The sequence below is a fragment of the Gopherus evgoodei genome, chromosome 1, assembly GCF_007399415.2.
Source record: "Gopherus evgoodei ecotype Sinaloan lineage chromosome 1, rGopEvg1_v1.p, whole genome shotgun sequence".
In the NCBI taxonomy this organism is placed as follows: domain Eukaryota; kingdom Metazoa; phylum Chordata; order Testudines; family Testudinidae; genus Gopherus; species Gopherus evgoodei.
This window is the reverse complement of record NC_044322.1, coordinates 271,044,165-271,310,193: the sequence shown is the minus strand read 5'-3', so window position 1 is coordinate 271,310,193 and position 266,029 is coordinate 271,044,165. Positions and strand designations below refer to the sequence as shown.

Below are 266,029 nucleotides of genomic sequence, written 5' to 3'. Positions count from 1 at the left end.
AACATTACTGGAATTGGCACTGATTGATTCCTGTGGCAGTCTGAGCAGACAGACCAAGATCCAGTGGGCCACAGAAACTGACCTTCTGTCTTGCCCAGACAGGCAGCATCTGGGAAGCTCTTATACCCGCTGCCCACACTTTGCCCATTTGTGAATAATAGAGGAGTTCAGTCTCCAAGGGCAGCTGTCAATCTCGATACTAGATTGACTTAGAAAGTAAAGTAGCTGGATGTGCACTACACATTTCAGTCCTAGGGGTGGAGACTCGCAGTGTACCTTAGTAGGTGGAAGGGAGAGAAAGCAGCACGAGGGAGTCATGACCAGCAGTCAGCAAACCCATCCCTCCCCCAGTGCATGTGCGTGTGCACACACACACTTATCTTTAGCTCCGTCCTCTGGTAACAGTCTTAATGCCATAGCAACCATAACTTTCAATTATGCATCTAAAAAAAATAAATAAGAAAGATATATACCATCACTGAATATCACCTCAGTGGCAGAATGTAATGTTCATTGCAGACATAATGGAGGTTTTGCATAATCAGACATACATTAATACTCAACATGCCAATGTTTGGTTAAAATTCATGAATTCAGATCTAAATAAAAATTGCTACTGACTCAGGGTTTATTTCCTTTTTTAAAAAAAAAAATATGTTAAGGCTCAAAGTCACATTGGTGCAGCTTTCTTTTAATCCTGTAAGTAATGTGGAGACGAGGATGCAAAGATTAAGTTAGGTCTCAAATAAAAGCACCTCATGAAAGGGCTGATGAAGGCCAGCTTTGTTACAGTGAAGAGTGGGTAGAGTAAAGCAGCAACAGCAAAAAGTTGGCTAGAGGACATGAGTTTCTGCTGTATCTCCTAAAGCTGACGTGTACTTGGGTGTCACCCACTTCCCCCCTCCCCTAACACCTTCCAAACCTAAAAACCATAACTGAGGGGGTCAGAGCTAAACTTTGGAGCCACTGTTACTATCTCCATTGGATGTATCTGGAAACAAGCCCCAGGAAACATTGTGCAGCCTCTGAGTTTGTACTGAAGCTATCTCCCAGCATGCTGGCAGGAGGTATCATACTTCTAGAAGTGGTTGACCACAAGGACAGGTGCCCTGGCTTAGTTGGTAGAAATTGTTCACAGCAGAGCTTGAGGTTTTTAGATGGGGCACATCTTATCTCTGAGCTGCTCTCAGAGTAACGCTGTTCAGGCAACAGCCCTGCTCCAAGAACTATATTAGCCTACAAAAGAGCAGCAGCAACAACAGACAAGCTTTACCTGGCCAGCCACTCTCCTCTGATACACCCTTTCCCTGCTCCTCAACTCTCTAGCCTTTTCCACCATAAAACTCCTTCTTCTGTCCAACCAGCAGGGGCTACTCATTGCCTCTGCACCTGGCCTCTGATACCTCTCTTCCTTTCTAAGAATTTTCAGCTGGGTCTCATCTGGGTGGCTGCAAAACCTCTGTGTTGGCCAGATCTCCAGCTACCCTCCCTAGGCTTTCACCCTGAGCCCCTCCTGCCTCAGTTAATGAGGAGATCTGCAAATAGAAGCTCTGAGACGCACTAGCAGTTTGAGTTCTATGAGTGTTTATACAGCTCGGAACCAACTCACAAATCCTGGCCTGGCTGGCACCAGGATTGGGGTAAAACTGGCAATGGGTCCTTCTGTAAAGGGATCAGTTGGTGCAACAAAACTACATCTACTCAGAGGGCTGCAGGCTGGGCCCCTGCTGTTTTATTTAACTGAATCACAACTGAATAGGTCAATGAAGCGGGAAATGCCCCCAACCCCCATGAAAAGTTTTCTAAAACAGAAAGTAAGGGAGGGGGTGGAACATCCTGCCATCCCATAATACTCTGGTTAAAGCTATCATGACTCCTTAACGATAGGTTCTTCGGGGACCTGTGATTGTTCCAAAGCCCTGGTCAGGGTGTATAAACAAAGGCTCCTTAGGAAGATTTCTTGCTTCTACCAGCAGAAGAGACAAGGAGAGGGAGCAGTGACAGGACTCCAGGGAAGAGAGGCTTTGCCAGGCTTGTCCGGTTGTGCCTGAGGGTACAGTCTGGCCCAGTGGGAGAAGAGAAGAAAGAGAGACAGAGGCAGTGAGGAGAAAGAGAGATTTCTGTTGTAAACCAGAATTGTTGTCCCCAGTGGTTTTCCTGCTCCTCACATCTTCATTGACCTCTGAGCAGTCAGGTTGCAAAAGGAGAAGGACAGCTATAGCATCAGCTGAGCTCTAAGCCACAGAGGGAAAGGTGATTAAAGTGCAGCTTTCCCTTCTATCTAATTCTTGATCTAATTCTTGAATGAGTGCAGGGATTTCCTCACACTTCCCTGAATTTTCCCAACACCCCCCTCCACCCACACACACACAGTTTTGTGAACTAGTTATATGCAGTGTTGCCAGTTTAGTGATTGTTTGGAAATTTGAATTGAAATTGAAACATTAATACACACTTTAAAAGCATATACAGTGTATGATAAAATACATGTATCTGAAAAAGTATAAAGTATGAACACAGACCAGCTTCCTTATACAGTTGTTGGTTTTCATGACAATGTCAGTGCATTCATTGCGGTGATGTTGGCCAACCTAATAATTTCAAATTATGATTTGTAAGCGAAGTCTAAATGAGCTCTCCCTGACAGCTAGTGATGAGCTGGGGGGAAAGACTTCAGGACCAGAGTGTATTTACATTCACACCTAATCTACCTAGGTATCCAGCAAACAGGGCTGTGTTGCCCAAGTGGTAGATTTTGGCTGGGGTTGGATTACAAGTCAGTTGAATACATGTGTGCGCATGAGCACCAGGGTAGGGGGGAATGAAATGTTGTTGTTATTGTATGAGTAAAGGGCAGTAGAACTGTACTTAGCTTGTGCGGATTGAGGGCATCAAGAGAGAGAGAGAGAGAGAGAGAGAGAGAGGGTGGGGACAGGTGTTTTGCTTGATGGTCTGCCTGAGTCGCAAGTACTATTTGACCTGTCCCTCTCCACTGTTTAAAGACAGAGCTGATTAGGCTCCATAGATAGTCTTTTGTCTTGTTAAGTGACCACTACAGCTGAAATCAGGTCTAAGTGCTTAGACCTGTTGTGGGACAGTGTTTCTGTGGAAGAGAGGGCCCAGTCTGCACTAGCAGGGAGGTTCCCCCACTGAGAGCTCAGCTGAAATCACTGAGAGCTGAGGAAGAGATCAACTAGCAGAGGTCACACTGGCAACAGAGCAGTGGAGTGAACAGTGGCAGAATGAACAACAGCAGCCAGAGTGAACAGTGAGCAGCTGGAGGAATGAGCAAGATATTTTCTTGCCCCCAACCTGGGAGGTGAACTCATGTGAAAGCACCTCTGAACTCTGAGTCTCCACTGACCAAGGACAACACCGGTGAGTGTTAATGAGGCTGTTAAGAATGCTAAAGACACAACACAGGTCATGCGAACAAACATGGCTGTGGCATCTTACTTTCTATTTAAGAAAGTGATACCACACACTACAAGCTGGGGGCCAATGTTAAGTGCATTGTCATCCTTGTTTATGCTGAAGTTGAACACTGGTTCTTAACAAGACCAGCGAATGCTCACTGTCTTTCTGCAAGAAACTCAGCTGACTGGCTAGAAGCATGTGATGCAACAGTGAAAGACTCAACAGTTGAAAAAATGAAGAATTCCCTCACCACAAAAAAATTTTGCATACATGGCTGATGAATGCACTGATGCAAATGGGCATCAAGTATTAAGTCATTGTGTATGTTATCGTGATGTCCGTGATAGGCTAGTAGATGCATTTCTAGATGTTCAAGTTATAGAAAACACATCGGCTGCATCTGTGACAACCCACAGCTTAGAAGAGTTAAATGCTTGTCAATTGGACCCCAAACAGATGGCTACTTGTGTATTTGATGGAGCTGCAAACTTCTCTAAAAGACATGGTGGAGTACAAGCTTTGCTCAGAGAAAAGTGTAATCTTAATCTCTCCTATACACACTGCAGAGGCCATCTACTCCAACTAGTGCTAGTACGGGCTGCAGACTCTTCAAAAGACATAAAAAAAAGCTATAAATTTAATGTCTTCATTATAGTCTTTTTTTCAGCAAGAGTCCAAAAAGACTGAATATTTGGAAAATATAGAAGATACTCTAGGACTGAAGTTCAAATTAGTCCAGCCTGGGAAAACCCTCTGGCTTTCTTATGAGCGATCCTTGGCTGTTGCCATTATTACTGTCTTTGGAATGTATTTACCAAGATGGGATGGATCTAAGTAGTGAGGCTGGGGGATTACTTTTGCTACTATGTTCAGAGATGATTATTGCCATTCTTTCCCTTGTAAGTCAACTGTTGAAACCACTTGGGTCATTAAACAATGCCATCCAGGCATCTGCTACAACAGTAGCAGATCTTTGTCCAGCAATAGAAGCTACATTTGGATCAATCAGAGAGCTATCCATTGAAAAAGTACTGGAAGAAGCAAAGACTTCAGTCCAGAAGTTGACTAATGAAGTCATTTATATTGAATCCTTAAGTGAAGAGGACAAGAAGTGTTTGTTAAGACAACTGAAAAAGTACACACACTTGATTCTTAAAAATCTACAACAGCGACTTCTAGATTCTACTCAACCTCTGCATAGCTTTTACAGATCGCTGTCCCATAAAACACTGACAGCTGAGTGGAGTGAGACAACAGGGCTGCCATGTGCTCAGGACAGAATAGAGAATTTGAACACAGAGTGGAATATCACACAATGAATGAATGAATGAAGATTTAACTTCAACTTCTTTTTTATTATCACTAGTGGTTCAACCCAATCTCTGTGCTATGTTTCCTGGGATGAAAGAAGTAGGAATTCATCTCCTGCTACTCCCAGTCACAACAGCTACAGTTGAGCATTCTTTTTCATCATGGAACAGAATTTTGTGTTCTGAAAGAAGCTGCCTTCAGCCTGATCATGTGAATGATCTGACGAGCATATCAATTGAAGGAATGGAAGTACCAGACACACGAGAAGCCACCAAAGATGAATGCACTGCATTCAAGAAGTTCATTAACAGAGTTGTGCAAAATTATAACATGAAACCAAGAAGGATGTAGATGTCGTGCTTCACAGAAGGATTGAGTAGCCAACTTTAATTTGTGTGATGATTTTAAAACATGAGTTAAATCTAATAAAATAGTCACGAAACATTTTTCAGTCTTTGCTATGGTGCCATAGAGCCCACCTTCACCCTCACAGTCTCATCCCTCACTGGTCCTGCCTCCCCGCCAAGTACATTTGACACCTCCCCCTCAATTTCAATTCCTGGGGAAAACACTGAATGAGCGGGAGCAGTTCTCTGGGGCAGGGGGTGAGAGGTGAGGTGATCCCATCTGTGCTCAAGCCTATTTACATTCTAGCCAGAAGACTGAATTCCCCATTCCCTGCAAATGCTCCCCCTGCCTCCCAGCCTAGACTCGTTGAAAGCGGTCACACACAACAGGTTCATCTAGACCTGCTCGTTTCAAAGTGGGGGAGGGGGTGAAGGTCTGGAAGGAGAGCAATGTGGAGATCAGTGAGATACTGTATTCAGAAGCATTAAGTGGGTCAGCTTGGCCAAGTGACATTTGAGTTTGAGTGTTGAGCTTCATCGATTCCAAGGCCAAAAGGGACCACTGTGATCATCTAGTCTGACCTCCTGTCTCGCACAGGCCAGAGAACTTGCCCAGACAATTCCTAGTGCAGATCTTTCAGAAATATGTCGAGTCTTGATTTAAAATTGCTAGTGATGGAGAATCCACCACAACCCTTGGTAAATTGTACTGTCACCCTTAAAAAGTTACTCCTCACTTCTAGTCAGAATTTGTCTAGCTTCAATATCCAGGCACTGGATCGTGTTCTGCTTTTTTCTTCTAGATTGAACAGTCTGTTATTAAATATCTGTTCTCCATGTAGGTACTTATAGGCTGTAATCAAGTCACCCCCTAACCTTCTCTTTGTTAAACTAAAGAAATGGAGCTCCCTGAATCTACTAGTATATAAGGCAGGTTTTTCTAATCCGTTAATCTTTCTCATGGCTCTTCTCTGAACCCTCTCCCCATCTAGCAACATCCTTCTTGAACTGTAGACAACAGAACTGAACACAGTATTCCAGCAGCAGTCAAATACATGACAAATACAGAGACAGGGTAAAATAACTTCTCAACTGCTTCATGAGATTCTGCAGATTATGCATCCAAGGATTGCATTAACCCATTCGGCCATGGTGCCAGGGGCTGTCCATAAATGATAGAACTCATTTTTTGATGATTTTTCAAGACCCACCCACCTCTTGTAACACTGAAACAAACAAGCAAAATTAAGGACCCCCAGCATGAGGTAATTTATGGACAGCACCTCTCACTGGGAGCTCATGTATCCACCATCACCCCAAAATCTTTTCCAGGGTCACTGTTCTTCCCATTATAGAGTCCCTCCCCAAAGTCTAAGTATGGCCTACATTCTTTGGTCCTAGATGTACACATTTACATTTAGCCATACTAAAATGCGTATTGTTTGCATGTGCCCAGCTTACCAAGCAATCCAGATCACTTCAGATAGGTGACCTGTCCTCTCCATTATTTGCCACTGCCCCAGTTTTTGTTGTCAGCTGAAAACTTTGCCAGTGATGAGTTTGGGTTTTCTTCTAGGTGATTGATTAAAAATGTTAAATAGCATAGAGCCAAGAACTGATGCCTGCAGGAACCCCTAGCAATACACCCATCTGATGATGATTCTCTGTTTATAGTTACATTTTGAGACCTACCAGTTAGCCAGCTTTTAACAGGTTCTAGCTGTTTAATCAAAATGCGGTATGGTACAAAGTCAAAGTCTAAGTATATTACATCAACACTGTTACCTGTATCAACCAAACTTGTAATCTCATCCAAAAAGCAGACATCATTAGTTTTACAGGATTTATTTTTCATAAAGCCATGTTGATTGGCATTCATTAAATTGGCTTCCTTTAATTCTTTACTAATTGCTTCTAGAAGGATCTTATGCCTTGGTGATACTCTTAGTATGTACGGTTCTTGTTAGCCCCCATTGGGCCTCTGTCACTGGTAACTGTCCCAAAGGGAAGAGCTCAAGCCTTGGATAATACTGTGGTATTTTTTGACTCCATCTGGGATACTGGCCCAGATTCTGAGTGGAACCCTGTGAGCTTTGCAGCGTGGGAGGTGCAGCCCAGGGAAGGGGGAGAGGGCCATATATGGCTGTGCACCCCTTTGTGCCTCCTGAATTCTGGGCTGCTTTGGGGACCCCAGGAGCTGCTCTAACTTACAGCTGCTGCCTGTGGCTTCCCATAGAGCTGTGCCAATGCTTTGGCCACACCCCCTCTGGCCTCAGGGCACACTCCTATGCCAGGGCTGCCAGGGGAAGGAAAGTATATTCACAGTGAGGGGGTGGTGCCTAGGGGCTCTGAAGCAGCATAAAAGGATTGGGCCCTGACCCTGAATCAAGGCCTCTGTGGAGTGTGCGCTGGCCCCATCCCTACCCTGGAGAGGGCATAGCAGAGGGTAGCAAAGATTCGAGCAGGTGGGAAGGCTCTGAGGCATGGGAAAAGGGGAAGGGAACTGGGCTTGTTCTCATTGGATAAAAGGCCAGTGCCCCAGCCCAGGCATTCAGAGTCAGGGAAGGCCCTGCATTGGCTCAGAGGGATTTTTCACACCGGTGAGCGGTTCATAAACACGATGGGGCCAGTCTCCAAATGAAGAAATCCGGGGCAAACTCAGACCTTCAGCAGCTCTCATCTCATTAAAAAGGGACCAGCAATGGAACTAAAGCCGGAGTGAAGATCAACAAACTGAGGCAAACTAGAGGAGTTCAAGAGAATGGCTGGTTTCTGGGACAGGGGAGGAGGGGCCAGAGGGGCCTGCCAGAAAGAGCAGGAAGGAAAATTCAGATAGATCCAGGAAGGTGCTAAAGTGATGGGCTGGGCAGCCTTTCCCTGCCCCCAAAACACCTTATGTTCTTTTGCTGCTCCTGAAGGTTTGCTGGTAAAACTGCTGACACAGAGCATATGTGCTCATTGCCTCTGGCATCCCCCACATGCACACACCGGAGTGGAGAGAGGAGTTGTTCCTTATTCCTTTAAACTCTCATTTCCCTCCCCTCTGCCCTTGGTTTTCCATGTAGTTTTAATTGTGTTAGCGGCTGTCACTCCAGTGTAGCTTCATTACCAGTCTGCTGTCCCTGAAGGAGCTGAGTGACAAGCAGAGGGAGTTATAGCAGCACTGGGGAGGAGAGGCGGAATGGTTCCTTCCATGCAAATAGGGACATTAAATCACACTGAGATAGATCAAAGTGGTGAGGATTGGAGAGACTGGTCTCTTGTTCCCATTAGGAGGGATGTGTAAGCCTGCTGGAGACTCAGAGGGGATCTGGGCTCACATCCTGCAGCACAAGCTTTATGAGCGAGGGCCTTAGGCAAACAGTGTCACTGACTCACTGCACTGCCATTCACACATGTACATGTTTTCAAGCACATTCACGCATCGCCTCACCCTCTCACACGAATGGATCAGCACGCGTGCTCTCATGCATGCAGTCATAGCATACATATGCACATGCTCAGACACTTGCATAGCAGACTCTGACAAACATCGGGCAGCATTTCAAAAGAACTCAGCAGCCCCAGGGCACCAGGCTGCTGAAAATCTGGCCACTCAGTTTAGGGTGAATTTTTCAAAATCCTAAGTGATTTAGGTGCCCAAATCCCAGAGACTTTCAGGGAGACTTGTGCTCCTGACTCACTTCAGTGCTTTTGAAAATCCCACTCATGGGAGCTGAGCTCTTCTGAAAACGTGGCCCATACTGACTGGCAGATACACACATCCATGCAGATACACAATCACATATGCATTTACACATACACAAGATGGCACTAGTTAGCACACAGAGAGAGCTGTAGCTCTTAAAGCACTTTACACAGAAAGGTAAGTATTTTACACTACACAGACTGAAAATCAGGCCCAGGGAGGTTAATTTAAATGACTTGCACAAGATTATGTGGCAGGTCAGTGTTAGGGCTGAGAGTAGAAGCCCAAGGTGAAAGCTGGTCCAGTTCCCTATCACAGCCAATGCTGCTCTTGCAGTCAAGTACAGTCTCTTATACTCCACTCATTTACATAGATTTATTCTCATACTAGCACAGGCTCTTACAGAGCCTGATGGACAAACGTTAATTTGCTCTCTCTTGCACACACCGCTTCATTCACACATATGGCAGACACATATAGTTCAGACTCCTTAATATGGGAGACCGGCCCTTTAACTGCTGAGCTGAATGAGATAAATGAAGGCATCTCTGAAGTCAGTAAAGCATAAAATTAGCATTAGTGTGAAAATGACACCATTGCATCATCGTGAATGCAAACCAACCAACAACAAAGCAATGAGTGTGCACCTTTCCTGCCCTACCTCAGTACTTGGAATATTACTACATTAGAACAGCACATGGGCTTCCTCTGTCTCTGGGCCATGTCCCTTAAGGGGAAGAGGGTATTGCCAGCAGTAATCTGGTGTGTGTGTGGGGGGGGCGGGGAGGTGCTGCGAGCCTGCTTCAGTTTTCCATTTCTGGACTTTTACTGGAGCAGATTTATTCAGTCACTTGTGATCAATCCTCTCCCAAGTGCCAGAAGTGCCACATTAGCCGCTGTGCTGATTTCCACAGTAGCTACAGAGCAGCAAAATGCCGCAGCAAGTAGAGCTAGACTGAAGAGAGGAAATCTGCGCCTGGAGGGTGTCATGAAGGGTAGACTACCTGGGTCACACAGGCCAGATTCAGATCCTGGCCTCCTCTGGACCTTTAACTAGCTTCCTCCATAATTAGTACAAATCTCCCACAATCCTCTTCCTCTTTGGTAACTGAACAGTACTTTTGCCTTGTTGTGCACAATTAAACATTAAAACATTGTGTTCATCCAGGCACAAATAATGGTCATTTACCAGGCAGGCCAGGATGCATTGAACTAGGCTGCCACTGGGTAGCCTTATGCAGAACCAGAGTCTGGGCTAGCTGAGATGCTTGTGCCAGCTGTTTCAAGCATTATGCTGACTAGGCCTGGGTAAAAGGTTTGGTCTGTAGCTGCATCTGAATGCTCCAGATCTAGCTGGTTTGGCCACAGAGATTGGAAAGGTCATGAGAACATTCATTTGGCTGTGAGATTTCACAGACTTCCTGGTTTCAGCCATGCTAGAAATAAGTTAATTTTCTGCAGCGGTTCCTTGTCTCAGAAGGAAATGTTCATGAGCTTAGCCTTAAAAACAAAACCCTAACATGTTAACTGGGTCTCAGAACAGCTTTTGGAGATTCAGAGTTGGGGTTTTCTTATTTCCTTCCTGCTGTTGTGACTAGCTCTCGTTCACACCCAGAGCGCTGTGGTACCAATGCTCAGAAACATGATAAACTTCAGTCCAGATTTGCTCGCAGCTGCAGTGGGGTCAGGGTCAATTACATTTCCCTGCATCAGCTAGCCCTCACTGCCCTAAGGAATTCAACCCAGCAGTAGGTAGCTGCTACTACTGCTGCTACTCTCCCTTAGGCTGTCTGCTGGAGAGTGGAAAGCAACTCAGGGTATGTCTACACTACGGGATTATTCCAATTTTACATAAACCGGTTTTGTAAAACAGATTGTATAAAGTCAAGTGATGCGGCCACACAAAGCACAATAATCCAGCAGTGTGTGTCCATGTACCGAGGTTAGCGTCGACTTCTGGAGCGTTGCACTGTGGGTAGCTTTCCTGTAGCTATCCCATAGTTCCCGCAGTCTCCCCCGCCCATTGGAATTCTGGGTTGAGAGCCCAATGCATGATGGTGCAAAAACAGTGTCATGGCTTATTCTGGGTAAAATGTTGTCACTCATTCCTTCCTCCGTGAAAGCAATGGCAGACAATCAATTCACGCCCTTTTTCCCCAGCTTGCCCTGGCAGATGCCATAGCATGGCAAGCATGGAGCTCGTTTTGGCTTTTGTCACTGTCACCGTATGTGTACTGGATGCTGCTGACAGAGGCGGTACTGCAGTGCTACACAGCAGCATTCATTTGCCTTTGCAATGTAGCAGAGACGCTTACCATTCCTATTGTACTGTCTGCCATGCCATGCCACTGTAAATTGGCGATGAGATGATGGTTATCAGTTGTTCTGTACCATCTGCTGCTGTCATGGATGTTCCTGGTTGGCCTTCGCTGAGGTCAACAGGGGACGCAAAGACAAAAATGAGAATGACTCCCTGAGTCATTTCCTCCTTTATGTTTTATCTAAAAATAGAGTCAGTCCTGCCTAGAATATGGGGCAAGTGTACTAGAGAACCTGTGTACCAGACAGCACAGCCGCCCCATGTCAGATCCCGCAGAAATGATGAGCTGCATACCATTCTAGGGGATACCCCTGCAACAACCCCACCCATTGCTTCCCTCCTCCCCCAACCCTCCTGGGCTACTGTTGCTGTGTCCCCCCCATTTGTGTGATGAAGTAATAAAGAATGCAGGAATAAGAAACACTGACTTGTTAGTGAGATAAAATGAGGGGGAGGCAGCCTCCAGCTGCTATGATAGTCAAGGCAGGACATTAAATGGTGGCGGGGGAGAGGAGCCCAGCCTCCTGCTGCTATGATAGTCCAGGCAGTACAGAATCTTTTCTTTAGACATGAAAGTGGGGGCTGATGGAGCTCAGCCCCCAGTTGCTATGATGAAGATGGTTAACAGCCATTCTGTACCATCTGCTGGGAATGACTGGGAGTCATTCCTATTTTTACCCAGGCGCCCCAGCCAACCTCACTGAGGCCAGCCAGGAGCACTCACAGGCTGATGATGACGATGGATAGCAGTTATATTATACCATCCACCACTGGGAAGGGAAGGGGGGAGGATGCTGCTGTTCAGTGACGCAGCACCGCATCTACCAGCAGCATGCAGTAGACATATGGTGACATTGAAAAAAATCAAGAAACAAATTTTTTCCCTTTTCTTTCACGGGGGGTAGGGGGGTAAATTGACGAGCTATACCCTGAACCACCCCGGACAATGTGTTTGACCCTACAGGCATTGGGAGCTCAGCCAAGAATGCAAATTCTTTTCAGAGACTGTGAGGACTGTGGGATAGCTGGAGTCCTCAGTATCCCCTCCCTCTCTCCATGAGCGTCCATTTGATTCTTTGGCTTTCCATTACGCTTGTCACGCAGCACTGTGCTGTGGCCTCTGTCTATCATAGTCTGGAGATTTTTTTTCCAAATGCTTTGTCATTTTGTCTTCTGTAACGGAGCTCTGATAGAACAGATTTGTCTCCCCATACAGCAATCAGATCCAGTATCTCCCGTAGGGTCCATGCTGGAGCTCTTTTTGGATTTGGGACTGCATCGCCACCCGTGCTGATCAGAGTTCCATGCTGGGCAAACAGGAAATGAAATTCAAAAGTTTTCAGGGCTTTTCCTGTCTACCTGGCTAGTGCATCTGAGTTCAGATTGCTTTCCAGAGCGGTCACAATGATGCACTGTGGGATACCGCCCGGAAGCCAATACCGTCGATTTGCGGCCAAACTAACCCTAATCAGACATGGCAATACCGATTTCAGCGCTATTCCTCTCATTGGGGAGGAGTATAGAAACTGGTTTAAAGATCCCTTTATAGCGATATAAAGAGCCTCGTTGTGTGGACGGGTGCAGGGTTAAATCGGTTTAACGCTGATAAATTCAGTTTAAATGCATAGTGTAGACCAGGCCTCATTTTCACTCACAGTTTCTTAATCCTGCAACACTGATTTAGACTCCTGTTCTGTAGGCTCAGTGAAGGTATGTCCACACAGCCTGCAGGAGTGAGCTAGTGCACTAAAAACAGTGGTGTGGCCAACACTCTGACAGTGCAACTCGGAGTGGCGCTTAGCCTCTGAAGCCTAAATCCTACCCTCTCAAGCGTCAAAGCCCAAGCTGCACAGTATTTTTGGAACACTAGCACAAGCCCTGCTAGCCTGTCTCTTGATCTGGGGTGGGAAGCTCGCTTCCACCAGCTGTGTAGACATGCCCTTAGACGGCTTGGGCTTGATTCTGCTCCTACTTGCACTAGTGTAACTTGATGGACATCCATGGTGGTATTCTGGACACCAGTGTGAGCAGAAATAGGCCTCCTTAGAACTATCACACCCACGCTAGGCATTGCTGAGCAGGGTCTGGGAAAGTTGGTGTCACTTGCACACTAAGGACATGCAGGTGGCATTCAGGAGTAACTGCAAGTGAGGGGAGATCTGGGGCAAGAAGAAAGCATAAAGAGAGGGGTCACTTTAACTTACAGCCACTTACACCTTCATCCAGAGCCTTGGGGTTGAGGTTACACCCCCTGAGATTCCATTAATAAAGAAGGTACCAGGGAGGCTCAGCTGGAAGGTTAAATCCAGCTCAAGCAGACATACCCTCACTAGTTCTGCCCTTGCTAGCGTGCTAAAAATAGTATATCTGCTATGGTGGGAGGGGCTAACTGCCCCACGTGTGTGCCAGGCCAAGATCATAGGTACATGCTCAGGTGGCTCGTCCTGTCCACGGCTCATGCCGTTGTTGCTACGCTTTCCAGGTCTGTCTTCGTGCTCCAGTGTAGACATGTCCTAAGTTAGTATAAGTTATAGTATAAGGGAGGGTTCATTTACAGAATGCTGCTGAATTCGGCTCCTGGTCACTGGAGCATGACCAATCGTCTAGTGACACAAACTCTGTTCTTGGGATTTAAAAGGACACCCAACACTTTATAATAGCCTAGCCGTGCACCCCAGTGGCCTTATGTGGATTCAGCAAGCAAGCAGATGCGGGGGGGGGGGGGCTCTCACATCTGGGCCGACAGGGTTGGTAGCACTGTGAAGATGAAGGGTTTGATCCTTAGCTGGTATAACTCACCGTAGTGCCATCAGAGTTGAGACCTATGCTGATCCAGCTGCATGGTTGGCTTGCTCTAGAGAGCTCTGCCTAGCAGCGTGCTTTGCTCTTGTGTGACCTCTATTGGCCGCTCTGGGAGTAGAGTTGGCAGGTTCTAGCAGGAACTGCATTCTACTGTCTTCAGGCAGGAAGAGTCACCAAACAGCCCTGGCATCCTGCTTTCCCCCCACCCTCCAAGCAAAACCTTGAGATTCCATGACCCCAGTTGGGTGTGGTTCACTGTTGGTACCTATTCCATTAAGAGATTACAGTGAGCAATTTCCTGCATGCACAAGCTGAGCTGCTTGTTGCCTACATACATCTATGAAAAAGGTCCAGTAGAGAGGAATCCATTATAACCTTCCACTCCCCTCCTTGCCCACCATGGCAGACACAAGAGAGGAAGCAATTAATGTCAGCCAGATCCCAATGTATTTCAAAAACAGCCTTTTAAAAAAATTCAATACAATACTGTTGGTATTTGGGTTATTTTCTCCCCCCATCCCGGACTAAATACAACAGTAGCTACTAACCATTGACAGCTAGGCTTAAAATCCTCTTGCATGATCTAAACTGCACATTCGACAGGGAGTTCATCATTAAAAGAGGGAGAGGAGTGTATGGGGTGGGGAAAGAGGACTGGGATTCACCATGGCAGATGGAATCCTCTTCCCATACCTACACACAACTTCTTGTCACCTTCGGCCCACGGTTAGACGCACCTATCATTACACAGAGTGCCTGCAGCATTTCTGTATGTGGCCTAAGATGGAATGCTTGAAACAAAACCCCTTACACAGCTCAGCAAGAGAGGTGGCAGAAAGGGATTTGAGGAGAAGACAAAACAACAGGTTTTGGGAGGAGACACTTGGAGACGAAATGAGGTTGACTGGATTTGTTTAATTATTGGTTTTTTTTGAAACCTAAGAGGTATTTGTAAGGGGGGGAATCAACAGTTCCTAGTCCTAGGTTTATCCTGTATATGTGTGGGGTGGTACAGGTCCCCGGTGCTTATCGCAGAGGCCTGTGGGGCAGTACCGGTCCTTGATGTTTATCCTGGGGTGTGTGACGTGGTCCCTGGTGCCGGTGCTTATCCTGGGCATGTGTGGATTGGTACCTCTCTGAATACACTTTATGATTCAAGAACAAAAGCTTGGATTAAAAGATGCTTCATTGTGTCATCAGTAGAGTCTCTTCCTAGTTCATTTCTGAATGGTTACTAGATTACCCAGAGCACAATGGCTAGTTTAACCTGACTGGGAGCTGAGTACAGGTTTGTACTTCTTACAGATCAAGAGGTGACTGGTACATTTGTTTATACTGGGTCCTAGCTATCCGCCTTCCTGGGGACACTCTTCCAGGCTCTGTAAGGTGCCAGACTTACATCGGGGGGACTCTCAAAGCAGGGAACACTCCAATGTGGCCACTGGAGGTACCGCTGGTGACTCTCAGTGAGATGATTTCAGCCAGAAGAGAATACTCTGCTAGGGTAGAACTGACATAGAGGCCAGTGTGGTTTCACAAAGGAATGCTCACAGATCTGAGGGTAGGAAAGCCTGCACTGGCACAGAAACGGGAGGATGTAACTAAACAAGAATACAGAATCACTTGAGAGTTGGAAGGAAAATACTACGAGCAGCTAAGATAGTGTGAGCCAAAGGTGTTGGAGTGCTCTTGTAGTCACAAAAGTGATCATGTGAAAATGATCCTTTCTTATTCTACAGGTCTGCTCCCTGGCATAGAACTGCTGACTTTAGTGATTAAAAATGAGATGGTACAGATTTGTATTCCTTGTGGCCCAGCAGATCCACTACAGTTGGGAGCTGATGGGATAAGTGAGCTAGAATCTGTTGTGGCTTACTTGGCAACAGCCTAAAAGGCCTTGATCCGCTGAGGTGCTGGGTCCCCTCAGTTCCTACAGAAGTCAATGGGAGCCCAGGGTGATCCACGTCTCAGAGAATATGCAAAGCACCTTGCAGACAATTGCAGGGCCAAACCCTGCCCTTGGTTACATCTGTGCAACCCCACTGAAGGCATAAGCAAGGGCAGAATTCTGCCTGTAGAATCTTCATTGTTGCTACTGCTGGAGAGAGAGGCCAGCTTGGCTTTCTCCAATCTGCACCCAGGTGGAGTCTGTGGTGTTGGCCTTTAGGAAAAAGCATCATTTTAGCTGTAAACTGAGCACTTTGGATCTGGAAGCAATTTGAAAGCAATAAACACTGACCCCTACAATGCCGTATTCTACAATCATTTTTCAAACCATAGCCACAGCTTAGGAGGAATAAAAAAGGCTTTTAGCAATGGGGAAGGAAAAGTGCTAGAAAAGAACCAGTTCATTAATAAATGAGATGAAGGAAATTAATGATCATTCACAAATGGCTGAGATGCCAAGTTCCAGTCTAAAACCTGTCTTTAGCCAGAAACATAAATAATGTTGAACAATTGAGAAGTAAGGCAGATCCTGTAAAACATCTATTAATAAAGACTGAGGAAGGGCATATATGGAATATCTGAACATATGCAAATCACCTGAGCTGGATGGCATGCATCCAAGGGGCCTGCCTTTGCAAAATGCCTGTGCCTTGAACATAAGAGATATCTGGAAAATGGAGGTTTTCCTTCTGTGGAACACTTTGACAAAAAAAGTAAAAAATAATTTGGTTTTCATTGACATTTTTCCTCAGAAAATGTTGCGTTTTTGGTAAAACATCTAAATCTGAAATATTTTGGCAAAAACCTGATATACTTTGATTCTGAAATACTGATGGGGTGACTCATGGGATTTGTAGTTTGGGTGCCTCATGCTCCCATTCACGTCTATAGCCTGGGATCCCTAACTGGAATACATCACCCATGATGCATCATGGCCTCCTCTCTTGATGAGGGGCTGCTATGGCTCATGGAAGATAAAGTTCTGCTGGGGAAGTGATGCACAGAAGCAACTGGGAGCAGGAGGTCCCTGAAACACAATTCCCATGAGACACCACAGTGGCATTTCAGAATAGAAATATATCAGTTTTTGCCAGAAATATTTTGGTTTTGGCCATATCCCAGGAAAGTTCAGTTTCAGGCATTTGGGTTTTTGATGAAAAGCTGAAATTTCTTTTGATCAAAAACCCAATCACCCATTGACTTAAGAGGGCATTTATGGCACTCAGCACCTCAAAGGAGTAGGACCCATAGTATTTAAGTAATTAGCTAATAAACTTAAAATTAGCTAACACTAAGGATGATGAGTAAAAAAAAATTATCGAGAATTGGGCAGAAAAGCTGAGGAAAAACAAGAGCACTATGGTGCAGGTTTTCCACAAAAGGTGATCCTGGTCATTGCTGTCCCATAAGTCTAACTTTCTTCATAGTTCACTCATGAAACTAGTGGTGGTGGGTGCAGGACAGGCAAAGTAGCACTGCCTACCTGTTGTTTTAATTTAGGGGAGAGAGGCATGGGGGGGGGGGGAAATATGGCATGTCCTGGGTCAAGCAGCAGTGCTGAAAGAGGATCCATTCCCTGCATGGAGGAATTATAAGTACTTCTGCCTTTCTCCATTCCCAGGTTGGAGTGGGTGAGGAGACGGTTCCCTGCATAGAGAAGGCCAGCTAGCACTCAGGCTGACAGCCTGGGCTTTGCCCTGCTCCTGGGATAATGCACACAGAACATGGGTAGGGAGGATCAAGTCAGGCTGAGAGGAAAGGATTTATAAAGAAACGCCTCAGAAATGATCAAAGAGCTGAGGAACTGGCTGGCAAGGAAAGATTAAAACAGCCAAATACATCTAGTTTGGCTAAGCAACAGCTTAAGAGGGACATAGTAACAATCTGCAAGTATTTGAACAGTCTAAACATCAAGCAGGAGATGAATTATTTATGGTGGTAGCTAGGGGAGGGGTGACTAATGACAATGGGATGAAATAAAGAAAGGAAAGGTCAAGCTGAATGTTAGGAGGTCCTTCCTGATGGTAGGAGGCTATGGTATAGTTTCCTGTGCGAGGTAGGGAAAGCCTCAGGACTAGGGGATGTTGAAAAACAGACTGGACAAAATCCTAATAATTGTCTCACAGGGAATAATCCTGTGCTGGCTGAGAGATGGAGTGTATGATCAGATAGGCCTTTGGCATCACTAACTACTGTAATCCTAAAACTGTAAAGCTGGAGGGAATATGTGACACCATGTGCATAGTACATGGGTCTGTACAGAGCCCTTATGCTTGTTCCAGATCCAGTTTTGTGTCATAACCTCCCCCACCAACCCCAATCCACCAGTTTTGGCTTTTGGGTCTTTCTGTATGTTAATTCAAATATCCTCTATGGCTTTTTGGCCACCATGCCTCCCCTTTGTTTGGCAACCTTTCAGTAGCACTGGGATAAACAGCGATCACCACAAAGGGTATGTCTACATTTGGGGCTTGGGGGTGGGGGAGAAAGGTGATTCCCAGCTCAAGCAAGCTCATTGAGCTAGTGTGTTAAAAATAGAAAGCAATTGCACCAGCATGAGTGGCAGAATGGGCTATCCGCCCCGAGTACGTACCTAGAATCTCTGACAGACACACACTCAGGGCAGCCAACTTGTACCCCTGCTGCTCACCCTGCCGCAGCTACACTCCAATTTTGGTGTGCTGGCAGGAGTTGAGTGAGTGTCTGTATATGTCTCCGTGAGCTCGGAGTCACACCCATCTCCCTAGTGTAGATACCACCTAAAACATCAGCCCTTAGCAACAGTCACCATACAGTGGTGTCTGAGCTATAGGAGTTAGCTCCTGTTCAAGTATGGAGGAAAACAACAGTCTTCTCTGACACCACATAATGGCAATTGTTGTCAAACGGAGACACTGGAATGGAGACAACCCTCTCTGTATAGTGCTTCTGACTCACGTGATTCCTCCTTCATGTCACTGGGGCACACGCATCACGGGCCTCCTCCCTCCCGCCTCAGCTTCTGAGAGCTCAGAAATTCCACAGGAGCACAGAAGGTGAGGGCTCTGCCATCCCCTGCTCCCATACCCAGAGAGCTTGGGAAAATGGGCTTCCCATAATGCTAAATCAACCAGGCTAAAGGAACCCTCTCAAATACGGAGAACAGCCCCTGATCCAAATGAATGTACACAAATCCCTGGTGGAAAAGACAACAAATTCTGCTGTGTTTTAACAAGTCCCTCTCTCTCGGAAGAATCAATGTTTCTTCTTCTTTTTCTTCAAACCAGTTAGTAAATAATTAAAGAGAGAGACAAAATATTCTCAAAAGATAACCTAGTCCTCTGTTTCCATGGTAACCCACTTTCTAAGCCAGAAGCCTTTTGCATGAGCTGTATAGTGGAGGGTGCAAACCATTTGACGAGGTGGAGGAGACTGAGCATGGCCACGCCAATTCACGCAGTAGGAGAGGTGGGGGAGACCATGTGACTCAGCAGAGAAGAGGAGAATTGTCTGGGAATTTGAGCTTCCAGAAAAATAAGGGAACTTTCCCCTGTGAGTTGCTTCCATGTGGGGACTGGGGAGAAGCAGACAAAGCATCTGTTCTTGGGGGCCACTCTCACTATCTCTTTGAAGACCAAGTGACAGGAAACCCACCATCACAGACATGGCCATGATCTGGAAAATAACAGGAGCTCAAAGATAGATGGGAGCCCAAGGAATGCTATAGAAACAAGAGATATGGGGATTTGGTGACTTGGCTCCTCTAGGGCCATTGGTGAAGGCTGTGCTCATCCCCCCAGAACTGGCCCTTAGCCTTAGGAAGAATTCTGGGAGGGGATGTTTTTCTGGTTCACCGAGTGGTTGTTTTTTCCAACCTCCCAATAGTTCCTAAACAGGCTCATCAGGAGGAATCGAATCCTAACCATGACAGAGCTAGGCAAGTCATGGAATATGCTTATCTCAGCAAGTCAGGGGATACTTATGAGGCAGAGGAATGAATGGTAGGAGATCCCGGGGAACAGCTGTTCTTCTTTCCTTTGTGTGATACAAGCCCAATCTAATCTTATCCACCTGAGTACTTATCCAGGCAATCCCCTCAGAAGTGAGCCAGTAAGGATGCAAGCAGTATCCTTATCTGCCACTTGTCAGGCATGGCTAGACTGTGTGCAAATGGAGTACTCTGAAAGGTCCCAACTCAGATGTCAAACTTTTATCTTTTAAGGATATAAAAAGGTCACCTAGAAGTGAAGGCAGGTGTGCATACAAAAATATAAATGAAGCACCACCATTAAATGCTGGCTGCAGAAATATATTCTTTGCATATGGAAAAGGACATCAGATTTCCCAGCCTGACCTGCTGCTGAAAGTTGCAGTGTCTCAAGCGGATAATTACCTTCTCTGTTCCAGAGGGGACAGCACAAGGACATATTTCACACTAACACCACCTCTTGGTGTCAGTCACTTGACCATCACAAGCAGCATCCTCCCAACGTTGTTTGTTGTCACCAATCTCGCATGGGACATTGGGATGCCAGGCAGCTGGGATTGGTTTTTAAAAGTGAAGATCTCTGCTGTACTATAAATCAATGTTACCTGCCACTTAACAGGTAGCAAGGCCTAGAATCTCTACAGTCATGGATCCCTGTACCACCTTTGAATTGGGAATAGCACTGGCCCACATCACAAGAACGACACCCCTGCTCTTAGGGACTGCATGGGGATGGTATTACATAGCTGAGCTTTACCTGGAACATGACTCATCTTCCATCCATGTTGATAAACAGACATTAACCCAGCAATAGGAGAACCTGTTTCAAACGTGACCATATATTGGAGGAGATTTGGCACCACTCCCATCCCAGCTTCCTCTCCCATTCCTAGGTCAGATAAGATACTTATCCCTCTACCCGGCTCCCAGCGCAGCTGAGATTCCCAGCTCCGTGTCTCATTCCCTCTAAGGCCACAATTGAAATAACTGGGGACACACTGTGTGTAGGCTGTCTGTGTTGTGTAAAGCCCAGTCTTCAATTTCAAAGTATGCCTGGATCTAATATTGGACCTAGAATAGCCAATTTCAGTCTTTCATCTACTATGGATTGACCATTTTTCTTCCCAGGTAATACAGAGCCACAATGGTTATTTTTTCTTCTGCTCCAGTGATCGAATGTGCAGGAAGAACCCACTCAAGGAACAACCAGTGCAAAAAACATTTAAAACCCTTGTTATTGCTTTAATTATTCTGGACCAGCAGCCTTCCTGCTGGGGTGGGGATTCCGGCTTTCCTGTCCTCCCCAGAATGCCTGCAGTCAGAGTTGTGCACTCTCCACAAAGCACAGATTACTCTCAACGAATATATCAAATACATAAGTTAATTTATCCTTGTTTTTGGTTCCACTTGACACGTTTGGCGTTCACAGCCCCAGTTTATAGAGTGAAGCAGCTGCTTAAAAACCAGGTAAGCAAATCTGTATAGTACCAGGCAGCACAGTGCTTCTGATTCCAGTGGGGAAGGCGCCTCCAAGAGGAGTTTGCTGCACCAGCCCTCTCGCCTCCAAGAGAAACAATGTCTAGACAGGAACCCCTGTGGGACATTCCTTCTTTCCCCTGAATATGATGAAGCAATGTCCTCTGAACCTCCCTCTCTCTGTCCCCCTGCTCCTTTCCCTCTCTTTGCCTCATCCCTTCTCTCACTCTTTCTTGCTCTCAGAAATACCCGTGTCAGAGCCCTCTGAGCCTGTGGACTGCATCCCACTTTTTTCAAGCTCTTCAGGTCATTTCTTTGTCTTCTGTCCTATCCACCCATAAATCTGGAAAGGATACAAAACAGATGAGTTCTTAAAAATGGACTCTCACTGGTAGAGAGGGTGAATGGTGAAGCAAAGCTTGACCACACAGCCGGCCTGAAACAGGGGCACAGTCTCAGGGGGCTTGCTGCAGTGGTTATAGAAGAGAATCAGATTCTCCTGTTTTCACCTTGACCCTGAAGCAGATCCTCTAGAATTGGGGGGCAATCTGCCTTCGTACCACACAATCAATGGACACCAATCAGCAACCAGCCATGTACCTCCCTCACAACAAGTGCACATTCCTTTGCAAAACACAAACAAGGTGAGAAACACACACACAAAACTTTCACTAGGGAGTCAAATAGACATGATATTGCGCGCGCGCACACACACACACACACGCACACAAATTCTACCCTCAGAGCCTGATCTTGTGAAGTCCTCCACACCCTCAACTGCCATTGGGCTGGATTCTGATCATGCTTAAATGAGGGATAACGCCATTGATGTCAACAGAGTCAGACTGGTGTGAGGGCAGAATGAGTCCCATTGACTTCAGTGGCATTACTGTGGATTCACATCAGTGGAACTGGGAAGACAGTTTGGTTCACAAACCCCAGCTCTGAGCCTGGGGACTGACTGCACTTAATACTGACTGAGGCTCATTTTGTTTTGCCTTTTTTAATTCTAGTTTCTTTTTCTTGTAATGTATACATGGATATAGATATATAAAAAATAACAGATCCGATTCTCTATAGACAGTTTTTGCACCTTTGGGCTTCTAAAATAAAATTTGTCACAATTACAGAAACCTAAGGTGGAGGGAAACAAACCCTGAACATCTGAGTTTCTTCTCTTAGCAGCTTTCTTTCTTTCTTTTTTTGGGATGGGATGCGGTGGAATAAAATAAAAAGACAAATCCCAAACAAGTAAGTAAATAAATAAAATAAAATAAAATAAACATACACACCATAAAATGAACACATTCAGCAGTTGCCATGTTGCCTCCATCTCCTCCCTTCCCAGAGCATTCCTGCTGCGTTCACACACACTCATCAAAGTAACCTCAAATCACTTCCAACGCTCCCCCTCCATTTGGGTTTTCCTGCTGTCTGGGCCAGATCTTCAGCTGGTGTCAACTTGCATTTCTCCACTGAAACCAGAGCTATACTGATTTACTTCAGCTGAGGACCTCCATGGAGCTCTGCCAATTTACACTGGCTGAGGAGCTGGCCCAGGATCATTAATTTTCAAAATGGAAGTATGAATGATAAATGACGTTCTCAAAAACAACCAAACCCTTCTTGGGTTCTCATCTCCTTTCCCCTCCCTGTTTGAAAAGAATGTCCCCAAGTCCCTCCACCCTTCCTCCTGCTTAGCACTTTCTGGAAGTCATAATCGCTCAGTAAAAAAAATAAATAAATCTCTCTCTCTCTCTATGTATATGTATATAACTAAACGGCTGCCACCCGGACAGGTGTTTGGCCGGTGGGCCCAGTCCCTCCAAGCCCAGCGGTGCCCTCCTCATCCCTGTGGTCTCTGCGGTGGTGCTCCCGGTCCAGCGTGTGGGTGGGAATGTTGCCATATTGCTTTCGCTCTCTCACACCTCGGAGGTACAGTACCAGAGTATTTACGAAATATATATATATTGTGTTTGTGTGTTTCTTTTTCCCACAATCCTTTGGAATTGCTGCCGGGAAATGGTAGCACAAGGTGCACTCTCGCCCACGCTGTTCGCTCCCCTCCCTACCCCAGGGACCCTCATCTGTTCCTCTTGCTGACTCCATTGCCCAACTCCAGCTCAGAAGGGAGTGGAGAGCTGCGGTCTGCAGTCCCCAGTTTATCGGGGCTGTCTGACTCCTCACCATCACCTGAGGAGGGGGTGTCCTTGCAGAAGTCCCGTCACCAGGAGGGCATGGAGAGGAACCCCCGGGGGTCAACTGAGTAGAACGGCTTGGCTTCGTTGGTGATGGGCCCTCGGGAGGAGAGGTTGGCGTTGAGGCTGCTTGTGCTGTTGCACTTCTTCACAAGCGCCCGGCCCGGGGGTGGTGGGGGTGGGGAGAAAAGGGATGTCAGGGAGAGGCTGCTGAGGGTCTCTGACTGCTCGCTGTTGTTGCCACCCCTCAGGCTGCTACCCGCGCCCTCCTCGTCAGAAGGGTCCATGGAGTCATGATGAGTGCAGCCAGGGCTTGTGCTCCCTCCGCTGCTGTGGCTCCGCTGATGCCGCCTGATGTTCTGCAGGCTGAATATCCCACGGCCTCGCAGGTTCCGCCTCCGGGATGCAGGGGAAAGCGGAGCTGCCATGGTTCTTTGGGTGGCAGCCGTTGGCATCGGGGCACAGTGCACTGGGAGGTCCAGGGTGCACTGGGGAGAGTCGCTAAGGTTCAAGCTGTCCTCCAGGGTGGTCTGCAAGCTGCTTTCTGAGCTACTGCTCCTGCTGTCATCGAGGGAGGTGTCACTCTCCGTGGCCTGAGAGAACAATATGCAACAAAGGGAAAGCTTTCAATCTCAGTTCCTTGCATCTGGGGCAACTGGGGTGAGATGAAATGTGGTAAGAGCTACAGTCCACTCGGAAGGGCTCCTATAAACCACCAGTTAGATGGCTGGAACATCTCTGGCCCTGTATTCAGCCTCTACGGGTGCCTTTGAGCTGTGGGACTGTTCCACTGTCACCATCAGGCGATAAGGTCACAATTGGAGCAGGGCAGAGAAAGGTAATTCTATATCATGATGGATTTTAGTATTTAGAAATTCGGTTTCACTCGGATTCGAAATGGAAACCAAACATTCTGAAATTCTCTGCCAAAGGCCATGGAGCCGGGCTCTGAGGCAACCCACCTGGAAGGCTGTCCCGGGGCATATGCCCTGCAAACCCACACTGCTGAGGAGCAAGGGCTCACAGCTCCCTGTCAGTCTGCCCTGCTGAGGAGCTAGGTGGGTGCAGATTGGAAACAAGGCAGGGATCTGTTGGGACTACATCAAAATCAACCATCTCCGCAGAACATTTTGGTTTTGACGAACTGGCAAATTCTGATGAAAAAATGTTGGGTCAAAATTGTTCAATAAGGTGATGCGGAGATAGGGGAGAGCCCAAAGGGAGGGGAAAATGCCTTAATTTCTCTGTTTTGTTGGTCTCCTTTGTTATTTCACATTTTAGTTGTTTATAACAAAGGGTTCTGGAGACCTCAGGCTTTATCATAGGTGAATTAGAGGATGTCCCATTTTCTCTTCCTCTGGAATGGGCCAACCCTTCTTCAACTTCACTCTCCTGCAGCCCAGAACATGAGCCATTCAGGAGACACCTTAGCAAAAGCACAGCAGGGGAGTCCTCATGGCTTCTCCTTCTCACCACCTGTGTTTCTCAAATACATTTTATTTCCCCTCCTCCACTCTGTTCTCCCCAGTCTCCTAAGCGACAAACAGCTATATCTACCTGGGAGATAGAGGCCAGATGGGATATGAACAGAGACAAGGCCAGGGACACAGAGTCCATCTGGATGGGATACAGACCTAACAAGAACTCTGTGTGTGGGCATGAAGGAAGGTCCATTCCAGTTCTATTTGGACTTCATTGCTCCTGTTGCTTGGGCCCTGTGAACACATCTGGCTTCCTACCCACCTTCTTTAACTCCTGCCGAGACAATTTTTACATGTGTTGAACCAAGGGCTAATGCCCTCTCTGCCACCAGCCAAGTCCTTAAGTGGAAAGTGTTCTGTTGCCACTAGCAAGATCAGCACCAAACTTATAAGAGGGGTGTCTGGGGCTACTCTTTATACCTGCCATCCAAGCAGCAGGAGCCCGGGAGGCAACGCTCAGGAGCCAATGTGAAACTCATGCCTACTTGGATCTAGACTGAGTCTGTCAAGCTAACTTGTGACCCAAACCAGGCCAGTGCATGTTTTCTGGAGGCACAGGGCCAGTGCCATCCAACTCCTTCTTCCTTAGTACTCACTATGAATAACTCTTGTGTACTCTCTGTTCCCAGTAGTGATCTATCCCTTTGATCCCCCAGATCCAGTGCACTCTAGGCCGCAGTTGCCAACTTTCATGTGGTATATGAGCACCCCAACTTTAACAATAAGCCAAAAATCAAGCTAATCCCATTTCAAAACAAGGCCAAAACAAGCCAATCTCTAAGAACTCCAATACTCTATGTGACTAGATCCCCCCGGCGTGCAGTCTGGGGCTGTGGTGGGCCTGCTGTGCACCCCTGACTCTCTCCCCACCTTGCCCCTGCTTGCCCCATCCTTGCCCCTGCTTGCCGGGAGCCAGTAAAAAAAAAAGAAGCAACAAGCTACACCAAGCCTCAAGCTACAAGCCAAAACTAGCCAACAAGCAACTCACAAGCCAGTTAAATCAAAAACAAGCCCACTTTGTGTTCTTATTTCTGTGGGTTTGGCGTGTCTGCTCAAGGCCCTTCTTCTCTCTTTCCTCCCCTCAGCTCCCTCTTTATTTGGGCCCCTGTTGTGGTGGGTGGGAAGCAGGGCCCTTACCTGGTGGAGTAGTGAGCAGGTTCACACTTGAGGATCGCAGTGATGCCCATGAACCGCAGAGAGATTTTAGGAAGGCTGCCTGGACAGGAAACCTTCTCCTGCCCAATCTGGGTGGCAGAGATGGCTGGGTGGAAAAACTCCGCTGGTACAGGTAACAGTGGCCTGGATGTACCTGGAGAGAAGGGTCTGGGGGGAACTGGCAGAGTAGGGCAAGGAGGTGGAATGAAAACAGAAAAATAAGACCTGAGGAATCCATTGATCCACTTTGGAGTCTCTGTTTCTACCAAGGTAGGGTCCTGTAAGCCCTGTAACTGAAGGTGTTTAGTGACATGGATCCAGAATGCTGTGTTCACACATTCCATTGATCCCACTTTCCACGTAATTACCAGAGTTAGTAACAGACTCAGAAGCACTAACAGAGTTTGGAGCAACAGCCCAACAAGGAAATGGGGAACAACATGCCCTTCCCATAAATGTCCTTGGAGAAAAAGGCTGAGACACGATGGGCCAAAGTTAACCCAGGTGCAATCCACTGAAGTCAGTGGACTTACAGCTGGGCTCCTGCAGAGTAGCAGAAAAGGGAAATACACAAAAAGGTGACTGGGGAGCTCACTGGCCCCATAAGGCCAGAGACATGTGCTTAGAAGTGGAATTAGGACTCATGTTTCCAAGGCAGATGAAAGTACTGTACGGACTCTAGAGATAAGGAGCATGGCCTCAGGAGATGGTGGCACTGTCCACACTACAGAGTTAGCACAGTACATCCACCCAGTTGCTAGCTGACGTGACACTGGCTTTGAAGTCTTTGGGCCTCGTTCTCATTTGCATCCTGCTCCAGCTGTCCAAAGGGACCTTAGTGTAAAAGAGAGTCATGTTCTTTAAGACTGTGAACATCTGTCTGTTTAGGGCAACTCTGAGGAAAGATAATAGTCACTATAAAAGGTGCCAGAGAAACCAAGCAAGCACCATACCAGCACTTAATTTGTGCCATGGCTTGCCAGGACTGAATCCCGGCACCTCTAGGTTTGGCAATTCATAGCCTCAGCACCTCTGAGCTTGCTGCATCAGTTGTGAATGTAAAACAATTGCTTGAGCCCCGGCACCTCTTTCATTACAAATTGAGCCCTACACCATACTGAGATTGGCAAATTGAGAGTGAATTCTTCTTTAGTGAAATCCCGTATCACATCAGCTGTATTCCTTACCAAAATAAAGCAGAGCCAGGTCAGACTAACTGAACCAGTCTGCACTGTCAGCAGAGCTAGCATCAAACAACCACACTGTCCAGGAGAATGGAGGGGACTTTCTTTACCTTGACTACTCTCATGCTTCAGCCAGGACTGGACGGGGTTGAAAGGGATTTTCTCCATTTCACACAAGTAACTTCCCGGAGTTGGAGAAGCACCTGTCGTTGTTAATGGGAAGAAACATTCCCCCAAATCTCCCATGTCCATGGAGTCAGGACTGTTCTGGCCATCCTGCTGAAAAAATCAGAGATATCTTTTGTGAAATTAAAAATCACACGGATGGGGTGAAGCTTCCTGAGCAAGCTCTGGAGATGGGGTGGATTTCGAAGATACCTGGGCAGTGCACATTCATATTAGCAAATGGACATTCCAATGGGTTACACCCTCACCCCTATAAATATATTTCCAGTCAAAGCAAGCCATTGATAGCGGTGAAAGGAGCTGTAGCTTGCACCCCCTTCCGTGTTCTCATCAGATCTGTCTGAGTGATAAGTCTCTAGGGGAGGAGTTGCTGCTAAGTGTCTGACATTCACATTCTTCATGATCAGTAGGGGAATACACAGCACTCCAGGCCCCGCTGTGACAGAGGTACAGAGTGTGACCCATTAAGAGGAACATGTACCCGATCAGCTGGTGCTAATGGCCAACAGATGTTGTGGTCCTGTTCCAAGATGCAGGCCTCTCCCATGGTTTGTGCTGTATGCACACAAGTTCTGTGATGGAACCTGTCTCAGACAGCATGGAGAAGTGAAGAGAAGAGGAGACACTCACCCCTTGTAACCTCCTCCACTGGGAAAAGCCAGACCCTCACAGTATTCACTCCCATGCCCTGAGTGAGAAATGGGTTCTTGCCAAACCACTGCTAGGAGGAATCATGGCTCTTTCAAGGAAGGATGTGTCATTCAGGGCCTGGGAGGATGTACACTCTTCCCACTGTGTATGCATATATCCCAAATACCTAGGATGCTCCTACCTTGGTCTCCTTAGGACTCAACTGACAGATGCTGCGATTGTCTAAATCATCCCCTAGCAGGATGGAAGAAGACTTGTCTGAGTTGAGGGATAAGGCTTCCATTTCAGCGAGCTGAACCTACAAGAGGAGAAAGAAGCTGTCACAGGATATGGCCTGAATCTATTTCTCAACCAATCCTGCTGTTTTAAGGCTGGATGGTGCAGGGAGAGAGCCCAGGCACCTGAGACTGACTTAAAAAAACATTCCTTTATTTATACTATGTATTTCCTAACCCAGAGCTAGGCCTGGTGAGACAACCCACTTCTAGTAAATCACGTAAATGAAAACTGGGAGCTGCCACGGACCAGTCCAGATGATGGGTTCCCTGATCAAGACTCCCCTGGTGTGAAAGATGGAGAGAGGAATCTAGAGTCTGTCCCAGGGTCAGAGTCTGGCACCAGGCTCCTCAAGTGTTGGGCTCACTAAGCCAGTGACAGGAGAGGACTTCCTTAGTTTGGGGATAATAGTCTGCCCCAGAGACAGAGCAGTGGGGAAGAATCCCATACACCAACAATTAGTTCATGGCAAGCTGAGGTGTGAATCTACCCTGCACTAGGCTTTGGCAGATGGACTGTCCCTGTGGACCTGCTGCCATGCATTAACAGTTCATTAATCTAGTCCTCTCTGACCTTCAGCAGGGTCCATGCAGACAGACAGCCCACATTAGGCTAGTGCGGGGTGGATTCACACCCCACCTCACTGCAAACTAAATGTTGTGTACACAACCCCTAGTCTGGAGACAACAGAGTGTGCTCTGATGCTGGACGAGGAGAAGGCCCCCTCAGTCTGGGGCTAATGAAGATTGTCCTAGTTAAATAGCGTGAAGGCTCTTTCATGCCAGGGATAATCATGCCACTTTCAGTCCATGCCAGTTTCATGCTTTTGATTCTCTCTCACCTTAACTACTATAACCTATTCCCTTCTGGCCTCTCTGCTTCTTCTCTCTCTCACCTTTAATCTATCCAACACCTCAACTAATATCATCTTCTCCTCCCTGTTGCTTTATCTATGGCACCCCGTCCTCCATTCCCTTCATTGGCTTCCTCTTTCTTTATCAGGTGTAAAAAAGCTCACCATTCTCAGCCTTCAGGCTCTGCACAGCTCTGCTCCTGCCTACATCTCTGTTCATTTCATCCCTCAACCCATTTTATACCCTACACTCCCCTCCCCAACCTTCTCTCCTTCCTTTGCCTTCTCCCATTTGCATCTCTCCTCTACTCTTGGAAAGCTTCTCCTTCTTCCTGTATGCCAAGCAGCCTCCCTCTCCTTCTTCAAACATCCTTCCTTCCCTCAGCCTTCCCCCACTGGTCTTTAGAGCAGAGCTAGCTCCTACTCCTGCACCTGATCCTTTATTGTTGTTGTATCTGCCTTATTTAGGGCTGCATGCTCCTCAGGACCGGGATCTTGTCCTCCTATGTGTTTGAACAGACCGGGTGCACCAGTGGCACTATGTAAATAACAATAAGTTGATGATTTGGTGATATGACCCCTTCAGGCTGGAAGTTTAGTGGTCTTTGCCAGTGTCAGTGATTGGAAGAGGACGAGTGATAATTCACTTGTAATAAACAAAAGAAAAAACCTGATGTACATTTTTAAAGAGACCTGACATCCATAGGCATTAGGTTGTTCCAACACAAGAACACTATGTTGTATAACTGCTCCTTTTGTTCAAATACAAAAGCCACCAACTCAGAGCCTTAACAAACTCAGAAACCCACAACTGCATTATGTCAAACATGCTACTCAGCAACCAGTCAACAACAATTTATGGTCTAGAAAGCACAGTCTGAATCCGGCCCCATTCAACATGTGTGCTCATCCATGATGTATAAGCAAACATTTCACCAAAACAACCTTAACTCTGTCCCTATAGGCATGTAAGTATGAAATAGGAAAAAATCTGAAACAACCTCCTTCAACCATAACAAAGCATTTCAAATCATCAGTGACCACAAACACAAGAATATTTTACTCTTTGTTGAACTGCTATTCTGCAAATCTGTCCACCTTGCAGTCTACACAAAAAGACATACTTAACAAAGTCATAAATAGACAATGAACAGGCTCGAAGCCTGTTCACCATTTTTCATTGACAAATGCGGGGCTGCGGATTAAACACTCCATGCACCATCAATACACATTGCTAGCGTGTACGCAAACCTGATAAAGACAGAAAATGAAATGACAGCAATGACATGAAAAGAGAACAACTTTGTGGTGAGGAAGGGTCTTCTTATATTTTAATATTACAACTTCTATAGACTACAGACTACTTAGAACTCTCCTGAATAAGGTTGATGAAATAAAAATGAAATGATGACAGTGGTCAGTTCACTATATCAGTAGAGTGGTCTAAAAAATTCAAAGATGGCCACATGCATAGTCACTGAACTTCTTATATCCCTTAGAAAAATGACTAGATCCAGACATAACAAATTATAGAGTCATAGAGTTCAAGGCCAGAAGAGGCCACCAGATCATCCCTTTGAAAATAGGGAAGCCGTCATGACAATCTTTGTGTGAAGAACTGTTTTGAAAACAAGGCTTCAGGGGTTGAGTCCTGCAAAATGTTGAGTAGAGCTGAGCAAAATCTTTTGACCAACCTTTTTTTGGGTGAAAAATGCAGATTTAGCAACACGGAAACATTTTGCAAATTTGTGTCCACTTCACCAAACTGTTTATATAAAAAAATCCCTCCCCTGCAAATTTTCTCCAAAAGTTGAAGTGTTTCATTTTGACATTTTCAAGTTTTCTAATCAAAATGACTTTTTTTTTAGAAATTTCCTTCAATTTATTTTTTTTACACATGCAAATACATTTTAAAAGCTGCTCGAAATCAAAACAAATCATTTTGTTCAATCCAAAACACTTTATTTTATTTTTTTTTACTTTTCAATTTGCTTAAAATTTTGGTTTGGGGTCACTCAAAACAAATTTTTTTTGAATCACCAGCAAACCCAAAACCTCACTATCTGCATGGTTCTAGTGCTGAACACTCTTGCTTGACAGAGCAGAACGCTTAGCACATACTTAAGAACTTTAAGCATGTGTAGTGTTTTGGCTGGATTGAGCTGGAGCACTTAGTACACTGCTGGATCAAGCCCTAGATAATAAGGGAACAACTTGAAGGCTGTAGGCAAGTGCTGTCATGGGGCAGGTTTCAACTTGTTTTGGCATGGTGCTTCCTTATAATTTTGATGAAGCGCACACATGTTGAATAGGGCCAGATGAAGAATGTGCTCTGTCTATTTACATTTTGATTGATTACTCTACAGTGTGTTTGAAATGTCTGTGTACATCCTAGATTTTTAAGGTTAGTGGTTGTACTTGGACAGCCTTTAGTGTTGCACAGCATAGTGTTCTTCTGGTGGAATTTCCTTGTTGTTCTTCACAAAAGTTTTATACTATGTAATTACGGATAAAAAATAATGATACATGTATCTGGTTAAAACGTTGAACTTAAATTTTACTTTAATATGATTTAGAAAATAAAAATATCTAAATTTTAATGCTAAATTATTCCTGCATGAGTTGCTCAATAATTTCCTTTAAATTCCAGAAAGTATTTATATGAATCAAAAATATCAACTTTGGAAAATAATTTATAATTCTAAAGTGGTTATTGGAACTTTTTTAAAATTACAAATCAATTCTTTCACAGTTGTTTTTACTTTCCTCATTTCTCATGCTCCAAACCTTGATTCCTGCTTCTTCCAGTTTTGCATCCCTGTAGACTTCCTGAAGTCCACAGAATCTGCTGCAGACCTTAACAGGTCTGCAGGAACCACTGACCCAATGTGGAATCTACTAATGTTCACAGCAGATCCTTCAGACTTCAAAAAGTCTGCAGGGAAGAATATCTGGGATCAGAAGTTGGAATCAAGGTATGGAACTTGGGGGAGCTGAGAAGTAAGGGGCAGATGACTCAAAAGAAGACCCAAGTGAGGCCAGAGAAATTCTGCTGAGCTTAGCAGCTTTGCTGACATGCTGAGCTAAGGTAGGCGTGGGAGACCCTGGGGACTCATAGGATGTCTGTAGGGTTAGCGGGAATGTTCAAGACTACTGCTGGTTGTCACCTACCCGTAATTCAGCTGCATACAGCAGCACATACATAGTAATGATGCTCATGAAAGTCCATGATTCATCATCTTTCCCTTTAGCCTTATTTTTTCCCTTTCCCTGGACTTGGATTCTAAAGTTTTATTACCACGGGGAAGATGCCACCACAAGTACCCTTTGTGGCAGTGAAAATTCTGCCACTCTACCCCTTGGTGGTGGTGTGGTGATTTTGCTGCCGACCTTCCTGCATGAGAGGGTGGGAAATTCTCCTGCCACCTGCCTCCCCATGCATGATGCTGAAGATTATAGCCAAGATTTTCAAGTGATTTTGGGTGCCTCACTTTTTGGGTACCCACCCTGGGAAGCCTTAAATGGGCCTGATTAACAGAAAGTGTTTAGCACTCACTCTCTAAATATCAGGCCCCTTGAAGGGCCTTGAGTTGGGCACCCAAAAATGCAGGCACCACAAATTACTAGTCACCTGGGTATACCACCACATGACCCCTGTGGATGAGGTCTTGAAGACTCAGCAATTGGAGAAGAATAGCAGCATCTGGCTATCGCTGCCTCTGAGGGAGACTCATTGAGAAGGCTGTGGCTGGGAGGAGAAGGCCTGGTGCCTTGGACCCAGGGGCATGAAGCTAATCCATTGTTCGCTTTATGTACAGAGGAGAGAGTAATCTACCAATGAGGACTCTTGGCACTCTAACTTTGCTAACTCATTTCAACCAGTAAAACTGTAGAATGCAAATTAACTAGACAGGGAATGGTGATGATTGGTTGTGTTACCACTGATATCACATTGACATTATATAAGAATAACCGGAGCTATTGACACAACTCTAACCACAATCATAACAGTTAGGTACAACAATTGTTAAAAATTTTACTTAATTACAACCTAATTTCTTTCAGACTTTTCAGTGAGTTTTAATGGAAAATCCAAGGTTTAGGGAAGGATTTTCAAAAGCACCTAGAAGTGATTTAGGAGCACAAGTCTCATGGAATGTCCATGGGACTTGTGCTACTAAGTCCTTTATGTGATTTTGAAACTCACATCCTTAGTAAGAAGCCATTTTTAGCTAGAAGGATCCCCACCAAAAAAGAGAGACTCAAAAACTTCCTTAATGGGCCAATTTTTAATTAATTTTAAGTAGGGCTGTCAAGCGATTAAAAAAATTAATCATGATTAATCGCATGATTAAAAAAATTAATCACAATTAATCGTGCTGTTAAACAACAATACAACAACAATAATACCATTTATTTAAATTTTTTTTGTTTTCTACATTTTCAAATATATTTATTTCAATTACAACACAGAACACAAAGTGCACAGTGCTCAGTTAATATTATTTTTTATTTGCACTGTAAAGACAAAAGAAATAGTATTTTTCAATTCCCCCATTGCAAGTACTGAAGTGAAATCTCTTTATCAAGAAAGCTGAATTTACAAATATAGAATTGTGTAAAAAAAAAATCCTGCATTCAAAAATAAAACAATATAAAGCTTTAGAACCTACAGGTCTGTTCAGTCCTACTTCTTGTTCAGTCAATCGCTCAGACAAAGAAGTTTGCTTACATTTGCAGAAGATAATGCTGCCTGTTTCTTGTTTACAATGTCACCTGAAAGTGAGAACAGGCGTTCGCATGGCACTCTTGTAGCCGGCGTTGCAAGATATTTATGTGCCAAATGCACTAAAGATTCGTATGTCCCTTTGTGCTTCAATCATCATTCCAGAGGACATGCGTCCATGCTGATGACTTTTAAGACTTTGGAAAGCATGCTCCACACCTCATCCCTCTCATATTTTGGAAGGCACTTTAGATTCTTAAATTTTGGGTCGAGTGTTATAGCTATCTTAGAAATCTCACATGGTACCTTCTTTGTGTTTTGTCAGATCTGCAGTGAAAGTGTTCTTAAAAGAAACAACATGTGTTGGGGCCATCATCTGAGCCTGCTATAATATGAAATATATGGCAGAATGCGGGTAAAACAGAGCAGGAGACATACAATTCTCCCCCAAAGAGTTCAGTCACAAATTAAAACATTTTTTAACAAGCATCATCAGCATGGAAGCATGTCCTCTGGAATGGTGGCCGAAGCATGAAGGGGCATATGAAGTTTAGCATATCTGGCACGTAAATACCTTGCAATACTGGCTACAAAAGTGCCATGCGAACGTTTGTTCTCACTTTCAGGTGATATGGTAAATAATAAGCAGGCACCATTATGTCCCATAAATGTAAACAAACTTGTTTGTCTGAGCTATTGGCTGAACAAGAAGTACGACTGAGTGGACTTGTAGGCTCAAAAGTTTCACATTGTTTTTGTTTTTTAATGCAATTATGTAACAAAAATAATCTATATTGTAAATTGCACTTTCACAATAAAGAGATTGCACTACAGTACTTATATATGGCGATTTGAAAAATACTATTTTTTGTTTATCATTTTCAGAGTGCAAATATTAGTAATAAAAATAATAATATAAAGTGAGCACGGTAGACTTTGTATTCTGTGTTATAATAAAATCAATATATTTGAAATGTAGAAAAACATCCAAAAATATTTAATAAATTTCACTTGGTATTCTATTGCTTAACAGTGTGATTAAACTGCAATTAATCATGATTAACTTTTTTAACTGCGATTCATTTTTTTGAGTTAATCATATGAGTTAACTGCAATTAATCAACAACTCTAATTTTAACTCAAACTAATTAACAGATTTACTTGAAAATCCAATCTTTCCTCACTGATTATGGCCCGAATTAATTCAATGCATTTAACCACGTGCTTAACTCCCATAGACATCAATGGGACTTCAGAAAGCGTATGCTTAAAGTTAAGCATAGGCTTAAATGCTCTGAGAATTGGGCCTGAATGCTGAAAATCTGGGGAAGATACACTATGTCCTTCACGTATCAGAGGGGTAACCGTGCTAGTCTGGATCTGTAAAAGAGCAAAGAATCTGTGGCACCTTATAGACTGACAGACGTTTTGGAGCATGAGCTTTTGTGGGTGAATACCCACTTCATCGGATGTATGTACATGCATCTGACGAAGTGGGTATTCACCCACAAAAGCTCACACTCCAGAACGTCTGTTAGTCTATAAGGTGTCACAGGATTCTTTGCGCTTTTATGTTCTTCACATAAACAAAATCTCTTCTTTAAGTGAAAAACTGAATGCAACTGGGGAGGCTACTGTACCGCAGCCATGATAATCTCCACCTCTAGTTCATTCTCTCCTATCAATCCTTCTGCTACATCTGCCTTTCCTTCCTGCTTTCTACCAGTACATACATGCCTCCCATTGCTTAGGAGGAAGGCCAATATCAGAAATTCACTGTAGTAACAAAGGTCAAAGCTTCTTTCTAAACAATCTGTGGAGCTCTCCTCAGGGAAACCTCAAGTGTATGATCATGTGTGTGTATACTAGGGGGTTCCCTCCCCATCCTCGCATGCAGGTTACCTCTTGCTTGCCATGGTTACACTTCTCGCACATGGCCGGCGAGGAGTAATGATGGAACGACGGAGCCCGATAGGTTATCGATGATCATTAACTCCCCGTCGAAGGAGTCCTTAATAATTAAAGAGACACTGTCCAGCCATAAGTTCCCTAGGGGACAAGAAAGGGGGAGGATGGAGGAAATTATTAAAGAACCCAGACTTTTTTGCTTTAATATGCTCTGCGAATTTAGGGCCAGATTCTGCCATCCTTACTCAGGGGGAGTAGCACTTCACCCTGTGAGCAAGCTCGCTCACGTCGGTGAGGCTGGACGTGGAGAAAGGTGTCACTTAATGTGAGTGATGGTGGCAGAATCCAGCACGTAGGACTCGTCTACACTAGTAACACTACAGATGTGCCACTGCAGTGCTTCAGTGTAGACCAGTGGATTACGACCTGTGGTCCATGGACCCCTGGGGGTCCTCAGACTATGTCTAAGGGGTCTGCGAAAGGTTGTCATTACCACAGAACAGTGGTTTTCAACCTGTGGTTCACAGACCCCTGGGGATCTGCAGGACTATGTCTACGATTTCCATAGAGATTCGTGCTTCCATTTGAAATTTTGTAGGGGTCCACAAATGAAAAAAGGTTGAAAACCCCTGGTGTAGACACTACCTATGCTGACAGGAGGGGTTCTCCCATTGATGTAAGTAACCCACCTCCCTGAGGGTATGGTCTACACTACCCACCAGATTGGCAGGCAGCAATCGATCCAGTGGGAGATTGATTTATTGCATCTAATCTAGACGCAATAAATCAATCCCCAAGCGCTCTCCCGTTGACTCCTGTACTCCACCGCTGCGAGAGGCACAGGTGGCAGGGGCGGCTCCAGGCACTAGCACAGCAAGTGCATGCCTGGGGTGGCAAGCCGCGGGAGGCAGTGTGCTAGTCCCTGTCATCCTTTGGTGGTGTGCCTGCAGGAGGTCTGCCAGTCCCACGGCTTCAGCGGCAATTCAGCAGCGGGTACACCGAAGCCGCGGGACCAGCAGATCATCCACAGAAAGTGCCACTGAATCTGTGGGACGCCAGACCGCCCGCAGGTGTGCCACCAAAGATCGGCCTGACTGCCATGCTTGAGGCGGCAAAAAAACATAGAGCCACCCCTGGCAGGTGGAGTTGACAGGGGACCGGCAGCAGTCAACTCACTGCGATGAAGACAGCACGGTAAGTCGATCCGAGTACGTCGACTTCAGCTACATTATTCACGTAGCTGAAATTGAGTAGCTTAGATCGATCCCGCCCCACCAGTGTAGACCAGGCCTAAGAGGTGGTAGCTTGGTCTGTGGAAGACTTCTTCCATCGACCTGCATTGTCTATACCGGGGGTTAGGCATAGTTACATTGCTCAGGGGAGTGGTTTTTCACACCCCCTAATCGATGAAGCTGGGTTTGACTTAGCTTTTTAGTTAGACCAGGCCTTAGTGTTCGTGTGAAATGAGGGACTGAAATCACTAGTTGCCAGTGCAGACAGGCACTGCGTAAGCTTCGCTTCCAGCTCTGCCAATGCACCTCATTCCTGCACTGCACCATTTCCTGCTATTCCAATCCTGAGCTCCCTACACAAATACTCTGCTAAGCACCTTAACTTGACCTGCAGCACCCTTCCTATCATAATCCTGAGCTTTCTGCACAGCTCTGATAATGCACCTCCAACCTGTCCTGCAGTACCCTCTGCATCCCTTGCTATTCCAGTCCTGGCACCACACAACTCCACCAATGCACCGGTACAACCCAATTCACCCAAGCTAGACCCGAATGCAAACCAGTCACCAGTCTGTATCCCATTACTAAGCCTTAAATCATCTAGACTGCCCTCCTTCTCCCCATTCCAGCCTGCTGCAGTCTTGCTGGTAAGTACAAAAGTTTACCCACCTGTGCTGGAGAGAAACATCGCATGCACAGACGTCCCTCAGGGTCCACTCTCCCATCTCCTCCACTCTGTCCTGAGCTCTGGGAGCTCATGCTGCGGGGGCAGAGCCCATGTGCCATCTCAAGCTCAATCTCGGCATCCATTTCTGCATCCTCCTGTGCCTCCTTGTTGCTGTCATCAAGGTGTTTCATGAGCACAGCTACCACCACGTTGATGAGGACGAATTGTGCTGTGAGCACGAAGCTGACAAAGTAGAGCGGTGAGATGAACTGCAGGTTGCTGAGGCAACTCCGGTCATCATGGGTGCAGTCCCGCAGGGTATCCTTGAGGAAAGGGCAGGTGTAAGAGGAAGTGGTGGGAAAAAGGAGGGAAGAACTAGAGTAAGAATTTAAATTTGGCTGCTCCCTCAGTCAAAAAATACAGAATCCAATGCCAGGCAGGACTAAGGTCTTCCAATACCCGGTGCTGTCTGAGCATGTGGGATCCTCAGTGCCCGGTGCCCCCAGCAAAACAGGAAGACCATCACATTTGACAATCTCTGCTCATTGCTCCAGAAACAGGTGCCCTCTTCCCCATAGGCCTAGGGAGAAAATTCCTTCCAGACCCGCAAATGTAATCATTTTAATCCTGCAAGTGTGAGCAAGAGTCACTGCAAACAAATGCCTAATCCCCTTCATCTCCCAAAGACACTGCCCATGTCCAAAGAATTGCCCATTCCCCCCTTGAATCCCTGTGAGCTATTTAATTTGGAGCAATATGATTTGAAAACTGATCTGCCTGAGGTTTCTAAACACAAGCCATTCCCACTGCAGCTCCAGGTGTGTGTCATACCAAATGCACCCCCGACTCAACCTGGGAGAAGGGGGCAGAGTGGTGATGGCAGTGAATCTCCCATCTCAGGATGGCCACACTGTTGTCCTGCTCCTTGAAGAGAGAGTTTGCACTACTTTCAGCCAGCTGCCTGCAAGACTAGATGGGCCAATGGTCTGATCGAGTCTAGCAGGAGGTAGGATCCTGGACTAGATGGGCCAGTGGTCTGAACTGGCAAGCCAACATCTACATTTCCCCATCATCTAGCTCCTGTGAAAACAGTTCTTGTCAGAAAACAGGGCCTGCAACAGACCCAGTCTCCAGGCCCCCTAATGAGTGCAGCTGGCCTGTAGTAGATTGCCTAATAGGTTACACTGTCTGACTAACCGGAAGAGTCAGAAGACTGGCTCTTAAACCCAGCAGCAGCTGCTGCTTTAAGTATTTGTCCCTGGCTGCAACAGCTGCTGTCTTGGACCCAGCCCTGCTCCTACCTAGCCTCACTCTAAGTAATCCATTTTTGACCCAGGGCCCTGACTCCTGACTCCGGCTGTGACCCTTGGCTCTGGCATTGGGCCTCTGACTCTGGGTCTGATGCCCACTCTAACCCCTAGGCATTGCCACCCATGTCCCAGTCACTGACAGTTCAAAGCAGTGCTGATCCCTCCCACTCCAGCGTAGAATTTCTCCTTCTCGGAGGCCCATGTTACCTTCATGATTCCATTCCAGTTGTCGCCAGTGGAGACCTGGAAGAGTGTGAGGAAGGCCATCCCAAAGTTCTCAAAGGTGGCATGGCGGCTCATGCCCTCACAGGGATTCTCGTCATTGCACACTGCAAAAGAAGGGATTTATAATTGTGCAATGGGTACGTTCCTAGCTCTCAGAGTGTACCAGCGACTCAGAATATGATCCCCTGTGACCATTCCATTCTGAGTTTATTGGCTTCACATCCAGAAGTCTGCACTCGGTGGCTCCAGTCTATAGTCTCATGGGCTGGGTCCATGATAGTAATGACCAATGGTTGGACATCGTCTAGGAGTATCAGAATAATCACTCCAACCCCAGGATATCAATCAGCCTAACTCATTTCCCAGGGATGTCTCCCAGCATGCTTAACAGTCCAAAACATAGTTCTCCCTTACCCTATGGCTGCTGATCTATGCCTGCAAGCTTGCTGTGCTGGCACCATCCATTAAAATGAAGGGATTTTGAGGTTGTACCTGCTACAGTCAGCAGCAGAGCAAGTGCCTGTGAGCTAGATGTACTCGGCATACTAGTGAGAGTGGTAAAATGCTACCCCCAGAACACCCAGCAGTAGTCACTTGATCAAGGGCCTAATCCTCTTGGTGTGAAAGAAGATATCTTGCCCCTCTTCATGTACTTGGCTGAAAGTTTTGCCGATTGATACATGTCAACATGGACTAGAGGAGTGCATGAATTTCTCCAGAGTCTTCCCTGTAGCCATTTGGCTGGTATTGGGACAGATAGGAGCTGATTTACTGAGGCAGTGAATGGAAAGCAAAGATTTAAGAATGAGAGAAAGCCATCTATCTCTCTCATTCTGAGACAGGTTTTTTTGAAAGGCTGAAATTCCTATCACGGCAAATACCCAGAGAGGAGGAAAAGGTCATCAGAGTACCCAGCCTTTTCATTAAATCAGAACAGGGCCTGCTGCAATATGGGAAACTGACATTTTTTTTTTGCAATTCTGTGGCTCACGCAAGAGCGTGGCACACTTGAAACTTACCCAGCTTCCCAAAGAGCTCCACTCCTAGAGCAGCGTAGATGAAAAAGAGGAGCATGAAGAGCAGTCCGAGGTTCCCCACCTGAAGCCAAACCAAACCATATCAGCCTACCCCAAGGCAAGCCAGGTGAGACTGAATATCAGGCCAAGCCAGACAGCATCACTCAAGCAGCAGCAACAGAACACCATCAAATATTTCCACTCCAAAACCTTTACGAACTTCACGCACACAACCACTCAGAACCTGGGAAGTCACCACTGAAGCCACCAGTCATGCTCATAGCAACCTCATCTCCAGGGCCGGCTCCAGGCATCAGCTTAGCAAGCAGGTGCTTGGGGCGGCCACTCCGGAGAGGGGCTGCAGGTCCAGCTATTCGGTGGCAATTCAGCAGAGGGTCCCTCACTCCCGGTTGGAGCGAAGGACCTCCCGCTGAATTGCCGCAGATCGCGATCGTGGCTTTTTTTTTTTTTGGCTGCTTGGGGTGGCAAAACCCCTGGAGCCGGCCCTGCTCATCTCCCCAGGCCTTCCTACCCAAACATCATAACCCTCACAGCCACCACAGCTCCTTTCATTTGTAGCCTATAGCCAGTCATCCAGTTCCTCACAATCCCACCCCTCAGACTTCAAGCCCAGAGAGATGAAGATAATCACATTTAGGCACACATGGTATCGTGAAGCCTATCACACGTGACGAAGTGTGAGTCGAGAGTAAAATTTTACCCCGGAGAGCCTCCCTCCCCAGCTCCCCCTCAGTGTTGCTGCCTGGTGCATTGTGGGAGTCAAGGTACTAGTCAAATGTGGGGACAGAAGAGGGTGAGAGCAGGTCTATCAGCGAGCACAATGGGAGTAGGCATGCAGCAGGGGGCAGAAGGAATGAACTGGGCCCTCCTGACATGTGTGATGGGAGGGGAACAAGGGAGAAGAGAGACTACAGGGACTCAAGCAGGGGACTAGGCCTATGTGTGAGGAGCTTGGAATGGAAGGAGCAGGTAGCCTGTGGGACAGAGCCCAGTTTATATGCCCCCAGCTATTGGCACTTGCAGGGTTTCCCATGGGGCTGCTGTCTGGTGCACCATGGGAGCTGTGCCAGCAGTTACAGGGGAAAGCACTCCCCTGTTATCCCTCCCCAATATCCCCACTTGCCTCTCCTAATCCTGGCTCCGTTGTCTGCAGTGGGGAGTGTGAGGAACAGGACAGTGTGCCCAGAAGGTAGACTGGGCAGCTGGTAGCTCTGTGGGCAGAGCTAGGCGAGGTGCTGATGAAGGAGGGGAGTAACTTTGATCTGGTTACATTTAAACATTTGAAAAGCAGCCTGTGTGTGAGATGTCAGCACATGTGTGTGCACGCTTGTGCGTACACAGAGAAGTGGGGAGGAGGGTTCTAGCCACAGGAAAATGAAAAAAGCTGAGACACTCAGGGATAAATTTCCAAAAAGGGATTTTTTATTTAAATTACATATTTATTCACTTTTCAGAATGGTTGCAGAGTAACAAAGACAGGCAGGGGATTCAAATAGGACAGCCAGAGAAGCCTTCCATGCCATTAGCAAGTCAAAATCATTGATGACTCTGCTCTATAATATAAGGAGAAAGGTCTAGAGGAGAAGAGAGTGCCAGGGAAAGGAGAGATTGTTTTAAAACACTTCTTCTGCCAATGTTAATAAATCCTGGAGAAAAATAATATTATGGATAATTTAATTGTCCCATGAAGAGTTAGTGTGTAAAATATAGAGACTAAATTAAATCATTTAAATGTGAAAGAGAGGGGTTTTAGTATTGCCTTAAGAGCACATTTTAATACAATTTTGACTGTGGCTATCAGGAAGTTTAGACTTGAAATTAAATGAAGGTTTCTAACCATCAGAGGAGTGAGTGAAGTTCTGGAACAGCCTTCCAAGGGGAATAGAGGGGGCAAAAGACATATCTGGCTTCAAGACTAAGCTTGATAAGTTTATGGAGGGGATGGTATGATGGGATAGCCTAATTTTGGCAATTAATTGATCTTTGATTATTAGCAGGTAAATATGCCCAATGGTCTGTGATGGGATGTTAGATGGGGTGGGATCTCAGTTACTACAGAGAATTTTCCTGGGTGCTGGCTGGTGAGTCTTGCCCACATGCTCAGGATTTAACTGATGGCCATATTTGGGGTCGGGAAGGAATTTTCCTTCAGGGCAGATTAGCAGAGGCCCTAGAGGTTTTCTGCCTTCCTCTGCAGCATGGGATATGGGTCACTTGCTGGAGGATTCTCTGCACCTTGAGGTCTTTAAACCATGATTTGAGGACTTCAATGGCTCAGACACAGGTTTGATACAGGAGTGGGTGGGTGAGATTCTGTGGCCTGCGTTGTGCAGGAGGTCAGACTAGATGATCATAATGGTCCCTTCTGATCTTAAAGTCTATGAGTCTATGACTCTTAGTCAACCTTTCCCTATTACAGAATCAAGGGCCATCAGATAGGAAGGTCCTGACTAGACTCCTTCCATGCTGGAAATTCCTACTGGAAATTCCTGGACCCAGTACTCTTTGCAAGGGGGCACCTTCTTTTAATAGTTGTTTGTGTGTGTGCAGGGGCAGATATTAAGAACTCTTGCTTAGCAGTGAGGTTCTTTGGTGAAATAACATGAAACACCCAGGATTTATCAAGCATGGAAGAATGGTGACCTTGTGACCAAGGTACTGCCTTGGGATTCAGAAGATCTGGGTTCAATTCTTAGCTGTGCCCCAGAATCCCTAAGTGACCCTAAGCAACTTAACTGCAGTTCTGTGGCTCGGTTTCCCCATCTGCAAAATGGAGAAAATAGCACTGACTTTGTTTAGTTAGGCTGTAAACTCTTTGAGACAGGGGCTGTCTCTTATTCTGCATATTATACATAAGTGATAAAAGGTTTAGAAAATCTGACCCATGAGGAAAAGTTAAAAAAACTGGGCCTGGTTAGTCCTGAGAAAAGACGACTGAGGGAGGACCTGATAACAGTCTTTAAATATGTTAAAGGCTGTTATTAAGAGGACAGTGACCACTTGCTCTCCATGTCCCCTGAAGGACTAGTAATCAGCTTAATCTGCAGCAGGGAGATTTAAGTTAGATATATGGAAAAACTTTCTAACTATCAGGGTAATTAAGAACTGGAACAGGCTACCAAGGAAGCCTGCGGTATCACTGTCATTGGAAGGTTTTAAGAACGGTTGGACAAACACCTGTCAGGGTTTCTCTATGTTTCCTTGGTCTTGCCTCAGCACATGGGACTGGACAGGATGGACTCTCTAAGTTCCTTCCAAGCCCTACATCCTCTATGATGCTATTATGAGGCATCTAGCACAATAGGGCCCTGGTCTACTAAACTGGGGCCCCTCACTGCGACTTGATAATATAATACTCAATAAATAGAGGGAAGTCCAGATGAAGCCCAGATATTCAGTGAAGACTGGAAACTGCGTTTCCATATCGTTCTTGTGCCAGGTGTATTTCCTTTAATTCAGATGGACATGGTTTTAGGGGACAAAAATATCAGAATTAGTTCCATTGTGTAACTGCTCGTGCTGTCCCCAGATTAATTTTCAGCCCGGTCCTCATTCACAACACTGGTGTATTACCTGATAAATCAGCTGACAATGCCTGTGCTTTTGATATCAGATAAGATTACTGTCTGCTCTGGGCCTGCCAGAGGAATGATCTGATCTATGATCAATAGAGCTACTTGGTGCCATTATTTCTTCCTTAACATGTCTCTCTGGAGGATCCAAAAGAGAAAAGAACTGTCTCTCTGGCTGCTCATCCATCACGGGGGCTTCTCTCAGCAGGTCTGATGCCTGCATGAAGTGGTGCATGAATAACTCATTCCAAAACAGCTGCCACTCACAGTTTGTGAAATCCTTCCATCTAGCTGCCTTTCAGGAGGCATTTAGCTGTATGCTGTACAAGCCACCACAGGTAGCGTTACTGTGTCTCGTGGGATGAGAGGCTCAAAATCATTTGCGGACCAAGGAGGAGAAGAGAGAAATGGAAAGCAAGCAAGCAGGCGGCAGCAGAGGTGAAACAAGCACAGCATGGAAGAGAACAGTGGAAAGGGAGCACAAATGGGAAAGAATGAGAGGGTCACAGAAGAGATACTTGAACATCTGCTTTCTCCCTAAAATGGCCACAGTTTGCTCTCCATCCTCATGGCAAACGAGTCTGAGGAAAGTGACAGTAGCAAGGGGGAAGGGGCAGCCAGAAATAAAGCAGGGAAGCAGCTCTCACCCAGGAATGGAGCATTGCTTTATTCAGTAACACCATGGGGGGATAAAGTCATGAGCAGACAAGGCCAGAAAGAAATGAATGTAACCACGTGACATTTCGACAGGAGCACGACCCTCTGGCACATTGTACCACTATCTTAAAGACCTCAGCAGACACCGTCTCTCTGATTCTAGGCACGCTCAGGGAAATGAACTAATGGAAAGACTGGTGCACAAAAGGGGCATCTTTCTAGTAGCTGGTTTCTTTTACCTGCGGTAGAGCTTGCACAACTGTGTCCAGTAACGCCCGCATTCCTGTCGCCATCTTCAGCAGCTTCAGCACTGGTACCAGAACCAAAACAAAAGTGTCCCTCAGTGCTGGGACTCAAGGGAGAGAAATCTGCTCCCAATATGCCAGGACAACTGGAAGGAGCACCCAGGCGGGTTGTTCTGCCGCTCTCCTCCTCCATTGTAAAACTGACCCACCAACTCTCTGCTCCTTCTCCAACTGGCCATTTTCCTTCCATGCCCCACCCCCACACTCCCCCACATGGTCCCTTCCATTCGAACTCATCCCTCTGCATACTAATGACCCCTTCTCTCTCATTCCACGCCCACTCTGGTCTCTTCCATCCTATCCCCATACATCCTGCACACTGGCCCTCCCTTTCCCAACACCACACATCCCAATCTCTCCTACTCCAATTCCATATCCTTCTACACCTGCTCATCCATCCTCCATCTCCTTTTTTGCAAATACAGCTTTGCAAGTATTCACCCTCATCACAGAAAATCTGTCCTCTCCAGTGCAAATCGTATAGGCCCTTGGTCTTTTCTGTAAAAATTACAGCAATATTTGCATTACAAAAGAAAGAAGAAAGAATTTGTTTCTCACAAAATCTGCCAATGTTTGGTCCCTCTCACAAAGTGAAAGCCACTACTGCTTTCCTGGACAAAGGTGCATCTAAAGGTCAAATTGAGGGCAATCAGGAGAAAGCCTAAAGGATTGTCTACATATAAAAATCAATCAAGGAATAAGGTGGTGGATTACTATTTCTGATTAAACTCCATGTGTGGATGCTCTTATTCTGGAATAAAAGTGCTTTGTTCTGAATAATGTAATCTGAAATGGATTAAGCTAATTCAGAATAAGGCATTTTTATTCCGGAATAGAGCGTCCACACACAGAGTTAATCCTAGAATAGCTATTCCAGAATAACTGCTCTTGTAATCAAGGCCCTGAGTTTCTATGGCCATCCAGATTAGATATGAGAAGCCAATGGTGAAATGGCATCACTGGCAGCCCCTTCCCAGTGCATTCTGTCCCATCTAGGGGTGTCTGTGCCCCACATCTCCCTCCAGTGTCTCTCTCACCCCGGGCAATGCGCAGTACCCTCATGATGCGGATGATAGTGGGGTTGATGGGAAGAGCTGCATTGATTTCAATCTCCTCCAGCGTGATGCCCATGACAGATAGCAGCACAATAGCCAGGTCCAGCTGGTTCCACCTTAAAAAAAAAAAGGAGAGGAGAGAAAGGAGCTTTCTGGTGTGACTGAACAAGAGAATGTGAATTCATTATAATTTTAAATATAAAGTAAAATAAAATCATCCAAATCAGTGAATCGGAGGCCTCACTGTGACGGTTAGAGCCTAATACGACTGGATGTCATTTATTCTACTCCCTTCTACTCTGCTTCCTGGACCAATCAGCAGACTCCAACAAGAGGAAGGGTTGGATAACTCTTATTAACAGGTTATTGCTCCAGTGTGTTTACGGTGAAGCCAGTAAGATCTTTGCTACCCTGGAACAAGGAAGAAGTTGAGGCCCCCATGCTCTAGGATTCCACTGGCAGCTACAGATCCTCCCCAAACTTCACTGCCTCACCGGACGACCTGTGTGCCCCACTGCTCACCTGTCTTTGAAGAATCGCCGCAGTCCAAATGCCACCAGCTTCAGAACTGCCTCCAGCACAAAGACTGTGGTGAACATGTAGTTGCAGTACTTCAGGGCAGTCTCAAGAGACTGTGGATGGAAAGAGAGGCTGAGAGAGGTGGAGAGTGAGAGGCATTAACTACAGACATGCCTGTGAAGTCACTGAGTTCCAGCCTGCTTGACTGGTCAGGAATGGTGGAGGGAGGAGGGAGCTGCGAAATCCTGGATTGCAACTACTTGAAGGCTGGCACAGACTTACCAAGGGCAGCAGCCATCACACTGCACTTCCATGCCAAGGGACTCTCAGAATACCTGCTGCTCTGCCCAGCCACGGCTCAGGAGAATGGGCAGGCCTGGGGAAGGGCTGTGGTGTGCAAAGGGTTAACAAAGCATCATCACCCAGCACCTCCGACATCAGCAGCATCAGGTTCATGGGACATCACCTGGGCGTTACGCTATAAATGGCTTCCATAAAACTACAGGGAATGCGTCAGGCAGGGAGAGTGCATCAGAGCAAATAACCTATTGCTATCTGCAGTAAGGGGAAACCACATGTCTCTGGTTGGGGACTAGGTGGGGGTTTAGCAAGCTTCCGCCCTCTACTCTGATGCCCTGGTTCTCCTGTGTGAGGTCCCTGTTCTCCACCAACAGTGGCACCTGCTAGGGAGGGCTGTGGGGGTGAATATTTCCCCCCCTCACGCACCCCCCCCCCAAATAAGATTTTTAGACTTACTCAAAGTACTACAGGCTCTGGCCTGCTCACTTTTAAGCAGTGGCTCCATACTAAATCAGTATGATGGCTGCTGGAGCAGTCGACTGTCGCTCCGGCGACAGGGTCACAACATCACTGAAATTTGACCTGGGAGCCCCTTTGTACAGAGAAGGGAGATTTCCTGGCTGAAGGAGACCTGCTGGAGGGGGCGGGGACTGGAATTAGCCCTCCTCCAAAGAAATATCTGAATTGGTGCCACTGTCACCAGAGGGTTTCTATTAATTGTATGTAGCATGTCTACAGCACCTTTTATCTGGAAATCTAAAAGCACTTTGCAAGAACTGATTAGTGAAGCCTCACCATATGCCTGTGAGGAAATGGGTATGCTTACCCCTGTTGCACAGATGAAGAAACTGAGGCACAGGGAAGCTAATTGAGTTGCTCAAGATGTGATGTGTGGGTGAGAAGGAATAAGGGATGCTAATTTTTGCAGAACAAATAGGGGATATAGGGAACCCTGTGAGGAATCCTGGGGGGATGAGGGGGCAGTTCAGGAACACAGGATAAACAGTAACAAAATTAAACAGCCAACAAGAAAGATAAGCTGGACCTAGAAGAAAAACTCGGCAGTGATTCTGAGCAACAATAGACAAGTCACAGCCCTGGTCACTTCTAATACAACCAGCTCCAGCTATAAAATCAGATTTGTCACCTCAGACCACTCAGGAGTTTACCAAGGGCTTCTTGGGGATGGAGAGGGGCTCCCTGGAACTGCATGCTTCTGGACAGACATAGCAGTGAGTGTGGTGCTTTCAGATACAGAGAGAAAGCCCCCTTTCCAGCACACATTTCCCCCTTTCTGCACGTGTCTGTAACCCTGTCAACAAATATTGAGTATTTCCCAATCTTCCCCACCCCAAATATTGATCTTTCACAACCCTCGAGACCTTCTGTTGTGATCACCCTTCTTCCAGCTGAGAGAAACTAGGCTGGACTCTCTTCAGACTCTGTCCACACTGCTTCTCGTGTGGAAGGAGGGTGGCTGGGTGAGGGGCTCTCTTCAGCTATCCAAGGACTGGGTATGCCAGCTCCTGTAGCACTCCTAATTCACTCCACTGAGGTTCAAGGTTAGCTACTGAGAAACTGAAATCTGATCCATCTAGCAGTGCAAAGCACTAGCTCCCAGGGGCAGTATGCTACTCTCTGCTGGGGCCTGAGGGAAACTACAAAGAGAAGCCAAGAGGAGAAACTTGGTCATCCATGTGACAGTGGAAAGAACTCCCTCTATCACCCTGACAGCTGAGTTAACTCTCGCAGAATTTTGCATGATAGTTTTCACAGGGACCCTCCTCTACCATCTATCATGGTGGATCATAACATTGGCAGCTGTAGTGAAATTACGCAATCAGTTGCTGGCTAATGTTTCGAGCAGGTGGGGTTGCCAGGATAAGGAGTGGGGAGGAGGCATTGCAGAGAGGATAGGTTTGAGGAAGACAGAAGTTAGAAAAGGCTACAGAATATATAGAGATTTCCTTTGTGTTGCAATTTAATCCCCTCTGCAAAGCATGCTGGGAGATGCTGCTCTTCCAAGTCAATCTCTAATGGCTGCTAAGTTTTACTTATAACCTAGTGACCACTTATGTGTTTGATTGCTTGGAAGGGAAAGTGTCAAGTCTCTTTTGTTATGGAAAATGAGATGTGGAAAAGAGAGAGGGAGGCAGGGGCAGGGTTTGGTCCCTTGAACTCACTCACCACTGGCTGGTTGTAGTGCTCCAGGGACATGGTGACGACGTTGAGGCAGATGATGAAGGTGATGAAGATGTCCAAGTAGTGGCTGGTGCAGACCGAATGGATGAGGAGGCGGACAGAGCAATAGGTGGCATAATACGGCAAGCGCTGCGCCTCTTCAATGGTAGGAGGGGGGAAGAGAGAGAGAGAAGATAGAGGAGAGAGGGAAGAGAAACAAAGGAATTAGGAAGGAAAGTGGAGGAAAGAATAGAAGCAACGCAAAGGCAGGGAGGGAGGGAGGGACAGACAGAAACAGGAATGAAGAAGGAAGAAGCAGAGGAAACAGATAGAAAAAGGAGACAAAATAAAGAATGCAGAGAAAGAAAACAGAAATGGTGAGAAAAGAGAGCGTAAAAGGAAGGAGGAGACAGGGAGAGACAAGAAAGGGAAGGTGGGAGTGATAGAAAGAATCTGTTAGTCCTATGTTTGTGGGAATGGCACTAAATCAGCATTTCATGCCTCAACAAGTTAAGATCACAAATGATAAAAAGGAGCAAATGGCTCCAGGAGACACCCAGAGGTGGCACCAGGGAGAGGAAAAACTGAAGAAGGGGAAGGAAGACAGAAGCCCGGGGGCTTGGAAAGAGGAGAGTAATTAGCCAGGATCTCTGGGGTAGAGGTAGGAAGGAGCAGGGGTGATTGCCAGGGCCCATGGTCAAGTGTGCATCTGTGATGTTTCTCTCATTGGAGCACAGGAAACAGACACGTGGGGACCATCACTGTGGGGGGACCCTCTTGGTTCCAAGGAAGCCTTGGAACCCAATGAGAGAAACTGCCACAGGAATAGAAAGGCCCAGGAACACAGCATGGATTTTTTCATCTTCTCCTCTGACTCATTTTACATTACACAGGAAAGGATTAGTGCAGAGGTCCGCCCAACAGCACTGTCTGGTGCTGCAGGGCTCTCCAAAGGAGTGTCTAAATCCCTGAGGGCTGCAGCGTGTGTGTCTGGGTGGACGTTCCCTGTTGATGAGCATGTGCGCGCGCATGTGCGCGCACGCACACACACACATCTATGAATGTATTATTTTCTAGAGGCAAGGTGTTAAGAAAACAGGCGCCTTTCTCAACACCCCCAGTTGCCATCAGGCACCCTGTCACCTCTTCCCTCTGTTGCAGGGATTCTGACTTGAGGGTAGTTGGCTGGGGGTGTCAGGCCCGGTGGTGCGTACGGCAGCCCAGCAGCAGTGTCCCACCTAAAGGAGAGCAGTGCTGAGAGCATTGACATAGACGCTGTTATAGAGAAACTGATCAGTCCAAAAATAAAAGAAGAGGAGGAGGTTTTTCTCAGAAAACCTTGGCCTACGAACCAACCAAACACTTAGGCTGTGCCTTACTCCTGCGCTTCTTCTCCAGGCGCCTCAGGCGCTTCTCCTCCCGCCGACGTGCCTCCTCTGCCTCCTGGTGCTGTCGGCACTTGTGGAAGTTCTCCACCACCACCCCCACAAACATGTTGAGTACGAAGAAGCTGACAATGAGGAGGAATGAGATGAAGTAAAGGAGCATCCAGGGATTGTTGTTGGTCACTGGCTGGAAAGAAAAGAAAAGCTGTGATTAGCTGACTGGAAGTCTGAGGTGGGATGATGAAAATGAAGGAGATCAGCAGGTTGTGATTGGCTGGATGTGGCAGAATTGTGAAAATGAGGGAGATCAACAGATTGTGACTGGTTGGTTGGGAAAGGATTATGAAAATGAGGGTAGGCGCAACAAATAGACTGGGTGTCTGAAAGTCAAGGACAAGCTTATAATAGTAATAATAATAATAATAATAAAGCACTGAGGATGCTGCACTTACAATTGCAATATAATCATAACAGATCAAATGGACAATTAAAACATCAGAGAATATGACAGACACTAAAGATACCTGGAGAAAAGGTGTGTTGGGCAGAGGGTGAGTAAATTGCACCTCTAAGGTGCAATGGGGGAAACCCTGAAAGATGAGGGGTGCCTGAAACCAGGTGTTAGTCAGGATCAAGTAGCAAGGAGGGCTTGAGCTTCTAGGTTTTTCATCACTGTGGGTTTTAAAAGACCAACAGCACTTCTAGTGCTGAGAACAGAGGGTAAGGGTAGTATCTTCATGGCCATTCAGTCCTCTGTTGCTGCAGCCTTCGCCAGGGGCCTGACCCTGCATTACTCAAGTCAATACGAGTTTTGGACACCATTGGGACTTAGCTGCAGGGACAGAGAAACCCAGTTTATAAGCAACTGTAGATCAGGTGGGTGCACCATTTCAAGAAAGACATGGGCGACTGCTGCTGTGAAGATATCACAAGATACATAAGGACCCAGTCTGCACAACTTCCCCAGCTGAATAAAGGACAAGAACTACAATGAATGCGCACCTGGCTAATCACTTCCAAACGCTCCTTCCTTTGTATACAGAACCATGACCCTGACCCACCAGTAATAACGAAAGTGAAGAGAAAGGGATTGCAGATGGGAGAGGGTCAGAGCAATGCTACAAAATGCTATTGGGTGGAGAGGAAGTTCCAAAAGCTGGCTGAAATAGCATGCTTCCAACTTCCTGCCTGAAGGAGGTCTAGATGGCATGATCAGTTTAGAAGGAAGTGTCTATACCTGCTGGTCAACAGCCACAGCATCTAGTCCATTATACATAATATTGACCCAACCATCTTTGGAGGCCAGAACGAAGAGGGACATCAGGGCCTGGAACACAACAGAAACACGTCAGACACGGAGCATCTGTGTGTGGTGGAGTGTGGATGGTTCGGGTTTTAAGTTCTTAGGCACAAAACATAATTAAAACTCAAAGTGTCATCCTCCAAGTACTTGTCATCTGCATAACTACTAACAGATGGGAGAGGGAGGGGAACTGCCAGCTTTATTCAAGCCTGCCCTGTGGTAGCACCAGAGTAAAAGGTTTCCCATCCCCAGAGACAAGTGAATTCGGCAATGATTGTATCAGGCTGAAGAATTAAAACACAGAAAACCCCAGCACGACATGTCTGCTGCTTGTCTGTGAAAATTGCCAGAGACATGGCAAAATCTACAAGAGCCAAGGCAGAACTGGCCAACACAATCAGAAAACACCCACTGGCCACCTCTGCCTTTGAGGAAGCCCTCCTACTTGCATGCATGGGCCTCAGCTCAGAAACCAGAGAGCTTGGCTTGGCCCCTAGCCTTAGAAGGAAGCACTACACTGACCGGACTGCCAGGGAGGCTGCAGAGAGGAAGGGAGGATTCTGCCAATCCTGCAGACGTTTCCATGGTGGAGCCTAAGGGGACTGCATACACGCAGATTGCACAGTCACCGTTGGCCCAGCTCCCAGCAATGTAAACAGGGGTGTAAGTTGCTTGTGAAGGGCCTGATTCTCCTTTCACTGTTTTTTTAACTGCCCTGATGTCAGCGAGTTAACACCCTGCTCAGAGAATCAGGCCATAAGGGCTCAAAGCTGCAATCATTTCCATGCAACGCCAATGGAAGGTGCACCTGTGCAAGTGAAGGCAGGATTCACCCCTAAGCATGGGTGAGGAACCGGGTGTTACATGTTGAGGGAGTTCAGGGGCTAGCAAGAAGAGGCACTCCTAGAAGAGTGTAAGGAAAAGCAGCCCCCTGCCTCCCATCCCCTGGCTTCACGTGAGTTGCTTGAGTTGTTACATCCCCTTTCCACCCCTTCAGCGTGGAAGCTGCATCTTTACATGAGTTACTCTGCTTTAACCCAGACACCCATGTCTAACCAGCATCCATCCACCCACCCCCCATTCACATGACTGCTGCCTCTGGCTCAGAGTGTGTTCTGGAACATTCCACCCTTCCCCTCAAAATGAGTGAATATGGCCTTGGCGGGAGAGACCCAGAGGGGCAAAGCACAGCCCAGGTTCACCTGAGAGGAGGGGGTTGGAGGGTCCCGCACGTACCTGTCCAAGGTTGTCAAAGTTGTACTTTTGGTGTACCCACTTGTAATTGGCGGCCACACAGTCAGACCTGTTGGTGATGTTACGGATGTCAACCCCAAGGCAGTGGTAGAACTTCCCCTTGAAGAGCTATAAGATGGAAGTGACTTGGTCAGTGAGTCTCATTCAGACTTCCTCAGTGTCAGGGGACAAAGAGCAATAGGAAGTGCCTCAGAGTAGGAATGGGACACAGAGCCTTTCGCCTCTCTGTCACTGACTATAATCTTGTCCTGGGTCAGCAATGACTGAAAGTCCTCCGACTCTGGCAGCCATGTGGTGGCCTGCTGGGGCTGGATTAGAACCAATGACCTAGATATGAAATGCCCCATGCCAAATCCCCCAGAGCCATCCGTTCCCTCAGATAGCTGCTAAGTGTACTGAAGGGAAAAAGATCTCTTGTGAGTGCAAAGACCCAGAAAAATATCGCCTGCTTCTCCGATACTTTTAAATAAAGGGACACTGATGCGGTTCTTCTGCCCCAGGCTCCTTTTCCATATGGAGGGTACTGGATTGCACATTTGTACAGGCTCATCAGAACAGTTTGCATACAGACTAAGTATAGCACATTCTCTGAGATGGAAGTAACACCCACTCCAGCACTCCTCTGCAGCACAAGCCTAAAATAAGGAGGATTAACCTCCCCCTGCCTGCCCCCCCTCATCACATTGTGGGTGGATTTAGCGCTTGGAGTGAAAGGGAGAGAAAGAACTGCCTAGAGCCAGGCATCGCGCAGGCCCCTGTGCAGCTGCCCCAGCTGACACTGCTCTGTCAGTGCATCACAGTCATGACCTGCAGTATGCCCAGCTGCTACTGCACTCCTGGGCCTTCTCTACAGCTCTGCTGATGCCATGATCTGAATATCAGTCTCTACTGTTGAAAGACATCAGCACTGACCCCACCTGCCACTGCCAAAGGCTTAAGAATCATTATGACAAGAACAACACAAAAGAGGACACAGCGGGACAGAGGATCAGGCAGGTGTCCTGGGATGCCTGGCCCTCCCCCCAGACACAACTCCATCTGCTTAACTGTGTGTGCATTACGCTTCCTACCTTGCAGTACAGTGTCAAGTGTGTTGTGGGTGCTTGATAGGCAACAACAACCCTACCTGCACACCCAGGATGCCAAAGATGATGAAGAAGGCACAGCAAATGAGGACAATGTTCCCAATGGGTTTGAGGGATGAGATGAGTGTCTCCACCACCAGCTTCAGGCCTGGGGCACGGCTGATGACCCTGGAAGGGATGGAGAGTGAGGGGGTGACACAGAGAGATGGCAGAGTTCTTTCTTCCCCTGTGTTTTCAGAATCAGACAATATTTGCATCCCAGCTATCATCCAGAGGAGAGCATGCTCTCCCCTAGGCCTGAACACTGTGGGTTTGAGTCCCTCACAGCAGGACTTGGGCATGTTACCTAATCAGGATACTGCAGTGACTACCTTAGGGGCTGGAGAAGAAGCTGCACAGTTAAGAGAAACATCCCTGTGGAGAGGACACTACACAACATTCTTATCCCTAGCAGGATGTTCCTTCAGCCCTTTTCTGATGCACAGCCCTGTCTCTCCATAAAGCATGTTCTAATACTGGCGCTGTGTGGGAGCCATTCCTGGGTGGACAGAGAAAGGGACACAGTGAGAGAGAGGATGGAAGGCTAGGAATTTTCCCATTGGGTTCTCACCTGAGAGGACGTAATGTGCGCAGCAGTCGGAGGACCCGGAGCACCCCCAAAATTTTAGCTCCTCCAGCAGAGGCCACTGACACCACAATGTCAATGAGGGACACAAAGACCAAGAAGCCATCTAGGATGTTCCAGCTGCTGCGGAGATAGGCCTCGTCCCCAAAATATAGGCCTAGAGAGACCACCTACAGGAGAGGAGAGGGGGGAGAGCATGGGGAGTTAAACTCTCCATCATCCAGAGGGGAAGGTACTTAATAACTGAATAGCAACAGGTAAAGAAGCAATGAGGACCCATCTTTCACCCTTCTATTACACTCATCTCCTTTCTCAGAAAAGATCCACAGTCTGTGAAGTAAAAATGGAGATATGGATGGCACAGAAATCAAATGCTGGAGTGCAAATGTTCTGGAAAAAACAATAAAGACCCACCAAAGCCTTGATGAAGTCCTCTCCCCTCTCAAACTATATCTACTCCATTCCCCCAAGCACTACCACACTGGAGGGAGATAGTGATGTTCAGAGGATTTGACAAGGTGCGTGCAGTCAGAAGACAAGGGTGCTCGTTCATGCTCTTCTGGTGACTTTATGTAAATCACTTAATCCAAATTTTTCAGACTCGAGTATGTAAAATTAAGCACCTAAATCCATATGCAGATACTTAAATAAGTGGTTTGCTTTACAGAGCTGTTGAACACCAGCAGATGCTACCGAAGTCAATGGAATCTGTGAATGCTCATCACCTCTGAAAACCAGGTCCCTTGTTTAGATGTCTAAAAGGTGTTTAATTTCATGCATCCAAATCTGAAAATGAGATTCAAACCCAATGGTTGGACATGCCCCTACCATGACAGAGTTCATGAGGGTGAGTGGACCTCCTTGGAAGACTGAAGGATGGATGGACTGTAGAGGATGAATGGATGAGTAGAAGGCAGATGTGTTGGGCCCATGACACGTGGGAAAAGGCTGACTGTCTCCAGGTGACTTACCTTTAGTGTCATCTCAGCTACGAAGATTGCTGTGAAAATGTAGTTGGATACGGTGAGAAAGATTCTCTCCTAGAAAGAACAGAAAAAAGCCCCTAAAACACTGAGAGACATTTCCACACTTCTGTGAGTTTACTAAATCCTTTGTTATGAACTTGACAAATTTCACTGTCTCGTGAAGGTGGGAGTGATAGCACTGGCTACAGCCAAGGGCACATGTGAACAACCTTCATCCCACCTGTCTCAGCTAATGCACCTCAGTCCTGACCTTCAGTGTTCCCTGCTACTCCAATCTTGCAACACCCACACAGCTCGCTAATGCACTGCAATAGTGATCTGCAGCATATGCTGCTAATCCAGCTACGGAGACTTTCATCACCTTGCAATGCAACCCGATGCTGACTGGCAGCCCAGCCCTGTCACCCCACTCTTTGACCTCTCCTGAGCCCAGACTTCACCTAACTGTGGTGTCATTTGGCCATGCAGACTCAGCAGAGATGCTCAAAAAGCCATGTCAGCTGTGACCTCTCTTAAGAATGAATTGAGGAGAACCAAGAATATATTCACCCACTGAAGCACACCAGCCTCTCCCAACCATGGCACTCAGATCCACATTCAAAGCCAATGCAGTAGCAGCACATTTGAATCCTGGCACGCCATTCCCACTGGGACACTGCTACATAGCCAGGTTACCACCCTCTTTTAGTTTCATGGTCCCTGGCTATTTGACTCCCATTGGCAAGCCACGTCCCAACCATGAGGCCTGGAGGGACCCTTCTGCCTTCTACGACAAAGGAAGCTACTCCTGAGAAAGAAGGATTATACTATTTTAAGGCCTTGAAAAGGAGGCAAGCAGGCCTCTTATTCTAAACAGAGAAAGCACAGAGGGGTGTGTGCGTGTTTGGGGGACAGGGGTTACTCTCCAGCACTGGGGACTATCCAAAGCCTATGCAATGCCCACAGAATTAATGAACTTTGTCCACGACACCCATCCAGGGGTTGTGTTCAGCCGAAAAAGGCTGAGGGTGCAAGTTTTCTCACCGTGCTCCGATGCTCGATCTGTGGTCTCTCCAGGGCAATGGTGATGCAGTTCAGGAAGATGAAGGCCAGAACAACGTAGTCAAAGAGCTTGTGAGCAATGATGGTTTGGCAGAGGATGCGGAACCTGAAAGAGAGTTCCAAAAGGACGCATGTGCTTGGGGTGAAATTAAATTTGGTATGACAGGGGATGGGGAGAGAGGGGAGGGAGTAAGAGTTCTGCCTGAAATGTAACATTCTCTCATGTAAAATCAGCTGCCCTGTTGTGCAAATTACCAGACTGGAAAGGAGATACGTTTGTTCAGGGAGGAACCATCTTTTTGTTCGGTGTTTCTACAGCACCTAGCACAACAGTGTCCTGCTCCATGACTCGGCTTACCTCAATGCAAGTAATAATAATTCTCTAAAGAGTTCCTCCTGAGAAACCACCTGCATTTGTAAGGACCTTATCCACTAAGCTCTGTTTGTCTATCCTAGTTATTTATATGCACCCTCATCACCACAGTACTTTTATTTATTTCTTTCTCCTCACAACACCTCAGTGAGGTAGAGCAGAGCTGTTATCCCAAATTTACAGATAGGGAAGCTGAGGCACGGAGAGGCTAAGTGACTTACCCAAAGTCACAGAGGAAATCTGTAGTGGAGCAAGGAATTGAACCTTTGTCTCCCAAGCCCCAGAGACATGCCTAAAGCACCGCACCATACCACCCTTCCTCTCTTAAGTTCTGCTCCCATGAGGTGATGATGAGTCACAATCTTTAACCCACCACCCTCTCCCCCAATTTAGAATTTCCTATTATGCTATGCCTGTGCTGGGATTACCAGAGTGTTCTAGGCATCAAACTCCCTTGTGCTGCTGGCTGATGAGGAATCACTGCCATGAAAATAGATGACTAGTTCTATTGCTGTTAGGATATAGATATTCAGGCCTGTCTGCAAAGGCCTATACTTTAAGAATTTAGGTGTATTCTTATCACTTAGCTAGTTATAGAGGTAAAAGAAAGAATCAAAAATCACTGTCTGTCTCTGTAATGGCCTTCTTTTACTGTGGCAGGCTAAGGCCTTCAGCTAAGATGTAGTTAGACAGCCATAAGCTGGGAAGTGTATGGTCACATCCTCACATTCTAAACTAATCACATTGAAATAACGTGCTATTGGGCTATTAGGAATACATCCTGCCCTGATATTTCTATCACCTCCAGAGAAAGGGAAAAGCCTAGAAGATGTAAAAGGAAACTTAGTTTGATCGCATCCTGTCAGGCAAGAACTCACTTATCAATAGACACAGCTGGAGAACCCTTATGTCTGTATAGATGTAGTTGTGAAATCCTCACTTCTGTATTGTTTTGTATGTTTATTTGCATGGTCTCTGTCTGGTTCTGTGATTGTTTCTGTCTGCTGTATAATTAAATTTGTAGGGTGTAAATCAATGAAGGTGCTGGAATATAATTGGTTAAATAACCATGTTACAATATGTTAGGATTGCTTAGTTAAATTTTAGTAAAATGATTGGTTAAGGAATAGCTAAGCAAAACTCAGGTTTTGCTATATAGCCTGAAGTCAATCAAGAAGTGGGGGGGGGGTGGAATGGGAACAGGGACTGGAGATGGGGGAATTGGGATCATGTTTTGCTAAAGGGGGGGAAATGGGAACAGGGACTGGGGATGGGGAAATTAAAATCATGTCTTGCTAAAGGGGAAAATGGGAACAGGGGATGGGAACAGGAACATGGACACAGGCAAGGCTCTGTGATGTCAGAGCTGGGAAGGGGGACACTAAGGAAGGAAACTGGAATCATGCTTGCTGGAAGTTCACCCCAACAAAATCGAATTGTTTGCGCCTTTGGACTTCGGGTATTGTTGCTCTCTGTTCATGCGAGAAGGACCAGGGAAGTGAGAGGGTGAAGGAATAAGCCCCCTAACAATTGCCACAGGAATTAGCCCTCCAGCTTCTCTAAAAGTCACCAGAATCAATACAATAGGTAGGAGATCAGCACGTGCAGCCAAGATTCATCTTCCAACAGTTATGATGAACCCCTCTTGTCTCCATGAGCTGTTAACTGTGTGGTGCAGCATGCTGATAGCTGGTGATAAACACTGTTTCCTCCTGGAGGAAGGAGGAGTTCTTCTAATATTTATTTTGTTAAGTGCAGTGAATACTAACTTTGCCTAAACAGTGTGGCAGGATTGCTAATAAGTCACCTTTGTGGCCTCTACTGCAATGGGGCCCACTCTTGTGCCACCAGAGACATTGCCAATGGCACAGATTAGTTAATAATACATTCTTTATCTTTTTTGGTCAGAGTTAGTATTCTCTGCCTTGCCTTAAGTTACACTGAAGAAAAACGGAGCATTCCCCTGTAAGGAAAACAACAGTAGCCTTTTAGGATTCCCCTTCTCTACCCCCACCTCAGGGACCAAACAAGAGTTGGGTGGAGAGGCTGTGACTGGAAGCAACAAAATCGTTCCCATCTTGAAAGTTTAAAGCTGCAGGCAGGGCCAGCTCCTGGGGTTTTGCAGCCCCAAGCAGCGCGGGGTGGGAGGTGGGGAGGGGAGAGGGGGAGGAGCTGCGATCGTGATCGGCGGGGCAATTCGCCAGCGGATCCGTCCCTCAGCCGAATTGCTGCCGAAGAGCCGAACGTGCCGCCCCTCTTCATTGGCCGCCCCAGGCACCTGCTTGATGCTCTGGTGCCTGGAGCTGGCCCTGGCTGCAGGCTCAGCATCCAATCCACATACGAGGCTGCTGCAAACTGGATTATACTAAACCACCCCTGCCACTGACAATATTAGGACCAACCTGTTTTGTGGAGAGAAGAGGTAGATGGACCAATCCTCCCGTATCTCACACCAGTCTGGCTTGTAGACATCCATCATCTTCCGGATGCGGAAACACAGGCTCTGCAGGACACAAGGGAATGGGTTGTCACTGGCCACCTCCCCATTTCACTGAGAAGTCCAATCTGTCTTTTTTCTTTAAACCTAAAATACCAGTAACTTGGATACATTACCTCCCCAGATCCTCCTCTCTCTGCCCTGACTCCACATGAGGAAATGAGCTGACGTCATAGTCACAGGGGGAGCGATGACTCAGGTGGAAAATTCATTGGGATGGCTATTCCATAAGACAGTTTTCCTCCCAGAAGGAAGAATATCAAGATTCACTTCTGACTCCTTAAAACTGAACCTGATGCTAGCCTGTACTCTGCTGTGGAATGCTGACACTGACGCTGCCCAGCATGCACTGGATCTTTGTACCAGCACTACCCACGAACCTCAGGGAAAGTGGAGTTAGAGTGCTGGGTCCACAGCCTAACCATGAGCCTAAGGCAGAATGAGTATCTACTGGTATCTTTCCTCCTAAGTGAAGTCCTCCTAAGTGAAGTCATTTCATACAGTGAAAAATTCTGCTAAAATCTCCATTGCCCCGACCCCACTGAAGCGTCACAGGAATCTCTTCAGTTCTGGGCACCGGAGCCTTGAGGCTGGCTAAGAAGCAAAACTCTGGTCTTCTTCTGCCTGAGGCTCTGAGATGGAGCCCATAGGGATTCTACAATCTACTCTTGCCCTGAGTATGAACGTCTCCCAGGCTGGCATAACTCACCTCCCATCTCTTGTGATTACTGTCCCCCTTGTAAGCCCTTGGTGCTCCTTTGGTGAAGCCCCCTGTACTCACATAGTCTATCTCCTCCTCATCCTCTCCATGTTCCTTGCGGTTGTCCATCTTCGGGAAAATCTCCTTAGCGATATTGGGCATTTTGCCATTGCAGTCCTGGTGCTCGCTGGTGCCCAGAGCCACACCCAACTTCCTCACTGCCCTGTGACTGGATGGGACTGATGACGTCAGCTCCACCAGATCACAGGAATCTTTGGTGTCCAGAGAGAGTGTCCGCCGGTGATGAGGGGCCCTTCCCATTTCCTCTCGTTCTGCATCTGCCACCCTGTGCCTTTCCCCAGACAGCAGAGATTCATGCTCGGCAGACGGAGGCTTGTGTTTTAGGCTGTGTCCCCGAGCCAGGCTGTTCCAGCTGGAGCGACGGCTCCCCCAGGTCCCGCTGCGGCCCCATGCACCATAATGAGAACTGCGAGAGCTAGACTGTAAGAGAGGGAGACAGCGATTCAGTGACTTGGGTCACAGGGAAGATGGGCCTCAGCAGTTTAGATCAAAGACTCACCCTTGGGGCCCCTAAATCTCCTAATACAAGATTACAAAGCCATGCTCTCCCACCCCTCCAGGAAAGGCATTTTGTGAACTCAAAGGTGACCCCTAATTCTGGCATCAAATTTATTATTATTATTATTAATTAATAATTCTTAATTGGTCACTGTCATATTTATTTTATAGCCCCAGTTGTGTGCCAGGCACTTTACAGATAAGCTAAGTTAGAAAGCAAAGGGCTTGTGTAGTCATTTACAGCAGTGGAAAGTGGTACAAAATTAGGTAGGTAGCATTTTGCACTTGCTTTGCAGTGGTGCACAAGGAACAGGGTGATGGATAAACCCAGCCCATAGTCCTTGCCTCAAAGAGCTCACAACCTAAATGAGAGGAGAAAGCAAGAGATATGGGTTTGAGGTTCTCAGCCTAGTCCTCCAAATCACCACATCTCAACATCAATTGTTACCAGCAGCCATCTCTGCTCAGGAAAAACAAAGGACTGGGATAGCAGGGTATGCCGCACATCAGGACTGAGGTGCACCAGTAAAACTGTGTGTTGGTGGTTGAAGCGCTCAATGACTAACAGGAGTGCTAGAGGACAGGATCAAAGTGCACTGGCAGAACTGTGAGTGATGGTTGTCTGCAGGAATGGATAGGGGTGGCAGGCCTAGGACAGGAAAGGGTGCTGCAGGTCAAGGTTTTGATTTTCACCTGAACTAAGGGCTCCAGAAACTTCCCCAGGTAGAGGACCTGGTAGGTCTGATATTACCCATCCTTTCCTAATGGCAGAAGCTCCCCATGTGTTTTTTATGTTACCGAGGAGGCAGGGCACCATAATTCCATGCTCTGTGCTCCAGAACTACAGTGGAGGGCTAAGAGGTCAATGCACATTTCATTTTGGAGGGAAGACTACAGAGGAGATAACAAGGCAGTTGAATCCTACGCCCAGTCATGGTGGAATATGGATTGAGAAATTGGAAATTGCGACCACCTCAGGCTAAATGGGGACAGGCAACAAGCTTCTGTAAGTTTCCAGTAGGGATAGACCCCCGATGGAATTCCAAGATGGTGGCACTGAGACAATGGATCCCCTGGGTTTCAGAAGAAGTATGTTACTCGTGGGTCTACTCACTCACCAGTGACCTCTGGTCGTAGGTCATTCTCCCCAGTGACATCACACTGCTCTTCCTGGAACCCAAGGCAATGAGGATCTGGTCTGGCTGCAGGGAATTCTGGGCAGAACTTGTGACCCCATCAGTTGCCACTGGCTGGTTGGAAGAAGGTAGGGTGGGGTCAAGGTGTCCATTTGGGGTCATGGGAATTGCACAGAGCCTGGGATCTGAGCAGAAAAACACAGAGAGAAAGAAAGAGAGAAAAAGACATTCCTTTCCCTTCTGCAGTTTCCTCCTGCACCACTCAGTGAATGTTTTAATGCTCAGTTTGTTTAGCCCTGTTAGAACCCAACACTGCTTCTTGGTGCTTTTTGGTTGTATGGAAAGGGTGAGTCAGGACAGTGATGGGCTTGAGACCATGGCCTCTCTCCTAAGCACAAGGTGCACTGATTCCTCAGAGTCCTTTGAACTGCCTCTGCCTCTCATTGGGCATACCTCTATGACGCGAGGTGGGGTGCAGAAAAACAAAAGTGATGATGCAACCTGCCTTTCTCTCTACCCACCACAGCATCTTCTCTTCTTGTCTCTTCTCCCTGCCCCTTTGGGCAGTGCTGGCAGCATTCCCTCTCCTCTGGCTTTGGAGGGGGAAGGGTGTTTCATGCAACAGCTTTCACCTAGCTGAGTCCACTTGCTCAGCCTCCTTCGCTCTAATGGACCCAGAGCAGGGAGTGTGCCTACAAGAGAGCTCGATCAGATAGCTTTCCCTGCAGACTCACGCTGCGAGGCTCTTGCCTGGGAGCACTTGAGGGAGACAGTGCCCCCATTGCTAGAATTAGGGGGCAGTCATCCACACATATCAAACAAATTCTACGACTGTGGGACCAGCAGCCATTGAATATTTTAGGCATGTTCCTTGTGTTCCTCAGATCAGTTTGTTGGGCTGAGATACTGAGGGGCGGCTTGAGACTCATTGGGGTCCAGATCCACCAAAACTTTGTGGACTCCTTGGAAATCCTTTATCTTTCTTCAAATTCCCATGCACACACTCTTCCTCCCAGTCTGCTTTGAATTCTCACTGACTCACTGCTGCACTGGCTCCCTCACTGCTCACAGACCCTAAGGATCCAGCAAACCTGCTTTAATTTGCTCCTGTGGGGTGTCAAGGAGAGGCACAGATGGGAGAAAGAAGAGATCAAAATATTCTTAATAATGCGATATGCCGCTCTTTTCTATTAGATTCATAGATATTAAGGCCAGAAGGAAACGTTTTGATAGCCTAGTCTGTCCTCCTGTATAACACAGACCATCATAGGTGCCGACTTCCCCTCTGCCCAGTGAGTGCTTCCCCTCCAGCCCCGAAGCACCCATGCAGTTGGTGCCTATGCCAATGGTTAATTATCCTCACTCTTAGAAATGTGCCCCTTATTTCTAGCCTGAATTTGTCCACAGCTTCAGCTTCCACCCATTGGATCTCATTATGCCTTTTCCTGCTAGATTAAAGATCTATCTACCATCAGAAATATTTTCCCTCTGTACACGCTTGTAGAACATGATCAACTCACCTCTTAACCTTCTCTAGGATAAACTAAATCATGAGGCATGTTTTCTAGACCTCAAATCATTCTTGTAACTCTTCTCTGAATCCTTTCCAATTTAAGTGTAGACACCAGAACTGGACACAGAATTCCAGCAATGGGCTCACCAATGCTGTATGCAGATGTAGTAATGCCTCCCTGCTCCTATTTGATGCAATATCTCCTACCTGCTTTGCTATCCAAGGATCATATTTGTTCTCTTAGCTACAGCATTACAGAGCTTTGCCATGGCTCTAAGTTTTGCAAGTGACTGCAAGCTGACAATGACTTTAAAACAAAGAAAATTGCATAAAACTGCATTGCCATGAAAGTCCTTTAGGCAGGGCCAAAGCATTCTGGTCCCACCTTGGAAAGAGGAATGAGATTTTAGGGAGATTTGCATATTTACATTTTTCATCCAGCTGCTGGTAGGACACAACAGCAAACGAGGTGGGATGATCCACTGACCTGAGCCATCCCGGCTGTCCAGGAATTTGTCAAATTCCTCCATGTTCGATGAACTCTGATCTTCGTCCGAGTACGACTGGTTGGCATCACCCTGGAATGGAAAAATCAAAGCAAAGGTCTGTGATTCATGAGCCCCCCCGGGGAAAGGATTCTGTTCCCTCTGATTGTCTATTGCCACAGATGATAGAGAAATCCCTGTGTGGTCTGCAAGTGCTTAGTTGCTGAACTCCTGGCCCATGGAGGGGGACTGAGTCACCTTTGCAGGGTGCATAAGATGGGGTAGAAATTGTTAACCCCCTCCTCCATATCAGTGGAAGAAAGGGAATGTCAAACTGGGAAATGTTTCATAAACTTGAGATCCCCTCCTCGTCCCCTCAAGCCATCTCCCTCATCCTGCACCTCACCTCCATGGAGTGGCCACTCACCTCAGCCTGGAAGCCCTCCACCAGATAGCCCCACCAGCAGATTGAGAGACATAGTTGCCAAGGTCATAGGGCCACAAAGTAAAGGGATGCCATGGTGAGGTGGAGGCCATGCCATTATACAGCACAACATTCCAGTCCTCCTGGGTCAGGATCTGCAAAACAGACAGAGGCGCGTGAGCCCCTAGAGCAAAGTGAGAGTGAAAGGGATTACAGAGGAAGGAGACTGCATTAGCATGAGAGGAAAATCATCTGACCACCACATGCCTATTGCAGAGTGAGGCTCCCCCATCTTCTCCCAGCATCCCACCCCAATTGCCTGATGATTGTCATCTGAACATGGTCCATCTCTCTCGCTGTTCCATGGGCAATAGCTCAAGAGACCTCAGGCCAAGGGAGCAGACAAACACACAAGCATAGTGTGCATGCTACAGCAACAACATTACACAGGACGTACCCCACAACATCTGACCTTTCTACTACCACATCCTTCACATTGTCTTTTTGCTCTTTGGAGTCGCAAGATGTCATCTGCTTGATTACAGTGTGTGTCTGTCGCTCCTCTCTCAATAGCGCATGCTGGAGCCTCATGGCTTGGTTTTTGAGTCACCAGGAATGAGTTTAACATTCAATTGTGTACAACCTACAACTAATTGTCTGATCCAATTCACTTTGAGCTCCCCCTCCAATCCCATTGTCTGCCTGCCCATGGAAGCTGTGTTGACCTCACCTGGAACACAGTGACGATGGCCCAGAGCAAGGAGTCGAAATTCTTCCGGTCAGGACAGTGTCTCCGGTGTCTGTCCGGAGGCTGAATTTGCACCCAAAGATGTGCATTCCCAGGATGCTGTTTGGGTGGGAAGAGGAGACGGTGTCCATTTAATCTCGCCACCAAATGAGCTTGTTAGAGCGGTTCCCCTTTTTTCTTTCACATCCACCTGCCTGCCACTTGTCACCAGAGTAAAGGATTAAAAAATAGCTAACCCATCAAGACCTACAATGAGGAGGCAAGACACTGATCAGCCTCATGGACTTTCTCCTTCCCCCTGCACCACCATAAGCAACAGACCCCCAGCTTCTGGCTACTCCATCCGTCCTGCCCCCTGACCACTATCTCCACCATTCTCTCTTGTTCCATTGCCTGTCCGCCACCCACTTCTAGCTTATCTCATTGTGTGCTGTGAAATTTGCCAGGTGCTCCCACATGCCCACAATTCCCTGCAATGGTGAACACAGTTCACTGACAGAATTCGCCCTTTCTAACGGAAATCCAGATCACAGCACACTCCCTGGCTGGCAAAGTTTCTCCATCCCCCGCCAAGCCTCTACTTGTGATACCTGAGGGCCAGATCCTCAGCTGATACAGTCAATTTACACCAGCTGAGGATCTCTGAGAACTAACCAAGTTCCTCTTGATGTCTAAAGTAAAGACTTGGGCAGGTTGAGTCATAAAGAGATTGGCATCAGGGTTTGTATATGCTCTGTGATGCCTCCTCAAATTGCTCTGAAGACAACACCTCCTCACCTGAATATAAAGATGAAGAGCATAAGGAGCATACAGAAGGTGGCCACATTGTCCATGGTCTTCATCAGCACCACCAGCTGGCGTCGCAGAGCAGGCATGAAACGCACAAGCTTCAGCACCCGCAGGAGGCGGAAAGTTCTCAGCACTGACAGCCCCCCATCTGACTGGCCAATGATCTCCCAGATGCTGTGGCCCAGAGACACAAAGGAGAAGAGAGAAAGTTGGACAAGGAGAGAAGCAGACGGAAAGGGACAAAGAAAGAGAGTGGTAGAAAAACAGAACCGAGGTAGAGAGAGAGGGAGAGAGAACTCTTTCACCAATGCAGCCTCTGTGCGTGTAAAAGAGAGAATCTGTGTGAACCGAGAGAGTGTAAAAGAGAGAATTCTGTGTGAATCAAGTGTGTGTGTTGGTAGGGAGTGAGTGAGAGTGTGTCTGTGTATGTGTACACAAAAATCTGTGTGTAAAAGAGAATCTGAATCAGGTGTGAGTATGCAGTGTACACTTTGTACGTATATGTCCGTAAAACTGCATTTCTTCCTGGGGACAATTGAAGTACTGCTTAGCTACTCAGGAGTTTTCAAATGCTGCATCATAAGGACCTAGGCTGGAACGCTCCTTTCTAATACTTTGCACTTCTAAAGCATTTTTCATCCAAACATCTCAAAATGCTTTACACGCACCAATTAATTAAGCCTCACAGACTTCTGATGTAGATAACTATTATTATCATCCTCATTTTACGGAGGGGAAAACTGAGGCACAGAAAGGTTATGTGAATTGCCCAAGGTCAGTGAGTCAGTGTTTGAGCTGGGAATAAAATCTAGATCTCCTGATTCTTTGCCTTGTGCATTAGCCATGCTTTCTCTCATATTTTAACAGATTAAAAAGCTGAAGCAGGTATGGCACAACAACATAGTTCATGCACTGGTCCGCCTCTCTGTATCTGCACCTCAGTATCCCCAGCCTGGTCTCCCTATTTTGGGGTCGTCACCTGATGATTACAATGATGCTGTCGAAGATGTTGTAGGGATTGCGGAGGTAATCAAAGAGGCCAAACGCAGCGAGTTTCAGGATCATCTCCAGGGCAAACATGCTGGTGAACACAACATTGCTGATCTCCAAGATGTTGGTCAGTTCTTCTGGCTGCAGGAGTGGCAAAAGCAAGGATCAGAATCGGGCAAGATCTGAAAACATCACCTCAGAACCAAAGGATACCATTCTCATACGGCATAGGGTTGTGCATGGATGGGAGTCATGAGGGAAATGCTGATGACAGAAGGGACCAATGGTGCCATCTTTGGACTCTTCTATGCTTAAAATGCTACCGTGACACAGCTGTGCCACTGTGGCACCTCAGTGTAGACACTACCTATATTGACAGAAAGGTTTTCCCATCATATAAGAACTCCACCTCCCTGAGAGGCAGCAGCTAGCTTAACAGAAGAATTTTTCAATCTACCTAGTACTGGGAGACTTAGGTCAGCTTAACTAAATGGCTCAAGGGTGTGGATTTTTCCACACTCCTCAGCGATGCAGTTATGATGACCTAATTTTCTAGTGTAGCCAAGACTTCAGTGTTCTCTTTCTCCTTTGTGTTTACACAGTCCCTCCCCATCAAGTTCCCAACTCTACCTCCCAACCTTCTCCCTGCCCCCTTTCCTTTCTCTTTCCACACATCTGCCCTTTGGTCCCTTGTTTTCTCTCTTTTCTACCCCACTTTCCTCTCCCCCATTCTCTCCCTCCTTTTCCTTGCCAGAATTCATTTGCTGGGCCTGCTCTGTCAATTTTTTCTCATACCTTCCTCTTTGCAGTGGTCTAAGTAATTACCCAGGGGAATATCAGAGTGCATGAATAAAGCATCAGCAATGAGGAGTAGCCTGTTAATGTCTAACAACAAGGGACAGAGAGAACAAGAGGGAATAAGAAACAGAGGGAAATGGACAATGAGGAAGAAAGAGGAAACTGGTGAGACAAAGGGAGAAATTCCCAAGAAACCAACAGGGCAAATGTGTCGGTAAAAGGAAATAACTAGTTCAGTCCAGTATATTTGCATCTACTGAATCCGTGACACCTTTAGCCACAGGTAATTCAGTTTCTTCCAGCCAAAGGGTGGTGTGCGTGGGAGAGAGAAAAAGAGAGAGAGAGCTTTAATGATTCAATCAGTTGAACAAGCCTGAACAAATTCAATTACTCCTCCTTTTGTTTTCAGAATTAATGGATGTTTCTTTGCTGTGCTCAGTTCTTGGAGGCCCCTCTGACAAGGCTGGGAAGGGGTCCAGGAATGTTTGCTCAGGAATGATTAAGTGGATGTTTATATGGCTGAGGGCTGAGCTGACACCATTGATGACAGATTCTTTCCATCCTCTCTCAGAAATGGGGTGTGGGGGGCGGGGGGAGGAGCCCTTCCCCCAGTTGATTATGATGGACTCACTTATATGTGTGGGTATTCTGGCTCCCCTCACTGGCTGAGTTGGAACTCCACTAGGCTAGCCAGCAAGGGAATGGAAATAAACATAACAATGTCTAACACATTCCTGTCAGTAGGGGGCAGACTCTCTCTCTTTTGCTCTGTCGCACATACTTCAATGAGACTTTAATGGCATGATAAGCAACCAAAGTGTTACCAACCTGAAAAGAAAGTCAGACTCCTCATGTATATGTCAGTACAATCCATCCAGGGCCTGGTCTACACGTGAATAACATGGCTGAAGTCGACGTACTTAGATCGACTTACTGTGGTGTCTTCACCGCAATGAGTCGACAGCTGCTGCTCCCCCGTCGACTCTGCCTGTGCCTCTCATGGCGGTGGAGTACAGGAGTCGACGGGAGAGCGCTCAGAGGTCGATTTATCGCATCTAGACTAGATGTGATAAATCGACTCCCGCTGGATCGACTGCAGCCCTCCGATCTGGCAGCTAGTATAGACATACCCCAGGATAGGGTTACATATCTGAAGTCTGATTCCACCCATGCTCCCCTCCCTTGCATCCCTAAAGGAGCAGCTCCCCCAAGTCCAGTCCTAGAGGGAACTGGCATGAGCAAGCCTAACACATTCTGTCCACCAGGGGGCAGCAGCATTCACTCTCTAGTGTGCACAGGTCCCCCCACACACACGTCGGGTGTCCATCACAGATCCACTTGGATCAGTTGGTCATGTGGCTAGCTTCTTTCTTCATGTGGGGCTGAGCTACCCATAAATGCCAAGTCATAACTCTGACATCACACAAAATTACTGACAGAGAGACTGCTGGCGCCCCCTGGTGGTGATAAGAGAGGACAGGCACTGATGAAATTAGGGGAGCCCATCGGAAATGGAGACAGGGATTCCATCTAGGCCTAAGCAAACGTTCTCCACTGAAGTCAGCACTGCCCCACGGTGCTCCATGTGGAGGAGACTCATTGACTCACCTTTTTTATTGACGAGGACAATGGCAGGGTTACTGACCTTTTAAAGGAAAGGTGCTTAAATTAAGAAATAATGGGGTCTCCTCCCTTCCCCTAGGCTGTTACCAGCATACATTGGGGAAGGGTGCTCACACGCACACACACAGTAATCCAGTTCTGGTTCTTTCCCTTCTGCCTCCTCCCACGGGCTGCACCTAGAGTTCATTCCAGGAGGCACAAGACCACTCTAATTGTTCTTATCTCAAGTAATGAATGGACTGGACCTGCTCCCAATCACTGTACCCTCCATGTCCTTTCTAACTGAGCTTTCATTCCAGTTTACTGAAGCCAGCCCCCACCCCCCAACCATATTCTTTATGAAATATGCTTGATATGAATATGACATAACAGATATACTTTATGCGTGATGGCTCATATAAGATATCATCGAAAGGTTGTCATTTACTGAAAGCGATTATCCAATTTGTATGCTTGTATCATTTCTGTATCTGAGCTAGGAATGTTGACTATTATCTAATTTCATGATGTTATTTTGGGTGACACCCCTGCTAACACTTCAGATATAACAACGAAAAGCTGGACAGTGCTCATGGCCCATCAGCAAGAGACATGGTACAGGAGCTAGTCTCCCTGTGAACCCTGTGGCAGCCTTTGAAAATGGCTAGAGGGCCTTACGGAGTCATGTGACCATGTCACCTGATACTGGAACCATCTCGATTCTGTACTTTTCCACAAGAAGCTGGGGATGGGGGGGGTCAAACTAGACTCCCGCTTTATGCAAATCCTATTTAAGGGTGGGGAGTGAGGTAATCCAGGTCATCAGTTTTCCCCGGCTGCCCTGTCCAAGATGACTGCTGGAAACATCTAAAACTGAACTGGGGGAAAGAACTGGACCCAGGCTGGAAGAGCGTCTGGTCTGTGAAGAAGATTATTAGAACACATTTAGGGTGAGAACTTACATATAAGCAGCTCCTTTAGTGTATTACGCTTAGTTTGCATGCTCTGTTTTATTTTCTTAGTAATCTACCTTGTTCTGTCTGCTATCCCCTTGACTACTTAAAATACATCTGTTACAGTTAATACATTTTTTCTGGTTATAATATAACCCAGTTTATGTGATTTCTAACTGGGTGGGGTGAGGAGTTGTGCATATCCTCCTCCACATTGAAGGAAAAGGCAAATTTCAAATAAGTTTGGGTTTTTACTCCAAGGGGGGTGGACATCTGAGGGCTGTGGCAAGCCCCTTAAACTGAGCCTTCCCAGAGCGCACTTCTGTCTCTCTGTGTAGATGGGTGTGACCCTGCCTGTGTGCTTGGCTGGAAAAGGCTGGGGAGCCAAGACTAGGTAAAAGGGGGCCCAGGCTGGCAGAACAGTCTGACTCAGTGGCATCCCCGCACACCAGGTGACATCCCAGGGGGTGCAGCCCATCGCAACCGTACCCTCCATGTCCTTTTCTAACTGATCTTTCATTCCAATTACTGAAGCCAGCCCCCCACCCCAACCACCTGTGTGCCTGTACCGCATTTGATACATGCTGACCAAAACCACTTCTTCACTCAACCCTCTCTCTTCTCATCACCTCTACCTTTCCCCTTCTTCACTAGGATCTGGCTTTGATTTCATTCTGGCTGGGGGAAGGGGAAATTGCAGACTCTCCCCATGCCACTGAATTTTATACACTGCCAGTTTCTCTAAAATCAAAATAAAAGGGGGGGAGGCTCAATTTCCATCCATAATTACATTTGAATAACAAAACAGGTCCTGAAAAACTAGGGAGAGAGAGAAAGAGAGAGCACAGGGAGGACAGAGATGAAGATAACCTCAAAGCCAGGCAGTAATGACACTAGCAGGGAATGAGAGGCCCATATGCTAAACAGAGACACCAATTTCAGCATGAATCAAATGATTATGTCAGTTCGGATGAAGAATGTAAAAAGATAACAGGGTATAAAAGACGGTTACTCACCTTTGTAACTGTTGTTCTTCAAGATGTGTTGCTCATATCCATTCCAGTTAGGTGTGTGCGCCGCGCGTGCACATTCGTCGGAAAACTTTTACCCTAGCAACTCAGTGGGCCGGCAGGTTGCCCCCTAGAGTGGCGCCGTCATGGTGCTCGATATATACCCCTGCCAGCCCACCCGCTCCTCAGTTCCTTCTTGCCGGCTACTCCGACAGTGGGGAAGGAGGGCGGGTGTGGAATGGATATGAGTAACACATCTCGAAGAACAACAGTTACAAAGGTGAGTAACCGTCTTTTCTTCTTCGAGTGATTGCTCATATCCATTCCAGTTAGGTGAATCCCAAGCCTTACGTAGGCGGTGGGGTTGGAGTGAAATGTGGCAGAATGAAAACTGCTGAGCCAGAGGCTACAGCATCTCTTGACTGTTGAACCAGGGCATACTGCGAAGCAAAGGTAGGGACCGAGGACCAATGGAGCTGCGCGACAGATCTCGTGGGTAGGAACATGAGCCAGCAAGGCGGCAGATGAAGCCTGAGCCCTGGTAGAATGCACGGTGATGTGGCTTGGGGAAATATGAGCCAAATCATAACAAGTGCGGACGTACGCCATCACCCAAGATGAGATCCTCTGAGAGGAAAACAAGCAAGCCTTCCCTTTGGTCTGCTACCGTGACAGAGCTGGGGCACCTTACAAAATGGTTCTGTCAGCGCAATATAAATGCGAGCACTCTACAGATGTCCAGGGAGTGCAACTGTTGCGTCCATTGCATTGAGCTGTGGGTAACATGAAAGGCCGAAACCACCTTAGGGAGGAAAGCCAGGTGTGGTCATAACTGCACCTTGTCTTTGTGAAACCTAGTGTACGGCGGAACCACCGTAAGAGCTCTGAGCTCGGAGACTCGTCTGGCCGATGTAACAGCTACGAGGAAAGTTGTCGTCCAAGACAGGTATAGCAGAGGGCCGGTCGCGAACGGCTCGAATGGGGGAGACATAAGTCTGGTTAAAACTAGGTTGAGGTCCCAGGCTGGGGCTGGGCGGTGCACCCGAGGGTGCAAGCGCTCCAAGCCCTTGAGGGATCTAGAACCCATAGAGTGTGAGAACACGGAACGTCCACCTTAGCCTGGCTGGAAGGTAGAGATGGCTGCCAAGTGTACCCTCAGCGATGATACCGCCAGGTCCTGCCGTTGAAGGCCAGAGGCAGGCCAAATAGAGGGGATCGAGACCTCAGTAGGAGCAAGATCGAGTGTATTGCACCTGTAGAAGAAATGCTTCCACTTGGCCAGGTACGTTGACCAGGTGGAAGGCTTCCTGCCACCCCGGCTCAGTTACGCAGCAGCCACACCGTGAGGCGAAGAGGCTGCAGGTCCGGGTGACGAAGCCTGTCGTGGCCCGGAGTGATGAGGTCTGGGTGGGGTGGCAGGGTAATTGGGTTGGTTATTGACAGGCCGAGCAACGTGGTGTATCAGTGCTGCCTGGACCACGCTGGAGTGATCATGATGATGCGCGCTCTGCCCCTGCGGAGTTTGAGTAGGACCTAATGAACCAGTGGGATCAGTGGGAAGGCATAAAGGAGTTGGCCTTTCCATGCATCAGGAATGCGTCCAAGATCAATCCCGAGGAGAGACCTTGGAAGGAGCAGAACATCTGGCATTTTCTGCTCTCGCGGTGAGCGAACAGGTCTATGTGAGGAAAAATCTCCACTTCTGGAAAGCAGAACGCCTCACATGGGGCAGAGTGACCACTCGTAAGACAGGAAAGACCTGCTGAGTCAAAGCGCCAAGGCGTTCCGAACGCCTGGGAGAAAGGACGTCACCAGCTCCATCGAGTGGGCCATGCAAAAGTCCCAGAAATGGATGGCCTCCTGACAAAAGGGGGGAGGACCATGTCCCTCCCTGGTTATTTATGAAGCATATGGCCGTTGTGTTGGCTGTAAACACCGAGATACCACGGCCTTGCAGCTGCCGCTGGAACCCCTGGCACGCCAGGCGGACTACTCTCATTTTTGGGGTGTTGATGTGGAATGCCAGCTCCCGAGAAGACCAAAGGCCTTAAGCTCAGAGGTGACCATGAGCACTCGAGCAGAGAGATGACGCGTCCGTCGACAGGGGCAGTGAGGGCTGGGGCGGATGGAACCGCATCCCTGCCCACACCAGGGAGGGAGTTAGCCACCACTCTAGGGAGCCTAAGGTACTCGAGGGAACGGTGATTACCATGACCATTGGCTCCCTGTCCGGGCGGTACGCCGAGGTGAGCCGGACTTGGAGAAGACGGAGGCGGAGCTTGGCGTGTTTGGTTACAAACTTGCGGGCAGCCATGGACCCAGGAGACTGAGACAAGTGCGAGCCGAGGTCGTTGGGAAAGTCTGCAGACCTCGGATGATTGTTGCCATTGCCTAAAACCGCAGCTGTGATAAGCAGGCTCCGGCTAGGTTGGAGACCAGGATAGTCCCTAGGAAGTTCAACCTCTGCTTGGGAACCAGAGTGGATTGCTCTATAGGAATCATCAGGCCTAGACCTGTGAATAAGACCGTGATGATGCCCACGTGCTGAGTGGTTTGTGTCTCGGAGTCTCCTCGGATAAGCGAATCGTCCAGATATGGAAAAACGCATATCCGACATCAGCGAAGGTAGGCGGCGACTATGGCCATATACTTGGTCAATACCTGTGGGGCTGCAGAAAGGCCAAACAGTAGGACCGTAAACCAGAAGTACTGACGGTTCGCTAGAAAGCAGAGGTATCTCCTGTGCGGAGGGAAGATGGCGTTGTGAAAGTATGCGTCCTTCATATCGAGGGCGGCATAGCAGTCCCCAGGAGGCAAGGATGGGATAATGGTTCCCAGGGATACCATGCGGAACTTCAACCTTATCCTAAACTGGTTGAGTCCGCGCAGGACTAGGAAGGTCTGAGACCTCCGTTCGAGTGGGGGACTAGGGCATAACGGGAGTAAACCCCTTGCCCCTTTCGTCCGTCGGCATCTGCACCTCTTGTACGAGGAATTGCTCGTGAGAGGGGTCCCTGAAGGGGGACAGGGTTGGAACAAATTAGAGGGGGTACCTATGCTCCACCGTGCGCAGGACCCAGCGATCTGAAATTAACTGGGGCCACGCCAGGAGAAAGCGGGATTGGGATCCCGGCCTGTGACTGGTACACCGCCCTCAGGCGCACCTTGGAAGGTTCGTCTTTGGTCCCAGTGGTAATTGCGAGGGACCTTGACCTTGGCTCTTTAGGGGTCCTGACGTTTGTCTGCGACCACCTTGGCCTCGCCGTTTGCCAAAGTCCTGTCTCTGGCTAGGCACAGAGTATGGCGGCTGGGGACAGAAAGGCCTGCGTTTGGTCGCTGGCATATGCATGCTGAGAGAGCACATTAGGACCCTATTGTCCATCAGGCTTCGCAGCCTGGGGCTGTCTTTGCCGCGAAGAGGCCTTTACCAACAAAGGGTAAGTCTTGAATGGCATACTGCAGCTCCGGCCGGAGGTTTGAAACCTGAAGCCATGAGATGCACCTCATGGTGACACCAAAGGCCAGAGTCCTGGCTGCTGAGTCTGCTGCATCCAACGAGGCCTGGAGGGACGCTCTGGGTACCTTTTTCCCCCGTCCTCCAAGACGGCAGCGAACTCTTGGCGGGAGTTTTGAGGGAGAAACTCCATAAACTAAACTAACTTCACCCAGGTGCTATAATTATAGTAGCTAAGCAAGGCTTGTTGCTTTGCTACCCAGAGCTGCAGGGCCTCTGCAGAGTACACCTGGCGGCCAAGTAGGTTCATTCGCCAAGCCTCCTTTGGTTTCGGGGCTGGCGCCCGCTGGCCATACCAATACCTCTCCTTAACAGACTGAAAGACTAGTGAGCAGAGAGGAGAGCGGACAGACGAGTAGTCGTACCCTTTAGAGGGCAACATACCGGGTCCTCTACCTCTGGGACCTCCTCCACCTCAGGTTGTCGGGGGGGCGTATCAGAATCGTGGTCCTGAGCATAAGATCTGCGCATGTGGGATGACACGGATGCGTGTCTGGATGGCCATGGAGGCACTAAAAAAAAAAGGCAAGGGCAGAGTCTCTGACTCTATCAGACCTTGCCCAACTCGGCACCGGGGACCGGCACCGGGAGGCGTACCGGTACCTGGAACGAGATCCAGACCTGCAACCAGAACAGTGCCAGGAGGTCGACCGAGATCTCGAGGCTCGGGGAGAGGCTACGGGAGTCACGGTACCTGTCACAGTGCCGGGAGTCGGAACGGTGCCGATAGTAGTGGGTCGGCGAACGGGATACCGACCGGTGTGGCAAGTGCGACCAGTACCGATGAGGAAAACAGCACCGGGACTGCAAGTGGTGTCGGGTGTGCCGACGGGACCTGGAGCGTCTGCGGGACCGTGATCATGAACGGTGCCGCTCTGCTGTGCTGACAGAGGACGGTCATATGAAGAGACTGTATTACCCGCACCGGCAGTGCCGGGGTCAGGCAGCATCGACTCTGTCATGGCAATGAGATCCCTCGCTGTTGGTAATGTCTCCGGCGTGGAGGGAACAGCAGGCTCAACCACAGTGCTTACTGGGGATCTGTCAGGCACCGGATTCGACGGCTCTCGTGGGACCGGGATCGACGGTACCGAGGTCGTCAGAGCTTCGGTAGGTGTTGGTGCCGGGCGATCTGACTTAGACGAGCTCTCTGGCTGCGGTGCAGTTGGCACGGAAGCAGCAGGAGCAGTAAGCTCAACCACGGCGCGTGCCGGGGAGCCGTCAGGCACCGGATTCGACAGCCCTTGTGGGACCGGGATCAACGGTGCCGACGTCGTCGGTGCCTCAGCAGGTGTTGGTGCCGGGCGATCCGACTTAGACGAGCTCTCTGGCTGCGGTGCAGTTGGCACGGAAGCAGCAGGAGCAGTAAGCTCAACCACAGCGCGTGCCGTGGAGCCGTCAGGCACCGGATTCGACGGCCCTTGTGGGACAGGGATTGACAGTGCCGACGTCGTCGGTGCCTCAGCAGGTGTTGGTGCCGGGCGATCTGACTTAGACGAGCTCTCTGGCTGTGGTGCATTTGGCACAGAAGCAGCGGGAGCAGTAAGCTCTACCACGGCGCGTGCCGGGGAGCTGTCAGGCACTGGATTCAATGGCCCTGGGGGACTGGAATCGACGGTGCCGATGTCATCGGTGCCGCTGCAGGTGTCGGTGCCGGGCAATCCGACTTAGACGAGCTCTCTGGCTGCGATACAGGTGGCACGGAAGCAGCAGGAGCAGGGGGCTCAACCACGGCGCGTGCCGGGGAGCCGTCAGGCCCCAGCAGGAATCGTAGGCTTTCTCGACCTCGGAAGAAGGGAGCGGTGCCGAGTCGATTTCGGTGCCGGCGACGGCCAGTGCCGAAAGGCCTTGGCAGTACCGGCAGGGTCCGGTGCCGAGGAGGCGCTTCTGCCAGCCGCTTGATCATCGCTCGGTGCCAAAGGTGGAGGGGTAAGTGAAAGTCCCGCTCCTTTTTGTTCTCGGCTTAAAAGCCTTGCAAATGGGGCACTTAGCTGTCAAGTGTGATTCCCTGAGGCACTTCAGACAGGAGTTGTGTGGATCTCCCTTCGGCATCGGCTTCTGGCAGGCCGAGCCCATTTTAAAACCCGGTGAGCCGTGCATGGGCTCCGGCACCGGGTGCAGGAAAGGGGCTACTTCCTGAACCCCGCTAACTATTACTAAATTAACTATACAAATATATATATAAAAGGATTATAACTGCATAACTATATACGAGAATTACGAGTAGCTAGGGAAGTGGAGGTCAGCTAAGCCGCGCTCCACTGTTCCAACGACTGACACGGGCGGTAAGAAGGAACTGAGGAGCGGGTGGGCCGGCAGGGGTATATATCGAGCACCATGACGGCGCCACTCTAGGGGGCGACCTGCCGGCCCACTGAGTTGCTAGGGTAAAAGTTTTCTGACGAATGTGCACGCGCGGCACACACACCTAACTGGAATGGATATGAGCAATCACTCGAAGAAGAATGGTGGATTAGCCTTCTCTCTGCTGTCCACGCATCCGCTCGCTCGCTGTCATGTAGGGCGCAACTGATGTTTTAAAAGTCATGCTTGCATCTCTCTTAAGGAAAAGGTTACCTGTTCTTTCCAGCCCTCCTCCTCTCCCTGACATCTGTTTGTCTAGTCAAGCCCACACCTGGTAATCTTTTTCTAATGGGCCATCATTCACCTCCTTCCCCCAAGCATTCTTCCCAGAGAGAGGGTCAGGAAGGGAGGAAGGGAAAAGGGTGGGGGGAATAGGAAGGGTGAGATAAGGGGAGAAAAGGAAAGAGGAAAAAACAAAACAGTTCCATTCCACCAAAAAAAGGAAGAAGGAGAGATGGTGAAGGAATAGGAGAGAAAAGAGAGAGGACAGAAAAGAAGAGAAAGAGAGATACAGAGAAAGATTAACGAAGAAGTGGAATAAGAAAAAAGAAAAGGCGATTAAGGGAGTGAGAGGAGCCAGCTGGATCCATGAGGCCTGAGGCAACACACTCCTAGAGCAAAGACAGACCCTGCATTGCAGCTATTTCTGGAGAGACAGATAATTAGTCAGAGTGAAAAGAACCATTAGCATGGAGCCCAAGGTACTGTTGGTGGGGCTAGAGGCCCCATCCTCTAAGGCCTTGGCTACACGGGAGACTTGCAGAGCTGGTAGTGGCTTTACAGCGCTGCAACTTACTCCCAGTCCACACTGGCAAGGCACATACAGCGCTGTATCTCCTTGGCTACAGCGCTGGTTGTACTCCACATGGACGAGAGGAATAAAGAGAACAGTGCTGGTGCTGCAGTGCTGGAGTGCCAGTGTAAACAGCAATTAACCTTACTACGCTGTAACTGAGGCTACGTCTAGACTACCCACCGTATCGGCGGGTTAAAATCGATTGCTCGGGGATTGATATATCACGTCTCATCTAGACGTGATATATCGATCCCCGAGCGTGCTTATATCGATTCTGGAACTCCACCAACCCCAACGGAGTTGCGGAATTGACCGGGGGGGAGCCGTGGACATCGATCCCAAGCGGAGAGGACGGGTGAGTAATCCGATCTTAGATATTCGACTTCAGCTACGTTATTCACGTAGCTGAAGTTGCGTATCTAAGATCGATTTCCCCTCGTAGTGTAGACCAGCCCTGACCTCCGGAATTTTCCCATAATGCTTTTAACCAAAGAACTCTCTTTGGGAATAGCTACACTTGCAGCTGTACAGTGCTGGGAGTTACAGCTGTCTTCGTACAGTTGTGTAGGGAAAGCGCTGCAGTGTGGCCACACTAACAGCTACCAGCGCTGCAGTGTGGCCACATTTGCAGCATTTGCAGCGCTGTTGGGAGTGGCTGAACAGGCATTCTGGGATACCGCCGAATACCTCTGGAGGCCAATTACAGCGCTTTTGGTGGCCACACTGGCGGAGCAGCGCTGCCTCACCAGCGCTGCAATCGTTATACCCCAGGCAGAGCAGGAGTACAGCCAGTGCTGCAGCCAGGGAGATGCAGCGCTGTATGTGCCTTGCAAGTGTGGACGGTGAGTAAGTTGCAGCGCTGTAAACCCACCACCAGCGCTGCAACTCTCCAGTGTAGCCAAGCCCTTTGTTTTGTTGTGAACTTGTGGCTCCTGGAGCTGCTTATCTAAAAAACATACACAGCTACTGTTTGCTCGAGCAGAGGCAGGCAGGGAATGTCCATAGCTAGTGTTTGCTTGAGGAGAGAAACAGCACAGCGGAGGTGGGAGGGGCAGAGGGAGTCCGTGGGAGCAGCTGCTTATCTGGTCTGAAGGCTATTTGCGTTTAAGAGTGAATGAGAGAGGGATGGGGGAAGTGGTTGGAATTTGCAAGGCAGGAAGCTGACACAGAGTCGACTCCAAAAATCCACTTTCTCTCTCTCCCCCACTCTCCCTGTCACACTGCACCCCACCCCCCTCTTTTGAAAAGCACATTACAGCCACTTGAACGCTGGGATAGCTGCCCATAATGCACCACTCCCAACAGCTCTGCAAATGTAGCCACACTGCAACGCTTTCCCTACACAGCTGTAGGGAGACAGGTTTAACTCCCAGCGCTGTACAGCTGTAAGTGTAGCCAAACCCTAAGAGAGTTTCCAACACATCTGGGACTAGCAATACCATCATGGGTTTTCAGCTTAAATGTGACTGACGGCGGACACAGCTGATGGCTGGGGCAGTGGGGGGGGGCGGGGATTGTGGGGGGGCTTCTCTCTGGCAGAGGAAGAGTAATCTTGATGGAGGGGGGAGGCTGAAAGGAAGCCAATCACTCTCCTTCCGGCTGCTCCCACACAAATAACCACAACCAACTGGTTAACACAGGCTTGTAGAAAACTGCTTTGGATCAAATAAATAGCAGCCCGCCATTTTTTCCCCACTACTTTTTGGGGGGGTTAACAAAAACATAGTTCCACTTTCCTTTCTGAGCCATTTCCAGGCTTCCTGGCTCTTTCCAGAGTCAGAAAAACTGACAAAGCCATGAGGAAAGGTCTGCAATTCACCTCTCCTGCCTAGCCAAAAGCAGGGAGTCTCAGAAATCTCCCCAGCGCAGAAGCCTGTTTTCTCTGTCTCACATACACGATTGCCAGCTCAGAGAATGCACAAGTCTCACGCAGGAACATTGGGGAGAAACATTTAAACTAAACTTTTCCTAGGTATGGAGTGTTGGGGCCCGAGTGGGGGAAGGGGAAAGAAGCAGTCAGATGTGAATCGGGGAGTCATGGTTCGGGCAACTTTTTCTTGTATCAGAACTAGTTTGTCTATCCTGAATCTGGATTTCTTTCCAAATCCATGAAACTATCTGATTCAGATTCCCACGGCAGTGAACCCTCTCTCCCTACTAAGATTAAGCAGATGTGTGAAACAATGTAGTCCACTTCTATGCTGGGGGAAGCTGATTTCATTTGGAGCCCCTCCCTTAATGATCAGATGATTGAGCTGGGATGAAGGAGAGCAGCTGTTTGTTCTTCACTTCCCCACCACCACCCACCCACCCTTCCTTCCTTGAACAAAGGAATTGCTATCCTGGATAAGACCCTAGGGTCCATCTAGTTCAATATTCTCTTTCTGACTGGGACCAGCACTAGATGCTTCAGAAGGAGGTGCAAGAACACCTGTAATATATCAGATGACCTGTCCATACAGGGAATTTCTTCCCCCAGGTCTAAATTGGCAACTATGCAGAAATCTTACTGGGGTGACTCCCCATGGGATCATAAGACCAGCCCCATATATCAGTACTCAGATATCAGCATGATAAATACCTTATAAATATAATAGAGAGATTTTTCTAGTCTGCTCATATTTGTAAATGACATCAAAGTAACCCAACAGTAACTGGAGAATCATGGAAATCAGAGATGGAAAACACTGATTCGGTCACATGTAGTCCAGTCTCCATCCCACATCCAATTCAGGACTTCACAATTCTTTGTCTCAGTCCATTTTTAGACAGTTTAGATGATGGGGTCTATATCAGTACCCTGGGCAGATCAGTCAATAGTCTAATAAATCTCACTTCAGGAAGGTATTATTAATAGTATTTATTATTTATATTATGGTAACACCCAGAGGCCACAGTGAAGATCCCATTGTGCTGCGTGCTGTACTGACACAGAGCAAGATACGGCCCTGATTGGTGTTTACACCCTTTGAACAATTGTGGCCAGTGATCATGTTGTCCTGTGCCTCACCTCTTAGTCATACTTTAGCTGAGTGATACAGATTTAGGTCTTTTAATCTTTTCTCATGATTCAGTCCCTCCAGTCTTCTAGTAATTTGTATTTCTCGCCTCTGAGCTCCCTGCAGCTCAACTGCATTTTTCTGGTACTGAGGTGCCCAGAGCAGTTTTTACTCTGGGATCAAACTGTGGCTACTCCTACTCCTATCAGAGACTGGCTAGGGTAGAAAACACAGTCTAGTGGCTAGGGTATTGGATGAGGACGGAGGAGCCTTGGAGGTCAATTCATGACTCAGCCAGAGACTTCCTGTGTGGGTTTGGGCAGGGCACTTAATCTACCCTGTGCTCAGTTCCCCACCTGTAAGGGGATGATAAGCCTTCTCTACCTCACAGGGGTGCTGCTAGGATAAAATCCATTAATGACTGTGAGGTGCTTGGGGACCTCTAGTGATGACAGCCATACACATACCTTGATAGATAGTTGCTTTCCATGTCATGATCCACCTGTTGTTAATTGATGCTGCCAGACCTACAGAGAGGCTCAGGACCCTCAGGGAATGGAAAGATTCTTGGTTGTAGTAACCACAAGACTCACCAGCTTTCCTCAGTCCTTCTCCAGAGATAGACTGTGCTTGTGCATCTCTTAATTAAGCTGGAAAGTCTAGCCAGCTGATGGATTTGAATTCAGATGCTGGTGAATTCTCTGTGACATCCCTAGAGAGCACATTAAACTAAACCAAACAGACTAAGGATTCAGTCAGCTAATGAAGAGAGAAATGAGGGAGAGAGATGGGGGAGTGGAAAAGACAAGAGAAAAGAGAGGGTAAAGGAGACAAGGAGAGAAAGAAAAGTAGGGGATGAAACAGATCAGGGAGGGAGAAGCAGAAGGAACAAAAGAAGATGAAAGGAAAAAAGATGGCCATGGCCAACATGACTGTGTGCAGAAACAGGCACAGGATAGCCCCTGCATGGTCCTTACTCCATCTCAAACCCATGATGGGACCCCATGCGCTATCACATGTCCAAATTGTTTTCGCTCCACCTCTGCTAGGTTGTAAGCTCTCGGGGCAGGGTCCATGTCTCCTTAAGAGATTTATACAACATCAAGCGCACTGTTGGCACTCAATAAACAATAACAACAAGAGGGAGAGGAGAGATTTAATGTCAAGAGGAAGGGACCCAAGAGCCTCTCCTCAGGTCCTCACCGGGTCATTCAACTTTGGATGCTGCCCAAGGAGACTCACCACTGGATGCAGCTCAGGTCTAGACCATGTGGTTTGGCAGGCCCATGCTGCCTGATTCTACCCCAGGCAACCCACAGTGCTAGAGCCCTCCACCCCCTCCATTCAAAGTTGCTGGATATTATTGTGGCCAATAGGGTTTAAGGTGCCCACTTCCCCACAAGGGTGGTTACCTGTTCATGGTGCTCAATGCCCATGCTGATGGTGTTCACTAGAATGGCTATCATGATCCCACGGTTGAAGTACTTGCTGTCCACAATCCCCCTTAGTTTGACCCTCACTTCTCGCCACAGGTCATCGCAGAGCCTCAGCCATCCGCCCTCTTCCCCCTCCTCTTCCTCCTTCTCCAGATCTGTGGCACCTTCGCTTCCTCTTCTTCTTTCTCTTTGCTCTTCACTGGCCCCTCCTTCCTCCTGGTCCGAATCAGCACTGTCCAGGATGGAGAGCCTCCGGGCTGCCTCACGCTGCACTCTGTGACATCTGGGGCAGTTGTTGGGGTCAGAGGTCAGGGTCATAGCAATGGGCTGGATGAGGGCATGAGGAGTGTATTCGAGAGAGTTGTGTTTCTGGCAATGCCCTGGGGAAAGAAATCATTACAGTTAAAGGAACAGGGCTCAATTTTCAAATAAGGCATACAAATCAGTTCACCACTTGGATGCTTAAATAGCAAGAAGGCACCGAAAGTGGAAAGCCAGGCTTTTTAACCGTGAGGGTGATTAAAGACTGGAACAGCTTATCAAGGGAAGTGGTAAATTCATCATCATTTGGAGTCTTTAAATTGAGATTGGATGCCTCTGTAAAACATACACTGTAGTTCAGCCACAAGTGATTAGGCTCAACACAATTCACTCACACTGTAGGGAAGAATTATTTCCTCCGCTGCATGAATCAGTGGGTGAAATTCTGTGACCTGTGTCACACAGGAGATTGAACGAAATGATCACAATGGTCCCTTCTGGCCTTAAAGTCAATGAGAGCGTATGGAGTGCCTAAAGGCAGAACTGGGCCCCCTGATTTAGGAACCCACTTTTTGACAGCATCTTAAAGAGCCAGAAGAGTGACTTTGAAAATAGCATTTCTTTATACAGTAACTCCTCACTTAAAGTCATCCTAGTCACCGTTGTTTCGTTGCTGATCAATTAGAGAACATGCTTGTTTAAAGTTGTGCAATGCTCCCTTCTAACGCTGTTTGGCAGCTGCCTGCTTGTCCACTGCTTGCAGAAAGAGCAGTCCTTTGGAGCTAGCTGGTGGGGGCTTGGAACCAGGGTGGATGGGCAGCCCCCCTATAAGCTCCCCACTCCTCTAAGTTCCCTGTGCAGCAGCTGCCCAGCAGGCTAGCAGTTGCCAGCGGTTCAGTTGTCCCTCCCCCCACTGCCGTGTGCTGCTCCTGCCCTCTGCCTTGGAGCTGCTCCTGGGAGCCTCCTGCTTGCTATGCAGTGGGGGTATGGGAGGGGGGGCTAATGTCAGGGTGTCCCCCTCCTCCCGCTCCTGCCCCCCGCTCCTTTACCCCATCTCCGCAGAACAGGGGGAGGGCACGACAGGGCTCAGGATGGAGGGAACTTGCTGGCAGCAGCTGTTGTCTCAACTTGCTGATCTACTTAAAAAGACAGTGAACTTAGAATGGGGTCAGCGTACTTAAAGGGGCAATGTACATCTCTCTCACACACACACGGTGTGTCTCTCTGTCTGCCATGCTGTCTCCCCTCCCTCCATTCGTGCTACTTTGTAGAGTGTGAGGCTACATTTACAATGTGTTAACCCTTGAGAGCTCAGCCCAGTGCTAGTTCATCATTTAGCCATAGGGCATTCTCTGGGAAATATCCCACCCTCTTCCACCCTCTGACTCCACCACCTCACACAATCATCATTGCTGTGTACATTATTGTTTGTTGAAAACTTATACTCTGTGTGTGTGTATATATATAGTCTTTTGCCTGGTGAAAAAAATTTCCCTGGAACCTAACCTCCCCCATCCATTTACATTAATTCTTATCGGGAAATTGGATTCACTTAATATCATTTTGCTTAAAGTCGCATTTTTCAGGAACATAACTACAATGTTAAATGAGGAGTTACTGTACACGACACTGTGTGTATGAGATCAGGTTTGTTGGCTTTAGTGACCTAACAAAGTTTTTATTCCTTTTTCCTCCTGTTAGCTCTGGAGAGCCAACACAGCTACGGAAGAGTGAGTCAGAGTCCAGTGGTACAACAAATTGCCAGTTGCAGAAACTATTATTGGCGAACAGGCGCAAAAGTGGAAGGCTGAGCCTGCAGGGCTGGCAGTTAGAAATTCTATCGTTCACTCATAAAGTGAATTCACTTGATACAGAAGCCTTTGAGACAATTAACACAGAACCCATAAAGCCATTTTTATTGTCACTCTTCAGACTAGAACTGCAATTTAAATTATACAATTGTACTTCACGTCTAATTTCACACATTCAAAAAGTTTCCACTGGCCCTTGAAAAATTACGTTGTCCCTCCCCGCCCCCCAATTCTGCCAATACGCCTCAAAACTGTGTACTTCAGCATTTCTTTCTATTCTGGTCCTGGGACACCCCCCACCACTACACTGCAAAAACACCTCAACCCTGATCTGCAGTATCTTTGTTCCTTAATCTTGAGGTCCCACAGGGTTTGCTTAAGCAGCTCAATTCCCCTCTCTCCCACTCTGCCAATGCACTTAATCCAATTTGCAATACCCTCTGCTATTCCAGATCTGGAATCCTTTACAAGAACCTGTTGATACCTCCCAATCCTACCATTCAGCAGCCCCTGGAATGCTAAATCTGGCTTTCCCACACAATTCCTGCCAGCAACACGTATTGCTATTCCGATGCATTGCCTGCCTCCCCCATGCTTCTGTCCAATTCCTAGTGCCTAATATTAATTCTGAACTGATACAAAAGTTTTTTTTTCCTCCTGCTGATAACAGCCCACCTTAACTGATTACTCTCGTTATAGTTAGTATGGCAACACCCATTTTTTCATGTCCTCTGTGTATATATATCTTCCTACTGCATTTTCCACTGCTTGCATCCGATGAAGTGGGTTTTAGCCCACGAAAGCTTATGCTCAAATAAATTTGTTAGTCTCTAAGATGCCACAAGTACTCCTGTTCTTTTTGCGGATACAGACCCTAACATGGCTGCCATTCTGAAACTTCTTCTACTGACACTCCCAGCTTTGCCTTTGGGATTCTTACTATAGCGTCTCTGTCCTTTCCCGTTCACACCAAGCTTGGCACTGCCTGGCTCCATCCGGCCCTGGCGTTGGTCCTGCAGGCTGTTGTAGAGGCTAAGTGTGCGACGTTTGGCTTTGCGCACGATGTGGCAGACATACTGGAAGATCTCCTCGTAGCAGTCTCCTGGTTCAGTGTAGCTGGCTACAGTGCTGGAGGACAAGTACCGCGCTCGCTGTTCCTGCATCAGCTGGTGCTCCCGTTGCTTGGTCTCAGAGAACTGAGTGGCTATGACCACCAGGCACAGGTTGATCATGAAGAAAGAGCCCACCTACAATCAATGAAGGAAGAGGAAAAAATGAGAGAGGGAGGGAGAGAAAAAGCATGGGGCAAAGAGAAAGAAAGGAGGGAAAAGAAAGGGAAACGGGAAAATAAAACAGGACAAAGAGAGAAGGAAAAAATAGAGATAGGTGAGATTCTGCACAAGAAGGTGGGACTTCAGTCCTCAAAAGAAACCTTGCCTGGATCACCGTTTTTCTGAGGACAACTCCCTTGATGTGATTTTCACTATGCGGTTCAGTGGCTTGCGCAGTGGGCTGGGAGTCAGGAGATTTGGGCTCTATGCTCGACTCTGCCACTGATTTGCTGTGTGACCTTGGGCAAGTCACTTAAAGATGACCTGCAAAGGCTTTTATAAAAATTGGACTTTTGCTCTAAGCTTTTTTCTTTTTGACGTATAAAAGAAGTGTTTTGGTTTCTTTTCCCTTCTTGATTTTTACTTTAGGAAAATTGGGAATGTCATCCCTGCTCTTCCCTAGTACTTCTGGAGAACTTGCTGGCAGTCTCAGAGCATATTTGATCCTAACTCTCTCATCTTAATTGAAAGTATGGGGATGTTGAATCTTTAACAAAGATGGCTCTTCTCCAAAATGTTAACTAGGCACTGAAGTCAAATAGATATTTACAAAAACAAAGCGCGTTAAACAGTCTGACCAAAAATCCATTCCTTGCTCAACTTTCACTCTCTTGGCTCTTGTGATGTCCTACTTTCATTAGTCCTCGAATCATGAGAGTCTTCCAGTCTAGACAGGCTCTCAATTGCCAATGTAAAAACAAGCAGAACTCTTCATTTTTTAAATAAAATGTTTCAGGCCTTCATTATCCATTCTGCAAAAGCCAAAAAAGGCAGACACCCTATTTTATTCATTTGCAGATCTCCTTTAATTTAGCTGTGCCTCAGTTTTCCCATCCCTAAAATGGAGACAATAATGCTGAATGATTGGAGATGTATGGATAAAAATCACAATATCAGTTTTAAATATCTCCATTGTGGGATCAATCTGAATCTCCATAATGGGATCAATACTTTATTGCAGGGATGGGGATAAAAATTCAACAGGAATGCAAATCCAGTCCATACTAGGACTTTTAACCACTTGTTTTGAACACTGTTCCAACATGGTTGGGACCTCCTCTCCAAAGAGTTATGAACCGTGATATGTCAGTGCTAAAAAGAGGGATTGTTTTAGAACTCTGACTGGATTTTTGTGCTCATCTGAAATGGACCCTGGATGCGACTTGTGGAGAAGACGGAGCTAGATTCCTACAGAGAGACCCTGGAATGGACTCTGGGTTCAGGCACCTGGGAAGAAGGAAAGAACCTGAACTGGATTGCTGTGCCCCTGGAGTGGACTCTGGCTGCAGCCCTCTGGGGAGGAGGAGAAAAACCTGAACTGGATTCCCATGCTCCACTGGAAGGGCTTCTGAAGGTATCACCAGTGTTGTGTTCCCATCACATTCCTTTTCAGATTTAGGACCACTAGCAGAACTACTAGTCCTTCCTTCCCAGGGTGGAATCTCTGATGCAGCTCAGGAATACAACAGAGCTGTATCCAATACTTTCCTATTCATCCTGTTTGGCAGCTCCTCTCCTGGGTCATTAAAAGCATAATCCTCCAAAAGGGAGGGGAGAGCGCAGGTGGGTGAAGGAGAGAACCCCTACTCCAACTCCACTATCTACCTGAGTCAGAAAAGGAAACAGTGGGGATTGTTTATGAACAGTGTTCAAGCATAACTTCCTCTACTTGAATAGATAAAATCCCCCCCTTCACTACCCATACCTAGTCACACCTCCTTCCCCTTGACTCACTTTCTCAGACACACACACACAGGTGGCTAGAGGTTCCATCATGAGATTCGGTCCAGTTGCTTTTACTATTTCAAAGGGGAGACGTCTCTGCTGACATACAAATAAGCCTTTGAAAAACAAAACCATTCCTGGCCAGATCAGCATTAGGATAATATATGCAGTTTCAAAATAGAATGCTTCTCCCTGCCCTCTCAATGCCCTTCAAAGCAGTTATAAATCCATTCCCCTTCATCCACAGAGCCCTCCCCTACTTCAGCCCATCTGCCCTTCAGATTTTTTATGTGGCCTAGAAAGGAAGAGAGAGAAAAAGGAAACTGCTGTTTGCTTCAGATCCTTTTCCCCCAGAGGATTCTGGGTAGTTCATACTCTCATCTTGTTTTCATTGATGAGTGAGTGGGAATCCAAATCTCCTTCAGACATGCTCTCCCCACCACACATATGCTTTTCCATTTACATTGTCTCCCTCCCCTCATATGGAATGAACCAGAGTGTGGAGTTTGGGAAGAATTGTTGGTTTTTTAATAGGAATTTCTATGGTGTCCTTCACTGTGCTGTCTAAGAACTGCACAAACTAACGGGGGGCGGTAGAGGAAGATTTATCCCCATTTTACAGATGGAGAAACAGAGGCACAGAAAAGTGAAGCAATTTGTCCAAGGTCACAAAGTATGACTGCATCAGAGTCATGAATAGAACTCAGATCTCCTGTATCCAGTCCTGAGCCACAAAACAGTCCAAGAGGAAGGGGGAGGAGGGGGAGGAGGAGGACTGGATACAGCTACTGGACCACCAGCTAATGGACCATTCTTCTGAAGTCATTAAATATGATCGCATGTGTTTGTTTTATTCCTAGGACAACAGGAAAGTCTACGGACACACAGGAGAAGAGTCAAAGGGCGCGTTGGGCTCAACTCTGATTTTTGAATTAGCAGCTTCAGGCATCAAGGACCTGCAGTCTTTTTCTGTTAAGTACCTAACTCACCACATACATATTGCCCACGAGGCCTTTGGCAAGGAGGCTGACAGTTATTATTTACTGAGTGTGAATGGTGCATTTCACAGAATGGTCTGTCTCCTTTAAGGGCAGTGGGGGCTGGGAGGGTAGAGAGTCAGTCAGCCCTGTTCCAAGGCATGGCCCCTTTAAGAACAGGAAGTCCTGAGATGGATCACCAGATCAAACTGAGAATGACTCCTGGTGCCTGAGCCACGTGGTCACTTGCTGAGGATTAAAGAGAAATGCACTTAGCTCTGTCCCAAGTGAGAGCCATGTGTGATTTATGGGGGAGGAAGAAGAGAAGGTTCTTCTGGTGGAACTAGGATGAGGGTGGGTTGGGGAAGCCTGCCTGGATTATAGCGTAGCCTCAAGATGGGGTTGTGGAGACTCTTTCCCAACAGAAGGAATTTGAGCCCAGGGACCAGGGCTGGAAAAGACCTAGAGGGAGGTCTCCCCAAAGAGATACATGGCCTGGAGTAGCACCTGCAGAGCTTCCCTGCTCAGAGGGAGCTGGGGAGTGGAGAGAGAGCTGGGACCTGAAGACCCAGGGAAGGAAGGGCTGGAGGGTGGAAGGCCCAGAGGATTGTTTTGTGAGGTCTTAATAAATTAGACCCCAAGAAGGGAAATGTTATTAAACATTCTGCATGCATGTGAATGGATTAGAGACCCAAGAGGGGGCACTGAGATGGTGTGATGGCAGTGCCGTGCCGTGGGGTGGGGTGCGCTGAGACTACTCCCTTGCTACAGGGTACTCTACACAAGCAGAGATGATGACATGGGATCAAGTCCATCCATGGCATAATTCCACTGAAGGCAATGGAATTACCCCAGAAATGAATTTGGCCTTAGGTCTTTGTGCTGAGCAGCACTAAGCAGTGGTTCATCAGAGGCCATGCCTGCCAACAACAAAAAAAACCCAACATGAGTGGGGTGTGCATAGAAAAAAAAATCAATGGCATTCAGCTGCACAGTCTCAGGCTGAGTGTTTAATTGAGGGTTTCAGATGACTGTAAAAATGCAGAGACAAAGTTCAAATCACTGCAAGTTAATCTTAAATTAGCAAGACACCTCCCACCTCCTCTTTCAGAGACAGAACGTTCACCTGTAACATCCAGGTGGTTTGGGAGCATCTGAATTTACTCAGAGGGACCCAGCCCCCACATTTAAATTCTGCCATTAGAAAGGCATGCACAACTCCTGCTTACCTCAGTGGGAATTGCAGCTGTGGACACAAGGCTAAATTCTGTCCTTAGTTACATTGTACAAACATGGTTAAATCAATGGTGCTATTCAGGTGAAAATGGGGCCCAAATGTCTGTTCCAGTGGGGAAATGAATTGTGAGGCAAAGAAAATTGTTTCAAACTCATAGAAAACACAGAGGGTTCGGTTTGCCCCTTTGAGAGCTGTTTCTTGGACAAACTGCTTCAGACACAACATCTTCTGTTGGGGCTGACAGAGGAATTCTACCAAAGAGTGCTAGGGTGGAGACTTCAGCAGACAACTTTCCATTTTGGGGTGGGGTGGGGAGATGCTGTCGCACCATTTTAAGGGATCTTGCCTCTAGATTTTTAAAAGTCTATTAGATTTGAAGAGGGTGATAGACCTGCACCCAGCCTTTGGTTTCTCTTTCCTCCAACCATAAACAGAGCCCTTCAAAGAAAAAATACCTCCCTGCATCCATGCTTTCCCCTAGCCCATGCTTCAGCCCATCAGTACACAATGCCAATGGGAATGGGGACAGCTTTCGGTTATCTTCTTGCTGAAAATACGCTCTCCCTCTGTGACGTTGCACTCCATACGTTTATGGAAATATGCTTATGAGTGTAAATATAATGTAACTGGAAAATGCTTTATGGAAAAGATCTCTTGTAAGGTATCATTACAAAACTTATAATCTACTGAGCGTGATCATCCTATTTGTGTGAATGTATCATTCTTGTATCTAAAACTAGAAATATGAAGTATTACTCTGAGGTTCAATTGTAATTATACAAAGTATGAGCCATTAATGGTGGCTTGGAATCTTAATGGCTCCCATTAACTAGGACAATTGGTTGTAAATGACTCTGTTTACTTGTAAGCCTTCCTGTATACCCATGTGTGCCAGCCAGTGGGTAAAGAAGTCTCACAGGACATGTGAACATGTCACATGATACTGGAATTCATCTTAAACCTGGTGCTTTTCCATTTAGAAGGAAGGGTGGGAACCCAGAGAGAGAGAGAGAGAGACACAGGATTCCCGCCTTGTGCCAAAATATAAAAGGGGGTGAAACAGAACAAAGGGGGTTGCCACTCATGAGAAATCCTCTAGAAATCTCCTAGTTACCACCTGAGCTGGGACTAACAAGGACATTACTGAGACAGTATCAGACTAGGAAGGAGTCTAGTTTGTGAAAGTATCAGAGGGGTAGCCGTGTTAGTCTGGTCCACTACATGCATCCGACGAAGTGGGTATTCACCCACGAAACCTCATGCTCCAAAACGTCTGTTAGTCTTTAAGGTGCCACAGGACAAAAAAATAGTTTGTGAAAGAAGCTTATTGGAACATCTCTGAGGGTGAGATTTACCTGTATTCAGTTTCTTAATGTATTGGGCTTAGACTTGCATGTTTTGTTTTATTTTCCTTGGTAACTTACTTTGTTCTGTCTGTTATTACTTGAAACCACTTAAATCCTACTTTTTATACCTAATAATATCACTTTTGTTTATTAATTAACCCAGCGTAAGTGATTAATACCTGTGGGAGCAAACGGTTGTGCATCTCTCTATCAGTGTTACAGAAGGTGGACAATTTATGAGTTTACCCTGTATAAGCTTTATACAGAGTAAATGGATTTATTTGGGGTTTGGATCCCATTGGGAGCTGGGTGTCTGGGTGCTGGAGATAGGAAACCTACTGAGCAGTTTTGGTTAAGGTCTGCAGCTTTGGGGGCGTGGTTCAGACCCTGGGTCTGTGTTGCAGCAGAGTAGCATGTCTGGCTCAACAAGGCAGGGTTCTGGAATCCCAAACTGGTAGGGAAAACGGGCTCAGAGGTAGTTTCAGCACATCAAGTGACAGTCTCAAGGGGGTCTCTGTGACCAAACCCGTCACACCCTCTCCATTTCCATTTCTCTTTTCCCTCACTGGGGATTCTGTTCCTACACTAGTGGGTGTGTAATGGGGTCAACAGGCCAGAAAACAAAGAGGAATGTTTAGAAAAAGAACACAATGGTGATTCCCCCTTAGCCCAGGCCTGGCACCCCACCAAGTGGAAACACTTTATTCTGAGGGCTTGGCTACACTCGAAACTCCAAAGCGCTGCCGCAGGAGCGCTTTGAAGTGCGAGTGTGGTCGCGGCGCCAGTGCTGAGAGAGAGCTCTCCCAGTGCTGCAGGTATTCCATCTCCCCGTGGAGATTAGCTTGCAGTGCTGGGAGCCGTGCTCTCAGTGCTGGGGCACTGTTTACACTGGCGCTTTGCAGCGCTGTAACTTTCTGTGCTCAGGGGTGTGTTTTTTCATGCCCCTGAGCGAGAAAGTTGCAGCGCTGTAAAGCGCCAGTGTAGCCGAGGACTGAATGAGATGATGTGCTAAGCAGGTGTATGCAGAGAATTCCTCTGGGGATGGGCTCCAAGAACATTCCTGAGATCCTGTTTCCCTGCAGGAGTGAGTAGCAGGGGCGTTCACAAGCTCAACTGAATGGTGCAAAATAGGCCCTTAGCTAGGTCTGTCTCATCTCCACTTCACATCCATTTGGAGTATATCTACACTTTCAACTGGTCTGCGAGCTTTGATTGAGGAAGTGTAACATCAACAGACCCCGCTCGTCGGGACTGAACCTGGGACCTCTGGATCTTAGTGCATGAGCCTCTATCACGTGAGCTAAAAGCCCATTGGCTGTTAGCTAAGGCTGTAGAGCAGGGGTTCCCAAACTTGGTTCACAACTTGTTCAGGGTAAGACCCTGGTGGGCCGTGAGATGCTTTGTTGACCGGAACATCTGCAGGTACAGCTGCTCGCAGCTCCCAGTGGCTGTGTTTCACCATTCCCGGCCCATGGGAGCTGCAAGCGGCTGAACCTGCAGACGCTCAGGTAAACAAAGCATTTTGCAGCCCATCAGGGGCTTACCCGAACAAGCCATGAACCAAATTTGGGAACCCCTGCTGTAGAGCAAACTCATTAATCTCTTTCTCTAAGTGGTCTTGGTGCCACTAGATGGGTCAGAACACCACACCCAAGGAGGTGTGTGGGTTACACAAGCACGCTAAAAACAGGAGTGTAATTGCCGCAGTGTGCTAGGATGAGCTAACTGCCTGAGCATGACCCCACCCAGGACGCTATGTCTTGACTTCTGGTGGCTAGCCCATCATGTCGCTCATGCTGCTGCAGCTACACAGCTATTTTAGCGTTGTAGGGCAATCACAGCTAGCATGCCTACATCTATTTTAGCTGAAAATTACAACTCAAGCTCTAAAGGTAGATGTACCCTGAGACTTCGAAGCTACAGGCTAAGGTCCTTACAAGGGAAGTGATCAAGGAGTGGGACGGAGCCTTCCCCAGATACATCTTATATATACCACAACCCATTTTAGGGTTTCCCCTCTGTTCTTGGATCTGGTTCCTGTGTAGCCAGACTCCACGATAGTTTTTGAAAAAAATCCCTTTTTGGAGGAAGAGGAGGAGGAGAAGAAGGAAGGATGTTCATGTCTGCAGGTCCCAAGGGACAAAAGAAGCAATGGCAGCCAGCTTTCCATGCATCCTCTCACTTAGGCTCACAGTGCTCCTGCTCATTTCAGATCCAAGCAGGGAGAAAGATCACAGGCACTTCCTGAGCAATAAAGGGAAAGAGGAGAAAGAAAGGGATCTTAACTCAAAGAGACAGACAGAACCAAAGTTTAGCTATGGCGAAGCGACACTTTCAGCTGTCAGCCACGATGAAGCTCTTCAGTCAGGCTTTGTCTAACTTTGTTTAAAAATTCCCTTCTTTTCCCTTTCCACTAGCCCTTCATTCCTTCTCTTTTTGTCTCCTCCGTATTCTCCATGCAGACAGTAACTTAGAAACCAGGAGATACCCAGAATCCAGATCCCATGGTGATGATTGTGTCATAAATGACCTGACAGGCAGAATTTCTGCATGTATGAACCCAAAAGAAATTAAGTCCAGCGAGCTTGTTAGTGGTTTGTTAATAGTTCTTGAGCACGTCTTTAAAACAAAACCACACAAAAACCTATAAAGCTTCCAAACTGTACATTTAACTAATATAAACCACCTTATTTTCCTATTCCTGTAATACTTCTCTTCCTCCTTCCCCTCCATCCCTTGTGCACTATACCAATTTGTTATGTTCTGCCTCTAGTTAGACTGTAAGATCTTTGAGACAGAGACTTTTTTTATTTTAGGTGATTACGTCACTCAGCACTTGATTGTGACAGGGTCCTTTGGATGCTACTGTAAGAGAAATAAATTCATAATAGGAGGAACTACTCTAGACTGCCAAATGTGTAAAGAGGATCTACAGCGAAAGAGGTGGAAATGGATTTCTGTGCACTTGGAATGGAATGTAGATGCAGCACCACCAGGCAGAAGAAGCTGATCTGGATTCTAGATTCTCTTGGAATGAACTGTGGGTGCAGATACCTAAGAAGAGGAGAAAATCCTGAACTGGATTTCTGTGCCTCCTGGAATAAATTCTGGGTGCATCCTTCTGGAAGGAAGAGAAAAACCTGACTTGCATTTATATGCTTTGGCATAGACTCTGGATGCAGCCGCCAGGAAGCCAAGAACCTGACCGATTCCTCAGCTCCATGAACTAGATTGGTTACAACTCTTTGCCATCCAATACCTTTTGTTTACAGAATATATGCCCTTTCTCAGACCCTTGGCTTGAAAAGCTGGAATACTCTCAGTCATAAAATAGGATTCTACTAGGGTGAGAGGCCACCCTGTACTTACGATTATCAGCAAGATAAAGTAGATAAAGTTGTAGAACGAATGAGCATCCATCACATAATACATGATCTCCACCCATCCTTCCAGTGTGATCACCTGCAAAGAGAAGAGAGAGCAAGAGAGACAGACAGGATGTGGGACTCCTGGATTCATTCAGCAGCTGGAATATTCATTTCTACACGTGGCACAGGCTGACGCTGGTGAGCAGAGCAGGAGATTCAAACTTCAACAAAGGTGAGAAAATGAATCCATTCCAAGAAGGCCAAATTTCCAGGCCAGAATATCAGTGGGATTCTCCTAGGTGAAGAGACACGCTAACAGAGCCTGAAAAAGTAGGTCTATATACACATGATATGTGACTGAAGCCCGAGCAGACATACCCCAACTAGTTAAGTACTGGAGCAGTGAAGCTGTGGCCGCATGGGCTTTGGTGCAGGCTGTACTAACTCACCCAGAACCCTGGGTAACTACTTGCAGAGCTAGACTTTGTTGACAGATGTGCACAGCTCCAGGAACCGAACTAGCTAGATTAACGATAGTTAAGGTGTGTCTGCTCAACCTGTAATCCCACCCCGTGACTGCAGTCTAGACATAATCTGGAACTGCACTACTCACCAGTTTATATTCATTCAAATGGTTTGTTTCCCTGGATCAAAAAGAAAGAAAACCTGAACTGGATTTCTGTGCCCTCTGGCTTGAACTCTGGGTATAGGCTCTGGAATGGGGAGGAGAAGAAACAGGCCTGGATTTCAGTTCCCACCTGGAGTGCGTTCTAAGAACCTAAGTCTGGCTTACAAATTCAGCCTCCTTTTCAATCCGTAGGGAGAAACACAACAAGACTTGGAATGTGGAGCCTAACTCATTTCAATTAGGGGCTGAAAAAGTATGGGGGCAAGAGAAGAATCTGGTCACAAACCTGGATTGAGAATAGGAAGCCAACCTTATTTTACCTGAAATATAACGATCCAGGCATAGCCGATATTGTCAAAGTTGATGGCACCCTTATGTGGGTTGGCATTGCCTGTGCGGCACACGTTGTAGTACTGGTTCCAGTTGACGCACACGCCGCTGACATTGAACTCCTGCCGGATGGAGTTGTAGTAATAATAGTCATCCTTGTCCAGGCAGCACTCATGGCCCCTCTCCTTCAGCGGGGGGATCTCATGACACCCCATGATGCCATTATCTCCTGACAGGGAGCAGATGAAGGGCATCTCATCGTCCTCCTCTGGTTGGTAGTAGGGGGGAAGAATGATGTCACCTTGTCTAGGAAGAGGAAAAACATGCTAATGAAGTTACTGTAACAAACATGCACCTTAGTAACATTTGTGGAACTGGGAACTCCCACTTTGGTGCATGAAATCTGCATACAAGGGGGCTTCAGATTTATTTTGGTGAGGCGCTGAGTAGAGACATGCGAAGTTTCTTGAGTTGGTCCCCGGTTTTGTAGAGCCCTGTTCAGGGTCAAACTGCACCGTCCCAAGACAAATCCCACCACCAGCAGATTTGGGGAATGGGAAGGAGATTTTACAGCTGCCAAAGGAAAGTTTTAATTTTCTCGGGAACAAGGGGGGGGCCTTGTGCAGTCAACTCTCCCACCCAGTTGGCACCAAAGCCTACAACTGATACAATGTAAAGCAAATGAACAGGGCTACATGGTGATGTGCCTGTGAGTGTGACCATCAATTTGATAACATTTGGCAGTAAACTTTCTATAATAAAGTACAAACCCCCAGTTATATATAGTTAAAGTTGCACAATTAAGCTCTCAAGAGTCAGTAAATGAAGAAGTTAACTCTGACCCCCTTGTGTGCATATATTCCAGAGAACTTTTTAATTTCAAGATCACATGATATTTCTGCAGTAACACAATCTGTTCTACAACCTTCAAAATACACATGTATCTGAAATAATCTGTGCTCACCTAATTTAAGACTAGACAATAATGAGCAAATGAAAGGGAGAAGATTTAGGATTTTGCATTCAACCTTAACTCATGTATTTCCAGTCTTCCCAGAGCTACAATACACAACCTGAATGTTGCATTAATATAGATTTTTTTGCATTAAATATTGTGGTGGATGGGAACGTGTCAAACAAAAAAAAGAAAAGAAAAAAGAAAAGCTCCTAATTCTATAACTAATAGACACTAATCTATAAAGGCATATCAGTGCATAATAATATCATTAGTGAACTGAGACTCTGTAGACTTAGCCAGCAATCGTCAGCCAAAGATAAACTAGTATCTGATGGATGTGCAGGTTGTGGGTCTGATTCACCTCACAGCTACAGTAGCTCTCTACAGGTGTAATTCCATTGTCTCATCGGCATTACTCCTGATTTACACCGGTGCACATGAGAGAAGAACAAAGTCCTGCTTATGCTTTTTCCCTTATAAATGCACAGTGTAAGACAGTGTTAAGCAGCTTCCACCCCCTGGTTAGCCCTCCAGTCCCATTGCTGCCTCCTAAATTGTGTTTTTGCAATATTTTTTTTTCAGTCTAAGATGATCCAGGGACTTAAAATTGTTTAAACAATTTAAATTGATCCAACATTTAAGATATTTAGGCAGTTTAAACTGATCTAAGGCCTTAGCTTTGTTTAAGGGGCTAAGACATTTTAAAGCCTTAGATCAGTTTAAGCTGCAAAGAAGACTGTAAGTGTCTGGAGGGATTGCAGCAGCCTGGCACTGGCACAGTCTGGCACTGGTGCTCTACCCCCACACCCCATGCAAGATGACTGGAGTGCTGATCATCTACAGAAGTTTTCATGGTTCAGTGTATTACTGAAGGAAGTAAATGGAGCTGTACATGCTCTGTCTGACCATAGATAATAATACTAATTATGCCTATTTCTTATATGGCACTTTCCATCAGGAGATCTCAAAGCACTTCACAATCTCTCCCCCATCCCCCCCATGTATTTATCCTCACCATATCCCTGTGAGGTAAGGATGTCCTATTATCCACATTTTACAGAGGGAGAAATGAGGACAGAGAGAGACTAAGTAATTTGCCCAAGGCCATACAGGAAGTCCATGGCAGAGCTGGGTCTCTCACATTCTAAGCCAGTGCCCTACCCACTGGACCATTCTTCCCTTCTTTGGGTAGAGCACCTTGATCTCTCTTAAGCATGTGCCACGGAGCACAGAGATCCTGTCTGACATTCCACATATGCCTAGAGCTTTGTCTGCCATCTTGAAGAGCCCACTACCACATACTCGTTCCCTGTGTAGGTACCTACAGACTATGATCAAGCCATACTGAACTTACTCTTTGTTAAGCTAAATACATTAAGATCCTTGGGTCTACCACTATAAGGCCTGTCTTCTAATCCTTTAACTATTCTCGTAAATATTCCTGGCAACTGGAATGATCGCTTGAGGCTGTGGGCAGCCAGACATAATTAGGGCTGGACCAGTCCCCAGCTCGCCCAAGAGTCTGGCGGCTGCGAAGAAGGTTTGCAGGCCTCTTTGCCCTCCTCCCCATTCTGATTTGTGCAGAAGGCAGCTTGGTATCAAGGTCGTGGCATCCTGCATCCCTTTTGCATAGATAGAACTGACTTTGCAAGGTGCAAGGCAATGGAAGACTGGGCCTCTTGACTGTAGAGATGAGAGTCTTTTCATTGGGACAGTTCAAGCTGATTTTGTGAATCAAGGGGGATGAGAGAGGTAGCAGTGGGACCCCAGAAATGAAGATTGCTCTGGCTGATGCAGAAGAGGAATGCTGCTGTAGCCCACTATGCTGACAAGTCCCTTCCACAGGCAGAGGTAGCTTTCAGAAGGTGTGTGCGTGTAGGGAAACAGGAACCTTTCTGGCTGGGGGAAAGGGTGGAAACGGGGAAGCGTTTGATTTTTTAGCACCCTTGGCACAGCCTCTGGAAATCTTCATTGACAGAGAGAAGGGAGAAGGAAGTAAACAGTAGGGTGGGGAAGGAAGGAGTCCACAGCAGACAGGACAAGGGGGTAGCTATCTCCCGTGCACTCACATTGTGAAGTTCTCCTCCATGAAACAGCGGTTTCTGAGCAGACCAGCCCACAGCTGTACGCCGATGATGCCAAAGATGAAGAAGACAAAGAAGCAGAGAAGCAGAACATTCCCCAGCATGGGCAAAGTGTCCAGGAGCAAATTCACCAGGATTCGCATGCCTGCAGGTGGAGAAGAGGCAGAAGAGGAGGAGGAGAGATTGGGATAGAGGGAGAGAAAGGGAGAAGCAGAGAGAAGAGTAAAAGAGGGAAATGGAAAAAAAGACAGAGAGAAAAATTTAAATGAAAATAAAACAGGCACATTGGAAATTTATTATTGTCCAAATCAGGCTGGGTCACTCACGTAGGATCACTGCTCCCCCGGGTCCCACTCCCAAACGACAGGCATGGGATAAAACCATTTCTGTTCAACATCCTCTTTACCCCGAGCCTCACATTATAGCCCCAGGAAGGAAGGATGATGATAAGCTTGTGATGGGGTTGCTTGCAATAGCAGAGGACTGGACTCCATGACCCAGGAGGTCCCTGCAAGTTCTATCTTCCTAGGAGGTTTTTGACACAATCACCATTTGATATAATATTCCATCTTCTTCCTTTCCCACAGAAGGGCGATGAGTTGAAAACACAGCCCTGAAATCCATGAAGATCAACCATCCCAGCCTCAGGTGGAAGGGACTAACAGTCATAACTGCTTGCCAGCTGCCCGATGACCCGTTAGAAATGAGTCCGAGCCCAATTCCTTGTGGGATGAGTATGCACACCACACAAACACAAACCCCTCAACAAACTGGCATAGGTTGGCCCTCTCAATGACAGCCTCATCAAAGAGACACAGTGGAGGAGGCAATATCTCTTATTGGACAAAGTTCTGTTGGTGAAAGAAACAAGCTTTCGAGCCACACAGAGCTCATGGAAACCAAACTCCATTCTCCTCTCTAGTGGTCCCTCCATGACAGGGCTGAGGCACACTGGAGGGTACTGTATGAAGGAAGCTTTCACTGCTGCTGCCCATGCTGAACCTGTTTCTGGCAAAACAAGGCATCAGGGCTGTCGATACAGCACCTCTGACCAGTGCAAACATTTCATAACAAAACAGTTTTCTGTTGAAATTACTGAGCGAAGAATTTTGGTGGTTTTGTTTTCAGACCGACAGGGTCAGGCCAGCCTCCCTCCGCTGCTAAATTAATTACATTTCCTCTGGTCTCCAAGGATGCCAAAATTCTAGAAATCATTCGGAGCATGAAACAAGCACCTTCTCCCTCCCACTGTCCCCCACTCCTCACACATGCACATACACACACACACATTCCTCCCCTGAGACTCCCTCCTCCAGGGGTCCAGGGAATTCCATCACACAAGATGTTCCATGTAGGCCAGCATATAATTAGCTAATTAGATATTTATAACTAGTTCATTACTTCAGATGGCAGTGGAAGGGGAAGGGGAGGGAAAAATAAGATTAGGATTCAGTAACAGCCCCTTGAGGCACCAGCTAATCCCTCTTTTATGCCCACTGTCAAGTAATTAGCCACATCAAGTTGTGCTTTACACTATGTCACAGTTTCCTGTGTTGTTTTGTTCCTACTGCAGGAGGAGAGGATGCTGGGAACCTAGAGAAATATCGTATGTGGGCAACAAGGGTGGATGAGGATTAAGATGTATTTGTACCAGTGGAGATGTTTATTATAACTGAGTAAGAAGGTGGGATAGGAGGAGGAGAGAATTGTATCTGTATGGTGAGAGGGTGTAGACCTAGTGTGAGGCATGTACATGAGGCAGACAGGTATGTGTATCTATGTGACAAGATGGTATGGGTGTGAGGAGTATATATCTTTTATGTTGACCAGGTGTGTGTTCTGGCCTTATTATTTGTGAGGCCTTAAGCCAGCAAAGGGGGTTCTGATGGTGAATTTCCTTTCCTTCTGGTTCCACTGCTGGAAGGAGTAGAGAGCTTGTCCATGTGTGATTTGATGAGTTAATACAGGGCTTTACACGTTCACCCTGGCATTGGTCTGTGTGTGCAGTGAGGGTGGGGAGCAGAATTCCAGTATTGGGGGGAATATGCATGAAAGGGAGAGGGTAGAAGGAATGATTGAACAGTCCCTTCTGGACTTAATAAGCATAAGTCTTGGGGTGGTTGCAAAGCTCCAGTCTCTTGAATGCCCGGATGTTCCATTAGTCTTTGGTTAGTCATCTTCTAGCCTCGTAAGGCATCAATAATTCACTAGCACAGGGTCACAGCTCCAGCCTCTTGCCTGAGGGTATTTCCCTGTATCTGGTTTCCTGATCTATAATAATACAAAGCCCCACAGTCAAGCCACAGGGCTGTGTGCTGCCAGTTACCCTGGCCTCCCCTTCTCTGGAAGCAATCCTTTTACAGCATTACTGACTTACAACTCCACCCCCTCACCACAGTGCAATGTGCTTCCAGCAACAATACTGCCACATGTTGTGATCTTATTAGCTCTCATAAGCTAGACTGGGTCAGGTTGGGTAATACGTAAATGAGAGACCTTCAGGGAAACCCAGGCCTCATAGGAGGCTGTGCAGGTAATGCAGTAGGTGATCAACTGCCTTTCCATTGAGTCACTGCTAAACCAATGCTCCATCCTGGTATTTGGGAGATGGTGCTAACTTTCAGATGAGCCACAGACCTGAGGTCCTGGCTACAGCTGGTCAGAGAGATTCAGAGGAAACACTGTTTTGTCAGAATTTGCCAGTTGGTGAAATGGAAACATTTCACAGATTGTTCAATTTTGCTGAAGTTCCAATGGAACACAGGCAGATTCCAAAATCTACCTGCCTCTCCTGTGTCCAGCTTCCTGCCAGGTTCCTCATCAAGCTGGGAATTACACAGACTTAACACAATAAGAAATACTGAAAAAGTTTGCGAGGGACTCTGGCCTGAGCGTGCAACAATGAAATGTCAGGTTATGTGTAGAGAGATCAAGTGGGGGAGATAATATCTTTTACTGGACAAATGTCTGTTGGTGAGGACACGCTTTTGAGCTTACACAGAGCTCTCTTTCAGGTCTGGGAAATATAGTCAAGTCTGGCCTACACTATAGGCCTGTATCAGTATAGCTATGTCGTTCAGGGGTGTGAAAAATCCACATCCCACGAATGATACAGTTTTACCGTCCTAACTTCTGTGTAGACAGTGCTATGTTGGGGGAAGGTTTCTCCCACCAACACAGGTACCGCCTCTCAGGAAGGTGGTTTAACTATGCCCATGGAAGAGCTCTCTCCTGTCGACATAGAGCATCTTTCATTAAAGCGCTATTCTATAGTGGCGCAGCTGCATCAGTGCAGCTATGCCGAAGCAGCATTTTAAGTGTAGTCTTGCCTTCGGGGTATCACAGCTAAATGCAAGGTGGAATAGATTGTTTAGCATAAGTAGTTAACACATATTTCAAGGGACCTTCATTAACATCCCTCCAGTCATAGGGGGAACAAGAATGGGGTGTGTGTGCGGAAAGGCAGCTGGAGGGGTGGTTGTGAGTGGATTACAGATTGTTGTAATAAGATATAAACCCTGTGTTTCTATTCAGTCTGTGATTTTTAGTGTCTAGCAGAGTTATGAAGTTAAGTTTCTAGGCTCGTCTTTTGAAAATGTTGTGTGGGTTTCCTTTGAGAACGAGGACTAAGAGGTCAGATACACAGTGATGGTGGTGTGAAAAATGCTCAACCACAGGTGATGTGGTGCTTTTGTCTTTTTTCATTTTTCTGCATGAGTTCATTCGAGCATGTAGTGATTGTCTGCTTCACCCACATAGTTGCTATTGGGGCATTTTGAGTATGTCTGCACAGGGATAAAAAACCCACCACTGGCCTGCATCAGCTGACTCAGGCTTGCAGGGCTCAGGCTCTGGGGCTGAAAGATTGCTGAATGGACCTTTGGGCTTGGGAATGGAGCGCAATCTCTGGGACCCTGCGCACGTGGAGGGCTGCACCGCAGGGCATTTATCCCCATGTAGCCCATACCCATAGTGCACTGGATGAAGTACACCACATGTTGTGATAGGCATGTGTAGGACCCCTGGATCTTGAAAGGTGTGTCGGGGGAGGTGTTGATCATTGTAGCAGTGGAGATATGTCTACAGGTTTTGCATCTGTTGTTCTGGCAGGATCTGGAGCTGCTTCGAGTTGGTGTGTCTGGCCTGTAAGGAGCTTGCTTCTGATGATGAATCTGAAGAGGTTGGAGGGTTGTCTGAAGGCCAGAAAAGGGGGTTCAGGAAAGATTTCTTTCAGGATGGGGATCCTCATCAAGTAGGGGTTGTGGTTGTTGGATGATACCCGGTATGGGTTCCAGTGTGGGGTGGTAGGTGACTACTAGGGATGTGTGGTCGGAGAGGGTTTTATTTCCATATTGGAGCAGGTTCATTCGGGGTATTTGGGTGGCCTGTTCCATGATATGATCTGCTTCTCTGGTGGAGTGTCCTTGTTTGGTGAAGGTGGTTTTAAGTGTATTACAGTACCCCAGACTGTCTCCTCGGAGCATATTCTGTGGTATCTGAGTGCCTGGCTGTAGATAACAGATTTCCTGGTATGTCTGGGGTGGCTCCTGGATCTATGAAGATAGGTGTGGTGATCCATGGGTTTCTTGTATCTAGCCGTCTATAGGGTTCCAGTGTTGAAGCTGATTGCGGTATCCAGGAAGTTGATTCTGGTGCAGGAGTGTTCCAGAAAGAATTTAATGGACAGGTGGTGATAGTTGCAGTGGAAGTCTGTGAGGGAGTTTAAATCATCTGTCCAGAGGATGAAAATACCATCTCGGTATCTCAGGTATATCATTGGCATTGTGGTGTGTTAGTTACACCACTCATTAGTGCCTCTTTGGATTGTTTTAAATGAATTTAACCTATAAACATTTGTGGGCCGTGTGTGGAATGAAGGCTGGGGATCAGCAAGGAAAGAAGCAAGTTTTGAGGTAGAGTTTGACTCAGGAGAGTGAGGTTGCACTGTGCCTGGGGACAGGGACGCTGTTTCAGTCACAGGGGATAGCATGAGAAAAGGCGAACATCTCTCTCTGCTTCTGTCTACCCAAATACCGCCTACTTCAATATCCAGTCTCTGGTTTCTGAAAATTCCCACCAAAGAGCAGACCACAGAAAAATCCAACCAGCCCAATGACATCCCTGTGAATTGCCATGCACGCTGGGGCACGGTAGTAGGGAACACTTGGGCATATTCCGTTGGGGCACATTGCCTAGATGAGGGACAGAATTATGCTTCAGATTCTGCAGTGGCTATTGGAATCAGCAAAATTATGTATCCCAGTGCCCCTGGAGATCATTGTGTCCCAAATGCTGATGGGGAAGATAATTGCTCTGGCTTCCACAAAAATCCAAACTGGTAGTTTGGCCCACCATGCTGTTAAGATGAGTACTGAAAATTATACTCTCTTCTGCCTGGTTTGTTTGAACCAGTGGATACTGAACAAACGGAAGGCTTCATTGCCTCAAATCTGGCTTCTCCTTTTGATACAAAAGATGCTAGTCATGTCCATTAATGCACTCCTAGAAGGTGCCCAGCTACCACGATGATGGGGAAAGGTATAATAACCTGAGTGGAATAGAATTTTCCCACCAGTTCAGTGTCCTCCATCAGTTTTGGTACTGGAGTGCTGAGGGTCATGAAAAGAAATGTATTGGGCTTTAGTTGCTTGTTTTTAAAGGGTAGGTGGTCTCTTCTGCACATGCTCTGTTAGCTTAGCATGCAAGTTGCAGCATACGCCCCCTGCTTTGTTCTTTCTGGATCGCTCACCGTGGTTCTGCTTTCCCAAGGGTTGGCACATGCCAGGTGTTTCCACTCAGGAAGGTTTCAGCTGTGACAGCCAAGCTAATTGGGGCTGACAGGAACTGTCTGGAGGGAACCATGGACTCTCTGAAGTTGACAGAAGCTTGTCAGAAAGGGCCCTGGGGCTCCTCCAGAGCAAGGAGCAGAGTTGCTCTGTCCAAATCCAAGAGAGAATTCAGCTACTTTCCCAAAATATTGGCTTTTGTCAGTGGATTTTGGTTTTGTTTTCTTAAAAGGTTCCTTCTCTTGTAACTGTCTCTCCCCTCCACCCGCCACCTGCTTTCATGGCAGGGTGTCCTGCCTGGTTTGACGAAGCACTGCCATGTTGGAGTCAGTGAGATGTTTCCATTCTGCCCATAGTCTGAGTCCTCGGGACACCCCCCTGAGAGTAGCCTCAGCTGGCTAATACTTGCCAGGCATGCTCTTCCATTCTCCACCCTTTGAGTGTGTGCATGGATGGGTGGTAGAGGACTATTATCTAACATTTCACAAGCTCTGTCTTCTGGGGGAAAACAGCCAGCTAGAATCCTCCCTTGGTTGCCTGCAGCAGACACAGCCTTGTGTGTCCCTCCAGTCCTGAGAGGGTGTGGGGAGAGTGAGATGCCTTTCATAGCCCACACCTGGCACTCATGAATATTTCATGCGTCTTGCTTTTCTTCCCCTTGAAGAACAAACCTTTTCATATTTGATGACCTGGAAGCCTGTTTGGTTGCTGAATGTTGCTTCATTAATGCCCTCCCTTCCCCCTTTTTCTCTGGACTGCCCAGCCCCTCTTCCTTTCTCTTCTCAGGGAACGGCTGTTTTCAAAGGCTGCCTTAGAAAAGGTCATTGTCCCTTTCATATTCAGTCCTTGCTGTGAGCCAGTGTGGCTTCTGCTCTGCCAATGGAAAAGGACAAATGGAGATGAGGGAAAAGACAACTGATGAGAGGGAGGGAGAGTCAGACAAGGAGAGAGAGGGAGGCACAGACCTGGTGAGAAAAAGAAAGAGAGAATGAGAATGAGAAAAAAACACAGTGAGAGAAAAGTACATGGAGAGAGAGACTGGCAGGAAAAAATTAAGCGAAGAGGCCAGGAAGCAGCTGGGGAGGTATACCCCAAAGAGTCTGCTTCCTGAGACCTTTGAAAACTCATTCTGTACGATGCTCCAGCGTCCTCTCATAGCCCAAATGGTAACCGTTGCCCTGATAACCCTTATTCTTTCCTCTTCATCACAATGGTCTCCTGAAGCAAGGTGTCTAGATTCCCCAGTGATAAGGCACTACAAAAAGAAGCGTCGGTGCTGTCGCTCCCTCTGAGCATCAGCTTCCTCTCCATTTACGTCTTGCCCTCTCCCCACTGCCTTCATATATATACCGCTCCCTTTCCACCCCCTGCTTTCTGCCGACCTGCACCCCCACTTGATTACGCTGGTGACCCCCCTCTCTGAATCTCCACCGTTTCTAGCAAACCACAAGTTTCCTGTTCAGGTGGTCTTCCTCCTTTTTTCCTTCACTGCTCCCTGGTACGCCCATGCCTTCTCCTGACAGGCTACAGCACCATTGTGGGGAGCCAGAGTTGGGCCCTAAAGACAACTGGGCAGGACCCCATTCCATAGGGAGCCAGCCAGCCAGGGGAAGTTGCCCACTGAGCATGGATTTAAATCAGGGAAAGGAATGGGGCCATCCCTGAGGAAGTGGTATGATATCCCCAGGGAACGCAACTGGGTCTTGGTTTTTGTTTTTCTCTCTCTGTGTTGGCCTCCACTGCCCCCACAGTGCTTCTCTCCCCAGCAATTTCAGCCACGCAAGTTACCACACCCTCTCCATTTCTGATGGAGTGCACGGGAACAAGAAGGCCACACAAGCCTCGCTAGACAGCTGGAGCATGAGGAGGTGGCTGCGCATAGCCCAGTCCTCAGACACACCCACCATAGGGCAGAAAGGTCAGGAGCACGGTGGGAATGCTTCACTTGGCCAAGGCCAAAGTGCTGGTGAGTGCTGGCACCGATTCTGGGGACAACATTAATATGCCAAGTCAGCATAGACCCGCCAGTTCTTGCTCTGCATTAACAGGTGCTAGCTCTCAGTGGCTGCCTGGGCTGTGAGGGTGACTGGCAGCATAGTGCAGCATGAGGATTCAGTAGGGTGAAGTGTTGTTGATCGGTGTTCTGCAGGGGACAGATTGCAGAGACTCTGGCTCCGAGTAATACAGGCAGCATACCAGAGCAGGGGAAGGCCAAGAACTGAAGGTATAATGATAATGAACTTATATTTACACAGCACCTCTCATCCAAATGCATCCCAGAGCACTTTGAAATTTTATTAACTGGCCACCAGTCTTTACACACATTAATCACTTTGTCTTCTGCCAAAAAGCAGCAACCTCTGGGTGAAACCATTCACAGCTAAAGTGCACAGTGGTTTAGGACAGGAAGTGAAGAAAACTGTATCTAAATTGAAATGATGGAATCCTTTGAGGAGGAGTAGGCAAACAGAATCACTTCAATTGCCAGGGATTGGGGCACTGGGTCAGGCAGTCTTTCTACTAAAAGAAGGCCATGCGATCTTTAATAAGCACAAATGGTCTGGACTGGAGCTGGGCAGAAAAAGCTAATTCTATTTAGCCGAGGAGTTTGATATGTCACAGTTTCGTTTCGTTCCAATGAGGATCAAAAAACAAAAAACTGAGGCTGGGCTAGCCACCGCAAGTACGTGTCCATCTGAGACCCTAGGCACATACTCCGGGTGGTTAGCAGATCTCCTGCCGCTCACACTGCCACAGCTACACTCTGCTGTTAGGGCACTAGCTCAAGGAGAGCTGGCATGAGTGTTTCCTCGATCTGGGAATCATACCCCCCGCTCCATGGGCAGACACACCCTGATGCCCCGATTCTGCAAACACTAACACACATGACTGCCTTGAATCAGTGGGACTACTCATGCACACAGACTTAAACATAGGCCTGTTCCGAAGCCCACTGAATCAAGAGGAGTCTTTGCATTGACTCCAATGAGCTTTGGATCAGGCTTCATGTGTGTAAAGGTATGTGTACACTGCGATAAAAAAAACCATGGCACAGAGTCAGCTGACTCTGGCTTGTGGGTCTCAGGCTGTGGGGCTAAAAATTAGTAGGGCTGCCAATTAAACAATAAACCAAAGTCATTCTGAGATAATGTTATACATCGTGCAAGAAAGGAACAGGACCAAGCTATGAGCCTTCAGCAATTCAAGCCATCACTTATCTCAGCATGACACTTACCCCCAGTTTTGTTTTATATTCACAATAAAAATGGGCACAACAAAGATGCCAGTCACTGCTAAAAATTGTAGTGTAGACGTAAGAGCTTGGGCTGGAGCCTGGGCTCCGAGACCTCCCTCTGCGTGAGATCTCAGAGCCCGGGCTCTAGCTGGAGTCTATGCTTCAGTGATGTAGCCCCATAGCCTGGGTCTCATGAGCCTGAGTCACTGACCTAGGCCAGCCATGGCTGTGCTGCAGGTCTTTTATTGCAATGTGGACTAAGTGTTTGCAGGCGGTGTTTGTTTAGATTGTAAACTCCTCAGGGCAGGGAGCTGTCCTTTCCATTTGCCTGTAAAGTGCCATACACAGCTATGGGGCTGGACACGTAATAAAGAACAATACAAAATATGACATAAAACTATGTAAATACAACTCTCTGGTTAAGATTTAAAGGGGCTGATTCTCTCATTATTATCGGTATGAATCAGGTGTAATTCTATTGGAGGCAACCAAGTTATTCTGGTATGAAACTGAGCATATGTTTACACTGCAGCCAAAGGTGTGACTGCAGCAGACCTATGCTAGCTTTTATCTAGCCAATTTGAATAACAATAGCAGTGAAGCCTCAGCAGCACAGGTTGCAGCATGGGCTTCACAAGCCATGCCTAGAACTCGGGGTATGTACTTGAGCTGCTTTGGCTTCATTGCTAGGGTTATTCAAGCTCACTATGGCAAAGTGGGTAAACATATCCTGAGTGACAGGAAAATCAGGCCCTAAATGCACAAAAATCAAGAAATTCAAGGTTATGGTTGTAGCTTGGCCCACCCATACATACACAGTAACTTGCATTACTGTATATTGCATTATTTTTACACCATACCATAGCAGCATTATTACACATATTGCCATGGTATCCACCACTCTATGGTGCCAAATTTTCCAGACATCTCAGCTCCCATGCAAAGTGCAAAATAAGCAGCCAGATTTTCAAGAGAGCTCAGCCTATCAGCTACTTGGCTTTTTCAAAGATCTGGCCATAAGTGTCACAATGGAAGCTGCTGGGTTCTAAGCACTTTGGAAAATCCTGCCTGTCACGCAGCCGATTTGGTCAGGGCTTTAAAAGGAAAAAGGAAGCTCAAATGAGGCCCTTTCAGATCCCTTCCTTCAGGGCTTGTTTTATTTCCAAAACCAAAACCCAACACCACAGCGTTTCTGACTCTGGAGATGTTATTGCAAGTCTCGTGATATTTGGCGTAAAGCCCCAGCTCCTGCGGCTTGGGAATACCGGACAATCTCAGCTTTCGTTTAAAAGAAATAAAAGCTTCTATCCCTCATGACTGCAGACAAAAGATTAAAAACAGGACCCAGGTTGAAAGGTTCAAAAACTATATGATAAATAAAAAGAACCCCACTTTTTTTTTTAAAAAAACTTTCATGATTTCTAAGCCAATCTCATGATTTTTGGGGCATGACTTCTGAATGCTTGGGTCTGGCAACACTGCAACCAGAACAAATCAACTCAAACTACTGGATAATAACTAACTGAGGTCTTTCCAACTTCAGTCAGCTGGTAGGAGAGTGGTCACATCCTTCTCTTTTCCTTTCATAGCCCTGCCCAAATTGGCCATCTTACAGGCAGGAACCCAGTAAACCCCGACATGTTGGAGCACCTGTACACCTTCTCACTGGCCTGTTTATGAGCCTGAAAGGGAGCAGAACTCTTTTGAAAATTTATCTCCACATGTGCAATGTGGTAGCATTAACAATACTGTAGAAAGTTTAACTTTGGAATTCCCTGACTCTCGTGGATCTAAAATCTCTGCCATGATGCTGCATTGACATCAGTTTAATTTAACTTAATTTAATTTTTGTTTAAAAAAATTCTTTTGATGGATCATTCATTTAAATAAAGGCCAGTGCATTACATTTTTATTTGAATGTATATATATAACAGCACCAGGATTATTTCTAGATATCCCTATGCGTGTCTAGAACTCTAGACCTTGGTAAATTGATTAATGAGGTAGCATTAAATACTGATTTCCAAACACTTCTCACTTAATTATTCAATTGTAAATGAACTTTTTTCCTACTGACACTTGCTGACATTTCCCTCTCCTCCCAATTCTCACCTCCAGTATTTCCCCTTCCTCCCACTTCTTCCAAGATCAATGTCGCATCTTTCTTCACACCACATTTAGGGCAGAAATGGCCTCTCACTTCTTGTTTATCAACCATATCCACTTTTCTCCCTGTTTCAGACCCACCTCTTTCATGTCACTTGCCAGCATTGAATTCTATGCTGCCCTGTTCACCCTCCATCTTCTCTTTCTATTGCTCTTCTGTAGACTGTACATGCTTGTCTCACTTAGAGCTACCTTAAGACATTGCTTCTTAGACATAGAAAGGGGTGACAAACAGCTCTCTTACTCAGGAGGAGTCTATGGAAGGAACCATGACTTTGAGTTACAACTCCTTTCATTATCTCCCCTAGCTCTCAAAGGAAGGCCATCTTCTACTGGCCTACAGCAGGCACAGATTTCATCCCCCTCTGCTTTGGCTCAGCTCCACTGGCCAGCATGTTGGGGGATAAAGCCAAGGCTCTGCCTATTCCTCACTCCTCTTCACCCATTCCTTGCCCACCTTCCTGGAGCACAGAATCACAACTCCACAGAGTCTGCTCTCTCCCCTGCTTATGGACTGGCAATGCAGGTAGCCCATGCAGAGGAATAAGGAGGGCTCTTATGCCCCTTACTTTTACTGCCTGTGCATAGAGGGCAATTGATAATCTTGTCCTTAGTCCTGGTCTGCACTATGAGTTTAGGGCGAATTTAGCAGCATTAGATCGATTTAACCCTGCACCCATCCACACGATGAAGTCATTTTTGTAAACTTAAAGGGCTCTTAAATAGATTTCTGTACTCCTCCCTGATGGGGGGATTAGCGCTGAAATCGACCCTGCTGGGTTGAATTTGGGGTAGGGTGGACACAATTCGATGGTATTGGCCTCCGGGAGCTATCCCAGAGTGCTCTATTGTGACCGCTCTGGACAGCTTCTCTCAACTCAGATGCACTGGCCAGGTAGACAGGAAAAGCCCTGCAAACTTTTGAATTTCATTTCCTGTTTGGCCAGTAGTGAGCTGATCATCACAGGCAACCATGCAGAGCTCATCAGCACAGATGACCATGGAGTCCCAGAATCGCAAAAGAGCTCCAGCATGGCCTGAACGGGAGGTACTGCATCTGATCGCTGTATGGGGAGATGAATCTGTGCTATCTGAATTCCATTCCAAAAGACAAAATGCCAGAATATTTGAAAAAAATGTCCAAGGGCATGAAGGTAAGAGGTTATAACAGGGATCTGCAGCAGTGCCGCATGAAGCCTACAAAAGAACCAGAGAGGCAAATGGCCGCTCCGGGTCAGAGCCCCGTTTCTATGATGAGCTGCATGCCATTCTAGGGGATGCCCCTACAACTACTCCACCCCTTTGCTTCCCTCCTCCCCCACCCCTCTAGGGCTAGCTTGGCAGTTATTCCCCGATTTGTGTGATGAATTAATAAAGAATGCATGAATTTGAAACAACAATGACTTTATTGCCTCTGCAAGCGGAGATCAAAGCGGGGAGGGGAGGGCGGTTGGCTTACAGGGAAGCAGAATGAACCAAGAGGGCGTGTTTTTATCAAGTAGAAACAAACAGAACTTTCACACCGTAGCCTGGCCAGTCATGACACTGGTTTTCAAAGCTTCTCTGATGCACAACGTGCCCTGCTGTGCTCCTCTAACTGCCCTGGTGTCTGACTGCGTATAATCAGCGGCCAGGCGATTTGCCTCAACCTCCCATCCTGCCATAAACATCTCTCCCTTACTCTCACAGATATTGTGGAGCACACAGCAAGCAGTAATAACGATGGGAATATTGGTTTTGCTGAGGTCTAACCGAGTCAGTAAACTGCGCCAGCGAGCTTTCAAATGTGCAAAGGCACATTCTACCACCATTATGCACTTACTCAGCCTATAGTTGAACTGCTCCTTACTACTGTCCAGGCTTTATGAGCCATGGGGAGCAAGGGGTAGGCTGGGGTAGGTGTAGGCTGGGGTAGGTGTGACCGTGCGGTGCTACTGACTGGGAGAGCAGCCTGAGGCAGAAGCCTCTAGCTGGCATGATATTACAGGCAGGACTGAATCTTCATTAGACAAAACTTAAAGAAGAGAATGACCTGGAGTCATTCCCATTTTTGTCCAGATGTCCCCGACCGTCCTCACCAAGGCCAACCAGAAGCAACCATGTCTGCCCAGGTGCCCCCGACCAACCTAACTGAGGTCGGCCAGGAGCACCCACGGGACGACAATGGCTAGCAGTCGTATTGTACTGCCTGCCATCTGCAAGAAAAGGCAAGGGGATGCTGCTGTGTAGCACTGCACTACCCAGGAGGCATACGATGACAGTGAGCTGAGCAGGCTCCATGCTTGCCGTGGTATGTCATATGCACGGGCAACCCAGGAAAAAAGGCTAGAAATGATTTTTTTGCCATTGCTTTCAAGGAGGGGGAGGGGCTGACGACATGTACCCAGAACTACTCGCGACAATGTTTTTGCCCCATCAGGCATTGGGAGCTCAACCCTGAATTCCAATGGGCGGCGGAGACTGCAGGAACTGTGGGATAGCTACCCACAGCGCAACACTCCAAAAGTTGATGCTAGCCTCGGTACTGTGGACGCACACCGCCGACTTAATGCGCTTAGTGGGACACATGCAATCGACTGTATCAAATCGATTTCTAAAAAAATCAACTTCTATTAAATCAACCTAATTTCATAGTGTATACATACCCTTGAGGCTATGTCTCCTCTAGCACTGTTATCAGCAAAACTTTTGTTGGTCAGGGGTGTGAAAAAACAGGTGGCATAGCTACCTCTGCTCATGGGGGGTGATTTAATTATGCTGGCAGACAGCTCTCTCCCGCTGGCATAAAGCAGCTACACGGGAGACCTTACAGCGGTGCCGCTGTATTGGTAGCAGTGCCGCTGTAAGATCTGCAGTGTAGACATAGCCTTAGATTGTAAACTCCTTTGCCTTGCCGTTTTTTTTGCTTTAAGATCTACTGCTGAAAAGTGCTACGCAATTGCCAGGTATTGTTACTTTTTGTGGGGGGGGGGGGGGAACATGTACACATATGGTGCTCCGCAAACATTTTTTAACAACAACAGAAAACAATGCATGGCAAATTTGAAATTTGGGGGGGAGGGAATCTGGCTTTGAGTTATTTGTGCACAAAAACCCCATCTGAAATAAGAAAATACAGTTCAAAAATAGTCAAATGGAATTTTACATTTTCCAAAATTAAGTTGCCTTTGGACAGAAGACAAATAAGAATAATTTTTTTCAGAAAGTTAATAGTATCTGAAACAAGGAGCTTATAATGGAATTTTAAAAGTTAGAGATGGAAAAGACCTATTAGATCCCCAAGCCATGGCAGGACTGTTTCCCACAGGGAAACAGGCTTTTGTCTAGTTAGTTTTAAGACAGACTGTTCCACAGCCTAATACAGCTCCCTATCAGAAGCTAATTTCACATACACTCTCCATTTAAATTAGTTCCTCAAAAACATACTGGAGAGAAGTCAAAAGTCATCATTTCTCCACGGGGCTACAAGTGGGGTTTACATCCATATAAATCTCTCTGTCCTAGGCACTGATATGACACCAAACATCTGGGTGTGGAATACAGATTTAAGGCAGACAAGTAAATATTGAACTGCTTTGTTCTTGCCATCCCAGGGTTCAGCTGCTTTAAATTATGTTTATATTATCGTTTAGGTCTAGTGGGCTGAACATAGGACTGCGAATCAGGAGATGTCGGTTCTATTCCTGACTCTGCTGGTGACTCACTGTGCCTCAGTCGCCGGTTCTGTAACAAGAGGATGATAAAACTAATACACTTTTGGAAAGCTTTTTGAGATTGGCAATTGAAAATGAGAACCTGACCAGGTTGGCTTCTAGGAGCTTCTGCAATATAAATGAACAACAACAACAGAGCTGGTTGAAAATTTTCTAGTGGAACAGTTTTCCATCAGAAAATGCCATTTCATCAAAACCGAAACTTCCCACAGGAATATATCAATGAAATTTCACTTTGGAATTTTTTTTGAAAAAGAAAAAGGTTTCAATAAGGTGAAAACTTTCTGGTTCAATATTTTCAGATGTTTTGATTTTTCATTTCAAAATGTCTTTTATTTTAATGTTACTAAAAAATTGTATAAATGTCACAATCCAAAATGAAATGCTTTAGGCAACCAAAAATGATTTTCTTTTGTGGTGGGAGGGAAGACATTTTGTTTCAAGTGAAAATGGGAACTTTTTTGTTTTTGTTCCAGTTCAGATTGAAACAAACCTTGAAATCACAGAATTCCGCACGAAATGGAAAACCCTGTTCCCACACAACTCTAAATAATAATATGCCATATTAAGTATAAGAGATAGTAGTATATTGAGAGATGTATATGCAACCCCCCCACATATATTCCTACACTCATACACTATATATTAATAGACACATATGCTTCCTATTCAACAAAGTTGCTATGCAACAGTCTACTACAGATCCCTCCACAGAACCTTCACATTAGCAGATTTCCTCGCCTCTGTGCAGTCTGTGACGACTCTTACCAAATTAAGCATCAGTGACCATAAATTTAAGGCAGAGATTGGGAGGCACATAGTACAGTGCAAAAGGACTGTGCAACCAATGTGACAGCAGAGTGAACTGAAGAGACATTTTGTGCTCCAATGTCAAAAATATGATGGAGTAAGAGATATTTCCTCAAATTATCAGAAATGATTAAAGACTTTCCATTAAAAAGCAGTTAGGAAAAAAACCTGCATTACCCTGGAGAGGATGGGAAGAAAAGAGATGACAGAGATGACATTTTACATAGCAATCTACCACTGAATCAGAAATGGACAATAATAACCAAAGGTTGTGGAAAAATACCCTAAACCCAATGTGAAGACCTACCATGAGCAGATTGTAACTATCTTTGACAGAGACTTGAAGAGTCTTTCTCCCCTTTACACTTTGTTAGCTTGGATAGCTTGTTACTGAATTAATTCGAATGGTTATAGGACCACAACAGGATATCATTTCTGTTTCATGCACCTTCAGACAAAACCCTGAAAGGCAGCACTCATAAGGCTAAAGGCAGGAATGTGAAAGGGAAGCATGAATGCTAATGCCTGGGTGAGACATACAGTATTATAAAAACTGGGCTTCTAGTACTTTGTCCAGTCTAATTTAAAAATTACACAGGAGCAGCCAGACTGGATCTGACCCTGGGCCCATTCAGTCCAGTGTCCTGTCTCTGACAAATTGCCAGCACCAGATGTTTCGGATGAAAGTACAAGAAACTTCTATTCCCTAGTAGTTTAGAGATTGTCTGAAACCCTGAATCATGGAGTTTAATGTCTCCTCCAAAACTTGTTATCATTAACTATGATAATTCTAGACATTCTTAACATCCATACAAATGTCTAATCTCCTTTTGAATCTTGCTAAGTTTTGGCCTCAATGACTTCTTGGGGCAGTGAATTCCATGGTCTGACTGTGCATTGTGTGAAAAAGTATTTCCTTTTAATTTCATTGAATGTCCCCTTGTTCTTGTGTTAACAGAAGTTCCTGATCTACTTTGTCTGTACCATTTATTATTTCATATACTTGTATCATGTCATATACAACCAACGAGGCTTCCACCACTTCCCTTGGCTTACCAGATTTCAGTATAAGGAAGTTCTTCCTGTTATTCACTCTAAGTTTCTTCTTTATTAATTTAATCCCATCACTCTAAGTGATAGCTCAGGTGGCACACCAAAAAATCAGTTCACAAATCAATGATTTGTGGGTTGTTATCATGTCCATCCTGTTTAGACATCCCCGCTTAGCCAAGCTAGACCGATTTTGCTTTTTAAAAATCTTCCCTCATCAATCAAATCCCTCCAGCTTCCTGATCATTATGGTTGCTCTTCTGTGAATTCCTTCCAATAAATTCTAGTAGTACAGTGCCATGATTTGAAAACAATGGTCTAGATAAGGCCATGTAGAGAGGGAATATTAGGAACACAGGACTGGAAGGGACCTCCTGGGTCATCAAGTCCACTTCCCTGCTATCGCAGGCAACCTCATCATATAATCTCATTCTTAAATATATCAAGCCTCATTTTAAGACTAGCTAGGTTGCTTGCCTTAGTACTCCTATTGGAAGGCTGGTCCAGAATCTTACCCCTTTGATGGTTGGAAACCTTCTTCTAATTTCTAGTCTAGGTTTACTCTTGGCATATGAAGCCCAACATTGTAATAACCTTGTATGCTGCCATTGTACGTTGCAAACTCATCTCATCTTTGCTGCCTGTCTCACTCCCACGGGCAGGAATTTTCAGAAGAGTGTAGCACCCATGACTGGGAAGAGAGTTTCCAAAGAACTCAGCTCTCTGGGAGGCACCAAAACACATAGCCAGATTTTCAAAAGAGCTCAGCCTACTGGGTTCACATTGAGGGCTGAGATCTTTTGAAAGTCTGGCCCCTATTTAGTTGCTTAAATGTGGCACTAAGCTCTTTTGAAAACGTGGCCCTGTGTCTGTCTCAGCACTCCTATCTCCCAGAGTCCTCCTCCCTCCCATTGAATATGTGTGCTGCAGATCACTCCTTCCTTCCCCTGCCTCCTCCAGTTTTCTCCTTTTGTTACTTTAATGAAGAATTTTAAAAAGACATTCAATAAGATTTCTGACAAAAGGTCCTGTTGGTGATATTGGCTGTACCTCACTAGACACTTGCTTCCACCTCAGCACATTCCCATTTATCATTAGCCTTTGTTTACAGCCTTTTAGCCAGTTTTCACTCCACAGGACAGTCTTCCTATCCTAGGAAATTTATTTTTTCATTTAATAATGAAAGTGCCTCTTCATCCAGAACTACTGCACATACAACCATATATCTGTTGTAGACAGACAGAGATATAAATGCCTGATAGCAGAATAGAAACTAAAACAGTATTAGTTCTACACAGACACTGCTGTAGTGGAGAGAAGTAGAGTTTAGAAGAGGGATCAGTGTGGGGAAAAAATGCCTAGAGGTGGCTGTATGGCAAGTTATTGGGCTCTATAAAGGGTTAAGTGGGTGTAATTCTATGGCCTGTGTTATGCAGGAGGTCAGGTGACCAGACAGCAAATGTGAAAAATCAGGATGGGGGTAGGAGGTAATAGGAGCCTTTATAAGAAAAAGACCCAAAAATCGGGACTGTCCCTATAAAATCGGAACATTCAGTCACCCTAATCAGACTAGATGATCACAATGGTCCCTTCTGGCTTTAACATCTCTGAATCTAGTTTTGTGTGCCTGATTTTCCCCAGGTGTAATTGCATTGATTCTACTGGAGTTACTCCTTATTTACACTGGTATAAGAGAGATAAGAATGCAGGGCTTCATTTTGATCTGTCTAGCTTTGTTTTTAGTTTTGGGCCCCAATAATTAAAATTTCCTTGGCACACATCCTCAGGAGACAGCCTGTCAATGGGGTTTCTTTCATTTAGTTTCTTGCCTGCTCTCAGCTGTAATAAACTTCCCCTCAGCTCTGGAGAAGGGAATGAAGACACTGAGGTATGGAACGGGATTGGCCTCACCATTGTGGGAGAGCCCTAAGGAGGTCTTGGTCATTGCGGATAGCCTGATAAAAGTGAGAGCGGGGGGCATTAAAGGGGGAAGAAGAAAGAGACTTCTCATTATATGGTAAGGAAGAAAAACTCAGTATAAAACCTGGGGAGAAATGCTGAAAGTGTCACAATGTCTTATGTGACAGCTGTTTTCACTGAGCAATGCATGACCTGAAATACCAAACAGACACATTATTTCCTCCCCCACGCAGTTCCTTACATCTCCTTGTCAATTGCTGGAAATGGGCCATTTTCATACCACTACAAACAGTTCTTTTTGTCTCCTGCTGATAATAGCTCACCTTAACTGATCACTGTCCTTATAGTGTGTATGGTAACACCCATTGTTTCACATTCTCTGGGTATATATATATATATCTTCCTACTGTATTTTCCACTGCATGCATCTGATGAAGTGGTCTGTAGCCCACGAAAGCTTATACTCAAATAAATTTGTTAGTCTCTCAGGTGCCACAAGTACTCCTGTTCTTTTTGCGGATACAGACTAACACAGCTGCTACTCTGAAACCAAACAGACACAGTGGGACAAATTCATTGCTGGTGTAACTCCACTGACTTCAATGGCATGAAATTGGCCCACTGCATCAAATCCATTCCCGTTATAACCACCGTGATACCTGTGCCATATACAGTGGATACTTCCTGTGGTGACATGGGCAATCCTTGTCTATCTTACTGTGCTCTATAGTTATCAGAACTGAATCAAGAAAGAGGAGATGCAGAGGAAGAGGGAAAAGAGAAAGGAAGAGAGGTGGAGCGTAATAAAGATGTGACATGCAGATAAGAGGCTAGTTTCTGTTTTCCCAGCCCTTGCCACTTGCGATGGGGCAGGGTTACAAAAGATTATACTCCTGTCACATGGCAGGGGTTAGTGTCCATTGACTGCATGGAAAAGAAGGAAAGAGAGAAGTGTTGTATGAACAAAGCAGATACATAGCTGGATCCTGTGTATGGTATCCCTCCTCACCCCATTCCCTCCACAGTGAAATTAACACAAGGTGGGCCCATTTCTCAGATCTGAGCCAATCCAGCAGGGAAGCCATTTAGGTGGGCCAGGGAACTGCAGAAAGCTGCTTGTGCCTCCAGGTTCAGGCTCGGCCCATCCAATCCTGACAGCTCAATCCCCAGCGGAGCTCACAGCCCTGACTCATACATGTTGCATATACACAGAGCTGCAGAGGTGGGAACCAGAAAAAGAGGGAAAAGAGAAAGTGTGCAGCAAGGAATAGATGCAATACACCTTTGTTGTTCACCCCCACGCAGAGCTGGCCTGGTGTATTTTTAAATGAGAGGAAACTGAAGAATGGTGCAGAAGGTAGTAGAGATCAACCCCCTCACTCCTGCTCCCACTGGATCTCACTGCTAATCCATCCCCCACCACACACCTCACCATGACTCTACAGGTGGTCTCACCCCTTCCATATTCTTACATGAGACAAAAAAAATTCTTGCTTTATTGCCAACTCCCAGCTCCAGCACTTTGGTCATCAATTGGGCACGACAGACAGAATGACTCCACATGCAGCCTTACTGTTCACACATTCCTCACAACCCAGATGGGCAGCCTTTGCAAAGCCCTTTGAGAAAAAGGTTTTTTTGGAGGGTGGGATGGGGGCGGTTGGAGACAAAATGAAGGGCTAGGCTGAAAATCTCAGGTACACAGGAACTTAGCCTACACTTGGATTGGAACTAGTGGCTCTACCCCATTCTAGTGGCTCTACCCCATTCTCCCAACGTCCCTGAGTTCTTCGGTGCTCACAGCCAAACTGAGGCTAGATTGGTGACTTGGAGCTGGAGTATCCCAGCTAAGTATCCCAAACCTATTTCCCAGTTCCTGAGCCAGCCAATGGTCCACCAGCTGGGACTGGACTCTAGGGGCCATTGTTCTGGTGATACACAGAGTATACATGCATACCTGTCTTATAGGCAACAAGGTCAATCCAGCTACCTGGAGGTCCAGGGCTGGACAATCAATGGGTGAAGAGATCCCAGAAACAGCAGCAGAGCAATGAATAAAAACGGCACAGACAAGGGTGAAGTGCAGATGGAATGAGGTGCCAGTGAGAGGAAAGAACGACTTACTAGGCACCCGGTTGATGGCTTTGAGGGGCCTCAGGACACGGACAGTACGGATTGCAGATAAGTTAATGTTTTGGAGGTCCAGGGAATATTCCACCATCCTGCAACAGGAGAGACAGAGAATGAATTTAAAACAATCCAACACCCAGTTTAAGCGACAGGTAGATCACCGGCAGGAGGAAGTGAGGGGTGCTCGAGATGAGAGGGCAGGGTGTTCACGCCCTCCATGCAGTGCAAACAGCTTTCAACGCATTCGTGCTTTTCCATCCAGCTAGCGGGGAAAGTGTTAAAAACAAGGGGTACTGATGAACCAACCCATGAATACACTGATAATATGCTAATGTGCTCCCTACTGAGGCTGGAGAGGCAGAGGAAGTGAATGAGGACTGGCTTTACACAGAACAGGGTGCATTTTTATTCAAGAGTTTCTGGCAACAGTATAAGTCCTGAGAGTGAAGCTGGAGTCCTCGGGAGCCCTATAAGAGCAGAACTCAAGTCCCCAGAACCCCAAGGTAGAAAATTCAGCCCTACAATCCATAAGTTTTGGAATGAAAATGAGAGAGCGAGCAGCAGTGACGAGCCATCAGGCTCCAGCGCAGCAGGCTGCAATAACCCCAGCCTGGCACTGGGATGGTGGCAGAATAGCACGCACCCCACAGTTGACCTCTGCAGAGAGAGGCGGGCTGGAGTCCACTGGTAGCCGAACAGTCTGGAGCACAGCAGCCACCTTCCCTTCCCAGCTGGTGCAGCTGGACTTACTGTGGCCTACACATCCATGGAATCCCATAGTAGGGATCTAATCAAGGATCCTTATAGCATTGGGCAGGGCCCACAAGCAGCAGGAGTATCACATCTCAGCTGTACGTCACTCCTGTTGGACACCATCCTAAGGGTATGTCCTTACTTTATGATATATACAGGATCTGTGTTTTTTTAAACTTGCAACCTACGCAGTGAGTTCTCTCCCCAAATAATCTTGAGAACTGAGCAGCTATGAGTAATGCATTGGCTTTAACCCACCCCTGCCAGTCAGACAAACATTAAGGAAACATTCCTTTAATTTAATAAGCAGGAAAGAGAGGAAACATGGGCCTTATAAGGCACCTACTGTAAGAGAACCTCAAAGCACTTTACACATGTTAATGAATTTAGGCTCATGACCCCTCTGGAAGGTAGGCAAGCATTGTTATTCCCAATTTACATGAAGGGAAACTGAGGCACACAGCAGTAAAGTGACTGGCCTCAGGTTAGCCACTGAGTCAGTGGCAGACTCAGGAATAGAACTCAGATCTTCTGAATCCTTCTTGACATTAACCACACAAGGCCAGGGGGAAAAGTGACATTCTCTTGCTGTTTCAAGGTGCATAGGAGAGGGATAGGAAAAACTTCTCCTTTCCACTGCATCAACTCCAGGGTGACCAGATGTCCCGATTTTTACTTGTTGGTTGGGACGTGAATTGTTCTGATATTATGCCCTCCAGTGCACAGGTGGAGGGGGCTCACACCCCTTCCCCCCATTGGATCTCTCTCCAAATTCCCACCCTTGCCCTGCCCCCAGCCCTGCCCCCTCTGCCCCATTGGATCCCTCCCCAAATCCCCGCCCTGGCCCTGCCTTTTCCCCAAGCATGTCGCATTCCTCCTCCTCACCCCTTCCTCCCAGGCTTGCGCTAATCAGCTATATGGCAGCGTAAGCACTGGAGGGAGGTGGGAGAAGCAGGACGCAGCAGCCATCTCAAGAGAGGTGGAGGTGCAGCAGAGGTCAGCTGGCACGGGGGGGTGGGGTGTGGAGCTGCCGGTGGGTGCTCAGCCCCCACCAATTTTTCCTACGCTCCGGTGGCTCTTTTGTGTTGTTGTTGTTCTTGTTTGCTTGTTTGTTTGTTTTTTCCTCCACTACCGGCTCTTGGGGTTTTGTTTTGGTTTTTTTTTTCTCTGCCGGCACCCCACCACCACCACCACACCCCCGCATCCCAATATTTCACATCTCTCATTTGGTCACCCTAATCTACTCCAAAACCAGAAATGCTTGCTTCACATGCTGCACTTGTCATATATAGGGGCCTTTAGATTTCAAGGCTGTCTATTTAGCACCTTTCACCAGCATCAGATTCACTTTATATTAAAATACCATGTTGCTTTGTCTCAATTCTTTTGAGCACTGTAACCTCTCTATCTGAACTGATCCCTGCAATCCATCTCCTCATTCCCCCCCACCCAAAGGACATGAAGAGCAGGTGTCTACTTTTCTACTTTAGCTATTCCGATGGGTAGGAAAGATAGAAAATGTGGCAAAAGACCACCTTGGCTTAACCAGGAGATCTTGCATGATCTACAAAATAAAAAGGAGTCATATAAAAAATGGAAACTAGGTCAGATTACAAAGGATGAATATAGGCAAATAACATAGGAATGCAGGGGCAAGATTAGAAAGGCAAAGGCACAAAATGAGCTCAAACTAGCTATGGGAATAAAGGGAAACAAGAAGACCTTTTTATCAATACATTAGAAGCAAGAGGAAGACCAAGAACAGGGTAGGCCCACTGCTCAGTGAGGAGGGAGAAACAGTAATAAGAAACTTGGAAATGGCAGAGATGCTTAATGACTTCTTTGTTTCGGTCTTCACTGAGAAGTCTGAAGGAATGTCTAACATAGTGAATGCTTATGGGAAGGGGGTAGGTTTAGAAGATAAAATAAAAAAAGAATAAGTAAAAAATCACTTAGAAAAGTTAGATGCCTATAAGTCACCAGGGCCTGATGAAATGCATCCTAGAATACTCAAGGAGTTAATAGAGGAGGTATCTGAGCCTCTAGCTATTATCTTTGGAAAGTCATGGGAGACGGGAGAGATTCCAGAAGACTAGAAAAGGGCAAATATAGTGTCCATCTATAAAAAGGGAAATAAAAACAACCCAGGAAACTACAGACCAGTTAGTTTAACTTCTGTGCCAGGGAAGATAATGGAGCAAGTAATTAAAGGTGCAAACACTTGGAAGGTGGTAAGGTGATAGGGAATAGCCAGCATGGATTTGTAAAGAACAAATCGTGTCAAACCAATCTGAGAGCTTTCTTTGATAGGATAACGAGCCTTGTGGATAAGGGAGAAGCAGTGGATGTGGTATACCTAGACTTTAGTAAGGCATTTGATACGGTCTCGCATGATATCCTTATCAATAAACTAGGCAAATACAGTTTAGATGGGGCTACTATAAGGTGGGTGCATAACTGACTGGATAACCGTACCCAGAGAGTAGTTATTAATGGCTCCCAATCCTGCTGGAAAGGTATAACAAGTGGAGTTCCGCAGGGGTCCGTTTTGGGACCGGCTCTGTTCAATAGCTTCATCAACAACTTAGATGTTGGCATAGAAAGTATGCTTATTAAGTTTGCAGACGATACCAAATTGGGAGGGATTGCAACTGCTTTGGAGGACAGGGTCAAAATTCAAAATGATCTGGACAAATTGGAGAAATGGTCTGAGGTAAACAGGATGAAGTTCAATAAAGACAAATGCAAAGTGCTCCACCTAGGAAGGAACAATCAGTTTCACACATACAGAATGGGAAGAGACTGTCTAGGAAGGAGTATGGCAGAAAGAGATCTAGGGGTCATAGTGGACCACAAGCTAAATATGAGTCAACAGTGTGATACTGTTGCAAAAAAAGCAAACGTGATTCTGGGATGCATTAACAGGTGTATTGTAAACAAGACACGAGAAGTCATTCTTCCGCTCTACTCTGCGCTGGTTAGGCCTCAACTGGAGTATTGTGTCCAGTTCTGGGCATCGCATTTCAAGAAAGATGTGGAGAAATTGGAGAGGGTCCAGAGAAGAGCAACAAGAATAATTAAAGGTCTTGAGAACATGACCTATGAAGGAAGGCTGAAAGAATTGGGTTTGTTTAGTTTGGAAAAGAGAAGACTGAGAGGGGACATGATAGCAGTTTTCAGGTATCTAAAAGGGTGTCATCAGGAGGAGGGAGAAAACTTGTTCATCTTAGCCTCTAATGATAGGACAAGAAGCAGTGGGCTTATATTGCAGCAAGGGAGATTTAGGTTAGACATTAGGAAAAAGTTCCTAACTGTCAGGGTAGTTAAACACTGGAATAAATTGCCTAGGGAGGTTGTGGAATCTCCATCTCTGGAGATATTTAAGAGTAGATTAGATAAATGTCTATCAGGGATGGTCTAGACAGTATTTGGTCCTGCCATGAGGGCGGGGGACTGGACTCGATGACCTCTCGAGGTCCCTTCCAGTCCTAGAGTCTATGAATCTATGAATCTAAACTTTTCACAAAGGAATTTGTCGGAGTGATAGATTTTCAGACAAAATGGGGTAAACCTGTCGAGGTGTTGTGATTATTTTCTCTCTCTCTCTCTTTCCCCCCGCTCTGTTCTCTCTCATACTTTTAGAGTAATTGAATGAAATAATTCTTTTCCTGAAATGCAGCGGTGTTCATCTATCCCCCCCGGAGCTGTCAGCTCCATACACAGTGAACGCAGAGGGAGAGAGACGGGATTTTGTGCAGATAATCAAAATATTCATAAAGGAGACACAGTCAGCCCACAGAAAGCATGAATGATGGACAGGGATTGAAGATGTGAACAGCAGTTGGGGAAGGATACAAAGTAATACACACACACAAAGATATGTGCATGTAGACATGCAAGCACGCACACAAAGACACAGGCCTCCACACGGAGTTATACACTTGCAGATGTTCTTTGCGCCCACTTCCCATGAGTACGCTAAAGGGAAAAGGTGGATGAGGTAATATCTTTTATTGGACCGACTTGCATTGGTGAGAGAGACAAGCTTTGGAGCTACACAGTGCTCTTCCAGTAGCTTGAAAGTTTGTCTCTTTCACCAGCAGAAGTTGGTCCAATAAAATACATTATTTAACTCACCTCGCTTCTCTCATATCCGGGGACCACCATGTCTACAACAACACTGTAACCATGAGGACACTGTCAGCTATACCCTCTGTGGAGATGTGTGGCGGGGCAGGGTGAGAGCTGTGAAAACAAGGGGTTTCCTCTCTGACAAATAGCAGAACAATCCAAACCAAATTCGCTCAAGCAGATAGCAAAAAAGCAAATGATCCTAATGTAAAACCTTGTAATTTGGAAAGGGGGCCTTCGCTGAGGCACAAATCCCCACGGAAAAGATCCAATTGGTCTCACAGCGCATGAGCACAGCAGAAAGGCACAATCTCGTAATGAACTCGCTGCTGGGTACGTGTACTCTACTTCCCTGCACTGGATAGAATCAGAACTTGTCAACTATAGTGCTACAGCTGAGATCCTCCTCCAGCTGAAGTTTGGAGCAGGAGGGTCAGAAGTCTATGGGAGCTGTAGTTACAAAGTTCCCAGTAGCCGCAGTATCAGCATACAGCATTCTAGGTGGCTCTGGATGTTACACTATAGTTTTGTTTGGTTGCAAGATCCTGGAACAGTCAGTCTCAGTGCCAGCTGTACTGAAAAAGAACAACTGGTTCTCAGGGAAAGGAGGGGATTATTCTTTTGGGAGAAAGTTTGATCCTCTAAGGTTTTGCAGAGAGCAAATTCTAACAGAGATGAGCTCAGCTCCTACCTGTTTGGCCAGGGGTTTCAGCTCATCTGATAGAACTGCCACTTACAGTTTCTCATGAGGATTCTCAGTAATAGCCTTAGCAAGGGTAACAAGCGGGACATGCATGCACACCAGCACTGGATGACAAGGGGTCCCGGCTAGTTGGTTATGCCCACTATGTTCAGCTCAGAGATATCAGCTATAACGTGGAGCCCCTGAACCTCCACATAACACAGTTCCAGAATCTCCTCTGATTCAGCAGTTCTCCTGCCTCAGGACCACTCCTTGACATGTATCTCTCATTCCTGATGTCTTGAGCCTTGGCATTACCTTGTGTCAATGTCTCTCCCCACCCCCCAAAGTGATGCCAGACACACAGACCCAAGGAGGGAGGAGACTGGGACGAGGCAAACCCCCTGCCCAGGAAGGAACCTAATGTCTGTGCGGGCAATTCAAATTTCACCTCCATCCTCTTTCCAAATGGGATCTTTCAGAGACATGGGTATTTTCAGCAGGTGGACCTGCAGAACCCCACCAATTTTCAATTTTCTTCTTTGCTTTCATATCCTTTCCCTGCCACCCTGTCCCCCACCTCCCCGGACTGTGTTTCTACTGGTGGTACCCAGTACATGGAGGCAGGGCCGACTCCAGGCACCAGCCGCCCAAGCATGTGCTTGGGGCGGCACCTTGGGGTGGGGCAGCGCTCGGGGGTTTTTTTTGGTTTGTCAGGGCAGCACTGGATGGGGCTCTTTGTGTTTCGGTGGTGCAGCACTCGGGGAGGCGGGGCTTCAGGTGGCACAGTGCAGTGCTCAGGGGGGTGGGGGTTTGGGTGGTGTGGCGCTCAGAGGGGGGCTGGGACTTCGGGCAGCATGGCGCTTGGGTGGCACGAGACTTGGAGGGGCAGGCCTTGCGCAGTGTTGTGCTGGGGGGGTGGGGGCTTGCACAGCGCTGTGCTTGGAGGGGAGGCGGGGGCTTGGTGTGGCGCTCGGGGGGGCAGGGGCTTTGGGCAGTGTGGCACTCAGGGGGGCGGGGGCTTGCATGGCACTCGGGGGGCAGGAGTTTCGGGCGGTGCAGTGCAGGGGGGGCTTGCGCAGCACTCGGAGGGGGGCAGGGGTTTTGGGCAGTGTGGCGCTCAGGGGGGCGGGGGCTTGCATGGCACTCGGGGGGCAGGAGTTTCGGGCGGTGCAGTGCAGGGGGGGCTTGCGCAGCACTCGGAGGGGGGCGGGGGCTTTGGGCAGTGAGGCGCTCAGGGGGACGGGGGCTTGCGCAGAGCTCGGGGGTGGGGCTTCGAGCGGCATGGTGCTCGGGGGGCGGGGGTTTCAGCAGCGTGGCTCTCGTGCAGGGGGAGGCTTATGGCAGGACAGCGCTCTTCTTTTTTGCTTGGGGCTGCAAAAAAGTTAGAGCTGGCCCTGCATGGAGGGAAGCTGGGCTGCACTGGAAGAGTGCATCATCTGATGTCATAATCTTCCCTGTGTGACAGTAGGACAGGTTACCATGGAGACTGACTGGGATGTCACCGAGAATGAGTAGCCAGGAACAGGCTAACTGTCAGGAAATCAGGATCACATTTGCCACACAAGTGTTTGAAGCTCTTATAACATTTGCCTTCGAACTTCTGGTTCACCTAACACCCACACCCTACCAGTGGTGAGCCTGATCCTCACAGGGTTCAGGATTACATGGCTGACCCTGTTCAACAGAGTTCACTAGACCAAAACTCAGGGGAAAGGGGGCCCAGCTGTGAAGTTTGAATTCAAATCCCCATCTCTGTAATGGGCCTGAACAATTATCCTGAATCCAGTGACTCCTATGCCTGGGGAGAAAGGGCTGAAATCTGAAGCTGGATCAGAATTTCACAGCTAGCACCCAAAATTTTGGACCTGAAGAAAGTGAAGTCTGGGTCTGCATCTGAACTTTGGGGTTTCGACCCATCACTTGCCCCCAGCTATCCGAAAGAGTTTGGGAAACCATGTTGATCACAGTACGCTGCAGGTGTTATAATTTAACTAGAACAGGGTCAAATTAAGGCCAGCCAAGACATCCACCACCTTCTCCCCTAATCCTCCCCTTGTTGCAACCCAGCTTGACAGGAAAGCATGGGCCTGATTATATATTCCAATTTAGCTTCTCTCGGCATCTTACAGTCTCTGTTCTTTTATCGTAATTGCTGCTGGTGTCTTCAGGCTCAGAAGCAATCAAGCAAAGTAAACGGCCCAACAAAAACCCATACCGGGATCTGAACGCTCTCTCCCTCCATCCCTCTCAAGTAAATGGCAGCTCACCTCCGTCGCTGAACAGATGTTACTTAGCCTTTGGTTGTGGGTGGGTGAGTGCAGGAAGGGCTTAGGGAGCTGGAACTACTGCTAAATCAGTGGGAAACCCCTGAGCTGTGAAGGGATTTGAGTAGAGAGCTGTCAAGATAATTGAATTTGTACAGTAATGCCTCTCCACCCAGAGACTATATTCCCCTTCAAGGTTTCCTGTGCGACACTTCTCGGAAAGGGAGGGGGAACAATGCTACCTCAAAAAACTATTATTGTCTAGGGTAGATGTAGGGGGGCAAAAGAATGGTGAATGGTCACCGTGGGGAATGGCAGAATAGTACTCAAGATGTAGGAACTCATAACTACTTCCAGTTCAAGCCACTCTCAACAGGAGTCGCTATAGGGAACAGGGCAGGAACGCTGGCTGGGGGCGGGGGGTTTGCTGGAGGGAATGGGACGGAAGCACTGTAGGGGGGTCACTGGAGGGAATGGGGCAGGAGCACTGGCTGTGGGGGGGATGCTGGAGGGAACGGGGTGGGAGCGCTGGCTGTGGGGGGATTCGCTGGAGAGAATGGGGTGGGAGCGCTGGCTGTGTGGGACAGTCGCTGGAGGGAACGGGGTCGGAGCACTGGCTGAGAATCATGCTGGAGGGAATGGGGCAGGAGGGCTGGCTGAGGGTTCGCTGGAGGGAAGAGGGCGGGAGGGCTGACTGTGGAGGGACAGTCACTATGGGGAACAGGGTGGGAAACAGGGAGGGGGAGAGTCACTATGGGGAATGGGCCAGAAAGGCTGGCTCTGGGGAGGGGGTCAGTGTAGGGAATGGTGGGAGCACTGGTTGGGGGCGGGGGAACTGTTGTAGGGAACAGGGTAAGAGCCCTGGCTGTTGGGGAGTCGCTGGAGGGAACGGGGCACGAGTGCTGGCTGTTGGGGTTTGTCGCTGGAGGGAACGGGGCAGGAGCGCTGGCTGTGGTAAGGATTGTTTTTGGGAACGGGGCAGGAGACCTGGCTGTGGGGGAAGTCACTGGAGGGAATGGGGCAGGAGTGCTGGGTGTAGGGGGGAGTCACTCGAGGGTAAGGGGCAGGACCACTGGCTGTGGGGGGGTCGTGTAGGGAATGAGCTAGGAGTTGCTGTAGGGAATGGGGTGGGAGGACTGGCTGTGGAGGGGAATCACTGTAGGGAACAGGGTGGGAGTGCTGGCTGTGAGGGGTCGCTGGAGGGAGGGAATGGGATGGAAAGGCTGGCTGTGAGGGGGGAGTTGCTGTAGGGAACAGGGCAGGAGTACGAGTTGGGGCTGGCGGAATGGCTGTAGGGAACAGGCTGGAAGCACTGGCTGTAGCTGTAGCTGGAAGCACAGCTGTAGAGGCTGTGAGGGATGGAGGTGCTGCCTGAAAGGGAACTCCCAGTTACTAGAGATGTGGGAATGAAAGGAGTTAAGACAAAAGAGCCTCATGCAAATCTGACCCCACCCTCTTGCTGCGATTGGCTTTCAGATCCCTATCCACAGAGCAGTTGACATGACTTCTCAGGCATGAAGCATTAATTAGTAGGGGTTTGGGGTGGTGCATAAAAAATCTATTGTGACATCTCCGAGGCAGGGCCAGCGGCTCTCGTCAAGGAAAGTTACTTCAATTCTTCCTGTGCTTTATATGCCCAGGAAGGGGCCAGTTAGTCATTTCAAGAAGAAGAGGAGGCAACGAAGGGTGAAAACAGAAAAAGGAAAAGGTGGGCAGAGGCGAGACACAGTTTTTGCCCTGTTCATTTCAGCTGTCAAAATCAATATGATATTTGCTCCATAGAATTCTAAAGTAACAGGCGTCTGTAGTTTCATCTGTTCTCTCCTCTGTGGCTCTGCCTCAAACCCCCTTGCTCCAGTTTTCTTCCCTTCTTATCCCTGTGCTGCTTTCTCTCCTTCTCCCTGTCTCATGCTGTCATAACCTTAGTCCCAGATTTGGACCTTAGCGTCCAAAATATGGGGGTTAGCATGAAAACCTCCAAGCTTAGTTACCAGCTTGGACCTGGTACTTGCTGCCACCACCCAAAAAATTAGAGTGTTTTGGGGCACTCTGGTCCCCCTGAAAAACTTTCCCTGGGGACCCCAAGACCCAAATCCCTTGAGTCTCACAACAAAGGGAAATAATCCTTTTTCCCTTCCCCCCTCCAGGTGCTCCTGGAGAGATACACAGACACAAGCTCTGTGAATCCAAACAGAGTGACTCCCCCTCTCCGTTCCCAGTCCTGGAAACAAAAAGGACTTTCCTATTCACCCAGAGGGAATGCAAAATCAGGCTAGCAAATCCAACGCACACAGATTTCCCCTGATTTCTTCCTCCCACCAATTCCCTGGTGAGTACAGACTCAATTTCCCTGAAGTAAAGAAAAACTCCAACAGGTCTTAAAAGAAAGCTTTATATAAAAAGAAAGAAAAAATACATACAAATGGTCTCTCTGTATTAAGGTGACACAACACAGGGTCGATTGCTTAAAAGAATATTGAATAAACAGCCTTATTCAAAAAGAATACAAATCAAAGCACTCCAGCACTTATATTCATGCAAATACCAAAGAAAAGAAACCATATAACTTACTATCTGATCTCTTTGTCCTTACACTTAGAAACAGAAGATTAGAAAACAGAACTACTTCTCCAAAGCTCAGAGAAAGCAGGCAGACAGCAAACAAAGACTTAGACACAAAATTCCCTCCACTCAAAGTTGAAAAAATCCGGTTTCCTGATTGGTCCTCTGGTCAGATGCTTCAGGTGAAAGAGACATTAACCCTTAGCTATCTGTTTATGACACATGCCTCTTTACCTCTTCCTCCCCTTCTCTCTCTACTCCTCCCACCCATCCTTCATGGATGTCCTTCTTTCACTCTTCCACCTTCATAACTCACTCTCTCCTTTTTCCTTCTATTCTCTTTCCACTCTCCCTTTCCTCTTCTCTCGCTCTCTATTCCTACTCTCTGTTTTGATGGTAATCATTACTCTGTGCCTTGGCAAGTCTGTCTAGTCCAACGGCATAGGAAGGACAGAAAGGATGGCAAGAGAACATCCTGGCTTAACCAGGGCCTGGTCTACACTGGCAGGGAGTGTGTGTGTGTGTGTGTGATTGATCTAAGTTACTCAACTTCAGCTACAGCGGTAGAGTATAGGAGTCGACAGGAGAGCGCTCGGGGGTCAATTTATCGCATCTAGACTAGACACGATAAATCGATCCCTGCTGGATAGATCGCTGCCTGCTGATCCGGCGGGTAGTGTAGACATACCCCAGGAGATTTTCCAATGATCTGAAACTCAAAAAAGAGTTCTACAAAAGGTGGAAATTAGGTCAAATTATGAAGGATGAATATAAACACAAACACCACAAGTATGTAGGGACAAAGTTAGAAAGGCCAAGCCACAAAATGTGATTAAACTAGCTACAGCCATAAAGGGTAACAAGAAAACATTCTACAAATACATTAGATGCAAGAGGAAGAACAATGACAGGATAGACTTGTTACTCAAGTGGGGGCGGGAAATAACAAAAAATGTGGAAATGGCAGAAGTGTTAAATGACTTTTTTTTGTTTTAGGGCATGTCTAGACTTGCCATTTAAAGCACAAAAAGTCCCTTTTTTGCGCAAAAAACAAGGGAGCGTCTACACTTGCCAATAAATTTTTGCAGAAAAACTCAGAAGTTTCACCACAAACAGAAAATCACCTCCACAAGAGGCGTAGAGCTCTTACTGGTGATACTTTTGTAGGGATGTGCAAATGAAGACACAGTCTTCCTGTTTACACAACTTTTAGCCTCCAGAGGATATCACATAGTGTCTAGGTGACCACTCTGGCCTGCAGCTCTGACACCAGGTAAACAGACCTCTGCCCTTCCCCCCGTAAAGCCCCCAAAACTTTGAAACTCCCCTTCTTGTTTTCTTGGCAAGTGCTCACTTATCATCCAGCCAGGTGACAATGCCTGCTCCAGGGAGCAAACGATCCCCTGCTTGGAGCAATGCTGAGCTACTAGAGCTGATCAGTGTTTGGGGAGAGAAGGCTGTGCAGGGACCCAGGATTCCCCACGATCACCCCCCTCCCCTTCCCACAAGACCTATCCTCAAAATGGAGAGAGCTGCACTGTGGGATAACTGCCCTCAGTGCACTGCTCTCATCGGGGACAGAAGTACTGCAAATGTGAACAAGATCTGACAGGGCTGCCCAGAGTGGGGGGCAAGTGGGGCAATTTGCCCCAGGTCCTGGGCCCCGCAGGGACCCCCACAAGAGTTTTTCAGGGTCCTTCACTCACTCCAGGGGCCCCGGATAACTCTCTCGCAGGCCCCAAGCCCCCAGAGTTTGGCGGAAATTCGGCAGCGGGGGGTCCTTCCGTCCCGGGTCTTCGGCGGCAATTCGGTGGCAGGGAGCCTCCGCCGCCAAAGACCCCAGACCCCCTGAATCCTCTGGGCGGCCCTTCGATCTGATGCCTGTGGAAGTGAGAACATAAACCAGTGCTTTTCTTTTACCAGTTCCCTATCACCAGTGAAATTGACAGCGCAAAAACTCTGCAAGTGTAGACATAGCCTTAGTTTTAACCAAAAAGTTTAGCCATGATTGGACACCTAACACAATGAATGCCAGTGAAAATGAGGTAGGATCAGAGGCTAAAATAGGAAAAGAACAAGTTAAAAATTACTTAGAGTATGTCTTCACTAGCACGGCAGCGCTTTAACTTGGCTGTGTAATCGCAGCACCAGCGCTGTAAAAAACCCACTCCCATGAGGGGAGTAGCTACCAGTGCTGCTGCGCTGTCTACATTGCCACTTTACAGCACTGTGTTTTTTCACACCTCTGAGCGAGAAAGTTGCAGCACTGTAAAGCGGCAGTGTAGACAAGACTTAGACATTACTTAGATATCTTCAAGTCACCACAGTTTGATGAAATACATCCTGGAATACACAAGGAGCTGACTGAGGAGATATCTGAGCTATTAGAGATTATCTTCCAAAATTCATGGAAGATGGGAGAGATTCTAGAGGAGTGGAAAAGGGCAAATATAGTGCCAATCTACAAAAAGAGAAATAAGAACAACCTGGGGAATTACAGACCAGTCAGTTTTACTTCAGTACAAGAAAAATAATGGAGCAAATAATTAAGCAATCCATTGCAAACACCTAGAAGATAATAAGGTGATAAGTAACAGTCAGCATGGATTTGTCAAGAACAAATCCTGTTAAACCAACCTAATAGCTTTCTTTGACAGGGTTACAAGTCTTGTGGATAGGGTGAAGCAGTAGACAGGGGTGCCAGAACAATTTTTATAGTGGGGGTTCTGAAAGCCATTGAATCAAACTGTAAACCCTATATATAATGGAAACCACTTCAAGCCAGAGAGTTCGGTAGCAGCCCCAGCATCCCTAGTTCCAGCACCTATGATGGTAGATGTGGTATATCCTGACTTTAGTAAGGCTTTTGATATTGTCTCGCATGACCTTCTCATAAACAAACTAGCAAAATACAACCTAGAGGAGTTTCTATAAGGTGGGTGCATAACTTGTTGGAAAATAATTCCCGGAGTGTAATTATCAGTGGTTCACAGTGGAAGGGCATAATAAGTGAGGTCCCACAGGGATGGGTCCTGGGTCTGGTTCTATTCAATATCTTCATCAATGATTTAGATAACGGCATACAGAGTACACAAGTTTGTGGATGATACTAAGCTTGGAGAGATGGTAAGCAATTTGGAAGATAGGATTAGATCTGCACAAACTGTAGAAATGGTCCAAAGTAAACACGATGAAATTCAATAAGGACAAATGCGAAGTACTTCAGTTATGAGGGAACAATCAGTTGCACACATACAAAATGGGAAATGACTGCCTAGGAAGGAATACTGCAGAAAGGGATCTGGGGGTCATAGTGGACCACAAGCTAAATATGAGTCAGCAGTGTAATACTGTTGCCAAAAAAAAAGAAAGAAAGAAAAAAGAAAACACCATTCCGGGATATATTAACTAGAGTATTGTAAGCAAGACATGAGAAGTAATTCTTCTGCTCTACTTCACACTGATTAGGCCTCAACTGGAGTATTGTGTCCAGTTCGGGGTGCCACATTTCAGGAAAAATTTGAACAAACTGGAGAAAGTGCATAGTAGACCAACAAAAAGATTAAAAGTCTAGAAAACATGACCTATGAGAGAAGATTGAAAAAACTGGGTTTGTTTAGTCTGAAGAAGAGAAGACTGAGAGGGGACATGATAACAGTTTCCAGTATGTAAAAGGTTGTTACAAGGAGGAGGGAGAAATATTGTTCTCGTTAACCTCTGAGGATAGGACAAGAAGCAATGGGCTTAAATTACAGCACGGGATGTTTAGGTTGGACATTAGGAAATATTTCCTGATCGTGAGGGTAGTTAAGCACTGAAACAAATTGCCCAGAGAGATTGTGAAATCTCTGTCATTGGAGATTTTTAAGAGCAGGTTAGACAAACACCTGTTAGGGATGGTCTAGATAATACTTAGTCCTGCCATGAGTGCAGGGGACTAGACTAGAAGACCTCTCGAGATCTCTTCCAGTTCTGTGATTCTATGATATACAAGAGACCTTTAGTTACAAGGAAGGACAGTCACTTGTTCCATGTGCTGACCAATCTATTAACACATTGACCCTGGCCTGAACATACCAAAAGAGTCTGGCCTGGAGCACCTTCAACTCATGCCAACCATTGAAGCAGAGAACAAGCATACAGGGAAGAGGGACACTGATGGTGAGGTCTGAGACCAGGCTGAATAGCTTTACCAGCCACAACTTTGCACTTCTTTTGCTTCTCTTCCCTATATGCTCCAGAGAGAAGAATGATGTTTAGAACCTGAGAGCAGGAAAAGAACCTGGCCAAACTGACTATGCCAGGTGACAAGAAGAAGTCACGAACAAGAGACCTTTGATAGCCACATTTCAGATTCTTTTTTCCAAATGAGCTGGATTCCTTACATACAAAAGCTACACACAACGGACACAAAATGTACATGAAATAAACATGAAAGGGACACATGATGGGCACAAGGGAACACAAACTAATCACATAAGGGATAGAAAAGTCATATGCAATGGGAACAAAGAACATTGGCAAAAGGTACACAGCAAGGACATGCAAGCCCACACCAAATGATTATAGAACCATTACAGGAATGAGAGGAAAGTTGGTCCTGTTGCTAAGGCACTGGCCTGAGTCTCAAGAGATCTGGATTCAATAATTCCTTTCTCTAACGTGGACATTCTTTGAGCAAGTCACTTAATCTCTCTGTGCTACTTTCTTTCACCTGTCTTATCTACTTAGGCTATGTCTACACTATGAACTAGGGCTGTGATTCCCAGCTCTGGATGTATAAATAGTAGTGTTGCTGTGAGAGCAAGGGCAGTGGCAGTATGGTTTGGCCATGTGGTGTACAAACCCACCTGAATCCTGGCTAAGCCATGCCACCAATGTGCGTGCGATGGCGGCTACATTACTATTTATACTCCTCGAGCTAGCACAAGTATGTGTGCACAAGCTGGGAATCATACTCCTTGCTTGTATTGCAGAGTAGCCTTAGCTTGTAAACTCTTTGGGGAGGGGACTGTCTCTTGGTAGGTGCATGTGCAGAATACACAGCAGAGGTACAGACATGAAATATGCACAGAAGGGCTGTACAAATGATATTAATTATTATACAGCGTATAAGAGTCTACTGGGTGCTTCATGACAGAAAAAAGCAGCCCTGGCCCATATCCCAAAGGGCTTGCAATCGTGATGCAAAGGAGAGGGGACAGAAGGGGTTGGAGGAGGAGGAGGAAGAAAGTTACAGCAATAAGATTACATTACTCAGTGAAGGCTGCACAGCAAGGTGGGATTTTTTTCCCCAGTATCTAATATCTTGGGTGACTCTCCTCACAGCAGAAATGAGTCTTGGGAATGGAATGAGAATATGCTGCCCTTGCAGACCAGGTTGCATACGCAACAGGGTATCGAGGTTGACAACATTAGCAAGAGGGCAAAGGCAAGGGAATGCTGATATAGTTCTCTCGCCCATGAGGAGGCAGCCAGCATGGCATTGTCTCTTTCAGTCTGCGTGGTCAGCTGTGTGTCCAGCCTTAGATGCCGACTGTCATATTTCATTTCAGGGGCAATGACTCCATGTGATCATGTGTCTCCCCTTCCCAATAAGACGTAGGGGGCATTTTAGCTACTCACCAGTCTTATTTTAGATTTCCCCCTTCACCCACTTCAAGGCCAAGGAACCTGGTGGATGTCAGAAAAATAGCTGAGGAAATGGAAAATGCCGTGTCTCAAATTTCCCACCTACAATATGGAAGAGGGGGCAGCATAGTCACTCCTGAAAATTCCTACATCCACATGGTAAGCAAGGATGGTGGGGAAGGCCAATTACCCTTGGAAACTCCCACCTCCATCTTATAAATCTGTGGCCATGGAGTGAGGTAGGAGAAATGTTCCAAAGACCCAATTCCACGGCTAATCCTTTCATTGGCTCATATTATCTTAGTGTCCTGTACCCCCATCCTATGCCTCCTCTCACCTGACATACCTTGCCCAGCCCCACTCATTCAAGGATATTAAAAATCCTCTACCCTGGCACCTCAGATAGGCATATTCCTCCATACAGTTTATTCCTAGGAGTCAGAGCCTGGACAAACCCGCCTCTTCCAATAGTTGCCCCAATTCCTGGAAGAAAGAGGCAGAAATAGCTAAACCAACCAGCTTCAGAGCACCTAAGAAGCCAGTTGTTGTCTGGTTAGTGTGGCTCATTCATGCTAACAACAATAATGACGGAGCAAGAGCAGGGGATGCAAGAAATCAAATAAGAAGCTAAATTGCTTAAGTGGATAGTGTATCATAGAATCATAGAATATCAGGGTTGGAAGGGACCTCAGGAAGTCATCTAGTCCAACCCTCTGCTCAAAGCAGGACCAATTCCCAACTAAATCATCCCAGTCAGGGCTTTGTCAAGCCTGACCTTAAAAACCTCTAAGGAAGGAGATTCCACCACCTCCCTAAGTAACCCATTCCAGTGCTTCACCACCCTCCCAGTGAAAAAGTTTTTCCCAATATCCAACCTAAACCTCCCCCGCTGCAACTTAAGACCATTACTCCTTGTTCTGTCACCAGGTACCACTGAGAACAGTCTAGATCCATCTTCTTTGAAACCCCCTTTCAGGTAGCTGAACGCAGCTATCAAATCCCCCTCATTCTTCTCTTCTGCAGACTAAACAATCCCAGTTCCCTCATCCTCTCCTCATAAGTTATGTGATCCAGCCCCATAATCATTTTCGTTGCACTCCGCTGGACTCTTTCCAATTTTTCCACATCCTTCTTGTAGTGTGGGGCCCAAAACTGGACACAGTATTCCAGATGAGAACTTACCAATGTCGAATAGAGGGGAATGATCACTTTCCTCGATCTGCTGGCAATGCCCCTACTTATACAGCCCAAAATGCCGTTAGCCTTCTTGGCAACAAGGGCACACTGTTGACTCATATCCAGCTTCTCATCCACTGTAATCCCTAGGTCCTTTTCTGCAGAACTGCTTCCTAGCCATTTGGTCCCTAGTCTGTAACAATAAATGAGATTCTTCTGTCCTAAGTGCAGGACTCTGCACTTGTCCTTGTTGAACCTCATCAGGTTTCTTTTGGCCCAGTCCTCTAATTTATCTAGGTCCCTCTGTTTCCTATCCCTACGCTCCAGTGTATCTACCAATCCTCCAAGTTTAGTGTCATCTGCAAACTTGCTGAGAGTGTGGTCCATGCATCCTCCAGATCTTTAATGAAGATATTGAACAAAACCGGCCCCAGGACCGACCCTTGGGGCACTCCGCTTGAAACCGGCTGCCAACTAGACATGGAGCCGTTTATCACTACCCGTTGAGCCCGACGATCTGGCCAACTTTCTATCCACCTTATAGTCCAATCATCCAGCCCATACTTCTTTAACTTGCTGGCAAGAATACTGTGGGAGACCGTTATCAAAAGCTTTGCTAAAGTCAAGGAATAACACATCCACTGCTTTCCCCTCATCCATAGACCCAGTTATCTCTTCATAGAAGGCAATTAGTTTAGTCAGGCATGACTTGCCATTGGTGAATCCATGCTGACTGTTCCTGATCACTTTCCTTTCCTCTAGGTGCTTCAGAATTGATTCCTTGAGGACCTGCTCCATGATTTTTCCAGGGACTGAGGTGAGGCTGACTGGCCTGTATTTCCATGGATCCTCCTTCTTCCCTTTTTTAAAGATGGGCACTACAGTAGCCTTTTTCCAGTCATCCGGGACCTCCCCCGTTCACCATGAGTTTTCAAAGATAATGGCCAATGGCTCTGCAATCACATCCACCAACTCCTTTAGCATCCTTGGATGCAGCACATCCGGCCCCATGGACTTGTGCTCGTCCAGTTTTTCTAAATAGTCCCGAACCAATTCTTTCTCCATAGAGGGCTGGTTACCTCCTGCCCATGCTGTGCTGCCCAGTGCAGCAGTCTGGGAGCTGACCTTGTTTGTGAAGACAGAGGCAAAAATATCATTGAGTACATTAGCTTTTTCCACATCCTCTGTCACTAGGTTGCCTCCCTCATTCAGTAAGGGGCCTACACTGTCCTTAACTTTCTTCTTGTTGCTAACATACCTAAAGAAACCCTTCTTGTTACTCTTAACATCTCTTGCTAGCTGCAACTCCAAGTGTGATTTGGCCTTCCTGATTTCACTCCTGCATGCCTGAGCAATATTTTTATACTCCTCCCTGGTCATTTATCCAATTTTCCACTTCTTGTAAGCTTCTTTTTTGTGTTTAAGATCAGTAAGGATTTCACTGTTAAGCCAAGCTGGTCGCCTGCCATATTTACTATTCTTCCTACACTTTGGGATGGTTTTTTCCTGCAACCTCAATAAGGATTCTTTAAAATACAGCCAGCTCTCCTGGATTCCTTTCCCCTTCATGTTATTTTCCCAGGGGATCCTGCCCATCAGCTCCCCAAGGGAATCAAAGTCTGTTTTTCTAAAGTTCAGGGTCTGTATTCTGCTGCTCTCCTTTCTTCCTTGTGTCAGGATCCTGAATTCAACCATCTCATGGTCACTGCCTCCCAGGTTCCCATCCACTTTTGCTTCCCCTACTAACTCTTCTCTGTTTGTGAACAGCAGGTCAAGAAGAGCTCTGCCCCTAGTTGGTTCCTCCAGCACTTGGACCAGGAAATTGTCCCCTACACTTTCCAAAAACTTCCTGGATTGTCTGTGCACTGCTGTATTGCTCTCCCAGCAGATATCAGGGTGATTAAAGTCTCCCATGAGAACCAGGGCCTGGGATCTAGTAACTTCTGTTAGTTGCCGGAAGAAAGCCTCATCCACCTCATCCCCCTGGTCTGGTGGTCTATAGCAGACTCCCACCATGACATCACCCTTATTGCTCACATTTCTAAACTTAACCCAGAGACTCTCAGGTTTTTCTGCAGTTTCATACCGGAACTCTGAGCAGTCATACTGCTCTCTTACATACAGTGCAACTCCCCCACCTTTTCTGCCCTGCCTGTCCTTCCTCAACAGTTTATATCCATCCATGACAGTACTCCAGTCATGTGAGTTATTCCACCAAGTCTCTGTTATTCCAATCACATCATACTTCCTTGACTGTGCCAGGACTTCCAGTTCTCCCTGCTTGTTACCCATGCTTCTTGCATTTGTGTATAGGCACTTAAGATAACTTGCTGATTGTCCTGCTTTCTCGGTCTGAGACAGGAGTCTTCCCCTCTTGCACTCTCCTGCTCGTGCTTCCTCCCGGTATCCCATTTCCCCACTTACCTCAGGGCTTTGGTCTCCTTCCCCCGGTGAACCTAGTTTAAAGCCCTCCTCACTAGGTTAGCCAGCCTGCTTGCGAAGATGCTCTTCCCTCTCTTCGTTAGGTGAAGCCCATCTCCGCCTAGCACTCCTCCTTCTTGGAACACCATCCCATGGTTGAAGAATCCAAAGCCTTCTCTCCGACATCACCTGCATAGCCATTCGTTGACTTCCACAATTCAACGATCCCTACCCATGCCTTTTCCCTGCACAGGGAGGATGGATTGAGAATACCACTTGCGCCTCAAACTCCTTTATCCTTCTTCCCAGAGCCAAGTAGTCTGCAGTGATCCGCTCAAGGTCATTCTTGGCAGTATCATTGGTGCCCACATGGAGAAGCAGGAAGGGGTAGTAATCCAAGGGCTTGATGAGTCTCCTCAGTCTCTCAATCACATTGTGAATCCTAGCTCCTGGAAAAGCTGCAGACCTCTCGGTTTTATTGGTCAGGGCGGCAGATAGATGACTCAGTCCCCCTGAAGAGGGAGTCCCCAACCACCACCACCACCACCACATTCCTCCTTCTCTTGGGAGCGGTGGTCATGGAACCCCCATCCCTAGGACAGTGCATCTCATGTCTTCCAACCGGTGGAGTCTCCTTCTGCTCCCTTCTCTCAGAGGTACCATCTAGTCCACTCTCTGCATTAGTACCTGTGGAAAGAACATGAAAACGGTTGCTCATCTGTATCTCCATTGCTGGTACATGGATGCTCCTCGTTCTTCTTTTGGAGGTCACATGCTGCCAAATTTCTTCACTGTCCCTCTCTCCCCTCTGCACAGCCTGCTCTGATTCTTCAGAACTTTGTGCCCGTAGAAGCATATCCTGATGTCAGTCCAGGAAATCTTCATTTTCTCTTATGCAACGCAGGGTCAAAACTTGTTTCTCCAGACCTCGAACCTTCTCTTCCAATATGGAGACCAGCTTGCACTTTAAAGACACCTGTCATGAGGCCTCATTAGTAAAGTACATACCCTGGCTTATCCACAAGGAGAAAGTGGCAGTCCATCCTGAAAGCAGCATGGTGCCATTGATGTGAGGAGCTGAGTCCAGGATCCATCCCCATACCCCCACCCCCCACTGGGGCAGGTCCTCCTCACATCTCGATCCCCTTGTTGGGGCAGCCCCCCTATGTTCATGTTCCAAGCAGTGTTGGCGTTGGCTATGGCTAACTGAACTGAGCCCAAACCCGACCAAGCTCGAGAGTGTCAAGTTGTTTGCAGACCTGACCCACGCCGAATCCAATACTTGTAACTAGGTCCCACTGGGTACGGGTCGGGTTGCAAGGCTCTACTCCAGGCTCTCAACAGCACTGAGGACACTATCAGCACTCAATATATATTGATTAGCAATATCTCATGCTATGTATCCAGACAAACACTCAACCATGAGGTTTGAAGGCTCTTGCACACATTCTGCAATAACTTTTGGGGCAAGGCTTGAAAACAGGCCCTAAAAGGTCAAGCAAAACTACTGAGGAAATCATTGATTAACACCTGCCATTCCTCCCACTGAGAAAACCATCAAATGACATCAGATGAGACTTGGCCAATCATGACAGTTTGCTTTAGATTTCTTTGCATATCATAATCTGATTGGCTTAGCAGTTTTATTTATTTCTTTTAAAATCAGATTTCATGCCTCTGCAATTATAACCCTTCACAAGCAGCAGAGATAGGAGATACAATATATTTTTTGCCCTCCTTGTTTTGCTGGCAATGGGAATTTTCACTCCATTTCTTACTAAAAACAAAATATAAACAAAACCAAAACCCATGCTGTACAGGATAACTTAATTGAGTAAGTAATTTTTGATTTAATCAGGGGTTTTTTTTAATTTCTCTCCAAGCAAAGGCTTGCTGAAAGCTGCCTACGTCTATGATACCATTCCCTAGCTGAATGGGATGTGATTATGTCACATCCCTGTATGTTCACATTTCCCTCCAAACCTAGTAATAAGAGAAAATGTCAGAATGTCTTAAGAGTTGGAGGGACACTTTGTGACTAATATGTAAGACAGAATCAGGTTTTCTCTCTGTGATGAGAAAGCTAGGGGAGACTGAACAGCTCAGGGAACTGAAGAAAGAATGTGGGGCCTAGGTTTTTGAAACAGGAACCTAAAAATAGGCTCATAAATCCATATTTAGGCACTTCAATAAGTGACTTGAATTCCACCAGCGCTGAGTGTTACAACCTGGCCCTGTGCCCCCCTGTATACTCATCATCTGTTGTGGGTGGACCCAGATGCTGGGTCCCTTATACTTCCAAGCCAGGTAGGTCTGGGTAAAGCCTAGCAACTATTTCTTAGCTCTGGGCTTCTAGAGAATACTACCAGACTCAGACCTCTTTGTCCAGTGCCCTGCCTCGGGAGGTGGGACACAACCATCCAGCTGTCCTAGCACCTGGAACCAGTGTCTGAGACCTCCAGAGTCCCCAAGCTATCTAGGGATGCTCCTCCTGACCTCCACATAGATTGTGGACCACTCTGGGCTTCTAGGCAGGAAAGCACAGAACACAGGCTTAACAAAGAACACAGTCACTTTGACTTTTAAAACATTCAGCAGTTACAGATTCTTGAAAATAACCAAAATCCCGAGGCACATCTTGTCCTAGTAAGAGCTCAATTCTTCTTGTGAGTCTGAGGTTCATCAGAGTTTCAGGATGCATACAATCCCTCTTGTCCTCATCCTCCTGCAAGTCCTTCTTATATGTGTCCATGGCTGCCCCCACAACACAGAGCAGGACCCTGCTCTCAAACAGGACCCTTGTCTCTGTACCACGTGTTCATGCTGAGGCCAGCTCAACACTAGGGGCTTATCAACATTACAAGTGCTTCGCTGGCATAGCTATATCGGTACTGCCATGTGGGCAAAGCCACCTAGTAGAGATGCAGGTTATACAAAGGAGTTCTTCTACCTGTATAGTTAAACGAACTCCATAAGCTATACAGGATTCCTGCAGCTAAACTAGGGCTTTTAGCAGCTTATCTATGTCCCCTTGGGGGGGGAGTGATTTTTTTTCACACTCCTAGCCACTATAACTATGCCAGAAAAGCTTTTTCCAGCCCTCTGAGTGAAACAAGCTATACTAGTAAAATTGCATCTACATCGGAGCTTCTGCCAGCATGGGTATGTCAGTCAGGGAACTCATCTCTTCACATCACTGATTGACATAGCTACGAACATTAGCTTAGACCTGGCTTGAGATGCTCCCGACTCACCAGTCAGGCTCACTTATATGGAGACCCTTGTTCCACGGGGGTGAGCCAGTAGCTGAGAGTCATTCAGTGTTGATAATAAGAGATGGCTCTCAGTGACAGTCCTTCAGCGAGGTGTTTAACACCTTCCCCGAGAAGGACAGCTGGCTGAAATGAAATGCAACAGGTTGCCCTTGGGAAAGTCCAGACTTGTGCAGTCATCGTGCCCATATAGAATGTGTGGAAACAGAGTTCATACACTGATACTGTCATATCCCACTGAGTAAGCAGCAGCACCCATTCAGGGTGAGTTGTGTGTTCAGTCTGTTGTTTATTCTCCATGAGGGTCACGTGGCTGGGCTTCTGGGCTCCTGTTTATGTCTCTCTAAGGACTGGGAACTTTTGGGTCTGTACCAAACCCCAGAGTTTGAAGTTTGAGCAGTTAATCCCTCCCTGTTAGCGAGAGATGAAGCTAGAAGTGTAAAGTCATTTGCCAGGTGCACGGGAGTGGCAAACAGGCAGGGCTGGCTCTAGGCACCAGCATTCCAAGCATTTGCTTGGATCGGCCCTTTTCAAGGGGCGGCATTCCAGCCCTTTGGGGGCGGCACTTTTCAAGGGGTGACACCTTTTTTTTTTTTTTTGCTTCGGTGGCGGCACTCCGACTTTTTTTTTTTTTTTTTTTTTTGCTTGGGGTAGCAAAAAACCTGGACTCAGCCCTGCAAACAGGGGAGCTGAGAGAGGGAGTGTGAGAGGCTCTCTTTCTAGCTACAGTTCTATGTTCAATACCTGATGACAGCAATGGATGTTTTCTTTCCTGCTTGAAGCCAGAAGGGACTTCCTCTGCATGAAGTGGAAGTTGGTGGCTGAGCTGGAAAAATAGATTTGCAATTTGGAAGGACAAGTACTGACTCTACAGAGCATCAGAAAGACTGAGGAGTACTTGGCAAACCAGATTCAGGAAATGTCACATGCACCCTTCTCCGCTCAGAATCAAGAAGGAAAGAAACTGGTGACCAAGGAACCAGAGAGGGGGCTTGGCAGTTTGTAACTACCAGAGACAAGAGGACCAGGCAACATTCTGTGTAGCTGGAGGAGGCATATGAGAATGGGCTGGCTGTGACCATCAGAGAGAAGAGGTCCAGGAAGAATACCCACAGAACAAGAAGTACTACTCAGCCCAACCCACAAGACTATTAAGAGTGCCCATGAAAAGATCTCCGACCATTCACAGAAGGCAGACCGTGTTTGTCAGGGATTCTATGCTAATCGAATGGAAAGAACGTTCTGCAAGGGATAGGCAGACAATAGGGTGTGTGCTGTCATCCTGGAGACAAGCCAAGAAATGTGACTGCAAGATTGGAAGGGCTTCTGAAGTCAGCAGGCAAGGCTCCATTGGTGATGCTGTCTATAAGCTCTAATGACACTGCTTCACGTGACACTTACATCATAAATTATAGATAAGGCTCCATTTATGTCACGGAGGTCATGGAAGTCACGGAATCTGTGACTTCTGTGACTCTCCACTTCAGCCTCAGGGACTGCAGGACTCTGGAGCTCGCAGCCTGGCAGGGTTCCAACGATAGGCGACAGTAGCGACAGGAAGCTTCCTGCAAGGTTCCAGTGACAGGCGACAGACTCCTGAGGGGGCCCTCCTCAGGTTCCAGCAACAGGCAACAGCCTCGAGTGAGGGGGAGGGGGCACTTCAGGCAAGCGGCTGGGGGTGTCCCATTTTCAATTTGGGAAATATGGTCACCCTGCAACTCCCAGCTGCTGTCGTCAGAGGGCCACCCTTGCAGCTTCCAGCTGCCACGGGCAGAGAACCCCACAGCTCCCAGCCACCACGTTGGTGGGAGAAACCATGGAGCCGCAGTAGCAAAATTCACAGACAGGTCACCACTTCCATTAATTTTTGTTTATTGTTCGTGACCTGTCCGTGAATTTTACTAAAAATAATCATGACAAAATCTTAGTCTTAATTATAGATGACCTCAGAGGACTTGGACAGGTGTTGAAGGAGGAGAGGAATGTCTATGTGATCTTTCTAAGAGATCCTTCCCATCAGGGCCGTCCTTAGGATTTATGGTGCCCTGGGCGGGATTATTAAACTGGTGCCCCTGTGCCTGACTTGCTCTGAGCAACACAAACATAAGCTTACAGTATTGGAAAACTTGCCACATGCATGTTATTAAAACCAGTTTAACTTAATTAAGCACACTGTAATGTCGATGAACTAGCACTAAAGAAGTAGCACTATAGAAAAAATTCTGATTTGAAAGAATGATGCAAATAATATAATATTTTTAATTTGTCACCATTTTATTAGAAATTTATTTGAAGAAGTATTGAAACAAGGATTTGTTTTTAATTAAAAACAAACTTTCTGGCTTTTTTGGCTGCAAAATCAGTAATAATGTCATTGTATGACAAAGACAAAGTGATGTCTTGTTTGATTGCAAGAACAGCAAGACCACTCAAGCGTTCCTGACTCATTGTAGAGCGGAGATAGTTTTTAATGAGCTTTAGTTTTGAGAAACTCCGTTCTCCTGATGCTACTGTTACAGGAATTGTCAGTAGAATACGAGTGGCAATGTACACATTAGGATATATCAACAAGTTTGCTGGTATGAATAAACTGTACAATGTCCATCATCGATTTTGCATGCGGCAACATTGATGACAGTGTACTCAATTCTTCATACAGTTCAAGTCCATTTAAATCAAAACTATCACTGTGCTTCAGGAGGCTCTCTAGGTTCTTGCACTTTGTCATTAGTTGCTCTCGTTTTCCTATTTAGTTGAATTTGGTCCAGCTCAGCCTGCTGCCAGCTGAGTGAATGGAACCCCAGGCCGACAGTGGGTTGAGTGGCTCAGACAAGCTCTCAGCCACTGGCCTGCTTAGCCTGCTGCCAGTCTGGGGTTCCTTGAGGGTCCCCAGACCAACAGCGGGTGCTGAGTGGGGCCGGTGGCTGGGACCTCAGCTGGCAATGGGGCAGCAGCCAGAACCCCAGAACATCAAAAATCAGCTGGCATGCCACCTTTGGCACGTGTGCCGTAGGTTGCTGACCCCTGCTCTATACCAGTGGTTCCCAAACTGGGGTTCGCGAACCCCTGGGGGTTTGCAGAACATTACAGGGGGTTCGCCAGAAAAATTTCACTAATGGCGGCCAGTGGACCCCGGGCATTGGAGACAGCAGGTGGGACCCGGTTGCAGGGTAGACACCCAGAGCCCCAGGAAGAGCGGGGCTGGGCAGTTTGGGCTGGCAGCCTGAGTTCTGGTGGTCAGTGCGGGAATCAGCAGCCCAAACCCCAGCTCTCCGCACGGGGCTGGTAGCCCAAGCCCCAGGGAGAGTGGGGCCAGGCAGTTGGGGCTGGCAGCCCAAGTCCTGGCGGTCAGCAAGGGAGCCAGCAGCCTGAACCCCAGTGCTCTGTGCGGGGCTGGCAACCTGAGTAACAGGAAGAGTGGGGCTGGCAGCCTGAGCCCTGCCCCCATCAGCAGGGGAGCCAGCAGCCCGAACCCCAGCCTGGGCCCGAGGAAGAGCGGGGCGGGCAGTTGGGGCATTCATCACACTGAGGAAATTTAAACTTAAATCCCTGAAAATATTCATTTTTAGGAGGGGGTTCATGACATTTCACAATTTAGTGAAAGGGGTTCACAGCCTGTTAAAGTTTGGGAACCACTGCTCTATATACTAGTAAGGAGATGAGCATATTACAGTTGTTGGAGGGCTCTATTTAGCAGTAACAGGGCTATAGGAAAGTCAGTCAACATTTTCTGTTTCTCTAATGAAAACTGGCCCACTCCCTTCCCCATACCAAACTTGTCACAAATAATTATCAACAACTTAGTTTTCTGTTTTTGGCTAAGATCTTGATTTTTTAAAAAAAAATTGAAATTGAATTCAGGATTGTTAGCAAGCATTTTTGGCAAACAAATTTGTTAAATGACAATCTAAATGGCAACACAGCACTGCTTCCATACTTGGCTCACCCCCCAGCCTGCTGGTCCAACAGCTGCAGTAGAGGCGGAGATAGGTGGAAAACTGCAGGACCTCAAAATACACCTCTTGGGGTGCAGACTGGCAACAGCAGCAGCAAACCCTCAGGTCCGATCACATGCCAATGGGCACCACCACCAGCCCAATGGACCATGTTGAAGTTAACACAGCATCTGATCTCAGGGACGGGGCACCCATGGAGCCACAGCAGCTCATCCTGCCCTGTGCAGCTCCGCCTGGGGGAGAGATGTGCTCCCCAGCTAGGGTGACCAGATCCAGATATCTTGATTTTATAGGGCCAGTCCCGATATTTGGGGCTTTGTCTTATATAGGCACCAGGAGCCTATATAAGAAAAAGACCCCAAAATTGGGACTGTCCCTATAAAAGTGGGACATCTGCTCACCCTACCCCAACCCCCTGTCCTGATTTTTTGCACATGCTATCTGGCTATCCCCGGCCCAATCCTGTGCGACCATTCCAATCCTGGCTGCCTGCCAAGGAAGTGAGTTACTTTCACTTTCATTCCTCAGTAGGCAGCCAGGGAGGGGAGGGGGGAGAGAGGGGGCACGGTTGGGGGAGGGAGAAAGGTAGGGTGCTCTGTGGGGCAGGAAGGAGAAGAACGGATATTATGGAGGACAACAAAGGATACTGCCAGAGCTGCCGAGTCTGCCTCACCTCATGCCGGGGGAAGGAGTCACACTCGCAGGTGAGTTCCTTCGCCCACCCCTTCCCAGAGACCCCAGCAGTCAATCCCCTCTCTCAGACTGTGCTGCATTCCTCTCTCTAGGACCCAACAGCCCTGCTCTTACATGCTCCACTGCTTTCCGTCTGTCTGGGCTCCTGGCAGAGCAGTGCCCTCAGACCTAGCGGTGCCCTAGGTGGCAGCCTATTCTGCCTACGGCTAAGGACGGCCCTGCTTCCCATCCCGTATACAACGGAATTCAGAAGATTCTGGGACGTGAACTGGTGCCTAGGTAAGTTGCATAAGGTAAAGAGTTTGGTTTTAAGGAATATTGGCCACCTTGTGTGAGTAGAGGGGGCTGTACAATTTAGATGACCTCAGCTTGAAGAAGGGAAGCCAATCTTCTATGGCACAGATTGGCTTGACTGGTCGGGGGCACTAGCAATGAAAGGGGAGAGCGAAAAGCAGAACAAATGAGCTCTGATTTCCCACAAAATCAAGATGCCAGTAACAAAATAATCCAGCACCGAAGGATGAGAAGAAAAATTTTAATTGCCTAGGCAGCCAGTACCAGGAACCTGGGTAATAAACAAGAGGAACTGGAATTGCTAATTTGTGAGTATATATTTCACCTAGTTAGCATTACTGAAACCTAGTGGAAAGACTTGCACATTTGGAATGTTAAATTCAATGGCTATAAGCTATTTAGGAAGGATTGAGTGGGCAAAGGGAAGTAGGAGTGGCATTCTATGTAAAAAATGGCATTACCTGTTTCCAAGTCACTGACAACTCAGAAGCAAATTATCTTGAATGCTTATGGATCAGTGTTCTAACAGATAAGTCGCAAGACTGCGTACTAGTTTGTGTCTGCTTCAGACCACCAGGTCACACTAGAGAACATGATGATTGGCTCCCTAAGCACCTACCTCTAATGTGTAGGGGGAAAAACTGCATCATCATGAGAGATTTCAGTTTGAGTGACATATGCTGGAGGTCTCATGCTGCCAGTACTAAAACATCTTTGGAATTTCTAAAAATTATAAATGAAAATTTAGTAACTCAGAAAGCATTATATCCACCATGGGGGAATTCTATATCAGATGTCATTTCAACAGATATAGAGGCGTTGTTCACAGAACTAAAAGTCATCTTAGGAGAAAGTGATCATGATTTAATCACACTGCTTATGTGCAAACAGAATGACGTCCAAACCACTAATATGTATACTTGTTGCTTTAAAAGGGCCATTTTCCCAAAGCTTAGAACAATTATGAGCCAAATCATCTGAGAGAAAGAATTTAAAACAGAAAAATTTGAAAGATAGTTGGGAACTGTTTAAGAACATTTTACTAGATGCCCAAAATGCCACAATCTCATAATTGAGAAGAACATCTAGAATCTTGGTTAAAAAAAAAACCTGGCTTAGAAGGGAAATGAAAGCAGCAATAACAAAAACAAAGCAGAAAGCAAAAAATACAAATGCAAAAAAGGGGCAGTTGACAGCAACAAACATAAATAAGAAGCTAGAATATGTAGGAAATTCATTAGGGAAGCAAAAGGACACAAGGAAAACTCTATGGCCAGCAGAGTTAAGACAAGTAGGAGGATTATTTTTTTTTGCATAAACCAAGAACAAAAGGAATCCTAGTAATAGTATTGGTCCATTAATAGAGGGAAGTGGTAGAATTGTGAATAGTAATGCAGAAGAGGAGAAATATTCAATAAATAATTCTGTCCTATATTTGGATAAAATCCAGATGATGTATTTACATAATAAGACGATGGTGAAATACTTTCCATTCCAACAGTAACTAAGAAGCATTTTAAACAGAAGCTACTGACAATAGACATTTTAAAATCCGCAGGTGCAAATAACTTGCATGAAAGAGTTTTGAAAGAGCTGGCTAAGACGCTCTCTGGACTGTTAATACTGATTTTTAATATTTCCTGAAAAGCTGGGAAAGTTCCAGAGGACTCTAAGAAAGCTAACGTTGGGCCACTATTTAAGCAGGGTAAACGAGGTGACCTCAGTAAGTAAAGGCCTATCAGCCTGACATCAATCCTATCATGGACCAAGTTATAGGTGGTCAGTTCTAGTGGTGGTCATGCCTAGTAGTTGGAGCCAGGACCCAGGGATCAGGAACAAGAGACAGAGGGAGGGTCAGGGGTCAGAGCCAGAGCAAAAAGTCAAGTCAAGGGTTGTAGCCAGATGTGGGGCATAGAAGCAGGGATCTGGAGAAAGGCAAGAAGGCTGGAAGAAGGCAGGGTAGCAGTCAGTTAGGAATTCAAGTTGCTCAGACAACTTTCTGTGCCTCCTTCTGGCTTAAATAGTAAGTCTGAGTGAGTCAGAGAGGCCTGACGTCTCCACCATTCAGGAGCTTTGTGGGTGGTGCCTCTGGTGAGCTACAGTCCACTGGTATCAGTGAGCTGCTACAGGAGTCCGAGGACTACTTGGGCACCTGCTGACCTAGGTTTGAGACCCATGATCCCTCATAGATCTCAGGCAAATTAATGGGACAGCTGATATGGGATTCAATTAATAAAGAATTAAGGAGGGTAATATAATTAATTCCAATCAACATGGGCTCATGGAAAATAGATCTTATCAAACTATCTTGATATTATTGCAGGGTTTGTTGATAAAGACTATAATAGTATTGACACAACTAGAAAACCACAAAATCAACATGGCACAGATTAAATGGATTAAAAATTGGCTCACTGACTTGGAAAAAAAATCATTACTGGTAAAATTTGCAAGTGACACAATGGTAGAGGGAGTGGCAAATAATGAAGTCAGGTCACTGATACAGAGCAATCTGGAGCAAACAATATACATTTCAACGCAGTCAAATGTAAGATCAGACATCGAGGAAAAAAGATGAAGGACATACTTACAGGATGAGGGACTCTATTCTAGTAAGCAGTGACTCTGAAAAAAATAGGGGGGTCATGGTGGATAATCCAGCTGAACATAAGTTCCTAGTGTGACCCTGTGCTACTGTGATCCTTGGATGCATTAACAAGAATATTAAATAAAAGTAAAGAGGTTCTCTGACCTCTGCATTAAGCACTGATGCATCTGCTACTGGAATATTGTGTCCAGGTCTGGTGCTCACACTTCAAGAAGAATCTTGTGTGACGCAATATGGAATATGGGAGACACTTTATGATATTGTTGATACCAATATTATAAAATTGCAATGAATCGTGCCAGATTTGCCATGTGAGGTATCTGCAAAAATGTCACAATTTGCCAAGTATGATGATCTTGCTCATATGTTTGTAACACCTTTGTATTATGAGTTGTAGATATGTAGGGTGTATCTGTATTTCCAACCTTGTGCTATGTTTCTGGGTGACCCCTCCCCAGAGATAATAGCACCAGCACTAGGCCTGCCTGATGGCCCATCAAGGGACATCAGCTGTACAATACACCCACTGAAGGGAGCCAAGACTATACCTTACGACTCAGCATGCCTATGGAAAGAACTCAAAGGCCTTTCAATGACATGTACTATGAGTTTGTTGTGTTTGAAACAAAGGAAGTACCAGACACATGGCAAAAAGACTATAAATGGCAGCTGCATCATCTCCATTTTGTCATCAGTCCTGCTTCTTGTCTTCAGTCCTGCTTCTTCCCTCTGGTGTAACTTTTCTGCAAACCGAAGCTCTGAACAAAGGACTGAATGATACATCCAAGCTGTGGATGTGTTCCAGAGGAACTTTCAAGCTGCAAACTCACCAATACTGCTAAGAACCTGATATATGGACTTTGAAGTCTTTGTATGTATGTGATTGCTGTACTATTTAACATCTCTCTTCTTGTTCTTTCATTTTTCTTGATAATAAACCTTTAGTTTTAGACACTAAAGGACTGGCTGGCAGTGTAGTATTTTCGGTAAGATCCAAACCTATACTGACCTGGTAACGGGGCTGACCCTTTGGCGTCAGAAGAACATTTTGTATATGTGAGCAGAGTTTTTTAAATAACTGCTCACTGTATTGGACCTATGTATTGACTGGGAACCAGAGAATTTCAATACAATAAAGGGGGCTGGGTGATTTATTTTTTGCTTCTTGATAACCAGTGTGGGTGATCAGAAGCAGGGCCGGCTCTAGCCATTTCGCCGCCCCAAGCACGGTGGCACGCCGGGGGGGCGCTCTGCCACTCGCCGGCCCCGCGGGACCAGCAGACCCTCCACAGGCACGCCTGCGGGAGGGCCACCGGAGCCGCCTGCCACCCTCCCGGCGACCGGGAGAGCGCCCCCAGCGGCATGCCGCCCCAAGCACGTGCTTGGCGTGCTGGGGCCTGGAGCTGGCCCTGATCAGAAGCACAGTTTGTGACTGGTTGGGGAGTTTAACTTCAGTGTTACCCACCAGTCTTGGGAGTACGTGTTCTCCCTTTTGCAGCCTGCCCTAACCTTGGCATTTCCAGTGAGGGCTGCCCCAGGCACCCTGAGTCCTAAGGCCTTTGTTACACAAGAGGTCAGACTAGATGATTGTCATAAACAGATAGCTAAGGGTTAATGTCTCTTACACCTGGAAAGAAGTACCTGAAACACCTGACCAGAGGACCAATCAGGAAACCAGACTCTTTCCGGTCTGGGTGGAGGGAAGGTTGTGTGTGAGTCCTTTGTTTTTGGGTCTTCTGTCTGTCTCTCTCTCGGCTATGAGAGGATTTCAGTTTCCTGCTTTCTAATCTTCTGTTTCCAAGTTGTAAGTACAAATATAGTAAGGCAGTAAGGTTTCTATTGTTTTCTTTTGTATTTACCTGGGTATAGTTGCTGGAGTGTTTTGAATTGTATTCTTTTTGAATAAGGCTGTTTATTCATATTTCTTTTAAGCAATTGACCCTGTATTTGTCACCTTGATACAGAGAGACCATTTTTATGTATTTTTCTTTCTTTTTACATAAAGCTTTCTTTTTAAGACCAGTTGGAGTTTTTCTTTAGTGGGGAACTCCAGGGAATTGAGTCTGTGCTCACCAGGGAATTGGTGGGAGGAAGAAGTCAGGGGGAAATCTGTGTGTGTTAGATTTACTAGCCTGACTTTGCATTCCCTCTGGGTGAGGGGGGAAGAGAGATTAGCTCTCGGTACTTCTGTTTTCCAAGGCTGGGAACGGGGAGGGTGGAATCCCTCTGTTTAGATTCACAGAGCTTGCTTCTGTGCGTCTCTCCAGGAACACCTGGAGGGGGGAAGGGAAAAGGTTTATTTCCCTTTGTTGTGAGACTCAAGGGATTTGGGTCTTGGGGTCCCCAGGGAAGGTTTTTGGGGGGACCAGAGTGCCCCAAAACACTCAAATTTTTTGGGTAGTGGCAGCTTTACCAGGTCCAAGCTGGTAACTAAGCTTGGAGGTTTTCATGCTAACCCCCATATTTTGGACGCTAAGGTCCAAATCTGGGACTAGGTTTATGATATGAGTGGCAGCGTTTGTGGGAAAGATAGAATCCAGAAGCCAGTAGGAATATTATATTTTTCTTTTCTCTGCTAGGGGCTTTTAAGCAGAGAGGAACGGTTTGGTTTTAAAAGGAACCAGAGAGAATTTTTTTTCTGCTCTCTCTGGCAGTTTTTGGCTTGCATATTAAGCAAGGAACCATTAAGCTGTGACAAACAGGTCTTTTGTCAGACAATAGCACTCCCATTAGGAGGCAAATACAAGCACTATACACATGCAAATAAAGTGGTTTTTCTGGTTTACTTTACATTGAAAAGATTAGCTAGAGGAAGAAAGGGAAAAAGGCACTGTTGCTAGGCAGACCCCAGGAAGCAACAGAGCCTGCAGTTCAGACAATAAACACCGGAGGGCATCCCAACACAAGAAAACAGGAACCATGACTTCTAAGGCAAAAATGGAGGCCAAAGCACAAAGCAAAGAAGCAGAACACAGGCGACAACTGGAAAAAAGAGAAAAAGAGGTGGAGCTGAAAGAAAGAGAAGAACAGATCAAACAGGCAGCCCATAAAAGAGAACAAGACGCCAAAAATGCAGTCCACCACAGAAAACTAAAAGAAGAAGAGGTGGCCTACCGCCGAGACATGGAAAAACAACAAAAAGAGATGGAACTCCAGAGAGAAGCCCACCAACAGGCCATGGAATTAGAAAAGGCTAAGCAACAGGCTCCAGCCAATCCTAACAACCCTTCACCAATTATGGTTCCACATCCCAGGAAATTTCCCACCTACAAGGCAGGTGATGACACCGAGGCCTTCTTGGAAAATTTTGAAAGACCCTGTCTTGGGTACCGCATCTCTGAAGACCAGTACATGGTAGAATTGAGGCCACAGCTCAGTGGACCTTTAGCAGAGGTGGTAGCTGAAATGCCTAAGGAGAACATGAACGACTATAAACTTTTTCAAACCAAGGCCAGATACAGAATGGGGATAACCCCGGAGTAATCTATGAACATCAGCCCTTTTCCCTCAACCTGCACACACACACACATATGCGCATGTAAGGACAGGTCACATGAATATCCCAATCTGGGCTTATAGTAGGCCCCACAAAACAGATCAGAGATAAAGTTAACATCCCCCCAAGGACAGGTAATAATGGCATCTAGGATCAGGACAGGAAGAGTAAACACTCCTCCCTAAATAGGAAGTGATCCCCCCACAGATACAGGAAGGTGGCATGATTATATAAAACCTCAGCTAACTGGCAACCCTCAGAGCAGGACATTCAGAGTGAATTCCTCATCCTGAACAGGCAGTGACCCCCTCCAACCTCAAGCGCTCTCGCGCGCGCACACACACACAAAAATTGATTAGGACAAGGGAAGTAAATACATCACTATTTATAGGCAGTGAGCTGCCAGATCAGGACAGATAGAGTGAATATTCCATCCCCAAAATTGGTGGCCTAGGTCTGGAGACACTGACCTACATTCTCCAGAGTGATTAGTGATTTTGGGTGCCCAAACTTGAGACCCTAAAAGGAGCCTCATTTTCCACGTCCCATTAAGCTGTCTCAAGTTGAGCACGCACAAAATCCAGCACGCAAAATCACTAGACATTTTTTGGAAATGCAGGCCATAAATCACAGGAGATAATATCTAAAGCAAAAGGTGGAGAGGACGGCATCCCACCAGGATAGTTGGTGACAACTGCAACCCACATCAGACATCTGGGTACCTGGAGACTACTGTCATCCAGTGACTAGTTGAAGGCTGGAATATCTACAAGTCAGATTGCAGCCTCATCGCCCATGTGCACACAGGCATATGTGTTCTTTCACCCTGCAACAGCTGTGTCCATTTTGGGAGCTTGCAGATTTCTTAAGAGGAATAATAAAGAAGGAAAATATTGACTTAGTGAGGGCTGGTTTGGGTTTTGTTGTTTTTTTTTTTTTCCTAATCTACTTCAAATATTAGGGAGGGAAGGGGGAGAAAGTTCTGGTGATGTCAGCTTCCATTCCCATGGAAACTGAACATTTTTAGTGACAACGAAGTCTTCTTCCTTGAGCGGCTGGATTGTGTGGGGAGAAAGGGAGAGCAGGGCAGGGGGGCAGACAAGGAAATTCAGCTAACTAAAACTATAAATTCTGGCTTTCTAAAGGTAGTGAAAAGAGAGCGAGAGAAAAAATGACCGAACAAATAAATGACTTGAACTAATGAATAAGTGAACCAAGTTTATGCAACCAAAACACTGTTTGGAGTGATTTATCAGCAAATGACTGTTCTTTTTGTTTTTGCCGCATTTTTCTTTTCTGGATAAAGGATACTATTGTTGCATACAGTCAGAGGGAGGTAATTTAGACCATCCAGGAATACCCCGTAGGATAGTCTCCCCAACTGTCTGTTGTTCCTCTGTTTTTTCTGGCCACAGGGTGATCTTTTAATCCTGGCCTCTCGGTCTGGTGGACTGGGTGGGTGTTTATTTTGGGGCAGGTGAGGTGTTTGCTTTTCCCTTGGCTTGAGGAGAGGAGCCTGATGGTGCCTAGTTCTACTATCTCCCCAATACCACACTTTCCTTCTTTGAGCCAAATCTGAGTCCTATTGAAGTCAATGAGAGTTCTGCCATGGAATTGATTTGGAACAAGACATGGTCTGCAGAACAGGGCAGGGGAGAGGAATGACTTGATTCTGATTTAGGATATAATTAAATGAGATAGGAGACATGAGGACCTAGTGTCAAGGATTTCCATGGGACTTCCAAGTGAACAGAGGTTCCTAACGGAGTCAGTTCTAGTCAGAGATGAGCCAGCAAGGAGAGGTTTGGATTTTGGACAGGTTACGCAAGGAATTGGGTTGGAGGCTGAATCAGAACTGGGGTTCCAGGGTTGAGTTTGAGGCTGAATAAAAGCTTGCATTCAGATTTTGATGGCAAACATTAGTCTGATCACATCCAAATTGCATAAGCAACATTAAGGGATTTCAGATAACAAAACAACAAATAACAACAACTAGTTCTTACACAGCACTAATGTCTCTCTCTCTCTCTCTGACAGATAACATAATATATACATTATAAAATAGCTTAAATCTTAGATCCCTGCACAGATACAAATTTATATCCGTGGATGCAGATGTTTGCAGATATAGAGTGGATATCCGTGGAGCTGCAGGGCTCTGCTAGGAACCACAACGAAGAAAGCAGTAGCATATCAGGCCGTCGCTTGCAGGAGCCAACGCCCAGCCCAGACAGCTCCTCCAGAGTGGCTGTACCACCTCCAGCTCTGCCCACTGCGGCAGCACCAGACTCACCGGCAGCTCTCCCTGCTCACACTACTGTGTGCAAGCAGCTCGCACGCTCCTGGACAAGAGACACACACCCAGCAGTGCTGGAACAATTTGTGTAGTGGGGGTGCTGAGAGCCATTGAACCAAACTGTAAACCCTGGATATAATTGAAACCACTTCAAGCCAGGGAGCGTGGCAGCACCCCAGCACCCCTAGTTCCAGCACCTATGCGCACACTACTGCATAAAAGAGACTCCTGTCCGGGAGCATGCGAGCCACTTGCACACCTTAATGTGACCAGGGAAAGCAGCCAGTGAGCCTGGTGCCACCCCAAGGTTCCTGCCTTAGGAGCAGGGCCATGGTCCAGACACTGGTTGCTCCACCATTTCCAGGGAGCTTCTGGCACTCTTGCTCCCAGAGCACAAAGGAAGTGGGCTAGTGCACTTCCAAAGGAAGGTGACCTGCATCCGGCATTTGCCTCCTGCTTGGCCAGCCTGTTTTATTTTGGGGAGGCTCTTCTACGTGGTGCCCATGCAGAAGGGGTTCAGATTTGAGGTTCCAGTCTAGCATCTCTGGTGCTGGCATTGGACATGGAAAGGTGAATGGCATTTCCTAATGGGATATGCCGCTTAGCATCAGACAGGGACAACCCATCCATTTCCCAGTCTCCTCATTCCAAGTCAAGGAACTGGATTTCTGTGTCCACCTGGAATGGAGTCTTAATCCCAACCTGAATGACAGAGTGGTTCTGAGAGATCTTAACATGATCAGAGAAATACAACCAGCTCCAAGACACTCCATTCAAATGCACTTATTGTCCTCTTGCAATTCAGAAATCTGACCTTTGCTATCCCTCCTTTAACATCACTTCTATGCCACTACACTACCCCCTCCATATGCTCAGCTGTACCTTGTTGTTAAGGAGGCTCAGAACCAGTACGCTGGGATGTGTAATGCAACATGATTCAGTTGTTTTAACTTATTTTCCATCGATTAACTCCTGCTCACCACAATGTGGGGTCAGTTTAATTAAAGACTCTAATGACTGAAACACCAGGCTCAGGAATTGGAAGATGGGAAGGCTCTTCCCATCTCAGCCACATTGTTTTCAGTGTTGAAACACAAGATCTTTCATTTTCCTCCATTCTCTTTTAGGTACAGGCTGATTTCACCGCTGGGCACCTATCTTCATCTCTCAGACAACAAATTAAATGAGTTTGAAGGTCTCAGTTTAGTGCATCAGAAGACAATAGTCCTCACACCCAAAGGGAAACATCTTTCAAGCCTTGTTGCAGACAGGTGTATTAAAAACAAATGTAAAAGATGTTCCTATTATTCACCCTGGGGAACAGTTGTGCGGGGGTAAGCCTGAACAGCTCTGCCAGCTCAACCAGTGATACACTGCATTCTAGATGACGATGAAAGCTGGCTATTCCCTGCAGGGAGGAAAAGGGAGGTGGGGATACCTCTAGAAAGGAGCGATTTGTGATTTGTTTGCTGTAAAAAAAAGGGGAAAAAAACCAAACAGCCATATTTTCTTCTGTAAACAGCAAAATTTCTGCCATGGGGCAATTTGATTAGAAACAAGCTGCACTCCCCAGTGCAAGGAGTGAAATTTCACCACACATTCAAGTGGCAATCCTTACGGGCTTTTGGCTGTGCATGCGCAGAGGCTTGGGAAGTGGAAATCAGAGCTTCACCATAGCAACTTTGTTGTTAAAAATGCTCAAATGTCAACTTGTCCCTAAGGTGCTGTAGGGTGGACTGATGTGATGCACAGGCAGAAACCCCCAGTTTCTAAAAGGATGCTTTTAATCTTAAAGCTGAGCCAGTGGAAGCAGAGCGGTTGCACTGATTTGGACCACGGCCTCATTGGCCCAATTACGTTAAAAAAGGTTGCTGGGTTTCAGAGCCAGAGTTTCAGCTGATGTAAATCAGCTTAGCTCCCCTGCACTGAGAAAGTTACACCAATTCACACGAGTGGAAGGCCTGGCCCTCATTGTCTACTTGTTTCTCCGCAATCCTGCTGAACTGAGCACATGCATGATTCCAGTTTCTCAGGGATGATGCCCACAAAGCAACACAGCCACAAACACTTCAGCTAGTTTTGTTCTCAGTTACAGCAGGGCAAATCAAGAGTAGCAATGTTGACTTCACAGGAATTCTTCTGGCCTTTCACTAAAGTAAATGGGAGCTGAATCTGTTCCTATGTGTAAAAATACCCCAAAAACTTTCTATTCTCTTCCACCACTTGCCACCAGGGCTTTGGAGCTGTGCTCTGGCTCCGCTCCAACTCCAGGCAAAAACCTGCAGTTCCGCTGCGAAGCTGCTCCGCCCTCCAGCTCCAGGCTGCGCTCTAAAGCCCTGCTTGCCACAACTCTGAGATGGGGACCATATCCCAACTGCATGCAGCACTCCAGCACTCCAACACTGTGAAAACACCAAAAACAGTTAACCTACCCAGCCATCACAATGAAGAAATCCAGGCGGTTCCAGGTGTCTCCAAGGTAACACTTCCTGCCAAAGATCCCAAGGGCCACCATCTTCAGCACCATCTCCATTGCAAAGAAGATGAAGATGAAATCATCAAATACCTGAAGGAGCCATAGGGAAAATGAAGGGTAAGTTTAACAAGTGCTTGCTGCCCTTTTGGTCTACAGTTTAGAGTGTATAGATGACTATAAATTTCAGTGTGCACAAAAATGAGTGACTGACAGTGGAGGTGCTGAACAAGTTGCCTCTGAACATGGCTGGATGAATAGGAATACATAGAATATAAGTGAACTATCTATATTCTAGTACCATAGACTACATTCAATCTCTCTCTCTCTGGCAAACTCTTGTGATTTTTTTAAAGCAAGCTAGTATGTTGCTATGGGTATCCTTATTGAGAGAAATTTGAGGCTCTGCTACACCATGTTTGCTGGCGTCCCACCACCTCCCATTTCACTTTATTTAAACAGACTTTAAGACGTTTGGGGGTGGGCCCTGTGCTCAGGGCCCCAGTACAATTGTCCCCAATTTTCTCTCTCCCCCCAATCAGTCCTTGCCACCCTTTTCCAGAAAAAACTAAGTGCAGATGGAAGGGAAACATCAGACATAACAATTAGAACACTGGCCTGAGCCTCAACCAATGGTGCACCTGTCACAGAGTGTGAGGAGTCCGGCCCTGCACCCATCTTCTTGGGACCCACAGTGACTCTTAGCCAGCCAGTAAAACAGAAGGTTTATTGGACAACAGGAACACAGGTTACAGCAGAGCTTGCAGGCACAGTCAGGACCCCTCCATCAAGTCCTTCTGGGCTTTCAGGGTGCTTGGATCCTAGCTAGGATACCCTGAATTCCGCCCACACAGCCCCAAGCCCAAACTCAAAACTGCTTCCCTCCTGCCACTCCCTTCCTTTGTCCCCCTTCCCAGGCAAAGGTGCTGACCTTTCCCCTCCCTTACCTAGCTCAGGTTACAGGCTCCGGTATCGTCCATCCCCTAAAGTCCTAACCTGCTCTCCCATTCCCCACACAGACAGCCCCTACTCCATCACATCTCTCCCCCCTTCGAGACTGAACTAAGCGGGGTCACTCTGCCCAGTGACCTGGGGAAGTTCAGGGCCCCCTCTCCGGGACAACGCGTCCGCTATCAGGTTGGCACTTCCCTTCACGTGGACCACGTCCATTTCATAGTCCTGCAGGAGCAGGCTCCACCTCAGGAGCTTGGCATTGGCTCCTTTCATCTGGTGCAGCCAGGTCAGAGGAGAGTGGTCGGTGTACACGGTGAAGTGTCGCCCAAAGAGATATGGCTCTAGCTTCTTAAGGGCCCACAGCATGGCCAGGCATTCCTTCTCGATGGCCGCGTAGTTTTGCTCCCAGGGTAGCAGCTTCTTACTCAGGTACACGATGGGGTGTGTCTCCCCCTTTTTATCCTCCTGCATTAACACTGCCCCCAGTCCCGTGTCTGAGGCGTCGGTGAACACCATAAAGGGTTTGTCAAAATCTGGGTTTGCCAGAACTGGGCCACTAACCAGAGCCTCCTTCAGTGCCCGGAAAGCCTCTTGGCACTGCTCAGTCCAGATCACCTGGTCTGGCTTCCCCTTTTTGCACAGTTCAGTGATGGGGCCGGCTATGGCACTAAAGTTGGGCACGAACCTTCGATAGTACCCCGCCATCCCAATAAAGGCCTGGACTTGCTTTTTGGTTTGGGGAGCAGGCCAGTCTCTGATCACCTCCACCTTGGCTGGTTCTGGCTTCAGGCAGCCGCTCCCCATCCGATGGCCCAGGTAAGATACTTCAGCCATCCCCACCTTGCACTTCTCAGCCTTTACTGTTAACCCAGCCTTTTGGAGTCGGTCCAGGACTTGTTTAACCTGGGACATGTGGTCCTCCCAGGTCTGGCTGAAGACGCAGATGTCATCAATATACGCCACGGCAAAATTCTCCATCCCCCTCAGTAGCTTATCCACCAGGCGCTGGAAGGTGGCAGGCGCTCCCTTGAGGCCGAAGGGCAGGGTCAGAAACTCATAGAGCCGGAGAGGGGTGATAAAGGCCAATTTCAGCCTGGCATCTTCGTCCAGCGGCACTTGCCAGTAGCCCTTTGTAAGATCCATAGCGGTGAGGTACCGAGCACCTCCCAGCTTGTCTAGGAGCTCGTCAGGCCTGGGCATGGGGTAGGCATCAGATACGGTGATGGCATTGAGCTTTCGATAGTCCACACAGAACTGGAATGACCCATCCTTCTTGGGGACCAGCACCACTGGCGAGGCCCAAGGGCTGGAAGACGGCTGGATCACCCCCAAAGCCAGCATGTCCCTGACCTCTCTTTCAAGATCCTGGGCAGTTTTACCAGTGACCCGAAAAGGGGAGCATCTTATAGGGGGATGTGACCCAGTCTCCACCCGGTGGACAGTCAAATTAGTGCATCCAGGCTGGTTGGAAAACAGCTGTTGGTATAGATGCAGCACCCCCCTGATCTTAGCGTGCTGGCCCGTGGTCAGCTGATCAGAGAGGGGAATCGCCTCCAGGGGGGAACCAGCTTTTGTCCCCAGGAATAGATCCACTAAGGGGTCATCTCCCTGCCCCTCCCAATGTCCACACACGGCCAACACCACATTCCCCCTGTCATAGTATGGTTTCATCATGTTCACATGGTACACCCAACGGTGATGTGCCCGGTTTGACAGCTCCACCACATAGTTTACCTCATTCAGTTGCTTGATAACCTTGAAGGGCCCTTCCTAGGCAGCCTGGAGTTTGTTTCTTCTCACGGGGATGAGAACCATCACCTGATCCCCGGTGGCGAAGGCACGGGCCCGTGCCGTGCGGTCATACCAGACCTTCTGCCTCCTCTGGGCTTGGGCCAGATTCTCCCTGGCCAGGCCCATGAGCTTGGCCAGTCTTTCCCGGAAGGTCAGGACATACTCCATCACTGACTCTCCCTCGGGAGCGGCCTTCCCCTCCCATTCGTCTCTCATCAGGTCTAGGGGCCCCCTTACCCGCCTTCCATACAACAGTTGGAAAGGTGAAAACCCGGTAGATTCCTGGGGTACCTACCTCCCTGTACGCGAACAGCAAGTGAGGTAAGTACTTGTCCCAATTCTGCGGGTGCTGATTCATAAATGTTTTTAGCATCATCTTCAGCATCCCGTTGAATCTTTCCACCAGCCCGTTGGACTGGGGTTGACACGCTGAGGCCCAGTTGTGCTGGACCCCACATTTCTGCCATAAGGACCAGAGCAAGGCCGACATGAAGTTGGACCCCTGATCCGTTAAGACCTCCTTGGGGAACCCCACCCGGCTGAAAATTGTCAGCAGCGCATCTGCCACTGTGTCTGCTTCGATAGAGAACAAGGCCACCGCCTCAGGGTAGCGAGTGGCAAAATCCACCACCACCAGGATGTATTTCTTCCTTGACCGGGTCGTCTTGCTGAGGGGTCCCACTATGTCCATGGCCACCTTCTGGAAAGGTTCTTCTATGATGAGTAAAGGCCTCAAAGACGCTTTCCCCTTGTCCCGGGCCTTCCCCACCCTCTGGCAGGGGTCACAGGATTGGCAGTACTGTCGGACCTGGGTAAAGACCCCTGGCCAGTAAAAGTTCTGTAGCAGCCTCTGCCTGGTGCGCCGGATTCCCTGGTGTCCTGCGAGAGGAATGTCATGGGCCAGGTACAGCGGCTTGTGGCGAAACTTCTGGGGGACCACCAGCTGCCTCCTGATCCCCCATGACTCTACTTCCCCTGGGGGAGCCCATTCTCGGTACAGGAACCCCTTGCAACCTCTCCTCATGGTCTGTACCACACTAAGGTCAGCCCGGTCCCTGGGCTTCCGCAAGGAGGGATCTTTCTGCAACTCGTCCTGGAACTCAGCAGCTGGGACAGGGATGGGGACTGGCTCTCTCTTGCTGGCTGGGTCTGAGGCCGCAGTCTCTCTGAACCGTGCCCCTGGGCGTTCCCCGCCCCCTGGGTTAGGGTCCTGCACCTCGGGTCGAGTATCTTCCCCGTTGTCGGGGTGCAGTGCCCTTTGCCGACTCTGACTACGAGTCACGACTAGGGCACTTTGGGTGTTACTAGGCCAGTCCTCGAGGTCCCCTCCCATTAACACGTCCGTGGGCAAATATGGGTGTACCCCCACATCCTTGGGGCCCTCCTTGGCCCCCCACTTCAGGTGTACCCTCGCCACGGGCACCTTGAATGGGGTCCCGCCCATGCCCATCAGGGTCAGGTAGGTGTCGGGCACCATCCGATCTGAGGCCACCACCTCGGGCTGGGCCAGCGTCACCTCTGCGCCCGTGTCGCAGTACCCAGTGACCTCCCTCCCATCTACCTCCAAGGAAACAATGCACTCTTTCCGGAGGGGCAGCCCCACGCCCACTCGGTAAACCAAAAACCCGGAGTCTGGAGCATCCAGCCCCCCAGAGGAGCTGACCTAGGGACCTCCTCCCTCCTTCATAGGTGGTATGTTGCCAGCCCCCCTTTCCTGGGAATGTAGTCCCTCCTCCGATTGGGTTTTTACCCAGTCCACCCTCTGCGGGTTGGGTCTGCTTGGTCCGTCCCTGAGCTTGGGGGCCTCGTTGGCAACAGCGATAGCAGCCCACATCTCGTGGGTCCCCTTGAGTGGGTCGGAGGGACCTGATGCTGGATGTTCCCCTTTTGGGGGGGTTCTCCATAGGCCCCTTTTGGGAGGTCCCATGATGACTCTCTCTCTGCGTTGAGGCAGGCCTGCTCTTTTGAGACTCCTCCCTGCCATCCCCTTCCCGACTGTCCACAAAATGGTTGGCTAGCTGGCCTGCGTGCTGTGGGTTCTCCGGCTTCTGGTCCATCAACCACAGCCTCAAGTCAGACGGGCACTGCTCGTACAGGTGCTCCAGTATGAATAGGTCAAGCAGGTCCTCTTTAGTTTGGGCCCCAGCTGTCCACTTGTGGGCATACCCCTGCACCCGGTTGACCAGTTGTAGGTATGTGACCTTACAGGTTTTACGCTGACTCCGGAACTTTTTCTGGTACATCTCAGGAGTCAGCCCAAACTCGCGGAGCAGGGCCTGTTTGAACAGTTCGTAGTCCCCTGCCTCCGCCCCTTTCAGTCGGCTGTACACCTCCACGGCTGTGGAGTCCAGTAAGGGGGTGAGAACTGCGATCCTGTCTGTATGGTCAACCCTGTGCAGCTCGCAGGCATTCTCAAAGGCCATCAGGAAGGTATCTATGTCCTCCCCCTCCTTACGCCGGGGCAGCAAGTGCTTATCAAAGCTCTTTGTAGGCTTGGGTCCCCCCTCACTCACCGCAGCCGGGGCCTCACTGCTCCTCAGCTGGGCCAGGTCCAGCTCATGTTTACGCTGGTTCTCCTTCTCCTCCCGTTCATGTTTACGCTGGTTCTCCTCATGTTTACGCTGGTTCTCCTCATGTTTACGCTGTTTCACCTTCTCCTCCAGCTCTTGCCTCTTTAACCTGAGCTCCTCCCATTTCAGCTCCCTTTCATATTCCAGCCGCATCCGCTCCACGGATGCTGAGCGTCGCCGGGAGGATCCCCTGCTCGGGGGTGAGCTTCGCCGGGAGGGTCCCCTGCTGGCCGGGGGGGTCATGGTGCCCTCGGTATTCACTGGGCTCCTCCTCGCCCTTCCTCTAGGCCTAGGAAGGGGGGGGTCTCGGGAAGCCCTCGTCCAAAGGCTGACCACTCCCAGCGGGGACAGACATTGGTGCCTGCGCTGCATCTGCCCGGCTACTTCCCTCAGAGACAGGGCTCCGTTCATTCATGCGGTCTCCCTGCTCCAGCTGGGCAATCAGCTGGTCCTTGGTGCGCCTCCCTGGGCACAGCCCCCTCTGCTTGCACAGCTTCAGCAGGTCACACTTGTGCCACTTGGCATACATCTTCCTGCTGGCCACTCACAGGCCTGGGTGCTCGCCGCTCCCCACGTTACAGGCTCCGGTATCGTCCATCCCCTAAAGTCCTCCCCTGCTCTCCCATTCCCCACACAGACAGCCCCTACTCCATCACAGCACCTTCTCCCATTAAGGGGCAGGAGACTGCTTACCTGCAAGATCTTGCACCGGTCATTGAGGCAGTCCATATCATCACAAGGCTGGTACATCCCCAGGGTAACACAGTTCAGTAGAATCACCATCATGCTGACACACTCGAACCAAGTGCAAGGGAGAATAAAGAGTCAAGGAAAACTCAGCTAGGGTAAACAGAACCTAAAACTCAGGATGACAAAATAGACACCTTTAAAGAAAACAAAATTCCAGGTGATAGAATAGCCAAGTCATCAATCCCTATATTTTCTGTCTCCCTCCTTTACCCTCCTCCTCCCATTCCATTCCAGGAATAAAAACAAGTTGAAACTCATTTTAGGGACAGATTCAAGTAACTCAAAGCATTGTAGGCTATTTATGCAAATTAACATCCATTGTTAAACAAAGACACACACCAACTTCCTGTTTCAGTGGTTTGCTGAATTGTTACAACTTAAGTGTAAAAGAAACAGATTTCCTATCATGCCTTCCACTCAAAAACTGCAAAGGTCTTCAGCATATGAGGACAGGGTTCATCCAACACAATGGAGTAGAACCTAGAAGTAAGAGTCTCTCCTGGAGAGATTACAGCTTAAGGTTTCAAAGCCTAGAAATCATTTTCTCTCCTTGATAAGAACTTAGAAACATGGAACTGCCATAATGGAACAGATCAATTGTCTATCTAAACTGTTATTCTGCCTCCAACAGTGATCAATGTTGAATAAAACTTCCATGATGTGCCTAATTGTGCTATACTATCACCACAGGGGAAAATTGTATTCCTGACCCCAGCTGGTGATCAGTTTATGCCCAGAAGCATGAGGATTGATAGTCCTTGTAATTGTTTTCTTAGCTACATTGGTGTCCCTGCAGATGCTACACTTATTCACAAAAAATGTTGAATCCTTTGTTTAAACTAAGATATCTGCTTCAATAATAGCCAGCAGCAGTGAGTTACGCTGGCTAATTATATTTTACATTAAAAAGTGTTTCCTTCTATTTGTTTTTAACGAATTGTCTTTTAATTTCATCAAGTACTGCTCCATTTCTACATTAGGGGGCAGTGTAAACAGGAGTGCTTGAATGACCTTCTCTATACCCTTCAGAACTATATACCGCTCTTCTCTTATTCTTCTCCTTTCCCAACTAAACAGACTGAGGGCCTGGATTTCACTTATACTAACCCCCCTTTACAGTAGGTGTCAATCCTTTACGGGGATGTCTACACAACAAGAAAATCCCACAGCTGGCCTGTGCCAGCAGATGTGGGCTTAAGCTGCAAGGCTGTTTCATCACTATGTAGACTTATGGGCTCAGGCTGGAATCTGTGCTCTGGGACCTTCCCACCTCACAGAGTCCTAGAGCCTGGGGAATCCAAGGGAATCAGGGCCTTACTTATAGATTATTAGGGTTGGAAGGGACCTCAGGAGATCATCTAGTCCAACCCCCTGCTCAAAGCAGGACCAATCCCCAACTGGCCCCCTCAAGGATTGAACTCACAACCCTGGGTTTAGCAGGCCAATGCTCAAACCACTGAGCTATCCCTCCCCCTGATAGTGGTTCTCTGGAGTCCATCTGGGAGTAACTGCTTAATGGACAATTAGCAGTAGAGCAACTGCTCCCTATAAGGCTCCTGACAGGAAGAAGAAAGTGCCACTAGAGAGGAGAAACTTGGCTTGTAACTAAAAGGCAACTGTGAGAGAGGGTGTTCCCAGGGAGGGAACAGATGCCTGAAAGGCAACCTGAAGGAGTGACTGTTCTCCAGGCTGGAAGGGAGAAGAACAGATGTACTCGGAAGACAAGGGCTTGAGATAGTTTCCAAAAGAGGAGTGCCTAAAGAAGAAACCAGAGTGTGATCCCACGTGGAGGGGGCAACAGTGCAGAAGGAACTAGAGACTGTTTCTAAGAGTCAGGTTTACTTATGTCATTTTCTGTTATCAATAAATGAGGCTCTGAGGCACTCCTTAAAGGACAGATGTGTTTTGTATTGGTTTGTACCTGAGAGATGGGAAACTGAGCCAGGATGCGCCAGTGACACCTTGCTCAGACACCAAGGGGTGCAAGGACATGAGGCTAGAGTGTCAACAGGACCAAATCTTTTTCTTTTAACTACCAGACCTGAAAAGTCCATTATTAAAGAGCAATCTCATGTGATGGTGTTTCTCAGTCCTTACATAAGTGAATGCAAAATGGTGGCCTAGACTTCTGTCATGTCTCAAAAAGATTCCAAACCCTGTAGTTTGTTCTGTGGGGCTCTTCCTTGAGTGACATGTGATTAGGGTGATCTGATGTCCTGATATTATAGGGACAGTCCTGATTTTGGGGTCTTTTTCTTATATAGGCTCCTATTACCCCCCACCTCCGTCCCAGTTTTTCACACTTGCTGTCTGGTCACCCTTCATGTGATAGTGAAGCACATCAAACCTGCACGCTTTGTGATGGGACTATGAATTCCCCTCCACTGCCCTCACCAAAGAACAGGTGCAGCAGTCAGCTTCCTTTTGTCATAACATCAGACAAATGCTCAGCAAAGGCACTGGCTAAGCTGTATGTCAATCATGCTCAAAGGCAGTTCAAAGAACACATTGCTCCTATGCTCCCTTGGGAGGCCAACACCAGGTTTAGTAGAAGGTAATGCACACAGGGCCCTATTTAGCTCCCTCCCTTAGCATCCTGTGGTCCCTTCCCCAGTTTTGCCCCCCACCACTCACTGGCTCCTGCCTGCCCACTCCTCACAGCCACATCAGGAAGGTCCTTTCTGCTTACTATTATATGAACAGATTCTTTTAGCACCAAGTTTTAAAACAAACTGCCTGCCTGCCTGGAAAATGTTATGAAGTATGAGAGGGATGAGGAAGAATAGGTAACCTCTTTTATCAGACCAGCTGCTGTTGGTGGAAGGTATGAGCTCTGTGGAGCTCAAAAGCTTATCCCTTCCATCAACAGTAGCTGGTCCAAAAAAATAAACTACCTATCCTACCTTGTCTCTTATATCCTGGAACCAACACTGCAAACATAAAGCATATGGACATGAATCAAATACATTCATCTTGTTAACTCTGAGTGTGTGTGTCTTTTATTCTCCCTATCACTCCTTTAAGGACCCGATAGAAAGGAATGGAAGGATTCCCATCGATTCCAATGGGGTTTGCACCAGCCCTACTCTCCCATTTTTCTTTTTCTTCTTGTTGTGACAAAGTTCCTCCTCTACCTTGGTGGGTCCTGCGCTTATTTGGCAGATTTGCTCACCTCAGTGATCTTCCCCACACTCTGGGTCAACTTCTCCTGTGTCTGATCAGAAGCTGGGAGGTTTGGGGGAAACCTGGGCCCGCCCGCTACTCTGGGTTCCAGCCCAGGGCCCTGTGGATTGCAACTGTCTATAGTGCCTCCTGTAACAGCTGCATGACAGCTACAACTCCCTGGGCTACTTTCCTATGGTCTCCTCCCAGCACCTTCTTTATCCTCACCACAGGACCTTCCTCCTGGTGTCTGATAATGCTTGTATTCCTTAGTCCTCCAGCAGCGCAGCGCAGCGCAGCGCACGCTCTCCCTCTCCCTCTCCCTCTCCCTCTCAGCTCCTTGTACCTCTTGCTCCCACCTCCTCTCACACACTTCCTCTCCTCTGGCTCCCCCCCTCCACCGACTGGAGTGAGCTCCTTTTTAAACCCAGGTGCCCTGATTAGCCTGCCTTGATTGGCCAGAGGTGTTCTAATCAATCTGTCTGCCTTAATTGGTTCTAGCAGGTTCCTGATTACTCTAGTGCAGCCCCTGCTCTGGTCACTCAGGGAACAGAAAACTACTCATGCAGTGACCAGTATATTTGCCCTCTACCAGACTCCTGTACCCCACTGGCCTGGGTCTGTCACATTGTACATCATCTTCCTACTCTCTTGACCCTCCTTTGCTTTGAAAAGCTCCCCTTTTCCTAACTGCACAACATCTCCTTTCTTTGCCCCTCTCCTATACCTGATTCCTCCATCCCTGTTCTCTGTTCCACCAATCCTCTCTTCCTATACTGGCATCTGTCCATTTCCTGGGTTTGTTCTCTCTCTCCCTCCCCTTGTTTCTAGGATAGTCTCCACTTCTCTTCCTACTCACCAGTTTGGTGCATGGGCTATGCCTATCTTCACCCCCTGTGGAGGTGCTAAACTGGATCTAAGCCAGAGATGCCTTGTCCTGCATTTTGCCCCCAGCCTGCCCTTGCTGCAGACAGAAAAGAGTTTTTTATTGCTTTGTACTTTGTTGGAAGGTGGCGGTGAGGGTTGAAAGGGTTGTTTGTCATTCAGCTGCATCTCTGCAGTTTGCTGGTTCTCCCTCCACTTTCATAGCCCCGAAGACAACATACTCCTGCATACACAAGGAAATGAGGACTTCTTTCTCATTTCTCATCTGCTAAACTGTTCTCCACCAGGTACCCATTATGACATGTGTCTGTGTCAAACTGTAAGCTCCATTTTGTTTCAGGGCTGTACTTTGTATTGTGACCTTCATGTTGTATTGCAACCCCCTTTGTGGATTAGAGGAGCCATTTTGTAAGAGGGGCTTAACATCTAGTGGAATGTCTTTTTGTCTGAGAAGCTATGACAGAGCCATCAATGTTGAATGACTCTCCCCTATGGGAACAATGGGTTTTCTATGGGTAGGGCCATTAACTTTGAATGTCTCTCTATACAGAAGACAGAGAGAAGAAAGCTGGAGTTCAGAACTCTGCTGCCTGGAGCACATGCATAAAAGGGGGATAGAAACTGTTTTAAAAGAGAGGTTCCTTTCTAAGCACAAGGCCAGACACTGGTGACATGAAAGAAGACCAAGACCAGGCCAAAATGTCTACCAAACCCAGAGCTCAAAGGATGGATGAAATCAGACATGGGGGGTTGCATTCGGGAGTTTGTTTTGAATAGATCTGTAACTTTCTAGTGTGCTTTGTTTGCATGACTATGCTTAAGAAATGCTTTTGTTGAGTTTGTATTCCTTGCTTCCTGCCACATTGTCCCTGAAGGATTTGACTAGAAACCAGAGCACCCACAACCAGGTGGACTCTGGGGTAAACATGTCTAAACAACAGAGGGATGCAACACCAGTTCTGGGGTGTAGGTCACTGGACTGCAGGGTCCCACTGCCCAAGAAGTGTGGCGGACATGGGGCCTGCACCTGGGCATGTGCTTGAGAGAGATAGAGCTAGGAACTGTAATCAGTCACTACCCAGACCCAGGGCAGCTCAGAGGCACACAGGCCCAGGAGTTGGGTCCATTTACAACAGACTGGTTCCCATCCAGAAGACAGGACAGGAAGGAGTCATGACATCTATCTCTGACCAGCTGATCTTGGGTGGTTCATGGGGGCATTTTGGAAGCAAGGGACATTATTTAACTGCATATATAGCATGAGTTTACAGCTGATCTGTCCCCTGCTCTCTACCTGCTAAGAGATGGAGTGTTCTCTCTGGCATGGGCATCTCTCTGGCTAACATTGTCTGAAAGGTAGATGACTACAGCACTAAAGGCTGGAACTGGGTGCTCTTGTTGTGGGGGTGTCAGCAGTAGCTTCACTAAAGAAATCAAAGGGAAGCCCCCTTTTGCCCCCACCATTTTGGCCAAGCTATTAGGAGCCACAAGCTTTGCTTTCAGCCAAGTCATTCTAAGGAGAGGGCCCCTATATCGTTTTGACACCCGGTAAATGTTTGCTTGTACTTTCAAACAGAAGAATAGTGCCCTCCATTGCCAAGATGGGTCCCACAACTGGACAGTTACATCTCTATAATGGTGTAAGAAGGCTGGTCCAGTGGTTAGGGTGCTAGCCTGATTCTGGGCGGACTTAGGTTGATTTCCCTGCTCTACCCCAGGCTTCCTCCTCTGACCTTGGGCAAATCATTTAGTTTCCCTGTGCCTCAGTTCCCCAGCTGTGAAGGGATAATAGCACAGCCTTGCCTCACGGGGGTGTTGTGGGGATAAACACAGAACAGATTATGAGACGCTCAAATACTATATTGATGGGGCCATTTAAGAACCAAAGAACGATAGATTCCCCAGTTTTGCCAACTATCGTGATTTTACTGTGATCTCACAATATTTGGTGCTTTTCTTAAAGCCCTAGCTCCTGAAGCCATGGATTACATGAGAATCTTAATTTTCATAAATAATAAAAATTGTCTAACTCTCATGGTTGCAGAGAAAAGCTTAAAAATATGAACCCTAAAGACCCAAACACCAGAAGGCAAATAGAAATACCCACAGGTGCCAACTTTGTCCTTTCCTGGGGGGTGCTCGAGCCCCACTCTGCCCCAGGCCCCACCATAACTCCACCCCTTCCCCCAAGCTCCAACCCCTGCTCCTCCTCTTCCTGCTCCCACCTCTTCCAGCCCCCTCACCTGAGCATGCCCTGCCCTTGCTCCTCCCCCACCCCCCACATCTCCTGCATGTCACAAAATAGCTGATCTGTGGTAGGTGGGAGGCACTGCGGGAGAGTGGGAGGAGCTGATCGGGAGGCTGCCAATGGGTGCTTTTTTTCCTATGCATCCTCCAGCCCCGGAGTACCCATGGAGTCGGTGCTACGGAAATACCCCACATCTTTTATTTTTAAAACCACCTGATTTTTGAGGCCTGACACTGATTTTTGGACACTTGGGGTTGGCAGTACTAGATTTCTCCTCCCCTTTTTAGAAATTGCAGATGCCATCCAGGTTTCCCTGGTGACATTGTTGAGCATCCTTGTGGTTAAAATGACATAAAAAAGGCTCCCGCCCTTGTCACTCTGTAGTTTTCTTTTCACTGCAGGTGGGTCTCCAAAAGACCCATTGTAGCTGCAGTTGAGAGAGAGAAAGTCTGATGAGAAAAATGGAGCATCTCCCGCTCGGAATCGGGAGGGGTCACTGTCAACTTGAGTCTATGGAAGGGGGTAATTAAAACTACCTGCTGCCTTCAATGTGTCATCACTGTCAGGCACAAGGACTGTCTCCAGTCACCACGGCAACAGCCTAGAACCAGGTTTATAATCTTCACTTCTGCAACGTCCCCCCTCCCTCTCTGCTCTCTCCCCTTCTCTTGCGCCTGAGCCTGTAATTAATTTCAACTGCTGACAAAGCTGGTATTCAAAATCTGCATCATTCAGTCAGAAGTTTCATTACTAATTAACTTTTTTTGAAGTTCAAGTCTTCTAATTACAAGTGAATTTTCCCTCTTTCTCCCCCACCCATTTCCCTTTTTCCCTAGCTGTTCCTCTCCCACCCCTCTCTCTCCTCCACTCCCTCCTTCTGTCATCGCTCCCCTTCTCATTCTGAGTTCTGGATCCCAAAGGGATGGAGAAGTGACAACACACATTCACAACAAGGCCTGTCGCCATAGGTGGGCTTAGGAAATGAAAACAGGAACACAGACATTGTCAAAATGGATCAGATCAGCTTTATGTCTAGTTCAGCATCCTCTCTCTGACAGAGGCCAGCAACAGATGCTTCAGAGGAAGGTGCAAGAAAACCTGTAGTGAACAATTCTGTAATAACTTGCCCTCAGGGGAAGTTTCTTCCTAACCACTGTCAGTTAGCAGTTGATTTATACCCTGAAACTTAAAGGGTTTATATCGCTCATTTACATTTTTTTTGTCCTGTCTCCCATACCCATGGATTATTCTCATTAGCCATATAACTGTCTCCTCCTTTCAGAATTCTGTTAAGCTCTTGGCCCCAGCACTGTCTTGTAGGGATGAGTTTTGTAACAGGATGGCTTGCCCCTTATGGGCTGGAGGCCTGAGGGCAGCCAACCCCTATTACTGAAGAAACTGCTACAGCCCTACTGTGCCACATTAGCAGCCTGGATGGAGCCGGATGGAGGGCAGCAGGAAGATACACAGAAAGAGGAACCTCCGGAAGTGAGAAAGGCTCCAATCAGGGAAATTGAGTAATCAGAGCCAGGAGCCTGAACTCCAGCCAGGTAAAGCCTCCAAGTGACTGTGATTAGGATCCAGCTCTGGGGAGAAGGGCTGGGAACTCCCTACTTAAGAGTAAAGAGACACTGAATGGGGTTTGGGGGCATCAAATTCCTACTTGGGAGGAGACCTTTGAACTGGGACCCATCTCTGGAAAGAAGGGCTGGATGCTTCCTTACCTAAGGGGAGAGAGACACTGAACTGGGATTGGGGCCTGGAAAGCCAGTGTGTACATAGAGGACTAAATAAATTGGACCCCCCAGAAGGGGAGTGATTTGATTACTTTTGGACTGAGTAAATTATTCAGGGGCCTGAAGAGGAGGAAAGAGAGGCAGGATGCCAGAGAGTGACCTCTGGCCACAAGGGGGTGCTCAGGAAACAACCAGTCCTATTATAGATTCCAGATCCAGGTTTACTAGGCTTTGCCTGAGAAGTATTTCCCTTTTATCAGTTCTACATTTGTTGGCTTTCAACTTCAGTGACAATTCACAGTGCCAGTCATCCATCTCCTTCCCTCATCCTCTTATCTTTTGATTTTCTAGTAGCTGGACAGCTTGCACTCTTTGGAGCATCAGCCAAATGGCTAATTGTCCTTTAACTTCTGCTCTCAACCAGTCAGGGTGGTGTTGGAAGTGGGAAGCTGAAGTCTACTTTAGGGGATGTGTAGGACACCAACTTGGGCTATAAAAGGATCGCTGCCTGTCTTAAAAAGTAGGGCACACCTTGGATTTTCCAGGTCAGTTCACTAAGACTTAGTGTGTGGGATAATTAAAGACATCTTCATTTATTTAGGCATCTGTAGGTCATGAAAATACATGATGATAATTAACACACTGATGTGAGACCATGAGATGAAACTGAAAACATGGCAACGTTGTGACACTGGGAAATCATTTGGTTTCAATTCCCATAGGACAAGTAACAATAGGAGGAAAAATGTGGCTCAAAATGGGTTACTATCAGCCACAATTACTTCTTTCTCTCCTAGAGAAAAAACAAAACTGATGAGTGAAGTCCAAGTGTTGTGCATTTTGCAGGCATGGCCCATTTCCCTGCTCTCCCTAAACCAGAGTCCACTTTATAGCTCATAAGAAAGCATCAAACCCAGAAAGTTTCCTATTGGCTGAAATCCCAGACAATTTAAAATATAGATAAGTTTCCATGGAGAACACTATGCTCCTTTGGGTGATGTCCTGCTAAATTTCCAGCCCTCTCCCTGTTATCCACCTTGCGTCAGCCCACTCCCCAAACCTCTTGGACTAAATTCATCCTTGGCAGACCTCTGTTGGGATCATGTCAGGGAAACTGAGCTCCAGTGACTGGCCAGCCACGGTAACTCAATTTTTCCGGTCCTGTGGGAAGAACAAGCTAGCTAAAAGGAGATTGTAGGGATTCTACAATGATAACAATGGGCACTACATTGGCAGAGTTGCTCTAGGACTGGAACAGTAGTGGAAGCTATAGGCCCCATGGCGACATACAACCCAAAACACACAGATATGTGCAACCCATCCCAAGCACCACATAGTGACACACAGTCCCATCCCATCCTCCCTTTGAATTCCTGCCAGTCAGCAGCACTCACGAGAAGTTGTCACCCTGCCTTTCATGGAGGCAGTTGTGGGCACTTTGCCAGCTAGATGAGAATCACTTTAGCATCATCCTTTCCTCCCTGCTTCTCTCTCTCTCCCCCGCCCTCCTCACCATCTTTTTGCTTGGTTCACAGCCACCTCACTTCAATCAGTCAGATTTCTGATGATTATACTTTCCTTCCCTCCCCTTTAAATAGCCTTGCTCAGGACTGCAGAGCAGAGCTGCATTTCTTCCCTGGCTCACACTCTCTCTCTCTATATGTGCCCCTAATGTAGGATCATGGGGAGGCAGCGGGATGCCCGTGGCTGCTGCACGACTGTTAATATTTCATTTATAGTGGGAGAAGTGACTTGTGCTATGAAGGATAAAGAGACCAGTAACTCCAGGGAAAGAAATTCTCTCTCTCTCTCTCCACTGCCCCCTCCTCTTCCTTCTGTCTTCCCTTTGCAGACTTGCCATTGGGTGGGTGTCTACTCTTGTTCTCCTCAACCTCTTTTTTCTTATCCTCACACATCTTTCTCTGCTCCATGCTCTCTTTCTATAGGACAAGCATGTAACAAAGCAGCAGCACAGTTCCATTAAATCTTAATCTGCAAGTCTGATCCACCAGCAAAGGTGAGTGATAATCAGAATCTACTGTCCATTGAAAATTCCAATATTTCACCGATTTTTTCATCTCAAATTGGATAGAAAAGTCAACATTTTTTACAGAATGAAAAATTCCAAAAATTTCCAATTGGAAACGTTGAAACATTGTTGATATAAATGAAACCTTCTGACATTCCTGAAATGAAGCGTTTCTGTTTGTTGACATGAATTAAAACATTCTGTCAGCATGACTAGACACTGTATTGTCCTATGATGCCACAGTGCCTTATGGGAATTATAGTCTGGTGCCCCATGCTTTAATTCTTTCCCTTAGGCTGGGCTCCCTAGTCAGCCTCCTCAATCAGGTGACTTATGATACAGTATATGGCTGGGTTATAGGGGAGATTTTTGGTCAGGTTTGCAGATGGAAAATTGAAAAATTTTGGCAAAATTAAATTTCCTGCAGAAAAATTTCAATTTTGCAGAAACAGCATTTTTCATTGAACACTTATTTTTATTAGATAAAAGAACAGACAACGAAATTCAGATCAAATCAAAGAACCAACTAAGCAACAGCATCAGAGGCCAGATTCCAACACTGAATAGAGCACCATGTCCAAATGGATTTTCTAACTTCTACAGAATGGTCAGACCAAACACCCCAGATCTGGATTCAGATCAAGATTTTATCATTCAAATCTACCTCTAACACATGAATCCTAATTCTGAACGCAACTGGGTTTTAAACCAAATGTTAGGAGTATTCAGATCAGAGGTTCTGGTTCCTATCTGTCTCCGTCTCCCCTCTCCTCCCCCCCATCGCCCGAGAGATGAGAAGTCTTATTCAGTGTAAATCAAGAGTATTTTTATTGAAGTCAATGTATCACTACTGATGCGTGTGGAGAATCAGGTCCATGAAGTTCAAATCTAGATAGATAACAGATCTAGAATCTAGAGTTCAAGTCTGGATTTCTGGCTCAACAGTTTCCCTCTGATGTCCCTTCTCCTCCCCACTTCAAAGGGAAGATGATGGTGACCCTGTAGCTGTGCCCATTTCATTAGAAGCATTGAGAACACACACTGTCACTTCCCTACAGTGGCATAATGTTCAGAGCTGAAGCCACATCACCTCAAGGGTCAGTCTTTTGATGGGAGACTCCAAGAGAAAGCCATAATGTTGCAGGAAGTGACATATGTGACTTAACAGGAAGTGCTGGTTTCCGTGAGTCAGTACTGAACCAATGCCTTCTAGAATAGTGTTAGAGCTCTGTGTTGCCAGATGAGATATGCAATCAAGGTCCCTACCCTCTGAGAATATTAAAAGACCCCACAGTCCTTTTTCCATGAATATAGTTATTAGCTCTGGTATCCTCCCCAAATTCAGATTTAGGTAATTACTCTCTGCAGGCCTAGAAATTCCTTGTGTGGTTTCTATTGAATACAATATTCTTCGGCACTTCTTGTGCTAAATGGTTGTGTAGGAAAGCTGTACACTGTTAAACAGCTGCTACATTGCACCACAGAGCTAACTGCAGTTCAGTGGTGGGTCATGATCAGTATATAAACATCACACAATGCTTCTGGCTGAAGGTGCTACAGCAATGTGGGATATATATTATTAACTTATTATTATTAGAAAGCATGTGGGCAGAATTGAGGAACAACATTTGAATTCTTAGCCTGTGGGATCTGCACGGCTCCTCTGGTAGAAGAAACAGCAGGTGCTTTACAAGATCAATCAACTCAGATAGTGGGGTAGGGACAAATCCCTGCATTCCTGGCCTCCCTTTGGCTTTATTACCTGGAAAGACTAACCCTGAAATTGATATTTCTCCCATCCTTCTCAGTGGTAAAGACCAATGCAAAGAAATCATTTCATTTCTCTGCAGCCAGCTTATCTCCCCTGTGAATGACTGCCCTCTGCAGACCCCGGTGGCCTAGCAGATCCCGACTCTGGTACTGGCTTCCTACTTTTAGTGTATTTAAAGGTTTTCTTATTATCTGTCTTAATATCTTTGCTATTTGCTCTTCAAATCTCTTCTTAGCCTCTTAATCTCCATTGGACATTTTACCTGCCAAAGTTTAAGTTCCTTCTATTATTAGCCTCTCATGCTGGATTTCATTGTTTAAAGGATACAATTTTTGGTATGAATAAATTGCTGCACATGGTGATCTAAATTAATGAACAGGATTCCCTCAATTTTGCCTTTTTTTTTTTTTAAGGAACTTTTGGAGGCCCCCATTCAACTCTGGAGTAACTCTGTTGACTTCAGCCAAGTTTAACAGGAATGTGACCCTAATTAGGTTTCTATCAGTCTCCATGATGACTCTATGGACTTTAAATTTTCTAGATTTTCCCCCTTCAATCCATTTGTAATATTCTCAATTCCCACTTCTTGAAGTTCAGCATCCTGGACACTATTATTAAGGAAAATTATTTATACTGTAGTAGTGTACAGAGGTCCCAAACAAGATCAGGATCCTATTGCAATGGACACTAGACAAACACATAGTGAGAGAGAGTCCCTGCCCCAGAAAGTTTAATCTCAACAGACAAGACATACAAAGAGTGGGAGGGGAAACAGAGGCAGAGAGGGAAACTGACTTGCCCAAGGTCACCCAGCAGGTCAGTGGGAAAACAGCAACAGAGCCCAGGTCTCCTAATTCCAAGCTCAATACCCTAACCCCCTAGTCAGCACTCCTAGGTTTTCTCTCTCTCTCTCATTCAGTCTATTTTTTTCCTTCAATATTTTTCTGTACACAATTTACAGTAATTTTTAATCCCCTTATCCTACTTTTTCTCCTCTTTCATTTAGATGCTTCTCACTCTACCCTCCCCGCTTCAATCTCTCTTCTGCTCTGTCTCTTTCAATCTCTCCTTCCCCCCAACTCTGCTGCATGAAGGGAACCAGTGTAAAGAAGAGACGTGGCTCTTCCTTTAGGCAGGCAGCCAAGGCCAGATTTTTAAAGGTATTTACGCACCTAAAGATGCAGTTAGGCACCTAGGGGGATTTTTAAAAGCATCTTGGCACCTGTCTGCATCTGTAGGCACCTAAACACCTTAAAAAATCTGCCTCCCTCCCCCATGTCCAAGAAATTCCCATCATCCATAAGGGAGCCTGCTGCATTGGGAAAGTAAAACACAGAGAAGCACATGCAGCGGGAGAGCAGCACAAGGTAATGAGAGTAATATGCAGGACAGAAAGCAGGAAGGAAGCTGGGAAATGGCAGACTGAAATGTCAGTGCTGCAAGCCAAATGCACAGGCCACCAGCATGGTCTGTAGGGATGTTACATATGACAGAGCAGTGCTGGGCACTGTGGTGAAAAGGAGACGGTCCAACTTCATGTTCCCTCCACTCACAGGAGTACCAGCTATATAATCTATGGCGGGGGGTAGGAGAAGTACTCCAGAATCCATTGAAACTTACCGCACCTGGGAAAGAAGCTGTGGTGATGTATCTGCTACTACAGAGGGATCAGAGCATTAGAAACTAGAGCCGGCAACAGGACTACTGGTCCTGCACAAGGGGGTGAATCAATGCCAAGGGGTCATGTGCATCCATGAAGGCTGCACCAGAGCATGTGCACGTAGGGCAATCTTACCATCACTAGTCAGCTCCTTTGTTACTGGAATTAAGGCACCTTTGTTGCCCTGAAGGGAAATTCTGAGTTTGTGCTCGAGGTGGCCTGGTTGGTTTTAGAGATAATGAGTAGGGATAGAGAAACTTCATGGAGTCTGAAGTCGTGCCCCCTCTCTATGTTCCAGGTTCAGGTAGCTAATTTGAAGTTATGAACCTTTCTTCCTGTAATTTAACCCTGACATGTTATTCAAGGATTATTCCATTTTTAAAAACCTACACCAAGCCTCTCTCACAAATGGGAAGCAGCTATGTAATACAGAGCTTTTCAATCAGTGGTCACAAACCCCCGGGGGATTCTGAAAGGCAATCAAGGGGGACTGCAAGACTTCAAAAATTATATTACAATCTAAAGCATAGAAAATCTTGCTCCCCTACTCTCTGCACACCCTGACCCTTCAAGCTCAAGTATTCTCAGCCTCTCAAACACACAAATGGCACAGGCTTATTCTTGTTTATACAGTTTTGGCTTTTATAGTAAATGTAAGGGCATCATGAAAAGTTTTGACTTTGAAAAAGGGCTCATCCGCCTGAAAAGGAGAAATTGACTTAAGGGCTACAAGAAGCCCCATAAGCACTCGGGCGGCACACAGAGCTACTGCATATACAACATTTATTTTTTCATTAGCTGTTTCCCTCTTCCCCTTTTTGCCCACCCCAGTCTCTCTCTATTTCTTCTTCATTCTTTTAAAGTCCATTCTTTCTCCTAGCTTTTATCAGATTTTTTTCTTCTGTGCTTCTTTCCACCCATCCCCCAAGTAAATGGAACATGAACCAAGTTGAACTTTCAATTACACAGTGCTTGAATGGGTTTGAAGGGAAGGTTATTGCCCACCCTCAATAACAAGGCCATCACATTTTGGAGCCCTCTTAAGAGAACGGCAATGACACCCAGGGACAGATTTTGAACCCTGCTGCAACATAAAGGGGCTATCACATTGTGGGGGGTATTGCCCAGTGTGGACAAAGGGGCAGTGTAGATAGTGCTATGCTGCCCTCAAGTACAGGCTTCAGTGTAAGGTTGAGCTAGGAGTGTAGCCAGAGTACACTCTGCTCCAGTGACTGACATGCATAACTTAGAGCAGCTCCCAGGGCTAACTTATGTTCGGTGCCACTGTTGTAGACTCACCTTCCCAGAGCACCCTGTCGTGGCATGACTTGGTGTTTCAGCAACTCTGCTTCGGCCTCCTCCTCAGCACTTCAGTGGTCTGGTACAATGGTGAGTTAACTCTCTGGCCAGCTCACACTACAGTTCCACCCCTTCCATGCTGCCATTGTTCCAAACAACAAATGTCAGACAAAATAATAATAATTAACACAATTTCTCCTGCCTCACCTGGGCTCCTCTTCAGCCTCACTCTTTTTGCAGAGCAGCAGTCCCAGGGCTTCTCCCAGACGTCCCTCAACAAAACAAAACCACCCGACAAAATACAAACTAAGCAACTTCTGCCCACCCCAGATCTGAGTCTTTAGTCCATCATAGGTTCTCCCCAACTCGCTGCTCTTCCACGGAGTGCCAGCCCACAGGGCTGCCTTTCCTGGAGTCTTGGAAGTTAACTTAATTCCTGTAGCTTTCCCTTGGTTCTCCTTCTGCCTGGCTCCTGTCAGGCCCTTCCCACAGAGAGAGAACTCCAGACCACCTTTCTCCTGGGTCTCCTCCTGCTTCCTCTAATTATTCTGAACCATTCCTTTCAACTTCTCCCTGAGCCTGACACATCCTACAGGTGTAACAAGGTGGGGCTAATTGAGCTCTCCTGCTCTGATCAATTCCTTCTCAGCTGGTGTGGGATTTGCACACCCTATGACAGCCACACCCATCCCTGCAGTAATCCAGGATTAGGGAGGTACAAAGATGGAAGAAAGCCACCTCCTGGGCTGGGCCACCTGTGAGAGCCATTGCAGAATCTGGAGCATAGTGCCTACACTACCACATATTTCTGTATAGCGTTTCTTATTCAGTATAGGGAAGAACATATCATGTAAATAAAGATAAAGTTAAGGGTGTACTGTGTATTTCGTTACACTGAAGAAATTGCACGCAACCTACCTGGAATGCCTGGGAACAAGCAGAAAGGGCTTAGTACCAGCTCCTGCTATTTGTTTCAATACATTTTCATTATTGACTGTCACTGAATAAAACATTTACTTTCAGCCTTTCTAGATGTGTCTCCCTAGCTAAGGGGTGTTTTAGCCTTTTTTCTCGCTGTTTCCCCTTGTTCTAACACTTGTAGCTGATCTTTCTCAGATGCATCCCAGAATCCTGTGCTCCTGTTCCCAAAGGACCTGCTGCAGAAATTGGCAGTGCTGTATGGGGCACACGCCTGGGGTCTGGAAGAATAACCAAGTGAGCAAATCTGATTCATCAGGCAACTGGAAACAGGGAACTACAGCAAGCTCATAATTGCTCAGGCTCCCTGCAGCAGCTAATCACTCCATTGGGACACAAAGAGGTAAAGAACAGCTTCCCTAAAGGGAAATGGATAATGTGAAGGGGTAGGGGTGAGGAGACAGACACATTAATTTATTTTAACTTGCTCTAGTGTAAGGAGGGGGAAAAGCACGCCTGGAGAGTGAATCGACATACTGGTATTCTCCTCTTACATCTCTGTCTCTCTGCCTACCCCTACAGCACACAGCAACAGGTTTGCATGGCCTAGAGACATAATAATGATAATATTTAGTCATCTACAGTTATCTTCAAAGTCCTGCACAAACATTACCTAACCCTCCCAACACCTCCTATGACATAGGGAAATAGTGTCCCTATTTTACATGTGGGGAAAGAGGTAGGGAGATTTAAGGCCAAATCTGTCAAAAATGGCTTCTGATTTTGGGCATCCAAGATGGGAAAGGTAGGGCCTGATTTTCAGAAGTGCTGAGCACCCCAAACTCTAACAAAGCCCACAGGAGCTGTGAGTATTCTGCACTTCTGAAGACCAGGGCCCAAATGCCTCAGCCTTAAGCAGCCAAAAATGAAGGCATCTAAAATGAAAGCTCACTTATGAAAATGTTGTCCCTAGTGACTTACCTGAGGTCACACTGTGAGTCACTGGCAAAGCCAACATAAGAACTCAGGTGTTCCTGACTTCCGGTCCATATTCACTAGACCACACTGCCCTCCTCTGAGGGCCGACACAGCCCTAAAGAAAAGTGTCATCACAAAGTGAAGCATGCTCAAGCCTCCATAATAATGGCCACTGTTCTGTATGGAAAGGGCTGGGGATTGTTTCAGCAATCAGTTTAAGTTACAGTGAGTGCACATATTATTATTAATTATTTTCATTATTATTAGCTATCTGTATTTCAGTAAGTCAAAGAGGGCCTCTACCAAGAGCATGACCCAGTTGTACTGGGTACTGTCCCAACATACAATAAACACACAGTGCCTGCCCAGAGAGCTTAGAATCTCAATAAACAAGACAGACAAAGGTTGAGAGATTGTAATACTTCCCATCTGCATTTTGAAGATGAGAAGCCGAGGCATAGAGAGATGAAGTGACTTCCCCAAGGTCACAAAGGAAGTCTGGGGCAAAGCGAGGAGTTGAACGCATGTCTCCTGAGTTGTACTGCAGTGCCTTAACCACAAGATCACGCTCCCTCTCTGCTAGAATGCATTATGTTCACAGGGACACTGAAAGCATTGTCCCCATATAAATCTTTCCAGTGAACTTTTGAAACTCTACATGTTTCTTTTTACAGCTGCTGGTCAGTTGCATTTATATTATTGCATTTGATTTTATTATTTGCAGGGCCACATAAGGCAGCCAGTGCTTCATTTCCCATTCAGACTCACTTTTGGCTATTGAAGTGTCTAGTATATTGATAACTGGGAATCAGGAGACCTGCATTCCATCCCTTCATCTGTCCTGACTTGCTATATGATCTTGAGTGAGCAACTTACAGCCAGGGCCGGTGCAACCATTTACGTGGACTAGGTGGTTGCCTAGGGCGCCGAGATTTGAGGGCGCCAAAAAGCGCCCCCCAATTTTTTTAAATGGTTGAGCAGCCATTGCTGCTGGGACAGAGAGGGAGTCTGAGCTGCCGGCGGCAGCCGGCAGCCCAGGGTGTCCGGAGAGGGCGGCAGGCAGCTCCCGTGGAGCTGCCGCAGTCATGCCTGCAGACGGTCGGCTGCTCGCGCAGCTCCGGTGGACCACCTGCAGGCACCACTGCGGCAGCTCCACCAGAGCCGCGGGACCAGCCCGCGGGGCGGCGAAATTGCCGTCAGCCTAGGGCGCAAGAAACCCTAGCGTCGGTCCTGCTTACAGCCATATTCCATCTTCAATTACAGAGAGCACAATTAAGTTTACATGTCTCAGTTTTTCCATCTGTAAAGTATTTACCTTCTTTCTACCTCATTTCGAGATCACAAATAAAAAGGTGCATTACAAAGTGCAAATTGTCATGATATTCTACAGAATGAAAGGCTCCACAAAGAAATTATTATTGCACACAATGTGCCAGTTTGACAATCAACCAGTTTATCAGCCAGCAAATCACCTCTTATTAATATGCTACAGTTGTTTATCTCTGATATTTTTTCCTTCTGCATTCATCACTATGATTTAGCTTTGGGAGCTAGTGGTAGTACACGACCACTATCGTATCTGTATGTAGTCACAGAGTCTACCTCACAATCTATCTGAGGTTTTTCCACCACTGAAGAATCTAAGCATCTTCTATTTAGAAATTCTCTTTTCATGTTGTCTCTGGAAACACACACCCTCTCCCTCATATCCACAATCAACCCTGTTTTCACCATAGTATATAGCCAGAGTTTATGGTAATCTTTTGATTATTCTCACCCATCACATTACAGTACATCTAGCCCTCCTCTGCACGCACGCCATTCTTGCTATTCAACTTTTGATTTTAAGAGTTTCACTGGGGGTACAGCTACTGGTTGTTTTTATTTTTAACAGCTGTGCATATTTTTATGTGACTACATGGGAGCTGTTTCCTTATTGGATTGTTCTTCATTCTCATCAGTCCAACTTCTGTCTTGTTAACTCTGTATGTTGTACTAAAGTTTCACTTGAATTTCTTCTGTCCCTAGCAGATTTCACTGACTGACCTGAACATGCTTCAGCACCAGTCAATTCTCCCCAAGATTTCCTTCTCTCGCCAAATCCCACAATTTAAAGACCCCCCGCAATCCACATACATTTTCAATGCCAACAGTCTGTTTCCCTTTTGGTTAAAGGAATGAAATTACTTACATATGAGGAGGGACTGAAAATCAATATTTAGCCAAGCAATGGCTTGTCAAAAATACCGGAGGGTCTAGTGAAAACTGAACCTTCTCTCCGACTTGCCCTGTCCCAGAAGACGCATTCCCATGGTGACGAGTGGCTAGTTAATGTAGAACCAAGAAAAGGAAAAGCTACTTCTTGCAGTGAATGTTTTATCTCTGGAATTCCTTGATTTAGGGAGTGGGGGCATTGAATCAAATAGCCTGGCTGGACTTTAAAGAGATCAAAAGAACATCGATAACATTTGCAACTATGCAAACGAAGATAACAGCAACTAGGTGTAACACAGTCACCATAGGGCTCACAAAGGTCACCTTATACAGCACTGTGTCACTGAGATGTCCGTGAAGGATGGTGGTCACCTTCACCATTTTCTGAGGTATCAGTGATTGGCTACTGCTGGATACCTAAGTCTGGTGGACTGATAGCCTGATCCAGCATGGCAAATTTATGCTCCTATGTAAGGTGGAGGCTGTTCCTTAAGAATAAGGTCTCCTTTTCCCAAAAGGTTCACCAGTGCCTAACAAACTTGGTTCCTCTTCTCTACCCTGTCTTTTCATTCATCCATTTCATTCTTCCTGCCTAGATGTCTCAGAACATAAGACTGATAATATTTTAGAAAAGGCTACTGTGAGGCCTTGACTTTAGGCTTTCTTGCTAATAATGTAGATTAAATTTCCAAGATTTCTCTCCTACAGATTCATACATCATTGTTACTAAAATGTACCATAACCGCAGACTTGTCCCCAGCTGTCTCTAAGGTCTGGTCTGTGCTACAGAGTTAGGTCGACACAAGGCAGCTTACGTCGACCTAACTACAGAAGTGTCTATACTTAAATTCTTACTGATGTAACTGCCCCATTAAACCAACTTAATAACTCCACCTTCACGAGCAGCGTAGGCTCACAGTCGACAAAGTTAAGTCAACACAGTGTCAACATTGTGTTGCTTATGTTGACTGTTGTGTTACTGGCTTTCAGGAGCCATCCCACAATGCCCCACACTGACAGTACAATTGATACAAGCGCTCCTGATGAGGACATGCTCCACTGACACAAGGAGCAAAGTGTAGATCCATACACGCGATGTAATTACTGCAACTGCTGTATGCTGCCGTAAGTTAGGTTGACTTAATTTTTTAGGGTAGACATGGCCTAAGAGACTTACACGTCTTGTGGCATTTGACACCCTCATATCCAGTGACCTAATTATTTTACAGGTCTCCTGGTCATCACACATACAGCTGTCTATGTTCTGGATGACAGAATAATCTCCTCTCTCCATAGCCTGACTGCACAGCACGCTTGTGTAGCCTATGCACAAAGAGTGGAGACTACCAGCAGCAGTTAACCTCACATGTCTGCACAGGTGGACGTGGCTCTAATCCTGAAGGCCATCTGGTTGTGGACGTAAGGGAGCCAGACTGACATTGCCAAATGCATCGTCACCTAGGAGGTAAGTGTTAATTATTGTCATCATCAGCAAGGGACTACTGGACTTGAATGGGGCAGTTGAAGAAGGTAGCAAGAGACCAGTCAAAACAATTGGAAAAGAGTCCTTTTCTTTAACTATATGGTGCTCATGTTCCACATGGGGTCAAACTAAAATTTCTCAATAGTGAGGTGTCACAGCCTCTGATCCACCTCACTTCTCCTTGCTCCCTGCCCCCATTGAGGGCAGGGATTGGGAAGAGGAGAAGAAAGGGACATGGGAAGGCGCAAAAGAGAATTTTTAAAAGAACTGATGGACAGTTGTATCACTGAAAGTCAGGAAAAGAAGTAGGCCTGAGAGGGTGCTATAGCAACCCAACGTCTCAAGCTATCTTTCGTTTTGCAGCCAGGATGTCATTCATTTCACAAGTCCATTACTATGGGGCTTTGTGGAAGGTGATGAAGGAAATTATTTCAGTTTTAGTCAGTTTGAGGACTGAAATATTTTACCTCACTTAGCTTCACCCACTAAATTCCAGGTGAAAGTGGGAGAAAGTTCTGACGTTTTGTGGCACCTTGGAATGGGTGCAGACCCATGGAAGGAGAAAAAAATCCATCTGGATTTCAGCACTGCCACCTCTGCTAGAATGGAGTCCTTAGGCATGTCCTATGGCAAGGGTTGAAATGGAACTGCCCTCTGGAATGGACTTTGTGTACCCCCACAGCACATAAGCATATTCTGCTCTCAGACAATCCGTGCTAAGCATTTCAATTCACTATATTTAGAAACCTTTAACATTATTTATGACAGCACATGGAGAGAAAGCAAAGTTAGCACTCAGGTCAGGATAGCAAAGAGTGACTTGGCATGCACTGGAGAAGCCAGACACTGAATAGTCAGCAGTAAATCTTTAAAGGGTGAGAGTAAAGTGCTGCCGGCTCTTTCCCGGAAAGAACAGCCTGTCCCCTAAGCCAGCTCAGCATCTGAACCCTCCTCGCCATCAAGGAACATGATAAATCACCAGCCAACGGCCAGATGGCTACGGTCCTGCACATACCTCAGGAACTGAGAAAGTGTTGCCAAGGCGACAGCTGCTGGCCAGGTTGACAGCTGGAAGCCAGACTGGTTGCTTAGCGCCCAGTACTGGTGTCAGCTGCACATTCAAAACCCAGCACACTGCACCGGACTGATAAGACTTTTTCCTGTCCTCCACACTCTGCCTTTCCCACCTGCCTGACCCTAAGAATTGGGAGGGGAAAAAAATAGAATTTTCACCGATCTGTGTGCATATGTGTAGTGACCCCTATTATATTTTTTCTGTCTAAACCCAGCTTCATTTCCCTTGTATAATTAGTTCTGTTGACCTTTCAAACACACTTTCAGCCTTACAGAACTATAAATTTCAAAGCTGTAATTATTATGTAGACCATGCTATCACTTACAAAGCTCTTTACAGGTCCTATCTGTCTCCCTGTGCATTAAAACCATTTCAGTAGACCTCCCCCCATCCCCTGCCTTTGTGACAGATCTTTCCCCCCCACCATTAGCAGTTGCACTTATCTTTCACATTCTTCCCCTTAGCCCCAAGTGCTGCCTTTCAGGATTTTGTTGAAGGTGCATAAAAAGAAACTATGTTGGTCCCATTATAGACTGTCACATGACAACTCTCATATACACAGTGTGTGTCTGTGTGAGGACATCTTGTATATAAAAGACACATACACTACATGGAAGCAATAAGCATGTGATAATGGAGCCCAGCCATATGAGCTGTACTTTCACTGGGAATTGGCATACTTTCCAAAGTTTTGATTGCTTGTATGTTTAACCTTAACCTGGAGTTCTCAGGCATTTTTATGGTCATATGTTTGTTAATTACCAAGTTATTTAGTTATTTTAAGTTTAAATTTGTGAAACCTACTCACAAATGTACCTTCTGCTTAACGAAGTTGGTTGGTGTGTGTGTTCGTATCTAGGAATTTCCTTAGTTTTTCTAGTTAGTCCTAACATGGGCTGGGGGGACAGAAAAGGGCTTGGAGAGCCATTCCCCCTTAGTACTGACTTCATGAAATCTGTAGGAGAGGAGCACCCCAGACACTCCCAAAGATGTTGATGGGTAACGTGGAAAGGATATTCCTCTTGTAGCAACTGCCACAGCAGCTCCCTTGAAGGCCTGAACCAAAGCCAACTGAAATAAAAAGACTTTCAACTGACTTGAATGAGCTTTAGATCAGGCCCTTAGGGAGCAACTGCCGCTCTGCCCCAGGCCCAGAGACAGTTAATATTTTAACTGGCAGAGCTGGCCTTAGCATTTTGGGATGGGACTGTAAACCAATTTTTTGCATTCCCTCCAAACATGGCCAAACTTTGTCCTTTATGCTGCTCAGGGGCAGCCTGAGGATTTCGGAGAGGCAATCCTTTAGGACACAGGCCCAGAGTTAATTGACTCATTATACATACAAAGTTGGGGCATGGCGTGGGACGAGGGAATTATTAGAAATGATTGGTTCTGACAGCTTTCGTGAGCAGTTTGCATCGGTATAAATCTGTTTGTTTAGACTTCCATTTAAAAAAAAAATAGTAAGCCAAGATCCTCCTTGCTGGAGCCAACAGACAAGCTCTGGCAACATGGACCTTGTATCTGTCGCCTCCAGTTCAGGAGCTACATTCTGCCTCTCCTTTCCCTTTATGTTACAGAGTGGTAAAGAAAGGTTAAATGACTTCCCAAACTCGGGCGAACAATGCCATATTTTTGGTGCTATGTTACAAAAATTCTTTGACCAATTCCTTTGCACTTCGTAGAAAAATTCTACCACAGACCCAGGCCTAACCTGCCAATTTTGAGGCAAATATTCCTTTGTTTGTGGATTTTTAGAGTGGAGGCCAAAATTGGGCTAATAATGGAAACTTGTTTGCAAACCTTTAGTATAGGGAGGTAATTCCCACTCCGCTACAAAGGAGATTTCTCTTTTTCCAGTAGTGCTCAATGCTCACTTCTACCTGTGTAATATCTGGAGATAAACTTTAAAGCTGTGAAATGTTTAAGCATAGGAAAGTTATCTTAGGTCATTCTTATGGATCCCTATTATGAGGTTCACTCACCACCACAGCATCCCCTTTGAGTCAGGAAGCGGTGTTGCAGAGGCTCATCCACTCTAGCCCTCCTGGTATCCTGGTTCTGCAACAGTCCAAACTGCTGCTTCCGCGGCCTAGCCCTCCAGCCAGGTCAGCTTTCAGTCCATTACGCCACCTTCATAGATGTGAATCCCACTTCCTGCACTACAGAGATAATTCTTGACTTCTCTCGAGGCGTTGGAGATGTTACATACACTGCAGAGTGTAGGCAAAACTATTTTCTGACAGTGAGGATGTGTTAGGCTGTGGAACGTGTCGAAAGAAAGTGATGGAAGCCCAAGTGCTTAGGAAAATCTTAAACTGGACAAAATACTAGACAAATGTCCTGTAGGGAACAATCCGGTGCTGACTGGGAGATCTTAGAGGCCTTTCCCAAATCTAATACCCACAACACCGAGAAAAGTGGAATTTAACAATGGCATGGATTTGGTTCTTGTGACAGTGAGAGGGGGATGGCAGCACTGGCTGAAATCAGGTGCAATGTAGGCAGGAAGAAGCCTTTTTCCTTGTCCCAGCTCTGCCTCTTCTGACTGGCAGTGTTCCCTGCTATTCCAGTCCTGCTCCCCAGCGCAGCATCTGAATTTTCATCTTGTCCAGCAGCACATCCTGCTGATCCAGTCATGTGCACTCTGAGCAGAGACTGATGGGTTGCACGATGGTGTCTGTAATGAGAGATTTCCGCTATGGCTGAGAGACGCAAACTCACTTTGCCTGCGTCGTAGCGTCAGAATTAGTGCTCAAGTATTTGAGCTGTCTTTCCTTTCAATAAAGTTACTTTATTTTAAAACTATGCATTTGGTTTTTGGGGGGTGGTTAATCCTGACACTCAGCAGGGGTACCAAGTATTCATAGACCTTCAAATCTTTTATCAAATAAAGGTTGCTGGGTTTGGTTTTCTAAGTGATTCTTTTATAACAAATATTATCCTTGCAGGGTTAGAAAACCAAGCCACATTTGGGTGAAATTTAACTCAATTTGCTTCCCAATGCTCTTTAAAACAGAGAAATTCAGAGAAGGCCTCTATGATGAGAAAAAAATGGATTTGGTTTATTTTAGGAGCAGTGGCTGAGCTTGGGTTTTCTCTGAAATATGAAATATCCCTTGATTGTGCAAATGCATCCTGATGGTGTCTTTGTGTTCTTGTCACTCCTGATTTATGGGGCCTTTTCTCCACTCAGAAGAATTTGCATTTCAGTTTCCATTACTCCTACTTCTCCCTGTAGCGTTCCAGCCCTGAAAGCGAGCTTGTGCTGTTCTGCCCCAACTGGAGTCACAGATGGCACTGCCCATGCAGCCCTGCACTGCCATCAGGACAGTATCAGAGTCCCTGGCATGCATTGGGAGGGCACTGCTGAGAGGAAGCTCACATTGCTGGAATCTCAGGTAGCATATTAATTCTCTTCCACATTACATTCAGGAAGTTTGGTATGTTCTGTCTTGCTTCCCTCGCCTTCCCCAATTCCTGCATGGAAGTGGCTGATGGAACAAACACTGAGATCTGGTATATCCTGTGTGAATCTCTGCATGGGACCTTTATCCTTCATCTTACCACCGCTGCAAACAGGGGCTGCTAACAGGGAGTTTTGCAAGGGAGTTCTCCAGGTGAAGGAGGAGCAAATACAGCATCTGTGGGGTAAGTGACTGTCTGTAATGTGTATGTGTTTGTGTTTGGGGGTTACTTGCTGTGTGCTGAGCTTGTGTTTGTCAGTCTGTTTGTTTGAAGGACTGTGTGCTGTGGCTGGCAGTTGGAGGCCGTGAGCTTCAAAGGAAGGTTTGAAAGCTTGAAGCCTCTGGTAACTGGCTGAGCCTTAATCAGTGGGTGGGGCATTAACTCAGGCCAGGGCTTTATAAAGCCACGCACAAGTGACCAGGGAGCTTGTGACCAGGGGCTGCTAACAGGGAGATTTGCAAGGGAGTTAGGAGGGGGGTTTCCCTTGTCGGTCCTGCCTGTACCCCTGTAGTCCCCTTAAGACCTATAATCCAAACCATATTCCAAAACCCCTTTCTTTAAATCACCCTTTCATTAACTAGGAGACAATGCAGGCAGAAGCCCAGCAGCAGAGTAGGGGCTATCCGGTTTATTGCACTGAGTGTAGCATGTATGATCACCCGCCTTGTGGGCAGGTGGCATATGTGTGCAGTCGGTGCAAGGAGCTCCTGGCCCTCACAGACCAGATACAGACTTTGAAGGCCAGGGTGGCGGAACTGGAGGAGCTAAGGGAGGCAGAGAGGTATGTTGATGAGGCTTTCCGGGACATTGTAGAATTGTCCCACCTCTGCTCAGACAGCCCCTGTGCTGTTGAGGAGGAAGAAAGGCCCAGGGAAGCAGAGCAGTCAATGGGAGCAGAGGGAAACCTTCCCATAGTTGGGACCCTCCTTCTAGATGGTGCTGGGGTTGCCTCTCGCACTGAGGTTACCTCTCTTGGGTAGGAAGAGGAAAAGGTGTTAGTAATGGGAAAAGGCAGGTGTTAGTAATGGGAGATTCAATCATTAGAAACGTAGATAGCTGGGTTTGTGATGACCGGGAGAATCGTATGGTGACTTGCCTGCCTGATGTGAAGGTTGAGGATCTCTCGAGGCATCTAGATAGACTTATGTGTAGTGCTGGGGAGGAGCCGATGGTCGTAGTACATGTAGGTACCAATGACATAGGGAAGGGTAAGAAAGATGTCCTGGAAGCCAAATTTAGGCTGCTAGGGAAGAGACTGAAATCCATGACCTCTATGGTTGCATTCTCAGAAATGCTCCCCGTTCCATGTGCAGGGCCAGGTAGGCAGGCAGAGCTTCAGAGTCTCAATGTGTGGATGAGACAATGGTGTAGAGAGGAGGGGTTTACGTTCATTAGGAACTGGGGAAACTTTTGGGATGGGGGGAGCCTATACAGGAGAGATGGGATCCACCTAAACCAAAGTGGAACCAGACTGCTGGCACTAAATATTAAAAAGGATGTAGAGCAGTTTTTAAACTAGGAGATGGGGGAAAGCCGACTGCTGCAGAGGAGCATGTGGATCGGACACAGACTTCTCTTAGGGGAGAATCTGATGGTAGGGAATCTCCAGGTTATAGTCAGGAACAGAGGACGGAGGAGGATAACGTAAGGGTTGGATCAGATGATAAACAGTCACATAAAAAAGAATCTGGCACATCAGAAAAGGGCAGACAAATAAACAGGGACAAGTTTTTAAAGTGCTTGTACACAAATGCTCAAAGTCTAAATAATAAGATGGGTGAACTAGAGTGCCTTGTGATAAAGGAGGATATTGATATAATAGGCATCACAGAAACCTGGTGGACTGAGAGCAATCAATGGGACACAATCATTCCAGGGTACAAAATATATCGGAAAGACAGAACAGGTTGTGCCGGGGGAGAAGTGGCACTATATGTGAAAGAAAATGTAGATTCAAATGAAGTAAAAATCTTAAGTGAATTCACATGTTCCATAGAATCGCTATGGATAGAAATTTCATGCTCTAATAAAAATATAACATTAGGGATCTATTATTGACCACCTGACCAGGACAGTAATAGTGATGATGAAATGCTAAGGGAAATTAGAGATGCTATCAAAATTAAGAACCCAATAATAGTGGGGGATTTCAATTATCCCCATATTGACTGGGAACATTTCACTTCAGGACGAAATGCAGAGATAAAATTTCTCAATACTTTAAATGACTGCTTCATGGAGCAGTTGGTACAGGAACCCACAAGGGGAGAGGCAACTCTAGATTTAATCCTGAGTGGAGCGCAGGAGCTGGTCCAAGAGGTAACTATAGCAGGACCGCTTGGAAATAGTGACCATAATACAATAGCATTCAACATCCCTGTGGGGAGAAGAACACCTCAACAGCCCAACACTGTGGCATTTAATTTCAAAAGAGGGAACTATACAAAAATGAGGGGGTTAGTTAAACAAAAGTTAAAAGGTACAGTGACTAAAGTGAAATCCCTGCAAGTTGCATGGGCCCTTTTTAAAGGCACCATAATAGAGGCCCAACTTCAGTGTATATCCCAAATTAAGAAACACAGTAAAAGAACTAAAAAAGAGCCACCGTGGCTTAACAACCATGTAAAAGAAGCAGTGAGAGATAAAAAGACTTCCTTTAAAAAGTGGAAGTCAAATCCTAGTGAGGCAAATAGAAAGGAGCACAAACGCTGCCAGCTTAAGTGCAAGAGTGTAATAAGAAAGCCAAAGAGGAGTTTGAAGAATGGCTAGCCAAACACTCCATAGGTAATAACAAAATGTTTTTTAAGTACATCAGAAGCAGGAAGCCTGTTAAACAACCAGTGGGGCTCCTTGACGATCGAAATACAAAAGGAGTGCTTAAAGACGATAAAATCATTGTGGAGAAGCTAAATGGATTCTTTGCTTCAGTCTTCATGGCTGAGGATGTTAGGGAGATTCCCAAACCTGAGCCGGTTTTTGTAGGTGACAAATCTGAGGAACTGTCACAGATTGAAGTGTCACTAGAGGTGGTTTTCGAATTAATTGATAAACTGAACATTAACAAGTCACTGGGACCAGATGGCATTCACCCAAGGGTTCTGTTGCGGAACTATTAACTAACGTTTGGAACCTGTCCTTTAAATCAGCTTTGGTACCCAATGACTGGAAGTTAGCTAATGTAATGCCAATATTTAAAAAGGCTCTAGAGGTGATCCCGGCAATTGCAGACCGGTAAGTCTAACGTCAGTACTGGGCAAATTAGTCGAAACAATAGTTAAGAATAAAATTGTCAGACAGTGTGTTGTAAAGGGAAATTGTGTCTTACTAATATATTAGAGTTCTTTGAAGGGGTCAACAAACATGTGGACAAGGGCGATCCAGTGGACATAGTGTACTTAGATTTCCAGAAAGCCTTTGACAAGGTCCCTCACCAAAGGTTCTTACATAAATTAAGCTGTCATGGGATAAAAGGGAAGGTCCTTTCATGGACTGAGAACTGGTTAAAAGACAGGGAACACAGGGTAGGAATTAATGGAAAATTCTCAGAATGGAGAGGGGTAACTAGTCGTGTTCCCCAAGGGTCAGTCCTAGGACCAATCCTATTCAATTTATTCATAAATGATCTGGAGAAAGGGGTAAACAGTGAGGTGGCGAAGTTTGCAGATGATACTAAACTACTCAAGATAATTAAGACCAAAGTATATTGTGAAGAACTTCAAAAAGATCTCACAAAACTAAGTGATTGGGCAACAAAATGGCAAATGAAACTTAATGTGGATAAATGTAAAGTAATGCACATTGGAAAAAATAACCCCAACTATACATACAATATGATGGGGGCTTATTTAGTTACAACGAGTCAGGAAAAAGATCTTGGCGTCATAGTGGATAGTTCTCTGAAGATGTCCACGCAGTGCGCAGAGGCGGTCAGAAAAGCAAACAGGATGTTAGGAATCATTAAAAAGTGGATAGAGAATAAGACTGAGAATATATTATTGCCCTTATATAAATCCATGGTACACCCACATCTCGAATATTGTATACAGATGTGGTCTCCTCACCTCAAAAAAGATATTCTAGCACTAGAAAAGGTTCAGAAAAGGGCAACTAAAATGATTAGGGGTTTGGAGGGGGTCCCATACGAGGAAAGATTAAAGAGGCTAGGCCTCTTCAGCTTGGAAAAGAGGAGACTAAGGGGGGATATGATAGAGGTATATAAAATCATGAGTGATGTGGAGAAAGTGGATAAGGAAAAGTTATTTACTTACTCCCATAATACAAGAACTAGGGGTCACCAAATGAAATTAATAGGTAGCAGGTTTAAAACAAATAAAAGGAAGTTCTTCTTCACACAGCGCTCAGTCAACTTGTGGAACTCCTTACCTGAGGAGGTTGTGAAGGCTGGGACTATAACAATGTTTAACAGGGAACTGGATAAGTTCATGGTGGCTAAGTCCATAAATGGCTATTAGCCAGGAAGGGTAAAGAATTGTGTCCCTAGCCTCTGTTCATCAGAGGATGGAGATGGATGGCAGGAGAGAGATCACTTGATCATTGCCCGTTAGCTTCACTCCCTCTGGGGCACCTGGCATTGGCCACTGTCGGTAGACAGATACTGGGCTAAATGGATCTTTGGTCTGACCCGATACGGCCGTTCTTATGTTCTTATGTTCCCCCCCTCCTCGACAGCAACCAAGAGCAGGAAAAGCAGACTCTGGTATGTTCAGGCTTGTCTTGTTCCCAGTGGGGGACTCACCTATCTGCCTTCTCCATTCACAGAAACAGTCACAGAGAATGAGTGGGAGGCCATGATGTGCTCATCCTTGCCTTATTTCCTGCCATGCTGTGACATCTCCCCTGTAACAATACGAACTTATGATCAAATATTTTGTATTTAAATTATACCAAAGGAGCAAAGAGAAGGCTCTGAAGAACAAAGAGCCCATCCATTCAAGAGAGATTAAAAAAGCTCAACAAAAAAAAGTTAGCTTTGAAAATGGAGAAGGAGTGGCCAGGAATTTTATAGGTTTTTGAAGGTTTACTTGTTGTGAAATGAGACAAGTCTCTGACCATTTCCTACGGGGAAAGGTGTCCACACCCCATAAACCAACCCTACCACTGGCATCCCAGATCCCTTCAAAAACAAAGGCCCAGGAAAGCCAAGAACTGAATGGGCCACAGACACTGAACAACCTTGGAGGTGAATTCTTCCAGGTCAAGACTGAGACAAAAGTGTGGTGGGAAGCTTGTGCTGCTACCATCCTTGATGTATGTGCCCTGAGGTTGAAAGGGAGACATTATATTTTATTTCTTCAGTTTCTTATACCATGCCTATCACTGTAGTATCTGAGCCCCTTCCAGGAATGCATTAAGCAATCATTTTCAAAACTGTCAGTCCAGCATCTATGATCAGCACAAGATTCTATTAAACTCTGGGATATAGTGTTTGTCTAAATATTCAGGCCAAAGACGACTCTTCAACTTTAGGAGCTGAAGATCCTGCTGTGTGCCATTGGAAAGGCCATATTTTTCACAATCATTTGGATATTCTTAACCTTGAGGGGTAATGTGGTTACTGCTGGCTCTGGCACTTCCATGGTCAGCTGAAGCCCTGAATTGTAGGGGGCTGAACTACTGGTATTTACGACAGAGCTAGAATTATAGAATATCAGGGTTGGAAGGGATCTCAGTAGGTCATCTAGTCCAACCGCCTGCTCAAAGCAAGACCAATCCCCAACTAAATCAAAAGCCAATTACAAAATGGAATTTCCATTCTGCAGGAAATTCCAATATTTCATTTCGTTCTGAGTTGGGACAAAAAGCTGAAATAAAATGTTTTGCATATTTAAATATTCCAAAATTATTTCATTTTGATAAGGCTGAAATGTTTCATTAATTTCTCATTGAAAATTTGTATGAAATCTGAGTGTTTCTGTGAAATATTTCAATTTTGTCAAATCAATGTTTTCTGACCAATCTGTTCAGACCTTAGCCACCTCCACAATTGACATCTCAGAGTTCTTATGATAAACAGATGGATTATGATGTTATCTGGGTTGTGTCCCTTTTTCTCTGTTGCTTTCTTTCTTTGTTCTCTGAGGTTCATGCAGAGCACTGTAAGTTATGGTGGGTTGCATTACCTACTCTTCTCTCACCTCCCATGCTAAAGGGAGATGACAAAAAGACTATGCAAGATGCAAAGAACAGTGTAACCAGATTAATCTGTGAAAGTGAAATTCCAATATCCTGTTTCCTGCAGCAAGGGGCAGACACAATCTTTCACTTCTGAATTAGAGAACTGACCCCACACAGGGGGAGAAAAAAAAATCACAGCAAGCCCCAGCTATTCCATTCACCAGGCATTCACTAATCCCTTCCTCCTCCCCCATCTGCAGGTTTGATCTTCCTTCAAGGGAGCAGGTAGTTCAAGGAATGGTGAGGATTGGAGTGGGGAGGAGCAGAAAGGAGATGTACACATCTTTTCTGCAAGCCCAACTCAAATCATTCCAGTGATGGCTCAGCCCTGGCACATTCCACACAGCAGGCAGAGTTGGGAATGTAAAAACATAAAGCAGGAAAAGGGGAGAGGAGAGGGAGTAATGCTGGGCAGGCCTGAGGTGCAGTATCAGAGCTGTGTCCGGAGAGCCCAGGAACAGAATATCAGGGACTACTGTAGAGAAGGACTAAGATTTATTGGCACAGCTATGTGGGAATCCCAGGACTGGAATAACCACAGGTGCTGCTGGCCATAAATGAAGTGCATTGGAAAAAACTGTAAGGAGGCGGGCACAGGAGTGGAACAAGGAGGGGGAATGCAGGTTAGAGCTATATGGTAATGCTGACATTGGAACAGCAAGAGATTTATAGGTCATCTCTGTGTTGCATAGGCAGCACTGTATGGGAAAGAAGGCTGGGGATTCTGGGAAACTAGCACAGACCCTGCCTCACAGTATTTCTGTCTCCAACTCTCACTTTCACAAGCAGTAAATTCAGCAGATAAAAATTTAAAACATTTGGTTGATAAAGCCCAGCTAAGAAAACACACAGACTGACTCATAGAAATCAGGGAAGGGAAAGACCTATCAGGTCACAACCTGTATATTCTCCCAAACAATGGAGGGATGGCAATACATTGTAATCTCCATTGCTTTCTGCCTACTCTATCTTTATGTCTCAGACAGTGCTGCTTTCTAGACTAATTGGAATGCCTTCCAATAGATGGTGATTTACGGATACAATAGGAATGACAGAAACTTGGTGAGACAAGGTGGGTGAGGTAGTATCTTTTATTTTAGGTCTGTTATTGAGTGACCAGAGAGACTGAAGTGTTCTCCTACTGGTTTTTGAATGATATGATTCCTGATGTCAGATTTGTGTCCATTTATTCTTTTGCATAGAGACTGTCTGGTTTGGCCAATGTACATGGCAGAGGGACATTGCTGGCACATGATGGCATATATCACATTGCTAGATGTGCAGGTGAATGAGCCCAAGATGGTGTGGCAGATGTGGTTAGGTCCTATAATGGTGTACCTTGAATAGATATGTGGACAGAGTTGGCACCAGGGTTTGGTTCCTGGGTTGGCGTTTTTGTTGTGTGGTGTGTAGTTGCTGGTGAGTATTTGTTTCAGGTTGGGGGACTGTCTGTAAGTGAGGACTGGCCTGTCTCCCAAGCTCTGTGAGAGTGAGGGATTGTCCTTCAGGATAGGTGTAGATCCTTCATGATGTGCTGGAGATTTGGGAGCTATAGGTGACGGCTAGTGGTGTTCTGTTACTTTCTGTGTTGGGCCTGTCCTGTAGTAGGTGACTTCTGGGTATCCTTCTGGTTCTGTCAATCTGTTTCTTCACTTCACCAGGTGAGTATTGTAATTTTAAGAATGCTTGATAGAGATCCTGTAGGTGTTTGTCTCTGTCTGAGGGATTGGAGCAAATGTGGTTGTATCTTAGAGCTTGGCTGTAGACAATGGATTGTGTGATGTGGTCTGGATGAAAGCTGGAGGCATGTAGGTAAATATAGCGGTCAGTAGGTTTCTGGTATAGGTTGGTCTTTTATTAGATCAACTTCTGTTGCTGAAAGACAAGCTTCTGGGCTTGCAAAGAGCTCTTCAGATTAAGCATAAGGTGTTAGTAAAGGAACACTCAAGGTGAAGTGGCCCGTTAACACTTCTGCAGTCATGGACAAAAAAGGGAGGTTCATGGATTAAACCATAAATCCAGTGTCTTTACTGAGTCCGTGATTTTTAGTAGCTAGCAAAGTTAGGAATTTAAATTCCCACTCCTTAGAGTCGTCTTTTGAAGGTGCTGTGAAGGTTTTCTTTGAAGAAAAGGACTGAGAGGTCAGGTATAGAGTGATCATTTTGTGAGAAGTGGAAACTTGGTGGAATGACAAAGACTAGTGGGATATTGTAATATCTGGTTGCAAACTATACAGGAAAGACAGACTAGGCCGAAGGAGTGCTGCATCTTAAAAGATTCCACTGAATCTAGTGAGATAAAAAATTCTGAGTGAAGAAGACCACACAGTTGAATCTATATAGATACCAATCCCAAACTATAAGAATGTAAATATAGGTCCAAATTCCAGATCAAGGAAAGGAAATTGAATGCACAACAGTGAAAAATCAAAGCAGCATAAAAATCTAACTAAAAAATAAAATGAGTTGAACTACCCATCTATAAATGCTCAAATGGCATGACAATTTTTCAGCACCTTAAATTATTGCTTCTTAGAACAGCTAATTCTAAAGCACACAGTAGAGACTGTTCTTGACTTCATCTTAAGTAACACACAGGAGCAAATTCAAGAAGTGACAGTAACTGAGCTACTGTTTAATAGGGTCCACAACATAATTAGGTTCAACATACAAGGGGCAGATACTGTACTACAAAGTGACACTAAACTTTAGTAAGGGAGATTTCATTAAAATGAGAAAGTTAGTCAAAAAGACCCTAAAGTTAAAAGGAAAGGAAGTAAAATCCCTAAAGGTGGCCTGGAGGATGCTAAAAAAACAATAATAGAGTCTCAAAAGACATGCAGACTGCTGAGCAAAAAGAAGGAAGCCAATATGATTAAATGGCAAGCTTTGATAGGCTATTCAAGCCAAACAGAAATCCATCTACATTTGAAAACTGGACCCTAGTGATGCCAATAAATAGGAAAATAAATAACAGCTGGTAGTAAGAAAGAGTGAAATGAAAAGGGCCAAAAAGACATTCAAAGAGCAAATAGCTAACGGTGTAAAAACAAAAGATTCTTTAAGTACATCAGAAGCAGAAAGCTTTGTGCTGGGGTGCTTACCCCACATGGGCCCTGAAAGGGTTAACGTGGGCCTGAGAGGCCAATTAGGGTACCTGGCTGCACCAGGAAGGAGACCTGGAGACTTGGAATGGAAGGCTGTTTGAGACAGCATTTGGACAGCTTGTCCGGTGGGGCTCTGTTACCCCAGAAGAGGGTGGGGGGACTATATAGTGACCTGGCCAGAGGACTGAGTCATGAAGAGGAGGCACCTTGAGTCAGAGAGAGAGACAGGCGTCATAGCTTAAGTAACCGTCAGAAGGGGGCACCAGAGGGGACAAGAGTTAATTCCCAGACCTAGCCGCAAGGAGGCACATATGGGGTGAGTGGACTGACCCCTTTACATTACCAAAGAGTTCTGTGGTCCAGGGAGAGCATTTGATTTTTTTTTAATTGAACAGCAGCCAATTTCAAAAGCACTATTATTCCTGATTAATTTCCTGCTGACTTCATTAATATCTATAGTAGGAGAGGTGTGTATACATGTAATGTAACTGAAGCTTGCATGCATTTATTTCTGAATAGCTAAAACATGTCACTTCCTTTCAATATAAGATTGCTCTAATTCACTTTAATATTGCCTCCTCCAACAACTCCCTTCGCTCCTCCCAACCAATTATTTCCACCTTCTTGCCCTGGAACATTCTGCATATCTAGGTCCTTGTGCCCCACTGCTATGATTTGGTTCCCTCCACCCTCCTATTATTGCAATTGTCAACAATTTATTTTCTTCTGTTACTTTCTCCTTGACTCTTTAAAATCTGTCAATGTTCACTCTCCTTCTGCTCACCCTGATGCATACTTAATCTGACCCTATTTCCAACTTTCCCTTTCTCAGAAAAGTCCTAAAGAAAGTAGCCTCCTCTTGGTTTCCATAAGACAATATCCTAGAGTGATTTCAGGCTGGGTTCTGGCAGAGCCACAACACAGAAGCAGCCTGATGTAATGATCTCATCTTCTGCTGCTGAGGGATTCTTTTCTCTCTTCATTGTCTTTCGCTAGTGCAATCTTAATCACTGAATCATTCCATCCTTCCAGAGATCTGCGCAGGTGTCTCTTGTTGCTGCTATGTAGATGTCTTCTCTGTTTTTTTCTTGTTGCAGTTCCATTGTTCCATCTGCTTCTGGTGATAACTCCACCTCTGCACCAGTAACTCTGCCAATACCCCTGGCTGCTGTGGTGGTCTAAAGTATCTGGTGCTGGCCACTATAATGGACTAGAAGGACCTGAGGTCTCATCCTATATGACAATTCCTATGTTCTGCCTCAGTTCAACACTTGACTCACTGTTCTTTTAATAGAAACACAGAAGTTAGAAGCAGAAAAGGCTTATTACACTGTTCAGTCCATTTCCCTGGGGCCGGTGCACTGAATATTTTCTTGTTTTGGCTAGTCTACTTTAAATGTCACAAGCAGTGGAATTTACACCAACACGACACATCTCACAACCAGGAAGTGTATTAGACTATTTAGCCAAAATCTTCCTTTTATCTCATCTCTTTACTCTTTTACAAGTCCCTAGCCGTTGTTCTATTTTAAATAAATCTTCTCCCTCTTTGAGATCTACACTTTTCATATTGTAGGCTCTTACAGCTCAAGTCTCTGAATATAAGTTGCAAAATCCTCCTCTTGTTCATTAAATTGAAAACTGTCCATATTGCCATATATAGCCATTTTATCTTTTCTCTCTTCCTCTTTTCTTTCTTTTTTTTTTTAAATCCCATACTCAGTGCCAGTTTCCCCTGTTCTGTTCACAGCATATACATAGAAGTTAGATAAAAACAAATACTCTTGCTGGAAAGTTGCAACGTAATATTACTTTATTTCTTAAGGCTTGGCTACACTTGTGAGTTAGAGCGCATTAAAGCAGCCCCGGGCACCCTGACTCATGACACATCCACACTGGCAAGGCACGTAGAGCACTTGGACTTTGCGGCTGGAGCACTCCTGGTAATCCACCTCCACAAGAAGCATAACGCTTGCTGCGCCCTGGCTGGAGAGCCGCAGTGCCATTGTGGATACCCTGGTCTATTAATGCGCTCTGATCAGCCTCCAGAAGTGTCCCACAATGCCTTGTCTAGCCACTCTGGTCATCACTTTGAACTCTACTGCCCTGCCCTCAGATGACCAATCGTCAGACCTTTGAAAATCCCCTTCCTGTTTGCTCAGTCAGGTGTGGAGTGCTCTCAGAGCATCTTTCCAGGTGACCATGCCTCCACACGCCAGGCAATCCCCAGTATTGAGCAATGGCGAGGTGCTGGACCTCATCAGTGTTTGAGAGGAGGACGCTGTCCAGTCCCAGCTGCGCTCCAGCTGTAGGAATTATGATACCTTCGGGCAGATATCAAGGGACATGATGGAAAGGGGCCATGATCAGGATGCACTGCAGTGCAGGGTTAAAGTGAAGGAGCTGCAGAATGCCTACCGCAAAGTGTGTAAGGCAAACCGCTGCTCCAGTGCTGCCCCCGCAACCTGCCATTTCTACAAAGAGCTGGACACAATACTTGGGGGTGATGCCACCTCCACTCCAAAGAACACCATGGGCACTTCAGAGCCCAGTTCAACAAGGCAGGAGGAGGAGGAAAGCAGGAGTGAGGGTGCTGAGGAGGAGGGGGACAGCTCGGCATCCCTAGATGCAAGCAGCCAGGAGCTGTTTTCAAGCCAGGAGGAAGGTAGCCAGTATCAGCAGAAAGTGCTTGGGGAAGAACAAACAACAGAGGAGGTGCCCCATAAGCAGCTTTTATTTTGGGAAGGAAGTTGTTTGGTGCGCGCTCTTGGGGCGAGGATGGTTAGGGCTGCATGCATGCCTAGATGCGGAATAGGGCATTGATGTGCTTTCTCACATCGTGGTAATCAGCCTCAATGATCTCTTCAAAGGTCTCATGCAGAAGCTGGGGAATGCGCTTGCGCAGATTCCTTGGCAGAGCTACTGCGCTTCTTGTCCCAGTCAGGCTAACATGTCCACTCCAATGTGCCGTGACAGGCGGGGGGACCATTGCTGCACACAGGCAAGTTGCATATGGGCCAGGGCGGAAGCCGCATTGTAGTAGAAGACCCCTACCTTGCTTCCCAGGTCACCCTCAGCAGTGAGATATCTTCCAGGATGAAGTCATCCTGTGGAAAATGTGGGGACAGGGTTCAGTATATGGGCCCCCTGCAGCTGTTGGCTCTCCCCAAGGCACAGAACCCCAGAAGACAGTATGGCCGTGAAACAATCATTCCCCCTTGCCCTTGTGCTTACTCACCATTTGGGGCTCCTGTGGGTTATGTGCGCTCGCTTTGAGATGGTTAATTTCTGCTATTGTGTACACTGTGCTTGTCTTTAAGTATGGCCGAATCATTACTCTGTCTGGTGTGAACAATGCTGCCTCTGTTAAGTGTTTCATTTTGGCTTTACAGATGCAACCTTAAGAACCCAGTCGTCCTTGTTATCGCCAGCCAAAAGACTCCAAAGAACCAGGAAGTGACCGTGAAGAAGCAAAGAGGACATACGGCATGAAGTCATGCAGCAGTTCCTTAATGAAAATTAAAAAGTGCAGGAGTGGCAGGAGAGTGAAAGGAGGGTCTGCCAGCAGAATGCGGATTGCCAGCACCAAAGCATGGAGTGCCAAGCAGACTATAGCAAGGGAGGCGGAGCACTTCCACACCTGCACCCCCCTGCAGCCCTTGTCCCAAAACTCTTTCCCTTGTGCCCCCATTTCACCGCCAACCCACTTTCTACTACCTCCAGGTTCTTATCTCCACAGCTACTTCCAACACCTGTAGTTTCACCACCCAGCCCTGCAAACTATAACCTTTACCTACTGCACTCAACCCCCATCACCAGGTATTTTAGCCAGCCGAAAGTGCAGCACTCATTGAATGGCACTCCAGACAGGAAGGCTGAGTATGATAACAGGACATACACAAATCTGTGATTGTCCCGTGCCCCACCCCACCCCCGTCCCTCGTCCCAAAAAGCACAGATGTGTCATGCCCTTTCTGTTTCTCAAGTAGTTCTGTTTCTTTTCAATAAATGAATTTTTTGGCTTTGAAAACATTTTTTATTATTGCATTAAGTATAAGATACCGTAGTCCAGGAAAGCAACAGGCACTGCAAGTCAGTGCATCATACGTAGCGAACATTGGAACCACTGCACTTCACTCCTGTGCAGGGCACCAAACATTACTGGTGGCTTTCAGCCTCAAATTGCTCCCTCAAGGGACCCCTAATGTTTGCAGCCTCACGCTGGGCCCCTCTAATAGCCCTGCTCTCTAACTGTTCAAATTCAGCCTCCAGATGTTGAACCTCTGAGGTCCATGCCTAAGTGAATTTTTCACCCTTCCCTTCACAAATGTTATGGAGGACACAGCATGCGGATATAACTGCGGGGATGTTATCATCGCCCAGGTCCAGCTTCCCATACAGACAACACCAGCGACCCTTTAAACAGCCAAAAGCACACTCCAGAGTCATTCTGCACTGACTCAGCCTGTTGTTTAAACGCTCCTTGCTGCTGTCAAGACTCCCTGTGTAGGGTTTCCTGAGCCACATCATTAAAAGGTAAGCCAGCCACAATGTCATGCACATTACCCAGAGTCACGGTTCTTCTGAGCAGGATGCGATTAATGGCCTTGCAAACTTTCATCAACACAATTCCAACAGTTGGCTTTCCCTCTCCAAACTGATTAGCGACCGATCGGTAGCTGTTTGGAGTTGCCAGCTTCCAGATTGCAATAGCCACCTACTTCTCTGCTGGCCGGGCAGCTCTCAATCTCGTGTCCTTGCATCGCAGGGTGGAGGCGAGCTCAGCACGCAGTCCTATGAAAGTGGCTTTTCTAATCTGAAAGTTCTGCAGCCACTGCTCATCATCCCAGACTTGCATGATGACGTGATCCCACCACTTAGGCCTTGGCTACACTGGCGTTTTACAGTGCTGCAACTTTCTTGCTCAGGAGTGTGAAAAAACACCCCCCTGAGCGCAGCAAGTTACAGCGTTGTAAAGCGCCAGTGAAAACAGTGCCCCAGCGATGGGAGCGCGGCTCCCAGCACTGTAAGATAATCCCCACGGGGAGGTGGAGTACCCGCAGTGCTGGGAGAGCTCTCTCCCAGCACTGGTGCCATGACCACACTCACACATCAAAGCGCTGCCGAGGCTGTACAGCTACAAGTGTAGCCATACCCTTAGTGCTTGTTTCCTGAGCCCAAAGGTGGCATTCCACTGTGGTGAGCAGGTCCATGAATGCCACAGGCAATCTCATGTCATATGTGTTATGCAAGTCGACATCATTGTTGCACTCCTCACTGTCAGTTTGTAGCTTAAGGAGTAACTCGACTGCAATTCATGATGCGCTGGCAAGACCCATCAACATATTCCTCAGCAGTTCGGGATCCATTCCCACAGACTGAAAGGGAAAACCAAGTGTGCAGTACAAAAAATGTTTAAAGATGGTGCCAAATGTGGACAGAAGTACAGGGATTGCTAGGATGCAAAGCGATGCATCACGGGGCGTTGGGACAGGACCCAGAATGCCCCGCATCCTTTTGCCCTCTTCCCACAAGCCACAGCGTCAAAATGGAAAGAGGTGCTCTGTGGGATTGCTGCCCACAATGCACCGCTCTGAATGCTACTGCAAGTGCTGCAAATGTGGCCGTGCCAGTGCACTTGACAGCCAACAGTGTGAACACTTTCCCTGCTGTGGTCTCCAAGGGCTGGTTTAACTCACAGTGCTCTACATCTGCAAGTGTAGCCATGCCCTTAGAATTCAGAAGGATGATATCCAAAACACAGAGAACAGGCTGTTCCTCAAGCAGAGAGACATACCTTGCTTGTTATCTCTTGCTCCCAGACATTTCTTTACAGACTCCCCTAGCCTGTAAGCAGGACCAGGAACATCCCACTCCAACCCTTAAAGAGAGAGCTTGCAATTCCAACAGTCCTCAGCAGATCACAATCTTGTTCCCTGTCAGTTGTTGCTAAACCAAGTTATCTGTATTTAATTTTCCTTACACACACACACACACACACACACACACACACACACACACACACACACACACACACACACACACACACACACACAAATCGATCCTTCAAGTCCTCTGAGCATTTTCACTTCTCTGAACTCCCTCCAGCTTGTCTTGCTCTTTCTGGTAATGAGGAGTGCAGAGCTGAACACACTCTTCCAGGTGTGGTGGCATCAGCCCTGTGCGGAGACAGACTGTTACCTCCCAGCTCTGTGATATGTCTCTATGTATACAGCTCAAAATTGCACTGAGCTTCTCTTTTGACATATTGCTTAGCAACCTCATGTCTAACTTACTGTCCATTAGTGCCTATCAGTCTCTTTCAGCATTAGCCAGACATCTAAAGTCTTTGAAATAGGTAGATGGAAAGTATTATACAGTTGATAAGTATTAATTATTACTCTTTCCCAGGATTCACCCTCCCACTGAATATCTGTGTCAAAATCCACATCCAGACCTTCACATCTTCTTGCCTTGACTTTCTTCTCTGTTGCTTCTTCAAAATCCAGATTTCAGAATGTTGCTGCCCAACTCTTCCCATAGTCAGAGAATAGCCACCACATCAGTCTTGCACTCAAACAACTCCACTGGCTTGCCTTTCATTTCATAATCCAGTTCAGAGTTTCCCTCTGTTTTAGACTTGCTCTCTCATCACTTTTCTACCCTTTTCTGATAATAAAGGTGAGGCACTACCAGAGACTGAGGTGTCAGAAGAAGAGGTGATGGAACACACTGATAAGTTAAAAACCAATAAGTCATCAAGCCCAAGTTGTATACATCCAAGAGGTCTGAAGGAGCTTAGAATGAAGTGGCTCAGCTGCTAACAAAACCAAGCAATTTCTCATTAACAGCTACAGTACCAGAGGATTGCAGAGTGACAAATTTTGCACCTATGTTAGAAAAGTCTCTAGAAGAGATCCAGGGAATTATAGACCAGTAAGCCTTACATTCGTCCCTGGAAAACCAGCTGAACTGCTAATTAAAAACAGAACAACAAAACATCAGGAAGATCATGATTCTGCAAAGGAAAATTGTGTCTCACTAATCTTAGAATTCTTTAAACGTGTCAAAATAGGGGATAAAGGAAACCGTGGACATAATTTATGTATGTTTTCAAAGGCTTTGAAAAGCTTGCCCACAAAAGGCTGGTTACCCAGTCTCAAAAGAAGGTTCAGAGAATGGCAATGAGGAATTATCCTGGGCCTGAAAAAGCGATGAATGACAAGAGAAGGAAAAGATTGGGATTGTTACCCTTGAAAAGGAGACAAATAAAATGAGACAACATGACAGAAGTCTATGAAACAATGACTGGCATCAAGGAGGTAGAGCAGAGCTTCATTTCTCTCTGTCTCATCACACAAGAGCAAGGGGCATGCAATGATGTTAAAAGGTGGCAAAATCTATATGCTTTTTCACACCATGGGTATTTAAACTGTAGGACCTGTTACAACAGGAGATCATTGAGGCCAAAACCATAGCAAGATTCAACAAGGGGTCGGACATTTATACGTACAATTGGATTATCCAGAAATATAACAGTTAATACTAATTCATTTTAGAAGGATATATCTGGTGTTGGTCACTGCTGGAGACAGGATGCAGAAGTAGGTGGAACATGGGTCTGATCCAGCATGGCAATTCCCTCCTTCCTATATTCAGGCTCCAATTTATTTAATGGGGAGCAGTGGTACAGGCTTCCCCCTACAGCCTGCCACGTGCCTCAGCGCTGACCTGGAAGGAACATGCCTACATAAGAGAAGGCAGTTCAGTTCCACGACCATTAAAATCTCAGCTGAAAACACCTCTCTCTCCTGCTTTTTGCCTGTTCATTTCCCCTTCCCTTGCTATTATTAATTTCTGTGTTATTCCAAGTAACTCAGTCCCTCGTATTTTGGAAATACAACTATTATGAAGGATACTAAATAAAATGGTGTCATATTGTATGAGTATATCTGACAAACTGTGCTTGTAATCGGGGGGGGGGAAGAGAGTGTGCATGTGATGGGGGAAATACTAGCGGGGGAGCAAGAGAGGGTGTTCGGACTGAAATGATCAGATTGGAATGGTTTTGGAGGCACAGCTTTTATCACTTCAACATGAAATTCCCAGCGAGACCCTCTAGGCTGATGGGACATAGGTATCACAGCAGCTTGGTCCAGTGAAGGAACAGCACAGATGTATGATGCAGAACACCCCCCATCCCCATTTCTCTCTCTTCCCACTTCCAGGGAAACAGCCTGTAGCACTTGTGGCTCTTGGCAGTTCTCACTGACTTCCGTTCTGCATTTCAGAAAGAGGGCTCGGTGCAAAACCGATAAAAACTATTTTACTGTCTCCTGATTTGAGTAGGCGAAGGATTTTACTGCGCACAGGTGTGCATGGTTAATTAAAAGCAAGTGGCCATGCCCAGAAAGCAGTACCTCAACTGTTGTAAATAGCTGTCATTAAAAATAATCACATGCAGTTAGCAAGTCACAGAGGAAAGTGTGTGTGTAGTGCTTCCACCAAGGTTATGTGTACAATGCGATCATGCAGCCCCACAAAGACACGTAATCTCCCTTCTTGTCGAGGTGCCAGGTGAATCTCTGTTTGTGCTGGACCTGCATCTCTCCTTCTCCACACTTCAGGAGCTGGGGAAGGCAGCACAGGAAGAAGAGTGCCTGAACTCCCCTGTTCCCTCTAGCACTGTAGACCTCTATTCCTAATAATCACTGCTCCTCCTCCCAGACACCCCCTTCCTCCCAACTAATACCACCTGCACCTGCCTGCAGCCCGCTTTCCTCCACACTGATACCAAAGCTACTCCTACGGGACAATTCATCACCCACTTAATTTTGTCAATGCCATAGCAGACTGTGTAAAGCAAGAGGCTCTTCCACATATACCATACCACTACACATGTAGTGCATGGCAGACATTACACCTAGATATAATTCAGGTATAATGTCTGCCACATAGTGCATGAGGCCTTGCTTTTAACGTTGGAGTACACAAAGTCTCATGCAGGCATTAAAAGCTCCCTCCTCCCATCTGGTATGATAAGTATATGGTACAGTTCCCGCAACTCCAGCCTCCGAGTTTCAAGAGAGGGATTACTCTTAATTTCTTGAAGTCAAGTCAGGATACAGCACAAGTCCCACAGGTCCAGCTTCTTAGACATTTTCTCTAGTTCCCACAGTCTCAGTTCCCAGTCTAGCTCAATAACCCTTCCTTTCTAGAATCCTCCTAAACCTCTTATCATGAATGTTTTATACCCCTGAATTCAAATGAAGGGATATTCTGCTTGCCATTCAGAATGGCTGCTTCCTACATGCTCTTTCTACTTTTCTTGCTAAGTTTCCACTCTATTTCCTCCACATTCAAACTGCATAGAAAAATGCCCTCTCATTCACTTACAGCATACCTAAAGTGTATATAGAGATAAATAAGTCAGACTCAAATTTGCACCTCACATCACCACACCACCCACACAAACTAGTAACACAAATAAAACTGTTACCAAAGGTCACATTTTCACTAACCGAAAGCACAACTGCTCTGCTACACCACTTGGGAAGGTGAGAGCTGCACATGCAGTACCAAACTTCCATTGTCTGCATGGAATAGCTGTCACACCACATTAGGATTCTGAATTTAAAGGCACAAAAAAGTGAAGGGATTCCAATTTAAGGTTCCACAGCAACGTTTGCTCAGCCACATTTGACTATAATTGACCAGGATACCAAATTATTAGATTTTAAAACCAAAGGGGCTGCTGTGATAATCCAGTCTGACCTCCGTTGCACAGAATTTCATCTAGTGATTGCCGCATCCAGCCAGAGAGTCCGTGGAGTTACCCCAGGCATGACTCTTGCCTTATATGGTAAGCCCATTCATTTTAACTGGCTCCCGTAATTTCAAATACTGTATCCGCAATGTGTCCGATTAACATTGCTATATGGAAGGTACCACAACTGGATATTTGCTTATTTTGGGTGTTGCAATTTTCAATTTAAACATAACGTGAACAGTGTTTACACAGAGCTCCCTTGTGTGATATTATCTCAAAGAGAAAGTGACCATTCACCTGACCCCCACCAAGCAATCAAACCTTCCCACCCCTCACTTGAAACAAGAACCTGACCTATCTCCAGCTGCCAAGCCCTTCTCCATTAGTGCTAAACCACCCAGCTCAACCTGAGGAACCCCTCACTGCTTTGCTAAGCCTAATTTGATCCCTTCTCAGTTGCCGACCATACCCTCTGGGGTAAGTCCTGTCACATATTCCACTTCCCCTCAGGACCAAGAGCCCTGAATGATTCCAACCACAGTCAGTAGGAGATTAGAATGAGAGCATCACTGAATATGTTTAAGCCCAACAAAGGTTAGCTTTTCTTCTCAAACCGGCAGCCCCATTCTTCCTCCCTCTCCTTCTCCCATTTCAGCCTCCCCCGTCCCTTCCAGCTCAGCCAGGCATTTGGCACCAATGGGCATCTCACAATTGAATAACTTTGATGGCTTTGCAAAATTAACCCTATTGCTTCAATTACTAAGAATCAATAAAGAAACTGGAGGGAATATTCCTTCCCCTCATCTTTCATGCGGCATAACCCCCGACCTCCATTTCCTAAGCACAGATGCTCTTATTCTCTTACTCTCATTATTAGATGTAGTTCAACTGCTGCCATTTCTCCTCTAGGATTTGGCAGCCTCATTCTCCTGCCAGCCAAGGGAGCAGTTTCTCTGAACAGAAGCAGCTTTCACAGTCCCATCACTTGGCCCAGCTATAATCATTTTCCTAAACTCAGAGTGGATTTTAGTGCTCACGAGGGGTTGGGATTGATAAACCTGGGTCACCCCAAAACCAGGCACAAATCTTTGCACACACACATGCACCCACTGGAAGATTAACTAATTTTTGACCTCATTGCATCCAATTAACCTGAATTTCTCACTTTCTTGCAAAGCAATTGCCTTAGTAAGCCTGCTGGCCTTTACCTTGTGGCTATGTTATAACTATGCTGCCCTAGAAAAACAGACAGAGAGGAAGATGGGGAGAATAAAAGGAGGATGGTGAGAGAGAATAAGCAGAACATGAAAAGGAGGAGGAATGGGAAAGTACCATGGGTGCAATTTTCTTGGCCAATTTACATTTGTTAACAACACTGTTTAGATGTTTCATCCCTTCCCTCTATCTCTTCTCTGTCTAATTGTCTGTCCTTAGATTGTGAGCTCACTGCGACAAGTATTACACCTTTTTCTGTCTGGAGAGCACCCAGTATACTGTGGGTGCCTGAAGCCCCATATTCAGCAAAGCACTTTAGCACATGCTTAATCTTATACACATGCTTAAAGGCATGGGCGGTGCATGAATTACCAGCTGGGGGAGGCTAGCCCCCAGCCCCACTCCTGCCTGAGATCTCACCTCTTCATCCCTCCACCCCATCTGCAGTCCAGAGCCCCCCACTGCAGCCACTAACCCCTGCCCCAGGCTAGTGCCCCCAGTCCCAGTGCACTTGGAGGGTGGGTGGCGCAGTCCCCCAGAGCACTGGCGGCTTGGCCCTGCCCTCACCCCCAAAAGTGCCACCCGGGGGAGTTGCAGAGAGGGTCTGGGGGCACAGCGTGGGCAGAGCCATGCCTGGCTGTTTGGGGAAGCACGTCCGCCCTTGGCCTATGATGCCCACCGCCCATGCTTAAAGGTAAGCATGTGGTAAAATACTTTGCTGAATCAGGGTCAGAATAAATGTAAAAAGAGAGGAGCATATGAAGAGTAAGAGATGAAGGTGGAAAAGATGGAAAGCAGAATGAGAAGATGAGAGAAAAAAAGGAGGAAGAGGGAAAAAGAGAAATGCCAGAAAGAAAGGAGATGTAGATTGGGATTGGGAAATGGAGAAAGAAAGGAAGTTTAGGCTGAAAGAGAGAGTGAAGAAAAACTTCAGATAAAATACAGGAGGAATTAGAGCTGGTAAAACAGCAGCACAGCTCGAGATGAGACCCATCGTGGGCTGCCCCTCCCCCCAGTGCCCAGCACAGTGCAAGGGAGACTGTCTCTTGCTCTGTGTTTACAGTGCCTAGCACCATGGGTGACCCAATCTCAGCTCAGGCCTTTAACCATCCCCATAATACAGATTAATAAATGGATAACAACAATGATGATATATCAGAGAGAGCAGGGGGAAGAGAGTACATTAGCTGCTACCACTCAAGAAAGAGATCTTGGAGTCATTGTGGATAGTTCTCTGGAAACATCCACTCAATGTGCAGCGGCAGTCAAAAAAGTGAACAGAATCTTGGGAATCCTTAAGAAAGGGATAGATAATAAAACAGAAAATACCATACTGCCTCTGTATAAATCCATGGCACGCCCACAGCTTGAATACTGCGTGCAAGTGTGGTTGTCCCATCTCAAAAAAGATACATTGGAATTGGAAAAGGTACAGAAAAGGACAACAAAAACAATTAGGGGTATGGAACAGCTTCTGTACGAGGAGAGATTAATGAGACTGGGACTTTTCAGCTTGGAAAAGAAACGGCTAAGGGGGGATATGACTGGTGTTGAGGAAGTGTTATTTACTCCTTCTCATCATACAAGAACTAGAGTCAGAAAATGAAATTAATAGGCAGCAGTTTTAAAACAAACAAACAGAAGTATTTCTTCACACAAGCCGCAGTCAGCCTGTGGAACTCATTGCCAGAGTATGTTATGAAGGTCAAGACTATAACAGGGTTCAAAAAAGAACTAGATAAGTTCATGGAGGATAGGTACATCACTGGATATTAGCCAGGAGAGAGGGATGCAAAACCATGCTCTGAAGTGTCCCTCGCCTCTATTTGCCAGATGCTGGGAATGGGTGACAGGGGATGGATCACTGGATGATTACCTGTTCTGTTCATTCCTTCTGAAGCACCTGGCATTGGCCACTGTCAGAAGACAGGATACTGGACTAGATGGACAATTGGTCTGACCCAGTATGGCCGTTCTTACATTCTAAAAGGGAAAGCCAAAAATGTGACTAAGAGAATAAAACCAAATCCCTCTGTCAAACTCAAAGAGCGAGCGAGTACAAGACTTATTTCTGGAGTTAGTGTTTCTGAAGTGAGTAACACAACCCACTTTGTCCCATACCCCACCTCCCTCCTCTAGCACACTGCTCTATTCTGGGTTTAATTATAGATTATACATAGTGAGAGGACAAGCCAGTATCTTCCTCGGTGTGGAATTTAATGCTTTCTATTTTCTCTGTTCTCCTTTTTCTTTGGTGCATAGATTAAAAAAATTAAAATAATTCTTTTGTTTCTTTGAAGAAGAAGAGTGCCACTAGGTTTTTTTTCCTCCCAATCTTATTCGTTCCTGCCCAATTGCTGAAGCAGCCACATTTCTGTCAATTAGCAGAGAAGGTTTTGTGGGGGCATCTATCAAAGACTATTACAAAGAGCTAGCTTGAGGAGAAAAGACATAGATAATTGAAAAATGGTATGAAAGGGAACACATCCATTTCCCCTTTAAGAAAGAAAATGACTTCAATCCAGCACAGGAAGTGACATCACAGCATGGAAGTGACATCAACACAGCACAGAAAGTAAGGCAAAGGGATCAGTGGGGCTGTGAATTCCCAAACAGAACTTCTGAGATGTTCTCTCGCATTTTCACTGTTTTATCATTGTCCCTCCAGGGTGAGTTTCCCTAGGAGAATGCTCTCTGCTTGTCCTTTGGGAAGACCAATGTTGTGGTTATTAAATGCTGGAATCTGAAAAGTTTGGTTTGACCTCTTGAGTGGTAAGGGAGGATATACTCACCTTTAGGATGCAAGGGCAAGTACTGGGACCTGAATAAACAAGGCTTCTCTCTCTTTATCTTTCATTTCCCTCCCTGCACTTCATACCTCCATGGACCCCATCTGTTAAAGGAATGCTCTCACATCTCTCCAGCACCATGAGAGGAGATCCCCTCACAGCAGGCCATCAGCCTCACAATACCATCTTGCCTCCTCTCTCCTCCCTTCCACCCACATCTCCATCATTAAGCCTCTTTGGCTTCTGTGTCAAGTTTCCAGTGCTGCCAACCTTAAGAGATAAAATATCATGAGATTTTTAAAATTTCAAACCATGTTTTTAGTCTGTCTTTTGACTTTTTAACTCCCCTCTACTCTTCTAACAGTGTGCATGGGATAATCTCAAGTTGAAAAGTCAGCCCCTAATGCCCTCACAAATGCATGCCCCTCCCTGGCTACTCAGATGGAGACTCCATTCTCTTCTCCTCACCCCTAAGATAGGAAATGTATGGCACCTCCCCTATTACTGTTCTGACTTCCCACCTCCCTGCCTTGCTGCCCCGCAGGGCTTCTCCTCTGCCAAAATATCAACTAGAGGAGAAGTCCCAAGGCAACAGGAGTCATGGAAGTGTTGCTGCTGAATCCAGGGCCCCAACCCAGCAGAAGCTTTTCCCCGACTCCTCCCTCCACTGCCCCAAGGCCTTCTCACTCCTATAGGGCCATACATTTCAGGCAGGACAAGTCTGGGGCCTTAGCCCCAAAGCTCTCACACAGAGCTCTGCCCACATGTCCAGCCCTAAATCATGGAATCAGAGGAGCCTCTCATGTAGTTGTGACAACTCCTCCTGCAGCCAGCAAAATCTCTTGACTCGTGATACATAGACTAAGGCTAGAAGGGACCATTGTGATCATCTAGTCTGACCTCCTATATAACGCAGGCCATAGAATTTTCCAAAATAATTCCTAGAGCAGATCTCTTAGAAAAACATACAGTGTTGATTTTAAAATTGCCAGTGATGGAGACTCCACCACAATCCTTGGTAAATTGTTCCAATGGTTTATTGACTTTAACTGTTAAAAATGTGCACTTTATTTTCAGTCTGAACTTGTCTGGCTTCAACTGCCAGCCACTGGATCATGTTACACCTTTCTCTGCTAGAGTGCAGAGCCCATTATTAAATATTTGTTTCCTGTGTAGGTACTTACAAACTGTAATCAAGTCGCTTCTTAATCTTCTCTTTGTTAGATTCAAGAGCTCGATTTATTTAGCTTATCGCTATGAGGCATGTTTTCTAATCCCTTCATCATCATAGTGGTTCTTCTCTGAAGTCTCTCCAATCTATCAACATCCTTCTTGAATTGTGGGCACCAGAACTGGACACAGGGCCGCCCAGAGGATTCAGGGGGGCAGGGGCAAAGTGGGGGAACTGCGGCGCTTGTACTCACCTGGTGGTGGTCCGGGACTTTCGACGGCAATTTCGGCAGCAGGGGGGGTCTTTCAGTCGCTCCATGTCTTTGGCAGCACTGAAGGGCCCCTGCTGCCAAAATGCCACTGAAGACCCAGACCGCTGCCGGTCCAGGACTCGTGGGGTATTTCGGCGGCAGGGGACCCTTCAGTCACTCCACGTCTTTGGCAGCACTGAAGGGCCCCCGCCACTGAAGACCCGGACCCCCGCCAGGCCAGGGCTCACAGGGACCCTGTGGGGCCTGGGGCAAATTACCCCACTTGCCTCCCCTTCTGGGGGGCCCTGACTGGACACAGTATTCCAGCAGTGGTCATACCAGTGCCATATATGCAGGTAAAATAGCCTCTCTATTCCTTCTTGAGATTCCCCTGTTTATGCATCCCAGGATCACATTAGCTTTTTTGGCCACAGTGACATTGCAACGCGGCTTTCTCCTGGCTGCTCAGAGGGGACTCCCTTACCCTACCCCCATCCCCAGGATAGGGGAGCTGCCATCCAATCCCTGCTATCTCCCACTCCCATCAGCCTCCCTCCTGTTCCAACATTCTCCTGGACCTCTTTCCCCTGAAGCCCCGAAATCTGCCTCCAGCCCCACCCAGTGCCCTGCTCTCACAGTGAAGCCAGGTTTGAGTAGTGGTGGAGCTGGTAGGGTGATGCGTCATTGATGGTACCACCTTCAGTCAGAGCAAGTGGCTTGAAAAGGAGCCACACATACACCTAAAGAGTGCTGGGGGCGCATGGGCGGTATGTGAGCCCCCCCTTTGGGAAGGCTATCCACATGGCCCCACCTCTTCCACACCCGAAGTCCTCCTGCTGCCCTAAGCCCCTGCAAGAGTCCTAAGTGCCCCGTTCCTTCCCTTCCCTCCCCTCTCCTCCCCCCAATGGCTGGAGAAAGCACTGGGTGAACAGCCCTGGGCTGCTGGCTGGCCTCAGCACTGGGCCACTTGCTGGCCTGGCCCAGCCACCTGCTGGCCTTTGGCCAGAGCTGAGCTGCCGCTGGGCTTGGGGGAGAGGGAGCAGCGTGGGCGGGGCTGGGGCTGGGGCTGGGGCTTGGCTTTAGGGGAGGCTTAGCCTTTCCTGGTCTATGATTAGTGTAACCAGGCATCTAGTTTTCAACCAGAATGCCCAGTCTAAAAGAGATGGTGTTGACCAGGCCACTAAAAGTCTGGTTGGCGGCGCAGTGGGGCTAGGACCAGACTCCCTGCCTGTCCTGGCTCAGTGTGGCTCCCGGAAGCGGGCCAGCATGTCCGGCTCCTAGGTTCAGAGGCGGCCCAAAGGGGCTCCATGTGCTGCACCTGCCCCAAGCACTGGCTCGGTAGCTCCCATTGGCCATGGTTCCGGCCAATGGGAGTTGCAGGGGTGGGCGTCCCTGGTGGATTGGGACAGCACGCAGAGCCCTTTGGGTGCCCCTGCACCTACAGGCTGGAGGGAATGCCAGTAGGGTTTCCAACTTTTCTAATCGCACAAAAAACGAACACCCTTGCCTCACTCTGTCCCACTGCTTCTGAGACCCCACCCTCCGCCCACTCCAACCCCCTTCCTCTGTCGCTCGCTCTCCCCCACCCTCACTCACTTTCACTGGGCTGGAGCAGGGGGGTTGGGAGGCAGGAGGGGGTGAGGGCTCTGGCTGGGGGTGCGGGCTCCAGGGTGGGGGCAGAAATTAGGAGTTCGGAGTGCAGGAGCAGGCTTAGGGCTGGAGCACAGGGTTGGGGTATGGGAAGGGGTACGAGGTGCAGGTCCTGGAGGGGGCTCAGGGCTGGGGCAGGAGGTTGGGGCAAGAAGGGGGTGCAGGCTCCGCGTGGCACTTACCTCAGGCATCTCCCAGGAAGCGGCAACATGTCCCTCAGACTCCTAGGCACAGGGGCGGCCAGGCAGCTCTATGCACTGCTGGCGCCTGCAGGTGCCACCCCGCACATCCCACTGGCTGTGGTTCCCAGCCAATGGGAGCTGTGGAGCCAGTGCTTGGGGCAGGGGCAAGGCGCAGAGCCCCTTGGCTCCCTACATTAAGAGCTAGATATACCAGCTGCTTCCAGGAGCTGCATGGAGCCAGGGCAGGCAGGGAACCTGCCTTAGCCCTGCTGCCCAGCCAAAGCAGACTTTTAGTGGCCCAGTTAGCAGCGCTGACTGGAGCTACCAGGGTTCCCTTTTCAACCGGGCGTTCCAGTCAAAAACCAAACGCTTGGCAACCCTACATGCTGGCCACTTCCAGGAGCCACATGAGGTAACACTGCCCTGAGTCTGCACCCCTACCCGCCTCTGCACCCCAACCCCCCGCCCCAGTCCAGAGCCCCCTCCCGCACCCCAAACCCCTCCATCTGCAATCCCACCCCAGAGCTCACATCCCCCAGCTGGAATCCGCAACCCTTCCCACACCCCAATCCCCTGCCTAGAGCTCCCTCCAGACCCTGAACCCCACATTTATGGCCCCGCCCCAGAGCCTACACCCCAGCCAGAGCCCTCACCCCCTCCTGCACCCCAACACGCTGCCCTAGCTCAGTGAAAGTGAGTTCGAGTGGGGAGAGTGAGCAGGGATGGGGCCTCGGAGAAGGGGCAGAGTGTGGGCAGGGCCTGGTGAAAGGGGCGGGACAAGGGTGTTTGGTTTTGTGTCATTAGAAAGTTGGCAACCCTACCTATTATACCCCGCCGCCCATGTGGTGGGGTCACCCTCTCTTTCTCCCCATTAACTCCACCACTGCCCTGCTCTCCCATTCATGCTCCCCATCCACTTTTCACGTCTCTCCTTCTCTCTACAGCCTCCGTGTCCTGTCCACCCCCCTAGACCATAAAGCAGCAGCCATTTTGCCTGTGGGCATGGCTTCAGTCTTATTGAAAACAGGGGGAGATGGCAGCCAACTTCAAGGTTAGCTCACTTCCATAGGCAGGTGGATAGTAGGGAAATGGCAGCCATCTTGCTGGCTTCAGCCCCATTGACAGTAACAGGTGGTGGTGACTATTTTGAATAATGAAGATTTGAGAGTTGGCAGCTTTTCATCATGTTTTCATGAGACAACTAAAAAAACAACCCAAAATTACCAGAGCTGCTATAAAATCACAAGAGTTGGAATCTACCTGCTCCACTGGCCTCTGCATGTTGTGGGAGAAGGAACCCAGCATGAAGGGAAGGGAGAGCACAGTGAGAGGTCTGGTGGCAGGCCAGGGCAGAAGTGACTCCTTCCTTGAGACCCACCTTGGTCCCTTGGGTAGGGCAAATCAGGGTGACCACCCCAGGCCCTGGGCTTTGGGCGACCCCACACTTAGATAAAATTGCGACTGTCCCAATATTTAGCCCTTTGTCCTGACCGATGTCTGATCAGGACGCAATTTGTCCCGATATTCAAGGAAGGAGACAGGCAGGGAGGTGAGGTGGGCAAGCAGGGAGAGGAGGCGAATGAGGAGGCGAGTGGCAGGTGGGAGGGAGTTGAGGAGGCAGGTGGGTGGGCAGACAGCGAGGAGGAGAGCAGCGGTCTGGCGGACTCAGGGTTGGGGTGTGCGGGGCGGATGGCAAGAAGACTAGTGGAGATGTTGATTTATCCCGGGCCCCACACCTTCCCTAGGGATGGTCCTGCCGCTAAGGATATGTAAAGTGCTAGCATAGGAGTGATTATATCAATTAGTGTATGCATCATTAGCATGGAAGCAACTATCCCTCCCAATGGCCTATGATAAGTTTCTGATCATGCCCATTGTGAACCAGATGTTTCTGGAAGCTGAAGCAGACTAAAACCAAGCTAAGTGTTTGTGCATTTACTAAAAGTGCCATAACTTCTGCCCAACCAGCCTGATTCCTGAGTATCTTCTGAGCGTTACATGTTGTAAGAAGCTATATACCTTGCCAAAGATGAAGCAATTACATTCTTCAGCTATGCTGGATTTGCAAAGAAACCTCACCAAAAAATGACATTTGAAAGCAACAATTTGAAATTGCCACAGGGGCTGCAGAGAAAGCACCTATGTGCAGATAGTGACATTTCTTTACATGGAGAGCTCGGACATGTTGCAGGTACATAGTGCTTTTACATGGAAGGAAGAGGAAAATAAAGAGGATTAGGGACAGAGTACAGATAAATTTAGAGGCAGCGTGACCCCTGGGAAAAAGTTACTTCTGAGAGACATTTGTTTGTTATTTTTAGTCAATGGCAAAATGAACCCATTGATGCATGTGACTGATTTAAAACTTCAAGCTCCAACATGTGAATCTGAGGAACTTGTGTGACTTTTTAATAAAAGATTAAACTTATAAATGGAACACAAAATGACTCAGCAAGTCACAGAATGCTGTGGGAAGCTGGATTCACCTTAATCTGAACCATAGACATCTTGTATATGTGGTGAAATGCAGATCTGAACTCTGTGACCCGATAGAGAATTAGCAGCTAATTCATGCAAAATACTTTTAAAAAGAAAAACAAACAAAAAAATCCTAGAAATGAAGGAAACCAAAAACAATCAAAACAGATAAAAATCTTATTCTGCAGGGAAATATTAGCAGCCTGATCTACCTCCCATTGAAGTCAATGGCAAGATTCATTCACTGATTTGCAGGAGCAGCTCAATCAGGCACTAAATGTAGCTGAGAGTGAGCCCAATAAAGGTCCAGCATTTGATCAGTTATGCCATAAATGCAATAAATAAATCATATTTCAATATGGCAGAGTTATAGCCATGTGCTTGGAGACAAACAAGGCAGTGATCCATATCTCTTTGTTGCGACGGTGACTGCAGTGCAAATTGCTTCAGGTTGGCAAATACAGCTAAACAATAACAGTGGAATTGTATCTTTTACACAGGGCACTAGAGCACACTGTGGTGTTATTCCAAAAGAAAACAAACACTGTAACTAAGGGAAATGTACGGAAACAAAAGCAAAATTTCTTTCTTACTCGGGAAACAAAAGTACGAATCCAAGGGCAAGTAACTATTACAATTCACCCTAAAAATCGGTATCATTTCATAACAACTTTCCATTTAGCAAATGTGGATAGATGTACCACCTGTGTTAGGCCTAAAAACCTGCAACTTGGCTGTTATCTTGGCTTAGCAGCTTGAGTTCAACCCAACTCCCCTACAAGCCTTAACCAGAGTTAAAAGCTGAGCTACCAGGTCTTCGGTGCTATTTTGACTCAAATTAGCTAATATGGGTTAGCTAACAAGAGTTAAGAACACACTTTTTTTGGCAGTATAGATGCCTTTTGCCTCATTTGCTAAAACTCTCCATTAGGATTCAGAGTAGTTACTGTTGAGTCTGGCAGGAGGGTTGAATAACCTCCAAGAAGGACACAAAGGAAGTGGGAGTGGTACTGGGTCAGAGGGTACTAAGAAACTAGAACACTGTTGGCCCTGGAGGAGAAACCCTAGGGACAACCAGCCTCAAAGAAGCAGCTTAATTTATGATGTGTTACTGTTTTTGAGATACCACTACAGTCAAACCTCACTAAAAGTGTATGTCTGAGTGCTCAGTCAAGGCCTGTGTGTTCTGTCATGGACATGGCAGACTCCTATTCACAGAACTGAATACATAAACATAACTGAATATATAATTGGTTAAATAATCACAAACAAAGAGTAACTATTAATGGAATGATGTTGGATCGGAGGGAGGTCTCAAGTGGGGTTCCATGGGGATTTGTTCTTGGTCCAGTGTTGTTTAACATCTTTATTAATGACATGGATGTAGGAAGACAGAGCATCCTGATCAAATGTGCACATGACACAAAGCTGGGGGGAGCTGCTAACACTTTGAAGGATGGAGCTAAAATTCAGAGGGATCTTGATAAATTGGAGAACTTGTCTGTAGACAACAAAATGAAATTCAACAAAGACAAATGTAAGGTTCTAGACTTAGGGAAGAAAAACCAAATGCACAAATACAGACTGGGGGGAAAGCTGGGTTGGCACCAGCACTAGGAGTTGTGGTGGATCACAACCTCAACGTGAGTCAGCAAAAAAGGTAAATACAATTTTAGGTTGCATTAACAGAGACACAGCATGCAAGACATGGGAAGTGATAGTTCTCTCTACTCAGTGCTGGTTAGGCTTCTGCTGGAGTACTGTGTCCAATTTTGGTCACCAATGTATGGAAAGGATGGAGAGAAACTGGAAAGGATCCAGAGGCAACAGACAAAGATGATCAAAAAGATGGAATGCAAGCCACATGAGCAAAAGGCTGAAGGAACTGGGTATGTTTAGCTTGGAAAAGAGGAGATTAAGGAGGGACATGGTAGCAGTCTTCAGATACTTGAAAGGCTGCCATAAAAAAAGCTAGAGAAAAGTTGTTCTCGCTTGCCATATGCAGTGGTTCAAATTACAGCATAGCAGATTTAGATTAAATCTCAGGGAAAACTTCTTAACTGTAAGAACAGTAGGACAATAGAACAGATGCCTTGGGAGGTTATGGAAGCTCCTTCGCTGTCCTTTTTTCAATAGGAGGCTGAATAACCAACTGTCTTGGATGGTTTAGCCCATAGGCACTGACTCTGTGGGTGCTCTGGGGCTGGAGTACCCAGGGGAAAAAATGGTGAGCACCCCACCGGCAGCCCCCCTATCAGTCCCTCCCCAGTACCTCCCACCCACCGGCAGTCCCGCTGCTCAGTGGCTCCCCACACCTCCTACCTGCCACGATTAGCTGTTTTACAGTGTGCAGGAGGCTCTGGGCAAGAGGAAGGATGTGGCGCGCTCAGGGAAGGGGGTGGAAAGAAGTGGGAAGAGGTGAGGTTGGGGTGGAGTGGGGGTGGGGCCTTGGGGGAAGGGGTGGAGTGGGGATGCGGCCTTGGGCAGAGCCAAGGGGTAGTTGGAAAGCTGGTGTCTGTGGTTTAGCCAGCATAAATCCTGCATCGTGGCAGGGAGTTAGACTAGATGACCCTTGCAATCCCTTCTAACCCTATGATTCTATAATATGAAAAAATCGGGGGCTATTGGAAGTGTAGAATAATCTATAATTACATCAATTTTCTGGTTGTAACTGAAAGGTCAACTTAAATATGGTATGCATTTGGTATTAGTTCTTTCAAGGTACTGCAAAGAGTAACTGCACTGATCTTTGTGGGATTACAAAATGATGAATTTATAATGGTTGATATTTTAATTTGAGCTAAGTACATTAAATGGAACAATTAAAAACAAAAAGGCCCAATTCCCCACTGGTTTACTCCAATTTTATGATGCTGTGACTCCACTGATTTAAACGAAGTCACAATGATATAAGACTGGAGTACCATGGAGTGAACTGTGCCCTTTAGCAAGATTTGCAGGGAGTGAGAGAGAGATGCCAAACTGAGTAAAAGAGAGAGAGAGAGAGAGTGTGTGTGTGTGTGTGTGTGTAAAAATGTACCTTGTGGAGAGAGCCATCACCTCTCCATAGTTAAATACTCCTGTTTTAAGGCTGATTTTGACACACCCACCCCAACAACCCAAAAAGCAACACAAGTCCTCACACTTGTCATGTCCAATGTTTCCACCACACAGAATTTTCCCACTGACTTCGAGGTAATTCAGAAACCCAGTTTTCGGGATACTATGTCTCACATTTTAAAGTGTTTTTGTCATTTTTAAAATCCCTCTAACTTTTTATGGTTTATTCTATTTCATATATCCCTTTATCTACAAACTCCAGAATGGTCCTATTTACTTTTCTCCATGAGGAGTTATGCCTTTCACTCTCCCCCCAGCCTTCCTGATTTCCTGGATACCTGAATTAATAATCACACTCTTATCAGCTACATGCAGAACTCCACATGCCTTATGTATACAAATATGTATCTGTATTTTTATGGCCTTTTTTTAATCTTCACTCAGGAAATAGTAACTATTTGCCCTCCCAGATTGGCATATATTGATATGTAAGAATAATTACAGTATATACTTAAAACCCATGACCAATTCAACGAGATGATGCATTCATATACGTGGATGCAAATAAATAAAAATGTATTTATATACATGTATAGACACACACACACTTATTATGCTAATAAATATAAAATTGTATGTGTACATGTAGCATCCGAACCATAGAAATGCAGAGTGGGAAGGAACTGTGAGATTATCTAGCCCAATCTAATTTGTTCTTAAAAATCTCCAAAGACAGGGATTCCATAACCATCCTTGGAATCCTATTTCAGTGTTTAATTGTCCTAACAGTTAGAAAGGTTTTTCTAATATCTAACCTAAATCTCCATTGCTGCAAATTAAACCCATTATGTCTTGTCCCAGCTTCAATAGACATATAAACAATTGATCCCCATCCTCTTTATAATCTCTCTTACCATATTTGAAGACTGTTATCAGGTTCCCCCTTCAGTCTTCTTTTCTCAAGACAAAACATGCCCAGTTTTTTAACCTTTCCTCATAGGTCAGGTTTTCTAAACCTTTTATCATTTTTGTTGCTCTCCTCTGGACTCTCTCCAATTTGTCCACATCTTTCCTAAAGTGTGGCACCCTGAACTGGACTCAGTACTCCTCAATGCTAGGCTGCTACTGGGGCGCCTGGCTCCATCAGAGCTGTGCTAACAGGCACCGGCACCAGAACTGGGTCGGGCTATGCTCTCACACTTTTTAACACCAGCGTAGTTTGGGGGACAGGAGAAGCTTTGCCTCCCCAAACTGCAAGCCTTGGGCAAGTACAGAGCGGCAGCAGCATGGGCTGTACTTTGTGGCAGGGGAGCTGACCATGGTGCTGCAGGTGCTGGACGGGCAGGAGGACAGGCTGTGTGGCCGGTTCTTGGCAAGCTACGTGCAACTGCTGGAGGTAGGAGACCAACTGCATCGAGTGTCTTGGGGGGCACAGGGTGCCATGCAGGGAGAGAGTGCAAGGGGCCAGGGCCATGAGGGAGATTTAGGGGAGAAGGGGGCACAGGGAGGAAGTGCAGGAATCTACTCTGGCTTTGGCTTCCACCCACTTCTGCAAAGGTTCCAGCACCCTTGCTACCAGGAATTCCCCAGCTGGTCCCAAGTTCTCCATTAACAAGAGTTCTCCAAAGTAGGGAAGGATGGCACCAAAATGTAATAGTGTCTCGGTCTGTTTTACTTTTCCATGGGGAATTCTGAAGGGTCCAGGGCAGGATAAGGCACATCCTCCAAAGTCCCCAGAGCCCCTAGCCTCTTTACTGTCCCTTTGTATGAGGGTTGGATTTACATTGACTAAAGGTAGCTTAATGGCTAATGGTGATAAAATAAAAGGCAATAGATTAAACATCCATGCCCAAATGTAAAGTATATTCAGAGAAATGTATGTAACTGATAAAAAACTACTGGGCAAAATTCATTCAAAATCTACCTATGGTCAATAGACATTAAGACAAGTGCTGGAATACGACATTGCCTAGCACTGGTTAGAGAGACATAAACAGGCAGAGAGGCAGTTAAATACACTGATCAACAATCCATCCATGTTAACATTTAATTGAACTACATTGCTTCATTATCAGCAGATGTATTTTCCAGAGGACTACAGAAAGTGCTTTACTCGTGCAAGAACAACAGTCAGGTATATTTGCACTCACAGGGCCAAAAGGAATTACATTCAGATTGAGAAAGGGAAGCTGGCAACTGTGCTTGGCTGTCTTGCATTCCACCACAGTGTGAGAGGGAAAAAGATTTAAACTGATCACAAACTAGTTGAAAGACTGTTTAAAAATACCCTTTGCCTTCATTTATTTTATGTCTATCTTTTAATATGGAACAATAATAAGCAATCATCCAATACCTTGGAAGTGTTCAAAATACATCCAGATTCACAGAATAGAAATGACAAGTTCAGAAATATCAGCCTGCTTCCAGATGCACTCAAAGTCATGCTTATTGTGTACCACCCAGAAGCCGAGATCTGATGCTGAAGCTACAAAGATTCATCTGTAATCCAGTACATCCACTTTGCACAACTGTAAGTGACTACACCACAGTCAAGGTACTGGGGAAAATTGCCTTTCATTTCCATGTAGAATATAAGTCAAGCAAGGACCTACATGTGGCAGATACCCTCAACAAACCAATAAGCAGATCAACAGCACCTGAAAGTGATATTCATGAATATGAAATTCATGTAAAGAAAAATTCACCCTTTTACAGACAGTCAATACAAGGACTACATAGAACTTAAATCCGGCTTATTTGCAGTGTTGCTAACTGTCACAATTTTATCGGAAGTCTTGCAATATTTGCTGCTGCTCAAAAACTAAAATCCAAATTGTATTTATTTTTCTTAAATCTCATTATTTTTAAGGCAATCTCGATATTTTGGGGGCCTGACACATTTTTCTCGAAGGTGTGGGGACAGCAATATTGAGTGTTTATTTTGAGGGCTTTAGTGGGATTGAAGAGGAGCATAAATCATGTGCTGGCTCTCTGTATAGGAGTGGATTTCACTCTTAGCGAGGCATGGTATGTCCAAACTGGCAGAAGTTCAAACCAAGCGACACGGAGAGAGGCCCTCCTTTGCATAAAATCAAAATTAGCAATTTTACAAAGACATATTACAGAAACTAACTGTGGTCCCATTGGCTGCTTAGAACAGAAACTACTAGTAATGACAACATTTTGCTAAAAAGAGACACGGGTTACTCAGCAACGCTTAGAAAAAAATGGTTCCCCAGAATACACAAGTCATCCATCTACTGGAAAATGCAGGTAAAGAGCAAGGGTTTGAAAGATTGCTCAGAAGATTCACACACATAATAGTTCATTGCAAGGGTCTCACTACCAACAAGGGAGTCCAACTTTCAGTTATGGAATTTTAGGATTTCACTAAGACCCACTAATTTGCACAATTTGCCTCCTTGTCCCGATACCCATGAGTTACAGAATGCCTGGGAGAGCTATTCAGATGGTGAAAAAAGTCCCTTAAAGGAAGCTAGAATTGACAATAAAGATTCACATCTGCCCCCGTTGGATTTTAGAAATACACCAACAGAAGGCTTAGCTTCCATAGCACAGATGCTAATGATTAGACAAACAGGACTTTTCTTCCCACAAGACAGTTATCCAAATGCAAGCAAACACCAGACTCACAAATAGAACTGAAAGAAAGGCAAAATAAAGCAAAATTTTACTGTAATATATAAAACCATCATTCAGACAGACTGCCAGGCAAGGGGCATGGCTGAGAATAGACAACAACAACTGGAAGCCAAATAAAGTTCTTAGCCCTGAGCAGAGACCCAATCATGTACTGAGGAGAACAGCTGGTCAGAAAATAGTTTACTCCCCTGTACATTTTTGACTTCTTGGCAAAAAACTGGCATATGTACATTGCAAAATGCTGCCACAGTGCCTCCTGGCAATTCAGGTGCCTAATGCTCCCATTCTCCTCTATAGGTTGCACTCCCTATCAGACACCTTCCACCATGGTCTCCCCTGTTGGGTAGGGGACAAACCATGAAAGTCTCATGGCCCGGCTGTACTATGGGAGATTAAGTCCAGCTGGGGAACCTAGCCCATTGAGAAGAATGAAGACATGAGGTGATCAAATTACTGTTCCCAGGAGGGACCGCAGCAGCATTTAAGGTATCAAAATAATTTTTTTTAAACAAAAAACTGAAAATTTCTGTGGAAAGCAGACACTTGGCCTGAAAAGTTTGATTTAATTGAAATGGCAATTTTCCACTGAAAAACAGTTTTGAGGGAAATTTTTGGACAGTTCTGCTATGGAGACAAATCATTAATACTTACTTGATATGCTTGAGACAAACCAGATACCCATTAATACAGGAAAAGAGGCCAAAGCTTGATTCCCCAAGGAAGAAGAGAGAACCATATTAGTGCCAGCAGAACCATTACAGGCACCAGTATTGCCAGCTTTGCAAGCATAGGTATAAATTGCTAATATGGGAACAGTTTATGCCAATTGGATGATGTAATGCTAGCATGGGGATGGCCTGTATTGACTCTAAGCATGTTTAGCGTGAGCTCGCTGTTTCCAGAGGTTTGAGCAGACTGCCCTAAGTGTTCGTGCAGATCATAAAAGTGCTGTGCCTTCTGTCCTGAACGCTCACCGAACATTACATAGCCCTCCCCACAACAGCCACAGACTCTCCCTCTTCCCTACCACAGCTAACCTCAGAGAATCCTCAAAAGCCCTTATGAAAATGGCCAGTTCTGAGGTGTTTTACACTGTAGGATTAATTATAGGTGGGAGTGGGAGTGTTGCCTATTACTGACCTTGCCCCAAACTTCCTATTATAACATCTTGTTTTCAGTCACTTATAATTTCCCAAATTTTAACAGTCTGAGCTGAAATTACCCATGGCTGGTTTCTGCCTCAGGCTCATTGTTTATGGAAAATTTTAGCCAAGACACTTCAGAGGTTTCTGAGAGCAAGGTAGAAACATATGTTGTTGTGCCATGTTAAAAGAATCTTGAGAGTTATGTGGACCTGCTCTACTGTCCTCATCCTTTGGAGCAAGGACTTGAAATTTGGCATAGGGATTGTCTGTGGGTCAGGGATGTGCCTTTATTATCTGCATGAAATCAGCCAGAACTTGACCAAGTTATAAGCCTTTGAAGGGAAAAAAGTTTGCACATGCTCAGTAAAGACCTGTTAGAGTTTTGCAGCTAAATTTTCTAAAGATTCTGTCCTCACTGAGCATGCTCCATCTCCTGCATATGCTCAGACTGTACATATGTCATCCCCACAGAGTGACAGCATGCTCCAGTCTAGGGTCACAGGAGCTCAGAAGGACTTTCCCTGTAATAACTGCACCAGGCTTGTGTGGGGCTGGGCACTGGAACTGAGAACAGGGAGCCTGTCTTTCATGCTTTCATTGACCCAACCCCCTTGCTGGCACCCATACAGGGTGGAGGATGGTCCCTGATTCAAACGCAGAGGGGACAACATCTGTACTGGAGGGAGGGAAAGGAGTAGATTGAGGCAAGGAGTCTCATGAAACTAGGACTGGGGGAAAGAGAGAAACTGTGACTGGGAGTTGAGGCGGGGGGGACTGGTTGGGCAAGGAGACTGGGATTGGGATAAGAAGCCTGAGTAGTGAAGACTAGGACTGGGTAGGAGAATAGGAGTTGGACAAGGAGCCAGGGGTGCCAAAGAGACAGAGTTGGGACAGGGACAGATGGGAGGGAACAAGGCAGAAGAAGTCAAACTTGGGCGTAGGAGGAACAGCAGAAAAGTCTGTGCCCACTCACGCTCCCCTGCAAACCCCAGAATGGATCCTAAGACTCGGGAGTCGAACCATTCCTCTGCAAATATGTGTGAACCCACTTACAAAATGTGTCTCTAACCCTGCTCTGGTTCTGGTCCACATGGAGGATGACAACCTGCCACTGGGATCTGTAATTCTGTTAGCTCAAGTGGCAGAGTTCTGTGCAATGGACCCAAAGGGTCCAACCCCGCTGAAGACCCTTGCAGGTGTCAATATGATGCCACATGATACAATTTGTTTTTTTCAACTTGTTTTTTTAAAAACAAGAAATTGCACAAGCACAAACTACACTAAAAGATGATTATTACGATTGTGGTGTCAAACACTCAGAATATAAGCAATGCCAGAATTAAGGCAGCCTGTGCAACCTTTTTCCACAGCACCACCGCCTCATTCAGTAACCAGAACAGCCCTGTTGTGAGGATGAATCAGGTTGTACAGGGAAGGAGATTGTTGTTGTCCGTGGGACCCCTGCCACATTTGTTGCAGAAGTTGGAAATTGTGTGGTGAACAAGGCAGGGGACGGCAGGCAGAGAAAGGATGGTGTGACCGGGGTCCCAGCGGGGGCCAGCTGTGGTCACTCAACTAGGATGAACTGCAAAGAATGAGGCAGACAATCCCCAAAAAGTTGTTAGATATTCCAATACTTAGATTTACCAAGCCAGCATAAAATAACTTCTTTATTACCTTACTAGTTATTCAGAAGTCAAAACAACACAGTTCCCTTAAAGTGATCCAGCCTCAGGCCTCCATCCAGGTACCTAAATCAAATAGGCCGATTTCTGAAAAATCTTATTTCATGATATAAATCAGTGGTTCTCAAACTTTTGTACTCATGACTCCTTTCAAATAGCAAGCCTCTGAGTGCGACCCCCCTTACAAATTAAAAACACTTTAAAATATATTTAACATTATGAATGCTGGATGCAAAGCGGGGCTTAGGGTGGAGGCTGACAGCTCACAACCCCCCATGTAAAAACCTTGCGACCCCCCGAGGGGTCCCGACCCCCAGTTTGAGAACCCCCGATATAAAAGAAAAGGTTCTACCAATCCCAAAGGATTGGACACATTACCTCCCTGGTAAATTAATGTTTCAGATTTTAGCCAAACACACAGTACAGCCAATTCTTATTAACTAAACTAAAATTTATTAAATGAGAGAGAGAGAGAGTATGGTTAAAAGATCAATATACATACAGACATGAATTCAATTCTCAAGATTCAGATTCATAGCCGAGATGGTGAGCTTTGTAGTTGCAAGAGTTCTTCCAGAAATAGTTCATAGGTTATAGTCCAATGTCCAAATATCATATTCAGGGCATACCAGCATAACTGGGACCTCAGACTTGTGACTCAAACTTCCCCCGATGAAGCTTAAGCAGATCTGACATGACAGAATCAGGTCCCAAGGATCTTTTATACAATTTCATGCCTTTTTAATGAGTTGGAGTTCCTCGGGGAACAAAAGGTAATAACCATAACTTTGAAGGAGGTCCATCACCAGCACTTAGCTCTATGAATTAACATAAGGCAATTTGCTTGTTCCTCCACCATTCACAATATATTTCAAAGAGAGATGAATACCGAGATATTTCGTGTTTACAATTCATTTAAATGCGAGGATGTTCTTTTGATCTCTGAACTATCAGAATACAGCATAGACAGGGACCATTGATTACATCATTGACCCTACTCATATATATGTAAATAAAAAAAACACAAACATTATCTCTCTACATTCTTTTGAGTGTTATTTATTTTGCAGGATGTTTAACTCTTTCTGGCCATGTGTCACAGATGGTCTCATGGTGACAGCTGAAAGCTGCCCTTGAGAACTGGATTCTATCACTGCCTCTGCCACAGAGTTCCTGTCCCCTGACACCAGCAGCCTACCCACAAGCACAAGATCTAACCCTGGCTTCCACCAGCGTAGTTACTCCTTGCAGAGAGACACCACCAGCCCTTCCAGTTCTAAGTCTCCTCAAATCTATCCTCCTTAAGTTCTTAAGAACCAGACACTTGGACCATCCCCCTCCGGTTCATCAGCCCTGAAGATGTGAAACCAGCCCCCTAGTTATCAGTTCACCTTGGCACCCACCCTTCACACAGTTTGCACAATTGGGACCTGTTTGGGGTAAAAAAAACAACTGATTATTTAATAGAAAAAACACAGATTCAAAATGAAATAGTAAGAGAGAGAAAAATGCACGAGTTACGCTGAAAACAAAGATGCAACCTCAGGCTTGCCACTTTCATATCAGACAAAATCTCTTTTCTAATACAAGTTACTTATTGCCTTGGAACAATTTCACAGCCATACCCTTTAGCCTTAGGCCTTGACTACACTACGGCGCTAAGTCGATCTAAGTTATGCAATTCCAGCTATGTGAATAATGTAGCTGGAGTCCATATAGCTTAAAATCGACTTACTGTGGTGTCCACACCACACTGTGTCAATGGGAAATGCTCTTCCATCAACACCACTCATTCTTCTCATTCCGGTGGAGTACCAGAGTCGAGTAATCTGTGGTCGATTTAGCAGGTCTTAAATTGCCACAGCGTTGATCCCTGGTAAGTGCAGACAAGTCCAGAATCCAGCATTGCATGAGTAGAACGCGTTGAGCTTCCCCCAGAATCCCATTCATGGACAGCTTCCCACCCAGATGCTGTCCCTCCATTGCTGGATGGATTTCACTTCAAACCTGTTCCATTTTAAAAGGGTCTGTAGCTTTTTTTTCTTCAGTCACTATATTCAATGTGGGGAAATTCCCAGCTTCTCAATGTCTTTCCATTAAATTTAATGACCCGCATTGTCTTTTCCTGGGTTGTACAATGAATCATTACTTGAGTTTATGAGCACAGTTCTCTATATACACAAGCACATAAATTCATAACCATAGCCTGTATGTAATATCTCAATGATTATTTAGAACTTTACTAACTTTCACAAGAGACCTTACTGGATATATTTTTATAGAACAATAACGTTGTTTAGAATCAGTTGATTCAACTGCTTATTCTTGGGGTTCAAACTCCCTGTTCTCCCCTTGCAGTGTCTGGACTTTCATTGCCACAAACTCAGCTCAGAGAGTTGTACACATGCCAGCTAGCCACTAAAAGTAGCAGTGAGGCCGTGGAGGCGAGGGCAGTGGCTTGGGCTAGCCTCCTGAATAGAATCCCACCTGACCCCCTGGGTACAAAGCAACCAGCCCGAGTCACCACCCTTACCACCATGGCACAGTGTTGTTTTCAGGCACTAGGTCGAGCAGAGCTAGTGCATGTAAGTTTACCTGATCTGGGAATTACACCTCCCAGCTGCTGTGCAGACATAGCCTAATGGTCTGTTCTGAACTTTCTGGGTGACTGATCTGAGACCCTGAGGTCTGACTTGCAGAAGTGCTGAGGACATATAGCTGCAGTAGAAGTCAGTGAAAGGTATGCTCTGGAGGTAATAAGTGCTATATAATGCTCAATGCTCTGGAAAAAAACAGGTTCTAGGTGTCTCAAGTTAGGCATTCAATTGTAGTGGATTTTTCATTTTAAGTTCTCTGTGCCTCAGTTCTACATCTGTGACAAGAGGGAATAATACCCCCAGGTGTCACAGGAGTCTTGTGAAAATGAATTAATTAATATTTATGAAGCACTCAGGCTATTCTGATGAGCATCACAGAAAAGCCAAATGAGGAAATCAATAATTCTGTCTTCAGAGCAGGGATCAAATAGCATGCAGTAAACAGGGCATGGGGCCACATATTGACTAGTGAAGAGGAAACAAAATATTGAATAGCTGCTCATTAATGAGCTCCATCCATTCTGTGCACTGAATGTGGTAGGGGTCCTGTGGAAAAATAGTATGTGATCATGTAATTAAAAACCATATCACAATGTTTACGCACAAGGGGGGCAAATTAGGGTTGCACAAGCAACCTCAATTCTGGCTTTTTGTAACTTTTGAGTGCTTAACTTCACAATCTTAATAATGTTCATTTAATGTAGCTTTTTTTGTGCAATGTATAATAATGCCTTGCATTTCAATAGCCCCTTTTATCCAGAGTTCTTTAATTGCTTTAGAAGCCTTAATTAAATCTCACATGGGAAAGATTAGCATTATTATCCCTATTTTTCAGATGGACAAATGAAAGCACAGAGTGGTGAAATTATTTGCCCAGAGTCACAAATGTGTCTGTGAGAGAAGGTAAATAGAACCTGATAACCTGTACATAAGAGCTGTGGTTAAAGCACAGACATCCCCTCCTCTAACTAGCATCTTAAAAGAGAGTGAGTGAGTGTGTGTGTGTGTGTGTGTGTGTGTGTGTGTGTGTGTGTACACGCACGTGCACCCTGATTTTGGTGGGAAGTGGAAATATTGAAATACCATGATTATTGAAACATCCTGTATTTCTAATTTAGACTGAACCACTGAAGACCAGAGAAATAATACCTTGTCAGAAACAGCCAGTTCTCATTATATTTACAGCCTTTATTTCCAAACCAAAAATGAGCATCTAGGTCCCTTTCCTGGTCTCAGTTAGGCCAACTGGAACTCTGCCAGGTATCATCAGTGGGACCAGAAACTGAGCTGGACAAACAAAACTAGACAGGATCACCCTACACTAGTAGAAGACCAAGTGTCATTGGGTTCCCATAGCTTCAAGTGACTAAGCTGGTTTCAAGGCATGAATAAAATCAGAAGAAAAATGCCGAAAGGGATGCCTCTCCTTTAAAGTCAAGCAGGAAGTGTTAGAATTAGGATAAAGTTGAGTAAAGCTGTAGGTATAACTATTCACCAAGGAGAACATAAAATTAGAAGGAAGGTGCCAAAAACAGGCAATGTGCCTTGGAATGAAGGCAAGAAACATCTTTATGTAATAGGATCCAGTGTGTCTAGCATGTAAACTGCAAGGAAAATTTGAAACATACACAAAGCTGAAACATTTCCAATTTCCCTTTCAGTTTTACAAGCCCTGAACACGCTGGAACTCCTCTCTCTGCCACGGTGAAGGGATAGAGGGGATTGAGGTGGAGGAAAGGCAGCCACGAAAAACACTTTGGGGGGGAGGAGTGTAAAGTGCTAAAGAAAGACACTTGAGGTTTGAGGGGCTGAGGAGAGATGGTATGGGCGCCCATCCAAATATCACTTCACCAACAGCACCATCACCTGCTGACAGGATGCACCAGAGACAAACTCCCAACCTACGGCTATAAAATGTCTGCCTCTATCCAGGGAGCTGAAGGAATATCACCATTAGTTATCAGTAATAGCAGAACAGCCAGCCACTGGAGAGCAAGACTACAACAAACTGATAAATACATTCAGCAATGGGCAGCGGTGTACGTGACACACACACACACACACACACACACAGGCTAAATCAGTCTAATCCTTACTCTCTTAGCTCAGCTACCTGAGGAATGGAGACTTACACACATACAATTAGTGTGACATCCAGTATGAGACGTTGATTGGAAGGGAGGGGAACTCGCCACAAAAGAAAAAGAAATGGTGCCACCAAAATGGAACATGAATGAATCATCCCTCAAACACACCACTGGCTGTGAAGAACTCAGGCTCTCAGGGGAGTGATTTGCATCTGACTATTCTTTATTACTGTGCATCCCCAAAGCCAGGAGCCACTTTGCCACACGGTGGGATTGAGGTCAGTTCATCAGTACTATGAGACCCAATCAGCAAATGTACCGATGTTTCTCTCCCTGGCAGGGATGAGGGTCTTAGCGGATCACAGCAGCTTTTCAAAACTATTGGTTTTATTAATAGTCATCCTGGCTTCATGGACCCAGGGCTCCCCAAAGCATTGTACAGACTGTACATGCCGGCTGCTCTGTACCCTCTGGGTGAAGCAAAGCCACCACAAACCTGGCTTAGCTGGCCAGTTAAGCCGATCTATGCTGCTGTGTGTCACTCAAGTGCCACACTGTATTCAGAGCATGGCAATAAGAGACCCCTTCCAGTTCCCTGACCTCCTACAAATCTTTCTGCCCCTGGACAGTGTTTCTCACACCCCTTCCGTCATGATGATACCCTGTCTCTCTTCATTTGAACTGACTCCCAACTGGTTCCCTCCCTGACCTCTAGGACTTTGCTTCAACCCACATCTGGTACCTAGCAGACAGGTGTGGGTTGCATGGGGAGTACATGTGCTAGGAGATGATGGCGGGTTTTCAGCAACAGGAAAGCCAACGTAAATGGTTCAGCTCCTGGTGAATCTCTCTCTCTGAATCCCCACTGCACACACAGGAGATGCTCGGGCACCAGCTCTATCCACTTCCACTGTCCATCGTGCACAACCTCCTCTCCTCTGCTCAGACAGAAGGCGCAGTGTAAAAATGTCAGCTCGAGCTGCAGTGTGCCAATGAGAAATCCAGGGTCAGAGAGATAAGGGGGAAGACAAGGGAGGAGAGGGTACCCCACTGAAGGGAAGAGAAGAGATCTGAGAGATAAATACAGGCATAGTTATTAGGCTGAGATATCAAGGTGATTGAAAAGTTGGATAAGAACCAAGGTGCTTAAGACAGATAAAATAGATGGAATTATTTATTTGGGAGCAAATCAAGCACAGGATTTTTACTAGCACATGAAGGAGAGACTTAGAGATGGAAAAGGGGGAAAAAATCATATGTGCAAGGTGCATCAAAGAGACATGCCTACAAACCTCCCTCTCTGAAAAAACAGGATGGCCCTCTTTGCTCCTGAATGGCTCTCTCTTACTCTGGTGTCCCACCTTGCTTTATGCTAGGCGGGAATCTCAGTAGGACAGAAAATGAAGCAGAGCAGGTCCATCCCACCTTCCTCCCATGCCATGATGCTCAAGTGGCGGGTGGAGGACAACTTTAACTGTGATTCCAGGGGCTACTTAGGCACCTGAAAACTTACGTTTCTTGCAGATAACATAGAAATTAGCTGATGAGCACTGTATCTAATTTCTATATAAAGAAAGAAAATTAAATCATTAGACCCGCTCAGCTCTAATACTAACATCTTCTGACATCTTGTATCAATACACTTAAGGGACACTAGTTAGGTTTAAATTTTAATTCTTACTTTGTTACAAACACCTGAATACAATAATTGAAACAACTGTAGAAAAATCTACATTTCTTTCTATCATCCTTTTGCAGTTCACCAAGCTTGGAATAGATCATTTAACTTTTGGAAACATCCTATTAGGGCAAGGCCCCATGAGTTTATACTGCACCTGCCCGGGGGTGTATGGGTGTTACCTCACTCCAAATAAGAGACTAGAAACTGACTTTAAAACTAGACTGTGAAACTGGGCACTTCAAAGTAACTTTCACAGTATTGCCAACCCCAAATGTTCAAAAAAATATGATTCAGGTTCACCAAAAATCATGAGATGGCTTTAAAATCATGAAATTATGTAAAAATAATGGATTTGGAGTTCTTTTTATTTGCTTTCTGCTTTTTGAGCCTTTACAGTGTACGGGGGTTATCTTTTGAAGCTTTTCCAAAGTCAAGAGAGCTAAAAACTTCATTTTTAAGAATGCAGGCTGAAATCATCACATATCCACTTGACTCCAGGAGCTTGGCCTTTAAGAAAAACAATAATTATCATGAGACTCATGATAAATCATGACAGTTGGCAACACTGCTTTCACTTGTGTTTAAAGGCTAGGTACTTTCCAGAAGGCTCTTAAACACAACACTACAGTGATCAAGTTGCAGTTCTCACAGGAGAATGTTTAAACCAAACACCAAGAAAATTCCAGATTTGAAAGTTGAGAAAAGAATTGACACTTCTGAGGTATTTCAGAGCCACTGCAAGCAGCAAAGGCAAATAAACAGACACAAGAACTCTGGGCAGCTCTTCCTCTTGAAATAAAGTTAGGAGATCAAATCTTCTAGTCCTTAATCCAGTAAAACTCCTATTGCCATCAGCATCTCCACTCAGATATTAATATGTGCTCAATAATTATTGACTTCATACTTAAATCTGAACTATCTTATATGCTTTGGCTCAGGGACTATATTTTCTGGCATATTCTGAACAGTACTGAGCACACAGATGGTGCCCAGTGAATACAAATCATGACAATAATTGTTGACTCTTTGGATGCAATTTTTGTTTTCTGTTCTGGATTTGGCCTGAATACAGCTGAAACCCTAGGAATTTGAGGCATAAACACATCTGATACTCATACAACACTTTCCCCTTCCTTCCTTTTCTCAAGCCCAGAACAAAATATGACAAAACAAAATAGTTTTCAGTAAGATGTAAAATTGCACAGAAACCAATGCTCTACAACTCAGCCTGGGGCAGAACCCACTGCCTCTTGGGGTTAAATGATCCCCTCTCATCTGACTCTCATTCTCCATCCTTCCTGATCCTCTGTGCCGCTTTTCATGCTGTCAAACATGACATCCTTCCCAAGCGCCTAGGACTGCTTGTTGGAGTCTCAGAGAACTGGCCTTCTTGGCTTTGCTCCCATCTATCAGATCTCTCTTTTTTTGCAGCACGCAGCAGAGAAAGAGGCTGGTTCAGTGGACAGTGAGCCAGCCCTGAGAGACCTGGGTTCTACTCCCCCCCATGGACTTCCTGTATGACCTCAGGCCAGTGCCTTCGGCACAGAGATTCAAAGGTTTTCAGGCACCCAAAGGTTAGGCATGGGTGTGCCAGGTGTGCCCCCTCCCACACTCCCTCCTGCACCCCAACCTTTATGATGTTCACCTTAAAAAAATAAAAAAAAGTTCCCTGAGTGCACACCCTAATGAAATGTGCTGTGCACGCCTATGCAGTTAGGCATCTATTGGAGTTTACAAAGCACTTAACCACCAGCTGCCTAAATACCTTTGAAAATCTGGCCTTTAGTCCGTGTGTGCCTCAGTGCCCCAGCTGTACAATGGAGATAACAGCACTGCTTTGCCTCACCAACAGGCTGTGAGAAGAAACAGACATTGTGAGGTGCTCAGATACTGTGGTGATGGGGCCACACAAGTACTACAGATAGAGTAGGAACGTCTATGCTACTGCTATCTCTTCCCTGGGGTTTGGCCCCTTCTTTTCACCTACGCTCCTCACAACTCCCTCTTTTCTGAATGTAACCTTGGCTCAGAGGGTTTTGCTGTATTTTGTCCGAGCCCCCTGCGTTCTCTCTTCAACACCCCAACCCACTGAAGAGGGATTTCTGTTTTACAGTCTCATTAACAACTTCCAAATCCTTGATTTAATTACCAGCCCTTTCTTATCTTAATCACTCTGCCTCTGTTTGTAAACAAAATACCAACTCCTTACCCCAGGGGCACAAGCTGGGAGCAGCCCCTCTCCTCTGCAAAACTCACATTCCACACACATGCTATGCTGCAGTTAAGAGCTTCTCCTGGGAGCACACCTTCCTTATGAAACTCAGGGGGGCAGGAGCCCTCCCTGCCCCCCTAAATGGCACCTCTGTCAAGTGGCAGCAGTGCCTGTGTTAGAACCCATTCTTGCTTGTTTTTCTAAGCACCAGCCCCAGTGCCTGCACAGAGATCATCCCAAAATGACATGAGGGTGGCACAATTACAGCCAGTATCACCGATTAGTGATGGAAAAGGCCAATTAGATGAGGTCACATCTCATCCCACCAACCTCTGGCCAATGCAGATTTTTTATTTTAGAAGATACTCTCCAGTGCTTTGTCCAGTCCACCTTTAATAGACTCTTCAAGTGAGGAGCCATCCACCACTGGAGAGACTATTCCACAGACCCCATAGATCCCACCTTAAGGAAATATTTCAGCCTACATTTGCTCCTTGGTCAATTTCATCCCATACTCTTTGGGGTCACATTGAACAATCCCCATCCCTCTCTGGTATTTCCACCTTTCAGGTACTGGAGAATGGTTACCGCATCCCTTTTCATCATCACTTAGCCAAGATACATATTTAATGATTTTAATCTCTTTAGTCCCTTAATCATTTTGGTTCCTGCCAAGACTTGTTGACATCTTTCTGTGATGCTGTTACGTTGCACTGTATGAATCATATTGTCATTTCACAAATTTTCCTTCCTACCTTCTTGGTTGTACTTGTGCTTTCATTGATGAATGCAGGGAAGGTGAAGAATGTTCACCAGTGATGTTTGTAATGTTGCATTATTGTTATTGCTGTTTTAGTGCTTGTGAGGGAGCCACAGATAGTGTTGGTTAGAGGCAGGCCTAGGCTCTGCAAGCTTCCCCAACATAGCTGTGATGATTCAAGCCACTTCAGATCAGCAGTACCTTTCTCCCACCTCTTTCATTCCTGGAATCCCCAAACAGCTCTGCGAATGCCCCTCAATCCCCACTAGTATCATTTGTTGGAGACCCATGCATAGCTCTGCTCATCCTCTCAGACCTGCCTTTAGAACCTCCTGCTATTCTAATCACCCCAGGTTTGACAATCCGTTTCATTCTTGCAGCATTTATTTTAGTGTAGTCTTGGGCTCGGTCTACACTACGGGGGGGTGTCGATGTAAGATACACAACTTCAGCTACGGGAATGGCGTAGCTGAAGTCAACATATCTTATTCCGACTTACCTCCCGTCCTCATGGCGTGGGATCGACAACTGCGGCTTCCCCGTCGACTCCACTACCGCCGTTAGCTCTGGTGGAGTTCCTGAGTCGACAGGGAGTCAACAAGACGTGATATATCGATCCTCATAAATCGATCGTTACCTGCCAATACAGTGGGTAGTCTGGACGTACCCTTGGTATAACTAACTCTGGCCCTGGAAAACCAACTAATAGGTCCTAAAACCATAAACTGCAGAAGGTCTAAGGGAAACAGGCATAAAAACATAATAAACTTTTTCACCAAGTTAGTTGAAGCCACTAGTTGGTGTGGAAGAAACTTTTTGAAGAAAATAACAGCAACAACTGCAATGACCTAATTCCCTTTCTTAGTTATGATTTGACAACCAAAGTGAGTAGAACTAAGCAGCACCATATACTCAGTGGAGAGAGGAAACACAAAAGCAGTTCCCTCTCAAGTGCCAGATACTAGAAGAGCCTGGACTTGTGACTAGATGAGAAACTCTTGACCTCAATGAGTCTGTGCTATTTTTAAAGTTAAAAGGAAACACTGCAGGTCTGAGAATGCCATGAACAACTGGAAAATGCTAGCTCTGGAACACATGAGAACAGAGGTTACTCCTGAGATGGTCCTAAACCCAGGAGTTGGCTCAAGGAGTTGAGCCACTAACGTATTGGTGACCATACAGTTAAGCTCAACATCTTTGCGGGAAGGAATGTACTGGAATCTAAAGACAAAAGTTCATCAGTTTAAACCAAGGGTGGGCAAACTTTTTGGCCTGAGGGCCACTTGTGGGAACAGAAATTGTATGGCGGGCCATGAATGCTCTCAAAATTGGGGTTGGGGTGTGGGAGGGGGTGAGGGCTCCAGGGTGGAGCCAGAAATGATGAGTTCAGGGTGTGGGAGGGGGTTTGGGGTACAAGAGGAGGCTCTGGGTTGGAATTGAGGGTTTTGGAGGGCGAGAGTGGGATCAGGGCTGAGGCAGGGGGTTGGGGAATGGGGAGAGGCTCAGGGGTGCAGGCTCTCAGTGGCACTTACCTCAAGCAGTGCCCAGAAGCACTGGCATGTTCCTTTTCCAGCTCCTATGCTGAGGAGCAGCCAGGCAGCTCTGCACACTGCCCCATCCGCAGGCATCGCCGCCGCAGCTCCCATTGGAGTGGACCCACTGGAGTGCATAGGAGTCAGAGTGGGGCCATGCTGTGGCTTCCAGGAGCCGCGTGGTGCAACCCCCTACCCTGTGTCCCATCTAGAGTGCTGGAGCAGGGCAAGCCCCAGACCCCACTCCCCAGCAGGAGCTCACGGGCCATAATTTGCCTACCCCTGGTTTATACCTTTAGATTCAGTAAAGCATATTAGAGCAAGAAGAGGCCTGCATGCCCCTAAACAAACAAACAATAAAAGACATAATATGGATAATGGCAATGTCCAAGAAGGTACCCTTCAAAAAGTGGAAATTCAACACAACTGATGCCAAAGGAAAGGAGCAAATGCTACAGCAGGTAAAATGTAATATGAAAATCAGGAGCGCTAACAGGAAATTTAAAGAGAAAATAGCCAATAAAAATTATTTGAGAATACCAGAAGTGGAAAGTCTGCAAGACAGTCAATGGGAACAATCAAGGAGGATAAGGACATTGCAGGAATGCTACAGAAATTATTTTGTGTCAGTCTTCCTGCTTGATGATGGAAAGATACTCAATAGCACTGGGACGTAGGAACTGCCATGTTTTATTTGCCAAGATTTGCCCTGCATGCTATTTTGCAGAATACAGAGATGCTGTGGCCCTTATAACTTCTGAAGAAACTGCATGGTGTGGAGCTCTTTTTTTTTTTTTTTTTTACCATGACAGCTGAATTGACAGCCTTAACTAGTTCTCATGCTATTTGTGATCCTGTTACAAAAATAATGGAACAACATGTGACTTTCTGGCTGCTCAAATACTACTGCAGGAATTTTCAAGGGGGGGAGCTGCACTGAAAATTCTGGCCTACATTACTCTGAAGCCCTGATGCCTAATTAAGAACACTACTTCATCGTAAGAGTATTGTTTTGTCTTCTAATGTGATGCAACTTTTGCTTTTCTTTATTTTTATTTCCTTATTTCGATTAACTTATGCTCATAGCTTTTACAGTTTTCCTGCAGGTATATATCAGACATTCTCCTTAAATTCAATAAAACTTCTCAATTCAACATGAGTTTGTGTTGTGGCTGACACACCACATTCTACTGATGTCAGACAGACAGATAAGTCAGTACAAGAAGCTACAGACTGGTGACCCAGGATTGGTTCGTAGAGCAATGGCTCTATGAACCATCTTAAATACACTCTAAGTTCTCCCAAAAAAAATCTTCTGACCTTCCACCTGCAGCTCTCAAATGAGTTAACAAGAAGAACAGACAATTCCATCCCCTTAGCATGAGAAGAGATCAAGGGTGGTTTGAGGGTATATTTGTGAATGCTGAGGAGAGAAACATTGCACACAAAAAGAAGGTCACAAAAGCAAGAGCAAGATATACTATTCATCACCTATAAGCAGAGTGTCAGTTTGTGAATTATGCTGAAATAAAGCTGGTTGGTCTGGGTTTTAGTATATTAAACATCCAGTGACTTTTGCTATAAGAGCTAAGAGTTTTGTCTAACTAGGGACTAATTTAAAGTACTCTTAATTTTAACAATGTTAACCATTTTAACTAAATGGAGAACTGATCATACTTATTTATTTGTAATTAAACACAACTTGAAAAGCCCTTGTTCACAACCCCACTGGGGTAGAGAGAAGAGAGCTTCACCGGGAATCCAATCCCCAATGGGGTCACGAGAGGAGGCAGACAACATTTGCACTGACACCCTTTGCCAGAAGAGGGCAGTTTTACTTTCATCCAGGGCTGAGAGGATGGCAGCTGGCAGAGGCTGCCTTGGGATGCACCTAGGGATGTCTACAATGGAGCCGGAAGTATAATTTCTGTCTCAGGTAGACATACTATGCTTGGTCTGATCAAGCGTTGCCACAGCAGCATGAGCAGTGGGAGGGGATAGCCACTGAGTAAGACCCTGTCCGAGATCCGTACATACTTAGGTGGCCCCTTCTGCCACTTCTATTTGGAGCATGCTAGCTTGATCAGAACTAGCAAGCGTGTGTGCCCCTGAGCTCCAGATTACATCCCGAGCAGCAACGGAGACACACCCTACATAAGCACGTTCTCTGGGTGACCTGGCCACAGGCCCTCCGAGGTCAACAACACCCACTTTCACAGTTGCATCAACTTGCCTAAGATCTCCTGGTGGGTAACTTATACTACTGCAGGCACATTCTAGGTGGGCTTTTCTACCACCAAGGTCTACACTAGAGTCTGCTCTGCTATAGCTCTTTGGTGAACTTAAGCAAAATCGGTTCCCAGACTAAAGCTTCAGAGAGCTTTGCCTCCAACAGACAGGGCAGGTTGGGGTAGGAGAAAACATTCCTTCAGTTACGATTACTTCATTGTATTATAGTAGCACCAAAAGGTGTCAAAGATCAGGACCCCCATTGTGCTGGGCACTGGAAAAACATAGTGGGGAGAGTTGTCCCTGCTCTTTAACAATCTAAACAGACAAGACACAGGCTGGAACAAGGAAGCAGAGGGCCACAGACGGGCAGTAATGCTCTGTGTGGAATGAGGAATTAACAAGAAAATACGGCAAAAGTGAAATGATTAGAGAAGAGGCCCTATTTCCAGAAGTAGGAAGGAGGAGTAAGTGCCTGAGATGCCCAACGTTTCTAACAGTTAAATGGATGCTATGCATTAGAAGGAGGGGTAAAGGACGAGAAAGACGAGGGAAATAAAGTAGGCAACGAGAATCCACAGCAGTCAAAGAAATCTACTTTTTTGTGGTTTGGCATAATCGGATTATCCTCACCACAGCCTCCCTCTCCACCCCACCCACTCCCACTACAAGCAGCGGTAGTCTCTGGTGATGAGAAAACAAGAGGCAAGAAGACAGAGACTGAGGCCTGGTCTACACTAGAAAATTAGGTCAGCAGGGGTCTGAAAAATCCATACCTCTGAGTGATATAGTTAACCCAACCTAAATCCTTGTGTAGACAGCCCTAGGTGGAGGAAGACTTCTTCCATCAGCCTAGCTACCGCCTCTCACGGAGATGATAGTACCTATACTGACAGGAGAACCCCTCCCGTCAGCATAGGTAGTGTCTATACTTAAGCACTGCAGTGGTTGTAGTTGTACTGCTGTAGAGTTTATGTGTAGACAAGCCCTGAGAGACAGGGAGATTAGAGCCACTTTTTTCCCCACTAGATGTCAAAATACATCTGTTCTATTTTCCTTTTCATCCTGCACCCTCACTGCTGCTGAGACACCATTTTGATGGGGCATCTTAAGTATTACATGTAGCCTATTGACTCATGCCCCCCCCCCTACACGCCTAGGCCCGGCTGGCACATCAACAGATACAGTGGCCTCCATGCCCCTTCCTGCAGAAAGCGCTGCACCTGCTGAGCCTTGTTATGTCAGAGAAATCTCACCTGCCTGGCTCGCCTTGTTGGCACATGGCAGATGCCCTGGAGTCACAGGCAGACTCATTGCTTAAGCCCGCATGGAAATAGACAGCATGTCATGTGTTATACTGTCAGATGTGCAGGGAGGAACAGAGGCTTGAGAGGAGAGTGGGGATTCAGGCTTGGAGAGAGGTAGGAAAGGGTGTCAGCAAAGATTGCACCTCACACTCGGAGGCAGGAAGGCCGGGTAACAAGTTCCCCACCCAGCCCTTTGCCAGCATAACAGCAGCTCCGGAACTGGCACCACTTAGTGCTCTGCAAGGCTGTTGACAGCTTGTGATTGCACACTGGGGTTTTGCTGACAGCAAAATGTAACACTCTGTATACTGCACTGGATGGGAATCCCATTGGACAAGTCTCTCCACTGCCCCCTTTCCCCCCTCCTCGATCTCCAATGTACCCACCTTCTTCATGCTATTTCCTTTCTCTCTCCTATTTCCCCTTCTTTCCTTATCCCTCACCCCACTCTCTCCCCAATGGAGAAATCCTTCCCTGGAAGAAGTGGGAACTATCCTGGAGATTGAATTTCTCCCCCTTCCCTCTATTTCATCTCCATCTCTCCTCCCATTTTTTCCTTTCTCCAGTCCCTCTCTCTTTTGTTCTGCCTCCTCTTAATTGAATCTCTTCCTCCCCTTTCTCTATGGCTATGCTTTCCTCCATGAAGCCCCTCTTCCCCTCTTTTTTTTTTTTTTTTTAAATAAGGAAAATGAAGCCTGCTGTCTGGATTAATATTTCTCATTGCTCACACATGTTAATTCATTGCTGCAATTAATATGGCCTGGAGGGGCACAGAGGAGTGAGGGGGCACTGGCAGGGCTGGGAGGGGAAGCCAGGACTAGGAGAGCAGCAGTTGCTGCAGACTGAGGCCATGTTTACATCTAAAATTTTGCAGCGCTGGTTGTTACAGCTGTATTAGTACAGCTGTATAGGGCCAGCGCTTGCCGAGTGGCCACACTTACAGCAACCAGCGCTGCAAGTGGTGTTAGATGTGGCCACAACTGCAGCGCTGTTGGGCGGCTTCAAGGGGGGTTCCGGGACGAGAGAGCAAACCGGGAAAGGAAACCAGCTTCGCCGCGGTTTGCTCTCTCGGTCCCGGAGCCAGCCAGGCAAACCGCAGGGAAGGAGACCTGCTTGCTCGGGGGTCCGGGACCAAGAGAGCAAACCGGGGAACGCCGCGGTTTGCTCTCTCGGTCCCGGAGCCAGCCAGCAAACCGCAGGGAAGGAGACCTGCTTGCTCGGGGTTCCGGGACCGAGAGAGCAAACCGGGAACGCCGCGGTTTGCTCTCTCGGTCCCGGAGCCACCCAGCAACCGCAGGGAAGGAGACCTGCTTGCTCGGGGTTCCGGGACCGAGAGAGCAAACCGCGGCGAAGCTGGTTTCCTTTCCCGGTTTGCTCTCTCGGTCCCGGAACCCCGAGCAAGCAGGTCTCCTTCCCTGCGGTTTGCTGGGTGGCTCCGGGAACGCGAGAGCAAACCGCGGCGAACTGGTCTCCTTTCCCGGTTTGCTCTCTCGGTCCCGGAACCCCGAGCAAGCAGGTCTCCTTCCCTGCGGTTTGCTGGGTGGCTCCGGGACCGAGAGAGCAAACCGGGAAAGGAAACCAGCTTGATTACAGAGGCTTCCTCCTTCCACGGAGGTCAAGAAAAGCGCTGGTAACTGTCTACATTGGATTACCAGCGCTGGATCACCAGCGCTGGATCCTCTACACCCGAGACAAAACGGGAGTACGGCCAGCGCTGCAAACAGGGAGTTGCAGCGCTGGTGGTGCCCTGCAGATGTGTACACCTTCAAAGTTGCAGCGCTGTAACTCCCTCACCAGCGCTGCAAAATTTTAGATGTAGACATGGCCTCAGGGGCATTGGTAAAGCTATGAATGGGAGGAGCGTCTCTGCCAGCAATGGGTCATTTGGGTGATAGTACTGGGCAGGATTTGAATCCCAGGATCCTCAGGTGAAAGGCTATTGGGCTAATTTAAATATTTTCTCACCTCTTAGGGAAGAAAGGGGAAGTTATTCCAAGTCAACTCCTGTTCAAATCAATGGGAATCTTTCCACTGCCTGTCATGGAAGCGGGACTGGGCCCATGGATGCCCCGGGTTGCTTACTCATAACCAGATAAGTAAAGCAAGACCTCACTTGGAACAAGTGGAGACTCAGTTCAGAGAATTAGGGCTGCATTACGTTACCCTGAAGGGCTCCTGACTTCAAGGGGATCGCACCGCTGCAAGCAGTGGAAGAATTTAACCCACCCCCCTTTATCTCAATCTTCCTCCTCCGTTCTCACCCTCATTTCTTATTACTCTCCCCTCTGGTCTCCTAATGCATCTCATCTCTCCTCATCTACTTTCCTTACTGGGAAGGCAGGAGGGGATTGTAGCTAGAGAGTGAGTAATGGCTAGATGGGCACACTATGGCAACGCTGATGGAGTTGCTGTGGTGTAGTGCTCAGTGGTGATTCATTCTGGGCATGCAGGAACTCCTTAGTCACACGGAGAGCTACATCCAAGAGAAATGGTGGAAAGGTGGGAAGTGAGACCGAGCCAGGACTGGAGCAGTGGCACAAGCAGGCCTTAGGAGAAAGTGGCCATGAAGTCAAAGAGATCTGGTGGAGTGAATCCCAGGAGTTTAGAAAACTAGGAGAACAATTTTTAAGGGAATTAGGAGCCGAGTCAGAAGCCAGCAAAGATGTCCAAGGAGAGGGGGATCAGAGAGCCGGTCATGGTGACAGATGATGGGAAGGACACCTAGAAAACCAGAGAAGTGAGCATCATGAGAGGCGAGATTAAGATCTCATTTATTCTCTCCCTCATTTCTAATCTCTCTAGTCCCTTTGCCCGCCGAACATCTCACAGTTCAGTAGCTTTGGAAATTTTCCATTACTATGCTGTTATCGTCCCTCTTCCAGATCACTGACAAAGTTGTTAAAGAAGGCCAGACCTACCATTGACCCAGCTCTACTTCTACTGAAGTCTGTGGGAGTCATGCCTTTAATTTCAACAGGAGCAGAATCAGCCCATGTCTTCACAAAGTTATGTCCCTTCTCCTTCTTTCTGCCCATTTTTATCTAAGACAAAGCTGTGGTGGGTAGAGCACCCTCCTGCAAGCTTCCGCAACAGCACCTCGAGGAATGGTACACACACGTTGGGTGCAGGTACCCTTGCTACCCAACCCGTGGAATACTGGGGAGTGAGTCATGCAGACACCCAGACTGCATGGGGGCATGTGCCACCAGATGCAAGCCACAGCAGCAAATGGAGTGGGTTCCTTCTGCTTTGTTTTTAATCTCATCTCCATTCCTCTTTGGCTGAATGGGATTACAGAAGTGACAAGGAAGCTCACTGCCAGACACACACTCTGGCAAGGCATCAGGTTTTAAAGACACACCAACTCAGAGCAGTGCTAATGTGCTGTCTCTTCTTATTACACGGACTCTGTTCCTGCTCCTCAGCCCTCTCCAAATCCCACTCTACGTACCACCGTCTCTGGCAGCCCTGTCTTACATGCTGCAATTCTCCCTCCAATGGAGAGAGAGGTATCTGAGCCGGGAGCTTCCAGGCAGCATTGACTCCAGCAGTGTGAGCTTCCTCACAACAGTGCCCTGTCAGTGCAAGCAGCAGCCTTTAGCTAAGCCCAAAGTTATAGTGAAATTAATACTTGTATTCACTCCCAAAGGAGAAGATGAGCTACTCTTCTTTATACCCTCTTCCTGATAGACTCACAGAATCATAGGGCTGGAAGGGACCTTGAGAAGTCACCAAGGCCAGGCCCCCCTGCGCTGAGGCAGGACCAAGGAAACCTAGACCGTCCCTGACAGGTGTTTGTCCAATCTGTTTTTAAAAATCTTCAGTGACAGGGATTCCATAACCTCCCTTCGAAGCCTGTTCCAGAGCTAAACTATCCTAACAGTTAGATATTAGGAAAAACTTTCTAAACTAAATCTCCCTTGCTGCAGATTAGGCCCATTATATCTTGCCCTATTTTCAGTGAACATGAAGAACACTTGAGCCCCCGTCCTCTTTATAACAGTCCTTGACATATTTGAAGACATATCAGGTCCCTCCTCAAGTCTTTTTTCTCAAGACTAAACATGCCCAGTTTTTTTGACCCTTCTCATAGGTCAGGTTTTCTAAATCTTTTATCATTTTTGTTGCTCTCCTCTGGACTATCTCCAGTTTGTCCACATCTTTCCCAAAGTGTGGCACCCAGAGCTGGACACAGTACTCCACTGAGGCTTCACCAGTGCTGAGTAAAGTGGGACAATTACTTCCTGTGTCTTACATACGACACTCCTGTTAATGCACCTGATAAAGGGGTCCACTCACCATAGTGGTGCCTCCTTGAGGCTAGATCTGGGAATTAGCTCTCCCTCCAACCTGGTATCCCCTTCTGTGGGTGCTTGTGCTGTGGCCTCTCTCCCTCTCCCTCACCCATGGTGCTCCCTCTTCATGACTCAACCCTCCAGCTAGGTCACTACGCAGGCCCCTACTTCCGGGGTAACAAAGTCCCACTGCACAAGCTGTCTGTATGCTGTCTCAGGCAGTCTTTGTTCCAAATCCATTTTGGCAAGTGGCTGGCAGGAGAATGCAGGCTGTAGTGAGGCGGCCTGGTTCCCAGGTGCCCTGGAGGACCAAGATCCCAGTCGGAGGCCGGACTGGGCGGAAGCTACGGAGCTCTGGGCCAGCCCCGCCAAAGGGTCAAGCACCGATCCGGAAGTACAAAGGCGGGCCCTCCGAGCTCAGTAAAGCCCCAGCCGTCAGCCAGGCCGGACGTCCACAACCGAGCTCCCGCTGGGGAGGCTGCAGAACGCAGCGGCCGACCCAGCCTGCCCCACTCCTGCTACCCGGAGAGGACTGGCCGAGCCGGATGGGAGCCGTTGACCCGGAGGACTCGCTGAGCCCACCCGTGGGACACTTACCCTGAGGAGCCGATGGTGATTGACCCCTCTGCCGACACCACGACGACTCAGGTACTCGAGAAGGGGGAAAGTGGAAGTAGCCCGGGGGCAGCTGACCCCAGTCTGGCTGCAGCACAGCCAGAACCGATGTCAGTGTGTTGCAGCCAGGATACCCACTGACCCAGCAGCAGACTGCCTGCCACTGTTAGGGCCCCGGGCTGGGACGCAGTGGAGTGGGAGGGCCTGCGTCCGTCCCCCCCCGCCACCCTTCCAGGGGTGGCAGACTCCCCCTCTCCCTGGCCGGAGGAGGCCTTTAAACCTACTTGAACTGCTGCTCAGCCCTGCCTGAGGGTCTGAGCCCTGTACCTGTGTTTGTTGCCCTGCCCTGAACCAGGTTGGGCTTTGTCGCTGTATAGACTGAACTGCTTGCTGTGTAGTGAGGTGGCCTGGTTCCCAGGTGCCCCGAAGGGCATCCCCTCACCCAACAGGGAAACCCTTACACAGGCCCACCTGCAACTCCTGGTTCCAGCCCAGGGACCCTGTGACTACCAAACCGGCTCCACTCAGTCTCAGACCCCGTTGCTGTTTCTTGGAACTCCTTCCTACCCCACTTCTCTATCTTCTTACCAGTTTCTGATTTACCACTGGAGACTCCTCTGATCCTCATGGCTTCTTCAACTTTCTAGGCCTCTTCTAAGACTCTCTATTCTAGGGCAGGACTCTGGGGTTTACTCTCCTGCTGAATCTCCTCCTTATTACTGGCCAACTCCCTTTCCCTCTAGGGAGTGACTGCAAACCTCTTTCCTGAAGCCCTTTTCTGCTCTTGCTTCCTGGCTTTATAATGCTAGCCAGCTCCTCCCTAACTGGGCTTCATCTGCCATTAGGAACCATCAAGCCCTGGTTCCCCTCCAGGTGCAGCATCTCAGATTAATTGAGCCCCCCGGCACACATTACCTCACTCAAGGCTGGTGTGGGCAGACACCCCAGCATAACACCCCAGAATATTAGCTTTTTTTCACAACTGCATCAAATTGTTGGCTCATTTAATTTGTGAAACACTATAACCCCCAGACCCTTTTTAGCAGTACTACTGCCTAGCCAGTTACTCCCCATTTTGCAATGGTACATTTGATTTTCTTCCTAAGTGAATATTTTGCACTTGTCTTTTTTGAACATCATCTTGTTGAATTCAGACCAATTCTCCAGCTTGTCAAGGGCATTTGAATTTGAATCCTGTCCTCCAAAGTGCTTGCAACCTCTCCCAGCTTGCAAATTTTATAAGCATTCCATACTCTCCATTCCAATATCCAAGTCGTTAATGAAAATATGACTAGACTGGACCCAGGACTGACCCCTATGGGACCCCACTAGATATGCCCTCCCAGTTTGAGAGTGAACCACTGATAACTACTCTCTGAGTACAGTCTTTCAACCAGTTGTGCACTCACCTTATAGTAATATCATCTAGGCCACATTTCCCTAGTTTGCTGATGAAAATGTTATGTGGGACTGTGCCAAAAGCCTTACTGAAATCAAGATATATCCTATCTACTGCTTCACCCCATCCAGTAGGTCAGTAACCCTGTCAAAGAAGGACATTAGGCTAGCTTGGCATGATTTGTTCTTGACAAATCCATGCTGGCTATTCCTCATTAACCCTATTTTCGCCAGGTGGTTACAAACTGATTGTTTAATAATTTGTTCCAATATCTTTCCATGTACTGAAGTTAGGTTGACTGGTCTGTAATTCACGGGTCCTCTTTGTTAAAAACAGATGCTATGTTTACCCATCTCTAGTGCTCTGGACCTCACCCATCTCCATGAATACGGACATATTGAATGCAGAGAAAAGGCATGACTCACCAGCTGCTCCACCTTCAGATATGTAATACTAGGGGGGAGGAAGAGGAGGGTACACTCCTTTGGGGACTGGCAAATTGATTGAGCCAAACCAAAACTTAAACCCAAATTGCCAGACATTCTTTAAATGCCTGATTCCAAAGCAGAAGTGTCAAAACACCATGATACAAAGGCTGTTCTCATGGAATTTCTGGCCTGACTGAAATCAAGAGGGACCAGAAATCTTGCAAGAAAATATCTATTCTCTCTTATGAGATTTATAGCTCAGTTTGACAGACCCAAGACGTTTGACAAAGCATAAAGAACCAGGCCCTCAGCTGGGGTTAATCAACGTACGTCTGTTGAAGACAACAGAGCTATGTGTATTGACATCAGCTGACGAGCTGGCTCAAGCTTTTGAGCACTTACCTAAACTGAACCTCCCAATCTTTGAAGTTCAACCATCACTGGTTGCCAGTCAAACAATCCTGGATAGCAAAATAATTCCTGTTGCGTATTCTTCCCACCAACCTCTGCATCTGTGAAAATGGAGCACTCCAATCATTAAACTAGGAAGTCAGTTCTTAGCCAAATAGGCCAAGGTCCCAATCACCTGCCAGTGTGAATGTGGATGTTACTTTCACACTGACTTGCCTCTCTCGTCCCTTGGTGGTTGTCTAACTAAGTCAAGTCACTATGCATTTGGTAATACCTCAGCAGAGTCATGACAATGTAACCATTTTTGTGACTACAACATTTAGTCCCTGGCCTTGCGATTTCACACCACTGAGGCTTGGTCACCTGCTAAACGCCCACTGATTTCAGTGGTAGTGCTGGATACCCAGCCACCTCTCACAATCAGGCTACTCAAGTCTTTTAGCCGATCATCCTGTTTAAATTTCCTCCATTCTTGTAAGGATCACGTGACACCCTGGTTTTAGACTTCTTGCACTGATTACCCATTAGCTTTAGCACTTGGTTTAAATTACTAATCATATTTAAAGTTCTTCGCTCTATGTCGGCATTTCCATACCAGGTGAAACCAGCACTCCATCTAATCCAAGGAAAGTCTCTAACAGCAACTAGTGCTATATACTTCAAAGGGAAGGTGTAGTGAACCGCACTGTGGACAATTACAGATTAGTATGCCTATGGGGCAAGTTTTCTCCTACCCATCATCAGTTAGTGGTTGGCTTTGTCCTGAAGCAGGAGTGTTTATACACAAGGGTTATTGAGTTTTTTCTTGTCTAATATAATTGTAGGTGTTTCCATTAGCCATATAACCATCTCATCCTGTTTTGTATCTAAATTCTTGGCCTCAAAGAAATCTGTTGAGAATAGGACACTTCCACCTTAATTAAATTGGCTCGTTAGTACTGACCTCCCCCCCACTTAGTAAGGCAACTCCCATCTTTTCATATGCTGTGTATTTACACCTACCTACTGTATTTTCCACTCCATGCATCTGATGAAGTGGGTTTTAGCCCACAAAAGCTTATGCCCAAATAAATTTGTTAGTCTCTAAGGTACCACAAGGACTCCTCTTGTTTTTGCTGATACAGACTAACATGGCTGCTACTCTGATATCTTGGTGGCAGTGAATTCCAAATTAACTGTGTGCTAAGAAAGCAAGTGTTTCCGTTTTGTCTGTTTTAAATGTGTTGCCTTTCACATGGATTGAATGTCCCTTATTCTTTTATTAAGAGAGAGGTAAACTGGAGCAACCTACCGACCTCTCTACCATCCATTATTTTCTATACTTCTGTCATGTCCCCTCTTATTAACTCTTCTCTAATCTCACATATACATTTTTCCAGTCTCTGGTCATTTTCATCATCCGTCTCAGCTCCCTCTATTCCTGGTGTACCTTTTCTTAGATGGGGAGAACCAGAGCTAAGAGCAGACCATTGATTTAAATAACACCATAACGTGGTGTATTATTCTCCATCTCATTCTTTATGGACATTTTGCCTGCTTTTTTGACCATCGCTGCACACTGAGCAGAGGTTTTCATTGAGCTGTCCACAGTGATGTCCAGTTTCATTATACTTGTCCATTTTAATTTGTTCAATTTACTCTGGGGGGGGTGCCCCCACGTGGGACTTGTGATCTAGACATGATGATCTGGTGCAGATGCCTTTGAGGCCCATGTGCATTTCCAAATATAGGGCAGTATCTCTGGTGCCCTTAGACTCTCCAGTACAACAATACAGTGATGAGAGCAATAGAAAAGCCTATACATACAATAAATACATTGAGCTACTATTTGGTAGAAAGACCCACTATTTCAAAGTAATTTATTCAAGGGGCCAAATTAATCCCTGGTGCAACTTCACTGAAGTCAATTAGTTACCCCTAGCATGAATTTGGCCTAAGACTTTTTCCCAGTCATTTTTAACTGGGCATTTTGTTCTTATTCTCCATCTTCCCATAAAGTGCCCTGACGCTCGTGATACATCAAGCACTAGTAATCACGTCACTGGGGGTCCGATTTTCCAGTCTCTGTAACCACAGTGAGAAATGGTGCAGCCCTAAAGAAATCGCAAAGGTGTGATATTAATCTGCTTAGTCTCACCTGTGAGGCACTCAGGGGAAGTTACCATTGATGGCTACCACACATGCACACACCCCTGTCTGCCCTTTGCGGTGAGCAAGTGGGTGGGACCACACATGTCCCCAGGGACAACCTTAAACCAATCAACTGCTGGTTTCTCTGGCTCCACATTGTGACAGATAGCTCATCCCACACTTCCTTTTACTCCTGGCTAATTTTGTAAAATAATGAGATACCTTGGCACCATCTGCTTCTCTCACCATGCCACGAAGGACAAGCCTGGTGCAGTGCTCCATCCTTTTGCCCCCAGGAAATGCTGCCAATAGAACTGTCTGCGCGGCAGCGTGTGCCGGCTCTTACACAGCACTATCACATATTGACACAGCAAGACATGCACACTCGATGCCATGAGGCCTGAAATAAATCCAGGGCCAGTGAACTGCCCTTTGACTTAGAGACTCATGACCATGGGGGGAGGGATAGCTCAGTGGTTTGAGCATTGGCCTGCTAAACCCAGGGTTGTGAGCTCAATCCTTGAGGGGGCCACTTAGGAATCTGGGGCAAAAATCAGTACTTAGTCCTGCTAGTGAAGGCAGGGGGCTGGACTCAATGACCTTTCAAGGTCCCTTCCAGTTCTAGGAGATAGGTATATCTCCTATTACTGTTGTTTATTGTTTGACCAGACCCTTGGGGAAAAAGCAGTCATGGACCATCTCATGAATTTGGGGCTGGTAAGATTCCCACCACCATCACCCAGGGAAACTGTGACAATCACCTTCTGTAACTAGAGTTTCTGAGATATCTGGTATTTATCTCCACCGCGTTTGTTACGGCAAAGGGGAGATATTTGCACAGAGACTGGGTTCTCAACTGCTCACCGACTCCGTGTGCTGCTTCCCTTCCCCCGACGTCACAAACAAAATGGATGGAAGTTGCTTGCTCTGAATGGGTCCATTTCAGTCATCTCATTATATTAGACAGAGGCAAAACCAAGAGAAAAAGAACCCAGCAAAAGGCAGTGATTGGAGTCACCAAGAGGGCAGGAAACACAAAGCCTCTGTAAGAGATAGGATTGAAGACTAGCACTGTTTCATTTCCTGGAGAGGGAGAGTAAGAGGAGGCAGGATGGAGACACATGAAATAACGGCTGGTATAGGAAAGGATAACTCAGCTCCCTTTCTCTTTGCATCATGCCCATGGCTCCCCCTGGTGTAATGAAGGCCTAGGGAGTCAAAGAGGGTGAGAAGAGGACTGGAGCAATCATGCACTCCATTTGGAAGCCAATCATGCACTCCATTTGGAGACACTGACCTCCAGATCCACAGCCCAGTTCCCAGCTCCAGCAGTCGGGCTATGCACTCAGAGTTCTTAGAGGCTGGAGAGAAAGGAATCCTTCTCCCACTCCTACCTGTGGAGCAGCAGCAGAGCCACTCTAACCTAGTGTGGGAGTAGCTATGAGCTACCTCATCCCTCTCTGAGGGGACTGGTTAGTGGGGCATGTAGACCCATTGGCTAGGCCTCCATATCTCTACTGCAGAGCAGAAAAAAATCCCATGGAGGGAACACAGTTCCTCAGGGTAGGTTTCCCACATCCTGCTCCTTTCCTACACAGCAGAACTGCACACATTCTACTGCAGGCAGGGTCCTTCTGCACTCAGAAAGGTGGGGCAGGGGGTATTTGCTTGCAGTGGCCTACTGGCATAGCAATCCCCCTCCCGGTGGTCCAGAGTCATGTCTCAGACCCAGATGGAGAATTTGCGGTGTGATACCTCAGAAAATTGAACAGTATGCTGAATCCTACTTTATTTTTTGGTAAAATGATAATCCATATGGAAGAAAATATACAATTTCTCCAGACATCTGCTGCACGATCCAGAAAATGAATTATTAGAGGCATGCTGCAAAGTGTGAAATAGACTTCAGAAGTTAAAGCTATTGGATATTTAAAAGATGTGCGACCCATCACAATACATTGGAAATCTATGTTAATAATAAACAGCACCTCATAGACTTTGCGAAGGGTTACAGTTAATTTTGTGCTTATGAAAAGTCCTGGCTCATGAGCCCCTGCTGAAGGAAATACTTTTATAGGTGCCATTTATTATTGTTGTTGTTATTGTTTATGTCGATCTGGGCCCCTGTGTGCTAGGCTCTGTCTGTGTATATATATATATATCCTTTTCCGTAGAGACTGTCCAGTTTGGCCGATGTACATAGCAGAGGGGCATTGCTGGCATATGATGGCGTATATTAGGATAAATGGACACAAATCAGACATTAGGAATGGCAATATACAAAAACCTATAGGAGAGCACTTCAACCTCCCTGGCCACACTATAGCAGACCTTAAGGTGGCCATCCTGCAGCAAAAAACTTCAGGACCAGACTTCAAAGAGAAACTGCTGAGCTTCAGTTCATCTGCAAATTTGACACCATCAGCTCAGGATTGAACAAAGACTGTGAATGGCTTGCCAATTACAGAACCAGTTTCTCCTCTCTTGGTTTTCACACCTCAACTGCTAGAACAGGGCCTCATCCTCCCTGATTGAACTGACCTCGTTATCTCTAGCTTGCTTGCTAGCACACATTTATATACCTGCCCCTGGACATTTCCATTACATGCATCTGAGGAAGTGGGTATTCACCCACGAAAGCTCATGCTCCAAAACGTCTGTTAGTCTATAAGGTGCCACAGGATTCTTTGCTGCTTTTACAGATCCAGACTAACACGGCTACCCTCTGATACTTGACCCGATTTTAAAACACTCACTCCATTTTGTAAAAGCTTCCTCCAACCTTCATTTTTGCAAACCCTGCTGTAATCTTATTAGTTTAGTTTAGATGTGTGAATGAGGTTTGTATGAATGATGGAATCAACCTCCAGCCTCAGCCTGTCCTGATGAGATAAAGTTCAAATACCAACGGCTGAAGACCTAGACAACAGCCCTAAACAAAGTAAGAAGCATCAACCCTAAAAAGAAAAGGACAACAGAATAACAGAAGGAAAATCAAAGCCAGGTCCAAGGCTGAAAGTCACGCCTGCAATTGATGGGTGATCAATCTAAACCCAGAGGCAGCGTAACACAGCAAGACCTATAGACTTTGAATCCAAACTAAAAGCCTATAAAAAAGAAGGGTGAGATGAGAGACTCTGGGTAACATTCTGCTGCCAACATGGAAGAACATCGGTGCCTGCCCAACAGAGATCTAGCTCAGCCTTGTGCCCAGCTTTCCTGGCCAGTTAGCTGCCACAAGCTACGAACCCAAGCTGCAAAATCAAGCCATGAACTTAAGCTATCTTCAGGACTGGTAACTATGCAGCAGCTGCAGAACACCTGATGAATGTGTGTGTGTGTGTGTGTGTGTGTGTGTGTGTGTGTGTGTGTGTGTGTGTGTGTGTGTGTAGGTATTAGGTATTATAATGTGAGTGTGTGTGTATAGATAATAGGTATAATGTGTGTGTATAAGAATTAAGATATTAGTTACTAGTCATAAATTGTTATAATAATAAAGTGGCATCTTTGCCTTGTCCCCTTTAATAAGATCTGCTGGTTTTTACTGGTCTAATATAATTGGTATAACATTTTGGTGCAGAATAGCGAAAGGGGGATTATTGGTATTTTTGCCTCACTTATTGTAAACCAATCTGTGTGCACACAACCAGCTCTACAGAGCACGGTTCTATTCTTGGTTAACCAAAACCTGCTGGCCTCCGTGTGGGTAGCAGGAAAATAAAGAGCTCTTAAAATTGTTAACAAAACCTGCTGGCCTCCGAAGAGGTAGTAGAAAACTTGAAATTGTTAACAAAACCTGCTGGCCTCCGAAGAGGTAGTAGAAAACTTAAAATTGTTAATAAAACCTGCTGGCATCCGCGTAGGTAGCAGAAAAACATAAAATTGTTAACAAAACCTGCTGGCCTCCGCGTAGGTAGCAGAAAACATAAAATTGTTAACAAAACCTGCTGGCCTCCGAAGAGGTAGCAGAAAGAAAGAAAGAAAAATCAGGGGCAGCAAGAGGGTCCCAGGGGCCAGCAGTACTGCTTGCTGAACAAAATTAAAAATGTTTAAGAAAAGGCAAGGGAAAACAGTCTCAGAGGAAAGAATGGAGTCAAAAGTAGCTTCTACCTCACCTTTTATTAAAGAGATAATGCCTTCTAAACAAATCCTGCAGAGATATGGGCACAGTCCTTAGACTGAACAAGCCCTTGCAGATATCTGCACCATTTTGGATCTAGAGGATAGCTTGGCCCAATATACCCTCATATGTAAACCCCCAAATGCAACAAAAAGAGACGCTGCAGGGATCTGGCTGCTGTGGGAGGCTTGTAATAACAGCTATCTCCACCTAACAGCCTGTAAAAAGAAAAAAAAGGGGAAAAAAAGGAACATTTGAGACCCCAGAAGGGGCAGACTTTTGGGACCCCTCTGGAGAGTGGGAAGGGGGATATTTGGGTAGATTCCTCCTCCCAGGGCCAAAATGCCATTGCAACAGTAACAACAGTGCCTGCTTCTGCCTCAGACCTCCAGGCCATGGCAAAGTGGCTGGGAATTTTAAAATGGAAAAAAAAAATCTAAAGTCACAAAGAAATAAACCACCTAATTAGCATTTGTGCAGCCCCAAGTACCAAACACACTGTGGCAAAGACTGAGCAGGGTCTGCCATGTGGGAGCACTGTGCTAATTTGTTTCTAAGCTTCTATTTTTCAGGCTCTGAACCAGTACATCAGAAGAGCTGGTACCAGCTGAAGAGTTATAAAATACCATGGTTATAGTGTCGCGACAAAGTCTGTGTTCAGTGTTCTGCGTTGCAAGTTCTGTGTCTCTCTCTAGTGGTGTGTGTTCAGTGTTCTGTGTTGCATGTTCTGTGTCTGTCTCTAGTAGTGTCCTGTGCTAGCATTGGGTCCAGAAAAAAAAAAAACTACACTAGACAGGACAAATGTCTTTTCCTCTCTCTACTTCCCCCAAGTTCATCCAACTTAGCAATCACCACTTGTGTCCAAAAAACTTTGGTCCCCAGTGCATCAGGTTTATTTTTTGTTAGGTTATCTAACAGTCATTTTGCTGTTAATTTTTGTTATTAATACATTTGTATTGTTAGTTACATTTGCTTATATTGTTTATTCCACACTTTCCTCTATGCACTCTGGTTCTACTCCCCCAAGCCCTAAAGGGTAGTTCTTGGGCCCTCATAACTTGTAAAACCTTGGCCCATAATCGTAGGGCCCCATCTTTCAGGTTCCCAGAAACCTCTTGAAAACAACTGTTAAAAATAGGGGATTCTGCAACATTTTAGTAACAAAATGTTAGTTTAAGTCCAAATCAGCTTAACTTTGCATAACAACTGTGGTCCTCCTACAAAATCTTATTTGCTGTGTGTGCTTAAAAAGGTCCTGACTTCAGTAACTTTTATTGTTTGATGGCTATTGCTGCATCAAACTTGGTCCTCATTTTATTTGTCAATGTACCCAATAATTGTAATGGTTTTATTGTATTCCCAATTATTATAACTATAATTGTTTTCATTTATGTGTAGGTTATATCTGGTGTTTAGTCAATTGTAATAGGTTTAGTTATATTCACCTAGTTATAATTATTTGGTTTGTTTGCAACAAATCACCTTGCCCTACAATGTCAACAACTACTGTAATGGTCATAAATCAAGGGGCAAAATGTTGTAGAAGCAGCCCACCTGGTCAGCAGTTCTAAACATAATTTTTCATCGCCTCATTGTCCTATTAGTAATCCTAACTGTTATGTTGGTTCTGCCTTAAAACAATTACATAAAGTGTGACCCATTCAATGCCCCTGGATTGAAGGGTCAAAAGGGGGACAATGTAGAACTGATAAATGAAATTGTTTTATTAATGTAACTTCTGTTCACCATTCACTACACTTGCCTATACTGTAACTTCTGTTCTATATTGTAATTCAAACCCCATTTTAAAACACTCACTCCATTTTGTAAAAGCTTCCTCCAACCTTCATTTTTGCAAACCCTGCTGTAATCTTATTAGTTTAGTTTAGATGTGTGAATGAGGTATGTATGAATGATGGAATCAACCTCCAGCCCCAGCCTGTCCTGATGAGATAAAGTTCAAATACCAACGGCTGAAGACCTAGACAACAGCCCTAAACAAAGTAAGAAGCATCCACCCTAAAAAGAAAAGGACAACAGAACAACAGAAGGAAAATCAAAGCCAGGTCCAAGGCTGAAAGTCACGCCTGCAATTGATGGGTGATCAATCTAAACCCAGAGGCAGCGTAACACAGCAAGACCTATAGACTTTGAATCCAAACTAAAAGCCTATAAAAAAGAAGGGTGAGATGAGAGACTCTGGGTAACATTCTGCTGCCAACATGGAAGAACATCAGTGCCTGCCCAACAGAGATCCAGCTCAGCCTTGTGCCCAGCTTTCCTGGCCAGTTAGCTGCCACAAGCTACGAACCCAAGCTGCAAAATCAAACCATGAACTTAAGCTATCTTCAGGACTGGTAACTATGCAGCAGCTGCAGAACACCTGATGATTGTGTGTGTGTGTGTGTGTGTGTGTGTGTGTGTGTGTGTGTGTGTGTGTGTGTGTGTAAGTAATAGGTATAATGTGTGTATAAGAATTAAGATATTAGTTATTAGTCATAAATTGTTATAATAATAAATGTGGCATCTTTGCCTTGTCCCCTTTAATAAGATCCTGCTGGTTTTTACTGGTCTAATATAATTGGTATAACAGCCTATCCCTGGTTTAGCATGTTTGGCACGTAAATACCTTGCAATGCCAGCTACAAAAGTGCCCTGCGAATGCCTGTCCTTACTTTCAGGTGACACTGTAAATAAGAAGCTGGCAGCATCTCCCGTAAATGTAAACAAACTTATTTGTCTTAGCAATTGGCTGAACAAGAAGTAGGACTGAGTGGAATTGTAGGCTATAAAGTTTTACATCGTTTTGTTTTCGAGTGCAGCTATGTAACAAAAAAAAAATCTAATTTGTAAGTTACACTTTCACACTAAAGAGATTGCACTACAGTACTTGCACGAGGTGAATTGAAAAATACTATCTTTTGTTTATCATTTGTACAGTGCAAATATTTGTAATAAAAAATAATAGACTAAAAGTAGGGCTCACTTTATATTAAGGATAAGATGATACAAAACAGGAGGATACAACTAACAGAGGAAATACAAGGTACAGATGAGGTTGGCATGGCCAGCTGCACTGCAAGCTTCTTCCATGTCGTCCTCTGTCAGTGTGCGTAAGCCTCCAAAGAGACCACACCTATGGGTCAGAGGGGAGTTTAGTCTCCAAGACTCATCCAGACCAGGTGCCTTCTGCTAAGACAATAACAACAGGCCAACTCTTACCAACTCCTAGACTCTTTTCCTGGTGAATCCCAGTCTCCCCCAGCTCCAGAGCCTCTTGCTCAGCCAGTCCCTGTCTCACTCAGATCCAGAGCCCCTTGCTCAGCCAGTCCCAGTCTCACCCAGATCCAGGTCCCCTTGCCTAGTCACTCCCAGTCTCTGCAATCTCCCAGTCCCTGTTTCCTTTCTCTGCCAGTCTCAGTCTTCCACACCACTCTCAATTCCAGTTTCTCTCCCCACTCCCCAACCAGTCTCCAGTCCTAGTCCCTCCCTCCCAGCCTCTTTCTCCCAATCTACTCCCACTACCACCCATCCTTCATGATGCCTGGGCCCACTAGAGCAGTTTCTGAGAGTTCAGGAGAGGCAGGCTTTCATGCTCTCATTTCTGGTACCCAGCCCTGGCCTGGCCCAGACATGCAATTGCAGGGAAAGTTCTGCTCAGCCCTCACAGAAACTTCAAGGAATTTAGCAGCTAAAATCTGAAGAAAACTCTGAGCATGTGTAAATAGAGATATTTCAATGACTTATAACTTGGTCAAATTGGGGCAGAATTTCACAGAGATGGCAAAAGGCATGTCCCTGACACAAAGGCCATGCCCCTGCCAAATTTTACATCTCTGCTCCAAAGCATGGGGGTGCTAAAGCTTTTCAAAGAAAAGGTCACCATAACTTTTAACATGGGGACAACATATTTTTCCCTCGCTTTGTTCTAACAAATGGCTGAACCATTTTGGCTGAAATTTTCCCAAGAAATTCAGTCTGAGACAGATACCAAGCATGGAAAATTTAAGCCAAAACAGTTAAAATTTGGCAAAGTTAAAAGCAACTGAAAAAAGGGTCTTATAATTGGCACTGTCAGGCAAGCTTAATAACAGGCAGTGCTATCAGCCTCACTACAATATCATGAAAATAAGGCAGTGTTGTGCCATTTTTGTAATATATATTGATTTATTAACTTGGGGGATTTTACCTCCAGCTTTCATCCAGATCACATCACACAATCCATTGTCTACAGCTGAGCTCTAAGATACAACCGCATTTGCTCCAATCCCTCAGACAAAGACAAACACCTACAGGATCTCTATCAAGCGTTCTTAAAACTACACTACCCACCTGGTGAAGTGAAGAAGCAGACTGACTGAGCCAGAAGGGTACTGGGAAATCACCTACTACAAGACAGGCCCAACAAAGAAAGTAACAGAACACCACTAGCCGTCACCTACAGCCCCCAAATAAAACCTCTCCAGCATATCATCAAGGATCTACAACCTGTCCTGAAGGATGATCCCTCACTCTCACAGACCTTGGGAAACAGGACAGTCCTCGTTTACAGACAGCCTCACAACCTGAAACAAATACTCACCAGCAACTACACACCACACAATAAAAACACCAACCCAGGAACCAAACCCTGCAACAAACCCTGGTGCCAACTCTGTCCACATATCTATTCAAGGGACACCATCATAGGACCTAACCATATCAGCCACACCATCCGGGGCTCATTCGCCTGCACATCTACCAATGTGATATGTGCCATCATGTGCCAGCAATGCCCCTCTGCCATGTACATTGGCCAAACCAGACAGTCTCTACGCAAAAGAATAAAGGGACACAAATCTGACATCAGGAATCATAACATTTAAAAACCAGTAGGAGAACACTTCAATCTCTCTGGTCACTCAATAACAGATCTAAAAGTGGCAATTCTTCAACAAAAAAAACTTCAAAAACAGACTCCAACATGAAATTGCAGAACTGGAATTAATTTGCAAACTGGATACCATCAGATTAGGCCTGAATAAAGACTGGAAGTGGTTGGGTCATTACAAAACCTAAACTTAATTTCCCCATTACTAATTTCTCCCTACTGTTACTCACACCTTCTTGTCAACTGTCTGTAATGGGCCACTTTCTTACCACTTCAAAAGTTATTTTTCCTCCCTTGGTATCCTGCTGTTAAATGATTTATCTCGTTAGACTGACCTCACACCTGGTAAAGCAACCCCCATGCTTTCATGTATTTATATCTGCTCCTGTATTTTCCACTCCATGCGTCTGATGAAGTGGGCTCTAGCCCATGAAAGCTTATGCCCAAATAAATTTGTTAGTCTCTAAGATGCCACAAGGACTCCTCGTTGTTTTTGTTGATACAGACTAAAACAGCTATCCCTCTGAAACCTGTATATATTAGGAAAATCAACAGGGGAGGGGCGCACGGACGGACAGAGAAGACTTGTGCAATGCTGGAATAAGACTAGAGCCAGGAGCAGAGGAGAGAGTGAGTGTGTGGAACAAAATGTGAAGGGACAGGGGGAATGAAAGAATGCAATGACTGCTCCTATTGGACAGGGTGAGCCATACAGTTTGTGCTCCTGCCTCAGCTAAATGCAAGCCCATCTACAGAAATGGCTAAAGAGCCAAACCTATTCCCTGTGAAGATCACTCCTGCTGCCAGGAAAGAAGACATTGGAACCTTCCCCACAGCACGTAAACAGGGCACACTTCAGGGGGAAAAGATCCTGTTACGTTAATCAGATGAGTAGCAATTGGCTCTGAAGACAATGGCAAGCAAAATAATCACCCTGAAGTAAAAAGAGCATCGTTCACTCTGAAACAGTGCATTCAGCCTTCGGCTTTGGGCAACACACAGTATGACAATGGCTTCTTCCCTTAGGCAATATTTTACTGCTGTTGTTTTTGCAGCCAACACATATTATACACACACAAGCAAAGTAAAACCTTGCTGATGGCCAGGAGACCTACTGAGAGTGAATTCACGTTGCAAATTAGCAAATAAGTGAACAAAGACAACCAAATTAGAAAAAAGGATAATACACAACACAATATACTTTGTTCATTTATTTAACAAGTATGGTTTGGCTTTAATTATTGATAACAATGCTTCCTAACAGACTGGTAAATGATCTCTTGTACATTTTGCCCAAAATAATGAAGTTGTATTCATCTGAGACCTCACCACAGCACTCGAGCATTAAATTCTTTCCTACGAAGCTGGGTGTGGGGTGCAGGGAAGTGGGGGAAGATGCATGTGTGTGTGAATTACGGACAGTGCAGATTAGTGAAGAGTGCAGTATGAGGTTGTAGAATATTCACACACAATAGGCAGGAAGGAGGAGAGAAATTTTGGATCTCAGCGTTTGCAGGGACTTTAGAAAAATGAGGAGTCTGGTGGCACCCTAAAGGCTAACAGATTTATTTGGGCATAAGCTTTCGTGGGCAAAAAACCCACTTCTTCAAATGCATAGCTACCCCTCTGATACAGGGACTTTAGAGTCTCTCAGTATTGGATTTAAAAAATATAAACTATTTCCCCACTCTGAAATACTGAACTCCCCTGCCTCCTCCAAGCCATGAAACTGAACTGCTGCTGTTTGTTATGAGCTGCCTGTTTAAACAGGGAGGTTAATATTTTACAATGTGTTTTCTTTTCATCTCCTCTCTTTCCTCTCTGCCTTTGCACACGGGCAATTTCATTGCCAGTTTAACTCAACTGAACTCAGCAGGCTTACACCAAGGATGACCTTGTCCCAGGGTGGTTTAGCCCCACTTAGTCCTTGAAGCTCTGTGGGGGTGGAAGTCCCACAAGATCAGGCTCTCTCCCAAGTTGTCCAGTAACTCCTTGCTACAAACGAGCTAGAAGTGCATGTATCATCTCAGTATTTATGCTTCCAGCTCCTGCTGGGAAGCACAGAGATACAGAAAGCTGTAGTGTTTTTAAAAACTAGAATGGCAGTTAAGAAAATGTAGCCCCTCACTCCCACCCAAAATAAGTTTGTACAAGTATTAGGCAAAGAGTGGGGGCATGGTTCAGATTTTATTCAAACCATTTAGTGCATTGTACATGGAAATTTCACCAGCTTCCTATTCATCTTGCCCCTCCCTCCATAATGCTTCCTATCCATTACCCCTCATCTTTTCCCCTTCCCTACTTAACTTTCCTCACCATCCACTGGCTCCCATCCATCCTCCCACTCCAACCTTCCAATCCCCTCTCCATGACTCGCCACAGTTGGGGGGCATAGGCTGCCACTCATTCACTTAGGCTCTCATCTCTCGGGAACTCTCCCCCCTTTCTGTCCCTCTGTGCCAATGAGTCACATCCTCTGCTTAAATCCTGCCTTAAAATCTTCCCTTTTCTTTTTAGCTCATGACTGACTCTCCCCAGGAAGTGTTTTTGCTGCTGTTGTTGTACTGGCTATGAACTGGATACTAGAGAAAGATGGACTATTAGTGTATGAACTTGTCTCCTAGGGTGCCTGGGCTTGAGAGAGACAGACAGCAGGCAGTAAAAGCAGAGAGAGACAAAGAGGGAGAGAAAAAAAGGAGACAGAAAATGACAGACTCAGACAGAGAAAGAGGGAGTGAGGAAGATGGGGGCGGGGGAGGGCGAGCAGGGAAGCTGTTCCTGAGATGGGCTGAGTTCTGATGCCAATGGGAACCGTAGGTTCAGAATCAAACCCCGACAGTCAAACAGAGGGGGAAAGCAATAATAATACTCAGCCCTTATACATTCAAGCCAGCAAGGCAGAGAGGATGGAAAGAGACTGGAGGCGAGACAGACAGAGAACAGGAGGGCAACAGAAAGCTAAAGGAAGAGAGGACAGGGATGAACAGCGTATTATTGTATCACAAATGAAGACAGATTTTTTTTTTCCCCTGGATGAATTGCTGCATATAAATGTAAATGGCACTATTGTCTCTGGGGACAGATGGCAACCCACATTACTGCACTCAATAGCCTCTCCACTGCCCCAGGGGAATCATTTTCCTTGCTTAATCCAGATTGTCTGAATCAATGGTTGGGTGAGAAGTTTAGGGAGAAGGAACACAATCCTTAGGGTAGGAGGGTTGGGCTGGGTTCTTGTTTAGATTGGCCTAAGACCCAACCCATTCTGTGTTCACCCTAGACCTCCATCTGGACTCAAGCCCTTTCCCATGCATGAGAAAGACAACTACTGTTGACACTTGCACATGCTCAGTAAGGCCCCTGCTGCCAACAACCACGCCAGCCAGATTCCCATCCGTGCCACCAGTGAGGGGAGAGAAGAGCAAATGGAGTGGGGAACCCTCCACTAAAAGAGGCTGGGTAAAGAGAGATAAGGATGAGTGACAATGCTACAGGCTGCCAGTCCATGACCCAGCTGGGGACTCAGCACAGCCACACAGTGCTTCCTGCTCTAGATCAAACCAGCCTGGGCCCCATCCCACATCAAACATCCAGAACTGCTAGTGTTATTAATAGTCAATGTCATTAAAATTAGACAAAGGAAATGCAGTAGATCTAACCTACCTAGATTTCAGGAAGGCATTTGATACAGTTCCTCCTGGGAAATTAGTAGTTAAATTGGAGATGGAGATTAATATGAGAAGTGAAAGGTGGATAAGGAACCGTTTAAAGGGGAGACTACAATGAGTCAGACTGAAAGGTGAACTGTCAGGCTGGAAGGAGATTACTAGTGGAGCTCTTCAGGGATCAGTGCTGGGACCAATCTTATTTAACATTTTTACTAATGACCTTGGCACAAAAAGAGGGAGCGTGCTAATAAAATCTGTGGATGACGCAAAGTTGGGAGGTATTGCCAATACGGAGGAGGACCAAAATATCATACAAGAAAATCTGGATGACCATGAAAACTGGAGTAATAGAAATGGGATGAATTTTAATTGTGCAAAGTGCAAGGTTGTACACTTAGGGACTAACAAGAAGAATTTTTGCTCTAAGCTGGGGACGTATCAGTTGGAAGCGACAGAGGAGGAGACACATCTGGGTGAATTGGTCGATCATAGGATGACTATGAGCTGCCAATGCTCATGAAAAAGGCTAATTCAGTGCTAGGATGCATCAGATGAGGTATTTCCAGTAGAAAGAGGGAAGTGTTACTGCCGTTATACAAGCATATTGTGAGACCTCATCTGGAATACTGTATGCAATTCTGGTCTCCTATGTTTAAGAAAGACGAATTCAAACCAGAACAGATGCAGAGAAGAGCTACTAGGATGACCCGAGGAATGGAAAACCTACCTTATGAGAGGAAACTCAAAGAGCTTAACTTGTTCAGCCTAACCAAAAGAAGGCTGAGAGGAGATATGATTGCTCTCTATAAATACATCACAGGGATAAACATCAGGGAAGGAGAGGAGTTTTTTAAGTTAAGCAGCAATGAGGACACAAGAACAAATGGATAGAAACTGGCCATTGACAAGTTTAGGCTTAAAACTTGACAAAGATTTCTAATCACCAGAGGAGATAAGTTCTGGAACAGCCTTTGAAGGGGAGCAGTGGGGGCAAAAACCTAACTTGTTTCAAGACTGAGCTTGAAAAATTTATGGAGGGGATGGTATGATGAAACTGCCTTCAGTGGCATGTAGCCAACCTGCGACTGCTAGCAGCAAATATCTCCAATGGCCAGTGATGGGACACTAGATGGGGAGGGCTCTGTGTTACTATAGAGAATTCTTTCCCAGGTGTCTGGCCAGTGGGTGTTGCCCACATGCTCAGGGTCTAACCAATCACCATATTTGGAGTTAGGAAGGAATTTTCCCCCAGTCAGTCTGACAGAGACCTGAGGAGTTTTCACCTTCCTCTGCAGCATGGGTCACTTGCAGGTTTAAACTAGAGTAAAGGGCAAATTCTCTGTAACTTAAAATCTTTAAATCATGATTTGAGGACTTCAGTGACTCAGCCAGAGTTTAGGGATCTATTACAGGAGTGGGTGGGGTCAGGTTCTGTGGCCTGTGATGTGCAGGAGGTCAGACTATATGATTATGATGGTTCCTTCTGGCCTTAAAGTCTATGAGTCTGAATATTATCCAGCCTCTTGAGGACTTTCCGAGGCAGTGAGCTCTAGGGGATGGTTGGACATACAAGGGGGATTACTGCCACATTACTCAACTCCTGCTTTCATTGGCTGACGATGGCAATAGATAAAGATCAAGAGTCCATGCTGATTCTTTTAGAGCAGCTGCCTTTGATACCGTTGATCACAAGGTTTTGTTGACATGCCTGCTAAGCCTGGCAGGCAATGACAAAGTAGTGGCTGACAGGTCTGGTTCTTTCTGCTCCAAGAACACTCCTCCTTGCTTCTACAACTCCCCTGTCAACTCCCCCCACCCCCGGCTCCTCCCCATTGGCTTCAGGTCTCCTGTGACATCATATTCAAGCTCCATCTCTTCATCTACAACCCCTATATAAAACTCCTAAATCCCACTCACTCTGCTCAGCCTGGTCATCTCATTTTACTTCTCCCTTTGTCTCCTTTTCCCACTTGTGGTTCATCATGCCACCTACTATGCTGCCCCATAAGTCTGGAAAACTCTCCCTGGCCCCATCTACCACACTAGCTCCCTCCCTTCCTTTGACTCCACCTCTTAAGCAATTCCTCTCTTCTCATCAATAATCTCCACACGAGGAGTGTGTGGAGGAGATGCTGACTGGCTGGGTGGAACAAACAGAGAAGATGATGGAGTTGATGTCTGCCCTCTTGAGAGGGGGAATTTAGCTGCTTCAGGTCAGCATAGCATGCAACTGAGGGGTGGTGTTAGTTCAGAGACTGCCTTTGCATGGCCAAATAGCATCATTGGCCAAGAGTGCACTTATCTCACCTGTTCTTGGCTAGGATGTTGTAACAATCAGAAGATGCAGAGCTCATTAGTTATCTATGCCTTCAGCTCCTCCAGATTTGATTACTGTAGCGCACTCTACTGGGGCTACTCATATAG

General features: G+C 46.5%; 1 protein-coding gene across 1 annotated transcript; it reads right to left on the bottom strand.

Annotated features, from left to right (window-relative positions):
• Nucleotides 1-22,523: 22,523 nt before the first annotated feature.
• CACNA1I (calcium voltage-gated channel subunit alpha1 I) lies at nucleotides 22,524-164,040 on the bottom strand. Its single transcript, XM_030546703.1, is given in 38 exon segments — nucleotides 22,524-24,066; nucleotides 26,092-26,109; nucleotides 26,111-26,147; nucleotides 26,149-26,287; nucleotides 27,404-27,572; nucleotides 28,312-28,428; nucleotides 37,795-38,115; nucleotides 39,310-39,431; nucleotides 40,347-40,425; nucleotides 44,833-44,903; nucleotides 45,936-46,069; nucleotides 46,476-46,585; nucleotides 48,960-49,111; nucleotides 50,333-50,525; nucleotides 51,576-51,665; nucleotides 52,878-53,003; nucleotides 54,022-54,148; nucleotides 54,591-54,775; nucleotides 55,577-55,645; nucleotides 56,615-56,738; nucleotides 59,408-59,508; nucleotides 60,284-60,703; nucleotides 61,900-62,102; nucleotides 63,918-64,008; nucleotides 64,343-64,431; nucleotides 64,434-64,494; nucleotides 65,070-65,125; nucleotides 65,128-65,186; nucleotides 65,865-66,050; nucleotides 66,856-67,007; nucleotides 82,315-82,718; nucleotides 85,351-85,657; nucleotides 94,396-94,488; nucleotides 95,343-95,658; nucleotides 98,380-98,539; nucleotides 119,199-119,296; nucleotides 157,875-158,008; nucleotides 163,924-164,040. Coding segments are annotated over 38 exon segments (6,114 nt in total). The 5' UTR covers nucleotides 164,017-164,040; the 3' UTR covers nucleotides 22,524-23,358.
• Nucleotides 164,041-266,029: the final 101,989 nt, after the last annotated feature.